The 262,524-nt window shown below is 33.1% G+C and overlaps 9 protein-coding genes and 1 long non-coding RNA gene across 26 annotated transcripts; 6 read left to right on the top strand and 4 right to left on the bottom strand.

Annotated features, from left to right (window-relative positions):
* Positions 1 to 2,438: 2,438 nt before the first annotated feature.
* LOC148600031 (uncharacterized) lies at positions 2,439 to 14,424 on the top strand. 2 transcript variants are annotated; one of them, XM_088557137.1, is made up of 2 exons: positions 2,439 to 2,543; positions 7,907 to 14,424. In XM_088557137.1, exon 2 carries the CDS (start codon positions 7,911 to 7,913, stop codon positions 9,411 to 9,413), a length of 1,503 nt encoding a protein of 500 aa, XP_088413263.1. In that variant the 5' UTR covers positions 2,439 to 2,543; positions 7,907 to 7,910; the 3' UTR covers positions 9,414 to 14,424. The 2 variants fall into 2 exon arrangements, with proteins under 2 accessions (XP_088413263.1, XP_088413264.1); XM_088557138.1 differs by lacking the exon at positions 2,439 to 2,543 and adding an exon at positions 6,675 to 6,779.
* A 32,300-nt stretch (positions 14,425 to 46,724) lies between these two features.
* LOC148600030 (uncharacterized) lies at positions 46,725 to 51,655 on the bottom strand. Of its 2 annotated transcripts, none has more exons than XM_088558618.1 (3): positions 51,615 to 51,655; positions 50,830 to 50,980; positions 46,725 to 47,874 (listed from the first exon to the last, which is right to left on the bottom strand). In XM_088558618.1, the coding sequence occupies exons 2-3, from the start codon at positions 50,969 to 50,971 to the stop codon at positions 46,925 to 46,927; spliced, it is 1,092 nt and encodes a 363-aa protein (XP_088414744.1). In that variant the 5' UTR covers positions 50,972 to 50,980; positions 51,615 to 51,655; the 3' UTR covers positions 46,725 to 46,924. The 2 variants fall into 2 exon arrangements, 1 of the variants encoding a protein (XP_088414744.1); XR_015917995.1 differs by lacking the exon at positions 46,725 to 47,874 and adding an exon at positions 49,860 to 49,977.
* A 6,087-nt stretch (positions 51,656 to 57,742) lies between these two features.
* LOC148600029 (dynein axonemal heavy chain 7-like) lies at positions 57,743 to 122,855 on the top strand. 10 transcript variants are annotated; one of them, XM_088557394.1, is made up of 65 exons: positions 57,743 to 57,899; positions 58,763 to 58,952; positions 59,281 to 59,419; positions 59,812 to 59,920; positions 60,901 to 61,005; positions 61,494 to 61,572; positions 62,647 to 62,845; positions 63,346 to 63,465; positions 66,645 to 66,828; positions 67,200 to 67,379; positions 67,737 to 67,892; positions 68,350 to 68,463; positions 69,484 to 69,498; positions 71,682 to 71,809; positions 72,264 to 72,567; positions 72,989 to 73,135; positions 73,701 to 73,837; positions 74,152 to 74,287; positions 74,950 to 75,219; positions 76,042 to 76,190; positions 76,793 to 77,066; positions 77,417 to 77,523; positions 78,234 to 78,432; positions 78,769 to 79,232; positions 79,907 to 80,075; positions 80,360 to 80,803; positions 81,302 to 81,535; positions 82,221 to 82,334; positions 82,868 to 83,017; positions 83,440 to 83,802; positions 84,624 to 84,755; positions 85,108 to 85,203; positions 85,588 to 85,713; positions 86,651 to 86,848; positions 87,201 to 87,356; positions 88,221 to 88,516; positions 90,716 to 90,733; positions 91,604 to 91,820; positions 92,174 to 92,490; positions 93,035 to 93,290; positions 93,780 to 94,079; positions 94,364 to 94,593; positions 95,506 to 95,695; positions 96,115 to 96,459; positions 97,160 to 97,302; positions 98,693 to 99,059; positions 99,797 to 99,960; positions 100,380 to 100,533; positions 101,445 to 101,636; positions 103,001 to 103,134; positions 103,369 to 103,501; positions 104,297 to 104,575; positions 105,102 to 105,347; positions 105,817 to 106,248; positions 106,764 to 106,964; positions 107,339 to 107,353; positions 109,434 to 109,595; positions 110,147 to 110,332; positions 110,743 to 110,880; positions 114,948 to 114,956; positions 117,062 to 117,292; positions 118,001 to 118,153; positions 118,470 to 118,647; positions 119,607 to 119,710; positions 120,527 to 122,855. In XM_088557394.1, the coding sequence occupies exons 1-65, from the start codon at positions 57,882 to 57,884 to the stop codon at positions 120,731 to 120,733; spliced, it is 12,102 nt and encodes a 4,033-aa protein (XP_088413520.1). In that variant the 5' UTR covers positions 57,743 to 57,881; the 3' UTR covers positions 120,734 to 122,855. The 10 variants fall into 10 exon arrangements, with proteins under 10 accessions (XP_088413520.1, XP_088413523.1, XP_088413524.1 ...); XM_088557397.1 differs by lacking the exon at positions 69,484 to 69,498; XM_088557398.1 differs by lacking the exon at positions 90,716 to 90,733.
* A 4,178-nt stretch (positions 122,856 to 127,033) lies between these two features.
* LOC148600028 (dnaJ homolog subfamily C member 7-like) lies at positions 127,034 to 146,638 on the bottom strand. The gene is made up of 13 exons (XM_088557405.1): positions 146,517 to 146,638; positions 144,734 to 144,843; positions 144,089 to 144,213; positions 143,373 to 143,486; positions 141,289 to 141,363; positions 138,574 to 138,692; positions 137,908 to 138,061; positions 137,179 to 137,343; positions 136,319 to 136,410; positions 135,217 to 135,290; positions 133,799 to 133,945; positions 133,202 to 133,354; positions 127,034 to 132,773 (listed from the first exon to the last, which is right to left on the bottom strand). The coding sequence occupies exons 1-13, from the start codon at positions 146,588 to 146,590 to the stop codon at positions 132,634 to 132,636; spliced, it is 1,542 nt and encodes a 513-aa protein (XP_088413531.1). The 5' UTR covers positions 146,591 to 146,638; the 3' UTR covers positions 127,034 to 132,633.
* Positions 146,639 to 146,641: 3 nt separating this feature from the next.
* LOC148600027 (uncharacterized) lies at positions 146,642 to 155,714 on the top strand. 3 transcript variants are annotated; one of them, XM_088557407.1, is made up of 7 exons: positions 146,798 to 146,938; positions 147,644 to 147,924; positions 150,442 to 150,648; positions 151,480 to 151,578; positions 152,320 to 152,418; positions 154,409 to 154,507; positions 155,376 to 155,714. In XM_088557407.1, exons 2-7 carry the CDS (start codon positions 147,877 to 147,879, stop codon positions 155,700 to 155,702), a joined length of 879 nt encoding a protein of 292 aa, XP_088413533.1. In that variant the 5' UTR covers positions 146,798 to 146,938; positions 147,644 to 147,876; the 3' UTR covers positions 155,703 to 155,714. The 3 variants fall into 3 exon arrangements, with proteins under 3 accessions (XP_088413532.1, XP_088413533.1, XP_088413534.1); XM_088557408.1 differs by having other exon boundaries at positions 146,933 to 147,043; XM_088557406.1 differs by lacking the exon at positions 147,644 to 147,924 and having other exon boundaries at positions 146,642 to 146,938.
* A 10,458-nt stretch (positions 155,715 to 166,172) lies between these two features.
* Positions 166,173 to 212,419, top strand: LOC148600025 (ubiquitin-conjugating enzyme E2 E1-like). Its single transcript, XM_088557104.1, has 5 exons — positions 166,173 to 166,327; positions 166,700 to 166,920; positions 167,282 to 167,332; positions 199,970 to 200,102; positions 208,689 to 212,419. Exons 2-5 carry the CDS (start codon positions 166,739 to 166,741, stop codon positions 208,938 to 208,940), a joined length of 618 nt encoding a protein of 205 aa, XP_088413230.1. The 5' UTR covers positions 166,173 to 166,327; positions 166,700 to 166,738; the 3' UTR covers positions 208,941 to 212,419.
* On the bottom strand, positions 186,184 to 196,898 carry LOC148600026 (uncharacterized). Of its 2 annotated transcripts, none has more exons than XR_015917604.1 (3): positions 196,847 to 196,898; positions 195,369 to 195,525; positions 186,184 to 186,560 (listed from the first exon to the last, which is right to left on the bottom strand). It is a non-coding gene; the product is annotated as an uncharacterized LOC148600026 (long non-coding RNA). The 2 variants fall into 2 exon arrangements; XR_015917603.1 differs by lacking the exon at positions 186,184 to 186,560 and adding an exon at positions 190,071 to 190,918.
* A 1,590-nt stretch (positions 212,420 to 214,009) lies between the features above and the next one.
* On the bottom strand, positions 214,010 to 230,977 carry LOC148600024 (uncharacterized). Of its 3 annotated transcripts, none has more exons than XM_088558255.1 (5): positions 230,821 to 230,977; positions 219,507 to 219,704; positions 218,224 to 218,406; positions 216,998 to 217,163; positions 214,010 to 216,260 (listed from the first exon to the last, which is right to left on the bottom strand). In XM_088558255.1, the coding sequence occupies exons 1-5, from the start codon at positions 230,853 to 230,855 to the stop codon at positions 216,150 to 216,152; spliced, it is 693 nt and encodes a 230-aa protein (XP_088414381.1). In that variant the 5' UTR covers positions 230,856 to 230,977; the 3' UTR covers positions 214,010 to 216,149. The 3 variants fall into 3 exon arrangements, with proteins under 3 accessions (XP_088414381.1, XP_088414382.1, XP_088414380.1); XM_088558256.1 differs by lacking the exon at positions 230,821 to 230,977 and adding an exon at positions 225,963 to 226,121; XM_088558254.1 differs by lacking the exon at positions 230,821 to 230,977 and adding an exon at positions 220,262 to 220,631.
* A 6,896-nt stretch (positions 230,978 to 237,873) lies between these two features.
* Positions 237,874 to 251,552, top strand: LOC148600023 (uncharacterized). The gene is made up of 2 exons (XM_088557749.1): positions 237,874 to 239,456; positions 244,338 to 251,552. Exon 2 carries the CDS (start codon positions 244,344 to 244,346, stop codon positions 245,250 to 245,252), a length of 909 nt encoding a protein of 302 aa, XP_088413875.1. The 5' UTR covers positions 237,874 to 239,456; positions 244,338 to 244,343; the 3' UTR covers positions 245,253 to 251,552.
* Positions 251,553 to 253,438: 1,886 nt separating this feature from the next.
* On the top strand, positions 253,439 to 257,076 carry LOC148600022 (indolethylamine N-methyltransferase-like). Its single transcript, XM_088557750.1, has 4 exons — positions 253,439 to 253,558; positions 254,162 to 254,335; positions 255,674 to 255,875; positions 256,583 to 257,076. Exons 2-4 carry the CDS (start codon positions 254,191 to 254,193, stop codon positions 257,010 to 257,012), a joined length of 777 nt encoding a protein of 258 aa, XP_088413876.1. The 5' UTR covers positions 253,439 to 253,558; positions 254,162 to 254,190; the 3' UTR covers positions 257,013 to 257,076.
* The last annotated feature ends 5,448 nt before the right edge of the window (positions 257,077 to 262,524 follow it).

Raw genomic sequence — 262,524 nt, 5'->3', positions numbered from 1 at the left:
ACCGCTAACTTAATGCGGCAATGTCGAAGTAGTAAAACATTGAGCATGGACAAATCGTGGTCTTTTTTAAAGAGAACATCGACAGCCAATGAAAAGAAACAGTCAAAATATGCAAAGTAAGAACCCTACATATTATGATTACATTTTTCGGAGTTGTAGCGTGTACTGATGTGGGGGAGGACAGCACATCGAGGGAGATGGAAGGAAGGGAGGGGGAGGGATAGTGGTGGACAGGAGAGAGAGAAAGAAAAGGGGATAGAGAAAAGAGAAAAAGGGAGAGAGAGGAGAAGAGAACACCCTGCACATTTTTCAATTAACCTGTATCTTTTGTGAAATTTATTTATATTTCAGTTTTAACATGTTCAATCTATATTCAGACCCATACATCAAATAATTTTGGGGGCAATTTGTTGCTTATTTGGATTTGGGTGTGGATTCCACATGTTGAGGGCTTGACGGTGATAGATATATGTCCATTGTTTGCATTTTTATTAAACAATAACATATGGTTATATTTGTTACATTTCCAAATCTCTTGTTTTTCAATAATTTAGGCTATTGAAATACTCTTTAAAATACATGTACGTAATTGCTTTCAGGTATGAACAAAACAGGGGAAAACGTAATTCCAAAAAAGTTGGAAACTGGGAAGACCCTGGCTACAGATTGATAGTCAATCCACGTCTTGTACTTGGTGCACAGAAATTCATGACTCAAAAAAAGTCATTCAGTTGGAATTCAGCTGAAGTTGAAACGTTGAAGTCCCATGAGAGCAGCAAGTCTCATTTACGTAGTGTTGACGTCATGAAAGGTCGTTCATTGTTAGCCAAAGGTGAACAGACTGAGGCCCAAAAAAGTATTGAGAACCTGAACAAGGCTGTAATGGCTAAACTTACAATTTTATTCATGCATTTATTCTCTACTCATTGCTTGGCAAAAAAAAATGGGCAAGTCATAATCATTTTGGGCCAGTGACTTCAAATTTTTACTAGCCCAAAAAAAATTTTTCGGGCCAACCTTTGGCTGGCCCTTATTTCAGGCACTGTCCACCCAATGGCACCGGGAAATCTACAATTTATGACCCCATATTTGCCATTTGGTGTACATGACCCTGTCCAAATTAAACACTCTCCATTTAGCCCAAGGACACATTTTTCCACCGGCGCAATTCAATTCAGATTTTCAGGGATGTCAATTTGAACCTTCCAACAACTTATATTAAAAATATAAAAAAAATTACCATTATTTTTTCAAATTTTATGCATAAACACAGAGATACCCTAAAAAATGACCCAAAATGTTTTCCGGATGTCAGAAACTTGACCTTTTTTGACCTCACAAAATCACAACCTAAATGTCAAATTTCTCATTTCAACACCTCTACTAAAATATTTCATTATTCCTCTTCCATTTGAGCACAGAAAGTATGAGAAATTCTGAAAGGAAGTGTTTCTAAAAAATGTTTGAAAAATCCCCTATTATTATAAGAACTATATTCGTACACAACCAAAAGCTAAAAGCAGATAATTGTGGTCTCGTACCTACTGTAACCGTGTGCGGTTTTAATTTGTTGACCCCTCCGTCAGAACTCCGTGATATTGTCATTGTATGTTTCTCTTCTTGGTATATAACTTCGCTTCTACTTCGACAGATACCTATCAAGATGTCATTGTTTTCTCGTTGCACTTCGATTTCAAGCATTCCGCCGTTGATCGTATTCACATACGGGCATTTTGGAGATACGACGAAAATCGTAAATTTAAAATGAAACTGAATTAAAATAGTTTGAAAAGAGTATTTGTTTGAATGATTTAATTAAAAAACAATTTAAGAAATTATTTCTCAAGTGAAGTATTATTTAAAAAATATCATTTTAATGTCGACGAAGTCCTTTACGTAGCTCGATTTTGATTGGCAGATATATCCGGTCGTACTTCAATACGACTGCATACGCCTGTGGGAGAAAAGCATACGCCTGTAGCATTAATATTGTGTTTTCTGTGGAAATAATATTATATTAGCTTAGTAAGTTGTATTTTGTTCAAACAAATTATCTTTCAGCAAATTATTTGTTGATGCGAAGTAGAACTAGCCGATGTAAATAACGATCTGACAGGCGTCCGACATTCGTGATTGCGCATGCACAATTGTGTATTGAAGTAAAACATGTGGACATGGGGTTTACAAAGTTGACAAAAAACAAGCCGCCATGATACATGCATAATGCACACACTTCGATCATTTGAACTAGGGAAAAAAACGAGAAATAATTGATGATAAAAGTCGACATGTTTGTTTATAAAACAACATTCTGACCTTTGAAATGTCGACAAGATGAGTTATAACCAATTATTCTGACTTATTTTGAAAAAAAAACTAGGAATCGGGTGTACCCTATGAGCTTCCATAACTAATCGTGTGTAATATGTGACTATACCAGGAAGTAAAAAGATAACATTCCATACTAAACCAACAGGGCGTTTTCCTCGCTAACGTTCAAATAAGTTAACTTTGTGTTAATTGGGAATACTGACCAGTAAAGAGTAAGATTTACTTTTCCATTTAGCATTTACTTCAGTTCATTGTACCGTCTTCTTATATTGTCCGTATTTTATTATTTCATAATTGTTGATAAATATGTCAAGGGTCAAACTTTAAGACTAAGACTAGTTTGTTTTTTTTTTGTTTTTTTGTTTGTTTGTTTTTTTAAATATCAAAACAGAATGAGGTCTGCCACATACAGTGTACACTCGTTAAATTCATGTATAACAAGTATTTAATACATGTATATTCAAGTACCAATCCACGTAGAATTCAGACACTGTCAATGGTAGACGTGATTCATGGTGTAGAATCAAAGTACTCATGTACTGAATCAATCTTTATCGATCGTTTTATCGCCTCAAATATTCGTCGTATTGCAAAAATATGGAATAAAGGGGAAGTACGGGAATCGATTTCAAACGTATCTTAACATAAGCGTATTGTTATAAATGGTTAATATTAAACTCATCGTTTTATTTTTCTTAAATTCACCATTCTGATTGTGAAAGATATTAAAAAATACACACACTAAAATGCATTATAATGCATCATAGTAGCGTGCCAGTTTGCCTAATGTTCAGGTTCGATATCGGTTTACATGGAACACTCCGATATAGCCCATAATTGAACTACAAACTACTAGTTGACCATTCCCAGTTTTTAAATTTTCAGGTCGAAATTCAGTTTATCGACCTCCAGGTCTGTTCAATAATTCAAATTTAAGGAGGTAGATATAGGCCTCAAGGCCTGCATAAGACAGTTTTCCCAATTAGTACTCGGCATTCCTTTTATTTTTCCTTTTCTATGATTGAAGACTATTTACAATCTCGCTGGGTTTTTATTTCTAGTTAAATATCAAATGGTTTATTATGCATTTAAAAATGAATAGGTAACTTGAATGTAGTCGTATGTAGTACCCTTTTTCCCTTTAAATGTGGCTATTGTTAACTTATTCATTATTCTTATGTACGTTTAACTGAGCCACTTCACAACGTATATTATTTTCAAATAGTTTTTCCCTCCTACCCAAAACACAATTAATTGTTTGAACGGAGCGTCAGCGACCTATATAAATGTTTGTAGAATGCAAGACCAGAACTATGAATGGCTAAAATATTCTGACGGAAGTAGACGATTGCACAAGTGCTCCGTCCATCATTGGCATAGCCTAAAATCCTATTAATTATAATGATTATTGGGACATGCATTTCTATATTAAAATAATGGATCTGGTTTGATTGGTTCTGTTATATTTCATTTCTTTCGATTTCGTTCTTCGTTTCGTTTGATGTTATATTGAGTTCGTTTCGGACTTTACAGGTACTTCTGATACTCTGTATTATGATTGAACCAGGAAGCTTTAACACAAACTGCAACAAGTAGCTATCTTACCGTGACTCAATGTCGCATTGTTTGGCAAACTATAACAAAATGTTTCCTATAGAAATTTATAGTTAATTAGTGACAAGAGGTGTCAAGTGGGGACAAGAAAGGCCAAGAATTCGAGAAATTAAAGCGACAATTTTTTTTCATTTATAGGCAAAATAAAGTGACATTGGAAAAAATGAGATAATTATTGAAAAAATGAGTTAATTATTTTTAGGAAAATTTAGAAAAAAACGAAAATCAACTGATACAAATTTAAAATTTAAAAAAACCATCTTTTCAATTTGACCAATGAACCGTTTGAACAAATTAGATACTACAATTCATAAAGAAACTATATCTATATATATATTAGATTTGATTTGATGTGTTTTCAAATTGATTAAAGTATGGAAACATGTTTTATGTGAAATAACAAAAAGGAAATTATTTGGAAACAATATTAAGTAGTATGATTAAAAGAAAGGGTGATTTTTTTTCTTTAAAGAAAAAATATAGCAACATGCATTGTTATAGAAGAACTTGGTTAAAAATATATTATAGAATAGGTTATTATCTAGAGAGATATGAAAACTTGAAAAAATAATACCATGATTGGGTGTATTGGTATGTCGTAAATTGTGTGGTCGGAGCTGAGAGGTCGAGGGCATGGCATGGCTCCTCGAGATGTCGACTGCCTCCCCCTCCGACACGTTTTTATGGACAGTCACTATAGTTTTCTTTTCGAGTGACATTTTGGTGTTTGGGGAAATTTAGTTAATGGTAGAGTCTGGTGGAGTGGTGGTGGTATTTTCTTGCTGTGACTCTGGCATACGTTTATTTTTGTTTTGTGTCCGTGGCCCATCGGACACTGCATGCTTCCGAGGCTGGCCTAATAAATGAAGATATCAAGTTTTTTCTCTTTATTGTCCTAAACGTACACATGTAATGATCAAAATATATTTTTTTAATAATATAAGCGTAATACTATTTATACTTTTATTTATTTAATTAATATACTTTTTCGTTTATTTATTTTGATAAATAAGAATTTAATTATTTATATTTACTTAGTTGCTTTAAATGGAACTTCAACTAAAAACTTTACTTTTAAAATTATAATTATAAAAGTTGGAAATAAAATATCAAATTTAAATTGTTCACGTACCTGGTAAATAAAGATATCAACTTTTTACTCTTTATTGTCCTAAACGTACACAGTGATACCAGGACTGGGTTGTGCTCCCTTAAAAAACCCAGTATCACGTGCTGTTGGACCTGTCTTTATTTACCAAAGCAATCTCTTAATTTTATTTAATGACCAAATATGAATATTCATAACGCCTGAGTATATGAGACGTTTGGTTTTGTAAGATTACGTTTACTCAAACTTACTTTATCTTTCATGTCTAATATTGTTTTAATGTATTTATCCTTAAACAATGGAAACTATTACCTAAAGCAATTAAATACATTTTACCAATCTCTATAAAGTGTCAGTTGCTTACATAATTTATTAGTAAGACAATTAAGCAAGTACCAACGAATTCAAACCTATTTATTCTCCTATCACAGATTATGTATTATTTAATATTACAAATATTTCTTTCTTTCGGCTAAATTTACAAATACATCAAGACATTATCAATTTACTTAAGCTAAAATGCAATTTTATTTATTTTTGATTTTTTGCAGAATCATATAGAATTTTACTGCATCACAGTATATATACATATATATTTTTTCGCAAGCCACTGATACAAGGCGCATAGTTGTAATTAGTATTACCGGTAACTCGACATTGTGTTAAATTTCTGACAACCTTGTTTTTTTTTTTAAATATTTTCTTGTTTATGTGTTAGCATTTAAATTTACATAAATAATTCCCTCTCACTGTTATCTTCATTATATCTTTTTATATTCAATGAATTTTGATGAAATATTTCGAAGTCAGTTGTCACGGCCTTTTGAAATATCAATGGATCAACAGCAAAATATTTTTGTGTGATCATGACAAACATAATTTATTACTAATTTTCAAAACAACAAACTTAGTTAATATTGAGGTAGCCTTTATAGTGCAATTTTTTAGCATTTTTTTTATTTACTTTTCTGGGGAGAGGGTATTCACTGTATTTCTAGTTTATCATATAGATTCATCAAAACATAAGGACAAGTTAAAAGGGCAACGGGCGTATCATGCACTTTAAAGCGCAGCTGTTTATATATTTTCCTTAATGAAAGAAAAAAATATGGCAAAATGCATTGTTATAGAAGAAATTAGTTCAAAATATATGATAAAATGGGTTATTATCTAGGGAGATATGAAAACTGCAAAAATAATACCAAGTTCAGCAATATGCCTTATTCTAAAAAATGAGAGAATTGAATCTTTATAACATATTTTAAAGTCAGTTTTCCGGTAACTTTATTGATTTATCTCTTTCTTTTTTTATTATTATTTTTCTTAAATGAAAAAAATCTTCATGAGGCTACTATCATTTTGGAAATATTTCAAACAAACTTTTATCTTCACATGTTTACCTGAAAAATATTCTTTTTCTGGTTTTTAAAAACAATATTTTCCTATTTTTTTTTTTTTTTTTTTTGTTTTGTTTTGTTTTGTTTAGTTTTTTTGTTTTTTTTGCTTTAAATCAAACACATAAATAAACAATTGTATGTCTTTGTTTAAATGAAAACAAAATTTCCTTTGCGCTATTCCACTTGTTGTTTCTTGTCGCTTTTTGTCACGTCTTGTCGTCAATTAGTGAGACTCGCAAACTGACGTCATCGTTGAAACAGAAACTCCGCGTCTGTCTGAAAGGCGCAGAACCTCTGCTAATTTAAATCCCTGACTGTGTTGCATGTCTGTAAGTCATACAAACATATTGTTCCTCAATAACTGTGTTGATTTTCAAACTTGATATATACGGTTGTGCCAAATTAAGACATAACAGTAACCTTTTGGGATTCGGTGGAGGAGATATATTTTTGTTTTGACCACCACCGATCCCGAAACGGATTAGACATGCCAGTACTTAAATTTGAGATTTCTGAGAGGTTTAACCTTACTCCTACAACGTAAGAAATTTAAATTCCGTTCCCTCATACCCCAACTCTTAGGATGGCGCCAAGTCGGAAAATAGCTTGCCAGATAGCCTCTGGCATTGCCGCAGTAGGTTTAACCTGTGTAATCACAACTTTGGATTTTTTTAACGGAAAACAAGGGCTTAATACACATATACGCACAGTCATTTGAATATTAGTGACAAATTGCTAGAAAAAAGTCAAATATTGCTATTTGTCGCTACAATTCAAACGACTGATGTACGGATCGGCAAAGTCAGGTCAAGAGGCTTAGTGTTTTGACTACTCCGCTCCATGAGAGTTAACCCACTGTATGAATAGTAATTAAGGGAACCAAGGTCCTAGCAGAAATCAAAAGAAAGTAATACAGTGAAAAAGACAATACATGGAAAACACATATACCAAAAAAAAAGAACATGAAGTACATGTAAATAAAATAATACATACAAAGTAGGTTAAGTGTCCTCTACTAGAAACACCCGCCGAGTTGCTCATAAAAAGTCCAGGGTAGTTGAAAGATGAAAGGTTTATATAAACTCATTCTAAAGTCGATAAAAAAAAATGGTAATAAGCTGAATTCACCGCCGTCAAAAGAAAAAAATATCCCCAGTGCCAAATCACAAAATAATAGTTAAAGCTACGTTTCACAGCACAGCTATATGTAACTGATTTTAACCTGTATGAAAGGTCTAAACTCATTCAAAAGTCAATAAAAAATACATTTTGTAACAAGCTTAATCTGTTTTTGGATTCAACGCTAGAGAAAATTTTTTGCTTTGACCTCCACCGTCAAAACAAAAAAATATAACCAATGCCAAATCCCAAAAATACTAAGCAATATATAATTGATTTTAAGATAATTGTCTCCTGGAATAAAATTAAAATTCAAATTTTTCACTTTATATTGCAGAAAAATGGCATCATTCATCGACAAAAAAATTCAACTCGACTGTGAAGAACACAAGCAAAGATATCAGTATTACTGTAGATCACACGATTGTGTTATTTGTCAAAAATGTCGACTAGAGTCCCATAAAAAGTGTAAAGACACTTTAGATATAGAAGATGTCATCTGTAAAGTGAAATCATCTGCAGTTTTCGAGGATTTGTGGACCAATATAAAAACAAATCATCAAGCTGTCTTGAATGCAATCATTGATAGGGAAGAAAATGTGAAAAAACTACAGAAAAAGAAGGAAAAACTATCAACAGAGGTGAAAAAAAGAACACAAAGACTTATTGATCAAATTAAGAAACTAGAAAACAAAACACTATCAGAGTTAGAGTCAGTTGTAAATGAAAATGTAAATGAAATCAAAGCCACCACAAAAATCCTAGAATCAAATAAAAGAAAACTTGGTGAATTGTTGGAACAGGAGGAACTCATTAAGAAACATGCATCAAATTTCCAAACATTCATAGCAACAAAACAAATGGAGAGAGAAGTTGAAGAATCAGAAGAAATCTTACACAAATTATCTGAAAAAGGAGCCATGGATAATACAGACATAGAAATGAATGAAAACATCACAGCAGACGACACAATTTTTGGAATAAAAACTCTGTGTGACATTAAAGTATCAAGAGAAAAACAAACAACCTCCATAGACATAAACAAACCAAACATGGGTCAGGCAGAGGTGAAGACAAGATTCCCCAGACAACTGACACTTAAACAACAGTTTACAGTAGATCAAGGTTGGTATTATGGTTGTTGTACGCTGCCTAATGGACTCCTGGTGTTGACTGATGGGTCCAATGGTGTAGTAAACATACTACACAGTAATGGTCAACACAAATCATCAGTCAGATTTAATGGAGGATACAGAGCAGTATGGGATGTAACAGTTATCAATGAGAACCATGTTGCTGTTTCTAATCCTCGCCATAAAACAATCTCCATCATAGATGTAGACAGGAGTAAAATCATTAAAACACTTCAGATAAAGAGTCTAGTCATTGGAATTACACATAGTGATGGACATTTATACTTCTGTGTACATCAGGTAGGAATCCGAAAAATTAATATAGATACAGAAAAAATAGACAAACTCCATGATGACCAGACTGTTGATGATGATTCATATATAGACACAGATGGCAACAGAATATGTTATACCTGTCCTTACTACAACACAGTTACTGTCTTAGATTCTGACCTCAGAGTTATCTTCACATTCAAGGATTACAATGCAATGTCACGTGGAATATCAATGGATGAACAGCAGAATATTTTTGTGTGTAATTATGACAAACATAATTTATTACTAATTTCAAGGGATGGAGATAAACATGAAGTTGTAGTCAGTGGAGATGATGGGTTGATTGGCCCTCGGTGTGTACATTATGATAAAGTGAACCATCATCTCACTGTTGTTGATTGGAATAAGGTGGTCAGGATATTTTCTGTATATTGACTTTTGATGGAGAACCAACACTGAGATAAACAAATTATTGAGATTAATTCAATTTCAAGGTAAGAAAACATTTCCACCTTTTTCTTAATTGTCAGACATAAATAAACATGTGATAATTAACTTGATTAAAAGAAAAGAAACATGATTTAATTTTTGGACTTTATTTTTTATATGTATACTCGAATTCACCTCAGCCTGTTTGCAGTTTTTTTTAATTATCTTTTAAATTACTCATAAGTTCTTTTTAAAAAATTGCAATTTTTATTCATGTTGTTCTGTACTATAACTTTCGTACAAATATTTTTCGTTCTTACCTCCGAGATCGAAATATTTCCGTATTTATTTTTATGAGAATTTTGCATTGAGCGTATTGTTTAACCGCCATCTTGTTTCTATGGATATTTTGAAATGTTCCCTAAAATCTCACAATTGAAGAGCTGAAATACCATGATTTCCCGCCACATTTTTGGTTCCCTGCCAATTGAATACTATATGTGGTAAGTTATATATTAGGTACCAGTTGTAACATTTTCATTCTGAACTTCGGGTTTTTCTTCCTTAAATGTAAATAGCAGAAATATGATATAAGATAATTAAAAAAAATAAAAACAGGCTGAGGTGAATTCGAGTATATGAGGTTTGTTTTTCTAAAGTAATTTTAATAATATCAGACATTTTCACCTTTTCTTTTAATTGTCAGACATAAATAAACATGCATTTGTTCATATGATAATTAACTTGATTAAAAGAAAAGAAACATGATTTAATTTTTGGACTTTATTTTCAAAAATCTTAACAATATTTGGCAGAACTTTCTACTATTATCTTGGCATAAGATTACAAAAATATGATAATTATTAACTTATTAAAAATCTTTCAAATAGTACAGAAATTTCATATTGAGTACAGTGTAAATTAAATTTAATTTATATTTTTTTATCAATCAGTGTTGGTCTTCATCAAGATTGTCAAATACATGTACATGTACCTACATGTAGATGTGTCATCATTGAAAATAATTTTTGCCTTTTGTTGTGTATATTTGCATTTTCATGTTTCTAAATAAATGAAATTTTCTCGTTTGAAAACTGAAAATAATTAAAATCAAAAATTTTAATACTAGTATTACTTTGTGTAAATATCTAACATCATTACAAGTTACAACATCAAAATATGAATGTGGTAAAAATTAAGTACATGTACTGTATTAGTGATTTATTCATACCCAGTATTTAGATGTAGGCCTTTAAAAATAACTTTCTTTAAAACAATAATTAAAAAAGTACAGTCATGTAATGTGCATTTTTTTAGTCATGGTTTGAATTAATTTAATAGAATTTTTTTTTGGCAACATGTGATATCCTTATAAGTCTTCATTGCTTCAACTAAAATGAAAATATTTTTTTTAAATTGTTGATTTATTTTGGAACTTTTATTGTTTTTTTTTTCTTGAAATATCAATTAGATGTATATTATTGAAAGATAGTACTAAGGACATTAAATTACCCACAACAGTGATTACATGTACTTGCAACTTCAATAATTAAAAGAAATACATGTATCTCCAATTTATAGATTCACATGTAGGTACATGTACATCTACATGTATAAATGTTGATGTTCAAGTCAGTTGTTGTAAATATATATGTACATGTATGTGTATTTGATTTTATATATATAGCACTAACAGGGGCGGATGGAGAAATTATGAAAAAGGGGAGGGGTGCCAGGTTATTATTTGCCCATTAAGGTCCATAGATTACAAAAATCAATACTTATTTTGTGTGTGTTGCGGGGGGGGGGGGGGGGTTACACCTTGAACCCCTGGATCTGCCACTGTAATTATGTTAACACCTATACCTGTATTTTATAATTAGTTCAAATCTAATGAATGATTCATGTGAGGAACAATGCCAGTTCATATTTTTATGACTAATAAGATTATAACATGTTTATGTAGTTTGAATGGTGCATTTAGAATGATTTGGTGTTTTTTTTCTCTTGATGGACTAAGACAATATTAATTTATTAAACAAATTCAGATTTAAAGATAAATAAAATATGTTTAATCTATAATGATTTAATTTATCAGAAATCTTTATAACAATATCAGAAATTATCTTTTTTTTTTCTAAGAAATGTTTTTCAGAAACATGTTTTAATTTACTGACTTAATTATCTTTAATAACTTTTTACTTTTTTATTTACATAAATGTAATACATTTTGCAATTAACTTAATTAAAAATCTTTAAAAGAAATAATACAAAATTAGTTTATATAGTAAAATGATTGATTTTTTTTGGAAATTATTTCATATTTCTTTATTTTTCATCAAGTTTTTCAAATACATGTATCTAGATGTGTCATCAGTGAAAATCTTTTCACTTCATTGTTGTTGTACATGTATATAGTTGTATTCATCATTTTCATGTTTCTATCTTTGATTTAGTCTTACTCAAATGATTTAAGAAATATTTATTTGTTATTTGTCATACATACATGTACATGTATATTCTTTGAAAAGACTCTTTAAAACAATAAACATTTTAGGCACTGTAAACAAATAGTTATAACTTATTGTAGTTATAAATATTATGAATACATGTACATGTATGTATCCTTTTACTGACTATTTATAAAAACAATACTTTCAAAAAATTAAAATGAAACTGTAAAAGAAGTAGTTATGTAAAAACATGTACTATACTTTATTTTTATTTTTGTCCAGGATTTGAATTGTTTTACAAGACATTTCACCTTCAACTTTGACAACATGTGATATCCTCGTACATGTACATGCAAGTCAAATTTATTTATTTTTTAAATTTAAATACATTTCTTCATGTACTGTACATTTATAAATCCTTCTGAAGTTACTTGTATATTCATTTTTTTTCATGAAATTTGAAATATTTTTGACTTCAAGTAAATAAACTGAAAATTATTTTCACTAATTGTAAATACATGGAAATTTCTTCAATACTTACCATGTGTACAGTACATCATCTACGTTTAAATGTAATTTTTATCAGTATATAAATGTACATGGCATGAGTAGAATGCACATTTATTTATTTACAATGTTTGTTTTTTTTATTTATTTTTTTTTTTTTTGTAAATATATATGTTTCGTGTTCTTGTGTATGTACAATGTACTTGCAGAGTTGGATTGAAAAATTTTTAAAAAGGGGGGTCCCCCAAGAGCACTCAGGTCATTATTTGCTCATTGGATATTTTGAATGAAGATACATGTAACACAAATTTTCCATCACCCCATGAACCCCCTGGATACCCACTGTAAATATGTTTACATCAATTATTTATGGTTCAATTCCACCAAAGTCTGACAATTTAATAGGAAATCTCAAGTGACTTGTTAACAAGGCTTTTTCCTGAGATGAATAAACCCAGTTTTTATTTTAGAACTAATGAGGCCTAGCCATATGGAATTACATGTTCATGTACATTGAATGGTAGAATGATTTGGAATTTATCTTCTGATACACTAGGAACAATATTCGTGTATCTACATGTAGATGGCCAAGGCATGGTGGAAGTTGGTTTTAAACACTTAGTGAATTTGGATTTTCTGATAATGGGCGAATTCAACATATTTTATCATGATCAGTATGGATATTAATGACAAACCTAATATTTAATGTCCATCAAAATGTGACATATTCCAATAGAGTCTGTGGAATATGTATTCATTTTCAGGACACAGTAAACATGAACTATTTAAAGATTGCATATAGTTCAAGAGACTTTGCTGATTCACGGAGTCTTCAGTTATGTGCTCTGCCAATATGGATTATCACATGAAAGGCAAACTATTCAGATTCTTTTTTTAAGATGAAATTATTTTTTCTGGTGAGAACTTCCATTTATGCAGAAATAAGCTATCAAAGGTTTTTCATGTATTATATATTGTGTCTTGATTATTTGTTTGAACTTGCACTTCAGCATGTTGAAGAGTGAAGTTAATAACACTTATAAAATACATGTATATGTAGTGTTCATTTGTAATTATTCATTCAGTTGTAGAGATTTCCAAATTTAAAACATTATTGGTAATTGGCTAAATTGGAAAACATTGTCAAGAGGCAAAAAAAAATTATACGTCAATAATAATATTACTTGTTTTTTCATTTTAACACCACACCAGAGTGCACTTTAAAAGCATATAATTTTGGTAAGGTGAGTTATAATCTTAATGAAATGCACACAAAATGAACATTTCAAGGGCAGCTAATTCTGTCAAAAATTTATTTTTTCTTACATTCTCTTAAAAAATTATTCTGAACAAATATATTGATGTAGAGATCAAAATATAATCTTTTCAAATAAAGAAAGTATCCTTGAGTAAAATTATTCTGTCATATTTGTGGGTTATGGACATGCATTTTTCCTGATTTAAAACTTACACTTAATTATTTAGTATCAACAGAGATGCAGTCCAATAATATTAATTCTTAAGTATATTGTATTACATTGTACAGGTAGTTCTAAGGGAGATAATCCATTTTGCTTCCATGTCAATGCTGTCCATCATTCATCAGTAGTAAAATTTTGTTTCTGTGAACAAACAAGAGTTTGAATCATCAAGATTTTTTTCATAGTGGGGACTTTTATTGTTTTTTTTTTCTTTGTTCTTTTTTGTACACTTTATTACAATATTTTAACAACATTTACCCCTTAATTTTTTGTAATTTTTTTTTATGCTATAGAAGTTAAAGTTCTAAAGTTACTATTGCAATAACTTAATATTACATGTATGTCAATTTTGATCATGTGTAAATTAAATATGCTTTCAATTCAAATTACTGTGAAACATTATCAAGCCATTGCAGTCCTCCATATTAGAAGAGAAGAGTTATTGTTCCTGAATATTTTCAAGTATCTAGAATTTTACTTCTAATCCAAGCAAATTTGATATTTTTTTGTAATTGTCATGTAATAGTATTCAGACTGCTGGTGTAAAAAAAAAAAATAAAACATACTTTACGAAAATCTCTTTTTGTTTGCCCTTAAGGGCTAGTTTTAATGTCCTGGCCTGTCTCTGGCCATTTTCTGAAGATGTTCCCATGAGGGGTTAATTTTGCGCATTTCCAACACAACGGTATGACGCCATGTTATCTCTTCTTGGCTTTAGCTCTAGTGTCAATGGAAGGGCTGTTAAAGTGTGGTCTTGTTGATGTTTTGTCAAGATGTGTCCAATTTATCGCTACCATATGATGATATGTTTCATGCTTTCCTGATTTTATCTACTAAAGAGGTCATGTCTTCCTGATTGTATCTACTAAGGAGATCCATGTTGGAGGCCTTATTAAAGAGGGTTCCTTTCAATTTCATTAGTATAACAAAATTTTACACAAGAAAAGTTTGAAACAGATAATTTACTGCGGTGGAATAATGGTATCACGCTGTCATTAGTTTGTTATTGTTGTCTGCCATCAAATAATGGTATCATGCTGTCGTCAGTTTAGTCATAGTCACCTGCGGTTGAATAATGGTAGCATGCTATAGTCAGTTTTGTTATTGTTGTCTGCGATGGAATTGTGACATCATGCTATCGTCATTGTTGACTGCGGTGGAATAATGATATCATGCTATAGTCAGTTTCGTCATTGTTGTCTGTGGTGGAATAATGGTACTACGCTCTCATCTGTGTCGTCATTGTTGTCTGCAGTGGAATAATAGTATCTTGCTATCGTCATTGTTGACTGCGGTGGAATAATGGTATCATGCTGTCGTCAGTTTCGTCATTATCGTCTGCGGTGAAATAATGGTATCATGCTTTAGTTGGTTTCATCATTGTTGTCTGTGGTAGAATAATGGTACCATACTGTCGTCAGTATCTCTGTTGTCTGTGGTGGAATAATGGTATCATGATGTCGTCAAGTTTCATCATTGTTGTCTGTGGTGGAATAATGGTTTAAACAATGGTCAGTTTCGTCATTGTCGTCTGTGATGGAGTAATGGTATCATGCTCTTGTCAGTTTCGTCATTGTTGTCTCCAATGGAATAATGGTATCCTGCTATAGTCATTTTTGTCATTGTTGTCTGTGGTGGATGATGTTACTACGCTCTCATCAGTGTCGTCATTGTCGTCTGCGGTTGAATTATGGTATCATCTTGTCATCAGTTCGTCATTGTCGTCTGTAGTGGAATAATGATATGCTGTCTTCAGTTTCGTCATTGTCGTCTGCGGTGGAATAATGACATCATGCTATCGTCATTGTTGACTGCGGTGGAAAAATGATATCATGCTATAGTCAGTTTTGTCATTGTTGACTGCAGTGGAATAATGGTATCATGCTGTCGTCAGTTGTCGTCTGTAGATTTTTCATGTTAGTATACATTGAGTGTATCGATTTTCATGAAATTAAACCTCCAAAGAAAGCCTGGGATTGATTTTAGGGGTTTCAACTTGAACTAATTACGAATGCGGGATCAGAAACAAACATTTTCCTGTTTTGCAGATAATAGCTTGAGTAAAGATGAATGGATCTTATAAATGAGCCTCAAGGTGACATACCTATCCTTAAAAGAAAGGCTTTGATTGATTGTGGGGGTTGTGCTTATTGAGCAATAAAGGGCAAAACAGGGACTTTGGGATCAAGTTCTTTTCCTGGCTAATTGCTATTAAAATTGAGATCTGTATCAAGCTTGGAAAGCGCGTAAAATTTTGGCCCAACTGTTTATGATTAGAAATCTGCATTCTAATCAAACATTGCCCTGCGAAGCATTTCTCTTGCTTAATATGAAAGTAAGACACAGACCATTTTCTTTTTGAAGGGGCTCGGAGTTAATTTTTGACCACACACGAAAAGTATTTCCTTTTTTTCAGCAGCAGCCGTAGTTAAAAATTGTATTTGAATATCTATATTGTTAAGGGATGGTGGAAATATTAAACAATATTAATATTTTTTTTTCAATCAATGATTGAGTAAAATACTTATGGCTCAAATTTGGAGTAATCTTTTTTTTTTCATAACAAACCAAGCCTCCCCCTCAGTACAAAAAATGTTATTGCCTAACAATTGGTGCAAGAAACAGATCTAATCTAGGGAAATCTATTAGACTAAGAAGACAAAATTATCAAAAGGGTGGTTCTAACCCTTATAGCCCACATGGAACTATCCACCCTAATCAACTGAACTATGATTTTCAGGTACCCTTATACCTCCCATTTCCGAATCTTTTTGACACCAAGAGATAAACTGAAGCATTTTTGTATTTTTTTGGCAAATTTTAATACCTCATTGAGGCAAAAATCAATTTTTTAAAGTTTTTTTTTCTACTCATTTCTTCTTCCTTCTTTCTGTCAATGCCCGAGAAAAAAGAAGAGAAACAAGAGGCTCCCGGAAGCCTGAAACGCTCACCTGGTTATATGTTGCCTTTCAAAGGATATAAATTTTAACGAGTTGTCCAACAATTTTGACTCAAGAATTCTTTGGTAGGACTTATCATAAAATCTTCTCAACAATTGAAAGTTTCTTTAAATCTATCATAGTTCTCAAGATATTGACTGAAAACTGTTAAAAAAGGAGTCATTTTTCCCCTTTCAAGGGCAATAACTCATCTGACAACTTTTATCCCTGAAGACTTTTGTAGTCCTAATAATATGGATCATTTCAGCTATCGAAAGAATTTTGCTAAACCTAACGGTTTTGGAGATCTATGTGAAAAAACTACTGTCTGACCCCTATGTTCTATTTTTAGTAACAGCGGCAATGTTTTTTGACGAATCAAAAATCCCCACATTAGTTCTATGCAGGATACCCCAGGAACATTCATACCAAGTTTGGTTTCAATTAGTCAAGTAGTGTCAGAGGAGAAGATTTTTGAAAGAAATAACATTGAAAATGGCAATAATCATTGAAAAAGGGCAACAACTCCAACATGGCTTAAGGTCTCACTAACCACTTCTAACGTTTCCATTACTTTACATGTTAAAAAAGTAATTTTCAAAGTCTCACAGTGAATTCCCAGGACAAATGACATCTTAAAGTTGCATACCGTTGCGAAGCTTGGAAAATAAGGCTTCCAAAATCATTATGCTAATGGTACGATGATTGTAGAAATTCTTCACAAAATTTACTTGAATAAATAATACTGAAAATCCACATTTTTACCTGTTCTGCTAACTGACAGCATGGAGGCAAATTACTCAAACATGTAAACAATATTCATACCCTTTTGTAGTTAATTGCATATATGATTTTAAAGTACACATTCTCGGCTTTATTTTGACTACTTTTAATCATAATACACACAAATAATGCACTTACAATGCATATGTCTAGGTTCAGTGTGTTTTTGGTACTACGTGGGGGGGGGTGGCCATTTGACCCGGAAGTGGTTAGTGAGACCTAAGGGATTAAAACCAAAATTTGACCTGAGATAGATCTCATCATGCTGAACACTTTTACCCCATGTCAGAATTTAGCTAAACCTAACGGTTTAGGAGATATATGTGAAAAACTGACCCCTATGTTCTTGTTTTAGTAATGGCGGCAATGTTTTTGGACGAATAAAAAATCCCCACATTTGTTCTATGCAGGATACCCCAAGGAACATTCATACCAAGTTTGGTTTCAATTGGTCAAGTAGTTTCAGAGGAGAAGAGTTGTGTATAATTGTTAACGACGACAACAGATGCCAAGTGATGGCAATAGCTCACATGGCTTTTGGCCAGGTGAGCTAAAAATGGCTTCAATTTTGAAAATTACTTTTCTCCAAATTATCCGACCCCACCCCCTTTCCCTTCAGTATTGAAAAGATTCAGTGCCTAAGATGGATATAGTGTTGGTCTTCAGTTTTCTTTGGGTTGTGAAAGAAGTTTTCAAATATTATGACTATAAATATTAAGAGTGAATTTGAGAGAAGCTAAAAAATGGTCTAAGGGAGGTAATTCAAGAAAGTTTTCACATCACATTAAAAAAATGTTTGACACCAAACTAAGATGGTTTCATATACGGTGAAACCTGTCTATACCAAACACTTTTTTTAAGATCTTTATATCAGTGTAAATGTACATTTTGGAACCTTAGAAAACCAACCACCTATACAAGTCTGAACCGAGCCAGTTTTAAATTTGAAATATATAGGTTTAGATAGATTTCTCACTATGTAGTTTTAATAAAATAATGCTCATAGATAAATAAATATTGTGACATTCCTTCGTCAGTTCATTTTGTGCCTTAAACAGCTTGCCCAAAACCTGAAACTAGTAAAAACTGACTCAGGTTTTTGAAACGTGAGAGTTTCAGTTGTTTTCTCAAGAAAAAATTACTGAAATTGACTGTTCATTTAGTAGCTAATCGAGTTAATGGCACAGATTGTTAGTTAGTTGCACTGTTTGTTTGTGTAATATGTGAATTGTAATGTAAATTGTCATATCAAATGGCCTAAACCCTACAGATTTGGAAAGCCTTAAACACTTCTGAGTTTATTACACTGAAAAAATACATCAGAAATGTAACAAGATGATCCTCACTGGTTATACTTCAACGCCCCTAGCCCCCCCTCCCCAGGCTGGCTGGTTTTTAAAAAGGAGGGTTAGGCTGGTCTTTAAAAAAGAGGTTTTGGCTAGTCTTAAAAAAAGAGAATTAGGGTAGTCTGAAAATAAAAGGTTAGGCTGGTCTTAAAAAAGACGGTTAGGTCGTTCTTAAAAAAGGGAGGCCTAAATATATTTTAGAATACTCAAGAGGTCAAGCTGATCTTACATTTGTCTTTAGAAAGGAAGAGTCAAAATCCATTCTGGAAGATTGTAGAGTAGAAATTCTATGGTAGGTCCCCAGTTGCTGAATCTACGGATGACGATGAAATGCCATAATCTCAAACAGCCCCATGCACATAGTACTGGAAGATGATATATACACAGTCAAGATGAACATGGAACAATTGAGATGAAAGCAGACTTTGATTCCATCTGACAAATTCTTCAATGCCACTAGAGATAAAATGTCCTGAAAAAGAAGAACAAGAATAAGAACGCTGTACTTCCATGCATAAAATCAGTAACAAGTGAACAAATGACCTTAATATCTAATACTAAACACTAATCTGTTATCAGTGAACAAATGACCTTAGTATTTAAAAAAGAACACTAATAAGTTACAGTGAAATGTTTATTTTTATACCTAAAACAGAACTTAAACCCGTCTTAACTGAACCTGAATACCTGTCTATAACAGACACTTTTTAATACAAAGAACCTTAGTGAGTGCGCTAATATACCCCACACATCCACAAATATGACTCAAATTAAAAGTATTTAAAAAAAAGTTCAGGGGCCTTATAGAAAATCTCAACATAACATGAACTTGATCTGTAACTGATCATGATACACTGTAAACTCACATACCAAACAACAGCTCAATATGTTGAGAAAAAATGTCCTGAAAACTGTTGATTTAAAAGAAATTGTTAATTCGAAGGCCTGTAATTTTGGTAAAAGTCAGCGGAGCAGAACAAAACCTATAGATACTCATCATGGTAGAGTTACATACAAAATATCAGCTCGATATCTGTAAGCGTTTAGAAAAAAAAGTCCCAAAACTTTTATTTTTGAAAATTTGCTCAGTCCAAGGCAAGTAATTTCGGTAAAAATCAGCAGAACAAAACGTAAACATGATCTGTTTCTCAAGATGGTAGTTTCACAAACCAAAAATCAGCTTAAGGTACGAGATCACAATTATCTGCCCTTAGCTATTCCTTGTATACGAATATAGTTCCTATTTTAATAGGGTATTTTTTAAAAATTATTTATACAACCTTACCTTTAGAATTTATTATTCTTTTTTGGTTCAACTGAAAGAAGAATAATGGAAATAATTTAATAGATGTCTTGAATCAATAAAAAATACATATAGGGTGTGATTTGGTGAGATTAGAAAAGGTCAACTTTATGGCCTTTGGAAGCCATTTTGGGTCAAATTTGAGGGGGTCTTTGTGTTCAGGTAGTTAAAAATTTGTAATTTTTTATGGAAGTTTCAGGTAAGATGGTTTATTCAGCTCCCAAAATTGCATTTGATTTGAAGCGGTAGTTTTTTCTTTTAATTTGAAAAAGCTATAATTAACTCGGTGTGAAAATTAATTGTGTCCTCGTTTATAATAGAGGAGTGTGTTTACATATAAAATCAGCTGTTATTGCTCCAGTACTGATTATTTTTGTATTTTTTTATATTTCTGTGTAGATAATGCCTTTGGTTACTGTAATATGTAAGAAGAAGTTTATTTTTCTGAAATTCTGTGAAATTCTGGCTATTTTGGGGGAAATCGGATTAGATTTAAATTTTTTTTTTCCAAATTTTTTTTGTCGAAGGGGGTTTCAAATTGAAGTTTAGGGGTAAATTCCTACACACCCATGCTGAAAAAGTTCATTTTAGCAAAATGGAGGCGTTTTACCAAAAGTACAGAACAGAGCTACAAGATAAATCAGCCCTTGGAGAGAGCAGGGAATGTATTATATGGATAGGAACTTAACACCCAATGGCAAATATGGGATTATAAATTGTAGATTTCCTGGTGCCATTGGCATTGAGTAGAAATCAGTTTATGTGCAAAGGCTAGCATACATGATAGAGCATCAATCTGCTTATTTACCTTCAGTTGATGTTTCGCACTTGTGCCACAACACTAGCTGTATTAATGTTACCCATTTGGTGTTAGAGCCTCACAGCTTTAACAACAGTAGGCAGACATGCGTGTCAAAAGGGGAATGTGTTGGTCACATTGCCCCATTACCACCATGTTTAGTAGCCCTCAGGATGACAGACAATGATTTAGGTTTTTGACAAAATTAAGGGAGGGGAAGGCAGTCTTTATTTATTTTATTTTTTATTATTTATTTTTTTTTTGCATCAACTAAGAATCTTTTTGAAAGATTTAGGTGGTCCTTAAAAGGACCTTTATGTTTGATTTTCTTCTTTCATCACTGGGGCGTCTTCTTTTTGCAGTAATTGCCATGCTGCAGCAATCCTGGTACAGCATCTAGTTGGCTCTTTTTGTAATCAGGTCTCTTTTTGTTGTGCTCTTCCATGTTTTGAGCTATCTGTTGACGGTTGTCGTTTTTTTTTACCTCAGTACGTTTTTCATATTGCTGGTGATAAACAAAGTCTTTGTCCATCTTTTCGACGAAAGTGTTACAGTCATTTGAAATCTGTATTTCCAAATTCTTGCTCTTTTTTATGGCTGATGTACCAGGCCTGTTGTTATTGCGATGAAATGCAGAATGTAACCTCCCCTCCATATTTTTACTATGGGTTACATTTTTAGGTAGGTTTACACTCAGTGCACGGTGGAAACCTTCATTCTTGTTCGTCGTGTGATACATTTTCATACTATTGATTGCTTCTTCACTTAGTATCATCTTTACCAGTTCAGTGACTAATTTTTTGTCTGTTTTGTCCATTTTTAGCACAGTGATGTTATAGCAGCTGAGGTAGTAGGATCGCAACCACCAGTTACTTGTTTCTGTTCCACCACACACCACAGAATCCCTGAAGCAGGATGAGCAGTCCCCATCATAGCACTTTAGTGTAGCAGTTACAATTGCAGGTAAAATTTTACCAATTTTTTCTATGTTTCTTTCATGATCATTCATAAGTTGGTTTAAAATCATCAAACATCGACATCTCAAATCAAGGCTAAATTTCTGTTTCAATTCTTTATTTTCCATCTTTGTTTTACCGTGGAACATGGTCTCACTAAACTCGGCACGTAATCCTGTACGAAACTGATGTTGGCTCAGGTGCAACGGGTCAGCAAGTCTCTTCATTTTCCACAAAGGTACCAAGGCTTGGATAGCATCTTCAACTCCTTGCGCCGACCTGGCATCTCCATCAGTAGTAGCATACCAAATTAAAATACCCTGTAGTGCTAGTTGGCTTCCTACATCCTTTCCCATCTCATATTCTGACACAAGTGCCAATCTTTTGTGAGATGCAGTACATCCTTCATGGTCTCCGGGACACACCACTTCAAAACCAAGTCCTCATAACCATGCTCCCTTCCAACATAATAGGTTTTGGGACACTGCAATAATTATGTATTTTCTGTCTGTGTTTTGCTGTATCCCCAACATCTGTGCCTGAGAAGCGTTAAGCCCTGTTTTTTTTTCAGCTTGAGCGGCTTGAACCAGGATATCGACCATCTAGTGTCAAATCTACAAGATTTTCAGGCTTTCCCTTGCTTCTGTTATCAGCTTTTACTAGTTCTGTTTTCTCCTTCATGTCTTCTATATTCAGGTCTATCATCTCCTTTAGTTTCTCTGCAAGCTACTTCTGCTAGGTGGTGGAACATTGAAATGGGCCAAAATCTCTTGTGTCTTTCTGTTTCCTATTGGACTGTCTAAGCCCACTGATGCCAATCCAACATTTGAATTTGAAGGATTCGGTCCCGGCTTGTTGTTTTCAATTTCTTTGTAGAGCTTCACTACTTCATTGGACACAAACCAACATTTCTTGCATTTAATTTTGTACATAGCACCACAACCCCATTTCTTAATGGTATGGGATTCCATCTGAGGCTTCCTGCAGGTACGTAGAGTTAATCTGTGTTGCTCATATGCTGAGTTAAACAGAGCAAACATCTGTTCTTCATCAATGATGCGAGAATTTGAACTTATTGTTGTCTGTGTCTCGTCTCTTTTCAGGTGAAGTGGTCGCAATATCTTCTGAGAATTATCAACAGCAGGATCATCATCATTTCCAAACTGGGAACAGCTGTCACTCCCAATGGTATGCAGTTCTTCTGTATCAGCTTCAACATGCTTATCGTCTTGTTGGTGATCTTGCAAATTCATTCAGATGTAAGGTTTTGAATTATCTTCATCTGGTGAAACTGCATTCTCAAACACAAGACCTTTCAACCATGGAGTATGACTTTTCTTGTACCATCCAGCATTCTTAGGTGTAGACCTCCTCTTTAGACCAGTTTTACCTTTGTTGTGTGGAGGATTGCCAGGAGCAAACATCTTGGAATATTTTTGCAGTCAGTCTTGGCACCAAATTTTGATGTGATTTTTGCTTTCAAATGGCCACATTATATACTTTTCAGTTCTTTTGCTAATTTAGATCGTATTTTTTTTATGCTGTTTATGTTTGTTTAGTCTTAGAAAGGCTCAGGTTGAAGTCTTTTATTTCTTTTTTCAGATAAATTAACTCTAATAGGATTCTTGGACAACCCCTCTGAGTGCAGGGGGGATCAAAGAAACATCAATAGAAATCAAATATGGTGTGCAAATTCTGTGAAATGGAAAAAATATATTTGATTTAGAAATTTTCTTAATGGTTTTATTAAAAACATGTTCTTGATTTGCCTTCCTGAATTTTATTTCCAAAAAATAAATAATTTTGGCATGTTTTTTTACTTTTTTCATCATTTTTCTGTCTAAATGTAACAAAATGTGATAAAACTATCTTTTTTTTATTAAAAACATAAAGAAAAAGTCAATTTCTTTTCATTTTGTCAAAATAAATTGTCAAATTATGCAAATGTCCTGTAGAGCAAGCCAACAAGTTGTGAACTTCTAAATCCTTAGCCTTTGAATATTTGGTCAAATCAGCTGTTGTGAAAATATTTATTTACACAGGGGATAATCATTTTGTCCCCAATTTGTGAATTGTTTCTGGTTTTTGTATCATTTCTTTATTTTATTAATACAATTTTATACTTTTTTATATCAAAGATATACTATAAAAATTGCTTTTATTTGTTGTAAATGTGGGTTTTTTTTCCATATTTTTACCATATTAAGAATTAGATAATTCATACTTATTTTCTAATAAGTGTTTTTGTTAAAGCAGCTTTTATTACTGATAGCATAATTATCTAAGAATAATTACCACATTAGTTTTTGAGAAAATCTTTGTTTACAAAAAAGTTAGAGAAGTTTTTAAATAAGTGGTCATTTTCAGATTTTTGCTTTTTTTCTAGTATAACAAGGTGGTTAAGCAAGGCTCACAGTGGGTGTGTTTGAATCCAATTTGCTGGATCAAAAGTTGCTGGATTTAACCAAAACTTGTCAGAATGATGGCATATATATCAAAATTGTCAAAAAACTCCTTTATTTTGAATTTTAGAACTTGACCACAACTAATAGAAGAGTGTGTTTACATATAAAATCAGCTGTTATTGCTCCAGTACTGATTATTTTTGTATTTTTTTTTATATTTCTGTGTAGATAATGTCTTTTGGTACTGAAATATGTAAGAAGAAATTTATTTTTCTGAAATTCTGTGAAATTCTGGCTATTTTGGGGGAAATTGGATTAGATTTTAATTTTTTTCAAATTTTTTTGTCAAAGGGGGGTTTCCAATTGAAGTTTAGGGGTAAATTCCTACACACCCATGCTGAAAAAGTTCATTTTAGCAAAATGGAGGCATTTTACCGAAAATACAGAACAAAGCTACAAGATCAATTAGCCCTTGGAGAGAACAGGGAATGTGTTATATGGACAGGAACTTCAACACCCAATGGCAAATATGGGATCATAAATTGTAGATTTCCTGGTGCCATTGGGTGGAAATCAGTTTATGTGCACAGGCTAGTATACATGATAGAGCATCAATCTGTTTATTTACCTGCAGTTGATGTTTCTCACTTGTGCCACAACACTAGGTGCATTAATGTTACCCATTTGGTGTTAGAGCCTCACGGCTTTAACAACAGTAGGCAGACATGCGTGTCAGAAGGGGAATGTGTTGGTCACATTGCCCCATTGCAACCATGTTTAGTAGCCCTCAGGATGACGGACAATGATTTAGGTATTTTTGACAATATTAAGGGAAGGGGAGGCCAGGCTAGGGGAAGGCAGTCTTTGTTTATTTTATTATTATTTTTTTTTACATCAACTAAGAATCTTTTTGAAAGATTTAGGTGGTCCTTAAAAGAACCTTTATGTTTGATTTTTTCTTTCATCACTGGGGCATCTTCTTTTTGCAGTAATTGCCATGCTGCAGCATATTTTTACTATGGGTTACATTTTTAGGTAGGCTTACACTCAATGCACGGTGGAAACCTTCATTCTTGTGTGTCGTGTGATACATTTCCATACTATTGATTGCTTCTTCACTTAGTATCATCTTTACCAGTTCAGTGACTAATTTTTTGTCTGTTTTGTCCATTTTTAGCACAGTGATGTTATAGCAGCTGAGGTAGTAGGATCACAACCACCTGTTACTTGTTTCTGTGCCACCTCACACCACGGAATCCCTGAAGCAGGAAGAGCAGTCCCCATCCTAGCACTTTAGTGTAGCAGTTACAATTGCAGGTAAAATTTTACCAATTTTTTCTATGTTTCTTTCATGATCATTCATCAGATGGTTTAAAATCATTGAACATCGACATCTCAAATCAAGGCTAAATTTCTGTTTCAATTCTTTTTTTTCCATCTTTGTTTTAACGTGGAACATGGTCTCACTAAACTCGGCACATAATCCTGTATGAAACTGATGTTGGCTCAGGTGCACCGGGTCAGCAAGTCTCTGCACTTTACACAAAGGTACCAAGGCTTGGATAGCATCTTCAACTCCTTGTGCCGACCTGGCATCTCCATCAGTAGTAGCATACCAAATTAAAATACCCTGTAGTGCTAGTTGGCTTCCTACATCCTTTCCCATCTCATATTCTGACACAAGTGCCAATCTTTTGTGAGATGCAGTACATCCTTCATGGTCTCCGGGACACACTACTTCAAAACCAAGTCCTCATAACCATGCTCCCTTCCAACATAATAGGTTTTGGGACACTGCAATAATTATGTATTTTCTGTCTGTGTTTTGCTGTATCCCCAACATCTGTGCCTGAGAAGCGTTAAGCCCTGGTTTTTTTTCAGCTTGAGCGGCTTGAACCAGGATATTGACCATCTAGTGTCAAATCTACAAGATTTTCAGGCTTTCCCTTGCTTCTGTTATCAGCTTTTACTAGTTCTGTTTTCTCCTTCATGTCTTCTATATTCAGGTCTATCATCTCCTTTGCTACTCTGTCTGAGTTTCTCTGCATGCTACTTCTGCTAGGTGGTGGAACATTGAAATGGGCCAAAATCTCTTGTGTCTTCCTGTTTCCTATTGGACTGTCTAAGCCCACTGATGCCAATCCAACATTTGAATTTGAAGGATTCGGTCCCGGCTTGTTGTTTTCAATTTCTTTGTAGAGCTTCACTACTTCATTGGACACAAACCAACATTTCTTGCATTTAAGTTTGCGCATAGCACCACAACCCCATTTCTTAATGGTATGGGATTCCATCTGAGGCTTCTTGCAGGTACGTAGAGTTAATCTGTGTTGCTCGTATGCTGAGTTAAACAGAGCAAACATCTGTTCTTCATCAATGATGCGAGAATTTGAACTTATTGTTGTCTGTGTCTCGTCTCTTTTCAGGTGAAGTGGTCGCAATATCATCTTCTGAGAATTATCAACAGCAGGATCATCATCATTTCCAAACTGGGAACAGCTGTCACTGCCAATGGTATGCAGTTCTTCTGTATCAGCTTCATTATGCTTATCGTCTTGTTGGTGATCTTGCAAATTCATTCAGATGTAAGTTTTTGAATTATCTTCATCTGGTGAAACTGCATTCTCAAACACAAGACCTTTCAACCATGGAGTATGACTTTTCTTGTACCATCCAGCATTCTTAGGTGTAGACCTCCTCTTTAGACCAGTTTTACCTTTGTTGTGTGGAGGATTGCCAGGAGCAAACATCTTGGAATATTTTTGCAGTCAGTCTTGGCACCAAATTTTGATGTGATTTTTGCTTTCAAATGGCCACATTATATACTTTTCAGTTCTTTTGCTAATTTAGATCATATTTTTGTGATGCTGTTTATGTTTAATTAGTCTTTTAGAAAGGCTCAGGTTGAAGTCTTTTATTTCTTTTATCAGATAAATTAATCTAATAGGATTCTTGGATAACCCCTCTGAGTGCAGGGGGGATCAAAGAAACATCAATAGGAATCAAATATGGTGTGCAAAATCTGTGAAATGGAATAAATATATTTGATTTAGAAATTTTCTCAGTGGTTTTATTAAAAACATGTTCTTGATTTGCCTTCCTGAATTTTATTTCCAAAAAATAAATAATTTTGGCATTTTTTTAAACTTATTTTCATCATTTTTCTGTCTAAATGTAACAAAATGTGATAAAACTGTCTTTTTTATTAAAAACATAAAGAAAAAGTCAATTTCTTTTCATTTTGTCAAAATAAATTGTCAAATTATGCAAATTTGCTGTAGAGCAAGCCAACAAGTTGTGAACTTCTAAATCCTGAGCCTTTGGGTATTTGGTCAAATCAGCTGTTGTGAAAAATATTTATTTACACAGGGGATAATCATTTTGTCCCCAATTTTTGTATCATTTCTTTATTTTATTATTACAATTTTATATTTTTTATATCAAAGAAATACTTTAAAAATTGCTTTTATTTGTTGTAAATGTGTTTTTTTCCATATTTTTACCATATTAAGAATTAAGTGTTTTTGTTAAAGCAGCTTTTATTACTGATAACATAGTTATCTAAGAATAATTACCACTTTAGTTTTTGAGAAAATCTTTGTTTACAAAAAAGTTAGAGAAGTTTTTAAATAAGTGGTCATTTTCAGATTTTTGCTTTTTTCTAGTATAACAAGGTGGTTAAGCAAGGCTCACAGTGGTTGTGTTTGAATCCAATTTGCCAGATCAAAAGTTGTTGGATTTAACCAAAATTTGTCAGAATAATGGCATATATATCAAAATTGTCAAAAAACTTCTTTATTTTGAATTCCAGAACTTATAAAAGAGGTCACATTTTTGTAAAACATGCTATTTTTATATGTTTTGGGGTTTATTTCTCAGAATTCTTGGAATAAACATGAAATGTGGCAAATAAAACTTATTTCTTTTCTCATTTTTTTGCATTTTAGTCCAAAAATGGGTTTCTATGGGATTTTCAATGTAAAACTCATAATTGCTTATATCATCAGGGTAAAATTGGGCAAATGAGCTAATTATTGTCTCATTTTGAGTTTTTTGCACACACAGTGTCATAATAATAGCAAATAAATACTATTCATAAGCAGTAGACAGGGTAAAGGAAAAAAATTTAACATTTAGAATTTGTTTTTAACCTGCGGCAAAGGTCATTTGGCAAAATTACAGTGTTAGTCAATTGTCTCAACCTCTTGGAATACTCCCTTGCACTGCATTGGTATAAAATTCTGGATTATGGGAGGGAAATGCCTTAAAAATGTAAAAACGATCATGATTTCCCATTCTTGTACATATATTTTGAATAAATGTGCCACTTAAACCCCTACCGAGTTGACAAAAAAAACTTATTTTGGAGCCGGTCATACACTAAAAAGCCAAAAGCAGAAAAAAACCTGACTTGATATGAAAAAGAAACATCCAGATGAGTTCATATGTACCACATAAGCATCAAAACATGCATTTTAAAATATCTTTTCACTATTTTGTGGCTGTAGGGGTAAAATCTTACTATAAATGGCATATTTACCAAAACCCGCAGTTTTACAACCCTGGTCCTGGCTTGATTTTAATTACCCCATCTGATAGTTTACTCTAAAACACTGCATCTGGTTGTTTTTAAAGTACATTTAATGTGTCTATAGCACTTTGGAAGTAAGTTCGGGTTGATTCATTCTTTTTTAGCTTCTAAAAATGAGTTTTTATACAAGTACTCTTGCACTATGTGCAAAATGCTGTAATACTGCAGTGTCATGTATGAAAACACATATTTCTGTCTTAAATCAGATGGAAAGCTGAGGATTAAATATCTTAATTGAAACCAAACTAACTTTTACCACATTGCGTCATTTTTACTTTATGGTCTTCGATATTTCTTTAATCCTGAGCTTACTTATAATAAGGGTTCCGAGGGAAAAACAGAAAATCAAAGAAAAAAAATTATATCAAATACAAGCACGTGAAAGAAAACAACAAGAAAAGGAATTATTGTAGCAGATGCAGGAAGACATTTTGGCGGAAAGTTGAATTTTCTGGATTTATCATTTCCCCTATAGCCGAAAAAACGGAAATACATCTAGTGAAATCTTTATTTTGCAATGATTTACATCAATATTCCATGCCTCTTTTTGCTCAATGAGTGTATGACAATCAATAGGTCCCCAAGCAACTTTGACATTACTAATTTGACAATGAAAAAATGTTTAATCTAAAAACGTATGGCTGAATTTAGTCGACAAAATGAATTGAATATTGAAGGAACATGGTATACTATCCGTTGTTATCATACTGTACTATGATTGTGTAGACAAACACAGACTGGTAAATATCATGATAAACTGATATCTACCTGTCCTAAAATTTGACGGTTAAAAATTACATTCTAAGGGAACTATAGCATAACAGAAATTTGCCTTCTTGTTTGAAGTCAATGGAAGCTTTGATTCCAAGTAATACATGTAATATTTTAACTGAAATCTATAATTTGCGTTTATTTAACTCAATATTGCAGGCCTCTTATGCTCAATGAGTATAATACAATGTACCACCAGAAATAAAAAAAAATGTTCCTTAGCAACTTCAACATTACAGTTAAGAATTTTATAGAAGAATGAATTTTAGCTTAAAAGAAATGTTGAAATTAGGCGACACAATGCAATAGTAATTCGCTATAATTAATGTCAAGGACCCCCCTTCCAGATAGTTCGGGTAAGAATGTTTTTGCCTATTCTACCAATTTCTCCGTTTCTGTGATACTTATAAGTTTGTAGATCGGTTGTTTTATTGCTTCATTTTTTCTCAGTTTGTTCAGCGAATTGCTTATTTAGTAATTGCAGTGTATCAATGTTTTTTTTTTAATTCTTTGACGACAACATCAACGTCAAACAACATATTTTGTTTAAGTGTAGTTATGTTGGTAATTATTATCCTCTCAATTGTTTTTTCTACTGTTTGTGCCAATTCTTTCTCAAATTCTTAATAGATGCCGATGCTAGTTTTAAATGCAGCTTAAAAAATGACAAATGTTTCTCTTTCTTCGTAAAATGCCTTTGAGGTCAATTTTGCAACAATGTCATGAAGACTATGGACTTTTCTAGCTACTTTTTATCAATAACTACAACTACTTTCTTATTGGTTTTATTATACTGGACAGACTGAGGAAAGAAAACCCCGTCATTTCTATTTAGAAGAATTTTCCATTTATACGTACCTTCTTCTCTTGTACTACACACAAACATGTTCTGATATTAGTCTATAAATATATCGATTGAGCGTGGTAGATTGAGCGTGATTTTCATTCATGATCTAGATGTATTATTAAAACATGCTATATAAATGAATATATATGGTGATAAAAGAAGGAAAAAAAGTTCTAAGAAAGGTATTCTCCATTCCTCAACAGCATCCTTTACTGTTGAAACTTATTTGTTCTTTTTTCTGGTGACATCCTCTAACCTCTTGGTATCTATGTATTTGTTCACGAATTCTCAATCGACAGCTTGCAGCCTAATATTCAGTATTGATTAATAAAACAGTGAAATCTGACTCAACCTTTCCCAGAGTGCAGACATAATTCATTTTATACATGTTAACATGCATTTATTCCAAAAATGTCGTTCTCATCTAAATTAGGATAATCCTCATCTATATTAATGGACTATTGTGAACTGACAATTGTTAATAATAAAACAACCATTTATTTATTTTGCATATATAAGTCCAATCAGACACAATTATTCAGTGTTTTTACCTTACCTTCTTATTGAAACTTACAAATCTAAATATTTTGTGGGAGTTCTTGCAGTTGGTAATGTTAAACAATGTTTAGGTGTTGCAGTAATGAACGTTTGGTTGTTCAGGAGTAACATATTATCTGGAGTGATTCTCAAGTTAAGAAAATTATTGTTTGAAAAAGTTCTGAAAGTTTCCCCTTAAAAATCAGAGAGAGTTTCGTATGTTTGTGAGATTAGAGGCGGACCAAGAAAAGAACATGAAGAAGACATTGACATGTGAACATGCAAATCTACGAACAATAACTTTGTCACATTTATGTGATGATATCAAATTATACAAGGAGCAGCAAAGTAATAAAATGGGCTTTTCTAAGAGCATAATGCATCAGCAGAGCATATATCTTGAATGCTTTAAGTTAAACTGAGGATACATCTGAGCCCAATGAAGCGCGCCTTTTTTTAATCTGGATTCTTGTTAAGGTTTCTACTAGATTAAAGTCATTGCTTCAAAAGTTTCATTGTTGTTGTCATGAACACGAATATTTTAAATATTTTAATATTTCCTAGAAATGCTGAGGACGCTTACCACGGCGTAACACCAAACCCAAGTTTTAAAGTTCTTTTATTCTTTTATTGGATTCCGGAAAGCATATTAACAATTTGTATGTGTATCATTTTGGTTATTTCATGTTATTTTGTTGTATCAGGTTCTTGTATATGTGTAGTCACTTTCAATGGGTATCCTGGTTTTCTTGTATAGCGATTTTATTTATACAGTTTCGCTATAAAGATGGTGTGTTCAATCATATTATATTTATTGCATCTTCTTGAGTTATATGAGACTGCAGACATTATCAACTCAGTCTCATCTCTTTGCCTTCTCTTAGAGATCCATGAAGAAAAAAACTAATGACTAAACTATACGTAAAAAGCAATGATTTCTCGTTTCGTATCGTTATATATTAGTTAACTTTCCTTTCATTTGTGGCAACGTTCCTTCAGCACATGCGTATGGAGTGTTAATCTCACAACTTGTACATTATACCAGAGCTTGCCGAAACTACGCAGACTTTTTGTATCGCGCTAAAATTCTAACAAAAAGGCTTCATGAACAGGGTTATGTTGCTACAAGATTGAAGTTATCACTACAGAAGTTTTATCGTCGTCATCATGAACACGTGGATCGTTATGGTGTATCCATCTGTGCCATGAAAACTGATTTATTCAACGTGTCATTGCTTTCCTTTCCTCGTTTGTCTACCCCGGACTTGACTTTTTATGAGGAATTCGGCGGGTGTTTCTAGAAAAGCAAAGGACACTTACCCGACCGGTGCACCTGGTCCATGCTCCCAGTTTTTGATGGAGTCCGAGTTGCTCATTTGTTTTGTTACTTTGTATGGTTTTAGTTACTTCATGTTTTTTGCTGTGCTTTCCATGTCTGGTTTTTGTCCCTTGATTACATTCTTTTGATTACCGCTATAACCGTGGTTCCCTTGATTACTCATTGATTACCACTAAACCTTGGTTCCCTTGACTACCATTCCATGTCTGGTCTTTGTCCCTTGATTACATTCTTTTGATTACCACTATAACCTTGGTTCCCTTGATTACTCTGATTACCGCTATAACCTTGATTTCCTTGATTACTGCTAAAACATCTTATCGTGTAGTGGTATAGATAAAGGTTAGAGCGTGAAAGAAAACGTTTATTTCAAAAAAGCGTTACATGGTTACAATAAAGCGCGGTCCATACTGTACGCCGTCTATGTGCAGTACTGTGGAGTTCTCGACATTCTGGGGGCCGTGCGAAAGTAAATTATCACAAGAAATAAAAAAAATTCAAATTACTGAACAAAATTCAAGAATAAATGAATGTTCATGAATAATAAAGCGCAGAATTAACTATCTCTGTGCAATTTTAAATTTCATTTTGTAAGTTTTTGATAAAACGTTTCATTATTTCGCATTTGTCCATCTTTTAATCTTATCAATAGCAAAAGATTTTGCTTTGCGAACAGGATTTTTTAAACAGTTTATTTTACAATTATCGACATTTGAGTTTCTATTTGATGTCACCTCTAACGGATATAGTTTTGTGATAGGAAGTGACGTAAGTCCATTTTTGGTACGTATAACTGCTGATCTCCTATCATGAGCTTGTCCACCACGGCTAGTGTCCATTTGGTCCTCGGGGTATCGTCATACACTTGTGCAACATCGCCGTTTTTTTTATAGTTTGTTCGTTTTCCCCGGTGTTCTGGTGATATTCTCGTAGAAATGTCAAATATTCGCGTCTCCATTTACACAAGAATTGTTGTATGATGTTTAATTTTAATTTCGTTAGTTTGTTCACAGATTTATGAGTCATGATATGCGGTGAGTTTTTAAAGTCTCTATTCTCCGGGTAAGGAAGGGATGTTATTCTTCGCCCGTAAAGTAAGTGAGCTGGAGTAAGTGGTCTGAAGGATCCGATGAGACGTATTTGAGTGGTCGGTCATTTAGTATAGTCTCAACTTCGGTAACAATTGTCGTTAGTAGTTCTAAGCTGATAAGCGTTCTAACGTTTTCTTAATGCAATTTTTTGTAAGACCTATCAGCCTCTCCCACCAGCCGCCATACCATGGGGCTCCTTTAGGTATATATTTCCATGTTGTTCCGTAATTGTTGAGTTGGTCTACAAGTAATGGCGATCGTGTAAGTTCTTCGATCTGTTTTGCGGCTGATGAAAATGTGGCATTATCCGAAATCATAATTTTGGGCAGTGATTTTCTACTTACGAATCTACGGAACGCCAAGATAAACATGTTTTCGGTTAAATCAGTCATCACTTCCAAATGAACGGCACGTGTGCTGGCATAGGTGAATAGGCAAATATATACCTTTTTGATTTCTCCATTCTTGTTTTTAACATTTAACGCACCCGTGTAATCCACACCTGTTACAGTAAATGGCGGTTCTTCTCTCAGTCTATCTTTCTGGAGTGGTGGAGGATTGGGTGCCGAGTAGGGTCGGCTTATAATTTTCCCGCAGTTCACGCATATACGTATGACACTTTTAACAACTTGTCGTATCGCAGGTATCCAATAACTTTGACGAAGTAATGTTACAATACTCAATAATCCTGAATGAAGATGAAGAGTAATCAAGGGTACCAGAAGAATGTAATCCAGGGACAAAGAACAGACATGGACAACAGACATACACAACAAAGAACATAAAGTAACTAAAATCATACATACAAAGTAATAAAAACATGTGCGTCCATGACAATGAGTTGTGTAAGCTTGTCTCTTCCTTGAAGTAACAATGGAAATTTTGTGGACTCGTCTAATTGTGCATTATGGATGCGTCTTTCACATCGAATCAAGTTGTTCTTATCAATGTATAGCTTAATAGCTTATAAGATTGGTCATTTTGTTCCCATCATTTTGTAGATCTCTTATGACATCGGGAAAATGGTTTGAGAATCTGTTATCCAAGCTATTGATGCGGTTTGAATTTCATTTGTATTCGACGTTCTAGTTTGTTTCTCGGATGATCTACAATTCTTAATGAATATTTTAACATAGGCAGTTACTCTCAACAGCTTTTTCAACGAATCAAATCTGTTGATATCAATGGTCTTAGAGAGTCCTTTTTTATCCGTGTTATCCGTCGTCATTGTACATGCGTATGTATTGATAACTTCTGACTCGGTAACAGTTGATTGAGACAACTAGGACCGTCCATCCATAGCTTGCTCTCTGTGTACTTTTCTGCTGAAATTCCTCTCGATAACAAATCGGCCGGATTACAATCAGTTGATCAGTAATTCCACATACATTTGTTTGAAAGTTCCTTGATCTCTCGAATACGATTCGCTACAAATGGTTTCAAGTTCTTTGACGAATTTAACCAATTCAAAACAATTTGGCTGTCGCTCCATAACACCGCATGTGTAAATCCAGTATTCTTCGTGATGTGGTCGGTCTAACAATCTACTTCCGATAACGGCAGTCATCAGTTCTAATCTGGGTATTGTAAGTTCTTTTAGCGGCGCAACTCTGTTTTTTTTTTTGTTTTTTGTTTTTGCCATAATAAGTTTACTTTGTCCGTTTGATACGACATAAGCATATGCTCCGTAGGCTTTTCTACTAGCATCTGTAAATACATGTATGACAGTATCTTCATTTTCATCTGAACTTTCTTCGAAACAATGACGTGGTATTGTTGTTTTCGTAACCTCTTGAACATCCTGTGCACTCTTAATCCACTCTGAGAGTAAATATTTTGGTAATATCTGGTCCCGATGAAATTTTCTCCCACGGCTTTTGCATAAACATCTTGCTTCGGACAGTTACTGGACTTAAAATTCTTAGCGGTTCGTATATCCTAGACGCTTGTCTTCAAACTTCCCGTTTTGTGATAAGTTCCTCATTGATTTCTAGAATTTCTGTCGTAGCGAATCCTAATGTATCGTTTCCGAATTCCAACGTAACCCCAATGTCTTGATAGGTTGATCATTATCTAAAACATTTTCCACGGTAGCCAGGATATGTAGTATTTTGCTATCTGAAGCCCATGAGCGTAAGTTGAATGCACCGTCCGAAAATAATTGTCGAGCAGTTGTATAGTAGTTTGATAATTCTTCTTCAAATTTGAAGCTTGATAGGATATTGTCTACATACAAATCCTTAATCACTTTTTCTGTGATTGTCTTACATGTGTTTCAATAGTAGAGCGCTAAGTATACAAGGTGAACATGTGGCACCGAATAGTAAGGACTCGAACCTGTAAGTTGTTAAATCACTGCTAGGGTCTGTTGGATTACTAGGGCAAAAAAATCTCGTTACATTCGTTTCCTCTTTCTCCAGTCCAATGTTTGAAATGCCTTCTCTACATCTGTACTTACCGCGTACTTGTTCAAACGGAATCGAAAATTGCAGTTATGTCATTCAATGTCGGTGGTACATTTTGTAAGCAATCATTCAGGCTGGCACTGTCTTTGTTCTGTCTACATCTACAACCATATACAATTCTGATTGGCGTGGTCACTGAATATTTCTTCACCGGATGGTGAGGTATATAATGTAACTGCGTATTTTGAATGACTTCATCGGTTGTTACTTTTTTAATAAAACCTCGCTTCTCCTGCTCTTCTATGGTTTCGGTGTACTTGTGTAGCAACTGTGGTTTTTTACTTAAAGGCCTAACTACATTCCTAGTCCTTTGCATACAATTGTCTTATTTACTGGTTATGGAGTGTGATAGGTTTTCCATGGTAACTTAGCATGGTAACGGTTGTCATAGTAGGCTAAAGAATTTTCGTACTTTACAAGGAAGTGTTCTGTATTTGTTTTCTTTGTCTCGACACCAATGTTTTCGATTTCCCAGAACTTTTCTAAATTGCATTCTTCTACCTTGTGAAATACCATAACATTCAGCATTGAACTTGTACCATGTGTTTGTTTGTTTGATGTTGTGGGACCAGACAGTAGATAACCATCTTTGATTCAACTGCAATTGGACCATAGCCTCTGATAATACGGTCTCCGACGATGTTCCAATACTAAAAAGCCATATTAGCAAGTTTATTTCGAACCTATCATCGCTAGTCACTGGGTGCGCTAATTTCATTCCGCGTATATGTTTTATTTCAGTGACAGAGTTTACATGGGTCTGTATTGGTACGGCAATTTCTTGTATTACAAGTACATTAAGCGGGATTCTTTCTCCCTTATCTGTTCCTAGTTTGATATTTGCTGATCTCAGGTGTCTTATTTGTCTGTTTTCATCTTCAAATCCATTGATATAGACCACCTCGTTTCCGGTTGAACATATCTGTAACTTTTCTGTAACAGTGTCTCTGTGATGAATGACCTCTATGCCCCATCATCGAACATACAATTGGCTTCTGTAGTATACTTTTCTGAGCGCACGTTGGCAATTGCAGTTTTCAACAATACATTTGAAGCTTTGTGTGTTAGAGATGAATGTAAAACTATATTACTTTTCTCGTCCGTGCAAGGTTTACTCGATTCATCAGACTTGCGATTTGTCTTATTAGTGCATAAAGTGCATAAGCTTGTGTGGTGGCGCTTATTACACATTTAACAATTGCTTGACGATTTACAGTCCGCTAATCTGTGATGACCAAAGCAGTTGAAACACAATCCATCCTTTTTAACAACTGTCACGCGATCTTCAGGGGATGTGACTTTGGTACAGTTTGAAACATTGCCCAGTTTCATGGCAAAATAAACATGACTTAGTATTGCTATTCAACATTGATCCGGGCTTATCATTTCTACTGAAATTTGCTTTGGACGGGTTTTCGTGTTCGTCAAAAATTCAGCTGTGGCCTTCGGGCTTTCGACTTTTTCCGGAAGTTTCACGGCTTCCATGATATTTAATTCACTCAGTAGTACCCTACGTAACAGTTTGTGGATTTATGTTCTCTGGTTAAAAGCTCACGGCTTTCTATAGGTAATTTGTTCAAAATAACTGGAACTAGTAATGATCGTAAGTTTCATCAGTCTGCCCAAGAGATTCTAGGCCACGTACATATGTTTCGGTCTTATCGTAGTAATTACGGAGCCTAATTAAGGAATATATCGGCGCTGGAATATCGAGTAAGGCCTGCATGTAGGTTTGTATGATCTTATGAACCTGTCCGTATCTCTCTTGTAACAGTGAAATTGTTTTAGTATAATTTTAACGATGTTAGAACTGTCAAATTTGCGAAGCAAATTTTTGGTCGTTCCCTCCGCGGGACTCGAACTTGTACCGCTGTGACATCTATGGCAACACCGTCTGCACGAAGTCCAGCGCCCTAGACCATATATATATACAGTCTTATTTCTGCAATATTGCCCATTCAAAGTAAGTTTACATGAGTTCAGTATAGTCAAATGCAAGACAACAACTTCAATCTATCTTGTATTGGTTATGTCTTTGAAGAGTTGATATCCCACGTAGACATGTTTGCGTGAAGCATGTCTGAGTAATAAGTTAGTTGTCTGTGGGATACCCACCCTTGATGCACAACAAAGCAGGTAGCCAAGACAAAATTTGATGGAAATAATAAAAATCATACATATTACTTACAACACAGTGCTTTAATTTAAATCAGAAATCATTGTGTGCACTGATCATTAGAAGTGAAATTTTAGTAATAACTTTATTTCTTGTGATTTTGTTATTAATCAACCATTGGAAACAATTCCACAAAGTTAGTCAATTGTTCGCACGAATTGATATATAGGTTGTATTTCTGATTTAACAGTACTCAAATTAAAAGCTCCTTCATAAACCTGAATAAATCAGACCAGAGAAATGATAAAAAAAAACAACAAATAAAAGCATCTTGTTCTAACAATGAGGACAATAGGGATCGAATGGGTGATGGTATATGGTTTAAATGGGAAATTGTAACCATTCAAGATCAATTTTCTTTGCAATGCTACTTCAGAGTTGTCTCCCTTGGCGCTCATCATATTGTTTATGTATACGTATTGTTAATATTCATAATATTTCAATTCTCATATAGTTTGTGTTGCGTTATCATATTGTCACAGGGGAAAACATGTTTGCATTTTACAGTTTTTCTTTGGCTCCATTGAACCTCAAGTTACAATATTGTTCTGTTAATCATAAATGTAACTTAATGTATCACTTGAATCAGAAAACTTAAATACAAGCAGAAATGATTTAAATGATTTAAAACATCTCATAATAATCATAAATATAAATTGTAAAAGATAACAAAAATAAAATCTATTGACAACGTTATTCCAAATACATATATTCTTTTACTGATAATTAAACAGACAAAAAAAATGTTAAAATGTTAACACTGATTGTATGATATGAAATGCAAAGAAGAAAAAAAAACAACTGGAAGAAATTGTTGAAATAAATGTAGATATAGAAACAACTGATTTTAAATTTCATTTCATGTCTTCAAACGTAAAGATTCTAAACTTCCATGACCCAACTTTAAAAGGCATAATACTGTAATGATTTCCTAACAAAATAGTTTAACTCTGTTTGTTTAGACCCATTTTCAGTGTATCAGTGCACTTAATTCAGATAAACTTTAAACTGATAAGAATGGATTTAAAGGTTTTTATCGGTTTTTAATTTTTTTCAGGTTTCCAGTTCAACAGGTTTCACTATATCTCCAAATAAAAGTACACAAGTGTTAAAAGTATGAAAAACTAAAATAAGTAAAATATTCTCAAAGTAAACGCGAACGACTGTTTAGTACACGGAATGTCAATATTTATGTTACAAAATATTTTTTAACCACACTATTACCGTCCACGACCATCATTTCCATGTTTTCTTTATCGTAATGTACAGCCTGGGGTAAGTACAGCATATCATCGTGACTTAGAAGAACTTCACACTTATCTCCATCTCTTGAAACACGTATTAATTTGTCATTGCCACTACTACACACAAACATATTCTGATGTTGGTCCATTGCTACACCTATTGGGTTTAACAGATTTTTATTCCTTATTGTAGTCTGAATCCAGGTTAGTTACGGTGGAATCAGAACTGCGTGTATAGCATATTATGTTTCCACTTGTGCCTATACGTGATAGATCACCAACGGACCTATCTTCACATACTTTATCTATTTTTCCAGTGTCTATGCTGATTAACATAATACCTATACCAGGTACACAGAAGACAATGTTAACATGGTGATGTGTCAATCCACTAATCCTGTTCTTTGTCTCCATTGTTTTAATGACTTTACTATAATTGATATCAATGATGAAGATGATATCTGATCCATCAACAGAAACAGAAACGTTATTGTTATTGATTGGTGTTACATCAGTGATATATATATTTTTTAATTTTTAACGGTGATTTAAGTGAGCCATTTGATTTTATTTATTTTTACTTCGTGGTTGCTCCAGTCAGCAAACACCATAACTCGATTTGGCATAGTACAACAGCCGTGATATTCACTTTTACTTAATTCATAAATTCATAAATTTATAGGACGCTTACCCTACCGGTGCACCTGGTCCATGCTCCCAGTTTTAGTGGAGTCCGAGTTGCTCATTTACTTTTGTTACTTTGTATGTATGATTTTAGTTACTTTATGTTCTTTGTTGTGTGTGTCTGTTTTCCATGTCTGGTCTTTGTCCCTGGATTATATTCTTTTGATTACCGCTATAACCTTGGTTCCCTTGATTACTCTTTCAAACTCTTGTTTCAGTTTTATTTGTTTTGGAAATATGTTCTGTAGCATTGTCTGGGCTGTGTTTGGTTTATCTTTGTCGAATGATATTGTCTTCTTTTCTGTTGATAGCTTAATTTTGCCAATCGATTTCATACCAAAGATGGTGTTTTCGACTACTTCATTTTCTTCAGGATGTAAGTCTGTGTGGTTAACTGCTCTTCTGTCAGATAAATATTTCAGGGTCTCCTCGGAATCCTTGACTACTGTTTCCATCTCTTTAATGCCAATGAATGTTTGTAAATTTGATGCATCCTCCCTTATCAAGTCTTTCTGCTCTAATATGTCTCCAAAATTTTTTTCTGTAGAATTTAGGACTCAAATAGTCACTTCAATTTCATTGGTATGCTCATTTATGAAAGCATCTAATTCTGAAAGTGTTATGTGTTCAAGCCTTTGAAATTGGTCTATTAGTTTTTGTGTTCTGTCTTTTACTTTATTGGTCATTTCTTTCCTTTTAATCTCAAGCTCACCAAGGTTTTCTCTTCTATTCTTTACAGCCGTTAAATACATGTGATGAAATTTCCCCAAATCTTTCCATCCATTTTCAAAAGCAGCTGATGCTTTTATATTACGGATAACGTCATTAATATCAGGAGTATCTTCACATTTTTTGTGTGATTCAGATAGGTATTTTCTGCAAACAGAACAATCGTGTGTTTTACAATAATATTGGTACTTCTCCTGGTGCTCTTCACAAATGAGTTTAACATTGAGTATAAGTATAGGTAGCTTGCTGTAATCCTCATATGACATGGTGGTATGGTCCCTTGTTGCATTTTGCACTTCATGTTGTTTGCTGGCTGCAGAATAAACATAGAGACTCTTCGCACAGAGGATACCACACCTTTGGTTCACCTTTTTGTTCTTGTAATGCACAGACACTGCAGTTTTGAGATGCCATCTGTACCTCGTTTTTAAAAGAAAATTTGTTTCAGATTCAAATTGTGTTTGGTTATTTTTGGAACCGTTTTGAAAATTAAAGACACAACATTAAATCTTGACACAGTTCAAAACTTAACTTGTTATCAAATATTAGAGAAAGCTCTCTCTCTCTAGTGGCAAAAATAAGATAGGTTTCTGAATACAAAGAAAGTGATCCAAGACAATGAAAAGGTTAAATATCGCCATGACAACATTTTGTATAGGACATAATTTGTTGACATATGCTTTGCATGGGCCATTGCTGTTTTATTTCAAATTTCAAAATTTTCGCTCAAAAATAAACTTAAGTAAATACAATAATACCTATAATATATGTATTGCAAATTTGTTTATGCTGTACACGTGTTTCAAGGAGTGTGTCCTACCAAATGCATTAGAATCAAATAAATAGAAAGATCCAAATCTAACAAAATAATTGTATGCAAGTAAGTTAGTTTTGCTTATTTTCAAAACCCTGTTGAAACTATCAAAGTTTTCCTTTAAAAACTTGGTAAAAACATTTTTTAGGTCAAAGTCATATATTGACGCTATCAATTTGTTTTTTATAATTATAAGTCAAAGAAAAGATGTAAATCAGTGTTTACAAACACAAAAATGGCTTCGCAACTCTTAGAAAAAAACTGTATCATATATTGCTACTTCCTTTTGCCTTTCCAATCATTTCATTAGTTAAAAGTTTAAAAAATCTCTTTTCTTTCTTTTTCTTAAAGTCTTGATTGCTTTCTTTTCTTGCCAAATTACCATATGTATTTGTTTTGTAAACAAAAGCTTGCATCATTGCAAAGCCTATAACTCTGGTTGGTCAGTTCCTGTCATACTCCATCCAACTTGTATGAGATTCTGTTTCATCCTTGAAGGTCCATTAAAGTATTTGATAAAAGTTTTTATTGACGATGGACATGTTTCACATCACTAAACCCTACCCTTAGAGTTATGCAAACATATATATATGTTGATAGATATGTACATAAGAAACATAAATCCGCTTATTTGCCTAAAAATTAGTGCAGCGTTGTCATGGAAACCTGAGTATAAAAGTAAGCCACAAGGTCATTTCTTAGTATTCGTCTTTGAAGGATTTTACTTTCTTCTAGTAAAACAAGTTCGTTTGTTAATGCAAATAGCATAAACAGAAAAGCATGATATTTGTTTTACTTAAAGGGTACAAAACTGGCTTATCTTTAGGAAGAAGGAATAAACCAACCCTTAGAATCGTCTGTTAGAGACCAAACAGTTTGATTTATTTTGTTAGTTTATGCTAAATGTGAACTAAAATGAAATATATTGATACTTTTAAGTCTTATAAAAAGTGTTTGAAGGCCAGAAAAGGCCTCATTCCCGATAATAACATATGAAATATCGGAAAACATATTATGCAGAAAGAAACTTTCTACCATCCACTGCCGAAACCAATGAATTATCACCACATGATGGGCTCCTGAAAATCTGAGACCTAAATGACAAAGTTGGGAGCTTAAATGAGGGACGAGAGAAATGAATTGGTAAACATGAGAAAAGCTATGAAAAGATCAGAGCCAATAAGAATAAAGTACCATACACCAAGACTGAAAGATCCAGGCATTAAGAAAGAAGTTCTCCTTACCGAAATAGGTTCAAGACACATGGAGATATAGGGGAAAACAACTGGAGTGCATTTCGAGAAAGCATCAAGGAAGCTTATTGACAAGAGAAGACTTCTAAAACAGAAAAAAGAAGAAAAAAGAAAACGCAAGATCAGAAAGAGTCATAGGCAAATACAGTAAAGAATACTCCGAATGCAACAAATAGACTAATCGAAAACTAAGCAAAGATAAAAGAGATTCCTTTGAAACAAAAGCAATAGAAGCAGAAGAGCCAACGAAAAAAGGTCAACAAGGAGAAATCTACACAATTAATTAAAAAAAAGACTTTCTGGAAAATACAAAAGAGGAAGCTTCATAGTAAACATAACAATGGGAATAAAATAACAGCCAGAGAGTTGAGCGGAACATTTAAGTGAGGTTCTCAATAGATCTAGACCAATGCCCTCAGCTGTTCCAGATTTAGATGAAGCTATCGGTGGTGTACTCGAAACATTCGAAACAAATTTATAAACCCAACCAAAGATGAAATCTTAAAAGCAATAAAAAAGTCTAAAGAACAACGAGGTTTCGGGTATATGTATGAGACTCGAACAGAATTATATGAATTTCAGACTTCAAATCCTGGTTTTTGACAGCTGTAGATTTATTCTAAAGTATGTTGTTTACATTTTTGTTGTTAATGTTATATAGAAGTTATAAAACATTTGTTCCTAAGTTTAATTTGTGCTTGTGTGTTATATACATATAAAGATGCATTTAGCAATGTTTCATTGCTTTATTTAATGTATAATTAAAACTATGAATGGAAACATTTCATTAGGGAATGTCCTAGAATTAAAAGAGTAATCAATGGAACCAAGAGAAAGCATAGCAACACCGAACGTATAAATGGACGGAAAAGTAATCAAGGGAACCAAGGTTATAGCAGTAAGCAAAAGAATGTACAAAGACCAGACATGGAAAACAGACATTCACAACAAAGAATATAGAGTAACTAAAATCATACATACAAAATAACAAAAGCAAATGAGCAACTCGGACTCCACGGAAAAATAGGAGCATGGACCAGGTGCACCGGTAGGGTAAGCGTCCTCTGCTTTTCTAGAAACACCCGCCGAGTTGCTCATAAAAAGTCAAGTCCGGGGTAGACGAAAGAGGACTATGGACTATCATTAAAATCAATAAGAATAGAAGTTGTATATATGTAAAATGTTATATCTTGTCAGGTTTCATTGTATGTTACGAAATATCAGTACGGTTATCGTTCTTCTCTTAGTTCTACAATAGATTTCCATCCAATTTTGTTGTTATCCCCTTCCAATTACTGATACACAATAACGATTTATATGTAGGCATTTTTTTCAGGCGATTTGCATTAACCCATAATTGTCATGCTAATGCAACTATAAAAAAAATATTATTCTCAATAGATTTCTGTAAAGATCATTCAAGACTTTTCTTAATATCAACACCAGGCGCTGATTCATAAGGTGGATATGCCGTTTTTTGTTTTTTTGTTTTTTGTTGTTTTTTTTTTTTCACTTCAATTCTTACGTAATTCCGTCAATAAATAAAGTTGTATCCAGACCACAACGGTATAATTACCACATTTAAACACACACACCCACACACACACTCTTCTGTGTGAGATGGGGCATCAATGCCCAGGCTAAGTCAGTTTTTGGTTGAAAATGTATGTTATTTTTTGGGGGGGGATATCACAATAGAATATTAATATGAATGATGCATACTGAATGAGATAAAGCTTATACATATTTTTGATATACTGTGGCAAATCACTTAGTAGTATTTTTAAAGAGCAAGAGCAAGCAATCGGCAGTTTATCTTCTCTCTTTTCTACTGTTGGAAGTACGTTGTACAATACAACCTGACTGAATGCTTATTTATATTGCCAGTCTGTCAATTTCTATAACTATTTACCATAAACATATGCATTTTTATGAAGTTAGGAAAAATCCGCTGATTAATTTCTTTGATTGTGAATTAATGTAAATATCATTTTTAGGAGAGGTGTTGTGCAGTATGGTGTTTGGTGTTGCAGGGGTGGGGTTTGGCAATGTGATAAGTTTTGCAGGGATGGGATTTGACAATGTAATAAGTGTTGCAGGGATGGAATTTGGCAATGTGATAAGTGTTGCAGGGCTGGTATCGGACAGTTATGGTTTGTGTTGCAGGAGTGGCATTAAGCAGTGTGGAAAGTGTTGCAGGTGAAGGGTTGGGCAGTGTAATTGGTAATAAAGAGTGGGATTTGGAAAGTATGGTAAGTATTGCAGTTGAAGGGTGGTTAGTGTGGTAGGTGTTGAGGAGGTGGAAGTTTAGAAGTGTGGATAGTATTTCGAGGATGAATGTTGGGCAGTGTGATAGGTGTTACATGGGTATGAATGGGCAGTATGAACAGTGTTGCAGGGAAAGGATTATGCAATTCGGATATTGTTGTAATATGTGGTTAGTATTGAAGTAGCAGGGTTGGGCAGTTTATGGTTTGTGTTGCAATTAAGGGTAGAGTTGGGCAGGGGGATAGGTATTGCAGAAAAATGTGATTTATTCTGGAGGATTTATTTTATTATCATGTCAGATCAGCGTGTCCGTATAGTACAGACAGCTATAGCAATGTCTGTTCAATTGGCCAGTTGTTCTCGTCGGGAATTGAAAGCCTGAATTACCTGCCATACGACATTAAAATACAAGTAAAGTAATTGATCATTTTTTTCATATACTTACACATGTCATTTAAATATGATAGAATACAGAATGAAAACTCTAATGTTTTTCGGTTTTTGAGGCAAAAATAAACCTTATTTAATGTGAGTTTTTTTGTTTTTTATTTAACTGTTTTTTCTTTCTATTGTTTCTTTTGTTATATTTAGTTAAGTGTCAGTCTCTGTGAGAATAGGTCAGTTGGTGAAACATGGTATGATTCCAACTTTGCATTATTTTTACAGGGTAATTTGTCTGTTTGTACAATAAAAATTTATGAATAAGACAAGATTTACCGTATATTTTGGTAAAATGGGGTATAATTTCATCAAAATGCACACTGTAAAAAACAAACATTTCGGGACAGATAACTTTGTGCCACACCTAAATTTTCTATAACAGTCTAATGAAAATTTTCAAAACATAGCCATTGATACAAAGATAAAATAATTGAGTAGATCTTGAGTGAAATAAAACTGACAGATTCGTGTGTGTTTGACGTGTTTGTTTCAGAATTTTCATATATTTGTCTGATTCTTGGAATCAAGACTTGTACTGAAAATCTAGAAACGGGTCTTCTGTATATTTGATACAGTGGAAGAAATATAACTGTTCGTGGTGAACCGAGTTTTTGTGGTTTATCGTGGTTCTGTCAAACCAAGAATTAAAATTTTCAATTCAAAATTAAATTTTGAAAACTGCAACGGTAACGAAATCCATGAAAATACAAATAACGAACATTGATACCTTCGAATAAAAATATGAATCCACAGCCTGTTGTGGGTAGTTCTATGTTTTATCTAAGATTTCCACAGCCTATTGTGGGTATTTCTCTGTTTTATCTAAGATTTCCACAAATTTCATTACAAACAATATAGACAATATCGATTATGTAAAAAAATCAAACAGTGTCTACAGGACTGATAACAGAAATTTCATATTACCCTACCGGTGCACCTGGTCCATGCTCCCACATTTTTAGTGGAGTCCGAGTTGCTCATTTGCTTTTGTTACTTTGTATGTATGATTTTAGTTACTTTGTTGTGTATGTCTGTTTTCCATGTCTGGTCTTTGTCCCTGGATTACATTCTTTAGATTTACTGCTATAACCTTGGTTCCCTTGATTACTCTTTTATTTGTTATCTAAAATTGTCTTATTATTATGTTATGGTGAAAATCGAAAATTATAGTTTGAAAAGAACTACATTTTTGTGTGTGCAGTGCAATGCATTACTACTTCAATGTCCCACAAATATATGAAATTTCTTTTTTTAATATCCGTAGTTACAAAGTGTCACTAATTAAAAGACTATTGTCAAGACGGGAGACCTGGATTAAGTCTTCGGCTGAAAATTTGTCTTTGAGTCGGAGAATGTTCAGATATTCCTGTAATTGGAATGCGTCTTGAGTTTCCTTTTTCTGAAATATCTTCGGCATGTTCAGATTTTCCTATTACTGCAATACTCTTTGTTGTTGCTGTAATTATTTTAGATTTTTTGCAGGAAGATAAAATTATTATTCCTACTTTTATGACAAAAAATATAATTATGACAACAAGGATGCCCAGAGAAAGAACAGAATTTCTCAATGCAGAATCGATGTCATAATTTTTAGCCACAATTCCCAAAAAAGCCCACATAAGGGAGAGATGGGTGGTAACTGTGTAAAGAGCGTACCTAGACCAAATAGTTAAATCCAGGATAAAGTAAGAAGGTACCAGTATAGCTACTATGAGTAATACTATTGTACTGCTCCAAGATTGGGACACATCTCCATTGTAGGTGATAACAATGCCGAGGTTAAGCATAGTGGCAATGAAGACCCATCCACTATAAAATGCAAGACCGTTTTGCAGAAGCACTCGAACAAGCCATATGTCCTTTACTAGTTTCATTTCTCTGAGCATATCAATTCTTCTATCAAGATAAATATAAGATACAGCGGCCATTGGAATTTTTGTTGCCATTATCAAGACGATTATTACTAAAGATACAATAAACTGTTGTCTATCAAACGCGAACAACCAACCGATAAGGAGTAGAAAGTTCAAGATGAATAACCCAAAAATCAAACCAGGCATGAGGTTTGTTTGGTAGACATATTTAATCCCATCATCGTACGTTCTGCAGAAAGTGGTTAGGACATAGACGAACCAAAGGGCAATCCACGTAAAGATCACGATCCATATGAAAAATGTCCAATTTGCTGGTGTTATTTCCAAAAGGAACGAATCTGAAGTCGAACCAACGTCACCAACAAAGATATCTAAAAAGCAAAGAAAATTGATATAACTAAAACATTCCATGATTTGTGGGCAGTATGTGTACCCATCGCTCCAATTCAGAAATTCAAAAGTAAAATATTTGCTCTTTATTTTATTTGGAGGTATTGGTCTGTTTATTATTAGACCTACTAATTGTTCATTACATGTAGTATCACCAACACCATATTCCAATTTCTGAGTAATGAATAAGTGAACAATTACCGTATCACAAAAGACAAATTAAAATACAAAAAAAAAGTATTTAAACCAGAATCTGCTGAACACTTATTCTTGAGGTGTGCATTGAATGAAACCTCGATTTTTATTCTTGTTTTTTTTTCAGTAAATAAATAAAAAAAAATAACTGATGAATGATTGTGTTTGTGTGTGTGTTATAATTGTTGGATTCGATTGAAAGAGGCATGGTCCTTTTCCCCTCCTAAAATGAAAAATGTGCAGTAATTTCCCCATGAAATATTGACGTTCTACAAACTTCATACCTGGAAATGCCCTTTTTCACACAATTTCTGTCTAAAAATGTTCTTAGAATTCACAAAAAAAGCTTGAGAAAACAAAATCTAAGTGAAGAGAGAACCTCACCCCAAGAGGAGAACAGTTAACATTAATTGTTTTGCTCGTCTTCTAATTCATCAACCAACAAATATGAGTCGCAAGCATTTGTCTAGGCTTCTACGACAGAATTGATACATATTATGTGTGTTTGAGGAAGAATCATACATCAACCTTATCGCTAGTATGAAACACCTACTACAGCTTCTTTTTCGTATCTTGTTGATGAAAGTGTAATTAAGGGAACCAAGGTTATAGCGGTAATCAAAAGAATGTAATCCAGGGACAAAGACCAGACACGAAAAACAGACATACACAACAAAGAACACAGAATAACTAAAATCATACATAAAAAGTAACAAAAGCAAATTAGCAATTCGGACTCCACTAAAAACTGGGAGCATAGACCAGGTAAATCACAATCATCGTCCTCTCTTCTTTGGAGAGTGTGGTAGCAGTATAGGTCTTATCACTGCTATTATTTTCTACGTCTACCTTTGATAATTACAATTGGATGTAAAACGTTTTGCAGACACAAACAATGTTGTTTTTGGCTGTGTCTGCTAGTACGATACCATATTTATCATGAAAAGTATGTTTTTGCTACATTGGGGTCTTTGAAAAGAGTAATCAAGGGAACCAAGGTTATCGCGGTAATCAAAAGAATGTAATCCAGGGATAAAGACCAGACACGGAAAACAGACATATACAACAAAGAACATACAGTTACTAAAATCATATATACAAAGTAACAAAAGAAAATGAGCAACTCCGACTCCACTAAAAACTGGGAGCATAGACTAGGTGCACCGATAGGGCAAGCGTCCTCTGTTTTTCTAGAAACACCTGCCGATAATAGCATTTATAATTATGACGTTTTTGGGGGTTATTTCGTTGTTATTACGTCGTTTTAAAAGGCAATTTACAATTAGAACTTATATGAGTAAGAACCAACGAAACAGTGTATACATAAGCAGAAAATATAAAACAAAAATAAGAAAAACAAAACAAAAACAAGAAAACTGCATTAGGAAAATGTATAAAACGAAAACGAAAACATAACAACTATTAGGGTATACTGCAGACAACTGTATTAAGTTGGAAACATGATCTGTTTTTTTGAATTAGGCAACGTTAACCCTATAATACATTTTTTTCTTTTCTTTTAGTACAAAATCATGTAAAATTGGTGATATTTTCCCGGTTTCAATACTGCCAAAAACAAATGCAACTGAGTAGTTCTTGAAATTTTAATATTTAATGAAGTGGAGCATTATTGTCAAAACTACCAGATCGCCAAAAAAAATTGACAGCAGAATGTTTTCCATTGAAAGACGTCATTTATTATTAATGCGTTTTGTCTGAGCATTTGTGTCTTTCTGGTACTAATGTTCTTGTTGACACTGATAAAATATGAATATTTGAACTATTTTATTTGATTATGATATCATTTGACTGCTATACATGACTTGTTTAACGATTTCTACATGCCATTTATTGTCACACAGACAATGGAGCAATGGTATTTGTTTCCTCTGAAAACAAAAGTTTTAAGGGACTAAAAACTGAGTACTGACTAATGTCTATTTCTTTTTATCATTATTATCATTGTTTAATTTTTGGTTTACTGTACTTGTTTTTGTTTTTGTTTCTATTTTTTTGTATATTGTTGTCGTCGTGTTTGTACGTGTTTGTTATTTGTTTTATTGTTTAAACTGTATGGATACTTCCTCTTTATTTATATTTTTTGGTTCTGACGCAGCTGATTTCTAAAGGAATAGGTATACCCCTCTTACTAGTACGGAAAAAAACGATAACCAAGATCCAGTGCTCGATTTCATAATGAGTCGTGAGTTTATCATTGCAAGTATAAGTCTTGAAGTCATGATTGAAAATATCATTATGACACCATATATAACTTGTGATCAATTTTAAAGTTACGACAATGTTTTAAAAATAGGAACCCATGATGTCACTTCCGTTTTTTTTTTTGTTTTTTGTTTTTGTTACACATGTGTTACACGTGTAGTAGAATTACATTTTACAACGTAATTTGACTGTTTGTACAATCAAGACCAGATTTTCCATACCATTTTGGTAAAATGAGATTATGCTACTGCTTTAGTGTTTTTGTTGTTTTTGTGACGTCGTCTTTCCTTATCTTCAGTTTTTTATGTTATCTATTTCATTCGGTTCGCTACTTCGTGTTTGTAGATCGTCTTCGTTTTCTGTTGTCATGTTCATGTTCATATCCTGTTTTTAAATTTTGATGTACTTTAATTAACTCACAGCTGACACTTCATGACGTAATTATAGAATATGTATTGTTTTTGTGTCTTTGTACACTTTTAAAATATTGGTCTTCTTTATTAACGATTGTTTCGTACCTGTCTTTCCCATTGTTGCTAGTCCATTGAATACTAGTGCCACTACAAACACGATAGCGGCCAGACAGACCAGGGTAATGTACACTCCCTTGTGTGTAACCTCTTCTGGCTCGTTGACCATGGCTCTTGTATGAAGGTACATGTAACAAAACTGGAATTAGTCAAATAAATTAATAAATTCAAATTACTTAATGCAGTAATGACCTTTTTGTCTGCATGAAAAACCCACGGGAAAGAAAAAAAATCAACATTTTCGAATTTATTTTTTTTTCTAAATATGGCAAAATTTAGGGGAGGATGGTTCATAAACCTAAAAATAAAACAACTACGGCCCTTGTGCCTATGGCCCGTAATAACATAAACAGCGCTCAAGTTTTTTTTAAAGAAACATGCAGAATTTTAAATAAACTTGCATAAATGGGCAATAAGAATGGCACAAAGTGAATTATTTCGGAGCCATGCAATTGTTAAATTGTATACTCTAATATTCAAGATTTCAAGTATCCAAGTCAACTATACGAGAAACTGGAAAAAAGCTTACTGGCGAGTAAACGGATACACACTACAGTCCAAGAGATTTTGTCTTGTCCACTCGTCCATGGTGGTCGCATTTATTCAATACATTTTAGTATTTCACAAAAATGCTTGGAAGATTTAGCAAGAAGTCGTTTTACACTATATGCTAATTGTTGCATTTTTCCGAAACAAAATCTGCAGTTATATTTGATTAAGAATTTGCCTTAATTTTGATTTTGCGAATAACTCCGCTTTTAAAATATTCTTACCCTATATCATGTCAGTCTTTTTCACAGAAGGTGTTCGGTGCTTATTGTTACAATTATATATATACAATCAAAAATTCAAAACAACAATTCCATTTTTGAATTATTTATTATGCTGATCATAAGTGGGTTGGTTTGTACCGGGTTTTCTTTTAAATGTTACATGCATTTTACAAGCAGGCTTGTTATTGTGCATATCGTACGTGTATTATTATCCGGTATTAATTTTTATGCAACATGCAATCTACAGGCACGTTTGTTGTAAAACCCATTTGATATTTATAAAGTTCCTGCATGGCATGCAAATTAAAAAAAATACATAGTTTATATAATGTGAAAGTTGAGACCGTGCTTCAAAACACGTGAAAAATAAAATTGGTTTTTGTTCAGTAAAACTCAACAAACTGGCCCTTGAATAGATGGTCAACATAAGATATTGTTATGTCAACAACCACTAAAGAATTTCACAGCTTGAACTTGTATATAACACACTAATGGAGTACCCGTCGTTGCCATGGCGACATTTTATTTCATTCTTCGTCATTTTTTGTTTAAATTTACACCTGGCGTGACATATAAACAACCCGGGTGAGGATATCAAAAAAGGCAGACCTCCACTCAAACCTCGACTCGACAGCAGCTTGTTTGAAAAATCAAAAATATGTGGGAAGAACTTACTGATTTGGTTGGGAGAACTTGCAGACAAAGGCAGCGCCATAGTAGTTATGGATAAAAATAACTACATCTCAGAAGCTATGCGTCAACTTCCGAATGAAAGATTTTATAAAAAGCTAACCAGTGACCCTACTAAATCTTTTAGTGAAAAAAACACTTCAGAACTGAACAAAATGATCAAGGACGGCAGCATTACTGAAGAACAATTCGAATACTTAAAACCAGAGGATCCAAGACCCCGACGTTTTTACCTTCTACCTAAAATTCACAAAAAAAGATATCCCTGGACGACCCATAGTTTCTGCTAATAGTCACACAACCGAAAAAATTTACTATCTCCGACCCCTTGTTCAAAAGCTCCTGTCATATTTAAGACACCACGGACTATTTGAGGAAAATGGAATCAATGAATCCTTTACCTCCCGAAACACTGCTGGTCTCCCTTGATGTCACTTCACTCTATACTAATATCCCACACGATGACGGTATAGAAGCCTGCAGAGAAGCTTGGGAATCACGAGATATTTTGGACCCCCCCCCACCCCCCCTTACCGACTGCCTAGTTAATTTACTCACTTTAGTTTTGATGTGTAACAATTTCACTTTCAACGACGGACACTACCTCCAAATCAATGGTACAGGTATGGGAACGAAAATGGCTCCTTCGTATGCTAACATCTTCATGGGTAAATTAGAAAATCATATAATCTCAACATCTTTATCGAAACCCCTCTCTTGGTTTCGATTCATCGATAATGTTGACATGAAATGGACTGAGTCGAAATAAAATTTAGACAATTTTATCACACATGCCAACAATGTTCATCCATCAATCAAATTCACCCATGAAATTTCTAACACTAAAATCACATTTTTGGATACTACTAAGACGGGGAAATGTCCATGGATCTTCACAGCAAACCAACTGATAGTCACCAATACTTATCTCCAAATAGTTGTCATCCTGAACATTGTACTAAAAGCATACAGCCAGGCACTTCGAATTCGGCGTATTTGTTCTTCTGACGATACCACCAACAAACGTCTAGATGAACTCCGTGGTAATTTATTATCGCGTGGCTATAAATCAACAGATATAGATCGGGGATTTGAACGCGCTAACAACATCAGCCGTAAAGATCTCCTCGAGTACAAACCTAAGAAAAAGAACAAAAAGGTTCCTTTTGTGCTTACATACCATCCAGCCTTTGGAAAACTCTCGCAGTTACTGCATTCAAATTGGAAAGACATTCAAAAACATCCCAAGCTCTCCAAGCTCTTTCCAGGGGCCCCGGTCCTGGCATTCCGTAGACCTAGGAGCCTAAGAGATGCCCTAGTAAGAGCAGAGATTTCATCTCAGCCCAAACAAAATACAACGGGCCAGTGTCGACCATGTGGAGATAAAAGATGTAAGTCCTGTACCCAAATATCGCACACCAATACGTTTAAAAGCTACAGCAGTGGAAAGGAATTTGCCATTTTTTGCGACGTGACTTGCAAAACCGAAAATACCATATACCGTCAGCGTATGTGATTCAGCTTCTGAATCTATTTTGATCTTGAACTTAGTGAGTTTTATGCTCGTGAAGTTTTGTGAGTTGTATGCTCATAAAGTTGTATGAGTTTTATGCTGAAGGAGGATATCAGTTATCCGAAATATTCAATGTAAATTTTACCATCTTTCTGGTGATGTTAAACATATTTAGACGTTTATGTGTGTGTGTGTGTGTGTGTGTGTGTGTGTGTGTGTGTGTGTGTGATTATAAATGGTTAATATCACTATAAATCATTCAATTAGTTATGTTAATAATATCTAAGCTATTGCTGAAACTAGCAGGTTTGAGCGTGCAATATGCAAAGCATAGCAGAGTCCATTACTGGTAGTTTCAATTTCACTACGGCAACAGTCCGAGATATAAGAGAATAAGGTATTATCAAGTAAGAGCTGGAGTAAGCCACTGTCATTATTCACAGAAAGTTGTTTCAGTTCAAGCACTGAGTTTAAAGACTGCATAAAGGGTTGAGGGACATATTGTATTGCAGTACAGGTCACAATGAAATGTAGTCGATCTTCTGCACCATCCCTGCATAGTGGGCAGGTCGGTTCTACCTCATACTGATTGAACTTATGGCGGTTTGACTGGAGAATATATAGTCCAAGTAATATCTTACATTTGACATGTGCTTTAGTAACTGACATAGGCTCAATTCCAGCAAATTTCCATATATTGGGGACTTTCCAAGCAGCCAGATTGTCAACTGATCTGTAAACCATATACTTCCAGGTAAATTTTCCAATAGGTGTTTCCAGAAGTTCAAATGCTGACGGGAGGCTGTATTGCACCAGTATGTCTCTAACTGAAATAAACCCGATATGAGATTTACTGTCTTTAATAGAAGGTCGCCGCCAGGCAAGTTGCTTTTCAACTGAATTGTATTCCCTGCAGATACTTCCATATTTGGTTAAGATTTTCTTATGCAGTTCAGCAATTAACGGTAATTAACCAAGTAGTAAATATGACGCACAGTCTGCAGAGCGATCTGGGAGATGCTGGATATGCTTAAGTAATCTCTTATAATAACTGACAAGATTATTTAGATCTTTTGTATTCAGACGAGTGACATCCAGCCCATACATTAATCTACTAGGCACAATGTAGGTTCTTGGAAAAACATAGCACTGTTGATTTAGTTTTATTGATAGAGTTTTGTTCTAGATTTGCATATAATTCTCCTGTAATGATAGCATAGTCTGCAATTCATATGGACAATTTGAGTTGAGTTATTTGAAAGGGACATAGTCTTTTTAGACAACTAAGTACATGGAACATATGTTAAACTCTACAGTGGTAAATTATTTTTTACCGGTCCTATCCCGATAATGAGCTGCTATTGTTTCAAACAGTCTGCCGACATAAAAATCTCCAGCTTTGCCCCCCTTTTTTTTGAAATAGGAGACAACATCGAAACCCAAAAATAATGATTCTCTTTTTGTTCATATGACGGTAAGTCCACTGATGAGTTTACTTTGTCATTTTAATTTAAAAATAACCTTCATTCCTGACGAACATGTACCCAATATTTACTTTAGATAATATGAGACAGATGAAAACCTAAATCGCTTAATTCTGAAGAAAAAAGATAAATCCACACCACCTTTCATTTCTATTTGATTTTCAAGGGGCTATGGATTTTTTGGGGTGAAAAAATTGTTTCTGGAAAATGTGAAAAAAATCTGACTAATTACTGGAGAGATAAAAAGGTTGTTTTTAAAAAATGACAAAAAAAAAGATTTTATTATTGGACCTGGAAAAAAATACAATGATTTTTCTCAGAAAAAATTTATAACACTCCCCCTCCCGAAGAATCAAATGGTTGCTGCTTAACAGCTTGATGATTGGTGTCGATCCTACTGTGTTGACGGCTAAAAGACATACAAATATCTTGTTGTCTCTGACATGGACATTTTCCCACACCGTTGCTTAACTGGTGATAAAAAGGTTATGTACATTCAACATTTCTAGCTCGGATTCATAGGGGCGGACCTGGCGTACGCCTACTCTAAAATTGGGAAAAAATATTATTTTTCAGCATGAAATCGAGATTTTTTACATAACAGATATCACAAAGTTTTTCAAGACTTACTCCACTCGGCGACTTTTTCTTCAACACACCCCTCTAACCCAAAATCCTGGATTGGCCCCAGCATCCTACTGTTACAACAAACAGTGGTGGGTCCAGAGGGTGGAGTCTCCGGTAAACATTCAAAAACATTTGGATCAATCTTCACGGTCATTTTACAACAAAAAATGAAGATTATGAATAAACAATAAATAGAAAAAAGTGAACCCTCTACCTTAAAGACTAAAACGTTCGTACTTGCAGCTTCAGGTGATGTGAAATCTAAGTACAAGCACGCGACGGGTGGGTGGAAAGGCGGTGTAAAACACATATTGTTTGCTCTTACTTTGGATGTGAGGGAATGAGGGAATATCTATTTTTGTTTTTTTTTATGTTTTCTTGTTTCGTTTCGTTTTGCTTTGTTTTTTTTTGTTTTGTTTTTGTTTTTGTTGTTTTGTTTTTGTTTGTTTTTGTTTTTTTCTTGGAATTAGTACAGCATCTTGTAAAATTGACAATATCCTCACAGTTTAATACTGTAAAAAATGAAACTGGGTGGTTGTTTGAATTTAGTGTTAGGAGAGCATTTGTATTTAAAAAAAAAAAACTATTAAATGCACGCAATGGTTTCTGAATTTACAATATTGTGTAGCCAAATGTTTGTCACTGAGAATTCTTATTAATTATTTAATGCATTTTGTAACAGAATCCGAGCGCTTGTCACGGTCTCCGCGATATTTTTCCTGATGACATTTTTTATATATAAAAGATGAATATGCCAATTTCTACAATATGACAATTTGACTTGATTATGATGCCCCATGTTTTTCAAACCAGATCCCGATTTCATTTTTACATCTACGCACCCTGCCTTTTATTTTCCCAAATGTCTATCTTGGACTCTTTTATAACCATACATATGATACCGAAATAGAAAAGGCATTGTTTTACGTATGAAAATGACAAATTTTCCAATAAAAGGAGAGGTGTCAATTCACCCTCTACATTATTGTCCGGAGCATTATTATTCGTATTCCAACATCTCAGCTTACATAATGTACGACTACTTAATGTGCATGTCCATCCGTCCACCTGATCTTGAACCTTCTTAGCGGAGCCTCTTCTCCCAGTCATATTTTTGCTTAAATTTAATTTTACAACAACAATAGAAATTAATGCTGATGACATTTGTACGACAATAAAATTTTTATTGTTATATATTTTACTTTGTGTGTAGCAACAGTTTATATTATCGCTTTAAATCAACACAAGAACGATCTGAGATTATTGGCCATCAATGTTACAATATGAAATTATTACTTTATATGTCCATTGATAACGCAACAAAACGTTCTGTTGTTTTCTATAGAAGTTACAGCAACGAATCTTGTTATTGCTTCCGTTATATTATACTAGTAACTATACGATTTTTTTTTTGCTTGGATCGCTTTTAACGCAACAAACCTTTTATTGCTTAACCTATTCATAGATAATAGCAACAAATCGCTTATATAATTGTTGTAACATGTGTTGTAACATTGTTTTTAATAAGTTGTTCTATTGTTTTAAGTCTCTTGCTGAGTGGGTTGAAGAAGAGGTAATATCAAGGGAACCAGGACTCGAACGGTAATAAAAAAAAAACTGGTTTAATGGGACGAGGCTAACTTGGGACGAAAGAATGCGTATTTTATACTCTCCAAACCCCAAAAAATCCAAATTTTGATATTAATTTGGGTATTTTTTGCGTCAATTTAATCATTTTTTCTTAATATTATTTTTAAAGTTCGTTTATTCGTGATTTGGTTTTATATAATCACAATCTTTTGAATTAATTTAAATCTACATCACTTAGCAACGTGATAGCATAACCGCCATCTTGTCACGCACTGCTCTGTTGCCAAATCAAAACAATTTCATATATTTTTTTATGTAACGAGAAAACATAAGAATAGCTACCCATGAATTAGTCGCTTTGCAATGGCAGAGACTCAACAGGTAAGACTTTTGATGATATAAATGTGAACACCTTTTTTAAAGTGAATATTAGCAATTCCTGGCGGTCCTGTCGTCCTGGTGCCCAGTGGTGGTTGCGGTCGTCTTACACAACAACTTGATTCCTGTCTTGAACGAAAATTTTCAGTATGCGAAAAGACTAGATTTCGTTAAGAAACCATGCCGTCTGCTTTTTTTTTTGCCCATAAATTACATTGCACTTTGTTATATATTCGTTATTATATATGATCTGATTATGAGAAAAGCGAACCCCATCTTTTCAAGTATTTTCTTTCAACTTTTATGGTCCTTAGCTCAATGTTTTATGACAGACAGAATAGTGTTAAGATGTCATGATTTATGGTGACAAATATTTTGGAATTGCTTCAATTTTTGGTCAAAAAATTGTTCTCACAAGTTGTCAACAATAAATTGTAAGAATTCTCACCAATTAGCCAATATCCCAGATGTTAAGTAACTAAATACCATTTTTTTTTTCTCCAGAAAGTGACAGTCTTATGAATATATTTACTTATTGACAAGGACAACCCTTTCACCAGTTTATTTCAACAATAATAATGGTACATTGTATTTTACTTTTGAACTGACAGACTAATTACATGTCCTATGCTATATATACATGTGCATGTGTTTTAAGCAAGGCACAGTCAATGATCTTTGAACATTCCTGTCCATATTTTATCTGTTGTTGTATGACAAAGTCTTCATCATTTCAATCAACATGAAACACCCTTTTGATTTTGTTAGTTTTTCTAAATAGCAAAAAGTGGTTCAAGCTTTTTTAATGAAATTGCTCCTTCGAATTGCCCTTGATCTTCCAGTTATTTACCATGGTTATATTTTAGTTGACTCCAGGCCGTACTGGTCGAGGGAGTAAAGGAAAAGGGACAGATGATCCTATTAGATTTCTACCTGTCCTTCCATCCAAAAGATCAAAACCTGCCTGGCAGCAAAATCCACCAACTTTTGAATTGTCAGGAAAGATTGTGGAAGAAGAGGCCAATGGCATTGATCTGGTTGGAGAACTCACAGCTAGTAAGTATAATTTGTGATATCAGCTACTAAAGTACTAATGTATCATACAGGTATATAATGTTCTTGCTTTATACAAAACTTTTTACAGAAGATGGTGGTTTAGCATGCTATATAATTGAGAATGCCATTCCAAGTCAGAGCCATTAGAATTATTATTTTCCTACCTGTTTTTGCTTGTAGTGTTGTACTGACAATTTTCCCCAATCTCTGTATGTTTTTAAACTTTCATTTAATGTAAATATGGACATTCCTGAAATATAGAAGTACATGTATTTTTCTATGTAACTATGAAAATAAAACAAATAATTTATTATGCATTTTTTTTAAGGAGATTCTAAAAGAAGGAAACCAAACAAATTGAAACCAATAGAAAAACAGAATGGTGCAACAAATGGTGATGTTTCACAATTTCAACAACCCAAGAAAGACCGGGAAAATTTCCGCAAAGCTTTGGTTGATATAATCATGTAAGTACTCAGTTTATAATTAACAAATGTACACTCTTAAAGTCTTGGGATGAGCAGATCATCTAGATATATGTTTTAATCAGTATTTTAGAATATTTTTTGGAGAAGTTTGTTTCCATGGAAACAAAACTAAAATGAAGATTTCCTTTCCCCAATTTAGGTCTTCTTTCCGAACTTAACTAATCCTTTCAGAAATTCAAGGTTTCTACTTGCCAAACGAAAATTGTTACATAATGAATATCTTTTCAACGCCAAAATTGTACTTGCCCTGGATGAAGGGAAAGTGGATTCATGATGATTATAGTACACTGGTTTGTGAAAACCTTTTAATTTTTTTATTCATATTTTACATGCTTTGTAGCTTTTTCATTCATTTTTGCAAATAATTTCAGGCAAGAAGAAGGAGGCCTTCCACAAAGTAGTACAGTTTCTATAAATGGAGGAGAGCTGCCACCATTGTCAAGGACTGGTTCCCCAACTTCAGCAGAGAAAGATATACTGGTAGGTTTTTGCAACAAAAGTGACTACATTTATGTCATTACCATATTAAACTAATGTCACAATCATTAAAACTTAACTTCTTAAACCGTGAATCTTAAAGGAACTGATATATTTTGATGAAACTTGGTACAGTGAAACAAACACATTTTATATACATATTAAACCAAATTTTCTTTTAGTATCTTTAGACAAACATTGTCTATTGAATCAAAGCTGGGTTTGTTATTTATTATTAACTCCAGTAATCAGGTAAATTGAGCAAATCATGCTTCCTACAAAACACCCACTGTGCTACTTGTTGAATGTCTAAACACATTTTAATATAAATAAACATGCATGTTTTTGTGTTTTGCATTGTTCACATCTTTTTTTCTTGTATGATATAGGAGATTTCGCCAGTCTCATCAGTGGTGTCATGTTCACTAATTTGCATATCATTAAGTGTCAAATTGGTTGGCAAATAAACAACTAAATAAACAATTGACAATTTCATTATTAGAATCCCAATTTTCAAAACTTTATAACTTTTTTATTTTAAATCCAATTTTGGTTCTGTAAAATGTTTCATTTAGATAAAATACTTCATATTATGTATGTGAATTTATAATTCTTTTACTTCAAAAATAAATATGAAGTGATATTTATATGTAAATCTCTATTTTTGTATAAAATTATAATTAAAATCTTATGTACATATAGTCTAATTACTGAATATTTATTTAAAAATTCCTTGGATAAAAAGAACTTTATTTGCAATGTTGGGAACCAAGAGAATTTTTCAATTATCTTTAAAAAATAAAAAAATTATGATGATTTAAAGTTTATGCCCCATGCCACTCAATCGATTTTTTGCCAACCAAAACCAAATCACAGGTAAGTGATGACATCACGAAGAACCCTCCTATTGCTTACAAGGCAGTGAAGTTAAATTCATTTGTATTTTTATCTATATTTTATTCAATTTTGATTAACTATTTCAGAGATATTACTATTACATTCACAATGGTATTGACACAGAACATGTGGCTCCAATGGAAGACTCATGGCTTGAAAATGTCCTGGATTTAGTATCATATGACCTCAAGGTAATAATGCTTAGAAAATTAACATTTGTCATTGTACAAATCCATTTACTCCAACCTAATGAATATTAATCTGTTGTACATGTCAAGTATATCAGATGAGCTGATTTAAATAAGATTGAATTGACAAATGAAGTATCAAGAATGAAATATAGCCAGGAAGACAGTCTTGTATGTTTTCATACACACACCCAAGTTCCAATTTATTGGTTTTTATTATTCCTGGGGTTAAACTTCTTAAATGTTATCAATTCATTTTGAATTACCAAAAGGTATTTAAATCAGTATCTAACCTACACATGATTTTCTTACTCTTAAACAGATTTTTGATCTTTATCATTCTCTTTTTACAATATAATTTACTTCCCATTTTGCCAATTTCTACTTATTTTATTGGCTTCATTAAATCATGTCTGCTAATCAATCTAAGTGCATCTGAATTGTTCTAATTTCTTATATTGTTTATTATAATTCATTGTGTCTATTTGCAGAAAGACCATTTTGAGACTATTGAAAACTTATCAGATGAAATGAGAGAAGACTACCTCCTGAGTGTAAAGAAAGCTATTGGTAAACTTTTAAATTTTTTTTTGTAAAGTGTTTCAATTAAAGGCAGACCATAGAGGCCCAGTATTTCAGACAAGTACAAATCTGGGTTTTTTCCATTGATGATGTGTTCTCATTCGGATATGCAGTGAAATATTTCCCATACAGGATTTTCAACAAGAATTGGTCAATCTATTTGAGTTGAGGATCATAAACTTCTCTCTCTACTTTTTGGATAGTTTGATATATATATAAATTAATACCAAATTTTATCGATTGAAATTCTTGCACTTTAACCATTGCTATAAGCCTAGATAAGATTTATCTGAGTCCTCTTTTCTGCTTCAATAGAGAAAAGCATCAAGATTCTAATTACAGAATACAGTATTGATTTGAAATCAACAACAACAGTTAAATTTTATCATAATTTAGTTTTGGTTGAGTAAAGTGCTGAAATCTTATAGTTTGTAAAATCTGCACAAATTTCGGCTTGTCCTGCTTCTCAACCACCAGTGCAGGACTCATGTCTGACAAAATTAAAATCTCTGTCATACTGCTGTAATACAGAGACTTTTCAATTAACTTTGGGTCTGACAAAACATTTTATTTTGACAGACTTCTGACAAAACATTTCATTTTGTCAGACTTCTTTCTGACAGTGTAGGAAATGTTTGCATAAAAGCAAACTAGATACTTAAAAAGACATAAATGATAAGAAAAAACACAAGTTCAGAATCTTTATTAAGGAGGTAGACCTGGGGAAATGGGCATAACTCATGAAATCAGTGATATGTTTGCATCATGTTAAATTTCACCATAGCCTTTCAAGCTTTTGTTTGAAGCAGATTAAAATGAATCCAAGTTAGATGCTTACATAAGATTGATGTAAAATGCTGAATACAAACATTCCAATGATTTATAAGAGTTGTGTCCCTTACCCTAGGTCTACCTCCTAAATAAGACATGTTCAATTTTCTGTTTGATCTTCTTTCCACCAATGGTATTGAACACGTACACAGAATTGATGCTTGCTTTTTAATCTTATGGTTGTTAAATATTTTTTACTTGTACTTAAAATGTTTACTTTTGTTATTGCAGTTGATTTTGTATTGAAAGACCCAAGGGAGAAAGATGATGATAAGAAAGAGAAACTACCTCCTCACCGTGAAGAGATGGAGGTCGTCCCTAAACCCTGGCACAAATCTTTTGTGGCTGGCCTCGATGCCATGTCACAAAAACTACACATCACAACACCATGCATGTTGCAGGTTCTTGATTTCTGGCATGTGTCTTTTGGGTAAGTAGATGTATATTTGAATGATATCCTTGCAAATATCTTACTTCTTTCTTTTCTGTCAATGCAGTCTGTAACTTTAGAATTTTAAAGTTCCTGGCTTTGATTTAAAAATCGAAACATTTTTTGTACTCTTAAAACCTTTGAAAATTTACTGACCTGAACTTTATTTCACTTGCTTTGGACTATAGAACCAATGCTAAAGTTGAACACTGTTGGTGCTGCAATGTAGCTTAAACTCTATTATGTCCGTGTGTATTGTCATTTTTGTACAGAAATTGTGACCTAGTTAGTTAAATTTCAAACAACTCAAGTAGTCTTAATTTTGGATGGTTTAAGAAACAGGTACAGAGATAATACTGGTTTAATTTATGCTGAATGGACTTCTATACAAGCTGTACTTTTTTTATTAAAAAAACAAATCCACAAATTTCTTTGATGAAAACTGCTAGGCTGCTGTCTTAAAGAGAATCTGAAATAATTATTTTCTTTTGACTTTTCAGAAAATTGAGGTTTATCAACATAGAAGAGTTTCATGAAAAAGAAGAATCCATGGATCTGACAACTTTCCAGAAAATGTGTATGGCTCATATTGATGCTGCCAAAGAAAGACTTCTAAAAAAGTGAGTAAATGTATGATTGATAAACTTTTTTTCTGTCAAAGCTGTTCACCAATATTATACCTCCACTCAACCAGTGGGTGGAATACTAAAATCACCTTGTGTATCCATCCATCACAATTTTCCTCTCAAAAATCTTGGTCCCACTAGACAGATTGATTTCAAATTTGGTATGTGGCTACATATAGACCAGTTATACATTGGAAGCGATTTTGGTTGTTGTCTGATATAAACTTCCTGTACAAGTTGGGTATAATAAGTATGACAACGTGTGCAGCTTCGTGTTTAAATTCTTCATATCAGTAAGATTGATAGGTTTTTAGTACCTACTTGAAGGTATTGGATTTCATGAATCAGTATTGAGAAATTTTGTATTTTGCACAAATGTAGTACAGCATTACAAGTAAAAAAGTTAGTGACATTTGATAGAGACAAGAGCAAGGTCATATTTCTTCTGAAAAAATGCTACAATTTATAAGCAATCCCACTATAGACAAAGTGAACTCCATCATTATTTCCTTAAAATTTCATTGTGGGGTAATGCTTCAAATTTGATGTCACCAGTGTTTTTGTAAAAATCATTTTTGATGTACCATTGTCACTACCAAATTGGCTGATAATGTTATGTAAGCCAAGATCACATGTCAGGGGAGAATCCAGAAATTCCAAAAAGGCTTGTCCATTGACTGGTCTGAAGGGGGCTGCTTCAATGATTTCCATTTTTCTCTATATAATTAACCAAAGTTTTTGAGCATAAGAGGGGCACCTTTCTTCCCCTTTTTGATCCCCAAATGCTGCTGTCTTCGGTGTTGTCTTGCATTAAAAGGGCATCAAAATGAAAGAAATCAAGAATCTTACACTAGTCACAGTCATAGACAAAGACAAAAAGAAAAACTTAAGGGTTAAATTTCTGATATTCAAATGAGGTTCTTCCGAGGTAGTAGACCACGAAATTTGGACATAGGTTGTCTTAGACTCATTGCCCTTCCTGATGTCAAGTGAAAATATACATGTATGCCAACACAAAAAATATCATGTCTGTCTTTATGGAATATGGTATTTCATTTTTTGGTGACATTGTAAATTCAGAGTTGTTTATAATAAGTAAAAATTTTTAATTTATGGACACATTTGTGTAATATAATCAACAAAATACTAAAATGTTAGATTAGATATTTCTTCTCTGCCTTTAGAAATGAAATATTCATAAATTCATGTATATAAATGTACAAGTATTTCAGCATATATACAGAGTTGGAAATAGTAGTCTGCCTGCCAGTCCGAGACAGGCTATTTTTTTGGCAGGGCTGGCTGATTTTAGCAGAAATCTACATAGCCATATAGTAAATATATTGAAAAATTGTATTCCGGACTGGCTAGAATTTGAGTGAGTTTCCAACCCTGATATATATGTAAAGAACCAAATGCTTTAATACTTGGATTTAAATCTCTACTGATCAAAGGTCATAATTTAGAACATGTTTAAATGACAATTCAAATTGAATACTGGTACAAAACCAATGCAGATCTCTGGCCCTTTTCCAAGTACCAAGAAGATTTGTGTAAACAAAATATTTGGCACTGGAATACTTTATATTGAATATAGAATTTACTAAACATTTAATACACTTATAATCCAATTGTGGAAATGTGTTAAAGATCTGTGAACTTTTATTGTAGCTAATAGGGAAATAACCAATATTCTACTTACATTGTAGTTCATATTATTTCTTTCAAAATATCAGAACAAGAATGGGAAATTTATTATGATCTTAGCATTTATTTCAGCAAGTTTTGTTACACAAGCCTTGTGACTTTATATTCTTGGCATTAAATTGTTCATAATGAAAAAAAAATTGCTGTCTGTTTCAGGCTGTAATTTTTATACCCCCCCCTCTTTTGAGTCCTTCCATCTAATATCTGCTACTCCTCCTACACTACCTTACCAAATGGAATGAATTCCAAACAAAATTCATAGGATATTTATAATATATTCTTTTCAACCACCTCTTTATTTAAGGTTTTGATCTAAAACAATTTGGAGGTCAAAAGGTGTATGTTATACAATGTGGGAGAGAAGGGCATTAAGTTTCTAATTTCCATTAATTTTTTCCATGTTTAACATCTTTGGTTTTCTTCTTTTTCCTTTTTTATGAAATAAAAGAATTAAAGCCAAGCACCCAGAATTGTACTGTATCCAACTTTATGTGGTACCTGCCAAATTTGATATCATGTTCTAAATCAATAAAAATGCCTGATAGAGGTCAAGGTTCTAGTTATCAGATTTTATTAAGAATGATTGAAATGCTGGTACTTAATTTAAAATCTAATACACTATGAGTTGGTCAATATTGAATGCTTTAGGTTTTTTATTATGAGAGGTCTTTCTTTGCATATTACAGCGAAACCTGTCTTAACTAAACCTTGGATAAATCATGAACCTGTTTTAACTGGGTACTTTTTAAAGTCCCTTCAATGGCTTCATATCAGTTTTAAAATATCTTGAACCCGGATAAACCACACACCTGTCTAAACCAAACACTGTACAGCCTACCAGTCCTTTCCTTCAAAATGCTCAATGACTAGCCTGAATAATAAGGGACTGTATAGAATCCAACTAGCCCAAAACAAGAAATGTACACATCATTTCACTAGCCAGAATCAATTTTTACTTGCTCGGGCTTCAGGCTAATGGCCACAGGTGAGCACTGGGCTGCCCTCCAGTCCAAAATGAATTTGGTTTAGACAGGTTTCACTGTGAGAGAATTCCACAGGGTTAATAAAAACACTGTACACATACATGCATGATTTTCATTATGAAATATAAAACTACAGTTAATATACAAATTATAGTATTTTTTTTTATCCTGAAATTGAACCAATTACTTTCCTGACTATGTCTAATACGTAGTTGAAAAAAACACACTAATTATCTGTTTTTTAAGTGTGAGAAAAGTGTTACTACAGTAAAACCTATCTTAATGGGATCCCTTAACCTTAAATTATCAAAAAACTTGCCTAATCCAGATACTCTATATTCCATATATGTTTTGATGTACTTTGAACCTTGGTAAACTGAACACCAATCATAACTTGACAAAATTTTAAGACCAAGCCAGGAGTTGGGTTTAGACAGTTTTACTGTGATCAAATATTTAATTAAATTTCAAATTTCATTAAAGATGGTGCCCAGAAGTACAGAGAATGTTCTATGAGGGTAACAAGAGGAAACAGGTACCCAGTAATGCCGACCCAGAGAAACTGGAATCATTCTTCAACTGTGCCGCCACCCTAATGACGGAAAATCTACAAATGTTGACTCTGGATTCACTGAGTGATTTCACAGATTTAATCAGTCAACCAGAGGTGAGTGTCTTTAGTACATGTCCATACAAATATCAGGTGAAAGACCTGCATTCTGCACACTACAAAACTTTTAAAAAATTAATACATGTGTATGTATGAGAATATATTTAACTTCCATGGAGACTTCAATCACACTCATGGAATTTTATGTCACAAAAAGAACACTGCCTAGAGAGCTCTTTAAATCACTCAGAAACCTGGATTATTATACCAGTTCAATTCAATTTGCTTTAATAAAAAAAAACTCCCAGAAAAATTTTTTATAGCTGTTTTATAGACATGGCATTTTTAATACAAGATTTTTGATTATTGGTTTAAAGACCTCAAGTGATCTTAAGTAAATGGTTATTTCTTTTTTCAAACTATTCCAGCATTCCACCAGAGCCTATGAACATTCAGGATTCCAGCTGAACCTGATCCTGGAGGACACAAACATTGTGTTTGAACCAACATTTAAGGACTTTGAAGTTGTCATCCTGAATGTTTATGATGTAATGATCAAAGCTTCTCAACAGGTTCCCAGAGTAGAAACCAAACTATATCTGGATTGGGTAGGTCTGGCTTTAGTGTAAGAAAAGTTTATTCATCTGCTAGATCCAGTTTGTTTCTAGCCACAGTCACATTCCCATAGCTTTTAAAACCAAATTTCATTTCTCCAACCAGATTGAGGCATTCTTCTTAAAATGTCGTTCTTGCTTTGAAAAGTATTAGCTAAATTTTAGTGTTGCATGGGACATTTGATTGATATAATTATTTAAGGTAATATAAAAACAATAACATAATTTTTTTTAAAATCATACAAATTAGCATTGTACAGCTATTTTATCTTAATTTCTGTGCTTTTGTTTTCTTCTTCTACTACATGATTTTATCTATTATAATTTATAACTACTGGTACGCTTTTGTAGAGCTCAAAGACAAAGACCAACCTTCAGCCTGTAGTCCTTCCAGAAATCCTGGAGGCCAACAAACAGAAGGTCCGAGATGTCATCAAGAAGGAGAGTGTTGGACCAATAGAACACTGCAAAATCTATGACAAGTACAACTTCCTCATCTCCAAACAGGTACAAAATTTACAGATCAGGCTTTGATTTCACAAAAGTCGTACGCATGAAATTGATCATAAAGTATGACATCACAATGCTATTAGGTTGTGACGTCATTACTTAAGATAAACTTTTCACTTACGACTTTTTGTGCAATTGACGTCTGAAGAGGATGTTATTAGTTATAGCAGAAATAACAGCAGTGTGAAAGGAGAATTAAAAATGTATTGGGGGACTGTAAAAATACTAAAAAAGTAGGAGAGATTCTCAGTCTCTAAGCATGGCTGTTTATTCTAGATATTGATGTTTAAATTGTGGGTTGTCTGTCATAAAAAAAGAATAATTTGTATAATTGATTGATAATTTTAAAATTATTAAAAAAAATCTAAAATTTCTTGGCATTGTGAGACTTGTTTTGCTTCTTTCCACAAGTTAATATTTTTGCAAGGGTATCGCAATTATTATTCTTTTACAGGCTGATGCTGATGTAGAACAGTTTATGAAAGAAGAACATTCATTTGATGATTACTCAAGAGAAGTTATGAAGTACACAAATTTGGCCCAAGAGATTGCTTACAATTCTCAGAAGGTAAAATACTAAATCATGATAAGGCAGGGAGTTTCTATTTATTTTATGAAACAAATTTAAATTTGTCAAAGAAGTAGAATAGTTTTTATTCAAGAACCATATATTGTTTAGACATTGAAAGATATATCATACATAGATTTAATTTACAATAGCCTGAATACTTTCCTTCTCTGTTTTTTATTTTTATTAATTGATAGAGTTGAACTTAATTTTTTTTAAGATAAAAAACATAGCCTTTAGAATGTATGAAGATGTATGATTAGATCAAATGAAACAAAATTGGAATAACAAGCTTTATACTGGAATTTCAGAAAAGTGAACTTCGGCAGCATATCTTAGGTTGCATATTAACTTAATTCAAATGTTTGCTTCTGTCAGATAGAGAATTTGGTATAGAATAATGTCGTTCTTTGTAAAAATTCACAGCTTCATGTTACACATGTGATGAATTGTGAGTGTGTAGAAATATCATGGAAGATGATAAATATTTAATGTTTGCATGTTCATGGCTACTGAACTTTGCATGAATTTTTACTGTCAAAGGGAGATAATTTTAATCTTTAAAGTAACAGGACTCACTTTTTTTGTTTTGTATTTTGTGATATTTGTAGTACATGTATATGCATGTTTTATGGTAGAAATTCAAATTCAAATTTCTACAGTCTTAGAATCAAACTGGGCAAGATTTGTTATTTGCCCACTGACATCTATGAGAATACGGTAAACTCAAGTGACACCAAAGTGTTGCCTGGTATATAGTTAAAAAATGTAATGGGCCATTTTGGTTTATATATAGCAAATTTTATAGGCCTTTCTTTAAGTAAAATAAGCAATTTGACACATGACTCTTGTAGGAATTACAGCTCACTGGAATGTTTTCTCTGTATTCATGCTAAAAGTAAAGCTTTGTTGAATTTTATTGATAAGTTGGAAACCAAATACTTCTAAGGTAAAGTTCATGCAACTGTTTGAGTCTTTGTCGGCTTTTCTAATTTTAATTTTTCTATCATTGTACAACAGACTGGGATGAGAAAGGTATTAAAGGATTCATGTTTAATATTACTAGCTTATGTAGAACATTCTTTCTTATAAAAATCATTCTTTCTCAGAATTTTTAACATAGGATGGTTTCCATTGTGTGGTGCATTCCTGTTGAATCACAGCTCAATTTGAGATTTTTTTTTTTTTTATGAAACTGGGCATAAATGTAGTAGAGGTAGAACTAGCAAAATATGGTCTGTACTGCACAATGGGAAACTGACCTAATTATAGATAGTTATGGCCCCTGTTCTGAACTTGGTTTCAAAACAAAAATCTCAAATTGAGATTTTGCTCAAATTCTTGAGTTTTTCCTCAAGAAGTCTTCAATTTCAAGTGATTTAATTAGCCAAAATTTGAGATAAGAAAGGACTTGAGGTAAGTCTCAATTTGAGATTCTTTTTGAAAACTGACCCTGGCTCCCAGAACAAACTGGGAATGGTCATTTGGAACATTACTAGAATGGCCTTGTTTCTCTCTAGCTCTTCAAACTTTACAGGAATGGCCCATTCTCCTCTATCTTTCCAAACTGTCATTATGGCATGACAACGTCTAGCTTCTTGGGTAATGTCAAACAACTTTTATACATTGTGGCTTGATTTGGAATTTGGTTTTCTGCGGAATATCCACGGCTTTAAAAATGGATGAACAATATTACTTCTCACATCGACGGATCTCAAAAGATAAATCATGTATATACCACTCTTTTGCAATACCCTAAACAACTTATTTTTGCGACATATTCTTTCGTGCTTTGCTGTTGTTGGCTAATTCCGCGAAGATTTTTTTTCACATTCTTAATAAAATAATTGCTTGAACATATAAAGAAAGTTCCTAAGTATGCTTTTGCACAACGAAATATTTCGGCAATAATTCTCTGTCCGAGAAAGTCATGAAAATAAATCGCTTGCGAAAATTAGTTGGTTTACAGTACTTACTTAAGAAATTTTTGTGACAAATGAATGCAAAAATTAAACTGTCTTGAATATTTTCCATTTATACTATGTGATAATAAGTATGTCGCAGAAACTTCAAAAAAACAAACTTAAAGGCAGCACTAAAATTTTCTGGTTTAAAACAGTGTAACCTTAATTTTTATGACTGCTGTGGAAGTACTTAAATCCATGGGTACCGATTTTCGTGGATTAGGGAAGAAACACAAGTTCATGGATTCTTGAAAATCGTGGTTTTGAGGTTTTATGTACACATGTCAATGGAAATCTCCTTTTTGTTGGGAACCAAATTTCGTGGTTTAACCTACCCACGAAAACCACAAAAATTGATACCCCACGACCAAATAATACTTTCACAGTATAATGTCTTGTTCCATTTACATGTAGTTAATTTCAAAACTGAATGCCAAAATGAAATTTAAATATCATGGTCACTAAAAAGCTTTTGGAATCATGTAAAATCATTAATCAATTGTTTTCTCCATGTTGTCTTCACCTGTTGTATTTTAAATATAGAAAACGATCGTTTTGTTGATGTTGTCGTAGTTCTATGTCAGTACTGTGGTGTTGGAATTTTCACCCTTAGGTCTACTCCTCATCTTCTGCACCCTATAAATCAACATCTTATTTCTCACATATGCATAAAGAGTAAAAGTGTTGTTTTTTTTTTTCATTAATGTTTCTTTCAATTAAGTATAATTAGTATCAATATTTATGTACATGTTTCTGTAATCTATTTTAATTAATCCAATATTTACTTTGCTTTCTCTGAAAAGGTTGTTCTATTACAAAAAAAAATGTTTTTTATGAGCTTTTGTAAGAGGTTTATATTAAAAATATTTCTTCGCAAGAAAAATATTTAAAAAGATTTGATTTGATAATTTTTTCTTCATAAATCAATCTTATCGTCCACCATTTATTTTTTTAATTCTGAAATTAAAATTAATTCTTATAATAAACCATACAGTGTGATGTTAACAAATAAATTTAAGAATAATTTAAACAGTTTGAAGACATGGGAATCTATTCAAGTTTTTCCATTGTTGTTTTGTGAACCTTAACCTTTGACCTGTGTCAATTTTGATTGCTTTTTGTCATGTCTATATCAGTTGTTCAAATTATTTTAGCATGCACGCCTTGTGTAAAAAAATTGAGTAACCAATGAAAGAAAAGAAATACAAAGGTATTACCTTTACAACATGTAGAACATTTTGTTTTACTCAACAGATTGTCCGTCTTGGTATGTTTGAGGTCAACTGTGAAGAATTGATCCGTACCCTGACCAAGAGAGCTGAAGCCCTGTGTCAGAAACTACTAGCGAAGATGTTGAATGACCATAAAGAAGCAAATGAAAAGTAAGTTATTGGAAACATTTTAAGTTAAGATTAGAACAGAAAACTTTGCTGGAATGTGATTTTTCTGTAGATTCTTAGATATCCACTTTTACAAATGGAGATTTTTACTGTTCCAAATTGTTGATTTACTGTTCATTTATTTCGATTTTTGTCAATTTATGTGGCTCTCTTCCTTGAAGTTTCTCTCTGCTATTAAATATGATTTTTAAAGTTATGCAAGGTGAAAGGTCATCTCATTTAAAACAAAATTTTACAAAAACTTACACACACACTTACATTATTTTTTTACTTCCTAAATTATTTTTCAGTTGAAAATAGAAATTGAAAAAAATGAATTATGAATTCTTCATAGCACATGCCTCTATTAAAAAAATAGTATGGTATGTCATAGGAGTCAATTGTAATTTAAGAGAGAAAATCCAGCTTTTGATGCAATTTTATTTTTTTTTTTCAGACTTAAAAAAGAATATGAGGAGATTGCACAGAAAGCGTTGACCACACCAGCCAACACTGAGCAGCTGATGGAGCTCAAAGAATACATAGAAAAAGTAGAATCAGACATTATCTTTCAACTTGAGAGGAAATTAGTAGAATCCAAAGATAGATTGACATTTTTGTTTGATCACACCACATTTCAGTCAGCTGATCTGAAATTGAATGCAGGAGTGTTTATCTGGCATCAGAGGATGCCTGCTGTATTTAATGAGCACAAAGTAATTGTTGCTGAGAAGAGGAATCAGTATGAGGAATCTCTGAAGGTAAGAACTGGACCTAATTAACTTATACAGCACATAAAATGATGATGTTCAGGTAATAGAATTGTTCCCCCCTTTGATTCAATGGCCACACCTGATAAACTCCATAAAATGCCTTATTGGGATATTGTCATGTAATGAAGGAAAGACCCACTCTCTTTCTGAACTTCATCATTGTATGTACTGTAAAAAAACTCTTACCTCATCATCATCATTACATGTGCTGTAAAATAAAGTCAACTTTATGCTTAACCAAAGCTTTTGTCCTTCATTCTTGAGATTTATGTGCTCTGATGAAATCAAACTTATTTTCATTACCATCTTGTCAACTAGATGATGGCAATTTATGGTGGAAAAAAATAGTACCAGGAGAATGACACTTTGTTTCACACTTTCTTCACATTGGTTTCACATTGTGTTATAGGTGAGGAGAGAAAGATTCCAAGAGGAGTTGGAGAGCTACCAGAAACAAGTGGAGGAATTCTCAACTTATGGAGACCTCAATGAGATCAACAAGTACCTCAAGAAATCACAGAATTTGGATGCCAAGCTCCAGGCTGCTGCCGAAAAGGTAATGGACAAGGACAGATAAACTTATGCCATTTTGATATTCAATATCAGTGTCTTGAAAGGGAAATGTAGCACAATTTTACCATATAATTTAAAAGTTAAAAAATGTTTTAATACTGAATCCATTCTCTTCTGTAAAAAAAAAACATTTTTCTCCAAAAACAATTCTTCAAATAAAAAACTAAAAGGTTTAAAAAAAATAAATCAATGTGCATTCAATAGCAACAGCATCATTTCTTAATGGTTCTGACTATTTTGTAAGTTTGATCAGTGCCTTGAGGCAAACTTTAAGTTTTTGATGTTTTTCTTGGTGGCAATATGTTTTGAGTTAAGAAATGAAGCAGAAATGTTGCTTTAATGCCCATAAGACATCTACCCATGCAGTCACAGAAAGATAAAAAAAAACAACTAGAGGGCAATCTAGCCATCAGGGCGCTGTTGTTCACATTAACCATTTGGATAAGTTGTATAGATTGTACTAGACTAATTTCGGAAATAAACCATTTGAATAACTGGACCCAGCACAAAGTAAGGACAGAGTGTTACTTGTTGTCTCTTTTTCACAGATTGAGGCTTTCAACAATGAAGAAGAAGCCTTTGGATGGAACACAACACAGTACCCACAGAGGCAGACAATATTGAACACACTTAAACCATTCCTCAATTTGTATGAGTTGACAGTGGAATTCCAGAACAAGCACAAGTAAGTACTACATTGACTAGAAAACTATGACTTCAGTGGTGGAAAATCAGTTTGCCTTGTAGCAAAAGGCAGCCATTTACTCATTTACTCAGTTCTTTGACTCCCTTGCTGTGCTCTCTGAATCATTTGCTCAGTTGTGACTCCTATTGTGTTATTGGGCTCTCTTGTTATATTCTTGGACTCTCTGGCTGTGTTCTTTGGCTATCTTTTTTTTGTGTTTTTTAACTTCACATTCTGTTTAGTAAGCTTACCCTTTTTAAAGTCTTTGTTATTACATCCAGATAAACCTATTACATGTACTCAATATATTTTAGTGACTGGATGAATGGACCCATGAATGGAGTGGACCCAGATGATGTAGAAAATGAAGTAGGAAACTACTGGAGATCCCTGTACAAGCTGGAGAAAAACTTTGACTCAATCCCGCAAGCCAAAAAGATTGCAGGAAAGGTGAGAAAAAAGCTTTATGATATTTCAGTTGATAGGTGCAAGTACCGTTATTTCGACTTTGTTTCTTTATGGAACTCATCAGAGTTTTTCAGTCATCTGACTTTGAAAGAGTAATCAAGGGAACCAAGATTCTAGTGGAAATCAAAAGACTGTAATCCAGAGACGAAGACCAGACAGGGAAAACAGACACACACAGTAAAATATATAAACTACTGTGAAAGTACGTTTAATCGTGGGGTACCAGTTTTCATGGTTTTTGTGGGTAGGTCAAACCACAAATCTTGGTTCCCAACGAATAGTAGATTCCCATTGATGTATACACGGAAAACTTCAAAACCACGAATCAAAAAATACACGAACTTGTGTTTCTTCCGTGATCCTCTTAAATTTGTATCCACAAAATATTGTACTTTCACAGTAACCAAAATGATTTGTACAAATCAACAAAAGTAAATGAGCAACATGGACTCCAATAAAAACTGGAAGCATGGACCAGGTGCACTGGTAGGGTAAGTGTCCTCTGCTGAAATGCTGACATTCAACATTTTTTGTCCTCCTTTGTTGTTTATACCACACATAAATATTAATAATTACAACTGATTGATTTCAAAGATTACTTCATTATAACTACAAAGATTTTTTTTATTTCTACCTTTATTTAGGTGAAATCAAATGTTGAAGAATTCCGTGAAAACATGCCTCTGATTGGAACACTGTTCAACCCTGGTTTACGTGATCGTCATTGGGACCAAATCTCAGAAATTTGTAATATTGATCCACCATTGCGCCCTGACGATACATTCAATCTTAAGAAGTTTGTTGACATGGGATTGGAACAATTTGTACCCAAATTTGAGTCCATCAGTGAAGCTGCCAGTAAGGAATTCTCTCTTGAGAAGGCCATGAAGAAGATGAAGGACGAGTGGGCTCCGGTATGTACACGAGAATCAGTCATTTCACTCTTAAAATGATTTTGATTAATCAAATTTGTGATATCCCAGTCAATATTGTTACAAAAGGTCTTTGATATTGCATACAATTTACGCAATTGCTCAAGATTGAATCGAGGATAATGGGTTTTTTCGTAGATGTACATGATACATGATAAAATTCCCAGTACACTGTATGTACAGTTAAGGTCAAATGAAATCTAATTGAAAAATAGAAAAAAAGCTGTCCACTGGCAAGATAAGATCCTTATTATTCCAATCTCATGAAGTGTCATTAATTTAAACAGCCAACTATGTGAGCATTTTTTTTTTAGCAGAAAAGTGATTGTATGTAATGCAACCACAGTTCTTATCTCCATCATATCCTACAACAGAAAGTTTTAGGGAGTTTTCAGTTTTCAATATATTTGAAAGATGATTGAAGCAGCAAGAAAAAAAAGTTCACTAATTTGCTATTTAAGAGCATACATTTCTTTAAGTTTAAAGGCACAATTATGACGTGTCTGCTTATTAAAACTGAACAGCAGCTATTTTTAACAGGAATTAGGTCCATATGGGGGAATGGAACCATAAGCCCCCCCCCCACCACGTTCTTTAACAAATATACAGGAATCAAGCATTTAAGAGGGGGCATCAGGTTTTTTTTTCATAGAGTAAACGCTTAAACCTTTCCTCAGAATAAATCTCTCAGTTTGGCACCAATGAAAATTACATATAACGTCTTGATGTACATTTACTAAAAATGTATGATTATTTGTGAGATGAACATCAGATTGTTACGATTAAACATTTTGCCGATTTTAGGTTGAACTGGTTACCATTCCCTACAGAGATACTGGTACCAACATCTTGTCCTCTGTTGATGATATCCAATTACTGCTGGACGACCACATTGTCAAAACTCAAACCATGAGAGGATCTCCATTCATCAAACCATTTGAGGAGGAAATGAAGTAAGTAGTGTTAAAACACAAATTTATTTCAGTGTTTTTCAAACATAATTTTCTTCTGCTTTAAAGTGGAGATTGTTTTTTTTTTTTTTTTTCAAATCCAGAATTTACTGTTACTGTGCTTTTGTTATCGTATATTTACATTCGATTTTGATAATTTACGCTTTTTTGAATGACTCCGTAAAACCATGTCTGGTTTTTAACATTGTGAAATAAAAGTGACAAAATATTGTACAGACACATAAAAACAATCAAGATTTTGTTGTGAATGAATTTCATCTTGTTGGTTGTCTTGTAATTGTTCCTTATCATGAAAAAGCTACTAAAAATATGTTTTATATTTAAATTGAAAGCAATGCAATATCAAGTAAAATTCGTGATCCATCCAGTGAAATTTCAATGACATGTTTATTAAAGTTTGATCAGCCTTATGACGTTCAGGCCTCGATTTCACAAAATATTAAGATTAAGTCACAAATAATGGCAATATATAAGAAATAATGTGATATCATAACTTGCAATCAATTTTACTTTTACTTTTTGTGAAATCTACCACTGGTTTCTGTTTTCTATTCTGTGTTAAACATTTTCCTGCATTTTTTCAGGGAATGGGAAGGTAAGCTGATCTTGCTTCAAGACATTCTTGATGAATGGCTGAAGGTACAGGCCACCTGGCTCTACTTAGAGCCCATTTTCAGCTCCCCTGACATTATGGCTCAGATGCCCGAGGAAGGACGTAGATTCACCACTGTGGACAAGAACTGGCGTGAGGTCATGAAGAAGGTCAACCTTGACAAACATGTGCTGGCAGTCATAGAAATTGAGAAACTATTGGATAATTTGAAGAAATCTAATGAGCTGCTTGAGCTGATCCAGAAGGTTAGGCCTTAAAAATGTCATGTTGAGAATAATTTTCCTGAAAACCTTTTCTGTCTGTTTGGTATGATATTCTTTTATTATTTGTTGGTAATCATGATAGTTGATTGAAATTCAATAATTCAACAAAATTTTGTAAAATGACATAAAATGATAAGTGAAACCTCGTTGATTTAATGGTAGTTCGCTCAATGAACCCCTAGGGTTCAAGAGGTTGTGGGTTTGATCTCTGGCCATGTCATGCCAAGACTTTAGAATTGGTAGTCACTGGTCCTCTGTCCATTCTTGGGTTCATATCTATAGTAAAATATGTGTTTCTAGAAAATAATACGTCTTGTGTCTTGTCATTTTAGGGATTGAACGACTACCTACAGAAGAAATGTCTGTACTTCCCCAGATTCTTCTTCTTATCACCTGATGAATTGTTGGAAATTCTATCAGAAACTAAAGATCCAACAAGGTATGTTTTTTGTGTTTTTTTTTTTTACTTTTTTCTTCTTTATTTTAGGTTTGATGTTCATATTTGTAGGAGAAATAGCTCTTCAGATTGGTCAGGTTTTTCTCTTGTAGCATCAATACAAAAAAATGATATTCAAACATTTCTAACTAGAGACACTGATTTTTACATCATAACTTCTTTATTATTTTATATTCTCTATATTTAAAAAAAGAGATAACTGGTTCTTTTTTAATTCATATTTATGCTTTTATGAGGGATTAAGTGCCAAATATATTAAGTAGTTCTGCTGCTAAGAATCATGCAAAATGTGATTCATGGTTGAAAAGCCTACATATTTTTATTTTTGCTATTTTGTTTAAAATGTTATAGTAAGCCAAAAGTAATTTGTGGCCTTTCATTCAACCCTTGTTGATAGGTGACTAAAAAAATATATAGAATGTACTGTTGAATTCCAAATTAAGGGAGATAACTTTGTAAATGACACTAAAATACTGTACAAGCTTTTAGATATTCCATGTGGATTATCTTCTAAGAGCAGACAGATTAGAATGAATAATTACACATTTTGTCACATAGACCTATAAAGCAACTTGATAACAAAAAATAAAAATATGTAACTTTTCTTTAGTTGTATCGCATTTTACAGAATTTGCATGATTTTTTTTCAAAGACTGATACTTAAATCTGTTGTAAATGATATATCTCTTCAGAGTACAGCCCCATTTGAAGAAGTGTTTTGAAGGTATCGCTACTTTGGAATTCACAGACACCCTTGACATTACACATATGAAGAGTAGTGAAGGTGAAATTGTTCCATTGGTTGATGTCATCTCAACCTCAAAGGCCAGAGGTCAAGTAGAAAAATGGCTGCTAGAACTAGAGGCTGACATGATCAAGTCTCTACAACAGGTAAGTCATTGTTGGTAAAATTTTAAAAGATGTCTATGCAATTTACAAAACAATTTGTGTATTTAATTATTTTTTGGTGCATTTCTGTAAAAAAAAATATATGATTTTATATGATGAGCCATCAATTGAATGGACTTGAATATCTTGATAATTTGTTTCTGATTACAAATTATCATTAATTAGAAATTTTTTTAAAAATGAATTAGAACTATATAGAAAATATATTTGGAATTTATATTTTATATTATATTTTTATATTTAATTTTATATTATTTTTTATATTTAGTTTATATTATATTTTATACAGTTTATATCTCTATTTCAATTCCATTCCAGGTCACACATCAAGCTGTAGATGCCTATGTGAAAGAACCAAGAGAACACTGGGTAAAAGCTTGGCCAGGACAAGCCGTACTCTGTGTCACAGCCAAATATTGGACTGATTATATCCACGAAGCTTTCCAAAAGGGTGGCACAGCTCTGTATGACTATCTCCAAGTCTGTAATGAACAAATTGATTCCATTGTCAACATGGTCAGAGGACAGCTGTCAAAACAGAATCGTGTAACACTCCAAGCTTTAATTGTATTGGACGTCCACGCTAGAGACGTTTTGGCTGTGTTGGTCGACAAGAAGATTAACAACGATTTGGACTTTGCATGGTTGAGTCAGCTCAGATATTATTGGGAGGAAGGGAAAATGATAACCAGAATGATTAACTCTATGTTGAAGTATGGATATGAGTACCTCGGAAATTCTGGACGTCTTGTCATTACACCACTCACTGACAGATGTTACAGGTAGATTTTTTTATGTCCATCATGGACTAGTAAGAATTATAATATTTACATGAACTATAGTGTATTTGGGTTTGGTTTTTTTTTACACTACATGTCATGTTACAGAGATTATCTTACTGTTCTTGGGAAGGAGTCCAGACCCAATGCAGAAGGGAAATAGATCTTGAAAAATGCAATTTTGGGAAATAATCTGTATAAATGAGGGTAAAGATTTTTACACAATATTCAAAAATATTTTCTTATTACAATTCTTGATGAAGACCGTTAAAATTGGCATTGTACTGAAATCAAAGTGCATAAGATGACCTCTGGCTGACAAGAAATTGATGGAGTTGTGTGGAAAGAGGTTTTGTACATCATATAAATCTCAATTTTAATCATGTACTATTCTGGAGACTGTTTCTAGTCACAAAAAGGAATTACACTGCATGTTGTAGAAATTAGCAGCAAATTTCTCTTTGGGAATTGGGCCGAAATTGAGATCCTAATAGCAGTTGGAAAATCACTGTGTCTATGTAATCATTTTACTCCTCTATGGTTGACATTTAAGAAAGTACATTGACACTTAAAATTTAAAAAAGTTAGGCAGTGTAGAATCTTCATTCCTCATATGAATGATATATGTGCATTATTGATGAATATTAATACTAATATCAATGTTCTTATATTTCCAGAACTCTGTTCGGAGCTTTACATTTACATTTAGGAGGTGCCCCGGAAGGCCCTGCTGGAACTGGTAAGACTGAGACAACTAAAGATTTGGCCAAGGCTGTGGCCAAACAGTGTGTCGTGTTTAACTGCTCAGACGGTCTTGATTACATAGCTCTGGGTAAATTCTTCAAGGTAAGTCTGACGTGAATGTTTTATTATTTTCTAATTCAGTTATAAAGGTTTTATTGTATGTGAAAATTAATATTTGTTCACTTAAGCCTTTTCGTTTTTGCTTTGAAAATTGAAAATTGATCTCTGTGTGTTTAAAATCATAATAATTGACATTTCAGGCAAAATAGAAAAAGAACATCACAAAATAAAAACAAAAGAAAACAGAAGAAATGATAGAAAGATGTGCATCTCAACTAATGTATTTATTACTGTTTTAAAATGATATCTATTATTGAAAATTCCAGGGTCTTGCCTCTTGTGGTGCTTGGTCCTGCTTTGATGAGTTCAACAGAATTGATTTGGAAGTGTTGTCTGTGGTAGCCCAGCAAATTCTAACTATCCAGAGAGGTATCTTAGCCGGACAAAGTGTTCTCCTCTTTGAAGGAACAGAAATCAAACTGGACCCTACCTGTTCTGTGTTCATTACCATGAACCCAGGTTATGCTGGGCGGTCTGAGTTGCCCGACAATCTGAAGGCTCTGTTCAGAACTGTTGCCATGATGGTGCCAGATTATGCCCTTATTGCTGAGATCTCTCTCTATTCCTGTGGATTTAAAGAAGCCAGACCTTTGTCTGTTAAAATTGTAGCTGTCTACAGGTTGTGCTCTGAACAATTGTCTTCACAACATCACTACGATTATGGAATGAGAGCTGTCAAATCTGTTTTAACTGCTGCAGCAAATCTTAAGGTAAGTTTAGATAATCACCATAAAATTACATTTTTGTCTTTAATATTTCCTGTAATCATGAGTAGTGGATAATAATTAGTACCAAAAAATTACATTTTTGTCTTTAATATTTCCTGTAATCATGAGTAGTGGATAATAATTAGTACCATAAAATTACATTTTTGTCTTTAATATTTCCTGTAATCATGAGTAGTGGATAATAATTAGTACCATAAAATTACATTTTTGTCTTTAATATTTCCTGTAATCATGAGTAGTGGATAATAATTAGTAGGTTTAAAATCATTACTCTTTCTGCTGAAACTGAAAATAACACATTATATACTTAAATGACTTTGTTCTTTCTTGTAAAAATGAGTTCAATCTTCTCTTATTAGTTTCAATCTATTTATCCATTCCAAATAAATGTAAACAAACATTTAAGCTTTTCGCATGTAAATTTTTCAAGCATGAACATTTTTATACTCTATCCTAGACGTAGTCTTTTTTCTAATACAGCTAAAGTATCCAGATGAAAATGAGAACATCCTGCTTTTGAGATCTATCATTGACGTCAATTTACCCAAATTCTTGAACCACGATTTACCACTGTTCCACGGTATTACTTCTGACTTGTTCCCTGGTGTAAAACTACCAGAACCAGACTACAAAACTCTCAACGAACACATCATCAACAATTGTGATAAGAAGAACTTACAGTGTGTCCCATTCTTCTTGGAGAAGATTCAACAGGTTTGTTTTGCTGATATCAATTTTAAAAGTTGGAAATTTTTTTTAAGGAGGTAGACCTAGGGTAAGGGACATAACTCTTACAAATCATTGGAATGTTTGTATTCACCATTTTTCATCAATCTCATGTAAGCATCAAAGTAACTTGGACTAATTTCATTCTGTTTCTAAGGAAAGCTTGAAAAGCTTCAGTGAAATTGAATATGAAACAAACATGTCGCTGACTTCAAGAGTTATGTCCTTTAGCCTTGGTCTACTTCCTTAAACAACACTGTTATATATGTGGCATAATTAGTTTTTAAGTTAGATGTTAAAAACCATCAAGTATAAATTGCAAATTTCAGTATGTTAAAAGTTGAATGGCTAAAAACAATATTTATTGGTTATACATGTACCACTAATAAAAAAGGCTTTGAAGTGAAATGAAGAAAAAAAAAACAGCAGATAATTACAATGAAGGATAACTTGTCTTTTCCATCATACAGTGAAACCTGTCTAAACTGACCCCTTCTGGACTAAGGTTTGGTTTAGACAGGTTTTGGGATTATTCAGGATTTGCTTTAGACAAGTTTCACTGTATTTTTTTTTACTATACAGTGAAGTTATTTGGTAAGTAAACAAATCATTATGTTAATTAAGTATGTACTATAGTTGTATGCTTTTTAACTACCTTAAACCTTTTTTACAGGTCTATGAAATGATGATTGTACGTCACGGTTTCATGATAGTAGGAGAACCATTTGGTGGTAAGAGTGCAGCCTACAGAACCCTCGCTTTAGCCCTCCATGATATACATGAAGCTGTAAGTTTATTGTAAAAGGATTAATTTTTGAGGCATACTAATTTTTGCCATTTTCATGGTGGACAGAAAAGCACAAAAAATCATACCCATGAATTTGATTTTGGACACTATTTAACGCTAATCATTTTATTAAACCACAAACATTGATACCTGTTAATGTGTTCACTTGATGGAGCCCACGAAAATTCATATGTTTACAATGTTTAAACTGCCCCAATACAATAAAAGTGGAAAAAATTACTACTACTGCAGTCTAAGAGTAGTCTTAACTATTTTGTGATGTCATATAATATAGACTGATTAGATTTACCATGTACATTTAAAATTTTCTCAGATTAGATCATTTTAGCTTTCCATGGCAGAATCTTCTGTACAGATTACTGTGAAAGAATTTTTTTTTGTCAGTGGAGTAAAAAATCAGTTATACTTCCTTGTATGTTGTTAAATTTGCAGATTATACCATTTACAAAATTAAGGGGTTTTTTTCTCTGACTTATTAAAAATGAAAAACAATAAACAACATTTGTTTTCAGGGATTGATGGAGGAGAATAAAGTACAGATCACTGTGATCAATCCTAAAGCTATAACCATGGGTCAGTTATATGGTCAGTTTGATCCTGTCTCCCACGAGTGGTCCGATGGTGTACTGGCCGTGTCATACAGAGCCTTTGCTTCATCTACAGTAAGTACGATACTGTAAAAGTATTAAGTTTTAATGTACTAATTTTCGCTATTTTCATGGTGGACAGAAAAGCACGAAAATAACACCCGTGAAATTTATTTTTGATTCTATATAAGGCTTATCATTTTTTGAAACTACTAATAATTGATATCCGTAAACATGTTCACTTGACAGAATTTGCAAAAAATTAATATGTTTACAGTACTCAAAGCTTTCAATATCGCTGCTATTGTGTGAAAATGATGGACAATTAGAAATAATTGAAGCCTTTTTTTTTTTAAACTTAGTATAGTGCATATGCCATACAGCTGGAGTTATTTTTTTCTAGTACTGCTTTCACAAGTGAAGGTAGGCATGATTAAGAATTTTAAAGTTTTCATAAAAATCTTACGAGAAACATAAATACATTTGTTTCATTTCAGACACCAGATCGTAAGTGGCTCATTTTTGACGGTCCTGTTGATGCCATCTGGATTGAAAACATGAACACTGTATTGGATGACAACAAAAAACTGTGTTTGATGAGCGGTGAAATTATCCAGCTTGCCCCAACAACTAATTTGATATTTGAGCCAATGGACTTAGAAGTTGCCTCCCCTGCCACAGTATCAAGATGTGGTATGATATACATGGAGCCTCAAACTCTTGGTTGGCGCCCTCTCGTTAAATCATGGCTGCATGAAATGCCAAAGTCAGTGACTGAAATGCACAGATCAACTATAAATGATATGTTCGAGAGATTTGTTGATGCTGGTCTTCAATTAGTCAGGAAAGGAGGAATCAGGGTAAGTAAGGATGCTGTGTAATAATATCTAGGTTTTCCAACCCTCCCTCATTTCTTTTTAGGGTGCCACATTATCCCTTTTCATACCCTACCACATGAAGTAGAGGGGTATTATGTGAAATCCTCCAAAAATTTCCCTCCTGTCCGTCTTTCCCCCAAAGATTTCCAGATGATAGCTTGCGAACAGATTAATGAATTTTTTTTTTATTTAGCACAGTTGTTTAGTATCATAAAATACAGAGACCAAGTAATTATATTTTGGTTATTCACGATAACCAAGTGATTATTCTATTTACTAAGTAGATTTTCTCCCTTATTGGTTGCTGTTTTCAACATAAATTTTAAATTTCTGAACAGCAGATTGATATTCATGTTGTGACATTTGTGTTTTTTTGTGGCAGAAAGTTTGAGAGTGAAATTACCCTTTTTATTTCATAGTGTGAATTCTTCAAACATTTTGAAACAGGGAAAATTCTGTCAATCACTGCTATCTATATGATAACATTTTTTACCTCATCATTAAGGAGGTAGACCTCGAGTATGGGACATAACTCTTGAAATCAGTGATATGTTTGTATCATATTCAATTTTACCAAAGCCTTTCCAGCTTTCATTTGAAATTGAATGAAATCAATCCAAGTTACTTGGATGCTTACATGAGATTGATATAAAGAGCCTGAATACAAACGTTCCATTGATTTTTAAGAGTTGTGTCCCTTACCTTTGGTCCACCTCCTTAAATAAAATTCATTTAAGCTTGCAGAATATTTTGTTTTGACTTCTAACAATGTATATTATTTTGACATCTTTAATCAATTACAGGAAATGTCACCAACCACAGATTCATCACTCATCAAAGGATTGATGAACTTGATGGATTGTCTGATGGATGAATTCCAAGACGAGACCAAAATCGCTCAGATGGAGGAGAGAGAAATCATGTCTTGGCTAGAGGTAAAATTATTTATAAAGGATGTGATTTTCCATGAGTTCCAGGTATTCCGCTTTAAAGTTAAATGTTAAATATTAATTTTTTTCTGTCTCATTAAAAAATCTCCAGCACTTTTTACAAAAAATCTGTAAGTAAAACAAGTCATAATTAATGACGTCACAATACTTTGATCTATCATGACGTCATAACTTTACACAAATGATTTTTTGTGAAAAGGACCCCTGGAATGATATGTTTCTATGCTTTTACAAATCTGAATTTTGCCCTAATGATTTTTTTATTTCACTGTACATCCTGTATGAAACTCCATGCAAATAGTTTATGAAATTTAAACCATTTTTTTTGGTTTTTCAGAGTATTTTCTTCTTTGCCTTTACATGGTCTATTGGAGCCAGTTGTTCAGATGATGGAAGAGTCAGATTTGACAAACTGCTGAGAGAACTTATTTCTGTAAGTACATGTATGTAAAAAAGTTGATACATGATAAAAGTTAACATGTAGAAAAAGGGTAGAGGGCAGTATGTCTGTCTGTGTGCATGTTATACTTATACTTCCAAATGTTTTGAGGTATTTTTTTAAGTTTTTTTGTAGTATGTATGAAAAGATACCATTTTTTCCCTAATTTGTAATATGAACTTGGTTTCAGAGCTGCTGGAATTTGAACCAGCAAAATGGGGTACAGATGGGTCATTTGTTTTAATGGAGCTATTGTTAAAATATGACTTTAAACATACATTAAAATATAAAAAGAAATATTTTTTTAATCTACCTTTGTGATATTGCATATACTTTTGTTCTCAACTGACTTATTTCACTTTGAATGATTATTTGCAGGGAGGCATGTCAGAGGATACCAGATTGAAACTGAGCTTACCTGAACTTGTAGAACCTCCAATGAAACCCTACCTGAACCCATTCCCACCTAAGGGCAAGATTTATGACTATAAGTTTGTGAAAGAGGTATGCTACATTTTTTGTTTTTGTTTTTGTGTCATGGTCTGGTTTTCATGGATTATTATTGAACAGGCATAGCTATATAGTTAATTTGGATGTTTTGTTTGTATATCTATATACACTATATTTATTAGGATAAATTTAGTAGGATACTAATGTTAACAAGGCCGGGATAAGGTACTGGTACTTGAAAATTTGGATGTTTTGTTATTTTCTGCATGCTTGGTGCCCTTGTTCATAGATAAAAGTCTTGAAATCCATATATTTTTTTTTTCTATTTTTTTTCAATTTTTGTTTTGTTTTGTTTTGTTTTTTTTTTATTTTCTTTTTTGTTTTGTTTTGTTTTGTATTTTTGTTTTGTTTTTGTTTTTGCCGGGGGAGGGGGGTCTGAAGGCAAAACACTGTATTACTGTAAACAAATGTTTGACTTGGGACCAATTGAGTGGAAATACAAAAAATATCCTTACGCCAAAACTTCCATTCTTTCATTTTTAAACCCCTGCTCAAAAGCAGTGAAGTATATAGAAATCAGGATGCTGTTTCGTTCATTTTTATATTGCTCTTTTGATTCCTCAACCTCTTCGACAGAGGATGCTTACCCTACCACTGCACCTCATCCATGCTCCCAGTTTTTAGTGGAGTCCAAGTTGCTCATTTGCTTTTGTTACTTTGTATGTATGATTTTAGTTACTTTATGTTCTTTGTTGTGTATGTCTGATTTTCATTTCTGGTCTTTGTCCCTGGATTACATTCTTTTGATTGCCGCTATAACCTTGGTTCCCTTGATTACTCTTCCTCTTTTTCTGAAACTTTTTGAAAATTAATTCTATCCGTTGTTCATCGATATTTCTGTTCAGGGTTTAACTATCAAAACCAAAGAAACATAAGTTACCCCAAAAAACATAAATAATAACAATGAAGCATTATTTTGGTATTATTTTAGGGAGCTGGCAAATGGGTTACATGGGCTGATGAAATCAAGGACAGTCCACCAATTCCAAAGGATATTTCCTTCAATGAGATTATTGTACCAACAATTGATACTGTGAGATACACGGCTCTAATGAGCATGCTTGTGGCACACGAGAAGCCATGTCTGTTTGTTGGTCCTACTGGTACTGGTAAAAGTGTCTACATCTCTGTAAGTATTGCTATAGAAGAAAAACTATAAGAAACCAGTTTTCATAACTTTGATGTTTACAAATTTGAAGTATTTTTTTAAAATTGGAACAATTGGATAAGTGATTTAAAAAAATCTACACTTGCTAAGGTGTAATACTATGAGAAGTTGTGGTTCCATTGTGATATCATGTGATACCAAAGACCTTTATCTTACACCAAGGTCAAAAGTAGTTGTTTTGGAAGAAGTCAGGGGCATATGTTGAAGCTCTGTTATACTGTGCTTCGTTTAAGTTAACCTTCAAAGTTTGTGTTAAATCTGCCAAAAGTTTGCTGAAATCATTGAGTATAAAAATTATTTTATTTTATTCTAGGATTACCTGTTACATAAACTTGACAAGGAAAAATACAAACCTAATATCATCAACTTCTCAGCCCAGACTTCTGCTAACATGACACAGAACATCATTATGTCCAAACTGGACAAGAGGAGAAAGGGAGTCTTTGGACCTCCCATGGGCAAGAAATCGGTAAGTTGAGTGTACAGTTTGCTATGTAATGTATTACTGCTGGGATATTCCTACCCAAAAGATGAGAATTTTCTATTTGAAAACAATTAAAATTCATAATTGTTGAAACTATGCATGTGCTGTATTCTTGGATTTGAAATTGATTAGGACACACTGAACAATGCCAGTTTTAATGTCAAGACAAAGTGTTACTTCATACCGAACAAGGCAAAATGAGACGTTTTGTCAAGATGATAGAAACTGACCTTTTATATAAGATTATCAATAAAATTGCTGATAGTTTTGGCTAAAATAGCTAAAATAGAAAATATTAGGCATTCTGAACAATGGAAATTCTGTTACACTAATGCTGATGCTTTATGAAATGTTTTTTGTTTTTAATTATACTATGTTTACAATGGTAAAAACAAGGCAAAATGAGACGTTTTGTCAAGATGATAGAAACTGACCTTTTATATAAGATTTTCAATAAAATTGCTGATAGTTTTGGCTAAAATAGCTAAAATAGAAAATATTAGGCATTCTGAACAATGGAAATTATGTTACACTAATGCTGATGCTTTATGAAATGTTTTTTGTTTTTAATTATACTATGTTTACAATGGTCACAAAAACAATAACTTTAATTCAATTGAAATATGTTGTGTACACTGAAACCTCTGTAAACTAAACTCTATTTTGGTCATAAGGTTTTTACTCTGACAGTATACACAGGTTTTTAGTTTACACAGATTCAAAATGCATTGGCACTGACACGATGTTACATTAGAAGGTGTCTGATTTGGACAGGTTTTCGATTTATTCAGGGTTTGTTTTAGTCAGGTTACGCTGTATTTTATGGGGAAATACCTTTTTTACTTTCAGATTGTCTTCGTTGATGATATGAACATGCCACTAAGAGAACAGTTTGGTGCCCAGCCACCAATAGAGTTGCTGAGACAGTGGCTCGACCATTGGACATGGTATGACCTCAAGGAAGTCACCCCCATAAAATTGATTGACATCCAGTTGATGGCGGCCATGGGTCCACCAGGTGGCGGCAGAAATCCTGTCACTCCACGTTTCCTTGGTCATTTCAACACCATTACAATCAATGAGTTTGATGATGACAGTATGGTAACCATCTTCAGAAAGATCATGGATTGGCATATATCTTCAAGGTTCGTAAAACATCTAAATACAAGGCTTTTAAATTTCAAAGCTGATAAGGCAATATTGGACCAAGCCTCAGAACCACGAAACTTAAACAATGCTTAGGTCTGAGTATAGTTATGACTTCCATTGTAACTCCAAACAACATTTTTAGGTTTAATGTTGACACAAACAGATACATACATTCTACTTCAGTAACAAGTGGTTCAAATTATTTCTTCACTCGATGGTAAAGTTAAGATAATCAAGTTACGAGCTTTAGCAAGCATTTTAAAATCTTAACTTTATTAATGCTTTATGCTTTAGCAAGCATTTTAAAATCTTAACTTTACTATAGAGAGTGAAGAATTAATTTGAATCAAGAATTGACTGTAGGAGTTTTCTTCCATGAAACTTGTAGGAAACTTACGAAATATAAAATGGTGGGAAATTCTCACAGAAATTTAATCACCACCTAGTGGTTAAAACAGCTGTTGCATTTTTAATCAGTGCCTTAAAACAGGAGAAAATATATTTTGATACTTAAGTAACTTTCAATGTTTTGTGTCTTTATGACCTGGCGTCGATTTCGCAAAAAGTCGTAAGTGTGAAATTGATCGTAAGTAATGACGTCACAATCTAAAATAGTCATATATTACAATCAATTTCACACTTACAACTTTTTGTGATATTGACGCCTGGCTTTTAAATAATAATTGATGTTTTCATATTATCCCTTTGTTTTCCTAGACTCCTTAGTTTCATGCAGTCTGTCACTCATTTCTGTACAGAAAAGTGTTGCACTTGAAAGTTTTTTGCTTTTCTGCATTGCAAGCTAACAAATTCGAAATTTCTTAATCAAAGTTCACTATTTCTTTCTCAATTGTTAGTGGTGTTTTTAGAGATGAAAGAGATTTTAAAAACACCCAAGACTGATCTATTTTAAAAACAGAACATTTTACTTTTCATTGTCAAATAATTGGTATAATTTTATATCTATGAAGTCCTTATTTTAGTTTCTTATTTTCTACATTCATGATTTTTTTCTTTCTATAACCTCTTATCATCTGTATTTATTTATCAAATGATTTTTAGAAAAGGGCAAGTATTTTATATAGAATGAATTATTCACATGCTAATGTGTTCTCTAGATGCAGGTTTTATAGCAAATTGGAAATAAGTGGTGCCACTTTCAAAACAATTCTATTTTAAGTACTAATTTCCTACATTATTCTTCAACTATAATGGTTTTCTTAGAGCAATTTAGCATGGTGCTGCACCATGCCTTCATCTTCTAGTACCATCCTGCCCTTATAAGGAATTTTACAATATGCTCCCCAGATGGCCAAACCCAACTTTCAATTTATCAGAGTAACATCATTATTTTTACTTAATTTCCATGTAAACATGTGCTCCTGTTGTATTGACACCTATGTATGATACTTTTACAATACCATACTAGGATGAAGAATGTTTATTGCAGGTTTCAGTAAATAAATTGTCCTCATGTCAAGGTGTGGTGCCCCCAATTTAACTTTCTATGACAGTTGAGTGCCCTCATAATACTAAATTAACCATGCCTTCACAAGTGTCTGGGGGAAAATCACTTAACTATAATCCTATTCTACATTTTGAGAGTGTCTTACTACTTTACTGGTCTTTTTTTGTGCCAGGCACTTAAGAGGATTATAATTTCACTCTTACTATATAGGATGATAAGATGTTACAATAGTATTATTTAGACATTCCATAGGCTAAAAGTAGAATATTCTTACTTTGGAAGCTTTTTAAATCACATGGAAGCTTCACCTGGAATTCATTGAAAGTGATACCATTCTTTGTAAATTTGCTGTAATGAGATACATAATTTTGTTGTTAAATGCAAATGTATGTATATATAGTGCTAGATTTTATAACTTTAAGTTGCTGAATGTCATTGTATCACAAGTGAATTGCTAGAATTATGGGTACACATTGTAAAGATTCAAATTTTGGAAAAAAAATTCTAAATCCTATGCATGTTTTTAAAAAGGCAATTGCAAGTTTTTCATTTTTACAAATTTTTATTTCTTTTCTTCTGACAAAAAATTACATGAAAATTTCTGAAAAAGTCAAATGTAAGTAAGTCATGCTTGTCTAAGTTATTTTTTATCCAAAAATTATATATTGTATTTGAAAATAAAGAAGGATTTGTTTTAATTACACAAGTTTAAAATTTGCTAATATAGATTTACTGGTGGAGAACAGTAAGCCTCTGTTTTGTTTAAAAAAATTTAGGATTGAATTTTTATACCACATGGGTAGCCTGTAATTATTTGATTTTGAAAACAATATTGGAGATTTAAGGAGGTAGACCCAAAGGTAAGGGACACAACTCTATCAATATTCATTCTGTTTCAAATGAAAGCTTGATAGGCTTTGGTGAAATTTAATATAATACAAACATATCACTGATTTCAAGAGTTGTGTCCCATACCTTAGGTCTACCTCCTTAATAAGTGCATGTGTTTGTTAAATGAATGAACTGTTTTCAGTTTTTTTTATTCTTGTGTAGATTTTCAAAAGCATGTCTCTTTGAACTTGTTTATTCTGAATTTAAAAATGTTTTAAAAGAGTATTTTCATATTTTCACTGTAATTAAATCTGCTTTTTTCTTCATTATCAAATTTTATGCTATATAAACAAAATAAAACATCCTCTACATAAGCCACCACGTCACTTTTTATAAGATAAAAAAATGGTATTAAGAGGTGCCTCCTTCTCTTGTTGGTTTTCAAGAAAAATAGCCAGAAAATAGAGCAATTAACTTTCAATGACCTAATTTGTGAACCTAGTTATACAAAAAAAAAAATTATCTGAATGTGTTCAACTTAAATCAAATAAATAAATGACCCTTGACCTAATGACATGTTATTGATGTTAAATCTGTTACTTTTCCTTTTAGTTAGTACTGTTTTCTATTTAAATGCTTTGCTTTTTATGCTTTTAACATTATCAAACACACCCTTTTCCAACCATTACATATTTCTAAAAATATATCTTATCAAACACACCCTTCTTCAAAAACCATATGTTATTTTTATTTTTATCTCATGCATTGTTCTTTGCTTTTACAGAGGATTCAGCAACGAATTCAAACCCTGCATTGACCAGCTTGTACAGGGCACACTGACAATTTACAAGGAGGCCATGAAAAATCTTCTACCTACTCCAACCAAGTCACACTACCTATTCAACTTGAGAGATTTCAGCAGAGTAATTCAGGGTGTTTTGCTATCAACACCAGAAACCATGGAGGAACCAGCTTCAATGAAGCGTCTCTGGGTCCATGAGGTGAGGCATGGCTAACCATGGGGTATAAATTTCTTAACCCAGACATGATCCTCTTCCTCCTTTAAAGCAGAATTTCAGTTTTCAAATCTGGATTTTACTGTTACAGTTACTGTTAAAAAATCAAAAGAATGAAACCCAAGGACAAAGACCAGACATGGAAAACAGACAAACACAACAAAGGACATAAAATGCTCAAAATAATACATACAAAGTAACAAAAGCAAATGATCAACTGGGAGCATGGACCAGGTGCACTGGTAGGGAAAAAATTGAAATGCTTCAAAGGTTGAGTTTGCAGTTTACACAAGTAATTTGTATGACATTTTTTTTTTAAGTTTAATGTCTATTTTTAGGTATTCAGAGTATACTATGATCGTCTCGTTGATGATTCTGATCGTAATTGGTTGTTTAATTATGCTAGAGACGTTTGTAAAAATCAGCTGCGTGAGGACTTTGATCAGCTGTTTATTCATTTGGATTTTGATAATGATGGAAAAGTCACAGAGGATGACCTCAGAAGTTTGGTTTATTGTGACTTTGCTGATCCAAAGAGTGACTCTAAACATTACGTTGAAGTTCGTGATTTGGAACAACTACGTCATACAGTTGAAGGATATTTGGATGAATTTAATAACATGAGTAAAAAACCTATGAACCTTGTACTTTTCAGGTAAAGTTTTATTATATTATATAATTAGTATAGGCTTGAAAAATGTTGAAAAAAGGGGCGTACTTTCGAATTTAGGGGGAATGGCAAACAGCAATTCCTTACTTGAATCTATGATAGACTACATAGGAAATACTATTTAAATACATGAATTAATGATACATTTGTATTGAATGAACCAGTGTATACATTGTTTAAAAATATTTTTCTTCTTAGAATATTGGAGATATATTTAGTACGTGAATAAAATAGGGTTGAGTTTATTTTTAAGCTGATTTTTAAATTTAGAGAAAAATTTTGGTCAATACTTGCAATTCGAGTAAAACAATATTGATTGTATCATTGACTTTTAGGAAGTTGCTGATTATGGCCATTCGACCAATTAGAACCTCGGAAAATCTTTTATGTGAATGAGATTGGAATTATTTGTCAAAAAACAGTTAACTACTCAAATGTAAGACAAATGAATTGATACCTAGAAGTACCACACCAGTAAAAAGTAAAATATCTTGTCAGATTTAACAATGTTATCTTTTATTTATTTCAGATTTGCTATTGAACATTTGTCTAGAATTTCACGTATTATAAAACAACCAAGAAGTCATGCACTGTTGGTTGGTGTTGGTGGTTCAGGTCGTCAGTCATTGACACGCTTGGCTGCACATATGTCAGACTTTGACCTCTTCCAAGTGGAGATTTCTAAGAGTTACACTACTAATGAATGGCGTGAAGATATAAAGAGAATTTTACGTAAATCAACAGAAACTGATAACCATGCTGTATTCTTGTTCTCAGATACACAGGTTAGGCAACACAAAGTTAATTATTTGATTCTCAGGACCTCCCTCATCCTTTATTTTGGTGCCTCAATAATCTTTCTATTACTATATCTATGAAATTTTAGGAAAAAACACCTTTCAACCTTTTTTTTTTGCTATACAAAAAGTAAAATTATTTTGGGGTGTACAAAATGCTCATTTGTTTTCTTGGTACAAAAATACCAATCATATGAGCTAAAACCAAAGTTACTTCGAATTTAATTTTTTTATGGTAAGGAGTTCTTGATTGAAATCTATGAAAAGGAAATTAATTTCAGTTGAATGTTCAGTGGGTTTTAAAAAATTTGAAGCCTTAAAAAATCTTATTTACTTTAGATGTAATTTAAATTTTAAATATCATTCCATATTGAAGATATATACAGAGTTCCCAACAGCCCAGTCAATTTTCAAAGATAAACCAACCCATTGTTGTTTCTATTTATAGATCAAACTTTTTGTTGTTTCTATTTATAGATCAAGCAAGAATCCTTTTTGGAAGATATGAATAATTTACTAAATGCTGGTGAAGTACCTAATCTGTTCCCACTTGATGAAAAACAAGAAATCTGTGAAAAAATGAGACAAATTGATAGACAGAGAGACAAATCTAAACAGACAGATGGGACACCAGTGTCTCTATTTAATTTCTTTGTCTCTCGCTGTCGTGACCAGCTGCATATTGTATTGGCTATGAGTCCTATTGGAGATACTTTCCGTGATAGATTGAGAAAGTTCCCATCTCTTGTCAACTGTTGTACCATTGATTGGTTCCAGGTGAGAATTTATCATTGTGAAGTACAAAATACATCCCCTCCCCTCTCGCCCCCCCTCCCCTCCAATGCAATTTTTGTCAAGATACAAGTCAATTATTTGCCCGAAATGAAAGAGCTTTATGCTACAAAAAAGATGTTTAAAACTGTATTGACAACTACATCTTTGATTCAATTTCTATACACACTGAACTAGCAAATCATGCACATTTATTGATCATCAAGTCAAAATACTTCATTTATTCTATATTATAATTATTTTATTTTTGCCTTATTTTGCTATTATAGTCCTGGCCAGAGGATGCTTTGGAAGCTGTAGCAACCAGATTCTTGGAAGAAGTAGAGTTAGAGGAGGATGAGAGGAAGGGATGCATCAATGTCTGTAAATTGTTCCATACTTCAACACGAGATCTCTCTCAGAGATTCTTACTGGAATTGGAGAGACACAACTATGTCACACCAACATCATACCTTGAGTTGATTAGTACTTTTAAGACTTTACTATTCAGAAAGAGAGAGTAAGTTGTTAGTTACTAAGAGAGTAAGTGTTAGTTACTATGCTGAAAAAAGAAGCAATTGACAAGGCAGGAATAAGGGAGTATGGACAAATAATTCAGCTTCTGCCCAGGAGAGTAACCAGGAATTTTTTCAGGGGGTTCTGAGGATGGAGGGGTATTTGGACAAATTTTTTATAGTATTTAGCAAACTTCAAGCTCATTTTACAGTAATAATATTTTGTTTCTAAAGAGGGCATGGGTTGTCATTGATCTCCTAACACATCCTGGCTTAATGCCTGCTATCCTGCTACCAAAGAGAAAACACTCAGAGCAGAACAAGTTCAATTAGAAATATTATCAAGAAGAAGCCTTTGACACTAGGATCAACCATGGTCTTTTGTCAGATTTGAATTGCTGTATAAAATGTAATAATATTTGTAGTAACTGACTTTCACCTATTTTGTCAGTGGAATGTATTTGTGGTTTCAAAAGTTATTAGCTTTATATTGTTTGGTACTATTATACACTCTTTTCTGTCCACCCGAAAATTGTGAAATACATTAAAAGTATTTCTAAACCTTTGTGGAGTCTCAGCCAAATTTACAATTAGCATTACCTCTATTTATAATATTTGTCAAAAAGTAATCAAGGGGACTAAGATGCTAGCGGAAATCAAAAGAATGTAACACAGGAACAAAGAGCAGACATGGAAAACAGACAAACACAACAAAGAATATAAAACAACCAAAATAATACATACAAAGTAACAAAAGTAAAGAAGCAACTTCGACTACACTAAAAACTGGGAGCATGGATCAGGTGCACAGGTAGGGTAAGTGTCCCCTGCTTTTCTTAAAAAACAGATTCACTTGCTCTATTAGAAACAAATGGTAAACTCATATTTGCATACTTATGAACCCTTTTGAATTTTAGGGAGGTATTAAAACAGAAGAAAAGATATGAAGTTGGTCTTGACAAACTGAGATCTGCAGCCTCTCAGGTTGGAGACATGCAAAAGGAGCTTACTGAACTTCAACCCCAACTGATTGTAGCCAGTAAGGAAGTTGATGAAATAATGGTGATCATTGAGAAGGACTCAGTCGAAGTAGCTAAAGTAGAAAAGGTGGGTTGTTTTGTTGGAAGTTTTGTTCTTTATTTTGGTTATTGGAGTCCTTAAAATATACCATTGGCTGATGTAACTGTTCATTGACATTTTAAGTATAGATCGGTTTCCTTGTGTTGCAGCAGCATTTTTTTTCAGATGGTTCACACAGATTATGTAGCATTGAAAATAGTGCTTGTGTATAAAATTTGTGTGGTGAAATGTCATTAAGCTTTTATGTAGGAAAGGTGAAGTGACAATGAAAATGTGGGAGGGGGTATCAAAGAGGGTAAATTCATTACCAAAACTTTTTTTAAATTGACAAGGAAGACAAAAAATAAAGATAAACACTGAGACAAGCAGCACTAAACCTGCCAAAAAAAAAGTAGGATGGGTAGTATTAATTTTTGCATTGTTAATGAACATATTGAAATTGCCAGGTTGTAAAAGCAGATGAAGCAGTTGCCAATGAACAGGCAAAGGCTGCTAAAGCCATTAAAGATGAATGTGATGCTGATCTAGCTGAAGCCATCCCAGCTCTCAATGCTGCTCTGGCAGCCTTGGACACTCTCACTCCGCAGGATATCACCTTCGTCAAAACCATGAAATCTCCACCGTCTATGGTCAAACTTGTACTGGAAGCTGTGTGTGTCATCAGAGGTATCAAACCTGACCGTATCCCAGATCCCTCAGGTAGCGGCAAGAAGATTGAAGATTTCTGGGGCCCGTCAAAGAAAATGTTGGGTGACATGAAGTTCCTTGAGCAACTTAAATCTTTTGATAAGGTGAGTATTTAAAGGGATGGAGCATCAGTAGCATCCTTGATAAGGTGAGTATTTAAAGGGATGGAGCATCAGTAGCATCCTTGATAAGGTGAGTATTTAAAGGGATGGAGCATCAGTAGCATCCTATATATGTAGATGCTCTAAAACATTAATTGATCAAGTTTTTTTTTTTGAAAGTGATGTAGGGTGTAAATTATGTGTGCAGATTTGATTGTTTAAACTTTTATCACAGATGCACACCATGTGTTATAGGAACTTTTTCATATTCTGTTTTGTTGAGACATCAGGATTATAACAAAATAGCCGTTCATTTTCAACAGTCAATTTTTTTTAGTACAAGTTGCTCTGTCCCTCATAAGCAAAGCCTAAAATCACATTAAATTTTATATGGCAATTTTCAGAGTTAGCTTCCCATCATTATGCATTCTGCATAATCTTTATTTCCTATGAACAAATTAATATCTGAAAAAACAACATCAGGATAATGATTTTCATGAGTGTCTAAAGTAAATACCACTATAATTTTTTTTTCTCTCACATGCATATCCCTGGTTTTTATAAATGGCTTTACTTACTTTAACATTGAAACTTCTAACTTGAAGTTTACTTCTGTATTTTTCTTTTCCAGCATTGTAAGTACTGGGTAATTTTTTAAAAGCTTTCTTGCCATCATAAGCTTACAATATAATTATTCTTCCAGGACAATATTCCAGCAGCTTTCATTGCCAATATCAGAAAGAAATATATGACCAATCCGGATTTTGATCCAGACAAGGTCAAGAATGCTTCTTCTGCATGTGAGGGTCTGTGTAGATGGGTCAGAGCCATGGATGTATATGATAGGTAACAGAGATATTTTTGGCATTTATGTACAACTCTGTCTAAGGAGGTAGACCTAGGGTAAGGGACACAACTCTTAGAAGTCATTGGAACATTTGTATTCAACATTTTATATCAATCTCATCTAAGCATCAAGGTAAATTGAATTGATTTCATTCAGTTTCAAATGAAAGCTTGATAGGCTTTTGTGAAATTTAATATAATACAAACATATCACCAATTTCAAGAGTTATATCCCTTACCATAGGTCTACCTCCATAAAGCCAGACAGAAGCTTATCATCAGTGATTCATGCATTTTTTAACCCCAAGATTTTTTTTTATTGGGAATCCCTCAGTAGGCATCGTAGTAATAGTATGAGACAATATGAGAGCAAATGAAAGTTGGTCACTGTGAATATTAATGCTTAAAATTTGGTTGCATTTAGAATACAACAGAAAATTACAGGAAAATTTCCCACCAAAATTTTACACTAGAACCTGTCCAAAAAATTTCATGATATATATCAGATCCACAGAAATGAACACAGTAAGAGGTTGTTTTCAGGAAGAAACAAATGTATTAGAACAGTTTCATTGATTATCTTGAGGTACAATGAATCAGCCCATGCCTGTTTTGTCTCTTTTTCAACAAACCCAGTTAATTATTGCAGAGTGTAAGTTTCCCATATTGTTAAAAACAAACATAATTATTTCTAAGAATGTGTTAAATTTTTTTAACTTTTTTAAGTATTAGTACTGGAAGCCAAAAATGTTACCATAATTTTTTTTTCTCAAAGCCTTCCTCAAATAAAATTTTGACTGACCAAATTACTTGAAATTGAAGATTTGTGTAAAACTCTGGATTTGATGAAATTCTCAACTTGATATTTTTTTTTTATAAAACCCTAGGTCAATCTAGATAAGCAAGTTTAATGACTTTAAATACATATTTCATAGTTTCCTGATTCCCTGTAAATGATGCATATTTTCTAAATAAAATAGTTGGACAAAATGTACCAAATCACATAGCAATTCAGCCACATTTCCGTCATAATATTTTGGTGGGATACTGTATGGCAGGTTTTTTTTTTATTATTTTGAGGCAAATAGGTGTTTGAAATGTTTTAGCATTTCTTATTTTCCACTGATGTTAAGTTGTGCAATAAATACTTAAACCCAGTGTATATATTTTACAAAATAATTGGGTCTTTTCTGACCGACTTCTAAAATACGCCAAAAATATCACCTTGAGAAAATTACTTGCCATGTGGTAGTAGTTAGTGTAGTGTATATCAATAAAAAAAAGTTCTAAATTAGACACATTTTGATAAAGAAACATTTTAAAGTACTCTCCATGATACTGATTGTATATAGATAGTTTCTTGTTCTAATATCTTCTTTATTCTTGACAGAGTTGCTAAAGTTGTAGCTCCCAAAAAGGAGTCCCTGAAGAAAGCTGAGGGAGAATTGGCAGTTGCCATGGGATCACTTGAGAAGAAACGAGCTTCACTTAGAGAAGTACAGGAAAAACTCTCCAAACTCCAAGACACATTAGCTCAAAACAAGAAAAAGAAGGCTGATCTAGAGAATCAAGTGGATCTATGTACAAAGAAGTTAGAGAGAGCCGAACAACTGATTAGCGGACTTGGAGGAGAGAAAGATAGATGGGGAGCAGCTGCTGCTTCTCTGTCAATCAAGTATACCAATTTAACCGGGGATATATTGGTTTCCAGTGGTGTTGTAGCCTACCTCGGAGCCTTCACCTCCGCTTACAGACAGGTAAGACTTATAAGAAAGTTGTAAGGGTAAAACTTATTGTAAGTAATGATGCCATGATGCTGTAACTTCTATGACTCATTTCTCAGAAAGTCGTAATTTGAAAATTTATTGTTAGTAATGACATCATAATTTGTGACTCATTTTGAATTTACAGCCTATTGTGACATATACCCCAACTGAATGGTGATGTATTGGATTCACATGTCATTTCAATATTATGTTAATTTTCTTTCTTTTAAATACCAACTCATTCCACATGCATTCAAAAGTTGAATCATCCCAGTTTGCTGTGAGATCATTTTCTGAATCTTTAATAGTACTCTTTGTAAGAATCATGCAAATTCTGTAATATGTGATACACCTTGAGAATGGCTACACATTTTTATTTTTTTTTATTAAGGTGCTTTATAGGTCTATATGATAACATGTATAATTAAACATTCCAATCTGTCTGCTCTTAGGAGATAATCCATATTGGAAATCCAAAAGCTTCTATTGTATTTTAGTGTCATTTACAGAGTTATTTCCCTTAATTTTGAATTCTTCAGTACATTCCATATAATTTTTATCTACTTAAAACAAGAGTCATATGAAAAAAAATACACATGTTAATTTCTGTTTACTTTAACATTTTAAACAATATATCAAAAATAAAAATGTGTAGGTTTTCCAACCATGAATTACATTTTGCATGATTCTTATCTGAAGTGTTACTTAAATAATTTTAATATTTTTAGGACCAAGTACAAACCTGGGTCAGCGATGTGAAGAAAATTGGAATACCATGTTCTGATGATTTCTCCCTCATTAACAGTTTGGGTGAACCAGTCAAAATCAGAGCTTGGAATATTGCTGGTCTCCCCACAGACAACTTTTCAGTAGAAAATGGTATCATTCTCATGTAAGTTTGATTTTTGTTTACAGAGTATAATGGTTATTAGTGAGGGAGTCAAAACTTTTTGGAAATTGCCATTGTTTGTGGGAACAACCAAGACAAGGAAGTGAATTGGTTTTTACAAGCTCAAATGAGAATAGAAAAGGCATGGGAGTAAATACATGATGAAAGCTCTTGACTCACTCTTACTAAAAATAGTTAATGAGGCGTTAATTAATGTCAAAATCAACATGATTTTAATAATTGCACCACTTTCAATTTGAACCATATAACAGAATTCAGGGATGATTTTCTTTCGTTTTTAGGGGATTTCTGCTATTTCAAATACATGTTTTACTGTTACGATTCTTTTTATACTGTTCATTTACTTCCATTTTTGCCAATTTCTGCTTTGTTTTTGACCTCATAAGAATCTTTTTTCTTAGGAATGCAAGACGTTGGCCATTGATGATTGATCCCCAGGGTCAGGCTAATAAATGGATCAAGAATATGGAAAAAGCCAACAATCTACACATAGTTAAACTGTCAGATTCCGACTTTGTCAGAACTCTAGAGAACTGTATCCAGTTCGGTACACCTGTAAGTAAGCTTACAAATATTTTTATTATATCAAAGAAATCTATTTTAATAGTGTAATGACTTTTACTAATTTTTGTGGTTAAAAATATCATTGAAAAATAATCTCATCTCATGTTAATATAAAACTGCAGAAAGTATTACTGGTCATTAAGTTTTTTACTTCCTTGTTCAGTGGCTTTAATTTCTTTGAGGTAGATAGTAGAATATTGAAATTTGCTCTACATGAATAGATCTTGTTTTATTTGTTAATGTATTGTATATATATTTTAATAATTGAAAACTTGTTTTAAAGAATTTAAGCACCTTGAAATGTATGTTCTTATGTACTTAAGTAGCACTCCAGCTAAGAATCATGCAAAATGTCATTCATGGGTAAAAAGCCTACATATTTTTATTTTTGATATTTTGTTTGAATTGCCATAGTGAACAGAAATTAACATTCAGTTTTTCATATAACCCGTGCTCTTAGGAGATAAAAAATGTATAGAATGCACTGTAGATTTCAAAATTAAGGGAGATAACTCTGTAACTGATGCTGAAATACAATAGAATCTACTGGATTTTTATTGCTGATTATCTTCTAAGAGCAGGCAGATTTGAATGAATAATTACACATTTCATAGTATAGACCCATAAAACAACTTAATTACAAAAATAAAAATATGTAGCCTTTTTTAGGGTCTATCACATTTTTTCAGATTTTACATGATTCTTACAAAGACTGCTACTTAAAAACAGGTTATACCTCATGAATATAGTGAAAACTTAAAACAATATGAAAACTACTGTCTGTGTTAAGAGAATGGTAAATGTTCTGGAAATGAAAATGATTTAGAAGTATGATTAAAGATAGAGTACCTGTAGTGTTAAGAAGGGTCAGCAGTGTAGTTCTTATTTTACTTGAATTTCAGGTATTGATGGAGAACATTGGAGAAGAGATGGACCCCATGTTAGAACCTCTCCTTCTGAAACAGACATTTAAACAGGGTGGCAGCTTGTGTATACGTCTTGGTGATAGTACCATTGAATATTCACAAGACTTTAAATTCTACATGACATCCAAACTTAGGAATCCTCACTATCTACCAGAAACATCTGTCAAGGTATAGAATTTTATGCTATGGTTTTTTTTTCACCCTCGCTTGGAAAGCAGGAGGTTTATAGTGTTCATGGTGTCTGTATGTTCATTTGTCCATTCGAACGTCCCTTGTTCTAATCTGCAACTCCTCTGAAACTGCAGAATTGAATTTGATGAAACTTTTACAGATTCTTTATTACATGATGTCCTTGTGCACTTTTTATTTTGTTTTTCCATCTTTATGACATTCGAGGTTTCTTGATGCAGAATATGGACATCGTCATTTGTCACCCAACGAATGGACCATTTTCTAATCTATAACTCCTCTAAAACCACTAAATGGAATTTGATGAAACTTTCACATATTATATGTTACATGAAGCCATTTTGCACCTTCTATTTTGTTTTCCCATCTAGATGGTGTCAGTCCATCAGTTTGTCTGTTTCATTCATTTGTGTTCCTCTTTACTTTTGTGAACACAAAATCTCAAATTTTGAAAAGTACAGGTTTGTAAGAGGAATCAAGGGAACCAAGGTTATAGCGGTAATCAAAAGAATGTAATCCAGGGACAAATACCCGACATGGAAAACAGACATACACAACAAAGAACATACAGTAACTAAAATCAAACATACAAAGTAACAAAAGCAAATGAGCAACTCGGACTCCACTAAAAACTGGGAGCATGGACCAGGTGCACCGGTAGGGTAATTGTCCTCTGCTTTTCTAGAAACACCCGCCGAGTTGCTCATAAAAAGTCAAGTCTTGGGTAGACAAACGAGGAAAGGAAAACTATGACCCGTTGAATAAATCAGTTTTCATGGTGCAGTTGGATACACCATAACGATCCACGAGTTCATGATGACGACCATAGAACTTCTGTAGTGATGCATTGATGCATTGACACTGTTCTATTTTGATGTTTTATAGTTGTTCATTAACAAGATTGAAAAAATGACTTTTTTTTTTATAATAGGAAAAGTTAAGAATTTGATAACAAGTTATGCAAAAGGCAAAAGCCATATACATAATAGAATGTACATATTGCTCAATAATTACAATGTTTTTTAATGTTAAACTTGCAATAATTTTAACTCCCATTATGGTATTTAGAACATTATTGATGAAGGATATTATTAGAGTCTTACTATTAATTTTGTTTGTTTTTTTTTGTTTTTTTTTTGTTTTTCATTTGTTTATTTTATTTTATTTTATTTTTTTTTATTTTTTTATTTTTTTTTTTTGGGGGTGGGGGAGGTGGGGTGTGGCAGAAATAACAGAAAAATGCAATAATACAATAATTATTACATATGATCAATTCTGGATTGACAGAGTTTGCAACCTTCTTTTTTCTGAATGTTGGTAATAATTCCAAATTAATATTTTAGGTAACATTGCTGAACTTCATGATTACTCCAGAGGGTCTCCAAGATCAGTTACTAGGTATTGTGGTAGCCAGAGAACGTCCTGAACTTGAGGAGGAAAAGAACGCTCTCATCCTACAGAGTGCTGATAATAAGAGGTTAGTATCCTGTAAAGATGTGCCCAGATAGTTAGAATATTGCCAGGTTGTTACTTGCTATATTTTGCTCCAAAGGTGGGGGGTTCAGATGATTTTGACATAAAATTCCCATGTTTTTTTTCTTGAACTGAACAAACATATTGTGGTTAGATGGCCAAATGAACTTGCCCAAAATGTTCTTTTTGCCACTGTTAAAAGAAACTTTATTTTCAAAATAATTTCATTTGTTTTCAGGCAATTAAAAGAGATTGAAGACAAAATTCTTGAAGTATTGTCATCATCAGAGGGGAACATTCTTGAAGATGAAACAGCCATTAAAGTTTTATCATCATCCAAAGTGCTGTCAAATGAAATCTCAGAAAAACAGGTAAAGAAGAAGAATTATATTACTGAACTTCATAAACTTCCAAAATAATTCCATGTGACAGTGTAAATTCTCATGGCCTTGAATGTACAGGAAAGAAGTTTTTAGAGTGAAAGATTTTCCAAGGTAAAAAGTGAAAAATAGAAAATTTAGGCAAATTGTAATTACTTTCTTGGTTCTGAGACCCTGCCTTTTATTTTATTAGGGTGCCCCATTGCCTATTTTTATTGGCAAATTTATTGTTTTTCAGTTGTTCTTACTGCCTGAAATTTCCAATCTCAGGCTACTGTCATGATACTAAAAAATATTGGCAATATCCATTGACAATATTGCATCAAATCAACTGTGACGTCACTGTTGACCAGAAGAACTGGAGTTTTGAATGTTTCAATGGATTATCTTGCCTTATTTAGCTAACTGTGACATTTTCTGTCTCCACTTCGAAACTGACTGTTCTCTGTTTTTTATTGCCATATCCAGAAAAGAAACAAACATAAAAGGCCCTTCTTTCAAATTTTTTTCTGTCTGTATTCAGTGACGAAAGAAACTGCATCACTTTTTTTGTGGGCGATAGAAAGGTAGACAGAAATTCCCTCCTCTTGCGTACTCATGAAAAGTGGCCCAAGAACCCCAAAAACTATTTTGAATGGCCTAATAGGTATCTGTAGATGAAGTTTACAATGAAATTATGAGTTGCTGGGGAGAAAACGTAACTTTACAATTTGAAAACTTATTTCACTTGAAAAATTCAATCATTTGTTGCTTTTTGTAAAATAAAACAAACTTTTTGTCTTTTAGGCTATTGCTGAAGAGACCGAGATCAAGATTGACCAAGCCCGTATGGGTTACACACCAATCGCAGTCCACTCAACGATTCTGTTCTTCTCTATTGCTGATCTGGCCAATATCGAGCCTATGTATCAGTACTCTTTGACTTGGTTTATAAATTTGTTCGTTATGTCAATTGACAATGCCGAAAAATCAGACAATTTAGAAGTGAGGCTGAAACACCTTTATGACCACTTCACATATTCCCTCTACTGTAACATCTGTAGATCCCTGTTTGAAAAGGACAAGGTAAGAATTGAGATACATATTTTAGCCTGTTTTGGTGACAAAAAACTATCAATTGTTATACCGTATACGTGTACTTTTGGAGGGGAGTGGAGGGTGTTAATTGATGATGAAAGTATCAATTGTTATAATGAATGTACACATGCTAATTTAGTTACATTAAAATCCACTTATAACTTACTAAAGTGGGAAGATGATGAACTTGATGGGTTCTGATTACATGTAATTGATAATTATTGTTAATTGTTTTTGTGTTTTTATGATTAGCATGCAGCAGATAAAAAAAAAATGAGTGATATCTGGTTGGCTCACAGTCAGAATGATATGCCCAAGTGAGGTAACATGCCTTCCTGTGTGCTGTTGCACTAGCACATTAAGACTGTGAGTCAGCTGTCATTCTAGTCCACAACATGATTTTGTGGAATGATCAAATGAAATGAGTTCAACAAATGGAATGTATGAAATTTCTGCTAATGAATGTTGATTATTCAATCAATCAATCAATCAATCAGTGTTTCCTCTCCTACAGCTTCTGTTCTCCTTCATCCTCTGTGTCAACATCCTCAAACATAACAAAGAGGTCAATGAGGAGGAGTGGAGGTTCTTACTCACTGGAGGTATTGGTCTGGATAATCCTCATCCAAATCCAGCCACATGGCTGCCATCAAAATCCTGGGATGAAATCTGTCGTCTTGATGATCTAACAGTATACAAAGGATTGAGACAGAAATTTTTAACACAGAAAAATGAATGGAAAGACCTTTATGATGATCCAGTAAGTAATTTTAAAGAATATTTTTGTTTGTTTTGTTTTTTTTGTAAGGGATTATTTTCATTGAGTTTGTCCTTTGAATGATATGCATGAAAATGATTGCATAGTGTAAGAAATCCACTAACAGGTATTGTATAATGGATAATGTACAAAGGTGTGGGATGCTAATTTCAGCATATGTTATCAGTCTGTCTGAAACTATTAAAATAAGTTCCATGAAACATTTTTTTTAAGTACTTAGAGCTACTAAGCAAAGGCTGAAATTATAAACACTAACATTTTTTCAACCCTTTTGACTCAATATCACCAAATTTTACATCTGCAATAAAACCTCCCATGTAGTAATATGGTAATTGGTGGCAACTTTGTAACATTATTCAATGTGATTAATAAATGGGAGTCGAACCTTATGTATACCATGCCTTCTGTATGTATGTATGCTTTCAAGAACTGTTTCATTGCTGTTTTACAGGAACCCCAGTCCGGCAAATATGCTGGAGAATGGAACGACAAACTGACAATGTTCCAAAAGATGTTAGTTCTCCGTTGTCTCCGTCCTGATAAAGTCACTCCTGCCGTTGTAGATTTTGTAAAAGAGAAGCTTGGCAAGAAATTTGTAGAGCCACCTCCATTTGATCTTCCAAAAGCTTTTGGTGACAGTCAGTGTACAGCTCCATTGCTGTTTGTGCTCTCTCCTGGTTCTGACCCTATGTCTGCTCTACTCCGTTTCGCAGATGATCAGGGATTCGGTGGCGCTAAGTTTGACTCCCTCTCCCTTGGACAAGGTCAAGGTCCAATTGCTATGAAGATGATTGAGAAAGGTGTTAAAGATGGAACTTGGGTCATGTTACAGAATTGTCATTTGGCTCCTTCTTGGATGCCTGCTCTTGAGAAGCTCTGTGAGGTTAGTAAAATGGATTTGATTCATAAAAAATAACTTCATTCTGTAAATTGGGATATTTTGGCAGTTTTTTGTCAAAATGTGCATATTCAGTTTTGGAGTGTTCAATTTTGGTACATTCAGAATGATAATTGTTTTATTTTTGTGCTATGTTCACAGTGGAATCAAACTATCTTTTATTGTCTTAAAAAGAATAAAAAAACTAGCAGTGACATATTCATTAGGTAAGACAAATGGTCAATTTAACTGTTATGCAGACAGTATACCATTTTTATAAGAACTATTGTGAATCAAAAATTGAATTCAATTCTTTTTACTACCATAAGACTGATAATTCCTTGCTTCAAAACTTATTGAAATAAATTTTAGTTAATTGTTTAAAACAATAAACCTGTATGTGGATGTTTGACAATTTTTTTTTTTTTTTTGGGGGGGGGGGGTATAATTTCTGTCTTAGTTGCTTGGGTAATTTTATTTTGTGATATGTAGAATTAAATTTCCATTATGAAATTTTTCAGGAATTCAACCCAGAACAGACTCATCCAGACTTCCGACTTTGGTTGACCAGTTATCCAGCCAACTTTTTCCCAGTCTCCATCTTACAGAATGGAGTCAAGATGACTAATGAGGCTCCCAAAGGGTTAAGATTCAATCTGCTTAAGTCATACATGACTGATCCGATTTCTGACATGGAAATGTTTAATTCTGTGAAACAGCCTGTAAGTATTTTTTGCAATTTATTATGAAATTTAAATAACCTCATGTGAACTATTTTTGCTTCTGTATCCAAAGCAGAAGTAACCATTCTACACCCATTGACCTGATTTTCATCTACTAAAAGTGGAATTTTACTTTTTCAATTCCGGATTTCATCATTATTCTTATTTTTCGGTTAATTTACTTTCGATTTTACCTACTTCTGCTATGTCTTTTTCAAATCCAGATTTTATCATTATTCTTATTTTTCGGTTAATTTACTCCCAATTTTTACCTATTTCCATTTTGTTTGTTGACCTTGAAAATGTCATTGTTTTTTTGTGTATTGTGTTTGTAGTAGAACATTGTATGATATGTTTTGCTGTTGTCTGATCAGGGTACTGGCGATCAGGTAAACTATATACAAGCATGCTGTATATAAAGCTAGCTTTTGGAATCGGTGATCAAATCACTGCAGATTAGAATTTATATACACTGTAGTGTTATATATACATGATTATTATTATTGTATGTATGAAGGTTGTATTGAAGACATTTTTTATATTAAATAGTAATTTACTGGGAGAAAAATAGAAAACATACCTGTTAACCCTTAAAACTATTTATTTTGGAGATTCTCCCCCAATGTCTCATTTTTACGTAAATGCCAATTTTTTTTTATTAAAAAATTCAATAATTTACGTTTTGTTCATAGGAAATAAAGTAATTTTAACCCAAAACTTCCCACAAATCTTACATATTATGTTGGAGATTCTAAATTTGTCATTGATTTGTGGGAGGGTTACCAGGTATGAGTAAATAATTTTTTTGCTTGGTTCATTTAAGGTGAGCTATTCAGCCCAAACAAGGCTAGCAGTACTATTGATGCATTGTTTTAGATTTGTAGGTTTCATAGATGGGATTTTTTTTATATCAGTTCCCTTCGCTGATTTCTGATAGAGTTCATGCTAATTATTTACAATTATGCTAATTTTTCATACCCTGCCACACAAAATGGCAAGATATTTTGTGACACCCTTTGAAAAGTTAGTTGTCCATCCCTTGATGGTTTCCAGATGATTATTTTAGAATGAATCAATTATTTGCACAATTCTTTGCACAGTTGTTAAGTATCATAAAATACAGGTTTAATTGAATTTTCAGCAAAATCCAAAATGAAGTTTTCAAATTAGGCCATTCTGAATATTTTGCCATCCCCTCTTTTTTCTCACTACATGGCGGGATATCATTTAATGTTCCATTAATGCCCTATTGTTTGTCCCTTGTATTTAACTCAAGTTTAAATGCATTGAGAGAGATTTTTTCTCTCGAACTTAGTTGTGTTTTTAATCATATCATTATTTTATTTCTGTCCAGCAGCTACATATAAATTTTCAATATGTTTATTTTACATCGAACTGACAAGCAAAATTTCGCAAGCCTTTTCATAAATGTCATGTTCTCCAAGCCTTGAAAGGTCTCTTATGCATGTGTTGCGTTAAACTATACAGAAGAAATATTAGAGTATACTTATACAATGTCTACGTGCACCAATATTTAAATGCATGTTGAAAGCAGTAGAGTATATAAGAGTTCTCTTTCTATAGCACATACAACAGTGATGTTCATAGGATAGATACAGTTAGATTTCCCTTGAAAAACAATCACCTGATGCCTTAGGTGTTTACTAGACAAATGAGAAAAATTTGAACTTTCTGTCATGGAATGTAAGAAAGTTCAAATCTCCTTGTCAGATTTCTAGGTCAGATTTTCTTTCCAATGAACATCATCATTGTATGCACTGTAATACTGCACAACTGTTTTCCTCTATCGATATGATAGTTATTGCATGCCATTTAAAAAATCTCTACCTGTATTCTTTTGTACTGCCTGTAAAATCTGTCACTCTTACATTTTCTTGAATTTTCATTTCAGAAGTAATTCAAGATGTGTTGGTTTAAATACATGTTTGCCTGAAATTTGCTCCTCAGTGGCTCTTCTGAGCACATGAAAATCTTATCCACCCTCTTATCTTGGCATCATTGTTCAGTGTCTTCCCCATCATTCCTGCTATTTCCAAACAGTATTTTTAATAGTGTGGTAAAAAAAAAGTTTTCAAGGGTTCGAATAATTTTGCTTGCTACAGTTGGAGAGTGGCTCTTCTTGGACTGATTCTTGTTTTAAAAGTACAGAAGCTGTTTAGTTGTACTGAAGGTTTTAGGGTTTTAAGGCTAAGTTGGGATGTAACTTCTCATCCTTTCTTAGCTTTGGCAGATATTTAAGTATATGTAGGTAAAAATATAATGAACCAATTATGGAGGAACTTTAGAAGATATCTGATTTATCTATGGGTCAGTTCAGAAAGATTTTACTGTATCTTTCTGAAATTGCCCCCAGTGATCAGGTGGAAATGACCAATTCTGTTTTAAAAAGTCATAAAATTCTCATCGTAATAAAAAAAATCCGAACTCATTTACTCTTTTTCTTTACAGCATGCCTGGAAGAAGATGCTCTTTGGTTTGTGTTTCTTCCATGCCATCGTACAGGAGAGAAGGAAGTTCGGAGCTCTTGGTTGGAACATCCCATACGAGTTCAATGAGACTGATTTGCGTATCTCTGTCAGACAGTTAGCCATGTTCATGAATGAATACACTGTAAGTTATTTACATTTTTGGTTAATGTATAGTATGACAATGTTATGGCAATTTGAAATAGAGTGGTATCCTGATGCCTACCTGGATTTGTATTGTAAGAGGTACCACTCAATTTTGAATTGCCATAAGTATCATTTCTTTTCAACTTTCAATAATTTCTTACAAAATTTTGAGTTTTTTTGTGAGGTTTTTCAATCCAGATCTATTGGTCACATGTTTCAACAAACTAAATATTTTATCAAAAGCTGTTATGTTGCCATAGACTTTAATGGTTGAAATATTTTGGCCAAAATTTCCTGCAAGGAAGAATGTACCAGTAGTCAAATCAAGTATTTTCCCCCAAATTGGAAGATTACACATTTTGGCTCCATTTTGCACTAAGATTTCCTTAATTGGCTGGAAAAAATGCCAAGAAAGGTTTAGGGGCAAAATAAGCACTCATTTTCTAACATACTTTGTAAAATCCATATTGATTTATTTTCAGGGCCATATTTGATATACACCAATCATTTTCTTTTTTAATCCCATTCTGTGTGTTATGAATATTTTAGGAAGTACAATATGATGCCTTGAGATACCTGACTGGAGAATGTAATTATGGTGGTCGTGTCACAGATGACTGGGATCGTCGTACCCTACACAGCATCCTCGACAAGTATTACTGTGAGAAGATTATCCATGACGAAAATTACTACTTTGATGATTCTAAACACTACCGTGCTCCAAAAGACGGCGAGGTATGGATATTTAGGCGTAGCATATATTTTTAAGAAAAGGGGGAGGTGTGAAAAAAATATTCAAAAATCCTTTCATAAAACGAAAATGGAAATGGGAAATGATGAAAAAGTCGAAGAGACAACAATCACACCATAAATGGGATGGAAAATGTCAGGGTACTTGGTGTTACTGAATTCACACAGTTGTAACTGTAACCTTATATTATACATATTCATGGTGAAATAAATATAGGAGAAATGCTTACATCTGGCAACTTCTTTATTTGAAATCACTACATTTGAATTTTCTTACATTAGTTATTTGAATGGGTAGACGAAACTTCCCCTTTTTCATAACATCTGTCAGAATGCTGTTTTCAAATGAGTAGTGTCAAATACTAATTATATAGTTTTAATTCAATTTCCTTTAGTATGAATCTTATTTGGAGTACATCAAGAGTTTGCCACTGGTACCAAAGCCTGGAATCTTCGGTATGCACGACAATGCTGATATCACCAAGGATCAGGGAGAAACCAAATTATTGTTTGACAACATTCTCCTTACACAGGTCAGTAGATTTATGCAGATTAGACTGACTTTTTTATATAGGTTAAATAGAGGAGTTTTGGGGTTTCTTGTACAGCTTAAGGGTTAGTGTTTGTAAGAATCAGGCAAAATGAGAAAAATCAGAAACTTGCATGTCAAAACCCCACCGATCTGACAATGTAATATCACTCAAGGATACTTTTTCTATTTGATAAGACCATTATTTGATCTCTGCATCATTTGATTTGCTCAGAAATTTTTTCGAAGAATTATGGTTTTTGACAGAGTTATCTGCCCTTGAAATGTTCATTTTCAGTGCATTTCAATAAAATTGTAAATCAATAGTCCAGCATGATATGGAAAATCTTGTCTGTTTTCCTTGATTCTGATGTTGCAAATAGTCAAATTAAACTATCAAAATAATGGGGTTTTTCATACCATGTTTCACCTGCTGCCTGATTCTTACTGGTACTGACACTAAATATTTTAAATGAAACAGCATTTTTGTAAAATTGTTGAAATTAAAAAAAAAAAGCTATTATGATGTTCAGTTTCATTTAACGTGTATCAGGATAAGTATGATAAATTACACCAATAAAAATATTGTAAAAGGTCAACAAGGTCAAGGTTATTACTGGTTTCATCATAAAAAAAAGATTTCACACGGTACTTGGACCACATTAGTCAATTCGGTTGTTTTAGTGAAGACTTGAATGTATATTTCAAGCATTAGACTTTGTGGGCAATTGGGTATGTAAGTCTCATCACATGACTCCATGATTTCATGAGAATGGGTCCATGTCTACCATTCAAATGTTTGGAGATTTGTCATAAACATATCATTGGGTTCAATATTGAAAGCAAAATATCTTTTTGTGTAAAATACTGGTAAAAAATGACAGATATTGAGGTTTACAGGATAAAAATGTTAAGAAAAGCATGAAATAGAAGATTTGCATTGTGATGCAGTGTATTAATTTCCGGAAGTTAACAATAAAATACAGATCGGTCTTTGGATTTCAATATGTTCAACATTGGATATTCTGGAAGGGAAACTAAAACTAGAATGAGACTTACAAAACCTATAAATTCTGATGTAAGCATTTATATTGTAAGGTTAATGGTAGCATTTTCTTTTTGTTTTTTTTTTTTTGTTCGTTTTTTTTTTGTTGGGGGGGGGGGAAGGGGAGGGTAATGGAAATTATTTGCATTTTGTCTGCTTTGATGTAATATATATTGTTATATAGATGTGATCCCAGATATTTTATTATCCACTGCCTGTTTTTTTTTTGTCCCATAGAGGTGTTCATATTCATTTATACCCAAATTATTTTACTTTATTTTACTATGATTTATATTTTGAAATAGAAAATTGTAAAGGGAAAAACTTCACAAGAGTTATTTCTTTTTGAAGTTTCTGCTTTGCAATTTTCTTAAAAGTCTGAGAAGCACATATGACATCTTTGTCACAAAATCATTCTGTCATAATGTTGAACTTATTATTCAATCAAAGTATTAAAAGTGAGAAAAAAAAAATCACAGAATTACACCGTCATTTGTGCTCAATACAATAGTATTATTTTTTGTTTTATTGTGAGTACTATATGATTTGTGTATAAGTTTTCAAATAATAATATTTTTGTTTCCATTTTTTCTTAATTTGCTTTGTGCTTGTGAACATTGGCGTGAATGAATGTTCTAACAGAAACGGGTAAGATTATAGAAAAGCATCTGTATATATACAGGCTTAATTTCTATATATATATATACCTAGCTTAGATAGTGTTGCAACTTAGGTTGAGTTACCTCCCTTTATAAGTTATTATCTCCCCTTTTATTGAAATACAGGTACTTGACCTTGTTATAGAGGAATTTTAATCAATGATCTAGTTTGTTCGCTGATTAATAACAGGATTTTCTGCATAATGCAAAGTCAATTTAAAGATCAACTGTATTATCAAGGGAAGTAACTCTAACTTAAGGAGTGACCAATAGGCTTGTATTACTAATATGTATAACTTAGGAGACTTCTGTTTCAGGTCAAGGGGTTCTTGTGCACACTTGAACTCATTTTTTTCTTATTACTTTGTAGATTATTGGTGACGGTTCATATTTTCTTTTGCAAAAAATACTCCATTATGTTTTTTTGATAATTATATCAAACTGTCTTTGGAAGGATGGTAAATCTCTCTATAAGATAACAAAGTAAAACATTTCTTATTTTTTTTTGTTTTGTTTTTTTTTTTTTGCATTTTGTTTAAATTTGAATAGAATTTAATGACAGGTGAATGTCATGAAAAAGGTGTACTCTGCTGTTCGGGAAAAATGTGTTTGTTACCTGTCATTGGTTAATTCTGCTAGTTATGACCTGGTGGTTATAAAAACATGACAAAACTCACCATATAGTTGATTAAAAAATTTTGCTAGTGTAATGTTGTCTAGTCAAACTTCATACATATAATCTTGTTTATATTTTTCATCTTTACCGTAGAAGTCACTTTTTAAGCTTGGGGTTTTAGTTAAGGTATCTAAGTGTCATATATATTGTACCAGCCACTCAAGCATGACTAAAAACTGTAATTTGCTGACCTCTTAGTTTTGATGTGGTTTACCACAAACCTTGCCATATCAGATAATGGAATGTATATATGGTAGATACACTGAGTTTTTTTTTCAAAAGTTTGGTTGGTTGTGAATATGTAATATAGCAGTTGTAAACTTGATGTAGTGCAGACATATATATTCTGTAAGCACAAAGTTTGTGTTGAAGATCTTTGAGTACACCAACACAGTTTACTCACACAGTGACACTATGTTTTATTTTGTGTCCAAATTTTTTATCTATACTGTAGTTGTCACCATTACTACATTTGTGAGAGGAATGTAGTGGTCATAATATTCATTCTTTTGTTCGTCTGTTTGTCGTACACAACTTTTTTCTGTTATAATTTTCTCTACTACAGCTACTTGATATAGGTATGCTTAGTCATCGTTTTCTCTATAATTACTTATCACAGCTACTTGATATAGGTATGCTTAGTCATCGGAATCAATTTCAGTCAGGTTGATGCAGCATCTACTTCCTATTTGACAATTTTTAATATTTTGACCTATCGTCACTGGATTTGGGAGCAGGGATATCCAGCTTTAGTGGGCTTTGCTCAAGGTTTTACCAGTTTATTAGTACATGTGTTTTCTCCTGTCTTTAACATATCAGGAATCAGTCACCTGAATAATATCTGGTTTGTTTTGAGGATTTTAGTTTTCCTGTAACCAAAGGGGGTCCTTATGGAAGTTTACCCTCTTTTGAACTCTTGAATTCGTGTTTTCTGATGTCAACAATCCATTTGACCTTACAAGATTAAGCTATGTACTCAGAGTATTTGTTTGCTGTCAATACCCTTTTCCTTCATGTGCATTTATGTACTGGTACATGGATGTATTTTAAGGTAAGAACTTGGACATTTTTGCTGTGTGAACTGAAATTTACAGTTGTGTTCAAATGCATATGATCCCACTTTTGCAGTGGATACAGATTTTTTTTAATTTGTATTGTTTAAAAATCAATTGGGGTCAAAGGTTGAGATTGAGTAGCAGTGCTAAAAATATAGAAATTATTTGCAAAACCATTTAATATGATTACTGGTTGTTTTTTTATCAGTAAGTTATGATACATGTATATGAATTTTTATGTAAAGATGTTAGAGCAAGAAAATTCAGATATTTAGTCATATCTTGTACATGTATGATAGTTGGTATTTCAGTCTCAATTGACTCAGTTCTCCATACTATGATTTTTTTTATTTTTTTATTTTTTTATTTTAAGTAGCACATTTCTTAACATATATACCTAGTTGTGAGCTACTTGTTATTTTACAATAAACTGCTTCATTTTGCTACAACATGACCAAGACTTTGCATGTGTCTTGCATTCACTTGTAGTCATTAGCTTCAAATTCTGTATAATTTGAGATTTCTATATTGCATGTTATTTATAATCAACATTTCACTTGCATGCTGATGTACCATATATAACTCATTCAACAACTATTCATATCGTTTTTATTAATTTTTTTTCTCATTTTTCAGCCTCAAGGGGTAACTTATTATTTGTTTTCATATTTCTTCTTTTCTTTTTTTTTTCAATGTTCAGGTCAAGGATGTGATTCTTTAGTAGTAACCATGTACACAGGCAAATCACACATTTTTTACCTTAATTGAGTAAATTAACTGTGTTGTGACTGAATTCACATGAATGCATAATTTCATATTAAACTCCTGTGAACTTAGAGACTTGGTTCATGTGAGTTTCATGTAAACTATTCTAGGCTTGGTTCGTGTGAACTTTATGTGAACTATTTTTACCCTTGTATATTTTTACTGATAGTGTTTTTTCATGTTCATTTTACAACAAAAAAGTTATCAGTGATTTGTTAAATGATCTTACTTAATTCATGATATTTTACACTATTAAATATTTGCGAATTTTTAATAAAAACATTACATCATACTGACCGTAATATGCTGATATTTATCGTCAGAATTGAATGCCTTGACAACAATTTTTGTCAGTAACACGTCAACCCCCCCCCCCCCAATGGACTGATCATGATAATGGTAATACTTGATATGTTTTTCTGTATAAACCAGTAGTCATAAATATAAATATATAATACTTTTAAGATTATTATTTGCTTACTTTCTAAGAAATGTTTTTTTTTTCCTGAATACATGGACTGCCTCACTTTCAATGTAAAAAATATGACATCATAATTGTTTTTCACTTTTCTTCCACACAAATGATCCACAGTAAACTACATTTGAAAAAGTATAATATAGCAAATAGTTAGTGAATCTTTAGGTCAAATTGCAAATCACTGTATATTGACAAATTGGTCACCCTAAAAAATCAATGGACTTAAGCTTCGGTCTATATAATTGTTTTGGGGCAACCAAATGGTCAATATATTGCCATATGACTCTCAGCTTCATGAACTATTTGCTAATGTAATCATTTTGCCAGTTGTCATGTGTAGAAATCACATCCATTTCATTCTGAAGTTTGTTTCAACTATTATTTGTTTAATTTGATTGTTCAAATTTTTGTTTTGGTTTCAATTCCCAGCGAGTTGTAGCTGGATTCTTTGTTCGTTATGGTAGGGTTTTGTTGTTTATAATGAAAGCTTGCTGAACTGTCATTATAAGGTTAATTGCAAAAAGAAAAAAAGAGTACTTTCTTCAGAAATATCTTTTATTGGTATTAAAGCACTAAAACTGAAAATTACAGTAATCTCCCCTTTGGTAATAGTTATTAGATAATGAGTTAAATTTTTAGAATTATAATTTGGTAAAGACTGAAATGAGTTAAATTTTTAGAATTATAATTTGATAAAAACTGAAATGAGTTAAATTTTTAGAATTATAATTTGATAAAAACTGAAATGAGATAAATTTTTAGACAACCACAGCACTTTCTTCAGAAATTAAGTTGTTTACTTTTGCAGTATTTGAAAACATTTCATATATTTATTATGAATAGAGAAAGTGAATTCAGGAACATAATTTAATTTTACTACAGCAAATTTGATGTACACAGCAATAAGTGCCACACATGGAAATCATACGAAGTACAGCATGATTATCACATGTGGCATATTTTGCTGTGTAACCTCTTTATTTTATAAAGTTGCTTTCTAAGATAAAGTTGTTTTTTTCATGGGGAGATTTTCACTTTCCTCTGATTAGGATAAATGACAATCCTAGAACACTGGCTTCAACTTGGCTGTACATGTATTAGAAAGCATGATGATAACTGGGTAGCCAAGGGTGAGAGACCATGTATATAATACAGCGAAATCTGTCTGAAACAAACCCTGGATATACTAGACACATGTGTAAAGCAGATGTTTTCAAAAGTCCTTACATATGTTTCAGTACTTTTTAACATGTGTAGACTAAACACCTGCTTTAACCAAATAAAGTCTTCTGTCCATAAAAGTTTAGGTTCAGACAAGTGTCACTTAAGTATCTACTTTGAGCTTTTTGGGATGGAAATTTTTATTAATACTTAAAATTTCTTTCCATGATTGAAATTATAAGGTTTGTTTACTGGTAATATTAGTTCAGGTCTTATCGTTTTAGATATATTGCAAATTAAATATTATAGCATTCATTGAATGAACATGATTTTTTTATCTCTCCAGGCTAGAGCTTCATCAGGTGGAGGCAAATCTACAGATGAAGTTGTTGATGAAGTGGCTGCTGATATCCTTAGTAAACTTCCATCTTTATTTGACACTGATGCTGCTTTGAGGAAATATCCTACCTCCTACAAACAGAGCATGAACACTGTATTGGTGCAGGAAATGGTCAGATTCAACAGACTTTTGTCCACTGTCAGATCCAGTCTCTCTAACATCAGAAAAGCCATGAAAGTATGTGGGGTCAAGAAGTTGGGCTAATCATGCCTTGTCCTTTTACTAAAATGTATTTCTTACAATAAATATAACATGTAGTTGATCTTTGTATTCTCCATCCTGTCCAAGAATTAGATTTTGTCTTTCAGCTTGCAAAGATGATTATTAAAGGGAGTCTTTCTAACATCACAATCCATGGAAGTGATTGAAGGCATAGTTGGAATTTATTTTACCTCATCCCTTTCCTTTTCTAATTTTAGCTCATTTCATTATTGGATTGAAACACTCATCCAGGGGATTTCACAAGTTGGAAAACCCATTTTGTTTGAAAAGTTTTTGTTAGTTTGTTCAAAATTTCCAAAAAAATTACATTCTGAAACTTCAGCATCCAGCTCCTATTTAAAGTTTTCAAATTCTATTTTTTGTTTTATGGGTAACCGTTTGTACAAGTTTTGTATTTAAGGAGGTAGACTTAGGTTAAGGGACATAACTCTTACAAATCATTAGTATGTTTGTGTAAAGTATTTAACATCAATCTCATGTACGCATTATAGTAACTCGGATTGATTTCATTCTGTATCAAATAAACACTTGATAGGCTTTGGAGAAATTGAATATGATACAAACATATCACTGATTTCATGAGTTATATCCCTTATTCTAGTTCTACCTCTTTAACATTGACGTATTATACTTTGTATTAAATTTTTTACAACATTTTTTTAGGGTTTAGTAGTCATGTCAGCTGATTTAGAAGAGGTTGTGCTTAGTATACTGAAGGGTAAAATCCCTGGAATGTGGATGAAGAAATCTTACCCATCTCTCAAACCTCTCGGCAGTTATGTCAACGATTTTATGGCTAGACTGAAATTCTTACAGGTCAGTCTTTTAGTTGTGAAATAAGTTTGTAAGCTGGATATTCTTTTACAAAAAGTGTTACGAAAAAAACTTAGCAGAATACAGAAATATTGAAAATTTTCCTCTAAAAATGTGAAGCTATCATATTGTATTCATTTTGTATAGACCTTTTCTGTCTGTCAGTCTGTTAGTCTTTTATGTATCTGATAAAGCAAACATTAGATTTTCACATATTTTATTAGTAGTGTTTTTTCCTATCCAGTAGGAAGAGTTAGGGGCATTTTTAGTGGTTAAAACATACTTTGATTAATTACTTGTAATTTTATTTTTTTTATAGGATTGGTATGATGGTGGACCACCACCGGTATTCTGGATTTCAGGATTCTACTTCACACAGGCCTTCTTGACTGGTGCCCAACAGAATTTTGCCAGGAAGTACACTATTCCTATAGATCTGTTAGGATTTGATTATGATGTCATCGGAGACAAGGAATATGATACACCTCCTGAAGATGGTTGGTCTTTTTTTTCATTTCTTCTTTAGTGCGATTTTGATTCCTCTTGACTTTGTTTAATGGTTGTATATTTTTCTTTCCATCCAATTGTTAACTGGATTTTTCCGCAGGAAATAATCAATTTCTATATTATTTAGTGATGTACAACTGGCATATGCCCGCCAAACTGCTCAAGGTATAGCTTTAATGGCCTTTGTCAGATCTTTTCAAAATCAGATATATTGTTTCTTGAAACACAAGGAAAGCCTGTAACAATTTTCATAGCTTTGGCAGTTATTTTAGTTTTGGTCCTTTTTATAGCAAAAAGATAGGAACTGTGTGCATTTTCACTTTCATAAATTGAAATGTTCTTGACAGAACCCTGTGTTAAATCTAGCTTGTTGTCTATTTAACAGATGTATAACTGTATCACAGCAAAATAAGGTACATGTGTACTGTAAAAGCAAGATTAGGGAATGCTATAGGACGCCTTGGGGGTTCTTTGAGAGTTGAAAATTAATTAATTGCATGATTATGGCACAATATTTTTAGTTATTATGACATTAATCTATTTCTATACTAGAAATTATCTACATTTGTAGGGCTTTATTCCTTGAAAGAATGTTTCTTGTTTTGAGGAATTTATAAGAAATAATGTGGTTTGCATCACTTACGAACCCTGAAGTGTAAACTGGCCAAAACCAGATTATTTCAGATAACTAACATTCCTTATTTATTTAATTTCAAATTATGACTCCAGTCCAAATATTGTAATTGATTGGTAACCGAAACGTTATTTTGTTTTGGGTTATTTGAATATGGGAGTACAAGCCAATCAACCTTAATGACATCATAGTACCAAACCAAGTTATACAAAATAATCTGGTTTGCTCAAAGAGGACCAACCAATCAGAAAGCTTGTTACAAATAGTATTATATCATGATTACAATTAATCAGCTGTATTTCTGTATATTTTTAGGTGTATATGTACAGGGTCTATTTGTTGATGGTGCCCGCTGGGATAGAGAAAAGAATGTATTTGCTGAATCTATACCTAAAGTACTGTTTGACTCTATGCCTGTGGTGAGTTATCGCCCTTTTTTTAGATCCTTGTGTAGTGAGTTATGTCCTTTTTATCCAACTATATTTAGATCCTGGGTGGTCTCAGGATAGCGTGCTCACCTCCAGTGTGGGAGATTATGGGTTTGAATCCCAGTCAAGTCACATCAAAGACTTTAAAAATTGGTAGTCACTGCTTCCCCACCAAATACACACAGTATTTAGGGGTTAGAGTGATGACTGCCTGGCTTGGGGTCAGACAGTAATGCTCGGGGTCACATGCCTGTCTGTGGGCTGTTGCTTCTGTGAGTTAGCACAATAGAGATCCAGTTTAGTGTGTCAGACTAGTACAAAGTGGGGTCTGTCTGATTGGTCAATCATTCTCATCCTGAAATGCATGAAATATATGCCACAGGATGTTAAACCATAATAATCAATCAATCAATCATTTAGGATTAAGTGTGTGGTTACCAAATTTTTATACACTTGTCTTACGGCAAATGTATTATGGTATACTCCCATCCATGCATTGCACAGTAACTCAAAAAGGGTTTTGACAGATACTTTTCATGTTTCATTCTTTTCCAATTGGTTTTGAGTTATCAGACTTTTCAATGAAAAAAAGGGGAAAGGAGATATCATGTCCTTTATAACATCTGTTTATTAGATCAAAGTAAAAGATCTTTGGAAATTCACATCAGATAAGTGAAAATGAGTAGTGATCCTAATTAAGTTGACAGGGAAAAATTATTGTAAACTTGAAATTTTGTAGGCGAGCATAATCACTAACCTTTAATATTTAATTTCAAAAAGAATTCTAGTGTTTATTTTTTTTTTCAGATCCACATGAAACCATGCAAGAAAACAGATATTCCAGATAAACCAATCTACAACATTCCCGTATATAAGACAAGCGAGCGTCGTGGTACTCTATCTACTACTGGACATTCTACAAACTTTGTTATTGGCATGGCATTGCCCTCAGACAAGCCTCAAGACCACTGGGTCCAAAGAGGTGTGGCCTTGCTCTGTCAATTAAATGACTAGAGACAAGGTGCCTCTGTCCCCATAACATGGACTTTATACAATTTCAGATTGTTGCTACACATTGCTAGTTAATTGGTGTAGTATCTCACTAATTTCAGAAACGTAAATAAACACTGCTAGTTTATTAATGGTGTGTTTTTGAACACTAATATCTGGAAAACATACTGTTGCAACACTATGCTGGCTGATGGTTTGTGTTGTTTAGCACTCATTTTAAAAACATATGGTAAAGACACTGTGCCAGTTGATGGTGTTGTATTGTGAAGCACTCATTTTGAAACTGGTGTTCTGGCTTTCTGTTGAAAATCTCTTGCATCATTCCATTCAGCTAGTCTAGAAAATATGAAATGTGGTGTTTTGCTAATCATTTGTTATAGTGTGTTTTTTATATGTATTAAAGGAGGATCATTAATACCCTAATCATATCCTCTACTTTCAGAAGTAATCATAACAGTTCAATCTTAATCTTTACTGATCAGTGTGGTTTTTTTTTGTGTTGCTTGTATATATCTGCAGTGATATTTCATCTTTTTATAAAGTGAATTCAATTTTTTTTTCAAATTTAGCTGTTTGATTTTCATTTCTTGCTGCTAAAAATCTTTTAAATGCTGATACACAAATCAAAAAGCTTTTTATGGTTTTCTAATGTGTCAAAGAATGTTAAAAAATGTAGTGCTATTTTTGGAAAAACAATTTCAAACGCTGGACCAACTTATGAAGCTAATGACATTTTTTATACACAAAATTTGCTTAAGGACGTATAACTATGTTGTAGGTGTGTTTGCTATAACTTACGTGTTATGTGCTAGTGTGTGCTATATGTTTGTTAATGGGAAAGGAATATGCTTAAGAAGTTGTGTGCTAATCAGTTAACATTCTACTACATGTGTAAACTTCCTTTGCATGTTCTAGCGCAACCTCTAATGTGCAACTTGTGCTCACTACACTTAATTGGAGAGGGATTAGATTTGGTGTCGGAAAGCATGTCAAGTTTTTCTAATACGCTACAAGCACAAACTTAGTGTGTGATTATGCTATTAACACAGATGAAATTGGAAATTTTGACTAAGTCATTGTTATGGGGTCCTCAGTTGTATGTTGAGTCTCAGTCTGAACAACCAATCAGATTTTGTTATTCATATTTGTTGACCAATAGAAACATTGCATTTGAAATTTTATTGTATATACATGTGTTTCTTTTTTGTTATCTTTTTGGTTGTGAATATTGAAGAATTAGATATTTATGATAGCATAATTATTTTTCCCCAAAATTCAGAGTTATGTGGTAAAATAACCTCAAGAGTTAAATATTAGTCATAAAAGTAGTAAAGGTGGCATAAGAGAGAACTGTGTTTAAAATAGTGATTTGATAATTAATATCTGTCCAGAGATAGAAAATGCCGTCCAAGTATTTTTTGCAGTTTTATTTTGTTTCACTTTGTGATAGAATTTTTATATATATATACATGTAAATAGTCCATATATATATTCACTAAGCACAAACTCATGTGCTTGAGCATCTGTGATACTAATTTGTGTGTTTACGTAATTCATTTAAATTTTGATTATTTTTCGTATATTATTTGTTTTTTGTTGACCTAATTGTTTTAATGTGATTTTTTTTCTATTCATTTTCACGATCTGAGAAGGACTAAACAGAGTTGTTTATTTTATATTTTACACACCAAATATACACAAAGACTAATGATTTATTATCTTCCTTTTCAAACAAATGCCCAGGCATAGAAAAAAGTAATTTGTCTGTATTTGTAATTTTTTTTTTAATTTTCAAGCTCTTAATTGTAATTAACATTCCATACTTCATTAAAAATGTTACGAGTTAGTTAGGGTTGATGCATATTATCAATACACTTCTATGGTGGTAAAAATCCTAACTCAAAACTTTATTATGAAGGCGGTTTGGACAAATTACTAAGTTTTCTTGTACATGGCGAATTTTACTGCTGAACCCTAGTATTACTACATATAGAAAATACTTATAATGATCTGCTGATGTGATGTATGGTGCAGAGAGAGATATAGCATTCCATTCCTTATATATTTTTTATTCTGTCGGTATCTGTTAGTTTTGTATAAAACCATCAATAAATCTGGAAGTGTTTCTAATTTTTTATTGTATTCCAGCTCTGAAGGAGGGTTACACTGTCTTACCCTTGGCCATCTGTGTATTTATATATGTCACTCTTTTTTCATGACTGTTTCCATGCAATTTCTCATCAGAGTCACTTGATATTTTGACACAAACTTTATATAGATGTGCTGTATTGCTGGAGTTGATTTTTAGACTCCTTTTGGTTCACCAACAAGGTTTACATGTTAGATGTGCCATACTGTGGGAGTTGATTTTTAGACTCCTTTTGGTTAACCAACAAGGTTTACATGTTAGATGTGCCATATTGTTGGAGTTAATTTTTCGACTGCTTTTGGTTCACCAATGAGGTTTACATTTTGACAATAATACACTATAAAGTTGGGGTAAGTTGGTATCACTAGTGGGAATTAACTAAAATACATTTTTCAACAAAAACTCTCAAATCTTGACTAGTTACACATTCAAGTGGTGTATAGACATTTGCTGAGCTTATACCAAGCCAGCATAATTTGTTTCGATCTACCTTAATTTGGCTATATGTACAATATTAAGAGGAAAATGAAGCTTTTTACTTTGCAAAAAGTATTATCTGAATTGTCCATTCAAGATAATTAAGTACCAGTCTGTGTAAAAATCAGGCAATGGGTGGCACATGATATTTCTCAATTTGGTCTTTTTTGCCTCAGATATATTCAATAAACCTAGAAAACAACTGAAAAGCTATTTAAATTTATCCTGAAGCATCTGTGACATAGATATTTATTGACTGCTTATATAAGGAAGAATTGCAGGAAAATTTTCCCACCATTTTTCCATAGTGCATTTCAACTAAATTTGACCTATCAATATCTTAAAAATGTAAATTTAACACTTTGATGGTTATTTCTGGAGGTTATCGGGTATAAATACTTGGTTAATGCAATAAAATCTCTGTTTTTTCCCTGCATGTGCCACACAGTATACACATTTTGCCTGATTATTAGACCGAGAAGTACTCAAATGATATGATTTTCAACTGAATATGGCAATTGGAATAATCTGATAATCCTTATGTTATACATGTAATGTAAGATGGACTTTCATGTTTCTTTATTTCTTCAAACATTTAGATATTAAAAGTTCAAATTCTCCCAACCTTTGAGTGGATCCATACAAAGCTAAACAACTTGGTTTTCATGATGTAACAATGGAATTCAGACCAATTATGTGTACAAGAACAAAAAAGTCCAGAAAACAACATTTCTTCTCACCTTTGAGTCAAGGTTATTCATATTTTTAGCCCAATGAGATTTCCTTATCTCATTTTTTGTGACATCATGAGCAAACTTTTGTTTTGTTGTTAATGTCTTGTAAATGTTAAGTAATTTCACCTTACCCTAGGGTGTCTTAGATATCTCTCTCTAGCACTCTTGGTGGTAAATTCTGAATTTCTCACATAAGTCAGGAGGTTTGAGAAGAAGAAAAAAGAGAAACTGTCAATTGTTTACACATACACTGTATATCATAAAACATGTGATGTTTCCCACATTGTTTGGTCAGTTGAAAAAAAATGCTTTCTATGTGAAAAAGAATGCAACATACACACTGTGAAAGTACTTTAATTTGTTTGTACCAATTTTCATGGATTAGGTAAGAAATACAAGTTCGTGGATTCTTGATTTCATGGTTTTGAGGTTTTCAGTATGTATATCAATGGAAATCTCCTTTTTGTTAGGAACCAAATTTCATGGTTTGGCCTACCTATGAAAACCACGAAAGCTGGTACCCCACAAATAATATTTCTTTCCCAGTATACAGAATTTGCATTCAAGAAGTTGATTTAAAACATGAGTATTACAAATAGTCACATAGTCACATAGTCACCTACTTGGTACTGCCTCAGGTCTCACTAACCACTTCTAATGTTTCCATTACTTTACATGTTAAAAAAGTAATTTTCAAAGTCTCACTGTGAATTCCCAGGACAAATGACATCTTAAAGTTCCATACCGTTGCGGAGCTTGGAAAATAAGGCTTCCAAAATCATTATGCTAATGGTACGATGATAATAGAAATTCTTCACAAAATTTACTTGAATAAATAATACTGAAAATCCACATTTTTACCTGTTCTGCTAACTGACAGCATGGAGGCAAATTACTCACACATGTAAACAATATTCATACACTTTTGTAGTTAATTACATATATGATTTTAAAGTACACATTCTCAGCTTCATTTTGACTACTTTTAATCATAATACACACAAATAATGCACTTACAATGCATATGTCTAGGTTAAGTGTGTTTTTTGTACTACATAGGGGGGTGGCCATTTGACCCGGAAGTGGTTAGTGAGACCTCAGAGGTATCAGGGTAGTGATCTCCCCTTGAATGAGAGAGGTCATGGGTTGATGGATGACTGGTTGGCTCTGAGTCAGAATAATGCATTAAGTTGAGCGACATGCCTACTTATGGGCTGTTGCTTCTGTGCATCTAGCACACTAAAGATCTGGCTTAGCTTGTCAAACTAGTACAAAGCAGAGCCTGTGAGATTGTTTAATTGTTCTCATCCTGAGATGCATGAAATATTTGCCATAGGATGTCAAAACATATTCAATCAATCAATCAATCATTTACTTGGTGCAAAATGTAAACAAAAGAACTACGAGTCAATTATAAAATTTTAAGGGCCATTACTAACCCAAAAAAAATTTGAATGGGAAACTATTGTACAAAAAGTTAGTGGCACATCCAGGGGGTGGAAGGAGTTGACTCCTCCCTTATATATTGGAAAATGTCATGAAAATGTGTAAAATTGACAAAAATAGCAAATAATGTCCTAGCACACCCCTTCTTTTCTGAGGAACACAGCTGGTACCCCTCCTTTTCAAAGTGTTTAGATCAGCCTCTGAACTGTTTCTCATGTAGACATAGCTATACAGTTAACATAGGTCAATATGTTGCCCAATGGATGTCTTTCAAAATGCAGATTGTACCAGTTTTATTAAAAGGTGGAAATGAAGCTAAAACCTCTGGTTAAATTCATATTTTTTCTAATAATAAAACAAGTAATTTTTATAAATGTGTCAGTGCCTATTTCTGTATAACAAACATCCTAGTTTCAACCATTACTTACATTTGATCAATGCATTGGCAAATGAACTTAATCTTAAGGTAGATCATTTCTAATATATCTAGTAGATAGATTTTCCTATACTTTCTCAAAGATGACCATGAATGAACATACTTCAGAATTTTAATGTAAAAGACATTGGTTACCAAACTTGATTTTGAGATAATTGAGTCTGACATGGATTCTGTGGGGAATTTTAACTATTTCACATACAATATAATACTGGTTGATAAAATTCCTTATAAATTAATATGAAGAACAATTAACTGGCATTCTTTCATATTTCAAAGAGAAATACATTCATTTACAAAAAACTATTTCCATGGAATTTTTTCCTACTAATTATCTCCCCTTTAGAAGGATTTTCTGTCAATTATCTCCCTTTGAATTTTTTAAATAATATTTTGAACATATTATCTTTACATCATTCAAAGACTAGTAGTTGATTGAAAATATACATGTCCTTAACATTTTGCAAGATTACACAAAAGAATGCTCCACGTAATACATACAATCTACCTTAAAGAGACAACCGATACATCTGCTTCAAACATATACCTCAACCTATTCATAGATGACACAGGGCAGTTGCAGCTGGATTAGCAGAATATGCTTACCCTTCCAGAGCACCTGATGTCACTCCCTTTTTTTTTTGTTTTTTTGTGGGAGTTTATATTGCATGTGCTTTAGATTCTTGTGTGCTGTCTTGTTTTCTTTATTGTCAGTTTTATATATGCAATTTTTTAATTATTCTGTGGTCTTCATTGTGTATGTAGATCGTCCTCTGCTTCCAGTTATCACTTTTTTGCTGTGTACTTGGATTTAAATGCCTCTAAGTTGTCCTTTTTGATTGCTTTGGTATTTTTTGCTGATTTACTGTTGAAGTATTATTGTTTGTGGGGTACAATGAACCAATTTTCATGGTTTTCGTGGGTTCAGTAAACCATAAAATTTGGTTCCCAATGAAAAGGAAGTTTCCCATTTGTTTGTTTTAAATGAGATTCAAATCGCGAATTCAAGAATCCATGGACTGATAATTTTTCTCTAAACCATGAGAAATAAGAAATATACAACCATGACAATTTTTATTTTCTAAAAAATAATTTTACACAATAATGAAGTCATTCAAAACAAATGAAAACATGAAAAAAGACTTGATGACATCACATATTCAACATCTATTCTCCATAATTCAATTTCTTCCAGTTTTTTATACATGACTTTTAAACCAAAGATCATTCACAATAAAAAATCACATGTATAACATGTATTTTTGCATCAATCATGTCATAATGAAATAAAGTTTTAGGCAATCTTACCTATAAAATCATTCAACTGTAATTCAATTTAAATCTTCCACGCAAATCCCTAAAGTCCATGCATTTTCTATTAACAGATTTTTTTGGGGGGGTGGGGGTAGCAAAGAAGATTTATTTTTCTTTACCTTTTCAAATTCTTCAATGTTACCTCCTCCTTATTTGTCAATGTGACTCCTACAAGACCAAAGTTTGGGAAGTAATAAAGAAAACTAAGTTTTTATCAGATTTTTAAATTCTTCAATTTTACCCTCCTCTTTTCAGTTTAATATTAACCAAGTAATGGCATGGAGGAAAGAGGGGGGGCAAAATTTAAGAACATGAATTGATTTGATGAAATGACCATGTATAAATTCAAGTAACTGTACATTGCATTGTCTTACTAAGATACAAAATCTTAATAGTAAAAAATTCATCTCATATTATTTCATATCAAAGAAAAATGTGCATTGAGATGTTGAAGAGGGCATTACCACATGATAATGCCTGTTTCAGATTCTTAAATGTTATAAACACAAATCATATTCAATAATGGTCCTAATTATGATAAAAAGATAATAGCTGCTCATGTAGACAGTATTACTGATAAATTAACTGCTCTTGGGAAGTGTTATTGCCTTCAACACTGATAATACCCTTGTCTGCGCCTCATGGCATTATTAACATTTCAGGCAATATCACTGTCCCTTAGTTAGTCAATTTATTGTGATAATGACCTCTACATGTACAAATACATGTATTTTATAATTCTTTATATCATAATAAATCGCATTCAGTACCACAATTGAATATAACTTCATATACATTTTGCTTATAATATAGACCATGACCAGTTTGACTATTAGTCTGGCTCCAGAGCAACAAAACTTGAAATATATTTAAGATTGGAAATATTCTTAGTTCCCATGGAAATCCACAGTCTTGAAATTTTATAATTTTCTTAATTCACAAAGAATTAAGAATATTCTCTGTATAGGAATGACTTTTATATTTTTTCGGTCTATGAAGAAATAGCCTGAATTAGTGGTGCACACTAAATAACCTACCATGGGCATTGAGGTTATTTCAAATAAACCAAAACATATAACAGTCATTCCTTTCAATTTAATGATTGATTGACTGATTGTTGGGGTTAAACGTCCAAGCAGCAATATTTCAGCTATATTCAGACGATGAACATGAAATGGATGATAAAATGAACATGAAATGCCTTTCAATTTAATATTAGTACCAAAATTTAAGGACTTAATCAGCCAAAAAAGTTGATGATGTCACAGATGGACAAAATTTGTTATCCAATCAGAGAGCATGTTACATCTGAAATTAAATTTTATATTGTGATAGAATATTCTAAAGTAATTTTTCAAGTTTTGTGGCACCAGAACTAGATTTATCATGGAACTGTTGAAGAAAAATACTGTCAAGCTGGAAACTTTGGTAGGTTGTATCTTCACTATTTTCTAGGCCAAATATTTTGTGTGAGTTTTAATTTCTTGGTCAGATGTCTAAAAGTCTTCACCAAATAAACAAGGACATTTTTGCAAATATTTGATGACCAAGAATATAGTGAATATTACTCCCTATACAAAATTTCAAAAATTACTCCCTGTTCAAAAATTTTGACATTTACAATACCAGTCCATGTCTTCCAACCATACAGTAGCACAGAACTGTACTTTATTTAACATTTTTACACATTTATACACTTAAAATAAATGCATGGGCAAAAAATAATCTTGTTCTTAAAAATTCCAAAACAAATCTACAATCACAATTACATGTACTTGTTTTTTTTTTTAAATTACTGGTGTGTACCTAATACAACTAAGATATGTGACAAATTAAGTAGCACTCCAGCTAAGAATCACGCAAAATGTGATACATGGTTGAAAAGCCTACATATTTTTGATATTTTGTTTAAAATGCTGAAGTTAACAGAAAATTACATGTGGCTCCTCATAGACCCTTTTTCATAAGAAATAAAAAAAAGTATAGAGAATGTACTGTAGAATTTAAAATTAAGGGAGAAAATTCTGTGAATGACACTAAAATACAATAGTAACTTGGATTTTTAAAGTGGATTATCTCCCCCAAAGCAGACAGATTGGAATGAATAATTATACATTTCATCATATAGACCTATAAAGCAACTTAATAACAAAAATAAAAATATGTAGCCTTTTGGGGGATGTATCACATATTACAGAATTTGCATGATTCTTACAAAGACTACTACTTAAACAAACAAAAACAAAGGCTACAATGGAAAATGATAAATACTGAATTTTACAAGCATTGCAAAAATGAAAATATTTCCTAACACATTGTATTAAGAATCATCACCCTCTTGAGACAATGGTATTACTATTTAAACTTAAAAAAAAAAAAAACTGTTTGGGTTGCCATGAAAAAGACGTTGATGTTTTGGTTAAATGTCACAGCATCTTTAAAAAACAGCTGAGCAAGTAAACTTTACATATATGTGATATTCCCTTTCATACTAATTTTCTGAGCGGGCACAGTTGGTACTTTAGCTACACATTCCTATGAAACTTTAACAGTTTTGACAAAAGTTTTACAAGAATTTGCTGTACCTACCTTGAGAAGGACTAACTAAGCCTTTGATAAAATAAGCAGGAAACAGTCTAATGACCAGGGGTTGACCCTAACAGTAGTCTGGTAGTCCTGTGCCACCCTAATTTTGGAGAGGACTACTTCAAAAGTTTTCATGGTAGTCCTATGGACAATCTAAATTTTGCCTTATTTTTTGTATGATCTACTAAGAGAACCATCATAACTGTCTGCGGACTACCTGTTTTACCTCTGAAGTAGTCCTGTTGATTACCAAATAAATGAAGTTAATGTCAAACCCTGAATGAAATCAACAAAGTCATTTACAGTGAAAACTGTTTAAACCAATCCCTGAATAATCCAAAAACCTGTCTATACCAGACCGTTTTTGTAGACCCTTAATATTAATCTTAAGGAGGTAATCAAAACTAATTCTAGAAATGTATACTAAAATATGACAAAGTTTTAAACTGAGCAAAATCTTTCAGTAAAGATTGTATTTGATTATTAATGGGATAGAAAAGGGAAACAATGTAATTTCCGGTCAAAATCAGATCAGCTGATCTGGTCTGAAAAAAAATACACATATAAAGCGCGCCTGTGTATAAAACGCAGGTAGAAGTCACCTGAAAAAAAATAGCGGCTTATACACCGGAATATACGGTAACTAATATGGAATGTACTGTAATATCCTACATGCATTTAAAGTGTAGAATTGCACTTTGTCTTCATCTGTTTCATGCTATTTAAATTAATTATCAGTAAATATATATTGTGAAAATAATTTATATCCTTTTATATATGTTTATCAACATAGTGTTTTATTACCTGAAACACTTTATTTTCAGGACAGCTTCCAGAATAAAAAGGAGGATCCAGGCTAAAATTTGCTGTAATTTCAGCACAGAATTTGCAAAATCCCCCCCCCCTCCACTGATCAGTCATTGATATTGTTCTCCTCAACAGCTGGTTTATTCAATACTCAACTTTTGTACCTAAATGAACAACTTCAGCTTTTTAATTTGCTCTTGTTATGATGACAATTGGCTTTGTTTATAAAGATGATATTCTACAGTCTGTTCTTAATATCTTATGAAATAGTATTAGTGATACAAGTATTACATGGTAGTTGAACACTTTAAACATAAACTTAAGAAAAGATTGTACTTTTTAAAGTATAAATGTGAAGCCATGTTTGTTGCAATGAACAATTGAACAGTCCAATGTTGGATTATTACCTGAGGACATTCATAGAACAGACTATAGACTGATTGTCAACAATAGCAAATTATTCCTAAACAACTAAAGTTGTAAATTTAGTTTAGAAAATTTGGTACAACATATTGAATAATTTTAGCTGTGATCAAATAAAGTCTCAGTTTAGTTGTTAGCTTAAACTGTAGATAGCTTGTTTACAAAAAGAGACAGCATCCTGAAGTAATACTTGCTGAACATATGATTGTGCAGTGTAAGATCAGACAAAACAATGTGCAGTCTGTCAAGCACTTTATGACCAAAACAAAAAATATAAATTCGGGAGAGTTTTGGCCTAAAAATCAAAAGATTATTGGGAAATTTTTAGGCCAAAATTGATGGATACTGATGGTTATTTTTTTTAACTTGAAAATTGCCACAATCCTGCCAGTAAGTAAGGATTTTTAGTCTTAATTTATCTACTGTAGCAACTAATAAGGACTTACTTGGGCATTTTGCAACACACATCCTAAATCATTTAGTATACAGTAGAATAAACTTGATATTTTTTTTATTTTGGGGGTCAAAAAGATTAAATCAGGAGTTATCAGCAGTTTCTCAGAAGAAACCAGGACAAATTTATTAAGGAGGTAGACCTGGGGTAAAGAGCATAACTCTTGATATCAGTGATATGTTTGCATCACATTCAATTTCACCAAAGCCTATCAAGCTTTCATTTGAAACAGAATGAAATCAGTCCAAGTTACTTTCATGCTTACATGAGACTGGTGTAAATGCTTTACACAAATGTTCCAATGATTTGCAAGAGTTATGTCCCTTACCAAAGGTGTAACTTCTTAAATCAAAAGTCACTTGACAGACTGCAATATGCCAACTCTTCAATCCTTCTGTTAAAAAAATTGTCAGAACAATACAAGTCATAAATTCATCTATTGACAAATTTTACACACAAGCACCATCCTTAAAAAAAAACAAATCACACAAGAATGTCTAAAAACTTAAAATGAAATATTTAAGTATATAACAAAATCAATAATCAGGAATTTATCAATAATACTGTTCAAATGGACACCTATGTAAACATAATGAGACCTATTCATTCATGATTAATCAGTTCACTGATTCAATAAATGACTTATCAGTTCACCGATTCATTACATCATTAATCTGTTCAAAGAATAAAGTAACTAAATCTATCTGGTAAGAAGTTTCCTCATTCTGAGTACTGACTGATCTAAATATAATCATACACATTGACACAAATATGGACATTTTGGTTGGGTTTTTCAGCTGAATTTCTTATGACATCACTACATCACATTGCATTGTGACTATTTTTAAGTCATGATTAATTTAACTTACTTCTGATACCTCAAAAAGGTTAAAATTATTCACAGCATTGTTCCATATCATAAGCAAGATTGGCCAGGATAAAAAAAAAACGTTCCATTTTCTTTTCTATATCACATACTTTGATTATTCCTTGCTGTTTCCAGTTCATCTAATGGCCATGATAACAATTCTTCAGATTATGAATAAATATTGATGGATCCTAGGCTGAGGGTAAACATCATCCAAACTGGAATGAAAATCCACCTGGGAACCCACCACCACCACTGCTGAAACCATGGCCAGCACTTGGGCCACCAAATGAAAACCCACCACCGCCACCAAAAAATTGCTGGAAAATCATATTTGGGTCTATATGATCTGTAAAATAAAAGAATAATATCATTTCTTAAATTGACTAACAAAAACAACAAATTACTTCACTTCAAAAGAACATATGTAAAAGCTGCATTTTTAAAAAGTATTCTTTGTTTTCCTTATATTAATTGCTGCCAAGTCAATAAAATATGTAACATACAGCATGAAACCAAGCAGAGTAAAAAAACTATTAACTAAACAGTAGTCTTTAAGTTGATGATTGTCTGGAGAAGTATAACTTGAATGACCTTATTCTAAATATTTTTTGAAAAGAACACAGAAACGATCCATCCAAAACAAAGGTAATTTATATTTTTTTGTTTTCTGTGAGATATTTGTTGCTTCTGAAAATTCTTCTCACCCAGGACTTTGGGAGATCTCTTACTTAAGGTTTTATGAAGTCACATTTTTTTTTTGCCATATAGACTTACCAAAACCACCTCCCTCGAGATCATCAATATCTGCTCCACTGTCATATCGCTCCTTTTTCTTAGGATCCGACAATACACTGTACGCTTCACCAATTTCTTTGAATATTTTCTCCTCCTCTTTTTGTTTTTCAGGAGTATCATGACTATGACGGTCTATAGAAATCAAAATTAAAAGTTTGTTTAAGGCAAATATACAGTATAAAAAAGAATCACAACAGTAAAATTTGGATTTGAAAAACCAGGTACCACTTTACAGCAGAAGAAAGAGTAATCAAGGGAACCAAGGCTATAGCTGTAATCAAAAGAATGTAATCCAGGGACAATGACCTGACATGGAAAACAGACATACACAACAAAGAACATAAAGTAACTAAAATCATACGTACAAAGTGACAAAAGTAAATGAGCAACTCGGACTCCACTAAAAAATTCATGTCTGATATCCGGACGCGAGTTAAAACTGTCATAAATTCCAGGATATGGATTTTAATTAATGATAATAACCTAGCAAAATCCACATATTATATAAGTCAGTAATTTTTCTTGGACAAAATCCAATAAAAAGTTTTGAAATAATATGTATTAAAAATAAAATACCTGGATGATGCACTAATGCACGTTTTCTGTAATTTTTCTTTATTTCATCTTCTGTGGCAGTTTTTGATACACCTAATATCTTATAATAGTCTTTTCGTTTACTCTTTTTCAATTCTAATTTTGCTTCTTGTAACAACCTTTTATTATCTGAAAAAGAATTAAAATTACAAATTGCATCAAAACAATGAAATGAAAAACATGAAATTGCACATGTTATCTTGCTACGCATACCAAACTCATACAATACAGCAATCCAAATCGTTACAAAGTATGCCCCATCTATATAAAACCACACATCAAATTTGAAATCAAACAATTCATAGGGTCTGAAAGTCTCATTTCAGTTTTATTTTCCTTACCGGAATTTATGATATAGAACGTATTGAAATCCGAAGACCAGTCTGCATTTTATTGTTTTCTACCAAGATCTCAAAACGCTGTATCACAATGCAAAATCTTATATTTTTCAAATTTTCTTAACATTTTTATCAAGTGGAAATAGATATTTGTCATTTTTATTGGTATTTTTACATGAAAATATGTTCCTTATATTACGCTTTATATACTGAACCCAACACTCTGAAAATGACAAATCTCAATGCATTTGAATGGTAGACTAGGACCCATTCTCATGAAACCACAGACTCACATGATGAGACTTACAAACCCTATTGGGAGCCAACACATACGGACAAAATTTGGTAGGACAAGGAATGGACAAGGTGATTCCAATATATCACCTACTCGTCCAGTGGGAATATAAAAAATGATTAGTAAATCAATGCTGTTATCACCTCTACTGAAATGTTGTTTAATAAATTTGCTTTTTTATTCTTTTATTTTTCAATTTGAATCCCAGATTTCTTATGACTTTCGTGCAGCACCAGTAAATGAAAACCTTATGTCCACCTCTATATTCAATTCCTTCTACTATGAGGTAATTATGTTCCCCCATCAAGGTTGGGAAACATATCGTTATAACTTATGTTTTTTTTTTAATTTATCTTTCTTCTAACCTCTGTCTTGTTCAGGCATTTCCTCAGAAATATCCGAATGGATAAATACCTTCATATGTATTTTCAAATTTCATACATGGCTGCTATTTCAAACATTTCAAAATTTTTTTAAAAAATTCATCAAAAAATCACAAAAAATCTTTGAAGGTCGATAATTGGTAAAAAAAAAAAAAAAAAAGGATATCACAAGGTCTTCCGATCGGCCATATTGAAATTTAAAAAATGGCTGCCATTCAAAGATGGCCACCACTCAAAAATTTTAATAATTCGAAAAAATTTGTAAAAAATTCTTAAGGCCGGAGAAACAGATTTAAAATGCTACTGTGACAATGGGGGAGCTGGGGGACATCATGTTATGCCGTGCTTAACAATCACACCTTGTTTATTCTGCTTTTCACTCACCTCTACTTTTATCTAAGTTAAATACTTTTTCGTAATCACGAACTGCTTCTTCATACAATTCTGCATCCATATAGCTGGAAAAGAATTTTTGAATATCAATATTACCAGTAAAGTTTGTTGTAAAAATAGAAACATGTACATCTTTTCTCAGTAAACAACTAAAAATCAATTTACTGCAAAAGTACTTTGATTTGCGGCCACTATTTTAAGTGGTTTTGAGGAAAAACATCCACTCCTAGATTCATCATGAAATCATGGATTAAACAAACTCATCTTACAAATGAATGGCAGATTTCCTTTTCATTGGGAACCAAATTTCATGGTTTACAAAACCAATGAAAATCATGAAAATTGATACCCGACGTATTTAAGTTCTAGATCTGACTAAAACTTGCTTTTATAGTGCTACATGACTGTGTGAAAATTAATTCCAAAAATATAATACAAGATAAAGAAGTACAAATTTTGCAATTTTAATACAAAGGCCAAAATCTTTTACCTCTAATGGACAGGAAAAAAAATTTAAGTGCTGGAATCTGTAAGAATCAATAATTAATCTTGCACAGAAAAAACACCATATCTGACAACGTGCGCACATAGTTTAGGGTCTATTGAACACAGTTCCTTCGTCTCAGAAGAGTCAGAATATGCAGAAATGTCAGTTCAAAGTTACAATAGAATGGAGGCGGGGAAAAGTGAGTTATCTCCCTTTGATGATAAAATTCGAATGCATTTCATATAATGCATACCTCGATTTACTGACACTTAAACAAGAATTGAATGCCATGTCTGCATTTCAGATTTACATTTTGAATAAGATTTCATGGAAAGATTTGTGTTTTGTTTTCTCACCATGATGCACCTGTTGCCTGATTCTTACAGAGAAAAACACTAAAATCTAAGTAGTAATGTATGTAAAAGTACTTGTATCAATCTTCATGGTTTGTCATTATTTTGTTAGTTCATCGATTTTATTAAGCATCTCAGTTTTCGAAAGAAGTTTTACATTACACTTAAATTAGAATTTATGGTAAATCAATGAAAATTGGTACCCCATAAAAAAAATAATTCTTTCACATTATATAAATAAAATTGTATTTACCATTTAGCTCGTCGTAAATAAGCTTTGACATATGACTCATCCAATTCTATGGCTCTCGAACAGTCGTCTATGCATTCTTGATTTTTACCTAACTGTAAAACGAAAAAGCAAGAGTAATGAGTTAGTACAGCAAATTACATAAAATAGAGAAAAAAAATTTTAGCTCAAGTACTAGGCACTGTAAACCAATTTCCTGATCTCTGAAAGTATTTACTATTTGTATTTAGGTTATACGCTGGTGCATAAGTCGATTTCACCATATCCTTTCATTTTTCTATTTTGAAGACACCTTTACCTTATATTTAACACTCTCCAACTATTTTTAATGTGTGTTTAAATGTTTCATTATGAATTGGCTTATTAACTACAATTTGTTTTGTAACTTTGACTGAATTATCTCCCTTTAAATTTAAACTCCTTTAATCACTCAAATAAGTTTTTGTAACAGGTTCTGGAGTTATTATGAAAGTGGGTTAACAGGAAGTACCAAAGTCCTGGGAAATATCACTGATACACACTTACGAGTGCATTGTCATCATGTGCTCAAAAACAACCTAAAAGATGGAACACTGGATTTCATTATATACTAAAACATTTGCTATGGAATATCTCACATTTTTAGCTTTTGGGCAACTACTTTTTTTCTTAAGTTATACTGCACATTATATTCCAATCACATCTAAGGTCTAACTACTCTTTGGATTCTTAACATCCTAAACTACCCTTACAGGTCTTGCATGGACAGGAAGTTCTATGATTCCTTTAATTCAAATCTTTACTTTGTTCTTCATATCAAGAAAGATTTCTCACACAAATTTGAATTTTGTACCAATGCCATTGTACCACTATACTTTACTCACTTTAGACCCACAAGTTGCTCTATTACAATACAACTTAGAATTGGTAAATTTATTGTATGGGTCAATTCCAAGAGCTTCAGTGTAAAGGTCATAAGCTGCCTGAAGATGACCTGCCCTGAATTCTTTATTTCCTTCCTCTTTTTTAGCATTCAGTGCCTTTGATTTCTGAAATTAAAAGTAGATGATAGTTTTCTTTAATAATTTCATGCATAATGTTTGAAAATGTAATAACTGTGTGACACATTTACTTCAATGATACCAAAGGCATAGGTTATGTCTATTCGGCCAAAAAATAATATCCTTGTTTCCTGCTACCGGCTGATAAAAAAAAATGGAAGTAGGTAAGGTAATTATTTCAATTTTCCAAAAACATTTTACACTTAGTGAGTGTGGAAATAATCTAGACTTTAATGGTGCTTGAGCCAAAATGGCCATAAAATGTTTTGGGTAGGCTTAACAAAAATAGATGTAGGGTAGCAGGAAACATACTATTTTGAGTATGTGAGAATGCAAGCTGTATATATGTCAATTTCAGTTAAACTGGAACCCCTTTCTACACAACTCTACCTATCCCTCTGGGTGACAAATAGCTCTCTAGGTGAAATCTGTTCTAAATTATGCAAATGCAAAACAGATAGTTGTACATTGTAATTACAATATACCAGTCATATGAATATTACAAATTTCAATATCCTGTACATGTACTGCAAATTTGTGTTTGATACTTACCTTATAAATTTCTTTTGCTTTTACATGATCTGGTGCAAGTCGTAAAACTTGTTGGAAATGTTGATATGCCTTGTCAATATTGTCATTGTAATACAAACACACCCCTCGGACATAAATTGCATCAGCATTCATATTATCACGCTGCAACATGTCGCTGAAAATTAAAGTATGATTACCAATTGTTTAAATATTTAAATAAAAAAGTTCTTATCAGAATTGTAGCTGACTGATTCATTGATTGTGGTTTTACAGCTGATGGCAGATATTTAGAGCATATCAGAATGAGAACTTGACACACAATTAATTGTGTCTTGTCATACTAACATATTGCGCATGATTTTCCATGGTGCTAATTTTGGGGTATTTTAGCGGCTGTCTAAAAACGCCAAAATAAACTGCACCAAATATGTACTCTAGGCTTTCGCAATCAATGCACCAAATATCATCCGTCTTGTCATACTACTGTATGTGGGTAATTTTCACAGTGTGTATTTATGCAGTCTGTCTAAACGCCAAAATAAATTTCACAAAATATGTACTCTTGAATCAAAATTAAAAACTCCAAAATTACTTGCATACCTTTTTGCATTTACATAGCCTAATTTGACACCCATCAAAATAACCTGCAATACTGTATTTTCAAAATTCTTGAAATTGTCTACTTACTTGGCTAATTCTTGAGCTTCACTATATCTCCCTAACAGGGCTAAGGCTTCTGCCTTCTTTACTTTAAATCTCATACAGGCTGGGCATCTTTCAATACATCTGTCCATACAGAATACTGCCTGAAATTGTAAAAGACTCTCATAAATAGCAATTTGAATCAAGTCTAGCTAAGCTTCTGAATGATTTAAGTAGCTTTCTATTCTCTGGGAAGAAATCTGTCCTTCTATATACAAATGTGTACAGATTTATTACCACTTAACATCCATCATTTTGGCAATGAACAAAAAAATGCTTAATGAGTATAAGTACTGACCAAAACAAAATTACAAAATTAATAAGCTTTGCCCTCAGACCCTAAATTTAGAATTCTAAGTAAACAGCTGCCAATAATGTTATCTAATTCCTTATCAGTATTATCTGACATTCTGTCAAGATGATCAATTTAAAATTTCTGAAAAAAATTATATCTGCAAAAGGGTTCTTGAAACTTTATATATATACATTGAATTAGAGTATAATTTCAGTCTGTGTTAAAACTTTTTCAGCTAAAAGCCCAAACTTGGCAAGTAAACAAAATTCTACAGAGTTTAACTTGCCATGAATAAACTTCCACTAGACTCAAGCCATGATAGGGATAAGCTTAAGGCACAGACTTTAACCTGCATTTATCTTTAAATGGTATTATACTCAGTTTACACATTACAGTAACATAATTTGGTTTAGAGGGCCATGCAACAATTATCGCATTCCAATTAATTACATCAAATAAAAAACAAGAAATGTTTCATGTATAACGTGTAAGAACAGCCTATTGATATCCTAGATGTCATCAAAACTTGCCCATTCTCAAAATCCTGATCAGTGCATTTATATGTATGTAAGGTGACAAAGTACACATGTACCAATATGAACCAGACCTGATTTTACAGAATAACATACAATGCCAAAATTAGCAAGATTGTAAGTAAACATAAAGTAAAACAAAAATTGTGATTATTAATTAAAGATTTGCAGATTTGTTAATACAACTTTTATGATAAACTGTATCTTTGACCATATACCAGGGTCTGACATTAAATGCTGTACTATTGCCCAGGATTGGTTAAATTTCCATTTGGGCATGTAGAATTCACTTGCCCAGAGGACAAAAAAATATCATTTTTTTTCAATATGCATTAACAGAAGGACAACCTAGTGTTCAATTTGGGCAAGTAGAATTTTCATCAACTTGCTAGATGGAACAAGGTTCACCATTCCTCAAAATTGACCTCCAGCCCATCTGCCATGGCTAGCAAAAATGCTGGTGGGCTTGCTGAATTTGGCTAACATGCAAATAATTACTATATAAGTTCATTTCTGAATTTTTGAACTCAGGCTTGCTTTCAGCAATTTATATGGTACATGTATAGACTGGTTCATAAAATATTAACGTCAAACCCTGCATATAATGAAGCCCTCTATTTTGTGATTTTTTTTACATAGTTACTATGCATTCACAATCTGTAGAACTTAAATTGCAGTAGAAATTCATTGAAACTAATGATCATCTGCAAAAATAAACATCTTTTGATTTATAAGTGGAAGTAAATCAGGTCTGATGAACAGGAAATGGTAACAAAATGTCAAAAACCTTTACATAACCTACCTGACAGAAGTCAGATTTATAGAACACCTAAGGACTCCTGTTAACCCACTTTCATAATAACTCCAGAACCTGTTACAAAAACTTATTTGAGTGATTAAAGGAGTTTAAATTTAAAGGGAGATAATTCAGTCTAAATTTAAAGGGAGATGATTCTTTAATTTAGAAGCGTAAATGATATATGTATCTGCTATACGGATAATTGGCAGTAAAACGTTACTCACTGTTTCAGAGATTTATGAGACAAGGGACTATTTTGTGTCTAAGTGTCAGTCTGTGTAAGAATCAGGCAGTAGGTGAAATATGGTATGAAAGAAAACCATCATTTTGATAGTGTAATTTGACTGTTTGCACCATCAGAATCAAGGAAAACAGACAAGATTTTCCATATCATGCTGGACCATTGAGGTACAATTTCAATTAAATGCACTGAAAATAAACACTTCATGGGCAGATAACCACATTTTTCTAAGATTTTATTGAAAAATTTCTGTGAAAAGCCAGTAATCCAGAGATCAAATAATGGTCTTTTCAAATAGAGAAAGTATCGTTCAGTGATATTAGACTGTCAGATTGGTGGGGTTTTGATATGCATGTTTCTGATTTTTCCCATTTTGCATGATTCTTACAAAAACTTACACTCAAAGGGTAATTAAACAACTGCATGTTATTTAGCAATAATCAGAAATGTGCAATTTATGAAACAAGCAAAAAAATCCAACAACTACAAAGTCATCAAGTGCAAATAATCAAAATTTCCTACAAAAATAAAATGTTTCCACATGCAAATCATCAGTATCATATTAAAAAACAGTTAATTAAAGAAAGATAATCTGATTTTTTCTTAAACCCCACATTTCATTTTTTTTTCTCTCAATGGAAAAAGGGCAATAACTGAGGACCAGTAATTGTAATATAAACTAGTCAACCAACTTTGATTTCTCCACAACATTGTGTTAAAAAAAGACCAGATTTGTCGGTGTGCAGTTCTATAAATATCAGAGTGAAACTAAAAATAAGGAGAGCAAACTGACAAACATATGGATCATTGAACAGGGATATAAGAAACCTACCCTTCTGAAGTCTCCTTTTTGAAAGTCAGTTTCTGACATGTCTTCATATTCTCTCACTGATTTAGCTGCCTGTATCTAGAAAACCATAAAACACACAAAACATTAATTAGTATTTTCAAAGTTTAGTGAAGATTTTTTTTCCATTATAACCTTCTTTCTATCTTACCTGAGACAAATATATGAGCCAATAATGTTTAGCTCAGTACATACACTGTAGTTATCATTTTACTTACTTCTTTTCCAATTTTAATCATTTATTAAAAGCAAGGATGATTTTACAAGGTCAACAAACAAAGCAGAAATTGGCAAAATGGGAAGTAAATATACAGTAAAAAAAGAATCATAAAGATAAAATCTGGATTTGAAATTGTGGAATTCTGCTAAAAAGAGGGGAAAAAAATCATCCCTGTGAAAGTATATAATCCATTTTTTCATTCAGTGATATTGTTAACCTTAAACTACCTCCAAAATTAAAGGCTGTTCCACTTAAGGAGGTAGACCTAGGGTAAGGGACATACAATGTAACTCTTGAAATCAGTGATATGTTTGTATCATATTCAATTTCACCAAAGCCTATCAAGATTTCATTTGAATCAGAATGAAATCAGTCCAAGTTACTTTGATGCTTACATGAGATTGATGTAAAATGCTGAATACAAACATTCCAATGATTTATAAGAGATGTGCCCCTTACCCTAGGTCTACTTCCTTAAGAAAGTTTCCCAATTTGTAAAGAAATTGCCTTAAATGTTATCCCATATATATAATAAATTATTTCCCAATTGGTAGTGAAGTGCTAGATATGGTATTTCTGTTCAAAACTACACTGATTTGTAGTTTCTGAATTGTCTTTTTCTTGTTATCCTCTACAAAATTAATAATTTTAACTATAAATTTATGCTTTTGAACTGTTATTCAAAATTTTCCCTATTTAAAAAATGACACAATTTCCAAAATTGGATAGGGCAGTTTTGTTTGTTTGTTGGGGTTTAACGTCCGAGCAGCAATATCCCAGCTATATTCAGACGATGAACATGAAATTGATGACAAAATGAACATGAAATGATGATGAAATGAAAAAGGGATGGGACACAAGGATAATGGGGTTGACAAATTTTGATTGCCACTGGAAATAGGGAGAGATGGGTAGGGTCGGGCAATTTAGCCTCCTGTGGCGGAGCCCTATGGTTCCTACTCCGGGAGAATACCACAGTAGGGTTCTTTAACGTGCGAGGAACGTGGCATCTTTCCCAACACGGTGCACCACTATGGTTAGCGGTCAGGTTTTCTGTATTATAGCCTGACAACCCCAGCATGTAACACGGCAGGGGTACCCCATTCCCCTACCTGGGGCACACATCCCAGTTGCTCTCTGGGCAGAGCGCCCTAGCCCCTGGCTAGGGTTCTGAGCACTATATAGTCGCCTTTTACAACAAGCTTAGCGCTGCTGCAGGCATATTCTTTTAACACCCGGACCTGCACGGGGTAGGGCAGTTTTGAAAAAAGCGAATAATATCAGTGCCATTTTTAATAAATTGATAATGAAATGTCACCATCCCAAATTTAAATCTTGCCAGAACAAAATACAGAAACAACTGTAACTAAGTCACCAAATCTTCTTCATGTATTCTTCTGTTCAACCATAATTTTATTGTAAAAATTCAATGGTACTAAATTGAACTGATACAAATTCTAAGTCATAAATTTTTAATAACTTTATCCTCTTAATATTACCTTTTCAAATTGAAAAGACGGTTAAAAAAAGAACACACAGGTGTTCAGAGGTAATCAAGTAGGACATAATTCACTAATGAAGGGCAGACTATTCATATTACTCAAAAGTATTGAACATGGTATCAGATCAGTTCAATTTCAATTGCCATAGATAAGAAAAACTTATTTTCTTACTTATATTGACCATTTCTTACATCATCATAATAAAGGGCAGAATTCTACATGGAGAACTAATAATATTACTCAAAAGTATTGACAAGGGGATCAGTTCATTTTAAATTGCCATAAACAAGAAAACCTTTTTCTATTCAATTTGGTACAGTCATTGACTTATAATGGCCATTTCTTACATCATCAAGAGCTGTTTGATTGCCTTTTTCAAGATCTAAAACTGTCCTGTAACATCTCTCTGCTGCAACTGTATCTCCCAGAGCAAGATGACACTTTCCTTCTCTCATGTAACCCTGAGAACAAAAAAAAAATAAAATTATTGATTACGTGGGCTAGAGCCTTTTAAAATTAAATTTTAACCAGTTTGTCAGTGCTAAAGCAATGAACATTAAAAATGACAAGATTACACACTGTTACTATCGCCTATCTTAATACAATGTAAAACCATCATTGGATCAGACAGACTGTCCAGCTACCTTTAGTTGGCCTACATTTACAAAAGCATCATCAAGTCAGACAGAATGTCCAGCTACCTTTAATTTACCAAACTTTACAAAATCATCATCAAGTTGAATAGACTGTCAAGCCACCAATAATTTGACTGACCTTTACAAAATCATCATGGAGTCGAACAGACTCCCGAACTATCTCTAATTTGACTGACCTTTACAAAGCATCATCGAGTCGGACAGACTGTCAAGCCACCTCAAATTTGACTAACCTTTACAAAAGCATCATCGAGTCGGACAGACTGCTGAGCTACCTCTAATTTGACTTACCTTTACAAAAGCATCATCAAGTCGAGTAGACTGTCGAGCCACCTCTAATCTGACTCACCTTTATACAAATATCATCAAGTTGGACAGACTGCCTTGCCACCTCTAATTTGACTGACCTTTACAAAAGCATTATCGAGTCGGACAGACTGCCGAGCATCTTCTAAGGCATCTTTGTACTTATTTAACATCATAAAGGTGGCGGCTCTGTTTCCATAATAAGCTGCAAATGTCGGACACAGATCTGAAAGAGATAAGTATTTTTTCCTAAACTTCACCATATTTAAAACATTGTACAGGGTGGTGTAGGAAGTCTTTGGTCCTGGCCAATATTGTAATTTACATCCTAGGTCAATCAAATACAAACTCAGGTTTTGCAAAAATCATAAGCTAAGGCTATGACGTCACTGAAAAAGAACAATGCAAGTTTTGAGGGTCAAGACAGAAAAAAACACCTTTGTCACTTCTTGCCCTATCAGGCTTCAAATCAAAAGTTGGTCAGAAGTCTTTGACCCTCAATTATTGACCTAAGAATTCTGAAATTTCTTTTACTTAGGCCCTGGTTCTGTAACATTTTTCACTGACATCTTATTGAGTTCTTTCAGCTTTCCTTTCAAGTCACGTCAAGTGGACCATAGATTTCAAACTTAGAATAGTCCAGGACCTATCACTCTTGACAACATGTGAACCCCTGAATGTCTGACAGTAGTTTTATGCAACAGATATTACAAGAACAAAAATTATTTTATTCACTTTTCACTTACTTATCGCATCTGTGTAGCATAATAAAGCCTGTTGGTATAATTTTTGTTTGTAGTATGTATTTCCTTCTTCCTTTTTGTTCTCAGCTAATACCTCTGGAGGGTCTACAGGGCTAAAAATACAAATAAATAAAATAAAATGTCATAGTAGAAATGACACACTACATAATGGCAAAATATGTTAATTTAAATATAAGGCAAACCGCAAGCATCCCAAAATCAAAATGGGAGTAAAAAATTGTTTTCAATCCTTTTATCGTAGTGTTGGTGTACTACATGTATTTAGCATATTTGATCATCTATTGGAACTCTTAAAAGTACATCACAGAAATGTGAAGAGAAGTCTATATCAGTATTTGGATAGTGAGGAAGGCAGTGCTATAAATGATTTGTGACATGAATTGACAACACATAATTGGCCAATTAGAAATATATAGGCACAGGTAGCTTGTGCTCTCATTCAGTGATAAGTCAAAATGAAATTACAAATACATGTAAAAGGCAATTTTTTAAAGCCGGAGTGATTTTTATCAGAGGCAGAGTTGTCCCTCTGCAATATTTATGCAAATGAGGTTGGATATTGCATGGCCCTTTTCCAATTGAGTTATGTGGGAACATATGACATATTTATGCAATATCATACAAGATTTCCATTACTTAGTTTGGATATTATTACATGTATATCTTATGTACATTTGTACATGTATGAAATCATCATCAATAAAGCCACATGTTGACTTGAGGCCTGTCCACCCCTGCAGACAGACAACAAATAGAATTGTCCAATGTTATTGTTAAACCTAGAGCAAACTGTTTGTCAACAGAAAAATAAATAGTCCTGTCAGACAAGAGAAAAAAAATGACTTTAAAACGAAGAATAAAGACAAAATCATCATATTTATAAGACCTGATAAAATGGATCTTGATTTCCTAAAATGGATCATCAAATCAAAGCTCCGCAAAAGACTGATAACACCATATTCACTACGGTTGGTGCACCACAACTTACCGGTATTATGCTTGTACTTTTAGCAAGGCATGAACAAAGTCATGAATTCAATTTTTTTATACTTGACAGAAACTCAGGTACATGTACATGTACACTCAACAAATGAAAAAGCAAATTTTCTAAAAACGTGAAATCAATTTCATCAAGAAGCCACATCCAACTTAAAACATTAAATTAAACTCTTATGCGAGATTTCATCATATAAAAATTAGACCAGTGTCTCAGAAAATTGTCTGTCAATGAAAGAAAATGTACTTTCACTTTCACTTTGAAGGACTCCCCCCTTTTCAATGACTTCTTAAGAGTAGCCAAAAATATCTTATATTTAATGCATAATTAAATGATACTTTACAGATAAAGTAATTTCTACATATTTTTACTTTACGAATGACATGTTAAAAGGAATATAACACAGAATTCTAAAAATAGAATTCAAGTTTCCAGAATGTTCTAAAGGGAATCCTCTTGACGTAATCAAATATATCTACAAAAAAGAATATTTTGAACATTATACCTACTTGTTATATTTGTTGACTTCACGATATTAAAAGTTTAAGTTATTATGTTGTACTTTAACCGAATTTTCTCAATTTACCGCCATATAATGACAATAACGCGGAATAACAAACGGCTGTGCACAATTATCAGAAATCCTTCGAGGTTATTCCTGGGAAACACCCCAATATATTTTTAATTGCAAATGTTTCTGGACATTCTGTGAATTGAATTTTGCGGTTTAAGTATTCTTAAACTCATTTAATTCATAATGATGTTTACCTTTCCTCTGTTAAGTCCACAACCTCATCCTCATTTACTTGAGGGTCAACAGCCATCGTTTCCACGTCCGTCATGATTATTGATCTCACGAGAGTTTGAAGCTAACTGGTCCCAACGAGCTGTTCAGTTTTAACAATGAGTTTGGGCGATTTATCGACAGGGATGAGGCACGAAATTTTAAGTCATCTTACCGTTTGAAATCCCAACTAATATATAAATTACAATTGTGTTGATGTTTGACGTTGATTTTTCCCAAAAAGTTGAAAATGAACAGAAAAAGAAAATACAACGAAAATGAATATCAAGATGAAGGTGTGAGTGATGGCGATAAATTACGTCATGCAGTAAGAAAGGGGGATGTAACTGCTGTCAAGAGACTCGTGAAAGGTGGTGTATTAGCAGACAACAATAAAAAGTTCTGGGTAAGAATTTGAGACGGCTCAAAAAAGCATATGAATATTAATTTTTTTTTTCTGAAAAGTGGAGGCGGTTCTCCTAACTTGGATGAAAGTGCCTTTGAAAGTTTGGTAAGTAATATCTTTGAATTCTGACATTAGTCTTACATGTACTTTGTTTTGATTGCAAAATTGTCTGGATTAATACATTCTTTCTACTTAATATTCTGGTTTATTTGTTGATTGTGTGTGAATAGAGTTAGTAAGAAGGCAATGAGGCATCTGCCATTTTCAATATTGAACATGAATATCATTAAAAAACACGTGATACTGATCAAATGAATAGAAATGTGTTCACATCTGATCACAAAAATGATCGTGTAAAGAATCATCCTGGTCACGATAAACTGTTTTGATATTTTTTTTCATCATGATCATGATCAAAAGCTGACCAGAATAAGACAGTGCACCTTAAATGTAATATGAGGAAGGTGTTGGCTTTAAGTGTTAGCAAAGTGCTAATATCCCAGTTTTGTGCTGTTTGCCTTTGTCATTGACAAAACATGGAATATTCCTTTTTGTTCATGTATTTGTTTGTTGGAGGTTTGCACATAAAAGCAAATTTTATTAGGTAAAAATTCAATTACTTAGCATTTTTACGGAAAAACTAGTTATTTCAATCAAAAACCTCCCACAAATCTTCTTGAGAAGGAGATTGTTACTGTTTTTCAGTGACTTTGTGAAACTCTCTACCATTATTGTGGAAGCTATGAAATCATGGCTGACTACTTCATAATTCTGACTAGAGAAAATGCATGTGCCAGACACCAACTTGACCTGACAGTGTTCTCCCCGGGCTCTTAAAGCACTATCAAGATTGAGCGCTGCGCTATCAAGATCGGTACTGTGTTATCTTGCTTCCAGCACTGTGCTATAAACTTGAATTTGAGGATTAAAAATCAATTATGACAGGAAACGTGTGTATCCTGAGGTCATTTACAGCATCCTACAAGGTAATTAGTAGTAAACGCGCTATGGTCAGTTGATCACCGTGTGGCCGTACAGGTGTCTGAAGCCAATAAAAGTTATGACATTGCCGACAAGATTCTTTATCAGTCACCCCACCTGGCCACAGATTAATTTTAATGAAGGTGTCAATCAGATATTATTATCTGATACTGAACCAATCAAAACTGACTATCGTAAAAATTCACTCAACCCTGACCAAAAGCATGTGGCTATTTATAAATACAAAGTTGAATAATTGCACAATCACATGATGTTTTCAAGATTAAGAAGCTGATTTACCTTATAAAGAAACATATTAAATTCCAAAACAATATTTATTCCATCAGATACTTCCAAAACACTTTGAAAAGAAAAAAGGAAATGGTCGTCCTTTGTTTACATTACCATGTTGTTGTGTATCAAGAGCACATGTTTTTTGGCGTGGAAATTAGTTAAGAAGTAGATTGTAAAATCCCCCAAGTCTAAAAATAGTACAACGGGTGTGGGGAAATTTTTTTTTTTTGTAAATCATGACACAGGGTTTATGTCATGAATGAACTACATACAAACATAATATTTAAAAACAAAACAAAACAACTAGTGTGTCAACTTTAAATAACAAGAATAAGATTTATGTTTTTTCCTGGTATAACTAGGTCAATTCCACACTACTTCCTAAAAATTTTTGGAAATATGAATATTAAGACCAAAGTAGTCTTTTACATGTACCTGATTAGATAATATTCTAAATATATAGATGTATTGAAAGTTACTAAGACTAGAAAGAGTTTAATAGAGATTGCTCTTAATCAAATGAATATCACATTCAAATGAGGCTTGGAGGCCCCAAAACAAATGAAAAATTGTAATTTCCAAACGTCTGCTGTCAGCAAAAATTTGAAGAACACTGGCTGTGTATGAATTAGAGGAAATATTTATGAAGAATTACTTATCATAATTTGATAGAATATCTTTAATATTTCTGCTAATTTAAGGAGGTAGACCTAAGGTAAGGGAAACAACTTTTTAAATCAGTGATATGCTTGTATCATATTCAATTTCAATAAATCCTTTCAAGTTTTCCTTTGAAACAGAATGAATTCAGTCCAAGTTATATGTACTTTGATGCTTACATGAGATTGATGTAAAATGGTAAATACAAACATTCCAATGATTTTTAAGAGTTGTGTCCCTTACCCTAGGTCTAAATGCTTAAAAAGAAAAAAAGAAAAAATGGTATTAAGTTATGATTACTGCAAAAGAAGAAAAAAAGTAAAATATTTACCTTCAAATAATTCGTGTAAACATAAACAGCAATATACAAATGTACATTTTTAATACACTGATCAATTTTCATACAATGTATCAAATACAAAGTGGCAAGTTTTGACATGAGACATATTAACATAGTGTCATTCACGCTGAATACAGCGCTATCTGAAAATTCTGGGGAGAACCCTGCCTGACATTTCACATGTTTTTTTTTGTGATTCATGTTATTGCTTGAGTTGGAGAATTTAGCAATATTGGAAACCACTTTTCCAGCATCTTGAAGAAATTTTTTGTGACTACTGCATACAAGATTCATATTTTTTCTCCACTTTTTATTTTTCTACCATTTAGTTTTCTTTTTACATAGTATGGCATAATAATAGGTTTATTTGATACATTTATGTTTTTTTTATCTGCCCTTGATGGTCCACTGCAGTAGAGTAGAGAGCTTGCAAATTTTACGAAATGATATTATTCACATATTGGTAGGATGTTTATGTTTCCAAGGATTACTTTGTATACTGTAAGGAATTTAGGAAGCTATTCATTCCATTATTATTCAATTTGATACATTTGTGGAATCAGGTTACTAAGTGTACTTATTAGTTTGAATTATTCTATCAAAAGCTTTTCAGATACACATGTATATATGCATGTAGAGTTATTGTTACTTATTGATTATGAGACTGACAATATCATTTTGAAAATGTTGATGAGAGTGTGTTATTGTCAGTATCAAATTTTAAATCAAAAGTAACTATTATTCTATTTATCTGTAATCCAATTGTTGCATTTTAATGTACATTTCATTTTTAGACTGCTTTGTCTCTCAAAAAGTGCAACTAGTGTACATACTGTTGGTGCATGATGCCATTTTCATTCAAAATTCTAAAGAAAATCTGATGACATCAGAATCACTTCCAATGTTTTGACAGATATTTTAAGATACATGTCTCTTGTTATGTACGTGAGAAAGAAAAATATCTATCATCAAGATCAAAGGAAAAAAGTACAGATTACCAACAAACAAGGTCCTTCGTTGTTTTACTATAAAAGTTTTTGAGATGTACTCATTTTTGCTATTTTCACAGTGAACAGAAGACAACTAAAAATAGTACTAGTGAAATAGATTTTTGAACATTTTATAATGCTTATCATTTTTTTGAAACCGTGAAAATTGTTACCTGTTGGATATTTTTATTTGACCAAAATGAAAACTTACACAGTATTTTCTTTCTATTTTACCTTAGTTTGGTGGAACAATTCTACATGATGCTGTAGCTGGAGGAAAATTGCCTATCATCAAACTCTTGCTTCAAGCTAAAGCTGATGTAAATGCTAGAACTCAAGATGGTAGGACTTGTTTACACACAGCTTCAAGAATGGGTTCAGCAGGAAATGTTGACATTGTTAAGGAGTTACTTAGTCATGGTGCTGAAGTAAATGTTCAAACCAAAGTAAGGAGAGTATCTGTAATCCATTTATTAAAAAGTTTCATCAATGTTCTTTATTGAATACTTCTTTAAATGGTGTTTCTAGAAAAACAGAGGACACTTACCCTACCAGTGCACCTGGTCCAGGCTCCCACTCTTTAGTGGAGTCCGAGTTTTTACTTTTTTTACTCATTTACTTTTGGTATTATTTTGGTAATTCTATGTTCTTTGTTGTGTTTGTCCGTTTTCGTTGTCTGGTATTTGTCCCTGGATTACATTCTTTCAATTTTTGCCAGAATCTTGGTTCCCTTGATTACTCTTAATCATACATGAACATGAACATATGAATCAATATATAACAAGAATGGCTATGGTGAATACGTCAAAGAGACAACAACCACACCGGGATGAAAAATGTCAGCTCAAGGCCACCCATAGTTCTTCAATGAATTACGAGAAAAAACTCACACCACAGGGCAGGATGTAGCTGGCCCTAAAATAGCATTATACATATTGTACAATTTACAATACAACTGTACATACATTATGAGAAGGTACACATACCTGTATCACATCCTGAAAATTTAGTACAAACTTTAGACTACTTGTATTAGCACATGTATATCAGAAGGCCGAAGTAAAAAGTATCCTAGATTCTCATCCCTTCCTGATCTGATTTTTCCCCTCCCCAAAATATTCTACTTTTATGTTTTGTAAAATTTAAAATAGCAGCCTTTTTTTTACTAAAATTGAAAAAAAAATTGTATTTGACCAATCACCCCAAAATTTTAATAAAAACTGGATGAGAATCTTAAGAATTTTTCTATTATGGCCTTATTTATATATCTTCTACAGGATAAGAGAACAGCCTTACACTATGCAACATGGAGGGGAAATACAGAAATAGTCAAACAACTTGTTCACCATGGGGCCAAAGTGAATGTAGAAGATCAGGTATGCTAGTACAATTGACTGATTCCGAAACTCTATGAAATTCTGGGATTGCTATTGTTTGATGTCCCTGATTAGACAGGACACATTTGCAATGATGCAACATTGTTAACAAGGGAGGAAGTTGGATTTCTTATTTGGTCCATTATGTCTAAACTAAAATTGTCAGAATCCCATCATCCATCTGTCTGTCCACCATTCCATCCATTAGAATTTGGTCACAAATATCTTGATTTCACAAATAAATGGATTTTGAATTTATTTAGTGGCTTTATGTAGATAGGACATATGTTGTAAGCAGTTTTTATTTTATCTAATATCAATTTCCTGTTATGTTGGAATTTTTCACTATATTTTACATAAATTTATATTACATTTATATAACTCCATTTCAAATTTGGTTTACCAATTTCTATAGATACACAATGTAGGACACATGTTGTAAGCAATTTTGGTTGTTGTTCCATATCAAACTCTTGTATTGTGAATTACAATATTTTTCCCTCTATAGAATGATATAGAAATTTTAATTACTGTTCATTAACAACTTCACATGAGACTGGGAGTATTCCTAGCACAATAACTCTACCAGTTTCATGTAAATATTTGATGGACAAGGATTTCAATATTTTGAATATATTCAAAGTACTCTACAGATTGAGTTGCCCCTGTCATTGTCAGATTTTTGTGTGCTAATGGCAAGCTCTAATTTCCAATACTCTATTTATTTAACATTTTTTCCAGGAATTGTGGACACCGCTTTATTGGGCGGCAAAGTCAAACTACTTACAGATAGCTAAAGTACTGGTAGAAAAGGGTGCTTGCCTCAACTGTGTAAATGAAGTAAGACTGCTAAATGATAAATTTCTCGACTCAAAGCAGACGTAATGTTTCCTCTTTTTGTTCCCTTTCGGCAAAAGCTGAAGGGGACTTAGGTTTGCACTCCGTAAGTCCGTTAGTCAGTCTGTCCATCTGTCAGTCAGTCAGTCACACTTGGTTTTCCGGACTTTTTTTTGTAATGCCTCATCCAATTGATTTCATATTTGGTATATAGTCTTATCATGACAAGTTACAAGTTAAGTTCGTATGACATTACGGTTGAATGATTTTTACAGAAGTTATGGCCCTTGGACATAGAAAATTTCATGAAATTTTATGTTTTCCAGACTTCTTTTTGTAATGCCTCATCCAATTGATTTCATATTTGTTAGCTAGTCTTATCATGACAAGTTCCAAATTAAATTTCAATATTATTGCGGCAAAATGGTTTATATGGAACTTATGGCCCTTCGACATGGAAAATTACATAAAATTTTATGTTTCATCATTTTGATGCAAATCGCTGCTGTCATTCTAGAGTTATTTGCCCTTTAATTCATAATAACGAAGTTTTTTTCAACTTTCCAGGTGATAGAAAGAGAAAATCTTTATGCAGCTTTCTGTAATGCAAAAATGTTATTATCTACTGTAAAATGAAGCTCAGGTTTGATTTTGATGGAATTTGCTTTTGCTGTTCAAGAGTTATTTTCTCTTGATTGTTAAAAAATAATACCATCCATTGTTAGTTCACATATATAAAAAAAATTTCATAAACGCAATGAGTTCAAAGGCCGAAAGGGGACACTGTATTGCATCAGCAATACTGCCAGAATGCTTGTTCAAATCTGGATTTTACCATTACATTTCTTATTTTACCATTTCTTTCCTACCGATTTCACCATTTTTTGCTTTTTTATTTGCTTTGTATAATCATGCTTGTGGAAGATACATGTAGCTTAAATACTGTCAAGTCTTTAAAGAAGCAATAATTTGATAATTTAATTTCAAGGTCAAAGGGGATCGGCTAGGATTCAGTTTGAAAACATTACCATATTTGAATTAAAGTTTGAACTCCGCATCTGTAACATCTTGATTTAATGATGTAACATGGATGTGACATTGTATATATGTAAATAAAATTGAAAAATATCACAATTTAAACTAGAAAAAATGTGAGAAATTCTCACTAAATTGATACCCCCACACCATCATATGATTACATTTACCTTTGACCTCTATATTGATTTTGATCAAATAATATAAAGATTCTGTGGAAGTTTCATCAAACTCCAATCAGTAAAGGATAATAAATAGGTCTCCATCTGCATAAAGGAAGGAAGGAAGGAAGGATAGACACTTAATTTTAAAGACATTACATCAGAATTTTTCTACAAAACAATGTCCATTTTGTACAACTTATAAGCTTTGCCTTTTAATAAAATATTAAAATAATATTAACCAGTCCTAATAAAATCAAAATAAATCACAAAAACTCCATTTTATCACTGTTTTACCACAGACTGACTATTTATAGTGATACTTAACTCTATCGCTATTGAATGTATAAGTCATTCTAGTTCCATTTTCCTTTCCGTAATTCCTGATGTAGAATGTACTGAATTCTGGAGACCTATTTTCATTTTATTGTTTACTTCTGGGATCTCAAAAAGCTGCATTATAAAGCCAACTCTTCTATCATGTAGGAACAGGTTGGTCTTTTTTTATCTGTATTTTTTCTTGAAAAGATGTTTTGTTTTTAATATTGATCTCAAAGTTCTGTAAATGACAAATTTGAATGCATTTGAATGGTATATTAGTACCCCCTTCTCGTGAAAATACAGAGTCACATAATGAGACTTACAAGTCCTATTGCTGAAGGTGAAATAATACATCATACATGTAAATGGTCATCCCATATTGAACAAAAAACAATAAAATGGAGTTTTTGTGATTTATTTCTAAATCAACACTCCCCTATTTCTACTCTGAACTCTTATTGCAATTTTTTCTTTAGATGGAGATGAGTCCTTTATATGAAGTTATAAAAAATGGACATGTAGATTTAGCATCTTATCTGATCTCTGAAGGAGCCAGTGTTACTGGGAAAACAAAGGTAAAAAATTATTTTAAGAGCAGAATTTTTTTCCCTTAGAAAATCATTCTGAGTGACTGAATGATATTTATTATGTTAATATGAATTGATATGAAACCCAAAAATAAGTATCTGCCAAAAAAAGTTGTTTTACTGTATTTTTTACATTACGTGGAAAAGGTGTATGACATTTTTTTAAATTCATCATTTATCCTTTTAAAAAAAAATAATTACATGAATTTTAACCCAAGAAAAAATTAATCCATGACATGTATTTTATTGCAGCTGTAATACATGTATAATACCATTGCATGTAAGAAATACAATTAATATATGTACAGACATGTGGGTGGTATTTTGGTATCACAATCCCTTCCATCTGTCCGTCTATTAATTTGTATGTCCCAATTTCATCATAATTATTTATCTCGAATCCCAATGGTTGAATTCATTTTGAATACAGTATTTGGAATAATACAGATTATCCATACATTAGAGGCGATTCGGGTTGCTGAAGGATTTTAACTTCCTGTTTTATTGGACTTACCAATTTTTCACAATATGGAACGAGTGGGGGGGGGGGTGGGGTTTATAACTAGCACCACTTCATGTTGTTTAGAGATTTATCAAGGGAACCAAGATTGGAGCAGAAATAAATAAAAATATTATCTGAGGATAAAAACCAGACAGGGAAAACAGACACACACAACAAAGATTAAGAAATAACCAAAGTAATATGTACAAAACAAATGCAAATAAGCAACTCTGACCACCAGAAAGTGGGAGCATGAACAGAGTGCACTGGTAGGGTGCATTGTATACAGTATGATGAGTGATTTCATGTTTTCTAAAACCTTTATTAGAAGACCTACTTTTTTTTCTATTTCAGGGAATATTTCAGTATATGGTAGAAAATAAAGATATGAAAACTGAGGACAGAATACTATTATGCGATCTATTTGTTTTGGCGGGCTATCCACTCTCAACCAATCAACACATACCTGAAATTTTATCACGGAAGCCTTATATAGACCAAGCATTTGTAAAACATGTCCAAAATCGGCAGCATGAAGTATTAACATTGAAATGTTTGTGTCGAATAAGTGTCCGCAATGCCATAATCAGAGTTGGTGATGGGAGTTCAATATCTAGGACATTAACAGATTTGCCACTTCCAAAAATATTGCAGGAATATTTAGTTTCATTAAATAGCTAGCAGTTCATATCACTTTTTATGGTCAGACTTTTTTTAATCAGACTGCAATTCAACCAACCCTTTTCTTTGCTGCAATATTTTAAGAATATTTGCAAAACAAAAATGGAGCATCCATTCTGAGAAACAATGATTTAACTCACAGTAATGGAAATTAGTGACAGTCCAATTGCCAAAGTCCCCAGTTTGGGATGTGAAATCATTTATGTTGTTCTCATGGTCATTGAAAAATTTTGATATTTTTAATGCTACTGTCCATGTTATCCATGCAGCAGGCACAGATTACAGGAAAAACTTGTTGGGTATACAGCCCTTTGCAAAAATTTGGCAAAATTAAGTTTGTTTCTTTGGAATCTTGATATTTCATAAATATTACCCCTAAAAATGTCCTAGCCTCATTAGCTTAGCCTTTTTTATTAACCCCCTCCCCCAACCAGAAAATCTGGATCTAGCCCTGTACAGGTAGTTTGAAAGTTAAAAGAACAGATATATAGTAAACAAATTTTTTCATGTACCCTGGAAAATACTAATGCAACCAAGATTGATTTGGTATTTTCTATGAGAACATGAGAGTTTGCTTTCTCTTGGTTAGATAAATCTGTTTGTCAATACAATCTAAATGATGAAAGACCAGTGCAGGAGTGGATCCAGAAATTTATAAAAGGAGGGGTTCCAATCCAGAAATATAAAAGGGTGTTCCAGGCTCTATTTCGCTAATTTTTGCCTAAATTTGGTATAAAAAAAACCCCTAAATTTTCCATCAAAAGCGAGGAAGGTTCCAACCCCTGAAACCTTACTACCTGCCACTAGTGCAAGTTCTCTTTATTGTGACCTTGACCTACAGTATAGGGTCTGATCCTGTAAATGCAGAAATAAAAAAAAATGTGAAGGTTGAAGGTTTGCAGATATTAAAACTGAATTCCTTATAAAATGTTAGTGGGTTATTGGTGGTTCTGTTCAATATAAAGTGAAGTAATACGATTTTTAGATTCAATTTGAATGTTATATACAAGGGAAAGGTCGAAAATATAAACCGATATATATGGATTGCTTACTTAAAAATCAGGCAGGACAGTGGTGGATCCAGGGGGTTGGCATCCCCCTTCTTACTGGAAAATTCGTGATATTAATGTGTAAAAATTGGCATGTAAAATCGCAAATAATTTCCTTGCACTCCCCCTTATCTGAGGAAACCCAGATGGCATCCCAGCTTTTCAAATTTTCTGGTTTCGCCTCCGCAGGATGGACCATATAACAAGTCTTAGTTTTTCATTGGTTGTTGCATTAATTTCTTATTTGTATGAAATCGGCATTTTCCCTAGAGTTATTGTTCTTGACTTGGTTGATTTTGGTGGGCTAGAATTCCTTTAAAAATACAGATCTGAATATAGAAAGGACCACTGTTATGTAAAATATAGAATATGCAGACAGAAAATGCTTCATTTGTTCTGTAGGTTTTTCTTCACCCATGGGAGACCTTTAATTAATTACAGGTCTATAATTACATATTTTATATGGAGTGGTATTTAAAATATATCATGGTTATTATTGTATATCCTGCTGTATGCATGCATATAAGTATTGCTAGACTTGTTACTGTTATAAGGAATTTTACTGTGCCTTTCTGACACAGATTAAAGGAAAGACTTGTTGGATGTACAGCCCTTTGTGAACAATTGGCAAAATATAAGTTTGTTTCCTTGTTTAAATCTTGATATATCATAAATATTACCCCTAAAAATGTCATAGCCTCATAAGTTTGGCCTTTTTTTATTAACCCCCTCCCCCAACCAGAAAACCAGGATCCACCCCGGTGCAGGTAGTTTGAAAGTTAAAAGAACAAATCTATAGTAAAAAGATTTTTTTCACATACCCTGGAAAATACTAATTGCAACCATGGTTGATTGATGAGAATTTGCTCCCAGTTGGTTAGATTATTTCTTATTTGTATGAAATCGGCATTTTGCAAGAGTTATTGTTCTTGATTTGGTTGATTTTAGTGAGCTAGGTTTCCTTTAAAAATACAGATCTGAATATAGAAAGGACCACTGTTATGTAAAATATAGAATATGCAGACAGAAAATGCTTCATTTGTTCTGTAGGTTTTTCTTCACCCATGGGAGACCTTTAATTAATTACAGGTCTATAATTACATATTTTATATGGAGTGGTATTTAAAATATATCATGGTTATTATTGTATATCCTGCTGTATGCATGCATATAAGTATTGCTAGACTTGTTACTGTTATAAGGAATTTTACTGTGCCTTTCTGACACAGATTAAAGGAAAGACTTGTTGGATGTACAGCCCTTTGTGAACAATTGGCAAAATATAAGTTTGTTTCCTTGTTTAAATCTTGATATATCATAAATATTACCCCTAAAAATGTCATAGCCTCATAAGTTTGGCCTTTTTTTATTAACCCCCTCCCCCAACCAGAAAACCAGGATCCACCCCGGTGCAGGTAGTTTGAAAGTTAAAAGAACAAATCTATAGTAAAAAGATTTTTTTCACATACCCTGGAAAATACTAATTGCAACCATGGTTGATTGATGAGAATTTGCTCCCAGTTGGTTAGATTATTTCTTATTTGTATGAAATCGGCATTTTGCAAGAGTTATTGTTCTTGATTTGGTTGATTTTAGTGAGCTAGGTTTCCTTTAAAAATACAGATCTGAATGTACAAAGGACCACTGTTATGTAAAATATAGAATATGCAGACAGAAAATGCTTCATTTGTTCTGTAGGTTTTTCTTCACCCATGGGAGACCTTTAATTAATTACAGGTCTATAATTACATAGATGGTGCCTGAATTTTATATGGAGTGGTATTTAAAATTTATCCAAGATTTATATTTTGCCCACTTACCTTTATATCCTTCTGCATGCATGCATATGATAGTAGTGCTAGATTTGTAGCTGTAATAAAGGTTTTTGTTGTGCCCTTCTGACACAGCTGTACAATTTGTTAAAATAAACTTTATTGTTAATACATGTTAATTTGCTTGATTGCTTTGTTGTTTTAATTAGGAAAATCGAGTTTTCCCCCAAAACGGTCATTTCGGAAGTCATACGATACTATAGGAAGAGGACGACCATTTGGTTCTGAGTAAGTGGGACCGGCAGTTTAATTTTGTAAATGAATATTTTGGCCCGGAAAAAAATTTGAAATAAGTATTCTGGCCACCATTATCTAGAAAATAAAAAAAAGTCTTGCCTTGATATTCTACGCAGTATAATTAAAATAAATAATCTAGCCATAAAGCATTTGCAAATTTATTTTCTAATTAGCTAATTTTTTAAAATAGATATTCTGCCTGACCAAAGCTGCAGTTTATTATGGTTATCTCTTTAGTCAATAATTGTACGATCTTGTATCTGTTTAATTACTGTAGGTCTTGCGTAAGTCCATCATATGCCCTTGCTTAACTTGACACGGTTGTACTAAAAACACTTACATTTTCTTGTACGTTATCAAATTGACTTGCATCAACCTTACGTCAAAAGAAAGAAGACACTTTTAAAGTTGAATTGATGGGTCGGTATACCCAGTGAACATAAAAGTTAATCAATCCAAGGTTAGCGGTGGGAGTGACCGCTTCAAAAACGCGCAAACACCTTGAAAATTTTAATTCGATTATGTTCGATAATTTAGTCTTGGCTTATTTAGAAACGTGTTTTATATTGGATAAGACCGACAGCATTGAAATATCGATCACATAGAGCTGGTGATTCTCTTATGTTTCGATGTACTGATACAATCTACGATTCAGTAATCAGATATAATGCATAATAATGGGGAATACAACGATTTACTGGCAGATGAGCCTTGAAACAGGTTTTTAAGGAACTCTTGCTGGAAAAACATTGCAACTAAGTCTTAAGGAGGTGTACACGTATGCATATATACTGCGTAAATAAACGTTTTTAGCTTTTGGTTGATTTAATGCTGACTTTGTTTTTCCAAAATTATGCTCGCGTGCGTTTGTGGTAACAAAGGTCTAGGAGACAAGCTTCTCGTTCAAGGAATACGGATGTTGGATTTTTGTTTATATTTATTTCAGGATGTTATCTTAGGGAAATGAGCGTTTGTTGTAACATAGTACAAGCTTCCCATTAAAGTAATGGAGGTGTGAGTTAAAAAAAAATTTCAGGATTGAAACTGAGGGTATTCAAACTTAATTCTGGGTATGGTTAAGTTTGCTACTCCCCCCCCCCCAAACCCATTTGCATTACACTTGTTGACACCCCGCTCCCCTGAATGGAACACAAAAAGTAATTCAGAGAAAAAAAAATGGAGGTGCATGCACAAAGGCGTCATTTAAAGAATGCGCGAAATTTTCGTTCAACAGTTTGAGAGGTATCCCGGTTAGAACTGAAAATGACGATTTGACGAACGGACGGACGGACAACATTCATGATTACATATACCTCCCGCTTTTCAAGTGAGTGCATAATAATTACGGCTAGACATTTTTTTCTTAATCCGTCCCCAGAAATTTGAGTAAATACAAAAGAAATGATTGGCAGAATAAAGTACAGCTAGCAGATAAAGGCCATGACTATGAAATCGTTCCCTGACAACGAGTGACGAAGATATCAAATTTCATAGGTACTTGCATAGAAACTTAGTATTAATCCCGAGGGAGGTTCAGCGCGCTCTAAAACCTTGTTTAAGCCACCATTTTTATCGGCAATGCCTGAACCATGTCAGGAACATTGCGGGGGGTTTCCAACTTTCCTCTTTTTACCCTGATTAAAATTTGATTTACGGACTTTCCTTTTGACTATTCCTTTTCATTTGCGTCAACATGCCGTCATCACTGCGTTTAGAGGTTTAAAATCACAACTAAAACGTTATGTCAGAGCTTGCCGTAAGTACACGGATTTTTTGTACCGTACTAGACTTCTTACAAAAAGGCTTCTAGCACAGAGTTTCGTTGCTACAAGGTTGAAATCATCACTACAGAAGTTTTATGGTCGTCACCATGAACTCGTGAATCGTTATAGTGTATCCACCTGCACCATGAGATTCTATTTGTTCACCGTATCATAGTTATAATTTTCTCTTTCGTCTACCCCACACGTGACATTCACTGACATTTTAAGAGCAACTCGGTGGGTTTTTCTAGAAAAGCAGCGGACGCTTACCCTACCAGTGCACCTGGTCCATGCTCCCAATTTTCAGTGGAGTCCGGAATGATTATTTACTTTTGTTTCTTCGTACGTGTTATTCGGGTTATTTTATGCTCTTTATTGTGTGTCCGTTTTCCCTGTCTACTCATTATCTTTTGATAATCGAATCATGATTTCCATGATTACCCTTTGATTATTGCATTTTGGTAATTTTGTTATTACCCATCATAAATTTAGGATATTGCCAGTAAACTAAATGAATATTGGCAACGTGTATCAAATATTAAAAGTAAAGAAATTTTATTAATGTGCACATGGTCTGGTATGTAAAAGTTGGTATCCTGCCTAAAGGGAAAGTATACCATGGAAAATTCGAATCAATCTCACTCTAAGTATTGGTTGATCAAATCAAGAGCTACTTTACAACAAGTACTATCTTTAAAAAAAGATAGCCGACGCAGTTACTTCTTTTTACTTCTTTTTGGTTCGTTTTATTTATTTTTTCTACATTTCATTCAGGAAATAACACATGGCACGCAATTTTCGATTCAGTTTTTTCGAACGCCAAGTTATCGGTATTTGGCCAATCGGGAAACAAAATTGCGATCAGGTGACTTGCGTTTCCATGGAAGAGCCAGTCTTTACTGTCAAAGGGTAAAAAGCGAAACTATATAGCATGCGTCGGAAAAATGACTTCCAGTTCAAAGATGATGTTTCCATATTCAAAAAGTCAGTTCAAACATTTGGTGGATATCAGTCTATCGTACATGATATTCAGTATGTTGTCGAAAGGCAAAGAGTGAGAAATAGATAACCACATGTCAAAGTTGCAGTAGACGATAGCAAAAATGTGAAGAAAGCGAGTTTTCCCTTTTTACTTAATATTTTTGAAAGCATACGTCAATTAGTGTCTAGTGCGTATCTATACTTGTGGTAAAATCCGTCAATATATTAGAGTTATTCAGATCTACAACCGCAAATATTTATAAACGTTTGTCATGAACACAGTAATTCTAAAAAGAAAAACATTTATCTCCCCCTTGTGTATGCGGTGGTGGGTCCAGAAATTTCGAAAAAGAGGCCGGAGCTGATTGACCAAAGAGTGGATCCGTGCCAGTGATTTCTAGTGATGTTTTTCATAATCAAACTTGGACCCCCCCCCCCATTACCGAAATATACTTTCAATTCTTGGATCATAACTATGACAAGTGTGGCTTAAGGGACGATCATTTGATTCTAAATGGGGGATTGGAGGTTCTTGAAAATAGTTATTTTGGTCACGGAAAAGTTGAAAATAATTTTTCTGGTCTACATCACCGAGAATATAATTAAGTTTTTTTATGACCCGCAAAATTTCAAAAATAAATATTCTGATCCAACAAAACTTGCAAGGCCTCCTTAAGAATCACGAAATGGTCGTCCCCCTTCTTTGTCTTACTGCATAAAACGCACACCAATAGCCCAAAAAAGAGGACCAGGTCATTGGCGGATCCAAAAATTCCGAAAAGTTTTTTTTTTATTTGGGGAGGGGGTGTCGTTCAAGTGATTTGCATTTTTTGCAAGTAATTTATAATCATTCAAACTTTTTGAACATAGGGGAAAGGATGTCTGAAATCTTGGATCCACCCCGAATCAGCCACCAGCAAACGAATAAATTCACAAATGAAATGCTTCAGCTAGAATTCTTATACATCTAATTACAAAACGTTAATTAGGGGCCCCAAATGACATAAAATGCCACGCAATGACACCGTCCAGTGGCGGATCTAGAAATTATAAAAAGGAATGTGGCGCGGACTAGCTATCATGGGCGCTCCAGTGACTTACATTTTTTTCTATATAATGAAGCAAACTTTTCTAACGTAAGGAGCACCCCCTCCCCCCACCCCCGAAGGATCCGTTTATGTTCATTTTGCCAACCAACAAAGCACCGGAAGTCGGATAACCACAGCTCAAAAAATGTTTACTTCTGGTATTAGCCAACTTTAGAAATAAAAATTTAGATATGAAAGTATTAGATCGTATTAGGGCTTACAGATAATGTACAGTATTCATGTAGCTGCAATTGAACTATCGATAATAAATACTGAAATACAAAATCTCTCTTCGGGCTCGTTTTTAATTGTCTATTGATGGTTGTAAATTTATATTTTCTCAGTTGTTGATGAAAAAATATAAATGCCTATTATCATAAAATTATTAAAAAAAAAAAAAACAACATTTGCACCTTTTTCTCCTTTCAATTTTTAGAAATCGTTTTCCGTTTTAGGTTTTTTGTTCAGTCTTGAATAGCTTTAATGACAGAATGAGTTTTCAATACCGTCCTCTTCCAATTAATTCACTACGTGTACGAAAACTTATAAATACAAACCATTTAAGGAGGTAGACCTAGGGTAAGGGACATAACTCATGAAATCAGTGATATGTTTCTATTATATTAAATTTCACCAAAGCCTCTCAAGTTTTCGTTTGAAGCAGAATAAAATGAATCCAAGTTAATCAGATGCTTACATAAGATTGATGTAAAATTCTGAATACAAATGTTCCAACGATTTTTAAGAATTGTGTCCCTTACCCTAGGTCTACCTCCTTAAAAGAGTAGCATTTCAAAAAGATCACTTTGATCTTTGAAATCTCTTCACAAAAAAATATCCTCTACTTCTACAGCAGTGGATGAATAGAAGTTTGAGATTTGAAAAGTGATCGGAAAGTTACGAGTAATCTTTTTTTAAAACATATATGAATTCAGGCCAAGACATTACTTATAATTTTATCGCTTCTTTGGTTCCTGAACAAGTATTTTGTTGTTTTTCAGTGATACATGGTGTATTTGTCTTGCACAAAACAAAATGAATTACGTTTTTTACTGTTTATCAACCTGTCTGTGCGTCGCAAAGTCACTGATAATCTTGCGTTTCTGATATCGGATTAGAAATGTATAGATGGACCGACACACAAGAATTATTGAGTGCGCCATAATGTTTATATTGACGAAAAAACGCGATTTCTGTTGAAGTGCCTAAAGCAATTGCAGAGACTTGTACATGAGTTTTACTTTTCTTTTACAAAATTTATATAAAGAAAAAAGGTTGTTTATTTACGGTAAATTGATGAGGCCATCTTTCTGTTCTGCATGCAAAATTTGTATTTTCCGTTCGTATATCCAAGTCAGTATGCCCCGTGCAGGTCCGGGTGTTAAAAGAATAGGCCTGCAGCAGCGCTAAGCTTGTCGTAAAAGGCGACTAAATAGTGCTCAGAACCCTAGCCGGGGGCTAGGGCGCTTTGCCCACATATCAACTGGGATGTGTGCCCCAGGTGGTTGAATGGGGTACCCTTGACATGTTACATGCTGGGGTTGTCAGGCTATAATACGGAAAACCTGACCGCAAACCATAGTGGTGCACCGTGTTGGGAAAGATGCCACGTTCCTCTCCCTATTTCCAGTGGCAATCAAAATTTGTCGACCCCATTGTCCTTGTGTCCTATCCCTTTTTCATTTCATCATCATTTCATGTTCATTTTATCATCAATTTCATGTTCATCGTCTGAATATAGCTGAAATATTGCTGCTCGGACGTTAAACCCCAACAAACAAACAAACAAACCAAGTCAGTATACCATCCCTGAAGAAGAATTTGATATTTTACTCCTACACCCTCGCTTTCTTTTTGGTTCCTAGCTCAATATTTCAAGTAACTAAGTTTTACGTAAAATAGGAGAGCTTGACTCATCAGTAATTTTAGCCTATCCCTTATTATTCCATTATGGTACGACCCGGTCGTCGTCATCGTTGTCTTTGTCGTTGGCGTCTATTTAGAATATTTGACGCTCTTTATTTTACCTTAATTGCATGTTTTCCTCAAATTCACTATATCTGTAAAGTGCATATTTTCCAATCAGCCTTAAAAGCTTTCAGTTGTTTTATACTGTTAAAATAAAGCAGATTAATTACAATTATGCCTGAAAATTTTGGTCGATTTAGTAAATATGAGTGCCTTTTAGTCGCGTTGACTCGTCGTACATTTGCCCATTTCAAAGACATATATTTCGGCAAGTGATTTAATTGCAATGACCTGAAGCCTTTTGTGTTTATCTTTTGATCAATCTCGAAATATATATGACATTGGTCGGTTTTCCTTTCCTATTACATTGTACAACCAGACGTTATTATACATTGGTGGATCTAATGGGGAGAGCGGGGTTTGGAACCCATTTTATTATGAAAATTTTGTTCCGTGAATGGGGGGAGGGGGTAAAAATGACCAATAATAGCCTTCCCTTGCCGCGAAGCGATGCAAAAAAAAAAAAAATGAAGTATATTTTGTGAAAAAAATTTCATGCAATAAAAAATTCTTCCAGTTTAATTAAGGGGGCGTAAAACAGTTCCCCCCCCTCATGAAGCCGTGCCTAAAAAACTTTATTTTATCGTAAAATAATCAAACTAATAAAATTGACTTACTGAATACAATGCAGGCGATAGCACAATGAAAATTTCACTTCAGTGGACGTATACGTAGTGTGGTTTTTAGCTGGAGATGAAAATATTGAGAGAAAAAATCTTGGCAAATTGAAGTAAGAGCGTTATAAAACATGCAGACATATTTGTAAAACATACCTCATCTTATTATTATTTTTTTTTAATATAAGTTTCTCTAAGCCTATATGTTTAAGCAGAGCTTCTAAATATCGAAATAAGTTTATATTCAAACAAAAGAGAATTCAAAATCGAACTACTATATTTACTAAAATGATGTAAGATTTCTTCGCATTACAACTTCAAAAATGGACTCAGAAATATCGTAACTGATAAGTTCGCAATCGAAGCCGAAAATTTCTGCAATCGCCACTGCAACTCGAAATCGCGGCTTCTTCAAACAAATTTTGATTACAATATGATATACTTGATTGACTGTGAAAACATTAGATCAGTCAAAATCTGGGGCACCAACAGGTGTACTGTAATTTAAATTTTTGAACCTTCGAATAAAAGAATTATGTTTTGCCGTAACTTCTAAATCCATTCTGAAAACTATTCGTGGAATACATTTTCTTTTAAAATTAGGCAGGGATGGCATTTGTGAAAGTGAATACAAGAATGTTGTATTTTACGCCCCTATGAAGAAATAACATTGCTTCTAATCATTCGGTAAGATTAGGCGGTTACGCTCACCTCCCGAACAAAAATGATCAATTTCTGGAGAATATCGGCACAAAAATGCTGTTGATTACGAATTATACAGCAAGATCTGATTGCATCGAAAAATCGAACATTTTTACTTTTACGAAATAAAAAGATTTTGTATCATTTTTAAACAACAGAACAACACAAACAACATAAAATAAAATTTGACAGCTTCCGCCGGAGGTGAATAGAAGAGCCATATCCATCGCCCTTGCACGTTTCAAGTCGGAACTGAAACTGTATTTTTATTGGGATTTTTCCTGTATTGTTCTGGTCAAATTGTTTATTTGGAATTATAGGATTATAGGTAAATAATAGTTCTACCGATATACATAGGTTGTTTTGTGATCCTTACGCGTTTTAGTGGAGAATTTTGTGTTTGAAGTGTAAATTTCTTTGTTGACAAATGGTATCTGCGTCAGAAATCTGTTAACACCCTCACCTGGAAAAAGACTAATTGTGTTAATTAGGTTAATGATAAAGTTAATTGGATTAGTGTTTTATGTAGCTAATTGATTGTTCTACCTGCTGATGACCAGGTTGTGGGTCTCTTCTGCCGATTTCTTCGTGAATTTTCACATTTTATGTTAAAATATCGCGTTTCGAAATGACAGTTTTTGATTATGTCAAGTTGATAAATAGCATGCCACTGACAATAAGAGTTGAATATCTATTTCAGGTTATTTCACTTGTTATTTTTGAAAGTGATTAGTGCATAATGTCTGAGAGAGGCAGTAGTAGAGGGGGACGCGGACGAAGGTCACGGGGAGGCCATGAGGAACAAAACGGTGGCCCGAGTACCAGCTCGGTCCAATCACCTGCAGAAGCACCTCTGCCAAGTGCTCCGGCTCCTAAACCATCATCTAAGAGTATAAAACCAACGGGCACTAGTCTTAAAAGGTGAGCTTTCCTGTTGTGGTTTAATCGGTGTCAGGAATTCAATGTGTATTGTATTGGGCGATCTCTTCCGTTCTACAACCAAATAGACTCGATCTATCTCATTTGCATATAAGCTTCTGCACTCCATCTCTGCTAATCCACAGAGATTATCTTAACAAAATATACCTCTTTAGAATCCTTAGGAGCTCTAGTTTGACATCGTGAAAAAATATCGACAACCGATTCAGTAGTTTCTGAGATATTAGTGATTGAATTTTTTGTATGCATTAGGCCAAACAAAAAAATTTTGTTGTGTTAATACACATTCAGTGTTAAATATATTTTTTAAGTTTGTATTCATTTTATCGGATCTATTTTTTAGGATTCAAAAGGAATTAGCAGAAATTACACTGGACCCTCCTCCTAATTGCAGGTAACACCATTTTGTACTTTTTTTAAAAATGTTATGTTAGGTTTTATGAAATAGGGTTGAAGTTATTGATGAGTACAAAAAATTCTTGAAGTTGCATCTATGTTATTTGGGCATGTACATTTAGGGTATATCATGTATGCACAAGCCTGAAGGTGAAGTAGAAATTTAAATTACAAAGTAGCGCTAGATAATTACATTTTTTTGTTTGTTGTTGAGCGAACTTCCAGGAAAGGGAAGCTGAATGTTGAATTTATTAATGAACTACATGAGCATAACATCTATCCAGGATGTAGCATATTGGAAAAGGAACTATTTATGTATATATTATTTTAACTGTTGACTGAATGACATGCTCTAAGGCCAAACAAAATTGCCTGTATCCTGCTTTTCCAACCCTGTTTTTTGTGCCTACCATAAACTGTTTGTGGTTACATGTATTTTGGCTCGAGTGCTGCTAAAGACTAAATATTTTTGTCATTAATTCACTACGACTGGGTACCCTTACATGTATTTTCTTTAGGGTAGCGGGAAACAAGATTTTTTTTTGGCCTTATATCTTTTAATTAGCAGAAGTTAATTTTTTGTCAAGGGTTAAAATTTGCACTGGTACAAGGCCTGAGACCATTAATTACCAATGTAGGGCCTTTGAAATAGTTTCCTCTTATTGAGGGACCTTCCACTTATAGTATAGAGTACCTATCATTTAGGATTGAGTAAAGTCCTGGACATTTCACTCTTGAAAGTTAACTTGAACCCCTGGACATGTTATTATGATTATTGTTAAAACTCAAAAGACTGAAATGTTGTAATTTATTTTTAAACCCCCAAAAATGTTTGAAGTATACAATAATTATTACTTTCAAATTTTATACCAACAATTTCTCAACGCATGTCTGTGCGAGTTTCTCATGATATAATCAATGTCAATTTTGACGTTCTTATTCAGTTCAATGTACATTAATTTTTTATGACTACCGGTACTTGCGTTAAACAAAAAATCAAGTAGTGTGAATACACACTGTTGGTGTGTGAGGCTGTTTTCATTCAAAATTCAAAAAAAAATCTAATGATGTCACAATTGCAGATTCACACTAAATGTTTCGATAGATAAAAATACTTCCATTGAAAAACTAAAAAAAATAATTTCTGACTTGTTAAATTTTGGTTGACTATCAACTTGAGAAACAAGGCAGTCTAAAAGTAAGTGCAAAAGTCAGTACTGGTTTACTTTTCCTTAATCATTACATGGTGCAGTGCCTACTGTAGGCATCAATGATGACAAGAGATGTTTAAGTAAATTCTGTTTGAAAAATAACAATGTTGACTTTTTCGTCTACATTATATGTAATTCATTACAAAAACTTCTCCCTGTCAAAGACAAATGGGAGAAGTGAGCACAAACCAGGAGAAATGTTTGCTCATTTCTCCCTCTTGCTTAGTCCCTGATGGCGGGGAAGCAGGTGAGTAGAGTCTTTGACATTGTTTAGTCACCAAGTAATGAAAGATTTATGTGTTATAGTATCTCAATACTAGAAACTGACATGAAAAAATCCCAATTTTGAAATTTTCAGCCCATTTTTTTTGTTTTTTTTTGTCAATTATTTTAGGGCAGAACATTTGGCCTTACATGATGTCTGGTCCAAAGAGATCTCCTATTTTTCCGACACAGTTGGTATAGTTTGCTTTTTACCCTTTGACCTTAAAGACGCGCTTCCATGGAAACGCAAGTCACCTGATCAAAATTCAGTTTCCAGATTGGCCAAATACTGTTAACTTAGTGGGGTTAGAAAAAGGAAATTGAAATTGTGTGCCATGCGTTATTTCCTGATGAAAATTATAAGTAAAAAGAACAAATTTTACTGCGTCAGCTGTCTTTTTTTGAAGATAGTACATGTTACTATTACACTGTATATTAATTAGGTAGATCTGCCACCTACTTTAAGTTTCATGAACATTTTTTCCTTGGAGCTAATGGAATGAAAGACTTGTTATACAAATATATATGTTAACTAACAGGTCTTTGATTACAGACCATAAACTATTTATGGAATTCTCATTAAAATTCATTACATTGATTTGTCAATCTAAAAAACAGGATTCATAGAAACACTGAATTATAGCCATTCATTGAAGGATGGTATGCAAGGCTAATGAATTCTTCACATGAAAATTTATTCACATGAATTTCATGTGAAATTCACATGATATTGACATGAAATAAGAGCATTTACAATGTAAGTGTTTTTCAGAGTTCACAATGTTATTCATGTGAATTAAACTTTTGTTAAAATTTTTATAAGGCATTTGGCATATGGAACCATGTGAAGTGGATATGATGTGAAATTGACACAGAGCAGAATTCCACTCTTTCAAATCCGGATTTTACCGTTGCAGTTCTTTCTTTCTTACTGTATACATGTATTTACTTCCGATTTTGCCCATTTCCACTTTGTTAGTTGACCTTGTAAAATCATCCCTGTTCACATGAATTCATGTGAGAAAGGATTTCCACAAGTTTGAAGGGAGCATTTTACATGTGTAAATGACATTTTATCAGTTCATTTAAAATGCATTGTTTTTTTTTATTAGTCAGCAGAAATGAGTAGTCAGACATCATAACTTTTTTATACATTACATGCAGTAGTTTTATAGTGATTCACTGAAAATAGATGTCTTGGATAACAGAAGGATTATAAAAAAATTTTGTAGATGAAATTTTAAAAAAATGCTCTGTTGCAATGACAAAGTCTTAGTGGGGCACAAAATGTAAGTTTTCACTTCAATTGGAAAATTTTTTTTTATTTGCATGAATTTTTCTCTCTTCACTTTGCCTGCCCTTTTAGTTCTATTTAACCCCACCCTCAAACCAGAAGTCTTGGTTCTGGCCCTGCCTTGCTAAAGTTCGGCATGTAGTGATAGTTATTTAAAATTCATACATGATTGCATAAAGTGTATATATTACACATTGTATTTTTCATATTCAATATATTAATGGTATAAAAAGTAAATTGATTTTTTTAAAGAGTAGGTTTGTATTGGATGTTAACATTGTTAAGTGCTTTAAACTGCAAATTCACATTTATTAAGTAGCAGTCCTAATAAATAACAGACAGGAGGTGATCCATGCATGTTGAAAACCCACAATTTTCACTTTATTTCTTATTCAGAAACAGTTGCATACCACATAACCAGTCTCAGTATATCATTTGGGAGTTGCACTTTCGAGATAAAAAAATACATGTACATAGATGGTGTGAGAAATCGACATTATGTAAGAGTTATCATTCTTGATTTAGTCGATTTTAGTGACAGTGATGTATGGTTTTCTCATAAATACAGATCAGAATATAGTAAGGAGTATTGTTTACATAAAAATTTAGCATATGATATAAAGGCTGAAAAAGCATCGTTTGTTGGGTGGGTTTTTCTACATTATGAATCACTTTTCCCATAGTCAGTGTCTGAATTTTAAATGGACTGGTTGTTAATAACTCGGTAACTAATAATTCCTATGAGAGGATGAGGCATTTTAATCCCCAATACATTCATGACTTAGAATCTAATTAGAATGGTAATTAATGGCATACAGACTGCATTAATGTATGTACATTGTTCATGTCAAATTAAAAAGTTGACTTGATATTCGGGTAAAGGGTAACAATTCCTAAAATATGTTTTTGTTGTGACAAATATTATAATAGCATTTTTGAAATAAACTGTGGAAATGTGTCAGGTTTATTTTGCTCTTTTCTTTCCAAGATTGGTACATGTACATGTACATGAGATAGTTTACATTTTTGTTGCCTCTGTAGGACAATGAGTGAAAGTATCCCATAGAGTTCAATAGGTACATTTGTACATGTGCAGTGTTTGACCAAGGTTTTTGAAAAATTGGGAGAATTTCACTCGTATGTCTAAATTTTATGGGTGTATTTCTGAAAAGGTGGGGGAATTTTATTTAGGTCAATAAAACTCGTCAAAATGGTCTTTTGTGTATGTTCATGTCACATTGGTTTATGTTAGTGATTTGTGCATTTGTCAGTGTCATCTTAAAACTTAAGATTTTCTATACTAAAGCAGCACCACATGCTCATCGTGTTGAATTGAAAAAGCCTGAAACCAGAAGTTATCGCTAACGTTTGAGGCATCACAGGAACTTCGTGTACCTGACCTACCGATGAATTTTTAGACGTGATAATTGCGCACACAGGCAAATTTTATAAGTGATTTCAAAAAATTATGCATGAAATACGCAAATACGCGGCCTTGGTAGAACACTGCATGTAGGAGTAGGACATCCACTCTTTTGATAATTACAATGCTATATGAAATTACATGTAAATATTTCCTATGACCAAAACAGACAAGAAATAAAGGGGGGTACATTTAAATGTACATGTATTTTTGCTACTATGTAGTATCAAGCAAATAGTAATTAACAAGTCTTAAGAAGTAAGTCGACAGTTGATGACTGTGACAAGAAGCGTTATTGATTTCTGGGATAAAATCATCATCAGTCTTGATGATAGAGGATCATATTGTTGGATTGTGATAATTATGAAGGTTGACACTATGAGCCAGGTAGAGGACAGTGGAACATTTACATGCAGAAAATATTCTTCGTGTTAGTACATGTATCCATGTACAAGTTTGTACACTGTGTAAAGGTAATGCAGTGCTTTATAGCTTGCATGACTTGATCTTTCTTTCCGTAGACCCAGAAATGATTGTATGCAATGATTAATGCCTTGTAGAGTGGTACCTTTAGATTTTCCGTAACTTGATCTTTCTTTCTGTAGACCCAGAAATGATTGTATGCAATGATTAATGCCTTGTAGAGCGGTACCTTTAGATTTTCCATAACTTGATCTTTCTTTCTGTAGACCCAGAAATGATTGTATGCAATGATAAATGCCTTGTAGAGCAGTACCTTTAGATTTTCCATGACTTGATCTTGCTGGGTTCTTTCCATAGAACCAGAAATTATTTTAGTGCAATAGTTCATTTTAGTGCAAATATAACTCATTATATTACAAGTATATGTTTGTCTGTAATGGCTTAAATTTTGAAGTCAGAAGTCATTCTTGAGTTACACATATAGGTATTTTTGTTCTCATACAGTATATTTTATATATTATGTATTTGGACTTATATAGTGATTAATATTTTACATGTAAATGTAATTCTCGAGCCACCTTTGAAATAATAAATTACTAACAAATAAGTAACAAAACACTGTAAAAAGTTATCACTATTTTCAAGACACTAAAACTACCTGACATGGATATCCATGGAAAAAATGGCACATTAAAAAAAACAAAATATCGACTTTTTAGAACTGACCTTTTCCTTTTCATGGAACCTTCAGGCAATTCAATGAAGATGATAGATTGATTATAATAACATGTGTTTAGGTAGTTGTTTTAGATATGCAGGGCTGACCTTGAAAAACTGTTGGTTTGCTGTTTATCAACCTACTCATTAAAAACCTACCTATTCAATTTCTTTCCCATCCTTTCCAAAACAACTTTTTTTTATTGTATTTATAGCTCATTAGCTTCACTTTCCAGCATTTTTTAGAAAGAAAAAAAAATTCACTTAGTACATACTCACATCTAAAAACTTTTTTTTTAAGGATAACTGTTTTTGAATGTTATAATTTATTGTAATCGCTTGACCTTTTCAGTATGTTAGGCGTGTCAAGAGTGTTCTTGGTCTAAATATATAGATAAAAGATAAAAATAGGAGATCAAAGAAATATTGCACTTTCTGATAAAAAGTTCATGTACATGTACTTAATACAGCTTGTAAACTGTGCATGTACATTTTGTACATGTACATCAAGTGATGGTACATGTATGTGGGTCAAGCACAGTACATGTATGTTTCAAATGAGTGCCAGCTCACTTGCGTTTTGAAACAAGTATCTAGGGTAACTTTCCTCTCTGGACAAGTTTAAATGTTAATCCATTGAAGCTCAATTCCATTGCATTGATAGGAGTTTCTTTAATGGGGGGGGGGGGGCATGTTGAAATTACTGGAAATTAAATTAACTCTAAGCACATTGATAAAATCTAGATTTTATTTTGTGGTGAACCCATGTTTTTATACCCTCACTTGCAAAGTAGGGGTACATAGAGATAGGGGTGGCCATCCGTCTTTCTGTTACACAAGGGAGGGGGTACCCATCAATTTTTCATTACTTCTCCTATACCACTAATTGGAATTGAATGAAACTTTCACAGAATCTTCATTACATGTTCCCATTGTGCACCTCTTATTTTAGATTTTGATCCAAATCAAAATGGAGATTAAAAGGAGAGTTTTTTTTTTTTTTTTTGGGGGGGGGGCAGGTTATCAAGGAAGTTTATGAAATAAAGCTATTAATGGCATGTGCATTAGTCTTTGCAAATAGATTCTTTAGTTTCCAGGGAATGATGGTGTTATGTAGTGATAGGGGTGTCGATCTGTTCATCCATCCTTCTGTTACACAGGGAAACCCATCTCTCATCCTTTATTCCTCCCACACCATTGAATGGAATTAAATAAAACATTCACTAAATCTTTTTTACATGTTCCCCATTGTGCACCTCTTATTTAAGATTTTGATCCAAATTAATTTGGGGGTTAGAAAGTTACATGTTATCATTTTTGGAGTGGGGGTATTTCTAGTTTTGTATTTGCTGGAAGTATAGGTTTTTCAATCCACTAACTTGTGTACAAATTGAATTAACCCCATAAACAAAGACTGGGGAGTGTACATGAATCACTTTTTCTGTCTGTTTGGCCTACTGCCTAGTCATGTGATGTGGAAGGGCAACTCCTACTAAACTGTCAAATGGATTTTGATAATACTTTATAAGAAGTTAAGGCACAATATATGTAGATGCATATATGTACATGAGGCAAGGTCTTTGAAATCGGAGATATAATTATGTGTTGCAAATGGAGCAGTATCCCTCTGACCTCACTCACTTTTTTTAGTTTCTACTTAACATACAAATGGAGAAGATGTCTTCAGCTCCAAGTCCTCCACATGATGCTTTTGTTGACGTCCTTTGGAAGTAACACTTATTTTGAAGGGTATACACACAATATATACTGCATGTACATCTTCAAATTACTCTGTATGAAAAAAGATATCTATATACATGTATTATACATTCTATGTTTATTCATTGTACAGTTTATCAGTTAAGTGAATTTCCTTTTCTCATCTGCTGTGTTCATACATTTAAAAGTCTTTTGAGAAATTGATCATGCAACTTACACCCTAAGCCCTTCAAAACAATTTTTGTGCTTCTGGTACATCTTTTGCATTAAGTAAGGAAGGCATTATCAAGGTAATGCTTTAGTGGATTTGTATTCATGAGTCTTAAAATCATTCATGCACATTTAAGTGCAAATCAATAAATTTTGGCACTGTATGTAAATGTTGAAATTGATTCAGTAATTGTAGATATTTATTTTTATTGATTCTTTGTAGTAGAAGTACATGTATTTTTCGATGTGTTTCTGCCATAGACAAAAACTAATACGGATTATTTTTGACAGCTTGTTAAATTAATTCTGATACAATGTAGTTGATACTATTTACTTGTCTTTAGGTTTTCTTTAAAAAAAAAGTTTTTAGTTGGCATAGTTCTTCTCAGTTAATTCACTCATCCTGGAAAGTTCCACTAAATGTAACTTCCTGCCAGACTGAAATCAGACTTCCAGTGCTTTTAATGTTGTATTCTAAATTGTGTTTATTACCATTATGAGGACTTTGTCCTCTATTATACCTTGACTGGAAAGCAAGTACATGATGTATTGGGATAAGGCCAAAGATGTTTCCTGCTACCTGCAAGAAAAAAATAGGGTACATAGATAGGGAAATTGTTTTATTTTTCAAGAAACATTTTACATTGAGTTAAAGGGAAAACAATCTAAATTTTTACGAAGGGTAGGTAGGGGTAGCAGCAAACAAACATTTAATTTTTTTTGGCCTGAGGATTTGATGATTGACCATTGCAGTTTCAGTAACTTGTTTTTAGTATGTTTTGTAAAGAGATCTGATTTTCATTAAACTTGGACTTTCACCTGGTGCATAGCCCTAGAAATGAGAATGTTCTGGACATTTTTCAATGTTATGAAGTCCAAGTTATATTAATGCAAATATTGAAATAAGCATGGTTGACTGGGTTGATGGATTTTCATGACTTGAAATGTAGTACTGAATATGTGTCTTCTAAAACACATTAAAAATCATGCTTTGATACCTACTATGAGTTCCAGCAATCAATTTGAAATGCACTTTTTGTTATCTTCTAAAATAGTTTTCCAAGATTTTTTGGTTTCAAGTTGTTGTTGAGAGGTTTTTATTGATTTCACAAGCTAAAATTACATATTCTAATTAAAGCTAGAGACTGAAATATGTTCAGGTGATGGATTAAGGAGCTTTTCCTGGCATATATGTACTTATACGATTGAGTGACAATGGACTGATGCAGTTCCAGAGATTTAGGGAGGGAGTTTTCAGGCTATTATTGGTTAATTTTTAGCCAAACAATGCACAAAGTTATCAAAATCTTGATATGTAGTGGATGGTTCTAACCATTGATGCTTCATTGATCTGCCAATGACTGAGTGGTACATGTATTGGCATAATCAGATCCAAGGGGACCTTGTAATTGAAATCCACCTTTCTAAGAAGATTTGTTTTATTTGTATGAACTTTTTTATTTTTCATTGCCAGTTTATAAATTATAGTGTAGAATAATGTGTCAGAGTTGCTTCAGGCTGTTGCTTATGAAAGATAGCACATTGAAAATATGGCTAAGTACTAAGTAGGGTGTGTTTGATTGCTATTCTTGTCCTAAATGCATGAATATCAGCACTAGAACATAAAACTACAATCAATCCATCAGATTTTGTGCTAGTAAGAAGATCAGAACCCATACTCAAGTCATCATACGGGAAACATGAGGAGAATTGATTTATGAAGTCAACTAATTCTGTCGACCATTGTCACTGAGCCAGATATGGTGGACTGTTTCGGTATTATAGCCCATTTAATGGTGATGTTCAGAGGATCAAAGGTGGTCTCAAGGTTGTCTGCCATTATCACAGACCCAGATATGGTGGACTGTTTCGGTATTATAGTCTATTTAATGATGACATAGGGGATAGAGGTAATAATCAATGGATGAACTTCATTAGGTAGTTGACTGAACAAAAGAAAAGAGGTTTATATTCAGGAAATATTGATAGAAAGTTAAAATTTCCTTCTCAAAATTCTGTCAATTACTTACAAAATTTTATGATGTGATAGTTACAAATGTATTTAATAATCAATAGAAGATTAACCTTATTCCTTGAACATCATCATTGTATGGGCTGTAATGATGTCTATATTGTCAGTGACGTAAGAATATGGACAAGTTTTGGTACATTCAAAATGTCTGCATCTGTTATAATTATGAATTAACAAGTCTGCCTAATAAATGATACTCATTACAAAGACTATGAGAGAATGCTAATTTCCACTATAGTCGGCGTCACATAAATAACATACTGTTAAAATTTGAATAAAAATATTTTCTACGACTTTATTGACACCTACCGTCGTTTAAATTGTCTTAAATGACTTGCTCATTCGTTTAGCCAAACGGCTTCTCCCTAAACATTGAATCGTTAAATTCCGGTCAGATTTTAATTCTAGGTGCCAATATTTACATTGTAAAAAGTCGGCCATGTTTACAGTGATCGGGTTGCTAGGAGATGTTGTTTACGTTTAAATGGTTTGTCCAAAAACCGAAGAACCCAGAATGCACTTCGGCGTTATTTCGGATATCTCGGATTTATTTTACGCGAACAACGTACAATACCGAGAAGTTGATCAAGCAGACGATTGTCACCGGAGTTCGACGGGAACTTACGAACTTCGTTTGTAAACAAATCGTCCCGTAAAAACCAACATGGCGGATATTAGTATGGGATTTTCCCGTAAGGATTTGTTACGCATGATTTAAGCTAATAAGCAACTTGTTTTTGAGAAGCTGTTTGGCTAAACGAATGAGCAAGTCATTTAAGACAATTAAAACGACGGTCGGTGTCAATAAAGTCGTAGAAAATATTTTTATTCAAATTTTAACAGTATGTTATTTATGTGACGCCGAGTATATGTTAATTTGAAAAAGGTAAATCCATCCTTCCTGTAATTTACAAATGTTTACATGCGAGTTTCTCTGCTTCTGAGAATGGTTTGTCTCGTATATTGCATGTACATGTATTAGCATAAGTCAAGAAGTACAAAAATGCAAGAATTGTTTGATTTACAGATTTTTGTAGATTTTGACTAAGAAAATGTCAGCAACCTCATTGTTGTCATATTCACTTTTGAGTGCTATGGGAAAGCTACATGTATGTATGAAAAGGTCGTAAAATGGGAAAATTTGATACATATTCATTTAAAAAATCAATAATTTCAGGTATTTAAACTGTAATTTTATATAGATACGTCTTACTGGATATTATATCATATTATATCGTGACTTGATACAGCGTAATGGTAGAAATTATAGACCTTGGTATACGAGTTATTTTTTGGAAGAAAGGCTCTTGTCAGCAGTTGGGAGCTGGTTTCCTAAAAACACAACATTGGAAAAAAATGGAAATATGTGAATTTATTTTATTACTAGTGACTATATGTATGATAATGTGTTGTACTGGATTTTTCAGCATAAAGTGGTTTAAATTACTTCTCCAATTAAGATTTTCAACATGAAAGCTATAGCTATATTTTACTATGGACTGATGAAATTATTTAAATCAAGATAAGGCTGAAGGAGGATCTGTTCCTACCATACATATAAATGCTGTAGAAAACTTGGAAAAAATCAAATGGTAGGAAACCTCACAGAAATTTCATCACTGCCCAGTGGTTGTTTTATTCAAGGGCAGAACAGATGGCCATGTTACATGGCTGTAAATAAACTGAAGAAAATTATGTTGGTGAGATACTGAAAAAAGCATGAATTTTATTTTTGGATGTCAGCTTAAGCATGTTGTTTATATAACACCAGTTTATGAAATGGATTGAAGGTTTTGTTTTGGTTTGAAGGAAATGCAAAAAAAACCAACAAAATTGGATACCAATAAAAAATTCCTCCACAATCAATCAGCCAATCAATTTGTAATCAGATTTTGTTATTACTAAACCAATATAAACATTTGGCAAGAAAGGAAAGAATTAACTGTATATTCTAGCATTGGTTCAATGAATACAGAGTGGCAGACAGTCATAAGGCCACAAAAATATATTTTGTTGTTAAACTTTGTTTCTTCAGTTATGGACAATTGACTTAAATATGTCATGTTTTGTCAAATTTTCAGACTCCTCTGGTTTTATCTTTTTCGTTGCATTAATATTTTTTGCCCTGTTACTCCCACTGCTTTTTTTTTTTGTAATTTCATTTATCACACCTTAAAATGTTATTTGAAGATTTTTTTATGAAATTCTTGTTATTTCTTCAGGGTTTATACAGACAAAACTTACTGAGACAAACCTATGGAAAATCCAAAGGAATCCTTTTCCTGTAAAAATTACAGTTGTCAATATCTCAAAAAAGGAGCACACTGACCCATCATTTTTTTCTATTCACATTGTTCTCGCATAGAAGAGCTTAAAAGATTTCACAATCCTCTGAACTCCTTGTTATTTTTAAACTAAGCAACAAACATCCATAATTACAAATATTCCATAGAATGTCAGCTTCTAATGATACTCAATGTTTTGAGGCTTTTCACACAGTCTGATTCTTTTCCGGGTAAAAAAATTATGTACAAGAATACTTAATAGCACATGTGGACTTTCCACTTATTTGGCAATTTTTCCCTCTAATTTAAATTCTTAGTAAATGGTGTCAATAGATTTCTTTTAAGATAAATTTTTGACCTTAGTCAGTCTTAATCCTATTTAAAGAACCTACATCTGAAAAAAAGATATTAAAAATTACAAGATAGATGAAAATCAGCCCTGTTTTTTGTCTACCAGAAATGAACAACGAAAATTAAAATTGTGTGGCTTAACATTTGAAATAACAAATATTAGTTCTGTAACTACAGATTTCACTGTAGAAGATATTCATAGCATTGAAAATGACCCCAGGCTTAGTCATGACTCCTAAATAATACAGAGAATGTATTTCAATCTCACTAGGAACAAGTTATCGACTTAGTGTAAAAGGAGTCTTTACCTTGTTGATTTGAAAGGGTTCTTTGAAACTATTTTCAGAAGAACGATAAGGATGGGTTGTTTTCTATTCTATTTTTAGGGCAGTATTAAATGACAGCTTTGGTTCTTTGTAAAAGCTAAATGTCAATCCGCACTTGTTTACCGATATTAAGTATCACTCTTTCTTTTAGGGCATAAACTTTCACAAACGGGAGTTGTTAGGCCAAGAAAAATGTGGTTCTTGTTCTATGCAAGTTTTGTTTTGTTTGTGAAAATTTTGGAGTCTGTTATCAAGATCAAATTAATCATACATGTGCATGTATATACATGTATTAGTAATTAAAGTGTTTAAGATCAATTAGTTTACTAACATACATATGAGGTCACATGATATCAGGGTTCTTGAAATACCCATGACAAATTTGGCATAATTATATTTCTGAATTCAGGAACTTGATGCTGTTGTGGAAATGTAAAATTTTCATTACAATCTTTCAGTGAAATACAAAAAAGATTAGTAATGAAATCAGAACATAAAATTGTTTCCTAGGCCTACACTGTACTTTTATATTCAGATCAAAGTTGTGGAATGTTTGCGTAAGATTAATATGATTTAGTTTTTACTTACATCTATTTATCACTGTTTATGATTTTGACATGCACCGGTCTTATGGAGAATTTTTTCACAGTTATTGACTTTAGCTATGAAAAAATGGTATCAATGTTCTATTTAATTCATGAACATTGATATTTCAGGTTGTGTTAAACACATTTTTTTACATGCAAATGGCATAAATAAAGCATGACACTATGATTTGATAATACAAGTACATGTATGTAATAGATATATTTACAACTTAAATATGGGACAAAAATGAATAATTACTGTTAATTACTGCACAGATGTCGAGTTACATATGTAAGTAAAGAATAATCACCGTTAAATGTTTCTGAATTGATTCAATTTACATTAAGTTTTATTTTACATGTTAGTCCATTCACTACATGTTATTTGTTTCCTAAATAATATTGACTCTTGCCTGAGGCCACTGAAGGTTTACACTTATTTGTCCATCTGTCAGTCTGGCAAATGTGTTTTCCACACTGTTTGCTTGCAGATATTTATTAGATATTTGAAGACATGTTGCAGATCAAGTTTGAATTTTGTTCCTATTTGTTCAATTTTTTGCTGAGGTTAAAAATTAATACAAAAAACTCATTTTCTACATTTTTGTATAAACAAATTATGCATTAAGTTTGCAATCTACTCTATCAACAGATATTTCTGCTCATATGGGACTATGTATTGCAAGACAATACTCTCAGAATGCCTGTTTCTTAGGGAGGTGTTTGTCGACCTTCGTCAGTTTAGATCTCCTACAAATACAAAATTGAGATTTTGAATGTACATAGAGCCTGAAATAAATTAAATCCTAGATTTTTTTCAATGTTGAAATTAGCATTATTCCTTAGATATGGCAACAAAAAAAGCCATGATGATGATTTACTTGCATTAGTACTTCTTAGGCCTGAATAATACATGAATGCCCACTCCATGTTGTTCATATTATGTGGTAGATAACTTTCAGAGTGTCCAATTCAATAGTGGGAAGTGAAAAAAGGCAAGATTCACACCTTACCATAAGTGTATACCAATATTGAGTCTGATAGTCTATCATACATGTTTGAATCATTTCTCAGGGATTACTTCCTTACATTAACCACAATCAATAGTGAACACCAGATCAGAGAAATATAAAATTAATCTTTATTGGCCTTCAATCAAATATGGTAAAATAAGACATGTGGCAATGTGGTTCTATAGTACTAGTCTTTGGTAAAATCAGGCAATTTGTAGTGTGATTAAGGTTATAGAACCAGTCTTTAGTAAAGTCAGGCAAGTGGGGTTGAAAAAAATGCTACTGTTAAAAACTTGAAATAAATAAATTTGATGGGATTGGCAGACCGTTTTTTTTTTCCTGCTCTAAAGTGGAATTCTGCTTTTCTAAAATCAAGATTTTAACCATTTCTATGGTTTTTACTGTTCATTTATACATGCTTCTGGTTTTTCCTTTGTTGACTTTGTTCAAGTCTGTACCATTCATGCATGGAATAAGAAGAGAAGGAATAAACATTTATCAAAAGCCGGGGCGGATCCAGACACTTTGTAAAAGAAGGATGCTAGCCCGGGTTTCTATGAAAAAGGGTGTGCTAGGACATTATTTAGTATTTTTGTCAATTTTACACTTGAAAATGACAAATTTTCCAATGATAAGGAGGGATGCAAACCTCTTGAACCCCAACTTGGATCCTCCATTGAAAAGAATATGTTAGATATCAATTCATGATCATTGCCTAATGAAGGGCACTGCTGTCTGTCTGCCCCCTACAAATTTGGGAATAATCTAGAATGGGTTTGAACTAATCTTGAACATTCTAGTCCTTTGTAAAATCTAATATCCTACAACTCATTTTCAAGGTAACAGGTCAATTGTCAAGGTCAAAGGATCAAATTTTTTACACAGGATTCCAAGTGTTTTCCATTTATACATTTCAATTTCTCTCAGCAGTCAGTTTTAGATATAAATCTATTTAAAAAAGAATAATAGGTTTCAGACAAATAGAGAAACTCTAGAAGCTTCAAAAATCCATTTTGGAAAGTAAATGGAAAAATTTCAAGGAAATTGTTTTTGAAATGTGGTCTTCTGATCAGAAGGTTTGTAGTCTGTTCAATATTATGCTTGCTTGAGTTGTAAGTTACAAGTATTTCTAAGGGATAACAAGTAATCAATAAGAAAGCTTATAGTGTTCTGTTTAACAATTCATTAATCATTATTGGCCTTTGAAAAGACAAAATATGACAAAAACATTTTTTTCAAGTTAAGAAATCGGTCTGCCTTAAAAATCATGTAAACAAAACAATCACTGTAAATGAAATATTAAAATATGTAAAAGTTGCCTTGTAATAAAAAAATAGGGTTTTGATGTACAGAAATCTTACCACTTAAATAATGATTCCATTATTGTGGTTTAAAATCTGGTATTTTAATGTCATACATGCTTGAGTTGTAATTTATGATCTATTTTTATAATACAATGCATCAGCTGATAGCTGATAACGACTATATACAACCCTAATCAATATGAATGCCAGTAAAACATAAAATTAATCATTATTGGCCTGTAATTAAGTAGACAGATAAGGCCAAGTAAATAAAATAGATGGTTAATGTACTGCCTGACTTTAGGATAGGCTAATTTTTTATGCACTTAATTTGTGGGCTCTATGTTGCTTTTGGGTACTAGCATATGATAAAGCTGGCCTGGGATGATTGGACTTGTTCTAGGCAGGTTCTGTTTAACTGTCTGTTCATGTATTCATATTCATGAATGGTTTAACTGTGATCAATCGACTAATTATTTCTTGAGAACATTGTGTACATTCAAACCTGTCTTACCTACCACATATATTCAGCAATAACCTGTCTCAAAAGACAATTCACATAATATCTTAATGTATATTTAGTACATTCTAAAAACTTAACCTGTATATAACAGTGTGGGAAACCATTTTTTTCCTAACGTACTATACTGGCTAGTGGAATATTGATCTTGCTAGCCAAATAGAAATTCAACTAGCCATTTTTTTTTTGTTTTTTGTCTGTACTATCATCTGTTTTCTCAGGGGTTTGACTATTTTCTGCCTTTCTTTTTCTTTCTTCACTATCTTTTCATTTGTTTCTAAATTTATCAAAAACTTTTCCATTTTTGAATATTCCCTCCCATTGAAGTTTTTCATGTACTTTACAGTAACAAAATAAGTACTCCATTTCTGAACTCATATTTTAAAAATAAAATTATATTTCAACAGATTCATCATGAAACAAGAAAATGTTTATCATTTGCTTCTTGTTCATTTTTATTTTGACAATAAACAACTAATTTGCAAGGTAACCAAGATAATTTTGTTTGACTACTAATATGAGATTGGGACCGTCGCTTAGGTTTTGGCACATCCCGTTTACCGGAAATTAAAATGGCAGATCATAAATAATGCTTTACAAGTCAATAAAATTGTGCAAAATTCACTTGACATATTCAAGCTAAACTTCTTAATATGTAGGTAACATATTTTTTATGTATGATTTTAAGGGATGTTTAACTAAATAAGCTGTTGACTGGTTAACTTTCCTTGGAACTCGCCAATCAAATGACGGTTGCCAAATTGACGAGTGTAAGCTAATGAGAACTTGCCAAATTACACATCTATTGGTATTTGGCGAGCTGGCGAGCGGTGGTTGCCCACACACTGATATTAGGACCACCTGACCTATGCCACTAGGATTATTCTCTCCCTTTGTAGGTCATTTAAGGTAGGTTTGACTATTTAAAGTAATGCTAGAGCTCAGGAGCAGCAGTTCGCCAAAACGCATATCTGCCCACTGTTACAGAGTATAATGTTCACATTTTGTGATGGCACGTTGATGAAAATTCTACATGCCCAATTGAATCTTGGTTGTCTTGAAATTACTGACAATGAATGTTGTCTTTATGATTTGTGATTCAACTCTTACTTTTCCGAATGGTGTCCCTGGTTGTAGAACATTTAATGTCGGGTCTTTTAAGGCACATTATTCTGACATTGAACCATTAGATTGTTCCTTTCATGTTTTCTTTTGTTTTCTCATGTTTACAAGTTACATGTTAATTAATTAGCAAAAATGTTCAAATTGTTTTAACAAGTGCACCGCATGAGTACAGTTGCATATGTTCCGCTCAAGTGATATTTAATTTTCACTCTGAAATTAATTATGCTTTATTATATAAAGATTTTAAATAATCAAGTTTCGTGGGTGTAGGAAATTATTTATTTCTTTTATTAAAATACATTAAATTAGCAGAGCAATAAATATTGCAGAAACATAGATATATCCATTTTATAGTTCAGGCGAAAAATAAAACGTCTGTTGCCTGCTTCCTTACTTACCCATTTCATTCTATGGACATTTTGGCTCAAGCACTGTTAAAGACAAGATTGTTTTTTGATTGACTCAATGTAAAATGTCTTTGAAAAATAAAATAATTTCCCTACCTAGATACATTCCTTGTACTTATGGAGGTTGGAGGGAACTGAGTAGGTTTGTTAAAAAGAAAAAGTTTTTTTTTTTTTTTTAGAAATATTTACACAACCTATTTTTTGCTATAACCTTTATAAATAATGCACTTATCTCAGATTATCAGCTCAGGTCTATGAATGATAAAATAGTGTAATATAATTTTATGGCTTTCTAATCTCCAAAATCTGCATTCTGAATTGAGTGAAAAAAATGCTGGGTGAGATAGTGATTATATGTTCTTGAAATAGATTGAATGTTTATAAGTATTAAGCATGATCACTTATGGTTTAAAAAAAACAAACTAAAAATTGATTTTGAATGGCCTAAGTTTCTAAAGCTTATTAAGCCATGTAAATAATTGTCTCAAGGCTGTCAGTGCTTGCATTGTGCTTTTTCAGGTTTTAAAACAATTATGTGCAAGGTTAAATTGAAAGCATTACATTTCTGTTTTGGCAAGTATGAAAGATGTTTTGTAAACCTTAAAGTTTTTGGGGCATATAAGCATCATCGTGTCTGTCTGTCCATCCATGTGTTTGTTGGCTCACTTACCTTGCAAGCTTTGTACAATATAGCGTATGGCTATGACGTGATTTTCTTCTTCTTCAATGTGGAACTAAGCATTTTCAAATCAAGATTTTACCATTATGATTCTGTTATTCCTTGTTTGTTGATATAGTGTAGTAAGGTTTTATGGTGAAATGAACCAACATTACAGTATTTAAGGTAAACATATTGCATGTACCTTTACAAGGTCATGTCAATTAAAGAAATGAGAAAACTACTGTATGTTTGATTGATTTAAAGGTTTATATTAACAAGAGTTAAATTATTGATCAAACCTAGTAATCCTATATGGGTCTTTTATCAAGTGAGATCATGAGATTCTATGGTTCATGAGAACTGGCGATGAGCAACCATTTGACATTTAGGGGATGGGCTGGAATCAGGTTAGAAATCCACTCAAGTTGGTTTTAAATGGTATTTCAGGTTAGAGAAAACAAAGGTCCTTATATACAGGTAAATTTTACATACTGTGAAAGTACTATTGTTCTTGGGGAACCAATTTTTCGTAGTTTTCGTGGGTAGGCCAAATCGTGAATTTTGGTTCCCAATGAAAAGGAGATTTCCATTGATATGTATACATAAAACCTCAAAACCATGAAATCAAGAATTCACGAACATTGTACTTCTTACCTAATCCGCGAAAATTGGTACCCATGAATTAAAGTATTTTCACAGTAAAAAGCAGTACAGGGTAGGGAAAATGTAATCATAGTCTTTAAGACAGGTTATTGCCAAATACAGATGGTCACTAATGCAGGTTTGCAGACGGCATTTGCCATTTTTGGATAGCACTATGGAAATGTCTAGGTCACAGACTTTAAATAAAAAACCATGAATGCCCCTGAGATTTGATGTTAAAATTCAGTTTTGGGGTAAATAACAATACACTGTGTATGCATTATTTTCATGATTGCTAATTTTCACAGATTCTGTCAAATGAACATAAGCCTGAAACATCTGAAGATTATATAGAAAGTTTCCTGTTACATATTGGTAAACAAAGTGAAGTGTTGACCAGATTTATTGTATTTTTGCACATTCATGAACTTGTAAATTACAATTGAGGTAATTGTACTTGATAATATAGTACTATCAATACTGCTGAATCGTGCTCTTCTCCACCTATATATGTGTGGTGGGTGGGGAAAATTCTTGTGTAACATTTTTCTTAGCAACTGACATAACGCCCACTAAATATGCAGTATGCAATTTCAGTGTGGGGGTCCCATATTGTGGGGTGCGATTTCAAGTCTGTCACACTTCTACTTCCTGTAAAAGCAACCTGACAATTTCCTGTCTTTGACCCATTTTTGTCTTTCTTTCCTTAATACTGTTTGAGATAAAATAAACAATAAAAAATAAAAAATAATTTAAAATAAGAATTCACAAGATATTGCATTGATGTAATAGGCAATTATTTATTCTATAAATATGAAAATTTGGATTTTTTAAGGTAAAAATGACTCATTTAAAAAAGCATGGATATGCATGTACATTTGTATGTTATTAATTAAAACACTTCAAAGGTTTCTTTTGTTTTTGTCTCTTCCTGCCATTATGGGATCAAATGGGTGTGATTGGTAGATTCCAATATGATGTGTTTCAAAGCTCTTTAGACCACAGTCATGGCAAAAAAGTGACAAACACATGACCAATATCACTGGGGTAAAACAATGCAACATTAATGGCCAACCCATGGTAAATCAGTGATAAAATAGAGTTTCCAGTGATTTATTTCTTAAATGTATGAAGATGTTTGTGTTCATTTGTGAATGTCAATTTTATGTCCTGATCTGGGATGTATATGTTATTCATTACACCTATGTGTCTGAGATTTATACATGTATTTATTTAAGTGCCAGTCCATATAAGATTCAGACACTGCCTATGGTACAGGTGATTCATGGGGTAGAAAAACACAGCAAACGAAAACAATGTTTTTTAGGTCTTCAGTTGTTTAGGTGACATTATATATATATATAACATACAATGTTTTTTTTTCTATCTTTTCCTTTGCCACTTTTGGGACAACCATTTGATTTTGAGGGTTTAGGGATTGGCAGTTTTTGTAAGGAAACTTCTTAACCTTAAACAACTCGGAAATAAATATCCTGGTCTTCTCTGCCTTTCTCTGCCTAGAAAATAAAAAAAAGTATATTTTCTGGCCTCCATATTCTACAGTATTAAATTTTCTGATTTGCCAATTTTTGAAAACAGATGTTCGGTCATGACCAAAACTGCCAGCCTCCATTAGAATCTAATGGTTATCCACTTATTTGTGATTTATTTCTGTAAGTACACTTTTGTTCACATAGTTGAAATGAAACATTCAAACTATACCAATGCAGTCCATGTGGTTGAAAATCTACACCACTCACTGTTTACAGAGTTGAAATTAAATGTACTTGGCAGTCCATATAGCTGAAATCAATACATCTGCAATGTCACAACTCTAGTAAAAAAACCTTTTAGGAAAAAAAATCACAGCTTTTTCAAATTCCAATATTACTACATGTGAAATACTTGTGGATTAAAGCTTCATCTGTCCATTGGAATTGGTTAACAATCATTTTGATGTCAGATTGTTTTGTATGTTGAAAATGTACATTTCCATTTACAGTGGAAGTACTATTGTTCGTGGGGTACCAATTTTTGTGGTTTTCGTGGATAGACCAAGCCACAAAATATGGTTCCTAATGAAAAGGAGAATTCGATTGATTTGTATATTGAAAATGTCAAAACCACACGCTCAAAAATCCACGAATATCAAACCCTGACGTAGACAATACCTGTCAATATCAAACCCTGACCTGGACAAAACCTGTCTAAATCAAACCCTGACGTAGACAATACCTGTCAAAATCAAACCCTGACGTAGACAATACCTGTCAAAGTCAAACCCTGACGTAGACAATACCTGTCAAAGTCAAACCCTGACGTAGACAAAACTTGTCAAAATCAAACCCTGACCTGGACAAAACTTGTCAATATCAAACCCTGACCTGGACAAAACCTGTCAATATCAAACCCTGACCTGGACAAAACCTGTCTAAATCAAACCCTGAGCAAGACAAAATCAACAATTTTCTAAGGTTCCTTCATATTAATTTCAATTGGAGGGGTTTAAACTTACTTTCAAGAGTTAAGGTTGTGGATTTTTTGCATTCTGAATGAAAGGTCCTCCTAGGATGTTTGGTATGACATAGGTTCAAATTAGCACAGGTCTGAGGTCAATGACCTTCTATTTCTGATGCAGGACCATTGGAATATCATTTATCCAGGTCTTGAACCTACCATGTTTTACATTAACTACTATTTAGGACATTTCACTTTCATCTGGTGATTCATTTTAGACAGATTTTCATTCGTAAGTCTTGCTTGATGTTTAAAGCTTGTAAAGATTTCAGTCAGCTTTGTGCCATGTTGAGTTCAAAGATTGCTTGATACTACTGAATTCAGTAGGGTTGCAATGATACATATCGCGATATTGGATATGTTTGACGGTACGTATCACGATACATTTTAAGAGACGTGTGTCCTTCATGGGCGCCACCATGCTTTACAAAACAAAGCCGCTTATGCACGACAGGAAATAAAAAGTAAGGATTTGATTCGTCATTCCATTTGAAATATAACATTTAAGCAAATTTTTCTATTTTTTCTCTCTGAGTCGTTAAAATAATGCTAGCTATAACACTAATACAATTAAATTCATTTACAAATAGCATTGTATCAGTATCGTAGGCGGCCAGGATGTAGTGTGAACCCAGTTGTCCCAAAAAAATACAGTGAATTCAGTACATACATTTCCCCCCTTAGAATTCAGCCTTATGGCAAGGGTTAATGGTCCAGAACCATCAATTCCTGACTTAGTACCTGTTTAAATTTCATTTATAAAGGTATTGGACCTTCAATATTTTAATTGATGCTTAATGCACATTTTGATCTTACTCAAGTGACCATTGATTTGAAATATGGAAAATGTTGGACCTTCTACACTTGAAAATTACCCTAACACTAACCCCTGCAGGATTAGAAATTAAGGGATGTCATTTCTAATGACAAACTATTAAGAGACCGAATTCTGTCCATTTCAATCTAGACTTAAATTTTAAAGGTATTTAAAGCCTCTGAATTATTAAAATCAATTTCAACATTACTTTGGAGAAAAATCATTGTTTTACAACCAATTCTTAGAGGTAAAAATGCATGTTATTAATGTCTAGCCCATGGGAAGTATGAACAAAAGTCTAGTTTGCTTGACAGCATTTAAAATTGTCAATAATGCCTATACAATGTAACTATCAACAGGAAATACTTCATTCATTGAACACAAATATTTCGGTATTGATAATATTACATGTAATGCGTTGACTTGTTAACAATGTACATGTAAGAAGGCTATGTAGATGATTAGGTATTGGGGAAAAATATTCCGGTAGGGATGTATCTCTTTAAGATTGGGCATGAAAACCATGGGAATTAGATATTTGAGTTTAAGTTTGAAGTCCTGTACTACAGGCTTCTAAAAATTGTTCATTGTTTTTTAATAGGTTTTTGGGATTGTTCTTTATGGGAGGTTTACTTTAGGCCAAGGAAATATTTGAAAGAGTAATCAAGGGAACCAAGGTTATAGCAGTAATCAAAAGAATGCAATCCAGGGACAAAGACCAGACATGGAAAACAGACATACACAACAAAGAACATAAAGTAACTAAAATCATAATACAAATGACAAAAGCAAATGAGCAACTCTGACTCCACTAAAAACTGGGAGCATGGACATTATTTATCAAACATTGCAGTCTTTGCCATATCAATTTCTACAAGCAAGCCCCAGCTCAAAAATTTGAAATGGACTTCTATAGTAATCATTGGCATGTTAGCCAAATTCTTCAAGCCCAGCTGACAGCATTTTTACCAGCCATGACTGGGGCTGGTGGTCAATTTTGAGGATGGACTTGTGTGTTTTAAAGGTCTGTGTAACACTTATGAAAGTCAGAAAATAAGACAAAAAATCTGAGCCTTTATAGGCTTGAAGGCTGGTTTTTAATTGACAGCAGACCTGTGAATATTTCTTCATATCAATGATTTTAGCAAAATAAACTGTACAAATTATAGCACTAAACCATGAATTCATTTTGATCTATGAAATTTTATACACATTTCTGCTCTGATTAAACCAGGCAGACATTAACCACATTATAACTGTGGCATGGCCTTAGATACAAGCAGGTGATTTATTAAAGTTTTACAATTTGACCTTGACCCTAGATTGTACAGGTGTGATTAGCTTATTGATTGTTTGGCTCAGTGATAAAGGAAATGATACATGTAGCTGTTATTAGTTTATTTCATACATGTACTTGTTTATTGGAGTACACTCATGAATTATAATTTACATGTAAATATGTTGTCTATGGCATATACATGTAAGGTCATGTACTTAATGAAAAAAATTATTAGTTTCTTGCCATACTTTTTCATCAGCTTGTTATGTAAAAATACGACAGTGCAAATATATATATATTAATATCAGCATTTATGCTGAGTCCATAAATTTATACAGTGAAGAATTTTTCCTGGACCACTGCTTAACCAAATCCTTTTATTCAAATTTATGTGTATTTTGAACCCCAGTAAACTGAACTGAATTGGGTTTCTGTTTAGACAGGCGTCTCTGTACTTCTGTAATGTAAACAATTGATATGAAAACATTTGAAATAGTAAAACATTTTTTAGATCCCGAAAAATGTTGATACATTGTATCAAAAAAGTTCCCCTTAAGAACTTTCTAGGATGTAAATACCTAAGGAGGTAGACCTACAGTAAGGGACATTACTTGAAATCAGTGATATGTTCGTACAAGGGTCCTGAAATTTTGACAGCCTATGACGGACATTTTATGAAACTTCAGCAGACGTTTGTGTCAGTCTTTTACATGCTCAGACCGAAAATAAATTTATTTTGTGTAGTTATTTTAAGATAAAATTGGAAATTATGTTATTTCATCACATACTCTGTCTTTTACAAAATATTGGAGCGAGTGGATGTGTTTGGTTTCGACCACACGTAGACATCCTCTAACATGTAAACAAAACATCGTATCTCTCAGACTTTTTCATCACATAGGCAAACAGCCGAAAACTTCCAAATGATGAAAAAATGTTGATTATATATAAAAGAAAATCGCAAACACATTTTGTATATTTATTTAAATGGTCTGTTGACTTCTGTGTTAAAAAGGTCCAATCGATGAATTAATAATTATAAACAATGACTGATTTATAGTTTCAGTTCCATGTGCTTTCGTTACCTCTGAAAGATCGACAGGGAAATAGTGGACTTTTTTCTTAATTATCAACTAATAAATGTATGAAAATTCTCCAAGTTACTTCAATTAATTTGTATACGCAATGGTTCTGCATGTGTATGGGGCAGCATGTGTACCGTTAATTCAATTATGCAATCAACTAATCAGTTACAGGTAAATCACAGTCACAGGTGGGTGCACATCGGCTGAAATTGACACACACCTGTCGATACATTTCCAATAAACAATTAGGAGACTGGTGGACACCATGTTTATATACTAATAAAACCATGCACACTGTAATTTATAAGGGTTGACAATTTTTTATGTCCGATATTGGAAAATGGTTGTCGGTCATTTGCAGAATTTGTAGGTCAATAACTGGCATTTTTTATCGTTTCTGGATCCATGTGTATCATATTCAATTTCACAAGGCCTTTCAAGTTTTCATTTGAAACAGAATGAAACCAATCCAAGTTACTTTTATGCTTACATGAGATTGATGTAAAATGCTGAAACAAATGTTCCAGTGATTTTTAAGAGTTTTGTCCCTTATCTTAGGTCTACCTCCTTAATTACAAGGAATGAACTTTCTATAGAATTGATTGTTCGGGTAACATGAACTAGTTTGTTGCTGTTGCCATTTTCTGTAAACAGTGCATTAATGATAGCTGACTAAAATGTTATGCTCCTAGAAATATAAGCATTTGAATGGTACACATTCATTTGTTTTTCAAGGGAAAAGCCAAGATAATAACTTTAATTGAAAGGTTGGAACAGCAATTGTTTCTTTTACAGAAAGCTTGATTATAACAATAGTGCAAGAAAGAACTACCATCTGCCCTTTCCCAAAATGTAAATCTAGGATGAAAATTTCATTGTATGGTCGAAGTATCTTAGTGTTAGATATTCTGAAGATCAAGAACTAGCTTGACCCAGATTTTGGCCCCTTCTCCCTAATTTTACTACCTGCATGGAGTGATGATAATGGTATAAAGTTTAGATAATATCAAAATGAAATATGACACTATTAATATTTTTTACATAGATTTAAACCATAGGTTACTGTTCTGATTTCATAAAAATGTAAATTGTGGTGATATATTGACGATATAGTACTTTATTGTTCAATCAATGGTGTTGATTTGATCTGTTCAAAATTAATGTGCCAATTTGAATAGAGTATACATGTATAAAGTGTAAATAGAAATAGGTGAAGATATTTGAACTGGAATGAAAGTAGGAACTAGGATAGTCACTGAAGTATCAGTCTTTATAAAAATCAATTTTTCTCTCATTTCCAAGTTTCATAGTTAGTTGAGTTTTCTCCCTTTCAAGAGAGACATAATATACATTGTATTTTCAGCTGCAGTTGTGTTAGTCCCCATTTGCCAAAATGTAAATTTTGTAAATAAATAGTTTAGTTTAATCTGGTTTGTTATTCTATAAGTATACATGTACATGAAAAAAAGGTGGTGTAGCTTCATGAATTATGTTCAAGGTACACTTGGTTGGTCATTCATTAACTACAAAACAAGGTGCATTGTTGAAAAAACATAAGTTTGCTTACAATAGTGAAATAGAGTATTTGAAACTCCTGTTGCTTTGGGTGTATATATTTATATATGTAAACAAGAGATTTGGGTGTAATATGGTATGGCAATGTTGTCATCAAAAGGATTTTTTTTTTTGGGGGGGGGGGGTAAAAAAATTTGTGTATAATCAAAATTTCATACATAATGCATTTATTTTCATTTATAGAGGAGCGAATGTCCTGTCTCCGCCCTCTGTATGGGAGGAATTTATTTCTGGGGGGACATTATGTGTGTAATATCATATTGATTTTACTTACTACGTATTTTCCACTGTATATTAATGGAATAATCCATTAACAATGTATTAGGTGTTTAATAAATAGCTTTATTAATTGAAAGACAATTGATAAACAGTGAAGCATGCTTACAAGTGATTAGTAATCAGACATGGAATATCATAGTATCATTTGATTTATTATACATGTACCTTAATTCTGAAAAAAAAATGATTGTGACCCTTGACCTTATGGAACTGGAATGGCCCAAGGTATTCATCTGTTTAACCAAGCAAAATTGGATTGCTCGCTTCATCATTGCATTTCATGGATTTTGGGGGGGGGATTGAAAATGTATTACATGTATGGAGTAATTTAGGGAACCAAGAATTTAGTGGAAATCAAAAGAATGTAATCCAGGGACGAAGACCAGACATGGAAAACAGACTAACACAACATAGAACATAAAGTAACTAAAATAATACATACAAAGTAACAAACGTAAATGAGCAACTTGGACTCCACCAAAAACTGGGAACATGGACCAGGTGCACTGGTAGGGTAACAGATATGTTTATCTTCAGGGGTTCATATATACTTACAAGAGTTAAAGGTCCAGAATTTTTTTTATTCCATATGAAAGGTCATCAATAAGAAATTTCAATAGTTCAGGGTCCTGGATCTCAGACCTGTGCTTACTTGAATCTCCTGTTATTATAAGACCATTACAATACTCATTCACCTCTCCAATAATCCAAAGGGGCTTAATGGAAGATTCTGTCTTTCACTTTTTGTTGTCAGCAAAGAAAAAAGACCACTCCATATTATGTATTTCTAAACTTCTACTATAATTGATAAAAGCAACCATTCAGGGGTCCAAAGTTGTGAGAGTGCATGCTCCAGGGCCCTCTATTTCTGACCAAGGACCTTTGAAATTTCATTTCTTCAATGGAGTATTATTGTTGACTTGCCTTGGGTGGACTTTATGGGTGACTTATGGCTTTCCTTGGGTGGACTTCTTATTTGATACTTGAAAACATCGGGAACTTTCTATTTTTTAAATAAACTTGATCTCCTACATTTGAGTCAAATATACTCAAAAGTCTTGCAATACTGAGAATTCTTTAATGTTGACTAGGATGAGAATCTAAACTCTACTACAGTGGTAAACTTAAAGACCCAAATATTGAACTCTTGTTGTATACTAGAATACAGCTCAAATATTATACCATACAAAAAAAGTTTGAAAAATCCAATTCTCCTTTTTTAATCCCATACACTTCGAAATTACCATATTAAGCCTGTATTTTATGCTGTTTGCCCAGAATATGTTTTGACTGGTAAGTTCATTGGTCATTAGGTTCAATCTACTTAGGCTCTATTTGTACATGAATAATGAGATCAGCAGGATAAATATCGGGGAAAATGTTGAAACACGTTTTTCTGTGGGTGTGCATCTTTACTTGACTTCAGTCAGAATAAACAGTAAAATGAAGATAATTGAACAAAGCAGAGTTTCAAATTCAATTATTCAAAATAGTCTGTAGCAGAAATCTTATTCTATAGTGCTTATTCAGCAATCTAATTTTGTTTTGCTTTCATGCATGCAAAACCTGAAAGTATTTTTTGTTGTTTATAATGACTCCCTGATTGGGGCCTCGTTTTGCTAATTGATTAATCACTGCTTAAGTGTTTAAGGAAAGGCCAACGAAGATACTAATTCAACAGAGTATCAGGGTTAAGCCTTTACTGACTTCTCATATTGTTAATTACGAGATTATCGAATGCATAGTTATCAATAAGGATATCTGTGCGAAAGTCAGTCTTTTGTCATCATGCCACCATGCAGATTTTACCAACAAATTCTAATTTGTTTTGTTTTGGTTTTTTTTTTGCAATGATAAAAAAGGTATATTTTCTTGATCTTAGTATTGGTGATTTTTCACACTCTTTAACTTACATTTTGTATGTACTTTTAGTAGGGCTATGTGAATATCAGGTATATTGATGCTAACCTTTATGTCATTATTTCTCCCCCTTGGGAGCCTTATTGGCTATTAGATAAATAACTTTAAACAAGTGTTTTAGGCCAGCCAAAATTACACTGAATCTGTTCCAACAATATGCCACTAATCGCACATGTGCTCTTCTGAAGAGAGAAAGTTCCTGAAACTACAAACAATATTAGTGGTAGTACTACTTGCTATAGGCAGAAGATTAAGTTAGGTTGTTCATGTTTGTCTCTGTGGTAAGGCCAAACAATAATAGTTTTGTTTCCTGCTACCAGCAAGAAAAAAATAGGGTAGGTACATATAGATAGGGAAATTATGTTACTTTTAAAACATTTTACATTGAATTAATCATGTAAATGGGGCAATAATGTAGTCTTGAATAGTGCTTTAGCCAAAATGACCATCAAATGTTAAGGTAGGCAGGGTAGCAGGAAACGGACATATTATATTTTTGGCCTAAATGATTGGGGAAGGATAAATTTCAAAATAACAGATTAAGTAAACAACAGTTTTGGTTTTTTCTAGCAATGTTAGGAATTATGAAGACCAATGTACTATTTAATCACTGGTTGCAATTTTACATCTGTCAATTTTCTGGGTTTATTTTTAGTTTACGGCACATACAATGAAAATGTTCATGGAATAGAGTGTTTTCCCTTCATTAAATAACGATCACCTGATGGATTTCATTTAGTACTTCACTGGACAATGGAGTAGGAAGTTTCTATCAATATATATTGAAATGTGTAATGAATTCTCAATTGTCCAGTAAACTACCCAAGGAAGTTTATCAAGTAGTTGTCATTAAATGGAGGGGAAAAGCAACCTTATCCCATAAACATCATCATTGTATGTGCTATACATTACTCTCCTGCCTACTTAATTCTTGCAAAAGAGCCATGTCTAAGTTTAGTCTTTTCTCCTCAAGTTTGAGAAAGGAAAGGGCATATAGGTGTAGATTAGCTCTTTTGGCTTAAACAAAAAAACATAATTGAGTTTTTTTAACAGTTTTGTTCAGTGAATTAGAATGCTTCAAATGAAAATGAAGTTTCCCTAATAAACAAATACCAGCTTTCCTGCATCAGAATTTCACTAGCCCTGGGTTACTAGAAAATAGGATTTCTTGAAGACTGGTAGTACTCAGAAGTTAATCTTGTACAAAATTAATGGGGGTCTGGACAAGGAGAACTCTTAATTTGATATGTTCAACAGTATGATAATTTGAAGGTTATTTGTTCCATTCCCATAATGAGCCCCAAATCAATTTGCCAACCTTTGGTAAATAAACATGGTTAAAATTGGATTCATCAAAAACCATGTAAATGTAAATGCATATCATAATGTGATGTAAAAACCCAGTAAATTATCATTTATAGTTTGGCTATGCATGAGTAATTTTGACAAGGAGTTCTGGTTTTTTACATTACTTACTTGTAAAATTAAAATACTTACATGTGCAATCCTGAAAATATTACACTTACTTGTAATAGTGGTACAGTGAAGTCTGTCAACCAATAAGGATGTGGAGTGGTCTAGTTAACTGTATTTATAGAGCATGAAAAAAAGTAGCCACTTATAAAGGTGAAATGAATGTAAATAAATATAATTCAACACTTGACACTTAAGAATTGGGAGGCCCATATTTTTTGCCGGACCACTTTTGTCATATTGTATGACAGTGATTTTGTTTGCCTGTAATAACATGTACATGTATCTCCGAAAGAAGACTTTCAACTGATGAAATTTTCCCGAATTTTACGCAAAAAAAAAAAAAAATGACTCAAAATGATCCTTAATAAATGATAAACTATTTCCCTGTTGGTAGTCATAGGGTCTGATATGAAGTGTCTGTTCCAAATTTCACAGATTGAACGTTCATTTCGGATGTATCGCTTTATTTAAACATCATCTATAAGACTGATCATTTTAACGCTAAATTCAAGATTTGTACCATTAATTGAAAAAAAAAAATTTACTTTAAAAGTACTTTTATTCTTGGGTACCAATTTTCATGGTTTAGGGGAAGATGACGAGTTCATAGATTCTTGATTTTGTGGACTTGAGAACTTGACTTATCTTGAAATCTATCTAATCCAAACCCAAAATTGTACACCACATGTCTTAGAAAACTTTGGTGTTAATTTTGTTAAGTGGATATAAATTGGGGTGGGGTGAGGGGGGGGAATGTAAGTTTTTATTTGGATCTTTCCCTTGGAAACTGTAAAATTTTAGAACAAACAACACATGTTCATGTAAGTCTTGAAAGAGTAATCAAGGGAACCAAGGTTATAGCGGTAATCAAAGAGTAATCAAGGGAACCAAGGTTATAGCGGTAATCAAAGAGTAATCAAGGGAACCAAGGTTATAGCGGTAATCAAAGAGTAATCAAGGGAACCAAGGTTATAGCGGTAATCAAAGAGTAATCAAGGGAACCAAGGTTATAGCGGTAATCAAAAGAATGTAATCCAGGGACAAAGACCAGACATGGAAAACAGACACACAAAACAAAGAACATAAAGTAACTAGAATCATACAAAGTAACAGAAGCATATAAGCAACTCTGACTCCACTAAAAACTGGGAGCATGGACCAGGTGCACCGGTAGGATAAGCGTCCTCTGCTTTTCTAGAAACATGAAGAGCATGAAAGACATGAAATAAGCTAGTAATTCAGATAGGGGTCCTTTTGATTTAAAACTTTGAATACTCCTTGTCTGGTATTTATACGTAGTTTCATATTGTTAGCACATGATGAATTTTACATTAGCAAAATTCAAAAAGTTCAATAAGACTGGAAGATGAATCCAAATTGGCCATAATCTCCGTGATGACATTGATTCAGAGAACTTGATAACAAGAGACTTTCCGTCAAATCAATATAAAGCTGTGAGTTGTCTATCAGTGACAAATGGTCGCTGCCAATGTCAACATTCGGCAGATCTTTGTGAATCAGAAGCTTTATACATGCTGTGAAGATTAAATTGTGGGAAGAGATTGTGTTCTGAGATTGAAAGTGAATAAAAATTAGAAAGATTTATTTTTAGGTTGTTATTATTTAGCATTAGTTGTAATTTTGCTGAAGAGCTACATAGTAGTTACACAGAATTTTGAAAATAGTTCACAGGAAATCCATGTATAAGTTAGATTCACATGATAATAACATGAAATTGATGCTAATAGTTGATGTGAAATTCTTGTGAATCAAACTTCACATGAAGTTCATGTCAAAGCTAGATTTACATGATGAATTGGATGTTAAAAGTTTATGTGAAATTCTTGTGAATAAAAATTCACATGAAATTCATGTGAAGGCTAAATTCTCATGAATTTCATGTGAGTTCTCTCTTACTTAATCCGCTTAATTCATATGTAAGTTGTGTAAAATATATTAATGGAAATTAATGTGGAAACTTGAATTTCATGTGAAATGTCCTTATGAAATTCAGGTAAAGGCTTGATTCACATGAATTTGACATGTGGTATATCACTAATTTAAATGCGCATTCAGGTAATATTCATGTTAAATTGATTACCTGTGTAATATGAATTTTTTATTGGGAAAGTGACCACATGTAGTGTGACGGTACTGTACTTGCCTGTTCATTTGTACGTTTGTAATTATGTAATGTTAAAAACAGTTAATGAGTATCTACTTCCTGTTTGTATTGGATTATATCATGAGAGTCATCATTATGTGTATTGTTAGTGACATAAACCAACACTTTATGGAAGGTCATGTATGAAAACAGCATACTTTTTATATTATTACATATTCTTGGGTAATAAGGGGGGTGGTGGATAAATGTGATTAAAATTTTCTTGTTTGAGGATGGATGGTCCAGGACCTTTGTAAATTTTAAATCAAAAGTCCAAATGTAAACCAAAGGTCATTAGAGGTCCGATGTACTGTTTTGAATGGGCAAGACCAATGTTAATGAAATTTGACAAGTCTTGATTCAGAAATGGAGGGTCCCCAATTAATTTTTTTTTAAATATGCTTTAAGTACCATTCTGTGTAAGAATCAGGCAATGGGTGGCACATCATATTTCTCAATTTGGTCTTTTTAGCTTCAAATATATTCAATACATCTAGAAAACAACTGAAAAGCTATTTAAATTTATCCTGAAGCATCTGTGTTGTAGATATTTTTTGACTGCTTATATAAGGAAGAAGTGCATGAAAATGTTCCAGTCATTTTTCCATAGTGCATTTCAACTGAATTTGACCTATCAATATCTTAAAAAGGCAAATTTTTCAAACACTTTGATGGTAATACTTGGTTAATGCAATAAAATCTCTGTGTTTTCCCCCTTCATGTGCCACGTTATACACATTTTGCCTGATTCTTAGAGGGTGAAGTACTTAATAATATTATTAACTTATTATCAGAAGACCTGAAAAATTCACTTTGGGATAGGATTTCTGGTAATAGGGCCGGAATCAAAGTGACCAATTAAGCTATAGGACTAGTGAACAATAGAATAGTTTATCTTATTTTGTACCCTGTGTGAACATTGACATTCATGAATTACTGTTTTGTATGCATACCTAAACTTCTATGAAATAATGCAAATCTTGATTTTTTTTTATTTTTTTTTTCGTAGTGCCGGACCAAAGAATGACAATATGTATGAGTGGGTGTCAACCATACTTGGACCTCCAGGATCGGTATATGAAGGGGGCGTGTTTTTTCTGGATATTCATTTCTCAACAGATTACCCTTTTAAGCCACCAAAGGTAACATCAGCATTTAGTTACGGATGTTTTTTTCCTGCATGTAAGATATCTAATGTAGTTTGCTAATATTTGCTCGCTATGAATTAAAAGAAGCTCATTTGGGAAATTCCAGATTAATACTTAAATTAAAATTTTCTTTCTTTGCTATTTATTGTTTTGGTTTTTGGAGAGTATCAAAGAACACATCTGTAGAGGTTAAGATGAAATCACATGATATAAAAATAAAACAAAAATTATTATTTAAATTATAATCAGATAATCCCTAAATGAGCCCCTTTCACCTTACCATAATAATGATTTTATGGTTGAACTTGCAAGTCATCTTCTAGCAAGATGACAAGGCAAACAGCTCTAAAATATATTGCAAGAACTCCATGGTCTCTGGTAAAATATGGTATTCTGGTGTTTTTTGTCAATTCATTCTTGCATTTATATATGATCAACCCAAAGGATTTTAATTGTGTTGACATTTACAATGTGGGAGAAACCTCTCTATTGTTTTCCATTGTTTTCAGAGGTTTTTTTTAGAAAAGGCTTGAAAGGCTCATCTAATTGGTTGCACAGCTGTTTATTTAGACATTCTTAAGTGGACTTCCCTTTTGTTTTGCTTTTCTGCTGGGGAGATGGATTTGGTTTAGCATAGTTATTTCTCCCCCCCCCCCCACCCTTGGTGGAGACACATATTGTTTTTGTTCTGTTAGCCTTTCTGTCTGTCATACTTTTGTAAGCACAACTCTTTGGAAAATACTGCACAAAATTTAAGGAAACTTTCTAGGTAGTATGGCATGATATGTTGTTCTGCATATTACCATGAATGTATAAGCCACAGAATTTTGTTAAGAGTTATACACCTTTGGAATGAGGGGTAACATATGCTTTTTGTAGGTAAAAAGTGACTTTAAGGAGGTAGACCTAAGATAAGGGGCACAAGTCTTACAAATCATTGGAATGTTTGTATTCAAGCTTGTATAATGTTTGTATATCAATCTTATGTAAGCATCAAATTAATGGACTAATTTCATTCTGTTTCAAATGAAAGCTTGGTAGGCTTTTGTGAAATTGAATGTGATACAACATATCACTGATTTCAAGAGTTACGTCCCTTACCTAAGGTCAGCCTCCTTAAATTTCTATTAGTCTTGCTCTTTATACATATTAGTTTTGCTGTTTAGTTGCCAAGATAAAATATGCCAGTATTTAATGTCATGTGGTAATAGGGACAATGATATCAGCATATTTTTTGGAGAAAAAAAATGATTAGATTCTGACATATGTCAGTGGTCAAATGACCTGTTATTGATTTCAAAAGAGTGTGTTAATGACTTCACAAATTTCATTATATTGCCCTGATAACAGACATGATTTCCTTTAGCTTTAAAACAGAATACCACTTTTTCATATCCAGATTTTACTGTGTGTTTACATTGATTTCACCAATTGCCACCTTTTTTGTTGGATTTGTTTGACTATGTAACAAGAGACCTCAAGGTTGAAATTTGGGAATTCTGTCAGCCAACTTGTGTTACATTTTTTTTTTCAGTTACCTATAATGAATGGCTTATCTTTTCCATACAGTGTAGTTTAGGAAATCTTTATGAAGTGCAATATACTACATGTTCAATATTTATATGACTGTATTTTTTTGCCATTGCATAATTTGTGTGGTGATGTCATCATATATAGAGTTATCTGGCTGTCCATCTGTTCATCTGTCTGCATATCTGGTAGGCACAATCCCTCCTAAACTGTTCAGTTGATGTATTGTGGTCTGTTTTATTTATACTTGTAAAGAAAAGTTAAGAATCAGATGTAGATGTGCATAAATATGATTATTGCCAAATGCTAATCCAAATTAAAGGGTAATAGGGTAAAACCTTGTAAGAAAGACTCCTTTCAAAACTACTCGATGAATGTGATGTTTATGAAGGAAACTTTTTGTTGTCTGCTGCCTGCAAAGCAAGATATACGTTCATATAAAAGTGAGAGGTATTATCTACACCGTGTTAGTGGTAGAAGGTAGTTACATAGGCAAACACTAGATGAGCTTGAATGTGGCTAATTAATTGACCTATTCAGATACATTGGACCTTTATTTCTATAACCGAGTGGCTAATGCAAATTTTCTACTGCAGCATCATAGGTTTTTTAAAATATTTCCAGTTCATTTTTGACACAGTTTTCAAATTGGTCCACATTGAGATCCAAAGGGTCCATTTCTTCAAATAATGACTTCTTTGCTCTCCTTTTCCATCTACCCTGGACTTGACTTTTTATGAACAACTCAGCGGTTGTTTCTAGAAAAGCAGAGGACACTTACCCTGCCGGTGCACCTGGTCCATGCTCCCAGTTTTTGGTGGAGTCCAAGTTGCTCATTTATGTCTGTATGTATTATTTTGGTTATTTTATGTTCTTCGCACCTGCGTATGGAGTGTTCATATCACATCTTGTACGTTATGCCAGAGTTTGCCGAAACTACGCAGACTTTTTGTATCGCGCTAGAACTCTAACAAATAGACTGCTGGAACAGGGTTGTGTTGTAACAACATTGAAGTCATCACTACAGAGGTTTTATGGTCATCATCATGAACTGTGGGATCGTTATGGTGTATCCTTATGCACTGTGAAAACTGATTTATTCAACAGGTCATAGTTTTCCTTTCCTTGTTTTGACTTTTTATGAGCAACTCGGAGGGTGTTTCTAGAAAAGCAGAGGACGCTTACCCTACTGGTGCACCTAGTCCATGCTCCCATGCTGTCTCACCATTGCATGTGTAGATATTTGATTTTGTAAATGTCCAGTTTCCTTTGTTTCATGACATTTATTTACTGTTTTGAACCTTTTTTATATCAATTATTTAATCACAATCAAAATTTTGAGTTGTATCAACCTCAGATATGGTGTCCGTATTTTCCCTAACAAACTATTCATGGTTTTTCAAGCTGCAACCTGCAGAGAAGTTTTCTAGGGAGACTTGTAGGAAAAGGGAAAATAAGTAGGAGAAATGTGTCTGACCCCAGGCAATGTCAGACCCAATTTCTTTCAGTTCAGCAGAAATGTTAACATTTTGTTGTTGAACCTGTAGGGGAAAAAGGTCAGAATATTCCATTCAGTCAAACAGATCAAAAATCTGTTTCTCCTAGTCTATTATTCTGGCCAGATTTTAGATCTGTTTAAGAAACCATTCAATTTAATGGATGAAGTTATAGAACCATGTCCTATGAATAAACCAGAATTATTTCTGCACTACCAGTACATCATAATGTACATGGAAAAAGTTTTATATGTTCTTAATTGCCTATGGAATTGATAGTGACATATGCATAATTGTTTTGATGTCAAGTTCAAGGTTATTTTGTAAGGGCACTTTTGACTTGAATACAGTACATGCAGAAGTAGATCTTTTTTTGTTTTTGTCGTTATTTCTAGTTAGAATATTTTAACTACAAAAGTATCTGCAGACCCTTTTGATGCCCTGCCTCACGAAGTGTCTAAGTCTGTACCGTCCAAGAAGTTGTGAGTCCTACTGTCTGTCTGTTACGCAACGGTTTCCAGATGAAAAATTGAGAATGGATCAGTGCATTTTTGTGAAACTTTGCATAATTATTAAGTACAATAAAATACAGGTTATTAAGTTCATTTTTCATCAAAATCCAAAATGTTTTTGTAATTTTGTAATATTTAACATTTTACCATCCCCTTTTTTCACTATTATACTTATTGCCCAATTTTTAATGTCATATGTAATAGCGAGCACGGCGAGGCGGTGTGAGCTCTATCGTTATTACATGTACTTTCTAAATTTCCCTTAAGGTTCCCCAATAATACTAATGAAAAAGAGGCATGTCCCGGAAGTAACAAAAAAGTGACTGTCCTTACGGAGAAAATTCATCATTTCCTTCAATCAAACGAATAAAAAAATTACAGATTAAGATTACTTTTCAGTAAAAATATATTCATCTTTTCTGATAGTTTTCAAGTCTTTTTCTAATTTGTTTTACTTATTTAAAGAAGTGAATGTTATGTTTATATAAACTTCGGGAAACATGTGAATGTAAGTACGTGTATCTCTGCTGTTCCACTGCTGCTGTTGTCAAGAACCTAACCCACCTCGGAAAAAAAACATAACTCCGATTATAATATCAAAATCGAAGCATAACTTTTCTAAGATAGGTAAGGCAATCATTTCCTTTGTTTGGAATATGCAGCTGTTGTCTGAATTTCGTTTACGTCACATGATATGTGTAAAATATTCCCACCATCATTGGAGAACTGTAATATTTCCGGTATCTGTACAGATTGATCTGACAGGCCAAAACTGGATGTTGCTAGAATTGCCCGCAAGGATAAAAAATGTAGTGTTGCAAAGTGCTATAAAATTATTGACCATTTTGAGAGAGTAATCAAGGGAACCAAGGTTATAGCGGTAATCAAAAGAATGTAATCCAGGGACAAAGACCAGACATGGAAAACAGACATACACAACAAAGAACATAAAGTAACTAAAATTATACATACAGAGTAACAAAAGTAAATGAGCAACTCGGACTCCACTAAAAACTGGGAGCAAGGACCAGGTGCACCGGTAGGGTAAGCGTCCTCTGCTTTTCTAGAAACACCCGCCGAGTTGCTCATAAAAAGTCAAGTCCGGGGTAGATAAACGAGGAAAGGAAAACTATGACCCGTTGAATAAATCAGTTTTCATGGTGCTGATGGATACACCATAACGATCCACGAGTTCATGATGACGACCATAAAACTTCTGTGGTGATGACTTCAATCTTGTAGCAACATAACCCTGTTCCAGAAGCCTATTTGTTAGAGTTCTAGCGAGATACAAAAAGTCTGTGTAGTTTTGGCAAGCTCTGGCATAACATATGAGTTGTGATATGAACACTCCATACGCAGGAGCCGAAGGGATGTTGCCACAGATGAAAGGAAAGTTGACAATTCTGAATGAAAAGTCATCACGTTTGTCGTCAAGTTTGGTCAATAATTTTCCTTTACAATCGATTTCTAAGTGTAGGTCAAGATATGAGGCTGACTTCACAGTGTCTGTAGTATCCTTTATCTCAAGTTCTTTTGGGTAGATGCAATGTATCAAATCCCCGAAATTAGGATTGTTTAAAGATAATACATCATCTATATAGTGGAAACTGAGATTGAAGGATCTAACCAAAAGATATTCTTTCTTTCTTGAGAGGGAGGGGAAAGTGGGGTATAGGGTTGGAATTTTAGGAAAAAAAATTGTTCAAGTTATTCATTTATTGAAAAAAAAAAAAAACTCCGCCATTAATTATCAAGACAGATCTTCAAATAGAAATATTGATTTTGCATGCTGGTCAAATATAAATAAAAATATTGCACTTGCAAAGCAAAAATTTTCATCTGGGTCGACCCCCCTCTTTGTAATGTCCATCATTATTTTTACGAGTCTCGCACAGACAGTACATGTATGGTAAAGCTAACAGTGCTCACTGATTTAGGCAATGCCTACCCCATATTGATGATAAAAAGACAGGGATCGAATCTTGTTTTAGGTGGTTCTCAGTTATTTGTATTTTCTTCTAGTTATCCTACCCTCACTTAGAGTTGGGGGGTATGTACATGTATATACATGTAGTGATAGGGTGCCTGTCATACCATCCATATGTTCTTCCTTCCTGCATTTCGGTACTCAAAGGGCTACTCATCTTTTGTCTGTTTTTCCTCCTGCAACACTGAATGAAGTGGAATGAAACTTTCACAATTTTTTTTATTACATTTCCCATTGTACTCCTCGTATATTAGATTTTGATCCAAGTTAATTTTGAGGTTAAAAGTTGCATTTTATCAAGTGAGAATTGCTCTCAGTTTTTCTAGTTTCTTTTTGGTGTAAGGAGTTGCTTCATTCTGGTTGCCCCCCCCCCCCCCAAAAAAAAAAAAAAAAAAAAGAAAAAAAGAGAGAGATTTTGGAATATTTTTTGCCAGATCCACTGTATAAATTCCATTTAATTTGAGGATGGCTAAGCAGTTATAGATTTTTTTGTAATATATTCTACTGTCCATTCAACTGTTGAGAATGAAATGGATTAAATAGTTATCCCTCTAAGTGCCATGCAAAAGCATATTTTCATACATTAACTGAGTAGCTTTAGGCATTTAATATATGGAGTGGAGATTAATTTTTACCTGTACCACCAACATAATCAAAGACTGAAGTCTTCATTAGCACTTATTGTCAAATATTCTATGCCACTGTTTGTCCCCCAGCAACGCATCGAGAGCGAACATGGAAATGCCGGGCCTCCGTCTGTCCATCAGTGTTTTCTGCACTTTTTTTGTTACGCTTTTACCAAGTTTGTTTTTGGTGTGTGGCCTTATTATGAACAGTTACAGATTGAGTTTGACTTTGGTCACGGTTGATTGATTTTTTTTTTGGAAGTTATGGCCTTGGACTTTCAGTGAATTTTAAGTTTTGAGCGTTAGTGTCTGAATCAGAAACTGTTCTCATACAAGCAAAAACCACACATAGACATGTATAGGATATTCAAGAGGTGCATTTTGATCTCGAATGAAGCTAGAATTGAGTGTTACAGCACCAATCAGCAGCATAGTGTGGTGTAGTAGTATATAACTATGCAAATCATATGCAAATATAAAGTACTGAAATTGCGAAAAGTCGCTAACAATATAAGCCACTTAGAATGCAAATCTTCAAGTAGCTACTTCTCTCTGTCTGTTCGTCTGTACCTACTCTCTATATAATCTGAAACCTGAGAAAGTTAAAAACAAAATTGTTTATAAGTTGCACAGTCTTTGTATTCATTATGAAGTTGTGCACCTTTAATTATTGAGAAATTTAATAGTTTTTTTCCTTCATTTTTATGATGTTGAACTTACAGCTGATGTTTGTCACCTTATGTCATGCGATATTTTGACCCCTGCATGCATCTTAAAAGATAGTTCATGGATATTTCAGTGCTTATTGACCTTGAAACCAAGATTATCATACTTAATATAAACGTGTGTTGAGAGTCTGCCAGACTGTTGTATTGATTTACCCTGTGTGGTCCTGGTCAATATTCATAGCAGATTATATTGTGAAAGCCAAAAAGCTGATTAATTTTTTTTATTCAACATTCAACTTCTTCTCACCACAGCAGAAACTTGCAGTTATTTATTTTGTATTTTTTGTTGTTGTTGTTGACAACATGGTTACTGGCATGAGAGATATTGTTCGCTGTGTTTTTAAACTGTCATACCCTATTTTAATTGGAAAAATGTGTCAATATTTTTTTTTATTGGGAAATTAGGAATAACAGTAAGATACCTTCACCTTGTAGTTAAAAAATTAATTCTTTAGACCATATCAAGTAGAAAGACAAGTCCCAAACAATTGTAATTATGAACAAAAAATACCATATTCAGCACTTCCACTGCCAGTTGGGAAATAGTTCATCTTATTTGGAATATTTTTTAAAGAAAATTTTTGGGAGAAATTTTGAATCTTTCATTAGGGGAAATAGTCTTAAGGCAAACAATATCACTGGGTATTGTCTATGGACATTTGATTTCCTCTGATGGCTGGTCAATGTTTTTGCCTTTTTTCTTTTTCTTGATCTGTCAGTCTGTGTCACTTTTTGCTATTTTAGATATTCAAATCAATTTTTTGTGAGTGCAGTTATATTTGACACTGATTTTTAACCCTTGTTTTGTGTTTAGAATGTCAGCCCCATTCACAAAGAAAGATATGATTCAAATCTCCAAAGTTTGACAGTGAAAATTCAAGACTTTAAACATCTATGAAGGATTTGTACATGGTCAAAATGGAGATTTGTATGATGTATTAAAGAGGTCACCTCCTGTTATGAAGTACTTTTTGACTTAGAAAATTGATTATGTGCATGGCAGTTTACCCAAAGAGGTGAACAAGCAAAGTAAAAATTGTTACAAAAATGTCCATGAGACCAGGATAGTAAAGTAACAAGGGGTAATGTCTTGCCTTTAGCTCAAATAGGATTCATGGTAAATTGCAAGCTCTCATCAGTCCCCCTACAAACGTTACCTGATTGTTTAAAGCAAACTCTCGTTTACAAGTTTATTACCAGTACAATTTTTATGCTCCCAAAATGGTCAGTTGGGAGGGGGCAAATTTTACCCATGTCCATAATTCCATCTATCCGTCCTGTGTATAAATTCAAGTATATTACAATTTTTTTTATTTGAAATTTAATTTTAATTTTATTAAGTAACAAATATGCAAGTAGAAGAAAAATTAGAAATGAAATTTAAGAAAATATTACCAATGCAAAAGAATTAGAATTTTATTTCAGTGCCTTTCCGAGAATATTACTTGTCATTAAACCCCCTTTTAATGATAGGTTAGTGTATTAGACTCACCTAGTTCATCCATCCAAATTTGGTTGGATGGATTGATTTTAATTTTAGTATGTGGCTTTGTATAGATGGGAAATATGTTGGGATATTGGTTGCTGTCAGATATCGACTTCTTGTTTTGTGAGACTTACACATTTCTTTCAATAAATGGGAGGAGTTGGGTATACATTCAACTTGATGTTTCTAATGTGGTATTTTTCTCATTACAGGTTACATTCAGGACAAGAATCTATCATTGTAACATTAACAGCAATGGTGTGATATGTTTAGACATTTTAAAAGACAATTGGAGCCCAGCTTTAACAATATCCAAGGTTTTACTTTCAATCTGTTCCTTACTAACAGACTGTAACCCTGCCGACCCGCTCGTGGGTAGCATTGCCACTCAGTACTTACAAAATCGGCCAGAGCATGACCGAGTTGCTCGGCAATGGACAAAACGATTCGCCACAGGATTGTAATGGAGTGTGTGTACTAATTTGTATGGGTATTTTATACTAGGGCTTTGAAAGTTCAAGCTTCCATGGTTCAGCAGTTTAGAGTCTTGGTTGAAGTTGCTTGCCATGTGTGTTTTCGAAATTGTTCTCAGCTTGGTATAGATTATGAGTACTTTCTTTCCATTCTAATTTTTAAAGTTAAACTACAATGACGATGGTAAACCAATACTGATGCTGTAGGTAACAATTTTCTTCATTTGTGGTTGTAAATTTCAGTGAAATCATAATACCGTATAGTGGGTTATTTTGACAGGGGTAAAATTTGGCGATTTTTAGGCAAAAATGAATACGAAAAATTGGGGGTGCTAATATTGGCAGATGTTTAGGGGTGCACTAAGTACTTATGCTCAGAGTAAAGATTTAGTGGAATTTATTTTGGTGCTTTTAGACAGACCATTAATATACACCAAAATTACCCCCACTGAAAATTACACACTATACAGTTTTGCATTGATGGTTTAATCTCCAAATTTGACTTATCCACAAAATCTTGAAAATTGGTTCTCCTTGAGGAACCTTAGGAAGAATCAAATTCCTTTATGAATTTTATAACTCTCTTAGAAAGAAAGTTATCACGGTATATAGGTTTCAGTCTTGTCTGTTTGTCCATATAATGTTGCCTGCAACTCCTGCCATTTTATTCGCAGAATTTTCACGAAACTTGAACCCGTATTTGATCACAATGGAGATGTGCATATTGTTAGGAATTTTGTTTTTGCAGTTTGTGTGAAAGAAATTGTTATGCATTTTCTGGTTGACACAGGGTTTGGTTTTCACAATTTTCTTTGTACGAATATAATCTAATTGATACAAAGCCCCCACTACCTCATGTTTAAATTGTGTTGTATACTGTGATGTAATCTGCTGGACCATGGAAGCTGGCATTGTTTAGTCAAGTTTTATGCTGTGTTTCTGTTTTCTTTGTCATAAAAGATAGGTAGTTGGTTGAAACAAACTAAATTTCCATTACATACAGGTTTGCCAAAGAATCATGTAAAATATTTGATAAATGCAGGCGCATCTGAGAATCATGCATGTAAAGAAAAAGATGATAAATAACACTTTTATGGTCAACATTTAAAACATTTTTTTAAGAAATCTTGAAAGTCCCATTATAATACAAATACCAACAAGAATTGTTTTAATGGTGTGGATAGTGATTCTGACCACTATAGAACATGTCATTTTTTTTATGTGTATTTTTGTGTCTCAGTGAGAAATAGAATGTTGAGGTTGGTTGATTAAGGAAATTACAATGATAACTGTTTATTATGAAATTTAAGCTGACTTTTATGACAAAGTGGGCAATTTACCAGTCATTGGCCAAGTTGTGGATTCCACTTATTTTGAGTCCTGTTTGCATGATATAAGTTATTTGTGTTTCACAAAATAATGTTATGTTTAGTGTACTATGTTTGAAATGAAGTTGACACTCAGTTTCACTACAGTTATTTCCCTTTGACCATATTGTCTTCAGTGTTAAATCGTAATTTATATATAGAAGATAATTTGTCAATTATAAATGGAGAAATATTGATTTTCAAGACTTAAATAAAAATTGACAGAGCACTAAAAGATAATTTGAAAAAGGTGAAATAGGTCAAAATTGAGAGTCAACTTCAGTTCTTTGTAGGAAAATGGCGTGGATCTTGTAATGTATGTGATGTCGAGTGAAGTGTATGTCATGGTGTTACTCGTGAGTTGTGTTTGTAAAATGTAGAATTGAAAATTGAGATAAATGAATTTGTATTTTGAGGTATTTTGTCATCAGATTTGAGTGAAATTACATTTTAGATTTGTGAGTGAGAGTTAATAGTTAATTAGGTAAATGAAGTTAAAGGAATTTGCTCTCTGTGAGTGTAAGTGTGAGATTTTATGGTTCTGTGAGGTGTTTGGGAATGAGTTTATTCGTTATTATATTGCATAATTGTTTTTTGTTTAACGTGTACTCACTGAACATGCTAAATATCTGGATACTTGTAATGTCCTGTTCAGATGAATTTATATTGTCCTATCTACCTGTAGCTCAAATGGACTTTGCTATTTCCTCTTACCTCAGTGGGTAATTTGTTTCAGGGGAAGAGTGAGGGGCAGTGTTGATTTTTCTCTTACCACGATCTCATAGATTAATCTGAAAGCTAAAACACAATATAACTTGGGGTTCAAATTTGCCTTTGAGGATGGACGGTCCTGTCACTTTGTAAAATTCAAATAGAAAGTCTACCTGATGTATACCAAAGGTCCTCATTAGAAATTCAATGTGCTATTTTTAATAGAGATGTTAAAAGTCCCGGGTCAGAAATGGAGGGTTTGTACTTTGAAACTACACTAATTTTAAACCCTCCAACTGTATGTGATCTTCTAAAACTTGTATGTTGGAACTGATGAATTCATTGAAACTTAATAGCTGGTATTCTCCATTTTGGTATAAAATGTGAGCAGACCTCTCAACAAGGTTATAATCGAATATCAAATTATGTAGGCAGTGGCATAAGTTGAATATTTTGATTATTTATTTGCCAAGGGGACCATTTCAACTGTGTGAAAATTAAGACTATATGTCCACCATGGGCAAGTGAAAATGGGCAAATTCACCTGAGCTGTAGTGTAGTTTTAAAAGTTAAGGACAAATTTTCATGTTTCCAGTATTCTCCAAAGCAAATGTTCTGTATCCAAATGTTCTTTTTTTTTCAACCTTTGTTGAAGATGCCTACAATTATTGTTATTGTTCTGAATTCCTATTTAGAATATATAAACAGTCAGTGCTGTTAGAACTTACTATCAACTATGACATTCTTTGAAATCAAACAGTTTCCTATTTTGATAGAAAAAGGAAAAAAATATGAGATTTTGAAGTTTGAATCATAGCATGCAAATTATTGCTTATATTTAAAAATTCTTTAATGAATTTGTTTTTGTTTGTGACAAGCATGTCATTATTTACTTATAGCTAAAGTGAACAGGCCTGAGTCGAGGATTTCAATAGTGTAGTATAAAAAACCATGGTTTAGGTAAAGATTAAATTTGTTATGGTAGGAAACTCACTCAAATTCTAGCCAGTCCTAAATACAATTTTTCAATATATTTACTATATGGCTATATAGATTTTTGCTAAAATTAGCCAGCCCTCTCAAAAAAATAGCCAGTCTCGGGCTGGCGGGCAGGCTACTTTTTCTAACTCTGAATTTGTGTTTATTAAATGATGCAACAGCATATTCTTGTGAATCATTCAATTTCTTTATGATGAATTGCTTAAATTCACCAAATAGACATATATTTGCAGTTTCACATACAGAATGCATGTATTACTTAACAGATCTGTTTTATATTGAAAGAAAGGGATATAACTCTGTTGAGCTACACATCAAAATGTGTTTTGTTCGTGTTACCTCCCTTTCTACCAGTTGTTATAAATTTCATGTCAATAAAGAATAAAAGTTACATTTATCAGTGTTTTATTTGGTGGAATATAATTGAGTCTAAGATGGATTCAGTATTTCACTAAGGGGTCACATAAAAAGAAAGATTTTGGGGTAAAATGTGTGAAAAATTGAGATATTTAAAATATTTTTCTTCAATTTGGGGTTGTTTTAAATGACCCTTAGTAAAAAAACAACCATCATCTGCTTTAAATGTGATAAAAGTTATATGAAAGTATTTTCATATGGCGTCGCTTCCATATTTTGTTTACGAAAATGAAGTAACTGAAAAAGGGCACTGCATTAAGCTCTGTCATTGTACTTGAATTAAACTTTAAATTTTGAGAAACAGAGTATTATTGTGGTGGAGTTTGGGGATAATAGTACCTTTTGTCTGAAGCATAGAATTGAGATATGTCCTTACCTGGTGATAGACTTGTTTGTACCATGGTCTGTCTAAGCTACATGTATGTTTTTTGCTTCCCAGGATTTTAAGTAAGCCTTTACTTTCCTAATACCTTTATTTTAGAAAACCTCTTATTTTCCTTATCAAAGCCTTAAAACCCTTAAAAAATGCTTAATATTTGGTGAAAATCCAACATTTTTTTCGAAGGAGAAGATGTTAGAAAAAGTTTACGGACGACGGGCACATAGTGATTGTAATAGCTCACATGGCCTTTCGGAACAGCCGTGGATTCCAAGTTATTGACAATTAGTTACATTGTTTAAGTTTTTCGAACTTGTCGAGATAATTCTTCTGCCACGTATCTGGGGTTTATAATTCATTTTTTGGTCAGTTGTTGTCTGGTCTAGCGACTTCTGTTATATGCCATCGAGTTTGTTGTGCATTACATTGATGTCCATATTCTGTTACTGCACGAGTAGTTGCTGCGACATCAGCACCTTTTGGTACTTATTCCAATGCCGACAAGCATTCCTGCTTCTCCGACTATTTCCGAAATACTGTCTTATCATTTATATTGTATTTCTTTCTCTAAACGCTTGACACAATGACACATTGATGGACCAAGTTTGGAATGATTCTTTTTCCGATGTCATAAATTATCAAAAGTAATATGTTACTTGTCTTCGTAGTGAAAGATTCTGGACTATAATTGTACTACTTTCACGACTTGAGGTAAAATATCCGTAATTTGTATAGTGACCCGCAAAACAATGTCTCATTCTGTATTTGTCATTTTGTAAAAAAAATAAAGACAAGAAAAAAAAGCAATATAGATCATTGTTTAATAAGAAACAACTGTAATTTCAATCGAAATAATCAATTTTTCAAAATATATCTTTGGCAAAAAAAGTTAAAATCTTGATGATGAATCGCTCTTTGGTGGGATGTGTGTACGAGAGCGCACGTGCGCGTGGGTGTCTTTCCCTTTTCCTTACGTAATATACGCTGGCAAAAAAGTCCATGTTTAAATCTTTTATATCGAGATCCATTGGAAATCAACCAGATTCAACTTGAAATTCACGTGGTTCTGACGGTCAACTCGGACAAATTTGATGTGAACATTGTCATAAAATGAACTAGCTAAGTTAGGATAAATTCACATGAAAATCAGCAATAAACGTTTGAAAGTCAAAATAAACATAGAAGAATTGTTTTTTAAATATTTTAATGAAAATTATTAAGAACAATTGCACATATCATAACCCAATGATATAAATATTTAACAAACAATATCACATACTATATTTATCTCATAGCACAAAAAATATAAGAAACTATTCCCTAGAGTATACAATATTACTTTATAATATACTGGTATAAGTATGGCAGAAGGGTATTGGACAAAACAGACAGCGAGGGAAAACAATATAAAAGAACAGTTCGACTCTTCCACTTGCTTTTATCAGACTTCAAACTGAGCTCATGGAATTGGTACTAGTAAAGTATTAAACAGCTCCCCTTTCTCCGCCTCGTTATGCTTATCTCCCCTTTCTCCGTCTCCTTATGCTTATCTCCCCTTTCTCCGCCACCTTATGCTTTCAGCCTCTTTTTTTTTACTATTTGCCTTAAAACTAATTTAAATGGGTCATGCACTTTTCTGCAAAGTAACAAAAACAAAAACACTAATTTTGTACATCTTGATCAAGTTAGCATATGACATTACTATAGAGCCAGTAGAAGTAAAAACAAGGAATTAATCCATTTAATTACACCTTATATATATATATATATATATATATATATATATATATATATATATATATATATATATATATATATATATAAGAACAGTCAAAACGCGGCTGTGTAGCAGATCTAGAAAGACATAGAAACCACGAAATCATGAAACAATCTATCACTTAAAAATTGGTATTTGACATAGGTAAACAAATTTATTATGACAAGGAGGGGTATTTGCAAAAAATACCACTGAGTCTGGAGAATCAAATTTCCCTCGACTACGACTCGGGAACGTTTTCATCCCTTGACTGGTATTTTTCGCAAGTAACCCCTCCCGGACATGATAAATCTGTTCCAAATGCATCAAAATATAGATCTTCAAAGTATCTTCATTATAAGCTCCAATGGGACTATTGATCTACGACAATATTTAGTTAAAATCATCTTGAACTTTCTACTAACATATAATTAAAAGTTACAATTTCTTAAACTGTTCACGATCTTACAATAGCTTAACAATTTGTTCGTCCTCCAATTTACAGTTATTGCATACCACAATATTTACAATAAAAACTCATTGATTATAGAATACAGCATACCCACCACAGCGCTTACATAAAACACGGATACACTGAACAGCATGTGTCATTTGAATAATACTGCCATAACCAATATAAACATTTATGAAAAAACACGAATTCAGCTATCCACTGGCAAATGTAATGTACAATCATAATATACTATCTAAAATGTATATAGATAAAATTCATATTCTATTTGACACAACTAACCGTAACCAATGAATATTTCTATCATTTATATTTTAAAACTTTTGATTGCAACTTATCCTTTACTCAAAAATAAGTATGTACTGGCATCAGTTCATTGGCTAAACTGACTTTTTTGTTGATCACCATATTAACACACTTTCAATGCCGCACTAACTCCCTTATAAATTAATCATCAAATATCTATATATCTTTGATATTTTTTTTTAAGTTCACGCGTTGATTCAGCTATTCGTTATTGGTGTATTGGTGACAAGAAGTAATTGTTTATCAATTGTCAAACGATTTGAACGAAAAAGAACGTTTATCAATTTGACAAAATATCTCTCATGGTCATATTTGAAAACTTGCACACCCACATGAAAATGTATTAGCTTTACATTATGATATCAAACAGCCTTTAAAGCAATGTCATCAGAAACACACCAATACATGTATCAACAACCGTATCACCAATACAGACTGTTCACATATTCATGCTCTCACTCTTTCTCCTGTGAAACGTCTGCAAAGAAATATTCCCTATTCAAACAGTTTCGAGTTTTTACACATTGTCCACACTCAATACTAAGTCCCGCCTCTTTATGCAAATTTGTATAGCGCTATTTGGCGGAAGAATAATTAATGTTCATGCCTTGAGACCTGGTTGATAGCATAGCTACGCTGACGAAGTGAAAGGAAGTAAATCAAGGAGCGGTTATTAGTTTCACACAGGAGAATCCCATAACTAACAGCTCCACACGAGATAAATATTAATGCCTTAATTTCGAGAATTACCTCATTTATCGCACATTCGACCATCCGTCTTAAATTTATTAATTTAATGAACAATAGTCCGTGAACGACCCCATTTCATTTTCATCCAATTATTAGGAGCTATACAGGTGACAGTAAACTCTCTAGAGAATGGTCCCTGGTTCCTGGTTCTTCCCTGAAAAACAAAATAAACAGCGTCTTTTGCCAAATCAAGTTCAAATCAAAAGAATAAAAACAAAAACAAAAAACAACAAAAAAAACAAAAAAAAACAAAAAATACACCAAGAAATGATTAATGAAGCAATTAAACAATAAACTAAAAGTAATTAAAACATACAAAATCAAATTCTAGTTTGGTATAATGTAACTCCGGTGTATCAGAAAAAAGAAGAGCTATTTTGGTTTTTAAATTTTACGAACAAATCAAATGAAAGGAAGATAACTCTTCCTGTGCTTGTATTTGGTTTGTCACATGGTACAGGTATAGATAGAATCGTTGTTCAAGTATATGTAACAATAAATCAAATAGAATGATTATCTCCCTTATAGCTAGATCCATGTCTTTTTTATGGGGTAGTCTTTGCGCATGCTCAATACATGTAGAAAGGAAAATCCTTGGTTCCAACCCAATTTCTACCTTGCGGAAGTATGTAACACACCTTGTGCGGGTTCATAGCACTTACCCGGTGTGCGCCCCTTAAAATAAGGAAACAATTTTTGCTGAAATCTTGATTTTTCACTTATTCTACGGCCCCCATATTTGTATTTTTTTTTTTGGTCTTGCATCGTGGTTTTTTCTATTTATGCCCCCGAAATAACCTGAAATCCTGGATCCACTCTTGCACATGTCCATGGCCATTGACTGCACTGCAAGTTAAGACAAAGGGTCCATTATATTGCTATTTTACAAACCTTGTTATCAAACGAGGGATGTTTCGTATTCCCTAGCATCCAATGTATGCTTTTGACAGATTTTGCAGGAGAATCAGTTCTACTGATTGGTGATGGTGAAGGCTCTGTGTGTTCGTACCGTGCTGTGTGTTCTGGTGTAGGCTTAGGCCTTGAGTTCCCAATCATTCTGTACAGAAATATCGGTTCTACCATTTATTAACTTAAACATTAATGGATTGGGATCGTTGGAATTTTGTAAATTATACACGTATAATTTAAATTTTATATAAAATATGTGCTCAATTCTATTTCTTCCGTAACACTGCCAAACCATTTACCAATGTTTGTTTCACGTTGTCGTGCTATCTGGGTCCACATTCAATATATTTAATCATGTTAACTATACAACTAAATGCAGGTGAAGATCAATATTACCCAAAGAAACTTGCCAGTAGACGAGTGGCAGGATATTGGACTCATTAAGAAAAACATTAATTTACAACATTCAATTAGCTCGTCTTGCTTTTAAAAGTGTAACGAAAATGATCGAGTAGGCTTATTTCTGCAATTACGTAAGCATTCAGTTAACCAAATGAAACCTCTCATTGGAAAAACAATAGTATTAGCAACATCTGATTTGACAAACTTATAATGATTTCCTATCTGCATAAAGTATCATGGTCTGCCAAACTTTGTTGATTGCCCAATTATATACGTTGCGAACCAACGCACATCGAACAACATCTGCAGAGTAACTAAACCTTAACTATTCGGTTTCTACACAAGCAAATTATTTCACCTGATTTTCACCTGAATGGAGCAAATAGAATTTGTGACAGAGTTCATGTAAAATTCTGGTCAATTGTGCCTTTACTTGAAATTCATGCGAATTTTCACATGAAGTTCATGTGTTTGAATTTCACGTGAAAACCACGCGAATTTTATGTGAAGTTCGATTCACATGAAATTTACGATTTACGCCAACAATATTTCCCTGTGTAAAGTAGTAGAAAACGAAGACGCTTGTCATGTCACAAAACCAGTTTTAGAGCAGGGATTCAAGCTAATGGATTGTCTTGCATTTTGATAAATGAGAAAACGTAGAAATAACTAATTACTGGTTTTAAAAATTAACTGCTTCTTCATTTCAACAGCAAAGTATCACAGCTATCAAACGGGATTCGGACTTTGTCCCCAAGTCTTCCAGGCCACACCTGTCTCATGAAAACACTGTAATCTAAACTTACTGTCTGTACAGTTGTACTTCCTCCATATTGCCATCTTTTACTGGGTTCCATTGTAGTTGACGAACAGTTGGGGTGATAGCAGCGTTGTGAAACTTAGGTACAGCTAAATTCATCTGCCTCTCTTGTTGTGAGTATGTTTGAGGTGGATTCAACATTCTTACAACGGGAACTAACTCTGGTACCCTGAAAACGATAAAACATTACTATAAAAGAGCAATCAAGGGAACCAAGGTTCTAGCATAAATCAAACGAATGTAATCCAAGAACAAAGACCAGACTTGGAAAACAGACACACATACAACAAAGAACATAAAATAACCAAAATAATACATACAAAGTAACGGAAGTAAATGAGCAACTCGAACTCCACTAAAAACTGGGAGCATGGACCAGGTGCACCGGTAGGTTAAGCGGTATAATCTGCTTTACTAGAAACACCATGAGTTTATGAGTCTTTTGATAGCTACCTGGTCTAAGTTGTGGTTGATACCCACAATACTTTGTAGTAAAAGATTCATCAATCATACATGGACCAAAACCACAAAAACAATAGTCAAATTATACTTCTTTTTCAAAGTCGTTGCTTGCGCTCAGAGGCAACAAATAAAACAATATTACCTCACTTAATGCAGTTGTTTTTTTCTCTCCAAGTTTTGATTGTTATCTTTAGTTACACTTGTGACTAGGAGTATATGTATATAGATTAACGTTAAGGCCAAAAATATTCTTGTTTCCTGCTACCAGCAAGAATAAAAATATAAGTAGGTACGAAAATTATTTTAGTAACAACATCGAGTTAATCGGGAAACAATCTTGACTTTAACGGTACTTGAGCGAAAATGGTCATAAAATGTATAGGCTAGTCACAAAATAGGGTAGGTAAGGTAGCAGGAAACAGGCATATTATATTTTTGGCCTTACAGTATAAGCCTGTCTGTGTTTCTATTTCGCCAGTTTTGTTGAAAGATCCGATATGCTTGAAAAGTTTTGTTGATAACATGATATGATGGAAATCATTGGAGATGACTCATCTTAAGATAGTCAGCTCCTCACCCATAGGTCTTTTCGGATTTTTTGTATCACTTATCGCAAACAGTTATTCATTACTGTTGTATTGTGAATGTGTTTGTTAAAGAAATAAAAAACCTTACTACATACCACGAGTTGCGAAGATTTTTGTTATACATTGTCTTTGTTTTTGTCTAATTATGCAATTTAGAGTTCATGAACTAATGTTTGTATCAAAACAAACAGTCTGTGATCAACAATACAAAATTACAAACCTGACAGATGGCTCATAGCCAAATCGGGTGAAGACTTTGTGTACTTCTTCATCATCATGTTTACCATCTCCCCGAGGCGAAATCCGAGGTAGTCGATATGGAACTCCAGAGTCATCGTCTAAGTGGGATAATTCCCTGCTAAACGATGTCGAAAGTCTTCGTCGGGATTCAGGTAAACTTCTAGCAGTCTTACTCCATCTGAAAGAGAAGAAAAGACTTCCAAATTTACTTCACATGATGTTTAAAACAAGTGGCAGAGTTACAGCTTTCAGTCAGTCCTGACTCAGGAAAACCAAACCCTTTCTTCTATGGGAGACGGCAAAAAAGCTGTTGTCCTATGCGTTAAATATGGGATCTTTTGTTGAGGTTTGTGCGAACGGACAGTCCAAAAGGAGAAAAGGGACTGATATAGGGAAAAGTATCAAAAACCATAACCACCAATCACACACTTTTTCTCTATATATGTTTACTCTATAATTAAAAACACTCAGGTTCGCAGCTATATACAGACACACTTGTTCTTACATGCTTTCAACCGAAAGCAGAAATAATTTACATTCGCGGACTGAGAAATTCCGAAATTTATTGAAACAAATTGTTTATGTCCAACAAAATATTGTCAAAAGTGAGGAAATAATAGCCATGAACCCCCTCTTTAAAATCTCTGGACCTGCCCTAAATTTAGTAATCTTACTTCTTTTTCAAAATTAGATTCTTCCATAACTAAGCCTCAGACTGAAATTAATAAAAGCTACCTTAAGTAGTGTGTGCCACCGTACGGATCCGCTTCGATTTCCGGGATGTGCCTTACTGAGCCATAAGCACTCATATCTCCAAGGTCACGTAATTTTCAATGAATATATCTTATTTCTTCTATAATATTTATTCCATTGAATTTATAATATAGACACACCACCAAACACCAGCATGTATTTAACTGTATACTCCCAACATTTACGTGAAAATCACAAATTTTACCACAGTACAAAGAAAAAAGTTCACATTTTATTTTTTCGCAATTGTATAAACGGAAATGCACCTTATAGATGCATATACAAAAGATTAAAAGCTAAAACATTACACGTAATCCTCTAAACACAGATCAAGTTAAACACATGCATTATTAAGGATTAAAAACGAATCATATTTAACGTTGGACTGGGTTATTTAAGTGTCAGTCTCTGTAAGAATCAGGCAGTGGGTGAAACATGGTATGGAAAAAGGTTAACTTGACTATTCGTACCACAAGAATCAATGAAAAGAGAAAAGATCCATATCATGTTGGTGTTTCATTAAAATTCACTGAAAATGAACATTTCAACCGCAGATAACGCTATCAAAAAACTTCATTTTCTAATATTCTATTGAAAAATATCTGAGCAAATCCAGAGATGCAGAGATCAAATAATGGTCTTTTCAAATAGAGAAAACATCCTCGACTGAAATCATATTGTCAAATCAGTGCATTTTTGACATGCATGTGTCTGATTTTTCCCATATTGCCTGATTCTTACAAAAAACTTACAATTAAAACATGTGAACCAGTTTATTTATCAGAAAATGTAACACGATATTGCTCTTTTCCTGTCTTTGTATAATCGTGTTATGGAGAAAAATGTAATTTAAAAATTTCTTATCAACTTCTTTTACAATAAGGTAATTTTCTTTCGATCTGATATTTTACACAATGAAGTTACGAAAAAAGAAACTTCAATTGTTTCCACTCCGAGTCGAAGTCTACCATTGAGTTTGATACATAGTGAATATTGCATGCATGACAAAATTTTTATCATACGCCGTATCAACCCGAAACTCCTATAATATATCGATGGCAACCTGCCCGAGGGGTTATATAGATCGAGGGTTGATACGGCATGTGATGAAATTTTGGCATCACAAGTTTATTATATCATATATTTTAAATATACTTCATATGTGCTCCATTTGTTTTAGTCCTTTATATTTACTTTTGAAAATTCAGCTGCCAAGTGTTAACAATAAATAATCAACTAGTTTCAACTGTGGTAAATTTTGACACAAAAATTCCAAATTTGAATGTAGGCTAGAAGACCCCACCTATGACAAAGGATCACCCTCATTAAATATCCATGAGGTACAGAAGGAGATACAACATGTATAGGCATTCCTCGATGAATCAGTGAAATACCCTTTAAATCCAGACTCCAGGACCTATATTTGTCTGGGTCCAGTTGGTCATAACTTTATCCACTAGATACATATTTATTTACCAACAAAGCCAAACATGGAAGTAACGTGCCCAACATTTTCAATGCTAGTTATACAACTGGAAGATGAAGAACCATGGACTGGGGGAATTTCAAACCCAAATTAAGTCAACATATGCTCTATATAGAGCCATTCAAGTCTTACCATTGCCTTCATCGCCATTGCACCTACAGCAGAAATCAGGGGCGCATTCAGGATTTCTGGTTAGTGGGGCTTAAATACAATGAAAGTCAAGAACATTTTTGGTGGTAGAATTTTTTGAAAATTCAAAATCTATTTTTTTAAATGTCATTTTTAAGGGGGCATACGCACGTCACGCCTTTTCTTAAGCCAGCGCCTGGTAATAGCTCTAGTAACTTGTTTTATTCTCATTTTCAACGGTATAATAAAACTTTAAGAATTTTTTTCTTGTTAAGATTAGTGCCGTAAGGGCACAAGGAACTTACACCAAATAGATAAATGCATATTTTATGGCTATACTTATACCGATAGGTGTGCCCGTCCGTCTGTTTATCCGTCGACCAATTTCTCGCTTTAATTTTTCGTAACTATTTTTTCTAAGCCATTTGGATGTTATTCCAGTCCGACAAGTAAATCTTAATGCCCACATCGCCATGGCATATATTGCAGGAATAGCTCTCGTAACCTTTTCTAGTTTCATTTTCAACGGTATAATATAACTTAAAGTAATTATATTTCTCGAACCATATTCTTGTCAAGATTAGTTCCTTGACGACATAAAGGACTATATTATTTTAAAACACATTGTTGAACTACTTAAATGTATATTGGCTTCCGCAAAACAACATACTTGGTCTTATAAAGTTTATTTATTCACAAACACAAAATGTTGGCGCTCGCACAAAAGAAGATACAAAACAATGAAATATACATTTACATTTATAGTTATTGGATCTTTATGGAAATGTACATTATGTCACATCGTAAACAATTGTGGTATTGATTTTGTAATGTTCACAAGTCTGAAATCTGAGATGTTTCCTGAATAAAAGGTTTATTTAAGTCAGAATATGTAGTTTTAACGATGTGAATGATGATGAAAACTGGGGCATGGACTTATAAATCATGTGCATGGTTGTGATAGATATCCAATGTATAGTAACAAGCCCCGGTAGCTGAAAACATAATATGCAAGTTTAATGGTTGCTTTGAAATTGATCATGGTGTCCGTCCGTCTGTCCGTCCTTTCGTGCGTCAACACATTTTTTTTACAGTTTTCTATGCGACTTTTCATCAAAGCTATTTGATATTCCGACAGAAGTTTTATATAGGTGTGACATGGGATACGATATTAGATTCAACATATTGTTAGATGTCTTCTTTATATTTTGACCATATAGTTATCAGGGCAGGGGCGGATCAAAGCACTTTGAAAAGGAGGTGCCAGCCGGGGTTCCTCAGAAAAAGGGATGCTAGGACATTATTTACCACTTTTTTGTCAATTTTACACATGTAAATGACAAATTTTCCAATAAAAAGAAAAGCTGCCAACCCCCTGCACCCCTAGATCCACCTATGCAGGGGAAGGGGAAGATATTTCCTTCAGAGAGTTTTTCTAGTTACATAATGTATTCTGTATATATAACACTTGCATTAGGTCAAATAAGTGCAAATTGGGCGTCCTTTAAAACGTACCTCGCATTAATTTTCCATTAGAAGGACATGGATACATTTGAATGGTTATCTCCACGAATAATACCTAATAAATTCAGTGTGTAACTTATCATACAAGAACTGATACACCCCTAGTCTCACAAAAACTAAAAGAATCCACCAAGAAAGATTTTTAACTTGAAACAGACAGTTATTTGTGGAAATTCGGATTCCACATATTGACGGGGTTATGATTTTTGCATATTTCTTTTGGTTTTGCATGCTTGCTTCCACTACATGGGATTTTAGATATATATAAGTTTCAGTCAAAATAAGAAAAGATAAAGCTTTGATTAAATTCCCTTTTGTACCTTCAATGCTTTGTCGTGAAAATCCACACAGCCTAACAATGTCGAGCTATCAATCACCGGTTACGTAATACCCCTTTTTTAGGGTTCCTGTCGAGCTATCTGATGTTAAACCCTGTTTGATCCCTCTATCTCCACAGAAAATCTTACTATAATGATTCTGTGATCGGTTGTGATTTATTAAAAGATAAAAGGACGTACAAATACCTTAATCGTGATTGATTGTCATGTATACTTGGGTTTTAATCGGGGTATTATTTGTGTTCGGAACTACAGTACCGAAATTGCCTTCACCCAAATAGTCCGTATTCCTGAGTTACTACAAGGCGACTTTTCCTAAATGACTTAATAGACAAATGTATTGATCCCAAGAGTTCGAACCACCTTTCATTGGAATATTTTGTTAATTTTGTGCAAAAATAGAGCAAAAATTAGAAAATTATAGCTGGGACCTCCCATTTCATTAAATCTGTGTCGCCTCTGTTTTTTTTTTAAACCTCCATCGTTTCCTGTCATATCTGTTGAGATGCAAAGTATGTCGACTTAGCTTGCACTTAGTTGAGAAATGAGATTTTTAATTGCCAGGCCTTAGTTTATAAACTGCATTACCAACCTACTGATTTAAAACTTGAGCAATTCATCAAACAATCGCTGATACGTCAAGTTCCAAAGTCAAAACACGATTAAATAAAGCGGACTCGTGCTGTGAGGGTTAAATTTCGGTATTCATTTATTATTATTCAGTTGCATTACTCTCAAATTCGAACAAAATGTTTAATGAAGGAATTTCGGGGACTTCTAAAGACAAGAGCCGAGTTCCACAGAACAATATTAAAAAATAAGATATCAATAGATTGTACTGCATGTACTGCATAGTCAGGAATTCGAAATGCACAAAAAAAACCAAAACAAAACAAAACAAAAACAAACAAAAACAAAAACAAAAACAAAAACAAAAACAAAGCAAAACAAATAAAAAAACTACGAATCTGCAAGAACCGAAAGTCCGATGCAACCGCATCGGCAGTACTTAAATTGGCAAAATAAACAATATATGTCAAAATTGTCCAAATCTATGATTGATTGCAGTTTAACGCCAACGGCATCTCCCAATCGATATGAGCACGCTTCCAGAAGACCATTAAAGAGACTGCTAACCCTAACAAGCTGATCGTTGAATGGACGCAACCGGGGAACGTACGCTCTGTAAAAAGATTACCAAAACATGCAATATTTAACTTGTTTTAAGTGCTAGGTTTGGACCTTCTTTAACAAATAACTTATCCACAAATGACACTGGTTTTCGTCCTGGTCATTAATAATCTAAAACAATATGTCAATCAAATGGCCCATCAGCTCATTGATCTGTTTAAAAACAAGACTTATTTTATATTCTCTCTGTTATATCGAAAGCTGGATATTGATCTCTGTCTTTTGAAGACTATTTGCATACAAGGGAAGTTTTCCCATTCTCTGATAAAGATTTATTCCAGTAATCTACAAACTAAGTGAGAAAATAAAATTGAAATGAATAAGGTATTGATTCTTTTTGCCAATATGACGGCAAAATAAAGTAAAATAATGGGTTAGCATTTAACTGAATATACTTTGTTTTCAATTGTTAGATGAAGTTTCATAGTTTTATAAAGGTCCACGCTTTCCTTATTGTACTATGTTTTCATTTTCGGTTATTTGCGCGACTTTTTAGGCAGCTGATCCATTTCATAAACTTTTATAAAGTGGGGATTTAAGGCTTTATCGTGCTAAACTGTACCATATACCGCAAGAATTCTTTTACAAAAAACATTATCTTTATCAAAATTACTGTTTTTTTCCCCCACAAAAATACACCCCCTTTGTGAAGTAAAAAGGCAAAGATCATATTACTCTGTAAGTGCGTTGTCCCTGCAACTCGTCACACAATCCTTCGTCGGTTTCTGAATTTGATTTCTGATTTTCTTTTCCGTATGAAAGGTGCCTTTCCTTTGCTACCATAACAACGCTCATTTAACCAATTTAATTATTGATATCTTCAGTTTTAGATACCAGCTTCTGACCGAAAATGTTCCGCCGTAGTTTTGTTCTATTTCTATAACTTTTCCATTGTTATTTACATCAAACGTTTACAACACTTACTGTAAATATTAATCATAAATCTATCAATTTCATTTCAACTTTTAATCTAGAAAATGACCTTTTTTTAAATTAGCAGGTATTTCTTTCTTACCTTGGTCTAATTGCAGGTAACATCCCTAATTAAATCGTGTTCTTTTCATAATTCCATTTTAATATCTGATCATTAATTTAATATGCCAGCGATTTCAAGATATTTGTGATACTATCCAACTATGACTGTCAGTGAAGCAGGGGGCACAGTAAGGAGATTTTTTTTTTTATTTTTAAGTTTTAATTTAAAAACCTGTTCCGTTAAATTGAATAAATTGGCGAAACTCAACTCCGTGTAGACACAAACAATTAAACATATGTAGCAAGATTTTTAAATAATGTGAAATTGAAACCCGATTGAGATGGCACACGAAGATAGAACACAAATTTTAAGCTGACCCTTACTCAAACATAATATATGTTTTAACTATTTAACCATCTTAACAGACATGAAAGGGAGATAAGCAAACAAGTGGCAAGGCAGTCCCAGACACTTCAAATTTGCTTGGCTGTGAAAGTCAATCTTTGATTAATTTGTATTTCGTCGTACATGTATGTGTAAGTTAAACCAAGCCTTACTCGTACCTACACGTAACTTCGCGATTAAGTGATTAAGTGGGTGAACATTTGAAGCTTTTCGGAGGTAGACCTAGGGTAAGGGACATAACTCTTGGAGTCAGTGATATGTTTGTATTATACTCAGTTTCATCAAAGTCTATCAAGCTTTCATTTGAAGCAGAATTATATCAAGTCTAAGGTACTTTGATGCTTACATGAGATTGATGTAAAATGCTGAATACAAACGTTCGAATGATTTGTAAGAGTTGTGCCCTTTGCCCCAGGTCTACCTTTTTAAGTGAAACCAAGTGTAAATTAATGGGTTCTACATGATTTTTTTTAAATTTCAGTGTGTGCTACGCTCAAAAATATCATCATTATTTTTAATTTCACCTCTCAACATTTTCTATTTTTCATCAATCAAACATTTTTGAAACTTACATACAAAATCGGCAGAAGAAGAGAATATCTATCAATATTATCCTCCAACTATAGGCAACTTGCTGATAAACAGTCAGAAACGATCGGAAAACCTTCGCGATCTGACTATTTTTAAAGCTCGTACAAACGCATATGGTATTAAATTTTTCCGACAATGTTTTGTACATGTATATTTAACCTTTAAGGTTCTTAACAGTTATAATTTTTATTTGCTCCAGGATTACAATGCTTGTCTAAGATCATTGTTAGCGCCGTGTCATCTCAAAACATCTAACACCACTCTATTTGGGACTCCAGGACAGCTATGACGTGATCAAAACTCTTTTTCGGCATCAAATCCCCCAATTTACCCCTGGACAGTCATTACTCCGTTCTTTTGTCTTCTACCATTCAGAAGTGATGGACAATACATAACTTTAGCATGAATACAACTAAATCGCAACAATAATATTACCATAATCAAATTTGCAAAATATTGGATTGAGTACATTTAAAGCCACGTGTATTCAATATGTTTCTTTCTCAAAGTAAATCTATTTTTGTAAAGGATCTCTACTTCGTAATGTATGTATGCATAAAGCGGTTTAGTATCATTGGCTTTGGTAAATAGTTCAATATATTGGTTTAAATGGTTACTATTAAACAATAATTAAGGTTGGGTAAATGGGAGTTTGGAAATATTGCGGTCCTGTTGGTACTAAAATCTTAATAAAGAAAGTCATAAAAACTAGATTATCGAACGAGGATGAATCTCGAATAGCGTCTTTTTGACGCGACTGTATCAATTTACGAGCAACACACCTCTGTCCAGTTGGGTAAAGTTGCCATCTTGGATGAGACAACTAGGTAAATGTTTAATCTATCTACATCAAAAGACATCTGGAGATGTTGCAACTATTGCATGCACAGTTCCGACCAAAAAATGGGGTTATTGTAACAGCAATGTTGAGCAACGCGGGTCGCGATTTGGGTCGGTTCCATCATTGCGTCTGTTATATATAATACGTCATATACGTGCTCAACAGAGAAGTCATATTCCTCCTCCCACCTCCTTTTCACTTAGACCCCATGCTTTTCATTTAAGGTCTTGCTGAGAAGCATCAACATTGATAGTTTCAGTATGTGTTACCCGACTCTTTAAGGCTCAATTATCAAGTAAGCATTCTTTCTCTAAATAATTATAATTATGAATTCATATCAAATACTTCAAAATCATACTTACGATATAATTGCAATCAAATTAAAATTATACCTATCAATTGTACCATTCAATCACTGCGTGTAGTAATTTGATAGGTCTGGATGTACTTGTTTAATTTTTTTCATTATAAAACCAAAAGGAGAAAAATACAAGAACTCAAGTTATTATCATGTGAACAATTGTTTCTTATTCAAAACATGACACCATGCTTTGTTTATAACATATATACAAGTATCTTATCTTATATTGTTTTGAAACACGACATATCTTATATTCAATTACGATATTGTTTAAATATAAATCATGACCCCATATAGACCATTACAATATAAACATTCCTCTATGGTACATTTGTAATGTAACACGTCGCTTGAGGTATTACTTTGCGAATTTTGAGCAAATTTTGACTAAGTCCATGATAAACACTGAATGGCATATTTTACGTACTACTCACGAATTGTCATAGTTTTATGTACATTATGTACATGTATGGTGATATCAGTTTTTATCGAACCATTTTGATTATGTAAGTACTATCAGAGACAACCATTTTATTGGCTAGGATTATTTTGAAAAAAAAATATATTTCAAATTTCGCACCCCCCCCCCGAAAAAAGTTGTGATCCAACATTTACCCCATTACTTAGACTTGCTACAGGTCCCTCTTTATTATATATTTGAAGCAGAAAATTTATGTAATAACGCCATTACTTACTATCCCGCCCGTTTATTATATATTTGGAGCAGAAACTCTATGAAATAATGCCTCTACTTACTATCCCACCCGTGACCCTTCGCTATGTTTGAAAATGGTTGGGGTTTGATGCTTTGGTTTAAGATCTGAAAAAGTGTTTGGTATTTGAAATGCACTGAAACTATAAGAAATCAGCAGCTTGGTTATACTAGTAGTTACTTCCAGGGTTTGGTCTGGACGGGATTAACTTAATTTGTAAATGACGTTTCTAAATATGGAGGTTTATATACTGTGTTACGTAAATTTTCCATAGTCGGCACAAAGAAATGAAACACGCACAAATAATGGTTTTGAAACAGAACAAAACCCGACCAAATCTTACCCTGAAAAAAAAAATTCAAACAACTGTCGAAACAATGTTCTTCAAGTCACTCTCAGTTTTTTATGCATCGAGTGCATGAGCAAACTAATTAACATATGTTTCCCAAAAAGGTTAGATGTCTAAAGATTTCATTATAAATTAATATAATATTGTAATGAAACAAACAAACTAAAGAGATTTGACGTAGAAAAGATTTCATGCATAGTGAAACCTTTTTTAAACCAAACCCAATATAAAACTATATCTATGAACTATTTCTGAAACCGAACAACTTGTATGGCTAAGAAAGACTCAATTTCTACAGGTTTTACTTTATTTTGTTTCATACATACAGTTTATATTCAACTGGCCCTTCAGTTAATCGTTATAATGGATAAAGAAAGAATTGAAATGATATTGAATCCCACACGTAATTATAAGTTTATAAAATATCACTTAGACTTATATATTAAAATACAAATTTTAAGTATTAAAACTCTTCAAATATGCTCAGTTAAAGTGCCAACAAAAGATCAATTGATCTATTGATTTACAAATTTATGAAAGGCAGGTATTCGATAAGGGTCTGTTTTCTTATAGATATTTTGAAATGTCCTTGGATATTTCATGTTGATATATGAGCAACTTTGTGGTCGTTGGTATGAAGTAAATGCTGTATGAATACCATTATTCTGAATATACATTTTTAATGTCAGAACTTAAATCTACTGCAGGCAGAACCCGGGCATAAAAAAGAGCCCATATTGATTTCACAGCATTTTTCGTATTCATATATTTTGTAAGTTTACATCATGTTAGTATCAGTCTTTATACTTTATTCTTTAGTCTTGGTATAAAAATCATATAGATTGTATATGAAATTGGCACTTGGCAATAGTAATCGTACTAAATTTGGTTGATTAAAGTGGGACATGAATGCATGGTTTTCTCAATACAGACCTGCATACGGGGAACATATTTAAAACAAAATATATATATAATGGCGTTTATAGATCGCAAAGGTAGAATTGCTTGTTTTTTCCCCCTACACCTTCTATCACCTCTACCAGTGGCCGTGACTTTACTCTTCACTGTATTTGTACTAAAGTACCAGTCTATATGAAATTTCAGACATTGTCTATGGTAAAGAAAAAAGAAAACACGGAACAAACGGTGCTTTTTTGGTCTACATATGCTATATGTGTGTGTGTGTGACAAAGGCCTTCCTTTAATTAAATCTGTACATTTGAGAAAATCACACTTTATCCTCCCACTAAAATAAACGAAATCCGAAGATGTCAAGAACGATAACTCTTGCAAAGTGCAAATTTCATACACTATGTATATATTTTTTTTTAATCTAAAACGTACAAATGACACACTAAGACTGGTTATGTGGTCTGTAACTGTTTCTGAATTAGAAATAAAAGTGAAATCGGTGGTTTTTTGACATGCATAAATCATCCAATGTTTAATACAGACTGCTTTTTAAGTAAATATATGACAGTATGTGTACGCTTAGAAGTGTGTTGATCTCATTTCTATCTGATAAAAAATATAGAATTATAACAGAAGAAGCCCGTTCAGTTCATATGATCACAACTTTCTTAAAAATACAAACAGACAATGTTAAGACACAAACTTAAATTAAAACTTATATTTACCTTACAGATTTCGTTGACCGAGCGCTAAACGACATTGTTTGTATTTCACAAATCAAAATTTACTCCATATTATAAAATTTAACTCCATTTGAAATTAAAGTAAATGATTATATGTAAATAAACAACCCAGATCGAATTACATTTACCGAACTGTTATAACGAATCAATCAAAATCGTAACAAAATCAATATTACCAAACGCGCAATGCGAGTCGGTAAAATAGTTTTAAATGACACAGTGCTTATTACTTAAAATAAATATCATATGATATCGACTTGTCTGTCCTTGATCGCCGTGAGGATCGAAAACATCAAAAGGGCACAACATCTTCCTGCAAATAAATAAAGTTAAATGCTCTCTCTCCCTAAAAAAATCCAAATAAAAACAAAAAACAAAAAACATTGAGATATGATAAATCTTTAAAAAAAAAAGCAATGTATAACAGAATTTTTACTTTCTTTAAATATGAAGTACTGCTATATAGTTTTTCACAAACCAAAAATGCAGCGTTTAAGTATTTGAAATCGAAAAAAAATATATTTACAAGTTAGTTCATAAAATAAATAAGAAAAAAAACGGTATAAAGTTTTTATTGTCGTAATATTTCTGCAATTTAAATATAGCCTTGGTCAATACAGAAACACGACCGTCAGAATAAACACTATGAAACTAATACTTTGGACTTGAAAAAGCACCGATAACCATTTCGTCGATTGACACATGTAGCAATAATTTGCTTGTCAGTAGTCGGTGACTTTAAATCGACTAATTATCGAATTATGGATTAAATTCATTTATTCTTTTGATGAAAAATTACATTGAAAAGTACTGTAGGATATTTTCCTTTAAAATGAGATTAAGTTGCCAAATTTAAAACCACACAGAACATTCTAACCGTATTTAGAATTTCTGCAAGAAATGTACATGTAATCCGATTTAAATCTGCTTTTGGTCAAATGTCAATCCATAAAGAGTGTTTAACTAAACGTAACTGAAACAACAAAATACCTGATAAGTAGGGGTAATAAAATGTTACGGACCAATCTCTTGCAGTACCTGGCTTCTATAGAACCTTTTGTGCTAATGTTGGGTAGTCGATGAACATGCGTAGAGCATGCTCAACATACACTTCCGCGAGGAAAATTCCTTTGTTCTACCCAAGCTCTACCTCGCGGAAGTGTATATTGGGCATGTTCACCAACTTACCACAAAAGGGTCTATTCTTCATGTAAATTACACCGAAAAAATATTATAAGTAGTGACAAGAATAGATGAGCAAGCGAATGTAAGATCTGCGATGATGTTGGTGACATTCCTCTTACTTTAATATTTAATTATGGATCTAGTAGCATGACCTCTTTTTTCATCTATAAAACAAGATTGTCAAAAGAACGCGAACAGGTAACCTGCAGATACATATATATCATATTCATGCATATGAAATTAAAAAAAAAAACTACTATAAAGAAATGATTATTCATAACTATCTATATGATAAAGTTTGAGATATAGGAACATTAGCAGTCTGGAACAGGTAATAGCTAACAGCATTTATGTCCAGATAGAGAGAAAACCATTACATCATAGAGGATCACACAAGACAGGTTCTGAAAAGACACTGCTCCTCAAGCAACATCCTCTTCAACATCAAATACCAAGTCAACATGAAATGGAACTTTTAAGTACCACTGTGTGTAAGAATCAGGCAATTGAGTGGCACATCATTTTTCTCAATTTGGTCTTTTTTACCTCAGACATATTCAATACATCTGGAAAACAATTGAAAAGCAGTTTAAATTTATCCTCAAGCATCTGTTCCTTAAATATTTTTTACTGTTTATATAGGAAAAATGTGCGGGAAAATGTTCCTGCCATTTCTCCATAGTACATTTCAACTAAATTTGACCTACCAATATCCTAGAAAGGCAAATCTTTGACAGTAATTTCTGGAGGTTATGAGGTAAAAATATCTGGATAATGCAATAAAATTGCTTCGATTTTTTTCTTCATCTGCCACATCTTTAACACATTTTGCCTGATTCTTAGACAGAGAAGTACTTAATGATTAAAGTTATTGAACACATGTGAAAATTTGGAACTAAAAGTGACAAAACTTTACATCAGAAACAGGACTTCGATAGTTTGACTTCTTGTAATTTTATTTAAGTAGGTATAATCACTTCATTAACCCTGGAGTAACTGCATTTTCTTTTTGTAGTTTATTCGCTTACATTGATGAAGACATTTTGTCTTGTCTCCTGGTGAAATATTTGTGGATATGAAAATATTAGAATGAAAGATTTTTACAGCCATTCTGGTTTGTTTAATCTTTTTTAATCATCCTTACATTTATTTGTTTCATTGAGACTTGGAAGAAATTGTACTTTAATACTGTAAATTCAGATATTATTTCGATCAACTGATTTTTGTGAAGAATGTGACTGACTTAAAATCATAATTATACAGTTCATCTTGTGGAATTATAAACGTAGCTAATGTTGTTTTTTTTCTCAAAATCGCCAGGGATTTTCACTGAAATGACAATGCGAATAATTGATACACGCATTGATTCCAGAATTTACAATATTTCATTGTGATGTTTATAGTGTAATTAAAAGTCTAATTCCAGGTGTTATTTTGTCTCTTAATTGCTTCCCTTGAATTAAACAAAGAGTGATCTAACTTCACTAATGTAAAATTTCCTTTCTTCTACAAATGTATTACATTTTTAGTAGCATGATCATAAAAAATATGACAAAAGCAAGTAAGTTGAAATTGTTACGATAGTTAATGATAATTATGTTAAAAAGCATATTTATTTTGAGTGAATGCTCGAGGGAGCAGAACCAGGAACCATCTTAATTGGTTTAATATTTTGAACGTTATTAGTTATGATCACTTTGCAAGGTCTTTTCTTTGTATGACGTTTATTTTTGTATTACATAAAGATTTTTTTTTCAAATGCTATGGGTCTGTCCTCATTCATAACATCATTTGATTGAATGTATTCGAACCAAGATTCGAGTTGTATTAAAAAATGTATGTCAAGAATAAAGGACAGGGAAAATGGATACATTCACCAAAGAAACATGAAGTAACCAAAATAACACGTACAAACCGGACTCCACTTGGAGCATAGACCAGGTGCAACGGTAGGGTGAACGCCGGAAAAAAGTGTTTGATCTGAGATAACAGTGGCATTAATCTTTCTAGATTATATTCACTCACGTCCATCCTTGACGCACCTTCCACACAGCTTGGAACCCATTTCTGCGATATCAACCATACCAACCACAATGCACAATCCATCCCCTGCAATACATGCCCGAATTAAGTAAAACTTGGATGCTTGTAGATTACCATAAAGGCTTAAATGGGAAGAATTATTATAGAAATCCTTTCAGCTTGATCAGTTTTCAGAAGGGTACAAATATCAAAATTTGTCGCCTTGATTCTTCCTTCGGCAGGACTTGAAACATACACAAAGCTGCATTTGTAAGTACATGTACTGAAGTATCGGTTAGCTGGAGGGTCCAGTAATTGGACGAATAGTCCGGACTTCCTCTGACCCTGAAACCCTGTTCTTTTTATTTGGATATTGAAAACGACATATCAATATCCAAATAAAAAAATGGAGGGTTGCAGGGTCAGAGGAAATAATAACTATTGAACGAATAGCCAAACTTGTTCGATTTTCTAGCTTCTATATGCGTTTAAGTAGTCGGAAAGAAATGTTATGGTCAAACAAATGTTATTGACAAGACAGGCGGGAATTTAACAAAAGAAAGATAACTCTAACTGATATTTTGTAACATACAGCAGAACCCGTCAAAATATGAAATCACTTCAAATAAGTTCTCGGCATTGCATTTCCCATGGATGTCCTCTAAACTGTATCTTCTGTGTTGCTACCTCTTCTTTGAATTGATTGCATTTTTAACCTTTATTAACTTTACAGTCTTCAATCTGGAAAAGGTTGAGTTAGGTTTAACTGTATTTGAAATCAGAATTTTGGGAAAATAAGGGAAAAGACAAAACTATAAATGTTAAATAATTTTATAGAAGATGTAAAGGTTCAATACTTTTCGGCCTAACTCTAATCAAAATAGGATCTCAATTATATTAGTCATGTTACTTTTTAAGATTTCAACGGTAGTGAATAATTTGTCTTTCTAGTCCATTTTTCTTCAAATCAATACCACAATTTTGGCAGAATTATAAATGTAAGTCGTAGCAAGAATCAGGTAGTTAAAAATGTTAAAAACCCACAGGTTTGGCTATAAGAGATCTTCTTTGTTTAAAGAAATGGGATTCTTCCATTTGCATAACTGATTAAAATCAATAAATTTAAGAATTGGCAATAAAAAAAAAATATGTTATTTTTCAATAGACAAGATTTTTTATCATAACCAATTCTTATAAATTAATTTTAAAGCATATTTTTATCTTTAAACATGAGAAAAGTGGCTCTGAATTTAACTGAATAGGGGCGTGTCAATATTTTTTTATCCATGAGATAAAACAAAATTATTTTAACCAATCAGAGTACAATATTTATCTCAAATTAATTTATATGTAATTAACTTTAAAAAACCCCACTGCATCCAGTAGTGTTTTTACCAGCTAACACAAATGGATCAGCATTGACAACAAAGGCTTTACATTTATTTGATACCATGAATACAATACTTAATAATCCTTATCAAATATTAAAAAAAAATTGCAACAAGGTGTTCAAATCGTCACTTATTTAATGAATCAGTATTATCTTAAGTGATTGCAAATATTTTTTTCTCAAAATATGCAGTATTAGTGAAATTCAATTAAAAAAAGAAAAATAATTAAGTAGCACTCCAGCTAAGAATCATGCAAAATGTGATTCATGGGTAAAAAACCTACATATTTTTATTTTTGATATTTTGTTTGAATTGTCATAGTAAACAGAAATTAACATTCATTTTTTCATATAATCCGTGCTCTTAGGAGATAAAAATGTATAGAATGTTCTGTAGATTTCAAAATTAAGGGAGATAACTCTGTAACTGACGCTCAAATAAAATAGAATCTACTGGATTTTCAATGTTGATTATCTCCTAAGAGCAGGCAGATTTGAATGAATAATTACACATTTCATAGTATAGACCCATAAAACAACTTAATTACAAAAATAAAAATATGTAACCTTTTTTGGGGTGTATCACATTTTTCCAGATTTTGCATGATTCTTACAAAGACAGCTACTTAATAATTTGGTATTCAACATTTCTGCTCCAAACAATACGGTGTCCATGTGATGATCGTAATCCAATTTCATTTATATTGGCCATAGGGGCCGGTGCTATCAGAAAACTATTTCAGATTTATGTTGTCATTATCTGAATGCGCGTGTGGCCACATTTATTCTGGTCAAATGCAGTAAAAATCACTGAAAGAGAATATTGAGCGGATAAAGAAAGTATACATTTACATTAAGTCCGTCTTAATATAATCGTATTCATTTTAATTTCTAAAACTTTATATTTTTTATTTGAAGAGTGTCATATTTTTGTACATTTAAATGTGGTTTAAAAAGTCTGTCGTTTTACAGGACCAATTTTTCAATTGTGTGACTCTACCTCTATGGACATATGAATTGAATAATGACACATTTGGACAATAAGATTTAAATAAAAGATTTAACATATTATTAACGAAAAGACATGTGGAATGCCGATTTCCATTATTCAGCTCTTCACACACCGTTAACTCTCTTTTACATTGCTTATGGTAAGTTATATCTCAAAATGTGACACACAATGAACGAAACATTTTAATTAAATCATGAATTATACGTATTGCTTAAACGATATTGTTTCTCAATAACAAAACAATAAAGAAACAAAAATATAATTGTACTTTCCATTTAAAATCAAACTTTGTGACAACATATGAATTCGGACTTTAAGAGACTGTCCATGTAGAAACCAGGCAGTTCTTATGATATGGATGGCACACTGAAAATTTTATCCAAAGGATTTGCTTTGGTTTCAATGTAATGTTTATATCATATGCATGTCAGTTAGTACATTTGGCAATAAATTGCTCAGAAAATGATTTTTAAGGAAAGTGGGACATTTTTTTTTCATCCAAAAGTTTGTTTCTCTACTAAATAACATGTAAATTCATTAAATTCTTACGTAGAAAAGGGAACAGATATGGTGGAACGTAACAAAGGGAACGGATATGGTGGAACGTAACAAAGGGAACAGATATGGTGAAACGTAGAAAAGGGAACGGATATGGTGGAACGTAGAACAGGGAACAGATATGGTGAAACGTAGAAAAGGGAACAGATATTGTGAAACGTAGAAAAGGGAACACCTAGAAATGGGAACAGATATGGTGAAACGTAGAAAAGGGAACAGATATTGTGAAACGTAGAAAAGGGAACAGATATGGTGAAACGTAGAAAAGGGAACAGATATGGTGAAACGTAGAAAAGGGAACTGCTATGGTGGAACGTAGAAAAGGGAACGGATATGGTGAAACGTAGAAAAGGGAACAGATATGGTGAAACGTAACAAAGGGAACAGATATGGTGAAACGTAACAAAGGGAACTGATATGGTGGAACGTAGAAAAGGGAACAGATATGGTGGAACGTAGAAAAGGGAACAGATATAGTGGAACGTAGAACAGGGAACGGATTTGGTGAAACGTAGAACAGAGAACAGATATGGTGGAACGTAACAAAGGGAACAGATATGGTGGAACGTAGAAAAGGGAACAGATATGGTGAAACGTAGAAAAGGGAACAGATATGGTGGAACGTAGAAAAGGGAACAGATATGGTGGAACGTAGAACAGGGAACGGATATGGTGGAACGTAGAAGAGGGAACGGATATGGTGAAACGTAGAACAGGGAACAGATATGGTGGAACGTAACAAAGGGAACTGATATGGTGGAACGTAGAAAAGGGAACAGATATGGTGGAACGTAGAAAAGGGAACAGATATAGTGGAACGTAGAACAGGGAACGGATTTGGTGAAACGTAGAACAGAGAACAGATATGGTGGAACGTAGAAAAGGGAACAGATATGGTGGAACGTAGAAAAGGGAACAGATATGGTGAAACGTAGAAAAGGGAACAGATATGGTGGAACGTAGAAAAGGGAACAGATATGGTGGAACGTAGAACAGGGAACGGATATGGTGGAACGTAGAAGAGGGAACAGATATGGTGGAACGTAGAACAGGGAACGGATATGGTGAAACGTAGAACAGGGAACAGATATGGTGGAACGTAACAAAGGGAACAGATATGGTGAAACGTAAAAAAGGGAACAGATATGGTGAAACGTAACAAAGGGAACAGATATGGTGAAACGTAGAAAAGGGAACAGATATGGTGAAACATAACAAAGGGAACAGATATGGTGAAACGTAGAAAAGGGAACAGATATGGTGAAACGTAACAAAGGGAACAGATATGGTGAAACGTAACAAAGGGAACTGATATGGTGGAACGTAGAAAAGGGAACAGATATGGTGGAACGTAGAAAAGGGAACAGATATAGTGGAACGTAGAACAGGGAACGGATTTGGTGAAACGTAGAACAGAGAACAGATATGGTGGAACGTAACAAAGGGAACAGATATGGTGGAACGTAGAAAAGGGAACAGATATGGTGAAACGTAGAAAAGGGAACAGATATGGTGGAACGTAGAAAAGGGAACAGATATGGTGGAACGTAGAACAGGGAACGGATATGGTGGAACGTAGAAGAGGGAACGGATATGGTGAAACGTAGAAATGGGAACAGATATGGTGGAACGTAGAACAGGGAACGGATATGGTGAAACGTAGAACAGGGAACAGATATGGTGGAACGTAACAAAGGGAACAGATATGGTGAAACGTAAAAAAGGGAACAGATATGGTGAAACGTAACAAAGGGAACAGATATGGTGAAACGTAGAAAAGGGAACAGATATGGTGAAACATAACAAAGGGAACAGATATGGTGAAACGTAGAAAAGGGAACAGATATGGTGAAACGCAACAAATGCACCATCGTATAACCCCTATAAAGATAGTAAATACTTACAATTATCAGCAAAAGGTCTTCAATAAGTGTAAACACACTTTGAAGTAAGTCCTGAAAGACTCGGACTATAAGATAAACTAGAAAGTCAAATGACGACACGAAGACAAACTAATGACCAACATTTACATTACAACGAAATCATTCATTTCTAACCACGTATCAGGCTGCAAGCGCTGCAGACAATTTGGAAATAGTGGACTTTATCCAAATTAAATAGTAACACTTAATTCTTTGTTTTCATATTTTCGTATAAGATAATGTATCAGGTCTTATAACATGACAAAATATTACTCCCTCTACATTATCAAATGTCTAAAGAGGGTGTCCCATGTGGATTTGGGAATTTAAAAAGTTCTGAATTTTATGTTTCGACTGCCTAATTCTTAAATGGACATGTAGTTCAACAACTATGAATTATATTCCACTATTCCTCAACTTATGATACCAAGAAGATGTAGGCTAATACCAGAAAATATTTTCTGCTCATATTTCTTGTCATTTAAACAATATGAAGGAGAAAATTTAGTTCCACTGATCAGGAATAGTGGTAAGTTAAATTTTCACTTTTTTCCTAGACTTTGATTTTTTTTCAATTTATTTTTATATCGTTTTCTTTTCTCACTCAATCCAATGTTACATAGTCAAATGATGGACTTATTTTAGTTCAACTAAGAATTACCATACCCGCTATTCTTCCCCACAAATTGCATTTAAGGAGCTAGACCTAGGATAAGGGGCATAACTCTTGAAATCAGTGATACTTTTGTATCATATGCAATTTTACCAAAGCCTCTCAAGCTTTTGTTTGAAGCAGAATAAAATCAATCCAAGTTAATTAGATACTTACATTAGATGGATGTAAATTGCTGCATACAAACGTTCCAAATGATTTTTAAGAGTTGTGTGCCTTACTATAGGTCTACTTCCTAAAAATGTCTCTGTATCATTTTTGTAAAACTTGTATATAAAGAAACCCCTAGTTAATTGTTTACAGTTGATAATTGGACCGTGGTCAAAACTGATATTCGCAATTGATTAATTCGATTTTTTATAGAAAAGCAGAGGACGCTTACCTTACCGGGGCACCTGGTCCATGCTCCCAGTTTTTAGTGGAGTCCGAGTTGCTCATTTGCATTTGTTACTTTGTATGTATGATTTTAGTTACTTTATGTTCTTTGTTGTGTATGTCTGTTTTCCATGTCTGGTCTTTGTTCCTGGATTACATTTTTTGGTTACCGCTATAACCTTGGTTCCCTTGATTACTCCTTTAGACTATCTAATAAGCATCTTTTCACTGGTAAGGAAGCGTTAAGCGATATTGTTCTATTTTATATATTTTAATATTGTGAAAGTATTCTTGTTCGTGTGGTACCCATGTACTGAGAATTTCCATTGAAAGTGTATGTCATATGCATCATAATGTCCCTCTGACATTCAATAAGCCATTTTCAGGTATATATATATATCATCATCCTAAAATGACCTGTCCTCGGTGCACTAATCCACTGAGACCTTACTTTCATTAGAATTTCATTACCCCTTGTAGCCAATGAATATATATATTTAAAAAGCAGGGACCCATGATTTGACTTTTATGGTTATGTATATGAAAAGAACCGATACGTTTCATTGATTCAGGACACTGTTGAGAAAGAAAAAATATCTTACTCAGATCTACTCAATATCTATTAAGCCCAATTAATGTAAACCACGCATTTTAATAGCAAATAAAAATAACACAATTACCTTTTCTAGTACATAGTACTTAGGAGTAGGCAAAATTAACTTCCTTGAGTTTATCTCTGTCACTGTGCAAAAATTGTAAACGTTGACAGAAAACAAAGTAATTCGTACAAAGCATTTTATACAATCTTGGTCCAATTCCAAATGTTGTCCTTTTGATTCTATACCCTTTACATTTTCTCATTATCGGTTATGATTTTTACCTGCGTCACCATCGGTAAAGCAGCCACTCAATTCCATGTGTCCGTGCGTCACATTATAAAGGACACTCACTCTGTTTAATCTGTCACTCAAAAAGTATTAAAGCAATAATATTCAAAACTTTGCAGAGTGATTAAAAACCAGTAATTGCAGTCTAGCAGTTATCATGTGGAGTTTTAAGAAACTGAATGCGAAAATAAAAGATCAATCTAAAATAAGCCCCAATAATGAAAAACATACTAAATTAGTGCAAATGCAAAACACAATTTCTTACTTCATATGATATATAATGGATACCACCTGACTGTTCTTGAAAAAACTCTCCATTCAAAATATGGTCCATCCGGTTACGTCGTTACGGGAGATTTGTCCATCATCGAAAACGAATCTCTGCGTAATATCCTTTCTAAAGGTCCTAAGTACAGTGAGCCACGTTCCATAAATTAGAATTATAACTTTAAAGTTCTTATGGATGCCGTAGAGGACTATGCAAGAAAATGGATAAAACGAGAACAAGAAGCTCTGACAGAGTGGTTAAAGGCCGTGAGGTCTTTAATTTTGAAATGAATGAAAGTTTTAAGTAGGTCAATGAGTGTCAATGCTTCATCAGCTTCCAAAGACCACGATGCAGCAAAAACATTGTCTACTATACATGGCAAGTATGTTGTCGTACCAGCAGACAAAGCACAAAACAACATTGTTTTGTCTGTAAAACGTTTTATATCCAATGTTTATTATCAGAGGTAGACGTAGAAAATAATAGCAATGATAAGACCTATACTGCTACCACACTTTCCAAAGAAGAGATTGTGGAAAACCATAAATCTGTGATATCCTCTTTTGGTCTCTCTACCAAGGACGATGATTGTGATTTAGGTCTATGTACTGGATTCCTAAACTAAACAAGAATCCATCCAAACAACGTTTCATAGCTGGATCTGCAAAATGTACCACCAAACCTCTTTCAAAACTTGTAACTTCTATACTCACGGCTGTCAAAGAGGGTCTGCAGTCCTACCACAACACTTGTTACTCCCTTAGTGGTATTCATTCAAAGTGGATCCTGAAAAATTCGAAAGATCTTTTGGAGTCAATCAGTTCAAGACTATTATATAATAGCATTAAAACTATGATTTTTCAACACTGTATACTTCTATTCCCCATACTCAGTTAAAATCCCGACTTAAAAACATTATACATCGTTGTTTTTTTCTCCAAAAAAAAGATAGTACACCTAGATACAAATATATAGTTCTTGGTACAGATTCCTCACACGTTGTAAGGAATAATTCCAAATCATCTTCCAAATATACAGAAGAAGATGTTTACAAAATGCTGGAATTTACAATAGACAACATATTTGTCCAGTGTGGTGGACGCGTTTTTTAACAAACGGTCGGCATTCCAATGGGAACAAATTGTGCTCCTCCACTTTCTGACCTTTTCCTTCACTCTTATGAGGCTGGCTTTATAGCTGATCTGATCTGAAAGAAAGAATATCGTTTAGCTAGATCATTTAATCTCAGTTTCTGCTATATAGTTGACATATTATCTTTAAACAATCCTAATTTTGGGAATTTGATACATTGCATGTACCCCAAAGAACTTCAAATAAAGAATACTACTGACACTGTAAAGTCAGCCTCATATCTTGACCGACACTTAAAAATCGATGGGAAAGGAAAACTATTGACCAAACATTACGACAAAGGTGATGACTTTTCATTCAGAATTGTCAACTTTCCATTCATCTGTGGCAACATCCCTTCAGCACATGCGTATGAAGTGTTCATATCACAACTCATACGTTATGCCAGAGCTTGTCGAAACTACGCAGACTTTTTGTATCGCGCTAGAATTCTAACAAATAGGCTTCCGGAACAGGGTTATGTTGCTACAAGATTGAAGTCATCACCACAGAAGTTTTATGGTCATCATCATGAGCTCGTGGATCGATACAGTGTATCCATCTGCGCTATGAAAACTGATTTGTTCAACTTGTCATAGTTTTCCTTTCCTCTTTCGACTACCCCGGGCGGATGTTTCTAGAAAAGCAGAGGACGCTTACCCTGCCGATGCACCTGGTCCATGCTTCCAGTTTTTAGTGGAGTCTGAGTTGCTCATTTGCTTTTGATACTTTGTATGTATGATTTCAGTTACTTTATGTTCTTTATTGTGTATGTTTTCCATGTCTGGTCTTAGTCCCTGGATTACAATCTTTTGATTATCGCTATAACCTTTGTTCCCTTGATTACTCTTAGTGACGTATGAATACTACGCCTAGACTTGGTTACATACTGAATCTGCACAATTAAAATATATATATATATATATATATATATATATATATATATATATATATATATATATCATTTATAAGGCCAGATGAAATTATCAATACATTGGTTAAGAAATGTAACTTATATTTGAATATGTTATCTTATATAAAGAATTTTGGTTCGAATTGCGCAGAATAAAACGCAAAGGAGTTTATTTTATGCGTAAATCGAACCAGAAATGGTTTTGTGGGTTATAACTTGTACTATTTAAGAATAGGGGAAAATACCAAAAATAAATGTTTTTTTACCCTGGTTTTCAGACATTATCATGTTTAAAGTGAATGAATCGGAAACGATTTAAATATTGAATACAACGAAAGGAAGATTTTGATATTAATTGTTGACGTTATGTAATATTTACGAACCAAAACAAGAATTTTAATAAATTTAACTTTAAAACTTTTAGGATAGCTGTATGATCTCTATGAAATTGTTCTCATTGGTCAATACAACGAAGGACAGACTCGTTGATTGATTTTAGTGGTATACAAAACCTTGATAAAATTTGAGATAAAAAACAAACATTTTTTACTGATTTTCAAGCATTAACTTGTCATTGAATAGAAGTAATTTGATTTCTATGAAATTGTTCTAGAAGGTTTCATACCACAAAAGGGAGCTGTTTTATTCAATCCGTACATCCTCGGCTAACCCCAGAAATACTCGGAATCAACGGGATTGGCGAAGAAGTTGCGATTGATGTTTTATTGCCATAAATATGTACATATAAATAGGCAGCAAAGGAAAATTAGCATTTTGAAAAAAAAAACTAAAAAAAATAATTATTTCTAATGTCTTAACGTATGAGTAAGTTCTGTTGATAAATTTTATTGTATCTACCTGTGCCATGATAACATTTTAATCACAATCTTGTGAATATTGAATGTTGTGTCTATATTTGTCAAACCAATTCTTTGTTCTACCTCCGCGAAAGTATCAAACTGAACCATGCAGAGCATTTGTCAACGAATAATATTTGATCCAGGTCAGTTTATAATGGGCATTAATGATTTCGACAAATTAAAAAAAATCAATAGTTTACTACACAACTTGATGGAAAAATTGTAAATGTAACAAGACAAATGCAAAAAAAAGTGTACTAAGCAGAATTTTAGATGGAAACAATAATTCTTTTTAAACATTAGGTATAGATGGCATCACAAACCTGCTGTGTTTGTGCATTACAGCAACGAAAAAGTGAACCAAAGGTATGGTGTCCTCTGTGTGAAGAATCCCTTTGTATATCCTGTAGCAAACAGCATGAAGTGCAGAAAGCAACAAGGGACCATACCACCATCTCATATGAGGATTACAGCAAACTGCCTCCATTTATACTCAATGTTAATCTCATTTGTAAAGAGCACCATGAAAAATTCCAATATTATTGTAGGACACATGATTACCACATTTGCAGGAAATGTCTATTTGATTCACACAAAAAATGTAAAGATACCCCTGATATCAATGACGTTATCCATAACATAAAGACATCAGCTGTTTTTGAGGATGGATGGAAAGAATTGGAGGCTGTACATCGAATCTTCTTGAAGGCTGTTAAGGATAGAGAAAGGAATCTTAGTGAAATGATGAGAAAAAGAGAAGACATATGCACAAAAGTAAAAGAAAAAACACAACGACTGATTGAACAATTGAAAAAGCTTGAATACAAAACACTTTCAGAATTAGATTCAGTCATTAATGAACTTGCAAATGACATTGAAGGCACCATTAAAGTCCTGAAATCAAAGGAACAAAATCTTGGAGCCATTTTAGAGCAAAAGGAACTAATAAAGAAACATGCATCCAATTTACAAACATTTATTGGCATCAGAGAGATGGAGAAGGACGTTAAAGATTCAGAGGAGACACTGAAACAGTTATCTGAAAAAGGTGCAATGAACCGTACACACATAGAAGTAGAAGAAAATGATATAGTAGAAGACACAATATTTGGAATGAAGTCGTTCGGAAATATTAATATTTCAACAGAAAAAAGTTTAATATCCATTGACAGACCAAACACAGCCCAGAAGATGGTACAGGCCAGATTTTCTAAATAGCTTACACTGAAACACGAGTTTAAATTAAGTAAAGGTGATTATTACGGTTGTTGTACAATACCGAATGGTGTTATGGTGTTTGCTGATTGGGCCAATGAAGCGGTAAAAATAGTAAAACCTGATGGTTCTTTGGAATCATCAGTCAAATGTGGAGGAAAAGTAAGTGATGTAACATTAATCAATGAGACTCATGTTGCTTTTTCTATGTCATCATCAGACATTATCTCCTTTATAGATATTAACAGTAGTAAAGTAATCAAAGTACTAGAGACAAAGAACGAGATTAGTGGAATGAAATATTATCATGATAACATCGTCTTTTGTGTACCTTGGAAAGGTATAATGGCCATAAATATGGAAACTGGGAAAATTGATAAAGTACGTGATGATGACAATATTGTGGGTCTGTCACGTTTGGATACAGACGGGAGCAGAATATGCTATACAAGCTATGGTGATGACAGTGTAACTGTCCTAAATTCAGACTACAAAGTCATCTATACATTTAAGAATGAAAATCTTTTAAGTCCAATAAGTATAACAATGGACCAAGACCAGAATATGTTTGTATGTAGTAGTTCAAATAAAAAACTATTACATATTTCAAAAGATGGAGATAAATGTGGCGCGCTTCTAACTGAAGATGGTGGTTATTTAAGCCTTCTGCTTCACATTACAATGAAGAAAATAAGGAGTTGATGATGATTTATTGATTTATTCCATTTCGTCCATGGGTGGACATAGGGGGACTACAGTTTCTCTCCATTCGCTTCGGTTTTGGGCGATGGTGTTACAATTCTTCCACGTTAGTCCTACTCTCTTCAGTTCAGAGTTCAAACCCCTCCTCCAGGTGTTCTTTGGTCTTCCTCTTTTTTGATGATAGTTGACGGTAATGGTGAGGTTAAAATGTTTTCTGTGAAATGAATTCAAACATTCATTGGAAACCAAACAGGGGGTCGTGTAGACTATGGAGTCTTTTTCATGTCTAATTATCATCATTTAGTTAGCATATTTGTACGTACAGTACAGAAATATTTCGAAATCTGTTTAACACAAACCCTGAACAAAACTAAAAACTATCATTAGGCTTCGGGATCCATTCTTTGTACACTTAAGAATTGTCTCAAACAAACAAGATGCTCCATGTATACATGGCTCAATGTACATCCCACGCATATTGGTATCTTTACAAAAAGTATTTATAAATGTTTTTTCTATAATTCTTTTATCATTCACTTATTTAAAAAAAATAATTTTCTATTGAAGAAGTAAATAATGGGAATAAACTCCATTTTATCATTGTTTTACCACGTGCTGGTCATTTATATCGCATTACTTTAGTCTGAGCGATAGCGATAAAATTGAATTTTCGTGATTTTTGTCGATTCTAAAATGACATTGTCTTCTTATTTTTGTACGGTATATTTAGGATCAGAATTCAGTTGTGATGTTGCTCACCGGTTTATCGCGGTGATCTGAAGAGTTTTGATGCACGTCATATTGGAAGACAAAATATGTCACATGTCACATCTTTGCCTTATGGGGTTTCGTTCTAACGCGATTATCTTTTCAATTTTAGCAGTTGAATCTTTGCTAGGCCCGTTGGAACCTTTTTTAGACTTTGACAAGGGAATCAAAGAATTCCAAAGTACATATTAATTATGTCTTTCCAATGTCTTTTCATTTGATGAGCCCAGGTCGATTGCACTGCCATAATAAGTTCATTCACTTGATTATAAGTACATTGTAGATATATGTATAAACATGAACTTTGAACTTTGAATCATTTCCTATGTCTGTTTTCTTCAGATTTTGTATGTAGAGATTAATGCGATTGGGTTATAACTGTAAAAGATGATGATGAACTTAAAATTGCGGTGATAATTTTTTTAAACTAACAGTATTCATACTTTACGTTGTCTTATTTTGTATAATTCTTTATTTTATCTTAAAAAATATTTTAATTATTGGTGACACAGGCTAATTGGTTTTTTGAATGAATGTTTGTTAAAGATAAATGTTTGTAATTTGCTATTAATGTATGCGTTTCCTTCGTTCCTTCTCTAGAAAAACAGAGGACGCTTACCCTACCGGTGCACCTGGTTCATGCTCCCAGTTTTTATTGGAGTCCGAGTTGCTCATTTGCTTTTGTTACTTTGTATGTATGATTTTAGTTACTGTATGTTCTTTGTTGTGTTTGTCTGTTTTCCATGTCTGGTCTTTGTCCCTGGATTACATTCTTTTGATTACCGCTATAACCTTGGTTCCCTTGACTACTCTTGCACCAGCCACATCAAGATTCATTTATGCACAATAGAAGAATATTGTTATTTGGGGTCTGTGAACCGAAATTAATCAATCAGCACTATCTATATGCAAGACTGGTACAGTTTTATGAACAATAACAGTTAGGAACAAGGAACAGCTAGAAATTGTGTTGAGATCCAATGGAGAGTACTCCATAGACATCTAGAGAATCACACACAAACAGGCATTACAGGAACGGACATGGCTCATCATCAAATGCCCCACCAGTACAACATGAAATGAAACTTGAAATAACTCAAGAAATTAGAATTGTATAAAACTTTGTAATGAAAGTGACGTTGCGTACGTTGTTGGTGTCACATTCGATTGAACCGGGGCTGGTTACGAAAACCGAAATATTGCTATTAGAATGTGGAGTTATCAAAGGCAATATAGATATTAAAATGTTTGAAAATGGTTGTTGTTTTGGGATTACAATCATAAACCTTTGAAAGATGCCGTTAATTGTGGAGGGAAAGCATTATTCGATCACAAGAACGTCCATTTTCATATGTGGACGGGTAACATTAAGAAATGCTTGCTTCCCATTGCACCAATACATCCAACTTGTTTCTCGGCGTATTTTGATAAAACAAACTTTTTTGGAAAGAGCAGTCTGTGTTGCAGACAATGTCATGTTTTACATGACGTAATGATAAGGTCAAAGCGTATTACAATATCACAAATATCTCCCCTTTGATGTAGACATTATAAAAATGGAAAGAAATCGAATTGAAGACAAAATGTTAAACATTTTTTTAAAGTTATGCGAACAGCTTTTTTAATCGGTACTCTTATTAACTACATTGACAATTTATTACATAACACCAACGAAAATATACATAAAATGTTCAATCAGACTTTTTGTTAAAAGTCTTTTTGTCCGTATTTCAATTATGTCACAAATCTTATTTTTTTCGACGTTGGCAATTGGCTACATTCTTGTTTACGGTTGTAAAATATAACAACGAATAGTATTTTAACAAAAGTATATTCACGCTTAAAGAACTGTATAAATATTCAGAATATCATGTTTGTTCTAAAAAATAATGAGTTTTATTGTCTAGTAGTAGATAAATACGCACATATGTTGTGATGTCACGTTGTCTTTTTCCCGACTTTTTCTACACGTTACGTGCTACTCAGTCTTTATCAAAACCTTTTTTCGTTAACTTTGATTGAACTAATAACTGTGAAATTTTGAATTTTACATGTATATATGCTGTAGATAGTATATTCTAAAAGTTATGGTACTTGGTTGAACGTGTATGGAAGTGCAGCATTTTGTCTGTGTCTAACCAAAATGTCACAACATCTAAAATTTGTATATTTTATTTATTCACGCGTACACCATGCAAAATTCGAACGAACTGTTCAAAAAAACAAATGGTGTTGAGTAAATTTCTTCATATACTTAAAAATATATTCATCCTCCTCTATGGTTTTATAATTTCATTTTTTTTCTTTGGCTTAACAAATGGGTTATAAATATATGTAAAACCTTGTCTAACAAAAATGTCACAAAGCGCATTTTTGACGTTTCCAAAGTAACGTTCTGTTTTACGACTCTTTTAACGTCAATTTTAAAAACAATAAAAAGTAATGAAAACTTACGATACTAGATTAAATTATTACGACTGTGGACGAAATGAATTAAAAATTACGATTTTAGTGAATCTGATAAAATAATGAAAGAAATGTTGAAAAGAAAACAGGAAAAGAAAGCCCCCACCGTTTTTGCGTGCACCCCTGTCTGTTCATATGCAATGATGTCCTAGTGAAATCGGGATCAGCGTGCCTGCATCAAAGTATTTTGAAATGTGTAGACACGCGCTTGCACATTCGCTAGTGAAATATTGTAAAATCGTATTTCATGATCGTCTAATTACCTCTTGACAATTATTTGAGCTATAAGATATAATAAGTTGTAGAAATATTGCAAAAAAAAAAAAAATTTTTGAATCTTTTTTTTTCAAATTGGACCAAAAACAAAACAAAAAACTATTTATTCTGGTGTGGCCTTTTTTACCCCTTATAACTCGAAAACCGTAAGAGATATCGGAAATCTGATTGAAAAATGCAGGCAGGATTATCAATGAGGAATCCAATAAAGAATCCAGTGAAATAAAAAATTTCGAAATCGGACCAAAAAAAAAAAGTTACGAAAATGTGTTTAGGCGTTGCCCAATTTGACCCCATATAACTTGAAAACGGTCCAATACTGTACAAAATCTGCTGTACATTTGTTTAACCGAATTAAATAAAGAACACATTAAAAATAGAATAATTAAAATTGAAAAAAAAAATCTACATGGGTGTTAATGAAATACGTATTTTTACCCTTTTTGGTCCCTTTTTCTAAAGCGACAGAGGTTACAAAGTCCAAATTAAATGGTAAAATCATATCAACATTTCCGGGCTATTCGTCAACCATAACTACAGTTATCGCACGAAAACGAAGTGTTCCCAGACCACGACTGTGTCATAACAATATTACAAGTTTTTTTCGTCCTAAAATAAAAACGGGAGATTTCGATCTTAAATTTTCTCGAAGAGGGAGATTTGACAAGGTTTTGTTTTCTCAAAATGTTTAGAAACATACCTTATAAAATTCTGAAATGAGTCCATGTATTCGGAAATATCAACATACATCTACATTAGAGATATAAAACCAAATAGGAAAGATTCACTTTATATTTTATACTTTTTTAGCGCATCACTAAATTTGTTTTCATAATCCCTAACATTTTTCTCATAGGATAAAATTTCCTTCCAATCATTTTTAAATGGATGATTCCAAACTATTTACCATATCGGGATGTAACCTGATCCTTTCAATTGACCAAAACGTTCGAAAAATTAATATCGAATCGGATAATTAAATAATTAAACATGTAGCGTGTTTTATTTTATGTAGAAAATTAAATACAGCACACTTCTTTTTAACAATTATAGAACGATGTACGTCGCAATACGAAAAAAAGACGTCAAATTTTGCCGATTTCGACGATACCAAAAATGACACCAACACCGTACGCTACGTCAGTATAAATGGACAACAATTCAGACACGCGACAATTTTGAATATATTGATTTCTTGTAATGTATGTATGTCGCATGAAAAGTGTGGTGCACGTCTTTCTAATGTCTTTTCATTTGATGAGCCCAGGAGCGATTGCACTGTCGTAATAAGTTCATTCACCTGATTGTATGTAGATATATGTATAACCACGAACTTTGAATCATGTTCTATGTCTATTTTGTTCAGAGTTTGTACGTTCAGAGATTATTGCGATTGAGTTATCATTGCAAAGCATATGACGAACTTAAAATTACAATGATAAAAACTCGAACATAAAATATAGGCTATGCCGATGTCAAAACGACAAAAATTGAAATCTCCTTTTTCAATAAAATAACAATGGCAATTATTTAAGTACGCAATAGTTCCTGTATTAGTAGTCTGACGTTTGTTGAGTAAAGAATAGCTGTAGTCCTATTGTACTTTGTTTTTGAATTTCCTTACAATAGATCACAAGATCACAATAGACAAAAAAAGTCCCTTCGTGGCACATCTTCCATTTTTATAGTACCACGATAATGAAATTACTATGAAAATAAAGTCCTTCCGAAAGACATCTATGGCAAAATTAATATAAAAAAATATTAAAATAGTCAATTATATCTATAATAAATGATCCAATATTGTTGAATTATTGACAGTATCCATAATTTACAGTACTTTTGAAATTTTGGTTACATGTTTTGTCTTTGTCTTTTCACGTCATACAATTAGTTTCTCATGCACTTTTAAGCATTTTACTTGATTTATCTGTGTTGGATTATTGAATCTATACATTCTAAGTGACATTTCTTCAAATGCTTTCGATCTCTCATTGTATTCGATCTGCTTTGTACGTTGTAACCTTTACACGTCATAATGTAATGCATATTGTACACGTTTTAATGTAATGTCTGCTTTACACAATAAAATGAAATGTCTACTGATATCATATGATCTTTCTTTACATGCTATAATGCAATGTCTACTTACCATGTCTATACATGTTTCTTAGAAGCGAATCATTGTAATAACTCGACCCGTTGTGGGACCATGATATGAATACAGTATATCTATATTTGTATTTTATCTCGAATTTTAAATTATTCTTTAAAATGCTTTAAATACAGTGCTGCATTTCCAATATAGTTAAATGTTACTCGAGTACGAATAACTTTTTCCCTCGTAGCATAGTAGCAAAAAAAAAAAAATAATAAAACAAAATAATAAAAAAAATAAATTAAAAAAATACAGGCAATTACTTGTTCATTGTATTGCTTTAACGCAGACGCACATAATGCATCATAGACAGCTGGCATAATCCCGTGAGTCGAGACTAATAGGATAATTAATTGGAAAGAGTGCATAACCCATGGACTTCTATAGTGAAGTGCATATTTTAGGATTTTGTAAATTGATTCAAAAAAACTTTCAATTATGCAGCATTTCTAAGGACACGTAAAAAAATAATTTCCCGCAAAGAAAATAGGGTGAGTCCACGAAGACCAGACAGAAAGTAGCCTTGAACTATAAATAGCCTCTACTTTCACTTTCGTTTTGCACTCATCAACCCAACCTTTTCAGTGGAACGTTTTTATGTTATTATGTCAGATTTTCTTTTATAAAAATTTTTCCATCTTATAGTGTGATGTTTGCTCTATTTTATAAGTCATTGTTCATATCTTTTGACAAAACATTAGTTTGTAGATCGAAGATAAAAAGAAAATGCACTATATTTTTTTTATAGCATCCATGTTTTGACGTGCACCCGCTCGATATTTTCAACATGAATTTTAAATTCGTTGATTGGTGGATTGATGTCAAAGTTGTGACGTTTTGGCGGGAGAAAATCCGAGAGTGAAATCACCGAATTTATTTCAGAGTAGGAATTATCGAAATTTTATTACAGTGGGAACATTCGATAAAACACTGCTACCTATATAATAAATAGCCGATATAACGTCATAACAGTGCATTTTCAATATAGTTTGATGTAATTTGAGATCGAATAGCTATGTCGTCGGAGCATAATAAAAAAAATAACAATAAAAAATATAAAAAAAATACAGGCAATTATTTATTTATAGACGCGTGTTTCATATAAACAATAAACAGAAGCATTCATGAGCTTTTATAAGACTTATAAATAAAATAAATAGACACAAGACATAAAAATCGTAAAACGTATTTAAGCATGCAGACATTTATAAATTAAATAAGACACACAATACAAAATAAGCTTTAGTAAATAGGCAAAATGAAACAAAATAAAGTAAACCTAAGCAGCTAGAAGAACTATAACACTAAAACAGCACATGCATGAATATGAAATCATAAAACAGAAAATGATGTATGATATTCAGCTGACATATGAACAGGATGGGTCTTGAACTGTAACACATGAACAGGAAGGGTCTTGAACTGGTTCAGATTAGATTGGTTCGTCGTACAAAACTATGTTACACAGACTTGTTTTGTGATCACTTCAATTTTGTAATGACGAAATTCATTTTTTGAGACATAATTCAATTTTGTGAGACAAAAATTCAATTTTGTATTACAAAAGTCAATTTTGTATGCGAATTAGTTTAAAGAATCCTTTGGATCTGCAAATGAATTCAAAATGTGCAGCATCATGTACACGTGTATCACAAACTTTCACTGCAATACAGTGGATAAGGTATGTGCACAGTTAGAATAAAGCACATAAGTGAAAAAAATATCGGATATGGTAATCGTATAACCCAATGTGTCACAATCTTGAATCTAAAAATTGATTATTTTAGCGTTTGTAAACTAAAGGGAAACGAAAGTTAAGACACTATGTCGGTTTTTCATCTCGTCCGTCCTGTTCCACTCAACCAAATTTCTTGTGTCATAGATCAATAGAATCGGAATGAAATAAGGAATATATCTGTATCTGGCAAAAAATCGTGAGGTATTGTGAAACAAAATAATCTTTCACAGACTTCGACAGATTAACAAATTTCACCGCACAACACATTTTTTGTGACACAAAATTGAATTTTGTGCCACAGAATTGACTTTTGAAAATTTGTAGTATGTTATAAATTTTGTTAATCTGAATTCATTTTTTGTTGAACAAAATTCACTTTTGTCTGTACACAATGGAATTTTGAATACAAAACCACCAGAGTCCCATTCGGCGCCCTGTACTACGGGGCTGAATATCTGCATTATTTAAGACCATACCTGGTCGTTTTCCGCTGTGCTAGTGTACCTGAATTTATAGGAATTATTTTTCAAAGTTACAAGATCATGTAAAAACACAGGACAACCATTGTGTACAATTGTATAAGTTTCTATCGCTATCGTTTTCAAGAACCTTATTTTCTATGATTTCATAAGAGTTTTTGTCGTTGTGAATAAAAGCGTAAAGCTCGTTCTTGATTTTTTTTCCAATTTTGCTGTATTACCTTCTGAGAAGACCGAACAAGAACTAAAATTTGCCATTATAAACGACCAATAACTTCGTCGATTAAACACATTAAAAGATAAAAATAGTTTAAGTTATTTTTAGCGATAACCTAAACATCCTGACTGAACATTATGGCGAGTGGAATTACAAGTGAATACGACAAATTTGACGGGGACTGGTATATAAAAACTTATTACTATCAGATAGCAGGATGCGAAGAAGAGGGGGACTTCCTGTCTTTCATGTTGAAGGGAATTCATGACGTGTTCAAGTCAGGTATTGTTTATCTGAAATACACTTCCTTTAAATCTTAACAAAGTTATACGAATTTACTTGTTGACCCTTTTTGAAATGATTTATTGTTGGCCTAAAGGAAGATAAAGCGTAAGTTACCGAAATTGAAGCTTGAGTGGGCAATACTTTTATAAATAAAGACCTTAGCAGAGTGTAGTTTGATAGGTCCGAGGCATTTTCGAACTGTGCAGTGGACACAACAATTGCCTGTTTCTGACACACTAATGCGTAGGGACTTACAGTTCATTATGGTTACAACAACAAGTTTGAACTCAATATAGCGAACATTGGACCAATAATAAAAAAGGTAGCTATTTTGGCATGTGACCCCCTTGACCCTTTATAACGCGGAGGCCGTAAGGGATATCTATTACCAGTTGAATAATGCAGCCATGCAGGAAAAGATTTACATAAAGAGCCCATAAAATCTTTTTTATATTCAAAATCAAATCGTTTTTTGGGTTGTGACTCCCTTGACTCAGAAACTGCAAGAGATATCTGAAATCTGACTGAAAAACCCACAGGAATTTTTTTCTTAAAGAATCAAATAAAAAAAATCAAAATCGGAACAAAATTTTTGAAAAAGATTTTTTTTGCGAGGCCAATTGTACCCATTTAACTCAAAAATGTTAAGGAATGTCCTAGATATTGACTTTAGCAGAACCTTAAAGATAAGTTAAGCCTTCACTACTGTAAAAACCAAAACAAAATTTCAAAAGTTATGTATTGGCATATGAATCATAAAAGTTGGATAAACAATAAACTTTTCCTATCAGTTATAATGATCACACCAATTTCCCCACGTTTAGCCCTATTCCCAAAAGGAATGGGGCAAAAAACCTCCAAAAACTATAGGACCGTCCGCCATGTCTCTTCAATAAGTCTTAATAAGGTTTACTCAAGTTATCGTAAATAAACTACATATTAACGAACGCCAATGATGACGACTACGATAACTATACGACCGAAAAAAAAACATTCTTCGATCGTATAAATGGTACCCGTAGTCCACATGCCTACCAACTACAACCGTTGCACAACGGAGTACATATGGGTTCTCATATATTTTCGGTCATTTTAATCCTATATTCTGGTAGTTTAGGGGAAAAGGAAGGTATGCCGTTAGGGGCGGATACATGATCTCAGGTTAGGGGACGTAAATGGAATAAAAAAATTTGTGTAAAATTTGTGAAAAATCAAGATTTTATGCAAAAAAAAGAGTTTTTTTTCAATTTCTTAGGGTGGTGTACGTCCGGCACGTCCGTCTTTGGATCTGCGCCTGGCCGTAAGGGATAACCTACCATCTTTGTTCTTATTCAGGTGACATTAAGGGTGAGAATTTATTGGATATTGGCACAGGACCAACTATTCACTCTGTAATCAGTGCCGCGCCATATGTACAAAACATTTACTTGTCCGACTACAGCAAAATTAACAGAAATATTCTCAACGAATGGGTGGAAGGAAAAAGGAATCATGGGAAGGATATTTGTAAATATTGCCTTCAGCTTGAGTCTAGCAGGTACAATTAGTATTGGTAATAAATTATAGTCAAACCCGACTAAAAACCAAACCCTGTATAAACCGGAAGTCTGTGTAAACCCAAATCCATTAAAATCCCTATTTATTTCAATAAATTTCGAACCTGTGTAAATCGTACACCTGCCTTAACTGAAGGAATCTCCCAGTCAGACAGATCTGGGCCGGGAATTTTTTTTGAAAAAAAAAATAAAAAAATAGAATATTCCAAATTTGAGCAATTTTTTTGCTACTCAGCCATGGATGATTCAGTATTCACCATTACTTAACAATGTAGATTTTTGAATAAAAAATTAAACTCAACGTGGTGCTGAAAAGAATTTTCTAATTCAAAATAAAATCCCCCCATTAAGAAAATGGTATGTACCTAAAGAATTCGGCAGTTCAGATTTGTTTAAAAAAAGGACAATGTATCAGAAACAGATTAATTACTTGTATGCGTTAATTTCACTACAAAATATATAGGCGAAACCATTTAGAAAACTGAACGTGTGTGTGAATATGTAACACAAGAAATTGCAACCCCTATCAAATATATTTCTCTTTTTCTAGAACAAAATGGCGAACGCTAGTATCTTATCATTAAAAAAGAAATGGTCAGCACTAAGAGCTTCTTCATCGAATTTACTTAGTTTATCTTATATTGTAGTTTTCCTTCAAGAAGCATAAACTGTTTGAACTATTTTTCAGCCTTAGTGTGGAGGAACGTTTCACAGACATTAGGGGGAAAGTAAGATCTGTTTGCAATATTGACGTAACCAAATGGCCGATGGTAGCAGAGGAAATTCCAAAACCGGATGTCATCGTTGCTAGCCTCTGCTTTGAAGCTGCGTGTGGATCACTTGAAGACTACAAAGATATGACAAAGCGACTATATCAGTTTCTGCCTTCTGGTGGTCATCTGCTTGTTACAGGGGTATTAGATGAAACCTTTTACAAAGTTGGCGACTTGAAATTTTACTGCTTGAAAATAAATGAAAATGAATTGAAAGAGGCCTTCAAAAATAATGGCTTTGACATAAAAATGTGGCAAGAATTCATACCACCACCTAGGTCTACAGATGAAGCAGAATATTCTGACTTTCAAAAGGCCTTTGTCATGTATGCCAAGAAATTATAACTAGATATGGTCGACTTATTAAATCGACTAATTCTGAAATAAATAGAAGAACCCCCTAATCGAACAGGTATTTTTCGACTTATTTTGATAATAGATTCATATCCTGAAGATCCCCCTTATGGAGCAGGGATTATACGCTTCCGAAGGGAGCGTTTATGGTTGTATTATCTACTTGGTTCTATAAACTTATGGCAAGAAAAAGCATCAATATCCGGTTTGTACCTGCATTTTCAGGAGCTTAAAAACAGCATAATGGCAGCTTCATTTGCGTATACTTGTACATGTGCGATTTAGAGCCAAACCAGTATCGGAAAATATTTGCTAGTTTCGATAATTAAATACAAATCGAATCGTAGCTTTTCCAAGATAGGGTTGGCCTTATAGTCTGTAGTATGGCGCCCAGATGTTTACGAAAATTACGTAATCAATGTTACCCATAATTCTCGGGTCATAAAAATTGCGAAACAAAACGAAACGAAAGTAATCGATAAAAGAAAGAATCGAAACGAATCAATTCGATAAAATAAATCAAATCGTAATAAAAACATAATTAAACGATATAAATCGAAAAGAATGAAGCGAAACTAAATTGAATAAAAGAAATATTCTAAATTACAAGAACCATAATGTTTATCCGTGCCGGACAATGCGACCCAAAGACATTTCGGACCATGAAAACCAATAATTCCTTATGAATGCCGGACATTTCGGCCAATAGACATATCAGACCATGACAATAAGTATAATGCGTTAGGACATATATAATTGCAAAAATTACCATATTTGAAGGTTATAAATATAATATATCAAATCTGAGGACAGAGCTGAAAAAAATTGTCGAAGTTATTTTTAATTAATGTTTCTTCGGGAGCGTGAAAAGATTTCACCTTCATCATATTATTTGCATAAATATGAATAATAGGATAATCCATTGGAAGGAGTGAATAACCAAAATATTATCACGAGTGCCGAAGAACGCATAGACTTAACGCGTGTGCGGAACAAGTTCCGCACACGAGTTAAATTTTACTGCATGCATTATTGGCACGAGTGATCATATTTTAGATATTTACGATAACCAATTGATTATCCTATTTATTTTATAGATTTTCTCGATTATTCGTTGCTATTTTCAACATAAATTTTAAATTTTGTTAACGGCGGATTGATTTCAAAGTTGTGAAGTTTTGGCGGGAGAAAGCCCGAGAGTGAAATTACCGAATTTATTTCACAGTGTAAACTATCGAAATTTATTTCACTGGGAACATTCGATAAAACACTGCTATCTATATAATAATACCTTTTTTCTTATTCATAAATGAGCTTGACACTCAAAAATTCGAAAGCAGAGACAACATTCTGCACACTAAAAGAAAACATAAGTTCAAAATAGAAAACAAGTAATGTCCACAACAGAGCTAAGTAGTAGAGAATTTTAAAAGTGGTAAATGAAAATTAAGGCCTTGATATCCTTGTCTGGAAGGTGGAAGAAAAAGGATGACCGTTGCTGACGTCACAATGAAACATGTAACGTTGGACTAGGTTTTGACCTGATCAATGAACGCCGTGACTGATAAATGTTTCATCGGAAGAGTGTTTCAGATTTCCCCTATCTCATATATATATCATTCTCAATTTAAAACGGGCAAACAATGTAAATATATACTGTGTAGTATATTGCTGCGTTAGGAACTGCATTTTTCATATCTCGTCTGAATATAGCTGAAATACTGCTGCTCGGGCGTTAAACCCCAACAATCAATCAATCATATCGTTCAATTTACCGCGTAAAGTCAATTATGAACTGTTACATAAGATTTGTGTTAAACCAAAGTGTATCACTATAATTCTTTTACCATGACTTTACATTTTTTTGTCCGTTTTACATTGAGAATGATATAAGATAGGTAAAACATTGGTTTGTATTCCATTAACCAGATAACTGAACGACATGAAATTGAAATTTAAGTGTCAGTCCATGTAAGAATCAGGCAGTCGGCAAAACATGGTATGAAATAAAAACCATTATTCTGATAGTGTAATTTGACTATTTGCACCATCAAAATCAAGAAAAACAGACAAGATTGTCCATATCATGCTGGACCATTGAATTACAATTTCATTGAAATGCACTGGAAATGAACATATTTCAAGGGTAGATAACTCTGTCAATAACCTCATTTTTCTAAGATTCTATAGAAAAATTTCTGCGCAAAGCCAGTGATGCAGAGATAAAAAAAATGATGTTTTCATATAGGTGATATTTATTTTGTCAGATCGGTAGGGTTTTAACATGCATGTTTCTGATTTTTCCCATTTTGTCTGATTCTTACAAATACTTACACTTAAATATACAATGAGAAATGACATCTTTAAATCTGGATTTAAACTGACAATGGGTGAAATTGTATTGTACAGAGTTTGAAAATTTAAGAAGAAAAAGTGGGGTGGGGGGTGGGGGGGGGCTAATTTTTTTCAACAACAATTGTCTGACTGACTTCAAATGTATTCCATTAACCAGATAATTTTACATGGTATATTGAACCACATGAAAAATACACGACTTTCTTTTGCGTTTTAACTCGGGGTAGGGGGATTTTAATACTTCTTTTGATAGGGATGCTGCTGGGATTTGCTAACCTTCCCCTGTCATTTTTTTCAAAATCAGACCAAAAATAATGAATTGATTTTTGGTGTTGACCCCTTTGACCCTTATCACTCAAACCCGTAAGAGGTATGTGAAATCTGATTGAAAAATTCATTAAGGTATCCAATTAAAAAAATCGAAATACGATCAAAAATAAGTAATATAAAAGTTTTTGTTTGGACATCCGGAAAATGCATGTTTTTGGCCACTAATTTCTAAAATTCGAGTCTTCACCCCCAAAATCAATCCGTCTGACCAGTGTGGTAGAAAATATTGTGGAAAAATGTCATAGACGTTCCTAGATTTTACTGGAGTTGAAAAGTTGCATTCTACGAAATGCTTGTTTTTAGCCCCTAATTCTAAAAAAAGTTGGAGCTATAACCCCCAAAATGAATACCAACCTTCCTTTTGAACCTTGTTATAAAATTTCATAAATGTGCCAAGTAATATTAAAGTTATGACACGAAAATCACGTGTCTAAATACAACGACGATGACAGTGCCATACCGATATACATCCACAATTGTTTTGCGGTCTTAAAAAAATTCTGCCGGGAAAGTATCCCATACTTTTCTGTTGTAGAACGCAACTTAATTTTAATTTTAGTCATTTGTCGCAGCAAGACAAAAACTAAGAATACCTTCATTTATGAACAAAAGCCTTTTCCTGATCTTGACATTGTTTTAAAATATATACTCTTTTTCCTCTTTCAAGTGAATGGGTGTGGTGCGCTTCTCGTGACGGTCAGTATATAGTATTCGCCAGGAAATAGGAATTATCCCCGAAAGAACTGCTCAATAGTTCATAAACGCATTTGTATAATCAAAAACAATACATTGAAAATATTGGTATGATTTAAGAACCTACAGTCATTAAAAAAAATTTTTCATTGTAAAACGTCGTCATAATTTCGGGGATTTGATACATCGCATCTACCCCAAAGAACTTGAGATAAAGGATATTACAGACACTGTGGAGTCGGCCTCATTTCTTGACCTACACTTAGAAATCGATGGTAAAGGAAAACTATTAACCAAACTTTACGACAAACGTGATGACTTTTCATTCAGAATTGTCAACTCTCCATTCATCTGTGGCACTATCCCTTCAGCACCTGCATATAGAGTGTTCATATCACAACTCATATGTTATGCCAGAGCTTGTCGAAACTATGCTGACTTTTTATATTGCGCTAGAACTCTAACAAATAGGCATCTGGAACAGGGTTATGCTGCTAAAGATTGAAGTCATCACTACAGAAGTTTTATGGTCGTCATCATGAACTCGTGGATCGTTATGGTGTATCCATCTGCACCATGAAAACCGATTTATTCAACGGGGCCTACTTTTCCTTTCCTTGTTTGTCTACCCCAGACTTGACTTTTTATGAGCAACTCGGCGGGTGTTTCTAGAAAAGAGGACGCTAACCCTACCGGTGCACCTGGTCCATGCCCCAGTTTTTAGTGGAGTCCGAGTTGCTCATTTGCTTTTGTAAATTTGTATGTATTATTTTAGTTACTTTATGTTCTTTGTTGTACATGTCTGTTTTCCTTGTCTGGTTTTTGTCCCTGGATTACATTCATTTGATTACCGCTATAACCTTGGTTCCCTTGATTACTCTTACATCATAATGAATCAAATTTTTGTGACGTCATAAATCATCAGTAATTTCACTTACAAAATTTTACAAAAAGGACGGCTGAATGAGTTTGAAATGCTGATGGATGCGGAAGTAAATTAAATAATTAAAATGTGTTGCAGTGCGCAACATGATAGGACAGTAAAAGTCAACCTTGAACAGTTGGGGCAAGTATGGGCATACTATCCAAGCTTGAGGCAGTGCTGAATTTTGATTGCGATTAAAAATATTTGACACAGGGAAAGAATATGACCAGAATCACAGAGGCCCTTTTACGTCCCTTATTCCACCCAAAAACCAAACCCAGTCTTCCTTTGGGGGTATTGGACTTTTGGTACAATTTCAAAGAGGTCCATTCTATTTCCCTCAAGTTGTTACCTGTACATTAGGAAAGTACTAATTTATGACCCCTCATTCCTTATCAGTTTAAATTACAACATCCCAATCAATACCAGTGATCCTTTTGTGGTATGGCACCATGTACTTTAATTTCAGAAATCCATTGGCTTTTAGCAAGTTAAAATCCTGACATCATGAAAATGCTTGTTTCTGGCCCATATTTACAAAATGGTTCAAGTGGTTACCACCAAAATCAATCCCAGCATTCCTTTGTTGTTACCCTTATTTGGTATGACACCCATTCACAGTTGTTCAAGTTAGTGTCCAGACATCATGAACATGCTTATTTTTTCTACCCCTTTTCCTAAATGGTTTGAGTCACATCCCCCAAAACTGATCCTGGCCTTCCTTTTTTCGGTATGATACCTTGTGGCACGATTGCAGAGATCCATTACATTTACTAAAGTAATTATCGGGACATCATAAAAAATGCTTGTTTCTGGCTTTGGCCCCTTTTTGGCCCCTAATTCCTAAATGGTTCTATACACATACTCTCGAGTCAGTCTGGACACCAAGTATCCATTGAGGAGGACGATGACTGCATGATACCATTATGCGACTGTAATTTTTTTGCGGCTGTGTAGCAAGTTTGTAGAGTGCAGCTTGATACAACCACAGAATGGGGCAAGTTTCGACACATTATTCAAGCTTGATGCAGCTTTGAATTTTGATTGGTATTTGGAATTTTTTAGGCAGGTTAAGAATATGACCAGAGTCAAAGTAGCCCTTAATCCTGAATGGTTCGTCACATCCCCCAAAATCAATACAAGCCCTCCTTTGGGGTATCACACTTTATGGTTCAAGTTTAAAGATTCATTTACTTTACA

This window comes from Perna viridis, chromosome 13 (assembly GCF_037379345.1).
Source record: "Perna viridis isolate PV_CMFRI_1.1 ecotype Kerala chromosome 13, ASM3737934v1, whole genome shotgun sequence".
Classification (NCBI taxonomy): domain Eukaryota; kingdom Metazoa; phylum Mollusca; class Bivalvia; order Mytilida; family Mytilidae; genus Perna; species Perna viridis.
The sequence above is the reverse complement of the archived record's forward strand: the minus strand, read 5'-3'. Positions and strand labels throughout refer to the sequence as shown.

What these genes read in the sequence shown, in the direction of transcription:
- LOC148600031 (XM_088557137.1), top strand. Translation starts at nt 7,911, where the DNA reads ATGGCATCATTCATCGACAAAAAAATTCAACTCGACTGTGAAGAACAC.
- LOC148600030 (XM_088558618.1), bottom strand. Translation starts at nt 50,971, where the DNA reads ATGTACCTTCATACAAGAGCCATGGTCAACGAGCCAGAAGAGGTTACA. An exon ending in AGCAACAATGGGAAAGACAG is followed by an intron (nt 47,875 to 50,829) that starts GTACGAAACAAT and finishes TTTGCTTTTTAG; the next exon opens with ATATCTTTGTTGGTGACGTT.
- LOC148600029 (XM_088557394.1), top strand. An exon ending in TGAAGGACGAGTGGGCTCCG is followed by an intron (nt 75,220 to 76,041) that starts GTATGTACACGA and finishes TGCCGATTTTAG; the next exon opens with GTTGAACTGGTTACCATTCC. An exon ending in TGTTTGACTCTATGCCTGTG is followed by an intron (nt 119,711 to 120,526) that starts GTGAGTTATCGC and finishes TTTTTTTTTCAG; the next exon opens with ATCCACATGAAACCATGCAA.
- LOC148600028 (XM_088557405.1), bottom strand. Translation starts at nt 146,590, where the DNA reads ATGACGGACGTGGAAACGATGGCTGTTGACCCTCAAGTAAATGAGGAT. An exon ending in TCGATAATGCTTTTGTAAAG is followed by an intron (nt 143,487 to 144,088) that starts GTCAGTCAAATT and finishes TTTTGTTCTCAG; the next exon opens with GGTTACATGAGAGAAGGAAA. An exon ending in GAGCAACTTGTGGGTCTAAA is followed by an intron (nt 136,411 to 137,178) that starts GTGAGTAAAGTA and finishes TTCGTTTTACAG; the next exon opens with TTAGGTAAAAATCAAGAATG.
- LOC148600027 (XM_088557406.1), top strand. Translation starts at nt 146,783, where the DNA reads ATGAACAGAAAAAGAAAATACAACGAAAATGAATATCAAGATGAAGGT. An exon ending in GCCTCAACTGTGTAAATGAA is followed by an intron (nt 152,419 to 154,408) that starts GTAAGACTGCTA and finishes TTTTTTCTTTAG; the next exon opens with ATGGAGATGAGTCCTTTATA. An exon ending in GTGTTACTGGGAAAACAAAG is followed by an intron (nt 154,508 to 155,375) that starts GTAAAAAATTAT and finishes TTTCTATTTCAG; the next exon opens with GGAATATTTCAGTATATGGT.
- LOC148600025 (XM_088557104.1), top strand. Translation starts at nt 166,739, where the DNA reads ATGTCTGAGAGAGGCAGTAGTAGAGGGGGACGCGGACGAAGGTCACGG. An exon ending in ACGGGCACTAGTCTTAAAAG is followed by an intron (nt 166,921 to 167,281) that starts GTGAGCTTTCCT and finishes TCTATTTTTTAG; the next exon opens with GATTCAAAAGGAATTAGCAG. An exon ending in GACCCTCCTCCTAATTGCAG is followed by an intron (nt 167,333 to 199,969) that starts GTAACACCATTT and finishes TTTTTTTCGTAG; the next exon opens with TGCCGGACCAAAGAATGACA.
- LOC148600024 (XM_088558254.1), bottom strand. Translation starts at nt 220,335, where the DNA reads ATGAGTGCTTATGGCTCAGTAAGGCACATCCCGGAAATCGAAGCGGAT. An exon ending in GAAGTACAACTGTACAGACA is followed by an intron (nt 217,164 to 218,223) that starts GTAAGTTTAGAT and finishes ATTTCTGTACAG; the next exon opens with AATGATTGGGAACTCAAGGC. An exon ending in ATCCCTCGTTTGATAACAAG is followed by an intron (nt 216,261 to 216,997) that starts GTTTGTAAAATA and finishes TTTGTTTTTCAG; the next exon opens with GGAAGAACCAGGAACCAGGG.
- LOC148600023 (XM_088557749.1), top strand. Translation starts at nt 244,344, where the DNA reads ATGGCATCACAAACCTGCTGTGTTTGTGCATTACAGCAACGAAAAAGT.
- LOC148600022 (XM_088557750.1), top strand. Translation starts at nt 254,191, where the DNA reads ATGGCGAGTGGAATTACAAGTGAATACGACAAATTTGACGGGGACTGG. An exon ending in TCATGACGTGTTCAAGTCAG is followed by an intron (nt 254,336 to 255,673) that starts GTATTGTTTATC and finishes GTTCTTATTCAG; the next exon opens with GTGACATTAAGGGTGAGAAT. An exon ending in CTTCAGCTTGAGTCTAGCAG is followed by an intron (nt 255,876 to 256,582) that starts GTACAATTAGTA and finishes ACTATTTTTCAG; the next exon opens with CCTTAGTGTGGAGGAACGTT.